Source organism: Equus caballus, chromosome X, assembly GCF_041296265.1.
Source record: "Equus caballus isolate H_3958 breed thoroughbred chromosome X, TB-T2T, whole genome shotgun sequence".
Classification (NCBI taxonomy): Eukaryota; Metazoa; Chordata; class Mammalia; order Perissodactyla; family Equidae; genus Equus; species Equus caballus.
The window spans coordinates 116,774,820-117,063,177 of record NC_091715.1 but is presented as its reverse complement, the minus strand read 5'-3'; the positions used below and the strand labels follow the sequence as shown (position 1 = coordinate 117,063,177).

At 39.9% G+C, this 288,358-nt stretch overlaps 6 protein-coding genes, 3 long non-coding RNA genes and 1 pseudogene across 39 annotated transcripts; 6 read left to right on the top strand and 4 right to left on the bottom strand.

Annotated features, from left to right (window-relative positions):
• Positions 1-14,151: 14,151 nt before the first annotated feature.
• Positions 14,152-20,336, top strand: C1GALT1C1 (C1GALT1 specific chaperone 1). Its single transcript, XM_001501102.7, has 2 exons — positions 14,152-14,288; positions 16,398-20,336. Exon 2 carries the CDS (start codon positions 16,403-16,405, stop codon positions 17,357-17,359), a length of 957 nt encoding a protein of 318 aa, XP_001501152.1. The 5' UTR covers positions 14,152-14,288; positions 16,398-16,402; the 3' UTR covers positions 17,360-20,336.
• A 778-nt stretch (positions 20,337-21,114) lies between these two features.
• On the bottom strand, positions 21,115-39,276 carry MCTS1 (MCTS1 re-initiation and release factor). 7 transcript variants are annotated; one of them, XR_011435036.1, is made up of 8 exons: positions 37,154-37,544; positions 35,849-36,001; positions 35,210-35,307; positions 31,473-31,606; positions 29,514-29,581; positions 28,463-28,753; positions 27,249-27,310; positions 21,115-25,847 (listed from the first exon to the last, which is right to left on the bottom strand). XR_011435036.1 is itself a non-coding variant. In XM_070258357.1 (7 exons), the coding sequence occupies exons 2-7, from the start codon at positions 37,162-37,164 to the stop codon at positions 28,672-28,674; spliced, it is 546 nt and encodes a 181-aa protein (XP_070114458.1). In that variant the 5' UTR covers positions 37,165-37,432; positions 39,158-39,276; the 3' UTR covers positions 21,115-28,671. The 7 variants fall into 7 exon arrangements, 3 of the variants coding, with proteins under 3 accessions (XP_070114458.1, XP_023490073.1, XP_023490072.1); XR_002805555.2 differs by lacking the exon at positions 37,154-37,544 and adding an exon at positions 36,545-36,778; XM_070258357.1 differs by adding an exon at positions 39,158-39,276 and having other exon boundaries at positions 21,115-28,753; positions 37,154-37,432.
• A 22,091-nt stretch (positions 39,277-61,367) lies between these two features.
• CUL4B (cullin 4B) lies at positions 61,368-105,369 on the top strand. Of its 17 annotated transcripts, none has more exons than XM_070258347.1 (22): positions 61,368-61,537; positions 72,996-73,520; positions 75,645-75,760; positions 84,304-84,407; positions 84,916-84,985; positions 85,615-85,688; positions 86,492-86,654; positions 86,802-86,891; positions 87,192-87,274; positions 87,904-87,971; positions 88,899-89,017; positions 89,617-89,809; positions 90,819-90,923; positions 91,408-91,518; positions 91,951-92,042; positions 92,704-92,766; positions 93,156-93,263; positions 94,150-94,263; positions 94,986-95,091; positions 96,428-96,600; positions 98,616-98,768; positions 100,625-105,369. In XM_070258347.1, the coding sequence occupies exons 2-22, from the start codon at positions 73,313-73,315 to the stop codon at positions 100,718-100,720; spliced, it is 2,409 nt and encodes an 802-aa protein (XP_070114448.1). In that variant the 5' UTR covers positions 61,368-61,537; positions 72,996-73,312; the 3' UTR covers positions 100,721-105,369. The 17 variants fall into 17 exon arrangements, with proteins under 17 accessions (XP_070114448.1, XP_070114453.1, XP_070114451.1 ...); XM_070258346.1 differs by lacking the exon at positions 61,368-61,537 and adding an exon at positions 68,521-68,821; XM_023634078.2 differs by lacking the exon at positions 61,368-61,537 and adding an exon at positions 68,522-68,821 and having other exon boundaries at positions 91,951-92,036.
• A 5,792-nt stretch (positions 105,370-111,161) lies between these two features.
• Positions 111,162-127,169, bottom strand: LOC106781380 (uncharacterized). Of its 2 annotated transcripts, XR_011435037.1 has the most exons (4): positions 127,023-127,166; positions 125,971-126,115; positions 124,587-124,694; positions 111,162-111,593 (listed from the first exon to the last, which is right to left on the bottom strand). It is a non-coding gene; the product is annotated as an uncharacterized lncRNA (long non-coding RNA). The 2 variants fall into 2 exon arrangements; XR_002805348.2 differs by lacking the exon at positions 111,162-111,593 and having other exon boundaries at positions 123,357-124,694; positions 127,023-127,169.
• A 15,379-nt stretch (positions 127,170-142,548) lies between these two features.
• Positions 142,549-180,473, top strand: LAMP2 (lysosomal associated membrane protein 2). Of its 3 annotated transcripts, none has more exons than XM_014729146.3 (9): positions 142,549-143,070; positions 153,894-154,012; positions 154,934-155,147; positions 158,741-158,899; positions 159,852-160,057; positions 160,841-160,963; positions 164,605-164,668; positions 165,072-165,236; positions 167,773-175,161. In XM_014729146.3, the coding sequence occupies exons 1-9, from the start codon at positions 143,007-143,009 to the stop codon at positions 167,910-167,912; spliced, it is 1,254 nt and encodes a 417-aa protein (XP_014584632.1). In that variant the 5' UTR covers positions 142,549-143,006; the 3' UTR covers positions 167,913-175,161. The 3 variants fall into 3 exon arrangements, with proteins under 3 accessions (XP_014584632.1, XP_001493687.3, XP_014584634.1); XM_001493637.7 differs by having other exon boundaries at positions 142,681-143,070; positions 174,643-175,161; XM_014729148.3 differs by lacking the exon at positions 167,773-175,161 and adding an exon at positions 177,421-180,473 and having other exon boundaries at positions 142,683-143,070.
• Positions 180,474-184,972: 4,499 nt separating this feature from the next.
• On the top strand, positions 184,973-186,169 carry LOC138921975 (uncharacterized). The gene is made up of 2 exons (XR_011435032.1): positions 184,973-185,104; positions 185,782-186,169. It is a non-coding gene; the product is annotated as an uncharacterized lncRNA (long non-coding RNA).
• Positions 186,170-187,967: 1,798 nt separating this feature from the next.
• LOC138921974 (testis-expressed protein 13D-like) lies at positions 187,968-191,816 on the bottom strand. The gene is made up of 2 exons (XM_070258343.1): positions 190,596-191,816; positions 187,968-189,784 (listed from the first exon to the last, which is right to left on the bottom strand). The coding sequence occupies exons 1-2, from the start codon at positions 191,563-191,565 to the stop codon at positions 189,315-189,317; spliced, it is 1,440 nt and encodes a 479-aa protein (XP_070114444.1). The 5' UTR covers positions 191,566-191,816; the 3' UTR covers positions 187,968-189,314.
• A 22,147-nt stretch (positions 191,817-213,963) lies between these two features.
• LOC138921899 (chloride intracellular channel protein 1 pseudogene) lies at positions 213,964-214,915 on the top strand (annotated as a pseudogene).
• A 5,895-nt stretch (positions 214,916-220,810) lies between these two features.
• Positions 220,811-239,747, bottom strand: ATP1B4 (ATPase Na+/K+ transporting family member beta 4). 6 transcript variants are annotated; one of them, XM_001501218.5, is made up of 8 exons: positions 239,479-239,747; positions 235,287-235,542; positions 231,068-231,196; positions 230,703-230,807; positions 227,546-227,742; positions 226,844-226,900; positions 224,537-224,632; positions 220,811-223,814 (listed from the first exon to the last, which is right to left on the bottom strand). In XM_001501218.5, the coding sequence occupies exons 1-8, from the start codon at positions 239,539-239,541 to the stop codon at positions 223,653-223,655; spliced, it is 1,065 nt and encodes a 354-aa protein (XP_001501268.1). In that variant the 5' UTR covers positions 239,542-239,747; the 3' UTR covers positions 220,811-223,652. The 6 variants fall into 6 exon arrangements, with proteins under 6 accessions (XP_001501268.1, XP_005614533.1, XP_005614534.1 ...); XM_005614476.3 differs by having other exon boundaries at positions 235,299-235,542; positions 239,479-239,659; XM_005614477.3 differs by lacking the exon at positions 226,844-226,900 and having other exon boundaries at positions 239,479-239,655.
• LOC111771451 (uncharacterized) lies at positions 234,183-257,480 on the top strand. The gene is made up of 2 exons (XR_011435031.1): positions 234,183-234,506; positions 255,279-257,480. It is a non-coding gene; the product is annotated as an uncharacterized lncRNA (long non-coding RNA).
• The last annotated feature ends 30,878 nt before the right edge of the window (positions 257,481-288,358 follow it).

The window sequence follows — 288,358 nt, the reverse complement described above, 5'->3', positions numbered from 1 at the left end:
GGACTGTTCAAAGATTGCAAAACACTTCAACAAGTGACTCAGAGTGATTAGGTCAGAATTGGAGCACACATTGGAAAGGGCCGTGCAAAGGCCTGAGGAGTTGAAGAAGAAAAGAAGGCAGACACAAAATACCAGGGCCTGGCCGCAAGGAAGACTTATGCTTGGGGCACAACCACATTGCATATCAAAATAAAGCTGCCCTTCCTAGAAGACCCCCCAAAAGCAAACATACAAAGGAGTTTTCACCCGAGCAAACTTCACTCACATGCCCTGCCTCTTACGTGAACTTTGGGAGACTGGCAGTCTGCCTGGCTCAGAGTTCTGTTTTAGCATGTGCTGCCGACTACCACCAAGGCCTTTTATAAACTGATGCCAGTTTTGAGGACTTGAGATCTGTGCTATGTCAAAAAGACACAGAGGAGAAGATAACCATTGCTTTTTGCCAAGTGGAGCCAGCGAGCTGGTGAGACTTGAGAGCCAATTCAAAAATTTGAGTTTGTAGCACAAAGGGGACAATTACAGACAACATCCTTAGGTACCTGGTGCCCTAGAAAGCAGGGACCATAGGCCTGGGCTAATTGTTTGAGAAAAGGGCATCTCCTTTATGGTGGAATGTTGAACTATTGGCTGAGCAGGGAGAGTGGAGAGGAAGCAGTAAAGGAAGTAGAGTCTCAGTCTCTGGAAGTGAGAAGACACCTGCAAAATGCTTTCCCTAAGCTTGCTTGGAGTCAAGTAAGCTCTAATTTGAGAAGGCAAGCCCTGCCTTACATATTTTCACAGGCCATCAAAATCCTTGTTCCAGCCTCCACCCACCCTACTGAGAGGGGCAGGTTGAAATCTCATATTAGAATGTGGAAAAGCTGTGACCCAGAGGTCCCTGTTCTCCAAGCTGAGAAGTGAGGTGAGAAATGACATGATCCAGGTGTGTGCCCTGGGGTCTACCTCTCTCGAAGAAAAAGGAACCATGGCAGCCCAAGTGCTGGCAACCATATTTGACATCAACTAAAAAGTTGAAAAAGGTAGTAGCATTGCCAAAAGCAAGAGCGGTGAATGCAAGGAAGGAAGGGCAGGATTGCTTTAGTGCTGATCCAGTGGGCCCTCGGTGGCAACTGTGAGTATGGCCCTGAAGAAGAGGCCAGAAAGCTCCTTGACTGGTCACTTTCAGGCCTGCACTCTATCAGGAACACCACAACTGAGCAGTCAAGATCAGAGGAGGAGAGGAGTGTGGGCAAAGGCAGTAACAGAACACTGTCTAGGATTTGCAGAAGGAGGCATCTGGGGCATCTCAGTGTTGTGCCAAAATCTGTGGGGGAAGGACTTCACCCTCTGATCACAACTGGATTGAAGAAGGCATTCTCTCTCCTCTTTTGTACTCATCTGGAGGTTGATGGAAGGAATGGATAACTGAGTCTTCCTTTGTAATGACTCCAGAGTCTTCTCCCCGGGCAGTTTATAGCATAGTTGAGGCTTCAGACTCGTTTAGACATGAACTCAAATCTTGGCTTTACCACTTTCTAGCTGTGTGAGCCTGGGCAATTTAACTCACTTTTCGGAATCTTTCTATTCCTATCTGTAAAATGAGGATGATAATACTTACATAATAGGGTCATTTTGCAGTTTAAATGAAATAATATATATCGATGAGTAAAACCTAGTAAGCACTCAGTAATTATTATTATTATTATAATTTGGGTTGATTACTATATATTTTCATCCAAAAGAAGACAGTTTTAGATAGTGAAAAAAAAATAAACTTTGAAGCCAGACAGACTCAGGGTTGGATCCTGGCTCTACCACTATCTATGCAAGCTTAGGCAAGCCAATGTGCCCTTATCTCTAACATGGGACATTCCAAATCACCATTAATATTTACTACACAGGCAATGGCAGATCCAAATTTTGTGGAGCATGAAGCTTATATCATTCGGGTTAAATAAGTTTTTTAAAAAGTGTAGACTTAGGTACAATCCTGAATATTTATTTAGAATGAGACAATAAATCACGAGAAATTACAAGTTTTAAAAACTGACAGACAAACACATAGCAATGGAGACTGGATTGGTAGTTACCATAGAGGAAGGGGGGAGGGGAGGGCAAAAAGGGTGATTAGGGGGGCTGGACCCGTGGCCGAGTGGTTAAGTCTGTGCGCTCCGCTGCAGGCGGCCCAGTGTTTCGTTGGTTCGAATCCTGGGCGCGGACATGGCACTGCTCATCAAACCACGCTGAGGCAGCGTCCCACATGCTACAACTAGAAGGACCCACAACGAAGAATATACAACTATGTACTGGGGGGCTTTGGGGAGAAAAAGGAAAAAATAAAATCTTTAAAAAAAAAAAAAGGGTGATTAGGCTCACATGTGAGGGGATGGACTATAATTGGTTTTTGCGTGGTGAACATGATGTAATCTACACAGAATTCGAAATATATTACCACGAACATCTGAAAGCTATATAATGTTATAATCCAATGTTACTGCAATAAAAGAATAAACATTAAAAAAAAAGAATGATAAACCTTTCCAATAATAAAGACTGTCAAATTCTAAAAAAAAACCTGACTAATACCACAAATATCACAAAATTTTAAAAAATAACATAATATTTTTCATTAAATTAACTGACAAACCTCCTTGCTTCCTTTTTTATATTTTTGGCCTGTGTATCCTTTGATCACCTCTTCATCCGACACCACTTTTGTAGTATAATTTCTATAAAGAGAACAGAAAAACAATTCAGTCTTTCCCAAGAGTTGAGAAAAGTTTCTTTGAGCTTTACAACTCATCATTGATTAACGTCGTGTAAATTTTCTGGATTATTGTCAAATTGGGGAAAACCTCTATCATTTCTTTTATATATAAGCTATAAGATTTTAGGATATGTTGAGTATTTTATGTACTGACTAATCTTAAATAAGCTTTGGATTTGCTACTTTAGAAGCATTCCCACAACTCATTCCTACACTGGTACAGCCAGCAATAACTTCACTATATGCAGAAGTGATAGCAAACCACATAAATATATCCCACTAACTCCAAAGAAATGCACCTGCAACTCAATTTCTCTTTGGTTGGATCCTCAATAAATAGCTCTGGTAAAGACAGAATTCTCCCTAGAAAAAGTAGAAAATATGAAAAGCCAAAAGTGTTTTCTGGGTTGAGAAAAGGTAGAGAACATTCATTTTTAATATATCTTGTGTCTTCACATGTAGATTCAAAGTTAATAATCATATTTCCTTCCTATATATGTTTAAAGTATTCTAGTGTTGTGAACTCCATTGACAGAACTTGAAAAACCATGCCCCAGAAGAATGAAGCCCCAGAGGAAGCCTGGTGGAGCTCACCTAAGGGAGGAAAGGCTTCACCACCATTGAACTCTAAACCTGTTCAGTAGCAAAAGCCTTTCTAAAGGAAGACAGCAAAGCCAGAAATCTTAAAGGAAAACATGGACAGATTTAACTGTATTAAACTTTAAAATATCTGTGTGGTTAAAGCAAACAAAATCAAACATCAAACAAAAAAACTAGAAAAAAAGTACTTGTTATTCATATTATAAAAGATTGATAGCCCCAATACAGAAATCAATTAAAATTTTTAAAGCAAGAGGAATCCAATAGGAGAACTGTCAAAGAACATGAACAGGTCATTCACAGAAGAGGAAACATAGAAGGCAAAAATTGAAAGAATTGGCAAGGATTTAGGGAAACCAAGCCCTCTCACCCTGCTGTTGGGAATGTAAATTAGTTCACCTTTATACAGGGCAATTTGACAATACAATAGAAATAACGTTCACTAACATTTATAAGGAGATTGCTATTTGCCACGTATTCTGTGAAGTGCTTTACACTGATTGACTTATTCAATTCTCACTCAACTTTACAGATGTTCAATGTGCATCATTTGTAATAATGAAAAACTCAAGACTCCCCAGATACCCAAGAATAGGGTTTGATTAAATGGAACATGGAATCTCTATACAATAGGGTTGAAATAATCTATATTTACTAACATGGAAAACTTTCTAAAATGTAGTAAATTTCTTAAAACACTACAGAAGAGAATGTACAATATACCATTTTCATAATATAAAAAATTGCATGAATATGTGTCTACATGCGCATATGTATATAGAAAAATCTCTGGGATATATACCAAAATGCTAACAGTGCTTGTTTCTAGGTGGTGAGATTTTAGATGATCTTGATTTTCTGCTCTATACCTTTTCATTAATGCCTTTGGAATTTCTGCTACCACTACTCCTGCTGCCCAGGAGTCAGGTCAGCTTGATGGGCATACAACCTGTGCGGTAGCACAGAGTCCCATGCTTAGAAGAGTCCACGTTGGGTTTAATATTCGGCCGTCACTATTTTGAAATTCTGAATAATTCATGAACAAGGGGCCTCACATTTTTATTTTGCACTGGGTCCTGAAAATTATGTAGCTGGTCCTGTCAGAGGCATACCTGGCCTCCTCCGCTCTCGTCCTGAAATGTGTTGCTCTGCAACCACCACCACTGTGAGAACTTGCTATTCTCATTCCCCTTCCCTTGAGTAAAAGGGAAAACCTCTCAACAAGGAGGCTTTTGACTCTGTTTTTCCACTGTTAGCAGGCCTATCAACCCTCTCCCTGGAAGGGGAGGGAAAGCCTGTGAGGGCAGATTAGTTTTCTCCCCTACTAGATTTTAGCTTACACTCTCTCCCAGCCCAACTGGATAGACTGTGGGTGTCCATATTAGAGCATCTGCCCTACCTTCCAAAACGCTGATCCCAGCAGGAGAAAAACCTGTTCTTCTCCTTTGACCCACCGTCAATCCCAGCCACTACTCTAGTGTCAAATGCATATGTGTACATTTACATATGTGAATTATCTTTAGGTCATTCAATAATGAGCCTTCATGCCCAGGGCCTTGCCAAGCAAGGTCTTCATAATATCCCTAAATAGTTTAGCAACAACTCAACTAAAGCCAATCTTCATAGCTACCAGTGAATACACCCATGCCCATGGGATTTCTTTATAGCTTATTCCCATCAACTAAGCTTTTTATTTTCAGGAAAAGTTTCATGTAATCGACCACTTGGAGATTTCACTATGCATTTCTTCCTTCAGATCTTTTGAAAAGATTTATTTTTTAAAAAACTAGCCCCCTTTCCTATCCCTAAGAAATCACACTTTAGAAATGTCAAAATAATGCCCTTAGTTCCTTTATCTCTACCTCCATTTCCTATTTCTACAGCAATATCTATTCAGAGGAAAGAGGGTCACAGTCCTATAGTAACTCAATTCCCTTAAAAACAGTGGTTGTGACATCTTGTCAAAAGCTTTTTTTTTTAATAGGCTGACCACTTTTTTTTTTAAACGCATGCTTTTTTGGTGACAAAGATTGGCCCTGAGCTAACATCTGTTGCCAATCTTCCTCTTTATCTTTTTCTTCTTTCTCCCCAAAGCCCCAGGACATAGTTGTATATCCCAGTTGTAAGTCATTCTAGTTCTTCTACATAGGATGCCACCACAGCATGGCTTGATGAGCAGTGTGTAGGTCTGCACCCAGGATCCAAACTGGTGAACCCTAGGCCTCTGACAGAGAGCGCGAACTTCACCACTCAGCCATGGGGCTGGCCCCTGTCAAAAGCTTTTTGAGATCAATTTATATTATATCCACTAAAAGTCTTATCTGCATGCTATTTAATCCTTCAAATAAATCCAGTTACTAGATAAGCATTATGGACAACATCAATTTCCTCTAGGGAATTCTTTTTGTTCAAATATCCTCTACTAGCTTTATTAGCTTTACTGATGTGACAGTCAAACTCCCCAATTCTTGAGTGACCTCCATTGTCCCATAATTGTCACATAAACAAAAAACTTCTGATTATGGATATTTTCAAACACACATAAAAGTATAGAGAATAGTGCAATGAAGTTCCAGGTAGCCATTACCCAGCTTCAGCAATTACATTCTGCCAATCTCAATCATCACTTTTTAATTTTGCTCCTTGATTCACAGAAAATTTTGAGCATTAGATTCTAACTAGGAATACAGCCAAATTCATATTCTCACTTGAAATAAAGCTGTCACCTAAGCAGCAGCTATCTAGTTGGAATCTAAAAGCATCCCCTTTCCCAGATTTTCCATCTCTAACCAACCTGTTCTCCAACTCCCTCTCCTCCCGCCCCTGAGCTGCAACTGGCATTTGTCCCAGCTAACTGGTTTAATCCTTTCAACTACATAAATGTAAACAGGAAGACTTTGAGAATAGACTTCCTTAGCATACTGCAGAAGAGGCAAAATTGCCTTCTGACCCAAGGCAATTCCATTTCAATTCTTTACCTTCTGGAGAAGGTAAACAACAGCATTAGATTAAAACTTATTTTTTAGACCTTTTGTGCAAAGATCTGTTTTAAAGTATGCTCATGTCTATTCAGGTGAAAGTGGATATCAGGCAAAGAAGGCAAGAAGAACAAGGCTCAGAGGGAACAAGATGGAAGATGAAGTTATGCATCACAGGAAAGGAAGCAATAGTTCTAGCTCCCTCTGGGAGACGTTATCTCCTTTAATCTCCCCAACAATTTCAAGTACAATCTAATTCCCATTTTACATATGAGGAAACAAACCTCAGAAGTCCTGTGGCTCAAGGCACCCAGTTTGTGAATGCTGGAGGAGGAACTGAATCTTATCTGTCTGACTCCAAAGCCATGCTCTTTCTACTTAAGTGGTAGGGTCAGGAGCACTGGACACTGGCACAGGATATCAGCTGGTCCCCAGGCTTGATCCCTTCTGAGACTTGAGCCTGCAAACAAATGACACTTTGCAATGAGACTTTCTCTCTTTCTCACCAGATGGTCCCCTAAATTAGTTGAAGCCTGTGGGCCTTAAATATAAAACAGGCCGACGCATCTTGATTATAATACAGCAGTTTCGTTTTAGTTGCAAGTATTATGCTTAAAATGTAAGAATGTGATTGACTTACAGCATTTTCTTTTTAAAGGATAAAAGTGCTCTTTCTGCTTGGTCAGCCCAGCCCCTGAATGCCTGGCTGCTCTCCATAACAGACAAAACTACACTCAGCCAGGCCACAAAAAGCAAGGGTTCTACAGCCATTTCTCTGGGACAGCCCCAGGATACAGGACCTTCACCCAATCCATACTGCTGACGCCCACTGGAGGCAGTTCTAGCTGTTCCTACCTTGGCCAATTGGAATATCCACCCAGCTCCTTCTTCGCCATCAGCATTTACCCTACTCTGCCTGGATCTAGAAGCTGATCTCTCTTAACTAGAGACCCTCCTTTTTTTTCTCGACTGAGTTGGGGGGACAAGAAGCAGCTTTAAAACTTGCTTCTCTTTTACTCATACTTAGGATGCCTGTTTTGTCTGTATGTAAAGGCTCCACTCATCTACAGCTAGGAAAAAACCTGCTCTTATATCTAACTTTGGAACTGAGAAATCAGTCTTTATTCAGACACAGAAGCTTCCTCCACAAAGTACGGCAGTTGGGGTGGAATGGAGGCAGCAGTTAGGTTGCAGGATCCAAGAGGGACAGGGAGGAAGGCAACGCTGAAAGGTAGCGAGGAGCAGTCTCTTCAGGGAAGGGAGATATCATCGGAGGGTTAAGCAGGCAGCAGTAAGGAAGATGAATTCACAATTCAGGAGAAAGGGAGAGGGCTAACTACCATCCACTATGCTAGATGCTTTATACACATCGAGTGAGGAGGGACTGGAAATGGGGAGAAATTCAGGAATGCCATTACACTAGTTCAGGCAAGAAGGAATGAGGGACTTAGAGTGGTGGTGGCTTGAATGAAAAAGAAAGGACAGAAGTAAGATTCACTGTGAAGGGAGTCTCTGGCCTGACTTAGCAACTGATTGGGCACAGAGGTCAGGGTGAAGGAAGAAACAAAGAGAGCTCTGGGTTTTCATAAGCGACTGGGAAAATAAGGGGACTTTTTTTATAAAATACTATTTACTGATTTGGTGGGATTTTTTTTTATGCTTTTTTTTTTTTTAGGAAGATTAGCCCTGAGCTAACATCCATGCCCATCTTCCTCTACTTTATATGTGGAACGCCTGCTGCAGCATGGCTTGCCAAGCGGTGCCATGTCCACACCCAGGATCCAAACCGGCAAACCCCGGGCCACGCAAGCGGAACGTGCAAACTCAACCGCTGCACCACTGGGCCAGCAAGTGGACATCAATAAGAAAATTATTGTTGGGAGATGGATGCAGGCAAGGTTGATCAATTTGGTTTTGGACCTATTTAAGCTTTTAAAATTTTCATAATGCAAATTTCCTACCACAGAGAAAAGTAAAGAGAATCAGATGTTGAAACCCCATATACTCATTACCTAACTCAACAATTATAAACTCATGGCCAATCTTGTTTCAATACCCTTACCTATTTCTCATTTCCCCAATCGGATTATTTTGAACTAAATCCTAGACACCATATCATATGATCCATAAAAACTTCAGTATATATTTCTAAATGATATTCTTTTTTGTAGTTGTTGAGGAAGATTGGCCCTGAGCTAACATCTGTTGCCAATCTTCTTTTTGCTTGAGGAAGATTTGCCCTGAGCTAACATCTATGCCAATCTTCCTCTATTTTCTATGTGGGATGTCACCATAGCATGGCTTGATGAATGGTGCATAGGTCTGTGCCGGGGATCTGAATCCATGAACCCTGGGCCGCTGAAGTGGAGCATGTGAACTTAACCACTATGCCACTATGCCACTGGACCAGCCCCTCTAGCCACATAAAATTATCTCACCTAAAAAAATAACATTAAGCCTTTAATGTCATCAAATACATAATGTCATCAGTAAGTATTCAAATTTCCTCAATCATCTCCTTGTTTGTTTATGTATAGTTGACTGCTAAAATCAGATTCCAGATAAGCAGATCGACTGAATGTAAGATTCTGTCTGAAGCAGGATGGAGATAAGCAGGCAATTGAAATTTGGGGTCCAAAATTCAACAAAGAGGTAGAGGCCAGAAATATAGATTTGGAAATCATCTTCCCAGAGGAAATCCCTTATTGGAAGGGAAATAACTTCCCGGTGAAGTTATTTGAATAGATGATGCTATTGAGTAGATATCACGGGGGTAGAATATAGCAATAAAAATGGCCCAAGGATAGAACCTTGGAGAACAACTACATTCACAAAGAGGAGATAGAGACACCAAGGATGGGGATGGGAAGATGGGGAGGGAATAGTTTGAGAAAGAAACAAGAAGTTGAAAGGTTGAAAAAAGAAAACAGGATAGTGTCACTGGAACCAAGAAATGAAAGCGTTGCACAGAGGGAGAACCACACGATTTTGCTCACTTAATGTTTTCCATCAAAAGAGCCTTGGACTAGGACTCAGTCCCTGCTCTATTGTGTGACTTTCTAGCTGTGTTACACTTTGAGCAAGTCATCTCTCTAAGCCCAAGATTCTTCAGATGTAAAAAATGAATAAGACCAGTCCTTCTGGTTAAAAGGCTGCTATAAGGATCAAACGAGAATGGATGCATGTGAAGAAGGCTTTTGTTAACTTGCAAAGCACTGGACAAATATGAGAGGCTGTTCATTTGATAAATTTTTACTGTTATTTTTATTAATTTGTGAAAATATAACAACTGTTGAATAGAGGATTTAAAGTCTTTAATAGTGGAAAATCTTGAATTTGAAAGGCCATAATTATTCAAGAGTCTCATTAGATATAATAGCTAGCTCTTATGAGCATCTACTGTGTGCTGGGCACTATTCTAAATCCTCCACATAACTCATTTGATCCTCAAAAAATCTTATGAGATAAGTACTATTATTAGCCTTGTTTTACAGATGAGGAAGCTAAGGCTTAGAGAAGTGAACTAACTTGCCTCAGGTCACACAGCTAGGAAGTGACTCAGCCAGAGCTCAAACCAAGTCTTTCCTATGCCAGAACCTGACCTCTTAATCACTACACCAAACTTCCCCTTAAAAATATGCCTTGGTTGCCAGAGGGGAAGGGGAAAGAGAGGAGGGCGAAAAGGGTTTTAGGGTACATGTGTACAGTGACGGATGGTAATTAGTCTTTGGATGGTGAACATGATGTAGTCTACACAAAAATCGAAATATAATAACGCACACTTGAAATTTATATAATGTTATAAACCACTGTTACCTCAATAAAAAAATGACTTGGAAAATTAGAAGATCACTATATTGTAACCCAAATGAATCACAGATCTACGTATTGAGCATCAATGGCAGCTATCATCACAAAGAGACACAACCAGACATTATGTGACTCCTGAGAGAAGCACATGCCACCATCTATGAAGTAGTTTTGCCCTCCCCCCAAAACAAAACTGAAGCTAATCAAACAAAGCTTTTAGATTAGGGTTAGAGTTGCCAGATAAAATTCAGGATGCCCAGTTAAAATTGAATTTCAGATAAACAATAATTTTTTTTAAAGTAAGCATGCCTCATGCAATATTTAGTATGTCCCATACATTTTATTTGGGACATACTTATACTAAAAAAGTATTCATTGCTTATCTGAAATTCAGTTTTCACTGGGTGCCCAGCATTTTTACTTGCTAAATCTGGCAATCCTACTTTAGATCCAACTACTCATTTATAAGGAACACAAATGACAGAGAAACATTAAAGGAACCAAGATGAGGCTGTGTGCACCAGATTATGGGTAAATGTACAAGACGAACAACCAGACTTCTTAAACAAAGAAATATCAAGGAGTAGAGTTAGAGAGGAAATCTATAGACTAAAAAGAGACTTAGACACAAAAACCAATCACGATGTGTAGACTATTTAGATTCTGATTCATATAGTAAAAAAATCATGACACTCGTGATACTATTGGTAATTTGAACACTGGATGTTTGATTATACAAAGGAATTATTTATTTTTAGTTGTCTAGTGGTATTATGGGTTTTTTTTAAGAAGCCCTTGTCTCTTATAGGTACATATTGAAATGTTTATGGATGAAATGATATCATGTCCCAGAGGTGCTTCACAATAATCTGGAAGGGAGGGAAGTGGAAGGGGTAAAGGGGTATAGATGTGACAAGATTGGCTTTGAATTGATGGTGTTGAAGCTTCCTAAAAAGTACATGTGATTTCATTACACTTTTCTATTTCTGTATATGTTTGAAATTTTCCACAAAAAAAATTTTAAAGAAACAACACCTAGCACAGTGTCTGATGTACTGTAAACACAATATATATTTGTTGGCAAATGGGTTTGTTAATTTAAAAAAAAAGAAGGCTCTCAGATGGCCATCAAATGGAAAAACATTTTTGAAATGAGACTGCAAGCATGAATATGCCTGGAAACACAAATGAGATTCATTTATGGACTAAAGTACATTCAAATGGAAACAAAAGTGAATTTGCTCAGATAAGGGAATCTGTTTATTGAAGATGAAGAGTTGTGAAACTCTGGGCAGAAAAGGTACATATGTTATAGGTACTTAATTTTGGTAAACACGGAAGACATTTTCAATCTTCCAAAAAGATGTTCTGCAGAAAACAATCCACCTTTGATTTCCTTCAATATTTATTATTCCAGGGAACTGGTGTGGAAAGCCATGTTAATTTCCCAAAGGCCTTCGGACAGATTTCGAAAATTTGAGTGCTCACATGCAAGCGAATCACCAATTACTAGAAATTAATGACTTCTCATGCTGAATAATGCATGCACTTGGCAGGAGGGCTTTACCAAAGATGCAGTGTTGTCATTTTGAATGCAGTCTTGCATTACCTGCTGGGTACGTGAAGGCAACCAAATTCAAAAGCAACCTTCCCGCATAGGTGCAGGTTCGTGTGTTTAATGAAGTGTTTAGTGCAGGTTAGTGAAATAAGCTGTTTATTTTATGCTTAATATTCCACTATATGGATGCACCATAATTAATTCAACCATTCTCTTACCGATGGATGTTTCCTACTTTTGCTATTATAAACAATGACACATTTACCCTTACACATTTAGCCTTACATTCTTTAATTTCTGGGGGAGAGATTATAAGAAGTGGGTTTGCTGGGCCAAAGAGTATACATATTTTTAATTTTAAAAGATACTAATTGCATGTATTTTTAAATTAGGGCTACAGTGTGGAATGGTGTTTTTTAAAAATGCAGTCACCTAACTACAAGCCAATCATCTCGCTAACTTTACTTCAAATGCTAAGTATATTTAAGCTCTGCTTTAAGTAGAGAACTGGGGTTCTTAGACAACCTGTTATTAACAGTGCTTTTGGTGTTGAAAATGCCGTGGTTTATTCTGCATCAGAGCACCCTGTATCAGTCCTCCCAGTCTGGCATACCTTCCTGTACTAGAAAGAAGCATTTTAAATTGTCTCCCTGTCACTGTCTCTGAATTCTGAGTGCCATTTCTGTCTATCCTTCCTTGGTCCCTTTTTGCAGGGAGAGACTGGTTCTCTGCACTCTTTAAAAGGTTATTTATCGCTACCTTTTCCTCTTATCCTTTTTGTCCCTCTAATTTTAAAGATCCCTTTATTTGCTGTTCTTCAAATTCAAAAGTAAGAAATGCTTGCTATAAACAGTGAAACAATGCACTATGAGGGTGTATAAAGACAAAGCTAACCACCTACACCGCAAGCTCCTGATGTAATCAATACAAACAGCCTGCTGAGGAGCCTTCCGTACCTCTCCCTGCTCATACAAACAGAACAAATGTATGTGCACACATATAAAACTTTGTTTGTTTTCACCAAAGTGTAATCATACTATACACACTATTCTGCAACGTTTCACTTAACCATGTATGTACACATATATACATACATATATATTTATATATATGTGACAAGAGACAATATATATTATTTAACAAAATATAGTGGAGATACTCTGCAGTCTTGAGTTTCTTTCCAGTTCCAAAATTCATTTTGGTATTCCTTTAGAGAATATACTACCATTATAATTATTTGTAATAAATTGTGAATGTCTTTCTTCCCTGCTAGACTGAGAGCTCCATGAAGGCAGGGGGCTAATTTTGTTCACCACTATGATCTCCAGAATTTAGGGTAGTGCTGCCAGGATAGTAATTGCCTAAAATCTACTTGTTCATTGTTTCAGTGCTTCCTGAAACCTTCAGTCTACTTAAAACTGGTCTTCACCAATACTACTGAAATATATGTGTCTCTAGGAACTCAGGCCCAAGTCACCACTCAATGTTATTTGGATGGAACCTAGAGACAGCACACTTTAAATATTTGTAAGAATTTGTGCTTTTTAGCAAAAACCCCTCTCTGCCACAAAAATGAATTTTAAAAGACAGATCACATGTTTAGCGGAAAGCACTTGGAATTAGGAGACCTGGGCTTCAGAAAGCTCCTTATCCTTTCTGGTCCTGGTTCCTCATCTGTAGCTCTAACATTCACTAATTCCACAAATATGTATTGTCTACTGCGTACTGGCACTAGGCTAAGAGCTAGTGATACAGGGGTGAATAATAACAACCAACATTTAGTGAATGCTTACTCTATGCTTGGTCTTTTGCTAATGGAGTCATATGTACCATCTCATTTAATCTTCTATGAGATAGCACTACTGTGTTACTTTCTGTACTTTACAAAGGAGGGAACTGAGGCATAGCGAGGTGAAGTAACTTTCTCAGCATACCAAAGGACGCGGTGAAGACAGGACTGGATTCCAGACAGTGGGGCTTCAGATGCCATTCCAGTAACCATAGCGAATCTTCGCCCTCATAATTCGATGACTATTTCAGTGGCTTGCGTTTTGGTCCCAGCCCACGAGTACTGGGTGGAGCACCCTCTTGTCAATATGAGGACGCAATGACGCAGATGTGCTTTACAGAAACCACTGAGGGATCTGACACAAACGCAGCAAGGAGCAATGCTCTACCGCGCTCCCGCAGCCTCCACATCCGGAAGGTGAAGGAGTGGGAGGCGTCAGCGGGTCGTACGCGTGCCTCTCTGAGCGTCCCATTGGATACACGGAGGCGTGCGGGCCACGCCAGCAGGACGCGCTTCTCTGAACTCAGCAGGGGGCGGGGAGAAAGGGCGCGCTGCGTGCGCGCGGGCCCTTCTGACGTCGGCGCCAGCCGGCGGCTCCGCCTGCTCCCGGGCTCGTGTGCCCCGCCCCGCTGCCCGCGCCGCCGCGGCTTCCACTTCCTGGCCCTCCCCACCTTTAGCGAAACCAACGAGAGGACACCGCCGGCGTCTAGAGCAGCCCCACCAGGAGCCTAACCGAGTGGCGCGCGAACGTGAGAGGAGAACCGTGCGCGGCTGCGCTCTCCCGCCCCTGAGCCGTTGTAGACGCGGGTGAGTGTCGGGGCGTCAGCCCGCACCTTGAGCGAGCCCGGAGCGGGCCGACCCTGCCCCTCTCCTCGGAAAGGCTTGGGCCCTGGCCCATTCCCAGCATGCTCCGCGCCGGGTGCCAGGGCAGGTGCAATGGGAGGAATAGTCAGTAGGGGAGACTGAGAGCCGCCTTCCTGGAGGAGCTCCCTTGGCCCCTCAGGGTCGAGAGGTGACCGTTCTCCCTTTCACTTTTTCTCTCAATTTCGTCCTTCTCCCTTTTCCATACTCCACCCCAAACACCTTCACCTTTTAAAAAGATTCATCTCAAAATCCACTCTGGTAGTTTCTGCCTCATTTGTGCCCGTGTGCAGTTTTAAGTTTCCCTCTCCTCTGCACCATATATGCTATCATGTGCGTCTCCAGTGCTAGATTTTTTTGCCTCCCTTGATGGGAAAGAAAATCTCCTTAGAATAAGTGTGCAAATGATCCATGCATGAGTAGTATCCTCGTCAAGAAGAAAGTTCTGGTATACGTATGCTATTATCAAGCTAAGAGAGACGAGTGAGTTATCATATATTGGCCAGAAATAACGAAAATTGTGTAATATGAAATGCCAAAATCCTATGTAAATTAATTTTAGAGTGCATCTGACAATTCTGATATTAAGCAGAGCTTGTTTCCTGTCAGTTCTCTTTTCCTTCTTAGAGCTGTGTTTATTGACCAAGTTCTGTGAGTCACACAGGAAAACCATCCTGTCTCTTTCCCCCCTCCCCATCCGCACTCAGGAATTACATCTGCCAAGCCATTCCACAAGTTGTCTTTCTAGTAGAAGTCAAAATCCATTTCCTCTGGAAGAAAACTAAGGGATGGTTTCCTTGTAGCAGTAAGATGATGTTGGGTGCACCTCTCACGTTCTGGTTAACACATCCCACATATGTTTTCCCATTTGTAGGAAAACAAGATTATTCAGTAACTCATTTATTAAATTCTCAATAATATTGTTAGAAGCACTGTTGATATCATTTTTCTGTAATAGAAAAAGCATTAAACTGATGTCAAGAAATCTGATTTCTAGTTCAGTTCTGCCACTGACTAACTGTGTGACTTTGGGTCAGTTACTTAACCTCTGTGGACCATCTGTTTCCCTATCTGTAAAATGAGAGAAATGACATTAGGTAGCTTCTAAGGCCCCTTTCAACTTTAGCAGACAAAGGGAAAATCTAAGTAGCTCAGTAGAACATTCCTTGTGGAGATAGAGGGGAGATTGGGAAAATCTCAACAGTTGTATTTAATGTTGGCTTTTCTTTTAATTTCTAACTGAAATAAAAGTGTAGACTTTTCTGTTTTTACTTCCCCAAAGAATAAGAACATGCCTTTGGGGGAAATAAAAATGTTTGTTAATGGTCCCCAGGTATGCCTGTATTGACTTAGTTCTCATACAAATAATTTAACTATTTTCATTATGGGCATCAGTTATGGAATTATGGGATACTGTATTGGAAACCATTTAGTCTTAGAAACAAAAAGGTAAATATTAACATATATGATATCAATCTTAAGAAACTTGTTTTAGATGTACTCAAAACACCCAGGGACAGCAGCCATCAGTTAAATAAAGCACTAGGTTGAGAACAGAAATGCCAGCGCAGATACCATTGGTGACTTGCCAATTGTAAGTGGTTTTATCTGTTCAATTTAAGGTTTTGATGTAAAACTCCATTTATATATACAGAGATATTTGAATAATATAATGCAAGTTTGTGAAACGAAATTCCTTTAAAGAGAATGATGGACAGACAACCTCTGTAACATTGGTTTCTAAGGTTAATGCTTTGATTTAGTATTGGTTAATTAAATCTCCATAAATGCAGTGTAAAAATAACCTCTCAGAAAATTCTACTGCATAGAGGTGTTACTGCAAAGTTCCACTTTATACCGAATGGTAATCAGATACCTTTGGAAGCTACAGATTCTTAGACTCCTTGGTACTATATGGAACTAACTTGATTTCAAACTTGGAAACCTTTTTTTTAATGTTAAGAGAAAAATGTAAGTATACAAAGAATACCAAATCAAATCACTAGATTGATTATTTTCTGTTATGTATCCTAAGGATCTTTTTCTTCTTTATAGGGAAAATGCTTTCTGAAAGCAGTTCATTTTTGAAGGGTGTGATGCTTGGAAGCATTTTCTGTGCCTTGATCACTATACTAGGACATGTTAGGATTGGTTATGGAAGTAGAATGTACCACCATGAGCATCATCACCTACAAGCTCCTAATAAAGAAGATATCTTGAAAATTTCGGAGGATGAACGCATGGAGCTCAGTAAGAGCTTTCGGGTATACTGTATCATCCTTGTAAAACCCAAAGATGTGAGTCTTTGGGCTGCAGTGAAGGAAACTTGGACCAAACACTGTGACAAAGCAGAGTTCTTCAGTTCTGAAAACGTTAAAGTGTTTAAGTCAATTAACATGGAAACAAATGATATGTGGTTAATGATGAGAAAAGCTTACAAATATGCCTTTGATAACTATAGAAACCAATACAACTGGTTCTTTCTTGCACGCCCCACTACGTTTGCTATTATTGAAAACTTAAAGTACTTTTTGTTAAAGAAGGATCCATCACAACCTTTCTATCTAGGCCACACTGTAAAATCTGGAGACCTTGAATATGTGAGTGTGGAAGGAGGAATTGTCTTAAGTATAGAATCAATGAAAAGACTTAACCACCTTCTCAGTATCCCTGAAAAGTGCCCTGAACAGGGAGGGATGATTTGGAAGATATCTGAAGATAAGCAGCTAGCAGTCTGCCTGAAATACGCTGGAGTCCTTGCAGAAAATGCAGAAGATTCTGAAGGAAAAGATGTATTTAATACCAAATCTGTTGGGCTTTTTATTAAAGAGGCAATGACTAATCACCCCAACCTGGTAGTAGAAGGATGTTGTTCAGATATGGCCGTTACTTTTAATGGACTGACTCCTAATCAGATGCATGTGATGATGTATGGGGTATATCGTCTTAGGGCATTCGGCCATGTTTTCAATGATGCATTGGTTTTCTTACCTCCAAATGTTTCTGATAATGACTAATAAATTAAACAAGAGCACGTACATGATGATGGTATAGGACATGTGTTGTCATTATTTGTTGTAACAACTGCATATCCAACACAGCAGTATGTTGTTTTTTTTTAATTTGGCGACACTGGTTTAATCACACATTAAAGTTGAGTAATACATTTTTAAATAGGATGGAGTTTTTTCCTTAAAACACATGAAAATTTCAAATGTATTGGAAAGAAATGTTTTAAGAGTAATAATTTTGCAAATAAGGGATATATTTATAAATATATTTATGTGATAAATTCTAAATTATGAACATTAAAAATCTGTGTGGCACATATTTTTGCTGGTTGGTTAAAAATTTTAACATGTCTTTTTAGCTTTCTAAGATGTGCAAATGAAATCTCTAGTTGTGAATTTGTGATTAAAGTTAAACTTTTAGCTATGTGTTTTTATTGCCTCTAATGTTGGTTTATGTTCTAAGCCTCTTTGAATGCCAATGGATTTGCCTTCTGAAAACATGCAACCAAGCAACAAAGGAAACGTTCCCAACCAATGTTAAAGTGAAAGTTGAACTCTATCCCTGAGAGAAAAAATGAAAATTACTTATAAAAGTTAATAATTTTCCTGGGAGCTAAGTTAGGGGCGTTCCTTAGCACACACAATTTCAGTGTAACTCTCTGTACTTCTCTATGCAGATACTGAAGTTTGAATGGTGATTACGAAGAATGTAATATCATAACTGTGTTGTTTCCCGGTGAATCAAGCTCTCACCTGTGGCTTGGATAAAAATGTATCAGTTGAGATTTATTTACTCCTGCTGGGCAAATGAGTCCCATGGAAGTCTCCTTTGAAGAACTTCTTTTGGCAGTCTGGCAGTTTCACTTACCTGAATTAAGTCTGTCCTGTTTTTTGTTTACTTGTTCAAATTCTGAGATTTTTCCTATGTTCATGGTTGCACCACATCCAGTTGTTTTTGGTGTGGAGGCCTTAACCTCACCATTCACTTTGGCTTACCATACTATTTGCCTGATTTCAGTAGCTACCCAGAAGCTTTATCCAGTGGTGGACAAAATAGCTCCTGTGCTTATGAATGTGTGAAATACTTGGAGCTGACTTGTCCTATAATTGGGTCTACATGTGCTATAAGTCAGATCCATAAGCCTCCATAAGGTGTAAGACCATGACACTTTAGAGATCAATATTTCCTGTAACTGACCTCATGATGTTAATGGTCTCCCACAGCTTTTGCAAACTAGAAAGAGAATTTCCTCAAGAGGGCCTCGGGCTTCATCTTATTGGTCATTAGAGTAGTATGGAAACCCTTTGTTTTAATTTATCTTTCCTTATTGAGGCTTTTGGTTAAAATGAAGGGTTATTTTTGAAAAATAATAAAACCTCTTTATATGTTCTAATATATAGAACATATATCTTAGATATATGTTCTTAGATGCAATTACTACAAATCAAATGTTCAGTGTGAGTACAATAAATAGTATCTCACTGAGCGTGACACCCAATTTATAAGTGTCACCTTGTCCCTAACACCAATATATTAAAAAAATGTCTACGGCATTTATCACCTTCAATTATATTCGTGCAGCAGGGAATAGTTGTAATAAATAGATCAGGGAATGCATTCCATTGCTTGACTTTGTGGTAAATGCTAAAGTAACAATTGCCTCTGAAAGCAAATTGATGCTCTTGATTGTATTTTTATACATGAGTATTCCTTTATAAAATATTAGTTGTTGTAAATAATATACTGTCTCTTTGAACTTATTTGTACCCAGTCTTGTGGATAAAAATCTGAATCAGTAACATAGAAAATAGTACCACTGAGGTTGTAGTTACAGATTTGATCACCATACATTTAAGAACTGAAAACTAACCCTAACCCCACTCTGTTATTGGGGAGAGAGTTGGGAAGATTGGAGGTCTAATGAAAATTTATCATGATTGTGATGAATATATTTTACACATGGCTAGAGGCTGCCATATTGGACAACACAGGTCTAATCAATTCCAGAAATGTGAGACCCACTGACTGGGATGTGAATGAGCGAAAACTTGAAGTTTCTTCTAAAAGTTGTATTTATCTTTCTGGTTGTCTTGAATGCTATGGAAATTCCAACCTCACTTTTAGCAGGCCCCAGGCCATCTCCTTGCGTGATTTCAATCACTAGATCTTCTTCTCAAAATTAAAACATTGAATTCAAAGCAAAATATAAATTAGACGCCTTGGCTTTTTTTTTTTTCATGTAGCTAAAAGATTGCTTGTGTATCAAATCTGATTTATGACACCCAGATTTTTCTGCAATGTATTTAAACAAACCCTTGTTGGGCTTGCTTACAAGCAGGACACACCTGTATTAGAAAAGTTACTGAAAGCACAGATTCTGGTGATGATGTTCCACTAATTTTTCCTTCATTTGTCAAGAATATTGTGTTCCTTTTAGTGCCAGCTGACTTGGATTGATGCATTCAATGTATATCTGAGTGGTTAAGTGAAGAGCATGTGTTTGTAAAAGTTTAGCTTTCTTTTGGCATACAAAGAAATTCGGAAGTCTTTGCCAACCTCCCTGCAGAGGAGTCCCCCATAGTTTAATTAAAAATCATCACTCAGAGGCCGGCCCAGTGGTGTAGTGGTTGAGTTTGCACGCTCCACTGCGGCAGCCCAGGGTTCACAGGTTTGGATCCTGGGTGCGGACCTACACACCACTCATCAAGCTATGCTGTGGCAGCACCCCACATACAAAATAGAGGAAGATTGGCAAAGATGTTAGCTCAACGACAAGTTCCTCAAGCAAAAAGAGGAAGATTGGCAACAGATGTTAGTTCAGGGCCAAGCTTCCTCACCAAAAAAAAAATAATTCCAGTATCATCAGAGATAAAAATACTATAAAGTACTTAAAGGGTAATGGGGAAAATGATTTGTTTGGAAAGTATGAAATGATGGTGTATATCTCAGGCCTCTATCATAATAAAGAGAAATCTACCTTTATTCACGTGAAGTCTATACACTATAATATTCCTTGTATATATTAAGTATCTATGAGCTCAACACTAGGCCTACCATTTTGTGGAAAGCAAAAGGAGCCCAAACTCATGACTCATACGGGTTGTCAGTCACTTCATGTAAGCTTTGCATAACCAATAAAACAAGTCATAGTTTATTTTTAGAATATGGTGGTCCTTTTGTCTCAAAAGTCCTCAATTTGATAAATACTATTTCTTTTAACCCACATAATTCCCATTTCTTTAGTAGTTTTCACTGATTCCATGCAAGAATGGCCACATTGGTTATGCTACGCCTTTGGCAATATGGCAAAAGCTTTGGCAGGAAGAGCAAGATCTAAAAATAAGACTCAGATTCTCAATGGATGGATGGGAACGAGGGAGGAAGGATGGCCTTAATATCTGACAGGCTTGCATTTGAAAAAAAAAATAAGAAATGCTTTGATCTAGTGAGTGATTGATGAGACATCCACATAGGTACTCCAAGTGTTGAATAAATGGAGATGTTCTAATAATCAAAACACCAGCCTCATACCATCGGAGGGGAAAGGGGAAAAACTGATCCTTCCTTCTTGACGGAAGACTGAATACTGGCACTGGAGATCTTTTCCGTATTTACCACTCTAAGGCACTCACCTCTAGAAGGAACCTTCAGGGAATACTGCCCATTCTCCATTCCAGTGCCATCCAATAGAAATAGAATGTGAGCTACATGTGTAGTTTTACAGTTTCAAGTAGCCATATTAAAAAAGACACAAGTGAAATTACTTTTAGTATATTTTATTTAGCCAAATATGTCCAAAATATTGTCATTTCAACATGTAATCAACAGAAAAAAACTGAAATAGTTTACATTCTTTTTATGCTAAGTCTTTGAAATCCAGTATGTATTTTACAGTTACAGCAAAGGTCTAACCAATTCCAGAAGTGTTAAACCCCTTCCTCAGCAGGGGGCTGGCACGTGAACGGGAGAAAATGTGAAGTTTCTTCTAAAAGTCCTATTTATTTTTCTGTTTGTCTTGAATGCTAAGGAAATTGCAACCTGACTTTTAGCAGGCCCCAGGCCATCTCCTTGCATGAGTTCAATCACTAGATCTTCCTTCTCAAAATTAAATCATTGAATCCTCCTCCTCAAAATTAAATCAGTGAATCCTCCTTCTCAAAATTAAATCATTGGATCTGGAGCAAAATGTAGATTAGACCCCTCAGAGTTTTTCCTTAGATTATTACTGAACCAAACTCCTCCTGTCAATCATTTTTTTAATTTCCATAATGTTTTATTATCTCAAATAATCTACTTTTATTCTGTCTCTATCATTCATACTATAGTTACTAAATTTTAGTGTATTGGTTTATAAAATTTACTATTTACAAAATTTAAGCAACACTCAAACGTTATAATCAAATGCCGTAGCCCAGAAAACATTCCTAAAGTAGTTGTTGAAGTGCTTTGAACACTGACGGTATTACCATGGACAAGGGAGGAGCTTCTCAGACTGTCGTTAATTTTAATATTCACTAATCCTTTTCCTCATCTATCTTTTGGATATATTGATAATCTCAAAGCAGCTACCAGTCCTGCCTTTGCACATTACACTCAATACTTTCATCTCCCCCACTTCTTAACTAACCCTCCCCCTTGTATCCTTCTCTAAAAAAATCCAGCAAAGGCTTCTAAATGGCATAACCCTTTAAATGGCCACAAATCACCTGGTGACTAATAATAGCAAAAGTTCAGACCTCAGGACTGAGTCCAATTTCAAAAGATTCTTCCAGTATACCCTTGCTGATGAAGAGGGAAACAAAAACATTCCCTCAAAAGCACAAATAAGACACTATTTGCAACCCACTCATCGCATTCAAATCCTACACACATTTTCCCACTGTGGAACAGAGGCTTGGCCAACTTATACTCTCTAATAACTCATAAACAAAGATAGTGATGCGACTGTGGGCTGAGGTTAACATTTTATGAAATGAGGGGAGATTTCCCGTAGAACAGGCTTTGCAACCAGGCAATTCAAATCCCAATTCTGCCATTTATTAGCTATGTATCTTCAGGAAAGTTACACAATCCCTCTGGAGCCTTAGTTTCCTCATTTGTAAGATAAGAACTAAAATCTACCTCAAGGAAACATGGTAAAGATTCAGCTTAATATGTCATTTGAGCTTGTGCATACAGTAGGTGCTCAGGGAATGTTATTCCCGTTCCCTCTTACCCATTTGAACAAGAGTAGCACGTTACACAGTTAAATATGTATCAATCCTTTTTATTAAATATCTTGATAAAATATTGGTGTGAATAACAGCTGGTATTGAATATTCAAATTCACAAGGGAACTCCTTAATTAATAGCTTTAAGATAACATCTGTGCCATACACTAAAACAGCTCTTCCTCAAACAGCTTTTTTATAAAGTAAATATTTTTTAAGGAGAAATTCAGAAGTTGCTTTTAAGAACATTAACTTAGAACACATTCCCCTTTCACGGCAAATTAGACATTATTGGAGCCAAAATTGCCCAAATTGGTATAGTTTCTATCTCCTTTACTTTAATCAAGATGTTTCTCTTTATATCAGCAAAAACCACTGCTTAAGTGAGACTCCTGCATTCCCATTAAATGCATCTGGGCATTTGGTGCTTGAGTGAGAATTGCGTTTGACAACACCCAGAAGCTAATGAGGCCATGTGCCTTCTCTCAGACCTCTGCACTTGAGAGGAAGAAAGCGGAATTACCTTGCGGACTCCTTTCAAAACATTTTAGAAAATATAAAATTTTCACCTCGTAAAACACGACATAAAATAAGTGCAGTATGTGTCCAGGTTTTTATTACATTTAGCCCCTAGTATTTTTAAAACAGAATAAAGCATTGCCACTGAAAAATATTTTCCAGTCATGTGCTTTTTGAAAGTTATTTAGGAGATAGATACTAATTTGATGGGTTAGAGATTGCTGTTATCCCAGTAAATGAAGCTGTTTCTACTCCATGTTCAAATACATGTCAGGTTGAACTTTCTTAAATCTAAAATGCTGACAAAAGCAAACTTTAGAAAGAACTTAGTCATGCAAAAGCATACTTTCTCCTAATCCTGGATAAGTCAACTCTCTAAGAATGCTGTCCAGAGCCTACAGGGTGAAAAGGACTCTCCTCCCATCCTCCTCACCCTGCCCAATCTAGTCCAGATGTTTAAGTGCACAGTGAGTTTTGGCTTTAAGAAATGAATTCTGAATAGGACAGCATGAGAACTGAGGAAAGCAGTATCCAGACTAAGAAGTACATAAAAATCTTCCAGATCATGAGAAACTAAAAATGTGTTAAAACATCAGTATGCAGGAACAGACCTTTCAAGCCCCACTGATAGGGAAGCAAAGCTAGGAGAAAGGGCATGCTGCTTTTAAAAGTTGTCTCAAATTTAAGCTCATTCAAGGACTATTAATAACCTAAATGCAGTTTCATCACAAAATCATCTTATCGGTTTGCAAGTTTCCAAGCCTCAGGACTTCATCATGCATCAACATAGAAGGACAACCCCAGTATTTGGGGACAAAGACAGAAAGTGTCCCCTTTTGAAATAGAAGTTGGTAAGAATAAAACTTAATTGCCTAACCTCAAAAGTCTCCCCAGTATGGCTTTCCCTGAGGCAAAAAGGGAACTGAGTTTGATTTGTTTTCAAGGCATATGTTTGGAGAAATGGCACCTTCTCCAAGCAAATGCTGAAATAATTTATTGCTTAAAACAGTCTTGGAGGCTGGCCTGGTGGCACAGTGGTTAAGTGCACATGTTCCGCTTTGGCAGCCTGGGGTTCGCCGGTTCGGATCCCAGGTACGGACATGGCACTGCTTGGAAAGCCATGCTGTGTTAGGCATCCCACATATAAAATAGAGGAAGATGGGCACGGATGTTAGCTCAGGGCCAGTCTTCCTCAACAAAAAGAGGCGAACTTATGGCAGATGTTAGCTCAGGGCTAATTTTCCTCAAAAAACAACAAAAAAACCACAGTCTTTTGCTCACACGCTTGTGAAAATGAGAAATTACTTATTTCACCATAAGAGATTAAATGACAGTTAATAGTTATCATTGACAATCAAATCTTATGATAAAACATAAAAATAAAATTAGAAGAAAACAAAATTAAATCTTTGTATCTTTTAACGTTAGGGTTTTTCCCCCATGGTAGAGTTCTGAGAACACTTACAATGAACTGGAAGGGAGTCAAGTGAATGATTATGCCTTAGAAGTCCTCCATATTCACATATTGGCTAAAATTAAAGTATTTTAAAATTGGGGAATGGAACAAGAGCAATAAAAATTAGGATGTAGAAATCATGATTTGTTTTACTTTTAAAATGGGACCTCAAAAATGTATAAGAGAGAGCCAGCCTTGATGGGCTACTGGTTAAAGTTCAGCACGCTCCACTTTGGCAGCCTGGGTTTCTTTCCTGGGCATGGAACCATACCACTCATCCATCAGAAGCCGTGCTGTGGCAGTGGCTCATATAGGAGAACTAGAAGGACTTACAACTAGAATATACAACTATGTATTGGGGCTTTGGGGAAGAAAGAAAATGTATAAGATAATCCATTTAATTATAGAATTGGACAATAATGAGGCATGTCATTCTCTGTAACAACTAGAGTTTTAAGTAGAAATTATTTCACTAATCTTTTATTTCTCAAAGTGTTCAAGGATAAAATTTGGTGTTAGTTTTTCACTCTAAGAGGCAAATATTAATACTACTAATTAGTTTGGATGTTTTTTATCTATTTTTCCTCCCCATGACCTGTTCTAATGAACATTATATTAGGAGAAATTCCAGTGAATCATCTCTTCTATCTCTTTCCATACATAAATTATATTCTCCAAGAGGCCAGCCTCTTAGACCAACCAACCAACCTGCCTAACAGTCTCAACATAAATTTAAAAACTGGTTCTCAATGCCGTTCATTCATTCCTATTCTGATGGAGTTGTAGTCCTTTACAAGTACTTAGTTTTAGTTTTAATACAACATTAAACAAACTGGTATTATAGTTCATTATATCTACTCATTCTTTTATCTGCTATAAAAAAGTAAAGTATACATACAAAGTGTAAAAACATAGTAATACAAAGTATACATTTACATGCATCAGTCTCCATGTTGACAGTCATGATTTCTTTAGGAACTACTGCTGAGACTGGGATATTAAGAATACAATTATATTTGGGCTAATTTTTACTGCCTTAATACAGTTAATAACACATTAAACATTAAATGTTCTAAAGGGCTTTCAAAATATTTTTTAATGGCCTAACTCTTACAGGTTATTGAATAACTTGGGTAAGTTTCTGATTGCTTGAGACCTCAGAAGTGATGGTTATATGGACATAAGATGCATACATTTTCATTTTGTTTCTTTCATTATTAATCAGTTTTAGTGGATACTCCTTTAGAAATTGGAACATTTTGAGTTTCCTGAAGAGCCTCGAGAGAGAGATTCTCAAAATTAAGGAACCTAGATAAACAAAGTTAAAATGTTTACCACATTTTGTTTGGGTATACATTCATTTCATATTCCCATTAATATATAATTGCTACATTATTAATATTCTCATGAACAATAAAAAATGAAATATTTACTATAATGAAATACTTCTGCAAATACTCAGATTGTAGGTTGACTTAACACAAAATTAATTTTCAAACTAAAAATGAACTGAAGACACAATGCCTCAGAGAAAACAGGCTCCCCCTGTATTCCTGCTCTTAGGAATGTGGGTAAACTAAGTTTCCTTTAAGCAGAGTGCCCAAAGAGGCTGATATATCTGCTAGTTTAACCTGTTTGAATTCGCTTCCCTGCATGACCTAATGTTTAGAAACTGACCAGGCTCCCATGTGTAGAGTGACACCCCTGTTTAACACCATGACCTGAGGACTCAGATCCAGGGGAAGCAGGAAACATACATATTTAGTCCACATCACCAAGGCAACACAGTCAGTGTACCTCGGTATAGTAGAAAGACAAGCACTGATGATGTTGTATATTTTAAAAGTGTTCCCTACACCCACCATAATAGTGGTTAGAAACAAGGATAAATTATTTCAGAAACCCAGGAATTAAAGGTTTTAACTTCTCTAATATGTGTGTGTGCTTTGTTTTTCATTGCTAACACTCCATAGGCAATCTTGGTCAATTAACATTAATCTTAGTAGTACCAAAAAGAAAGGTTCAAGGTTTGGTTTGGACATAAATGACCTATATATTCTCTTTGTAAGAATATAAGGAACTACAGGCTTCAAATAGGGTGCCTCATCCCCTAAATGGGGAGACATACGAATCTGAAACCAGTAAATCAGCATAAAATGAGACTATCTAAAAGATGATTTATAAATGTATTACTGATGAGACTATTTACACTTTTATCCACCAGGAATAAATAATATAATATGATAAGTTGTAAAATATAACTGTCATAACAAAGGAAAATATTCTACATAGAACTTAAAAAGGATATAGGAAGTAAAATATCAGAACACCTCTACAGCTTAGCAAAGAGAGATTTTGGCAGACATAAGCATTCTAATTGATGATGAAGCAGGATAAATTCTCTAAACCTTACGCCAACCCAGATGAAACAGTCCCCCAAATTATCAACCTTCCTTTGCTCTTATCCATGTTCACCAATAAACTTCCTGTTTACTAATTGCTTACTCTAAGCAGACTTATCACTATAATTTAATACATTTACATTCTAATGTGGGAATCTCCAAGTCTTATAAGTTTCATTAGTGGGAAACAGTTTCTCGTTCTGAGGATCAGACCCTGGATCTATAACCTTCACCTATGTTATTTCTTGGGAGGCCAAGCTGTAACAGCCAGCCAAATGGTCTCTCTCTTTTTACTATCCACCCTCACCTTTCTCACCAACTTCTAACTGTAACACAGGTCACCACAATCTTGTAAATGTCTGTATCCATCTGAAAAATAAAATCACACGTCATATATTTGTAAACAACCAAATGAAGATGGCTGAGACACTAGAATAACAGCAAGGTTATTAGGAAGAAGGGCCTATTATCACTATATAAATTCACCATATAAATTCATAACTGCTCATTTAACTCCCCAAACAGTTTACTGTCCTTACTGAAGTAGGTCACGGCCTTCATATGCCACTTATGATAGGAGATACACATTCTTGGGGGAATACAGTGGGGACCCAAATCTGGAAGTCCTGGGCATCTGTGTAGTAAGATTTTACCTGGCTTCAAGAGAAGGCACTAAATAAATTGAACCTGAATCTGATCAAGCCAATCTGTTTACAGGCTATACATGGGCATAAAAACAAGTTAAATTACTTTACAGTGATACAATCAACAAAATACAGAATGTGGGAAGAAACTCTATAAGACAAAACTAGATTTCTTAAATAATTAATTTAAAGGGGAAAGGGAGGAGGGGGAACTTACAGATTAAAAGAGACAAATAAATAATAACCAAATGCAATATATGGACCTTGTTCAGTACCTATTTCTAGCAAACCAACAGTTTAAAAAAATTAAAAGAGAGACAATCAGGTCCTTTTGTCACATATTTGAACACAGTCTAGATATTTAATCATATTAGGAAATAGTTAAATTTTTTAAGTGTGATGATGGTATTGTGGTTATGATTTTTATTTTTAAAAAACCACTTATCTTTTAAAGATACATATTAAAGTACTTATGAATGAAATGATATATCTGAGATTTGCTTCAAAATAATCAGGGAGTGGGCTGGGAAGGAGTGAGATATAGATATAAGATTGGCCATGAATTGATGCTGGGTGACGGTATGATACAGAAAAGGTCCATTATACTGTTCTCCCTATACTTTTATAAATGTTTGGAATTTTCCATAATGAAAAGTTCAAAAACAACAACAAACAAACAAAAAACACATACAAAAGAAAAGGGGCCCTGGGTTAATGGAATAAAATTCCCGCTCTAGCTGCCCAGTCTAGCCCAATTAAGCAGTTAGATTCTCTGGGGGGTCAGCCATATACTAGCAACTTCCTTTACAGTCCTGCCCTTCCTCTTACATCATTAGTCTAAGAAAGGGCATTAAGTTGTCTGAGTTTGGTTACTTACCAGATACCTCTTAATGTCCAAGTTTGTTACTCAATTTTAACTTGAGTTTAAGAAAAATTAAAATAATTTTTGAAGCTAACAGAATTTTAGCATCTGTTGCATTTATTCAGCATAACCACAGAGGTACTGTCTTCATGCTGTCACACACAGACACAAACACAGATACAGCACAATATCCATATTTAGCCCAAGTGCATTTCTTCTGAGGCTCATTTATATGTCTTCATATGCCACAGCCCATCATTTAAATAATGGATATTTTCAATGCCAATTCCTTTGTTGACTTTCTCACTGTAGAAGGAAAAAAGCACATAAACATATTGTTATGCATTTTTATAGGCTTACTCACGGTAAATATAATTTAAAGTGCATTGCTATTTTGCAATTATTGAGCCACATGTAGGGAATTTATTTATATTACACATTATTGTCTACGTTAAACTACATTACTCTGCTGCAGTTCACATCTTAAAGTGACTCTAGTGATCTGACTAGTGGGTCTATAGAAACAGACTAATGATGTCACCATACCAGGAGAACATCAAAGTGTTACAATTAACCCTGAAACTAAATTAATAGGAACACTTTGGTCATCAAATGAGTTACAAAGTTTTTAAATATGTTGACTATATTTTGACAATTTATCTTTAATATTTCCTTAATATTCTATACCACCAGCTCAAGATATAAGATAAATACTGTGTGGTGCTGAACTATGTCACTGTTTTAAAAACTAGCAGCAAAACATCTTTCCCTCCACCCAATTTAAATCATACTAAATAAAAAATTCCTAAAATACCACATACATACATATAAAACAGCTGTGTTGGCACACGAGTTCTTTTCAGGGTACTTAAGAAAGAATGCAACCTGGAGACAAAATAGGTGGCAATGACTTCCTAAAGTGTTAGGAAAAATCAGAAGTGAGGCTTCTGTGCTTAAATATTTGTAAGATGTGGTATGAATGAGAGCAAATTTCACCTGTAATTCTGATGCTTCCTGCATAGGTTACCCATATCTCAAAAGCTAAGGGGCCTAACATGAGACTTACATATCTTCTGCAGACATCTTCATGACTCCAACACACAGAGCATGCTGTTTTCCTTCTGCCATGATTGCCTGAAAACACACAGCTAAGAAAACTATTTATCTATCAAAATGCCTTGGAGAGGGGGGTGTCAAACAATAATAATCCTACTAGTTAAGCCACTTTGAACCCATTTTGTATCCTCACCTAGACCATTAACTCCTTCAGGGCAGAGACCTAGGAGATTCTGTGGGCACGCTGTAAATACTCAGTAAATGGTAGATGAATTAATCTAATAATCATTCTTGATTTTTAAGTCAAATGTTAATACTATAACCCAGTGCCAACAAAACCAGAATAAGTCATAAAAAAGGAGATAAAATTTCTTACACGTGAATATGAAAAATTATGAATAAATATCAATTGTTCCAGTGTTTTAATCACTGAATGGTGGTTTTGTATAAAGTACACATTAAAACAATAATTATATCCCCAAACTATCTTTAAGAACCCAATGTAAGTTTCAACCTTTCTAGAACCAGAATGTTCTTGATTATCATTTGAAGCATCTAGAATGTTAAACACTGCAGCACGTACTTTAAAAAGTAAAAGTTCAAGGGTATACAGTACCTCTCTGTACTAGTTTTGTAACTTTCTAAAAGTCTATAATTATTTCAAAATAAAAATTATTTAAAAAGTAAAGGCTAGATACTGGGAAAATCTTCCATTTAAGAGAAACTCCAGAACTATAAACTTACCACACTTAAAAAAACCATAAACTTGAAAGGGTAATCTGTCCTCACAGAATACTTTTTTCCATTGGTTTTCAATTCATTCATTCAAATGTTCCACAAATATTTGAGCACCTATTATGTGACCAGTATCTATGTCAATACAAGCTGTTTCTAAGATATAAACATACAACTTACACTAGCCCTTAGATGTAACTGCCATAACAGAGGGCATCCTTCTTGTGAACACAGGACACATTCTTTTTTTTTTTTTTGAGAAAGACTGGCCCTGGGCTAACATCCGTGCCCATCTTCCTCCACTTTATACGTGGGACACCTACCACAGCATGGCGTGCCAAGCAGTGCCATGTCCACACCCGGGATCCGAACCAGCAAACCCCAGGCCACTGAGAGGCGGAACGTGCAAACTTAACCACTGTGCCACCGGGCTGGCCTCGGGGACACATTCTTAAACCGATTCCAATGGCCCGCCCACTCCACAATGATTTCCGCATTCCCACCAAGTATGGTTCCTTTTCTGAACCTGACACAAATGGCCACCTTATCTATGACAAAGAAGATGTCCTTTTGTCCAGAGTAGTTGACAATAACCTATTTAATCTACATTATAGCTGAAACAGCACGGTAGAAATGGAAATAATGCAGAATTGTTCAGCAACATTATGAGTTGAATAACTCCTTAAGGACTATCTGGGACTAACATTTCTCTTTGAGAAAACATGTTCTGAGCCCCAAACAACCAACTTAAAATGAATTTTAAAATAAAAGTTGGGGATTGCTAATATTTCCCAATATCCACTTCTAACACCCTACCTAGTGCCTAAGTTCTTTTCCCTTTTGAGTGCTTTTCCTCCAGTGTATCTGGGTAAGTCAAATGTCATAGCAGCAAACTGATGTCCAAAGAAGTGATCCAATCATATCATATACATCCTCTCCATTAATAATCAAGAGTTTCATACCGTGTCCTGAGTCTGATAACATTGGGCCTATCTGGGCTGAAATGCAGCTGGGACTCTTTTATTACTTGTTCTCATTTAACTTCTAAAATGGGACATAATCTAGTCTCAAGAAATAATGCTACTTCCCACATCTTCAAATGTAAGCAGAAAGGCATGAGACAACAGTAATCTCCAAAAAAGCACATCTGATGTTCTCTTGGATGACAGATCTTTCAGTAACGACAAGAATACAATGAATACATTTTTCAACAGTTATAGCCTGGGAAGGATACAACAATCGTATCTACTGCAGCAGGGTAAAGTTTAGCTCCAGGAGAAGTTAAGCCTGGACACATGATATTTGCTCCACTGAGTACAAATTTGATGGCTCCTTTATCAACCTGTTGGTGTGGCAGGATAAAAGGATCTAGAAGAAAAGAAATACATAACATATATTAATAAGAATAATGACTCAACAGGAAAAGGCAAAGGACATGAACAGATATTTCCCCAAATTATAGTACTCTGACAGGTGCAAAATAAAACGGAAACGCCATCCTTCACTAATCAAATTGGTAAATATTTGTAAGCAATTTCCAATGCTAGCAAGAATGTAGGAAAACTGGCATTCCCACATACTGCTAGTAGGCTTACAAACGGGTACAACCTTTCTTTAGGACTATTTGGCAAGATGTATTAATAGCCTTGAAAAGGTTCAAACTCTTTGACTCAGTAATTCTACTTCTAGGAACTTATCCTAGGAAAACATGAGAGATGTACAATATATTTAGGTAGAAAGATATTCACTGCAGCACTAATATTTACATCAGAAATAAACTAGAATCAACCTAAATGTCCAACAGTAAAGTAAGAGATAAATGATTTGAGGTATGTCTATAATATCTATATAAATAGAAGCATGGTTTTGGAGAAAATGTAATCACTTGGAAATGTTCATAATATAGTGTTAAGAGGAAAAAGCAGAATAAAAAACTACCAAAAAGATCAGTGGTTGCTAGGGGGTGGGGGGAGGGGATAAGGGAAGGAAAAATAGGCAGAGCACAGAGGATTTTCAGGGCAGTGAAACTATTCTGTATGGTCCTAAAACAGTGGGTAGATAACATTACGCATTTGGCAAAACCCACAGAACGTATAACACAAAGAATGAACCCTAATGTAAACTATGCTCCTTGGTTAATAATAATGTATTGATATTGGTTCACCGATTCTAACAAATGTATCACACCAATGCAAAATTTTAATAACAAAGGAAGGGGGGAGAAGTATATAAGAACTCTGTACTTTCTGCCCAATTTTTCTGTAAACCTAAAACTGCTCTAAAAAATAAAGCCTATAAGTTAAAAAAAACTAACAGAGAGCCCAATTTAAAAAGGAAAAAAATATACATTTACACAGATACACACACAACACAGGAAATAACTGGATGGAAGTACACTGATATACTAACAATGGTTATCTCTAGGTCATGGGAATACAGGTGACTTTGTTTCTGTATTTTCCAAATCTCTAGAATGAACACATTCCCTTTGTAATCTTAAAAAATTTATTTTCCTGTGTGTATGTGTGTCTACAAATGATTCATAACCTAACAATTAAAGGATCCCTGAAGGAATTAAAACAATGACTGGGGGAAAAACTTTTTAGGGTTCTCAGGGCTCTCTAGAAATAATAACAACAATAATGGGTAAAATTCATTCATTTTAATATCTTACCACTAGCCCTCCCACTAGTCAGAGAACAAGTAAGTCTTTTTCCTACCAAGACTACAAATTAATTTAAACATGGCTCCAAATTAATATAAACATCTTACTGATAAAAAGGAACCTGAATGAATGAATGCATTTACTACTCACAAGCCATAATTTGTTTTCTAGATCTCCATCCTCATTAGTATCTTCCCTTTATAATGATGATGATGATCCTGATCATGATGATGAAAATAAATAGTAGTAGTGGACATTTATTGAACAATTACTACAGCATGATAATGGCTATCATATATTGAGCACTTACTATGTCCTAGGCATTGTGTTAGCTGCATTACATGCACTATCTCATTTAATCTTCACAATCCTGGGAGATGTAATATACAATTGTGTCCATTTTTAAAGATAAGAAAACAAGGCTTAAACAGGTTAAGTGACTTGACAAAAGTGACATGCACTGAGAATCGAACCCAGATCTGCCTAACTCCAAGCACATACTTTTAACCACCATATTATCCTGCTTCTTGCACAAGAATAACTTTAAGATGTTCTAAAAGTTTGTTTCCCAGCAAAATATTATTAAATAGGAACATCTTTTTCTTCTAATTTATTATGAAAATGTTTAACATATAGAAAAACTGGAAGAACAGTTCAATGAACACCTGTGCACCATCCATTTAGACTCAACAACTGTTCATTAACACTTTGCTATATTTGCTTTACCTCTTTCTATTTATACACACACATTCTTTCCCTCTACAATTTGAAATTTCAGAAATGACGCTTCACCATAAATAAGCACACATCACCTAAGAATAAAGTCATTCTCCTACATACTAGTATAATACTATAATACTAGTATAATACCTAAAAATTTAACAACAGTTCTATAATATCATATTATAGCTAAACCATATTCAAATTTTCCCCAACAGTCCCAAGAAAGTCTTTTATATCTATTTTGCAGAGAGGAGGAGTGCTTGAATTTTGTGTTTTTCAAACCAGAATCCAATCTAGATTCATGCAATACATTTGATTATTTTGTCTCTGTTCTCTTTTAGTTGAGTAGGAATTAATGTCATCAAAATGTCTTAATGTTACCAAAGTATTTTCATTTTAAACATTTTCCCATTGCATCAGGACACTTTCTCTCCATTGTGGTTTTTTTAACCTGATGAAATCAATACTTAATCAAATAATTGTAAATATTCTTTTATAAACATTAAAGTGCTTCACCTCTTTTAAGACGTGCCTAATAGCTTTACTGCTCCAGACCTCTGCTCCACCAGGTAATTCATAATTTATCTCCTCTTACCAAAAACCAAACTCATTAATTAAGTCATCAATACCACCTATAGAGCCCGCCAGTCACTCCCTTTCTGCCTCTTGGCTAGAATACCAGATACATACTAGTTTGAAAAGCAGAAATTTTACTTCACAGTTAAAAACTGCTTGTGCAGGGGCCGGCCTCGTGGCCGAGTGGTTAAGTTCGCGCGCTCCGCTGCAGGCGGCCCAATGTTTCATTGGTTCGAATCCTGGGCGCAGACATGGCACTGCTCATCAAACCGCGCTGAGGCGGCATCCCACATGCCACAACTAGAAGGACCCACAACAAAGAATATACAACTATGTACTGGGGGGCTTTGGAGAGAAAAAGAAAAAAAAATAAAATCTTTAAAAAAAAACTAAAAACTGCTTGTGCACTGGGACTGTATCTTCCCTTGGATTTTCTTTTGTAATGTACTCAATCTAACAACATGCAAAGGTGGATACTTAATAAACATTATTTTGTTTCATAACACCTGACCTTGGCACTCAACTTACAATAACTGGGACTCCCACAATTACCCAATGCTTTCCCTTATACAGAATTATCTCTATGAGGCAAATCTAGATACAAATTTAAAAGAAAATGCTCACAGCATTTATCATAGTTTGGGAATATATATTTGTGTAATTATCCAATTGTTGTCTATTCCCCCAACTAGACTGTTGACTTCAAGGGACAGAGACCACGTCTGTCTTTGCTTCCCATCACATTCTGAGTACTTAGCTCAATGCCTGGAACATAGTAAGTTCAATAAATATTTGTTGAAAGGATGAATGAATGCTCTTTCTTGGGCTTTCTGGAATGCATGATGAAAGAATTTGCATTTTTCAGATTTACCACAAGATGGGGATTCATCTAAGTTTTATATTCCATATTACCTAGTACTAATAAATAAGTTAACTACCAGAAGTCACTTTCAACACCTTTTTTGTCTCTTCATATCCCCAAATACATAATTTCTAACAAGACTTACATTTGTGAAGTAACCTTAGGGTTGGATAAAAAGGGCCTTCTCTTTGTCTAAAAAATAGTAACTCTCCGTTTACTGTAAGGATTTCTATATGTTCATGGCTGTAAGACAAATGTCACAAAATACCAAGTTAGATATTTTCTTTCAAAAATGAATATGCCAAACATCATTTAAATAATGTATAATATGAAACATGCATATACAGAGATACAGCAAACTTTTAATTTCAATAAAGATATGGGTAAAAAAACATTGTTTAAATTGTTTTACCTACCATATCAATGCAGTAGGAAAAAAGAGAAAAATATGACCTACTACTATTTTACTTCACATTTTGTTATTTTAATTTCACTGTTAGATAATTCAATAAAACAAATCTTTAAAGTATAAATGGAAATAAATTAAATCCAATTCTAAATAAAAACATCTAACTCTTTAATAAAACAGTACACAAAGCCACATTTTTCACAAACACAGAAAAACATTTGAAAATACAAATATTGATGTTTTATTCTATTCATCTACTCCCACAATTAATCTATCAATAGTTAATGTGAAAATAACTCCATTTTTTATGAGTGCAATCTAATTATACAACATTCAGCTACTCTGAGCTTTACATAGAGAAAAATAAAGACTTACCATCTCACTATTTTGACAGGATCTTTCTTAGGCATGATTTGATTAAGCCATGGTTCAATAACTGGAAATTGCTCTACCAATTGGTTCTTAATACCCTTTATAACTGAGGTTTTCAACTGGATGCAGTTGGACACATTTTCTTTTTCATCGAATCTGCCAAATGATTTTTGCAAGAAAAAAAGGCATTTCTAAGAAGACATATCAGAACAGCTAAAGGTATTGTTTTAGTCATCTATTCCCAAGCAAGTATTTAGATGCCTAAAATAATTATGAAATGAATTGTTTTTAAAAATACCATTTCCCTTTTATTCTGTCCGGCACAAAACCAACGTCTTAATACACCATTAAAATAAGCTGTCATGTATACACAATTAGTGGGGGTAGGGGGAGAATATGAGGCATATTTCACATTATAATCTGTAATCAGCTACACAAATGCCTTTCCTGGAAAATCTTACTCACTTCTACCCAGGAAGAAACAAAGATTCCCATCTAACAAAACCTGTGTGAAAAAACAAAAGAAAATAGAAAACCCCCCAAGTGTTGAAATACAAAAGATCAACCCAAATGTAATACAGAAAATCGGCACCTGTTAGGCTATGTAATCTGCCGAGATTTTTTAAAAAGTGATGATGATGATGATGATTTCTAAGATCCCTATTTATTTTTGCTCAAAATGTCATGCAAAAAACCCACCTTCCTTTGCCCATTTTCCCCCTTTGCTTTTTGTGTCTACCAAATCTGGAAGGCAAACAGACTAGGTTGGTTCCCAAAGACTTTTTGTCTTCCTTACACTGAATAGCCTATAAGGCAATCACGCTATTTTTAAGCCAAGGTTAATCTGGCAGCTAGGCAAAAGGCATGACAGGCCGCTTGCTTCCTTCCTGTCACCCAGACTCCTTCACTCCCATGACCCAGGAAGTCAAGCCTTCCCTTATCCAGTTCATAACTAATAAACATACGGCACTGAGTGCAGGGCTCTCCTCTCAGCTAAAGAGGATATGCCCCTAAATCACAGCGCAAGGATGTAATTGGTAGAACCCCAGGAATGGAAATAGGACTGGGAGAGGGGGAAAAAGAGAGGCAAGGAGAAAGAAAACAAGTGCGGGAGGTCCGAACCCCTATTGAGGATTAGGGATGGGAAGCTTAAAGAAGTGTTGCAAGTGAGAGCATAGTATTATAGAAGATCTTAGGGAATAAGGATGGCAGGGGTAGGGGAGAGAGAAATAGGATCTTTGCTCTCGCCCTCTTCCCCACCCCCACCGCCTTTGTGAGCAGCCGACGGAGGCCACAGCATGTCCTTACTTCTTGAACATGATCCAAGGTGAAGGGGGCGACGATAGGGAAGGGCCCGGAATGGGGAAAAAATTGAATTAGCAAGGGTCAGGCAGATCCCCTTACACGAGGAAGGCCGGCACTGACAGTCGGAGCTGTTGTCGTTTTCCGGAAAGGGAGACAGGCAGCCGCACTTTACGCTTCTCAATGAAATTTGACTACTTCCGCTCCTCTGAACACGTCGGCGCTTTTGCCGCCCCTTTTTGGGCTACCGATTCCTCTCCAGAGCGGATAGCTCAAAGGGCGGGACTTGAAAAGGAAGAACAGATAGAGCAATCGTCGTAGTTGCAGGAAGAGAAGAATGGACGGGGCGGGGAAATCAAGCCAGGCAGCATTTATGGCAGTTGCGTCAGTTACGGGTTCCTCAAAGGGTCAAGATTATTCCGTGTTTCGCTGCTACCTACTCTTAGCCTAAATAATTTTTTAGTGGAAATGGTTTTTGTGCCCTGAGGCAACCGAATGGATTGGTGCTTAAGGACCAGCATGAACTCAGGCAAGCCTTATGCCATCATGTTAATGTACTCGTGGGCTTGCCAAATTTAGCAAATAAAAATGCAGGACACACAGATCTCAGTTTTAGATAAACAATGAATACTTTTTTTAGTATAACTATACCTCGTGCAATATTTGGGACATACTTATACTAAAATAATTCCTTGTTAACTGAATCTAATTGGGCGTCCTGTATTTTAATCTAGCAACTATATTCACGGGCCACAGTGAGGTGACCCCATAGAATTATTCACTAGGTTGCCGTCCCCTGCCTCACACCCATACCTATCACGTTGAGCTATAAATCAAGAGAGGTAATCTCCTTGAATGATAGAATGGCCTCTAGGCGAGCAATACTAGACTAACTTGATTGAAGAGATAACAGCTAAAGAATCACGGTTTACTGATGTAATTTTAAAAAGGAGAAAGAATCAAGGGTTTTGATCGGCAAAGAAAGCATAGAAAAATATAAAACCTAAACAGGCGCTACTCAAGCGGTGGGGTGGATGTGCCCTGACCTGGAAAACAAATACACCAGCCTCTCCAGGGGAAAATACTCTATACTGGGGAAGATGGGAGCTTGGAGCAATCATAACAAATGCTACTATGTGTTTGAACTGTACAACTAACTCACCTTGCCTTGATTCTACAGTAGCAATAATCTTCTGATTATAATTTAGCTTCCCATGACCATCTGCCTGGAAAGAATTTACTGTTTTCAAATCAAATCTGCATGAACAATAGTTTGTCTTTGTAAATTAATAAATTGACATCCTGGTTTATACATCAGTCTCTTGTGAAGGTCCTTAGCGTGAATCCGCATCCTCAGCATCAATCAACTCTGTGGCATTTAGAATATTGAGTTTATGAACATGCAAAACTGAAGCCCAGACCCCAAGCTATGATTAGTGCTACACCGCTGGGCTTCTTGCCAAACAGCTTTCCTCTCCTGGCAACTCTCACATCGCTCTGGGAGCCTACCATGTAACAATAAATACATTATATCAGCAATAAACAGTTATTATTAAGTAGTTTGAGATGAGTGAAAATATGTAATTTTTATTTGGTCTATATGTGATAACACCATAGTAATACCTAAATGTTCCACTAGTAAATAAAATTTAACTTGATGGACTCAAAAATTAACACCTACATGGATTTCCTAATTTCTTGAACTTTTTGTTTGAGAAAGCTTCTAATTTTAGACTTATTAAAAAGTATTATGCTGAATATTTGCAATACTAGAATTAATAGCTAACTTTTAATTCTATAAAAATTATACATACTCTAAATTATAACAAATCCCACATGCATGGGAATAGATATATAGCTACATGTACATACATATTTCAATCCACTTTCATACACTCTGATAATCACAGAAACCGAATCTGGCTTATGACAGATGCCAAGTTAGGTCATTAGTATTAAAGAGGTGTTTAGTTCTGCAAGTGTGCATGAATACCTTCATTCATAACTCACCTACACAGATGCATAAGCAGGGCCCGCTTTTCACCACAAGGTGTTTCTAGTTTTGTGTTGTAAGTGTATCATGATAAAGTGGATTCTGTTTTTCCAAGATTATAATCGAGGGTTTGCTCCTGAAAAAGGACTCATTTTCAAATAAATCATTGTTACAATATGTCGCAAAAGAAGAAATACCTCAAAGTAAACCTCTTCAAAAATTAAAATAATTAACTTCATTTATTCATGTGATATATAGTTATAAAGGAACTTTATGTTTTAGACATGCATGCTCTCTGTACTATAATTTGTGCATAAATGTTCTGTGCAATTTATTTTACAAGGGTCCTCAATGTACATGCAGCACAGGACACAGAAAATTAAAGTCTATCATGTATTTTACTAAAATAAGTAACCTAGCTATAATAAGCATTAAACATTTAATGATTGTATTTGCCTTCTTAGAATTTTGAAAAGATTTTATAGGGTCTTCTTGACATGAGGCTCTAAAACGCTGCCCATGGAAGTTTGCAGTAAGGCCTCCTTTTCTTCTTCATAAGCTTCTGTGAGCAATAAGCTTGGTACCAAAACCCTCCAGAGTGTCCAGCAAAGAAAGTTTTCTTTAGGAGGTAGGCCACAGCTTTGAACGCTGGAGAAGCTGCTTTCACTGCAAGAAAGAATTGGACCCCTGCCAGACTCCTGCTGGGCCTCACATCTCAGAAAGCCTGTGAAGTCTTCCATTAAAGTCGATTTTCCCACAAACTGCCTCTCAGTCTTACACCTTAGAGCTCCCTGCAGCCTGGCTTTATATTCTCCACAAAGACAAGACATACCTAAGATTCACACCACTACTCCCACCACCAATCACTCACAGAGCACAGGTGAGAAAACTCACTGGCCTCACCACTGCCTGGATCATTCCATACTGAGCAATATACAGAACACCAACAAAACAGCAGCCCACGCCTCTAGTCCCAAATACAGCTAAATTTGGAGAGACCTGAGAGCCCCCTATTTATCAGAAGACTGTCAGTTCTCACCATCTTACCAAACCTGTGATAAGCTGAACCCACCGTGCCTCACTCAAATCCCTGTTTGCCTTTGTCATCACCCAATATGTAAGCACCCAGTTCAGCTTATTTGCTCTGTGACCTTGGGCAACTCACTTAAACTCTGTGTCTGTCTTCTCATCTGTAAAATAAAAGCTCTACTTTATCATGTTCTTATGAGGATTAAAAGCAAAGTATGCAAATCATTGTTAAATTATTATTATTGTTATTATTAAATTACTATTATTGTTTTTATCATTATTCCTCTCCTCCAACCTCATCCCCATATTCCTCTGTGCTTCTTCTCCCTGTTCCTGACCTCTCATTTCTACCTTAACTTCCAGGTACTTCTGCTGTGCCTTCTGGAACACCATCCCATGATTAGCAAACTCTCCTACCATCCTCCAACTCATCCCTGAATATCCATTGATATTCTTGGCTTTCTCATGAGGATGGAGCTTCCCTGACAGCCCTTTCAAGTGAAAGTGGTTTATATGAACATGCTACATGTACTGCAGAGTTGGGAGGTGAGGTGAGCATCCTCTTTCAGCCACACTACAACTTCCAGACAATTCCTCCTTCACCCTCAGGTAAAAAACCCTGATTCTTGTCCCTCTGAGTTTCACACCATTTGGTTACACCTTAACTCCCTCTTTGCTGTCCTCTACTCATTCATTAAAGATCCTGTCATCTGGTTCACAGCCTTTTCTCTCCACCCTAGAGCTGTAAAACACTGCAAGAGAAAATCACACCGTTGAATAAATTGGTACCACTCTGAATTTGTAGTCACCAGCCTCAAGTGGGCCTTCAATATTCCTGGGGAATCCTCTCATGTTTTCAGCTCATTCTCTCCAGTGATTCTTTCAAAGCCTCTCCATTCTCCTCAAAACTCCAACTCTCCAACGGTCCCTTCAATCTTACCAAATAACTCACCTCTTAAAGATAAGATAGAAGTTCCACATGGGAAACCAACTTCCTACTACCTACTACTACCAAACTAACTAGTAGAAGCCATCCTTCTACTGTTAAAATAAGAGCTAGTCCTCTTCCAATCTAGGTCTAATCCTCCATGTGCATTCCAGATCCCATTCACATATGGGTCCTCAGTAACTCTACTCAATCTATTATTATCCCTCTCCTGTATCTTCAACCTCTCCCTCTCTCTGGCTCCTTCCTCTCAGCTTTTTCAGAGGAAATACGTGAATATGCCCACATCATATAACACTCAAACAACACAGATGTACAATGACAATAATAACAGCTAGCCTCTATTGAGTACTTACCCTATGCCAGGCACTGTTGCAAGTACTTTCATGTATTAACTCATTTAATTCTCAGAGTGACTTTGTGAAGTAGATACTATTATTATTTCCATTTTATGGGTAAAGAAATTGAGGAAAAAGGAGGTTAAGGAGCCTAACTTGCCCAAGATTACCAATTTATGAAGTACCAGAATCTGGATTTGAACCCAACCAGTCACAACTCTGGTCTCTAAGTCACACTCTCTGAAGTCCCCTTCCCTTTTCCTGCCCCTTGCCACCCTTCCCTCCTCAGCTCTTCCCTTCTTTCCTTCCCTTCCCACCCCATAGGTAATAACTGGGGATAGTTTTGTGTGTATCCTTCCAGAAAATTTTTGGTGTATTTACATATATATTGTACAAACATGCTTTTAAAAAACATAAATGGGATCATACTATGCATGCTATTTTGCTTTTGCTTTTTTCACTTTATGCGAGAGATTATCTTAGAGATTTTTCCACATCAGATCATAGATGATGGTAGATAGGTAGATAGACAGACAGACAAACTTCATTGCTTTTGATAGCTAAAGGGCCTTCCATAATATATATGTACCATAATTTATTTAACCAGTTCTCTTCTGATAGTCATTTAGGTACCTACAACAGGATCAAAGGTTAGGATGGAGCCAAAGAACTCCAATGCTTCTCAGACCTTCTACTGGCCTCCCATCATCAGGGGTCTGGGTCCTGTGTTCTAATACCTATCTTAACCTCAAAAGTCCTCAACTGCTTCAACAGGAGGTCAGTGGGCACCCCATACACCACCCTTCCCCTGGCAGAATTCAGGAACAAACTCATGCACTGGGACTAAAACCATACCTCCTCAAGGCTTTCACCCACTGTCAACAGTGGTCAAGAGGGGGCCCAGGCATTCCAAGTAAGGGCTCAGAGTGGGGCAAATTTCAAGCTTCCCCAAACTTGCTCGGCTCTGTCAACAATTCAAGTAGGAGCCCCAAACACCTATTGCTTCCTACAACCTCACAATCACTGTCTACCTTGAGTCCACCAGGGACTGCTCTCATTGGAACACCTGTCTCCGTTTATGCCAGTCACCATAAGAAGCCCCAGACTCCCGAGTCACCCCTCATCTCACCCACTCTCATCTCTATTTGGATCTGTACACCCCCTATTCTGTCCTCATTTCCCATGTTTCCCCAACTGTTGAAGTCTTTCCACTGTATCTTCTGGAAACCACATCCATCAACAAAACTTCCTATATTCTCAGCCTCCTCTCTATGTGCTCCCTTCACCTTCTTATTCTAAAGGAAACCTGGATCTTCCCTGCAGTCATGGCTTCTGCTATAGCCCTCAGATGAGGCTGTTTACTGTCCCACGAGGTGGGGTAGGAGTCCTCCTGGTTCCTTGTCGACACTTCCAGACCCAGAGAGAGACCCTTCCCCTCTCTCTTCCCTAAAACTTTCCCTCTTTGAATTTCATGTCAGCAGATTTTTTTTTTTTTTTTTGAGGAAGATTAGCCCTGAGCATACATTTGCTGCCGATCCTCCTCTTTTTGCTGAGGAAGACTGGCCCTGAGCTAACATCCGTGCCCATCTTCTTCTACTTTATATGTGGGATGCCTACCACATCATGGCTTGTCAAGCAGTGCCATGTCCGCACCCGGGATCCGAACCAGCGAACCCCGGGCCGCTGAAGTGGAACGTGCAAACTTAACCTCTGTGCCACAGGGCCGGTCCCCATGTCAGCAGATTTTATTACCCATCCACCGGCACTCATTGTTCCTGTCATCTGCTGACCTCTGGATTACTCCCCCTCATTTCTCAATTTTAACTCCAGGGATTCTGTCACCCCAACACTAGTCCTATTATAATTACTGAATCTTTCAATATATGCTTAATCGATCTTTCCAACATCCTTTGCACTCAGCTCCTTGACCTCCATTTTTCCAATGATCTTGCTTGCCCTCCACCTTATCTCAGCCACTCTCTCCCATAGTCATATCCTAGACCTTGCCTTTACAGTAACTGAAACCCCATCATAATCTCATTTTCATGTATTCCATTCTGACCACCACCTCCTCTCTTTACAGATCACTCCCTTTAATAGTCTGATTGCAATATTCCTTTACCCCCATTCAAACCTCCAATCCATCGATCTTACCAACTGCTCCCTGTCCCTCACCCTTGTCATCCTCTTAATTGTCTCCTTACCCAGTTCAATCATTCCCAGGTCAATCATAAACACTCCATTCCATATACCCTCAAGTCCCTTTCCTCTTCTCACTTTGATACACTCACTTGGCAAAATCTGACCCAGGTTAAATCTAACCCTGCCCACTCTCTGTCCCTAGATCCAGTTTGAATATGGCTGGAGAAAAACACACAGCCATGCTGACTGGCTTCATTTTAAATTCATGACCACTAATCATAACTGGGCCCTTAATGCTGCCTGGCAGTCATACTATATATTCCTAGACTAGTGCTGTCCAGTGGAACTTTCTGCAATGTTGGAAATATTCTATAATCTGTGCTGTCCAAAACAGTAGCCATTAGCACATATGGCTACTTATATTTACATTTAAACAATTAAATTAAATAGAATTTTAAAATCAGCTCCTTAGTTATATTAGCCACATTTCAAGTGCTCAGCAGTCACATGTGGCTACTGGCTAAGTATTGGACAGCACAGCATAGAACTTTCAGTCTCCCCTAGTGACCATTTCTCTCCTCCAACCCCCAATACCTTCCACAGACTCCTGCCACCCCATCTATCCAATTCTACCAGCATACTCAGATACTCGGTCTTCTCTCCCATTACTATAGATCAGTGGTTCTCAAAGTGTGGTCTGAGGACCTCTGGGAGTCCATGAAGTCCTCCTGTTTCCAACTAGATGTTTGTATGAGGTTGGATTTTTCTCTATATTTCTACTAGAACTACATATCACACAGATTGAATGCAAAAGAAGATATGAAAATTCAGCTTCTGTTAAGCAAGGCATTTAAAAAATTTGCAAAAATGGGAAACAATGCCATTCTTATTACTAAAGTTTTTTTGTTTTGTTTTGGAAAATATTGTTATTTTTCATTAAAATGTGTTGGTATGTCAACATGTGAGACTTTTCTTATTGTTATTTTATAACAAATACATAAATATAATTTTTTTAAGATTTTATTTTTTTCCTTTTTCTCCCCAAACCCCCCCCCCCCCGGTACATAGTTGTATATTCTTCGTTGTGAGTCCTTCTAGTTGTGGCATGTGGGACGCTGCCTCAGCGTGGTTTGATGAGCGGTGCCATGTCCGCGCCCAAGATTCGAACCAACGAAACACTGGGCCGCCTGCAGCGGAGCGTGCGAACTTAACCACTCCGCCACGGGCCCAGCCCCAATACATAAATATTTTCAAATTTCTAAGTTTTAACTTATAATATAGTAAGTGTTAATAGAAATATCCAACATGAACAAAAGCTCTTTGGGGTCTTCCATAATTTTTGAGTGCTGAGATAAATTTGAGAACTGTTGTTATAGATGACTCATCTGTGCTCCTAAAGTCAATCCTTCCACTTGTGAACCAGCTCCCCTCCCCTCTCAGCTGCTTCACGTCATGGCTTAACCACTTATCCCCTATCTCTCAGGAATCACCATTTTTCCCTCTCTTTACTGGATCACTCCCATCAGCTTACAAAAATGCTGTTACTTCTCCATCTTAAAAATCAAAAAAACAACAAAGCTCTCTTGATCCAGCTTCTCCCTCCAGCTCCATTTATGAGCCCCCATTATAGCAAAACATCTGAAAAGACTTGTATATGCTCGTTGTTTCCAATTTCTCTCCTCCTATTCTCTCTTGAACCTACTTCAATTAGCCTTTCTCCCCAACCACTCTATCAAAACCGCTCTTGTCAAAGTAATTAGTAAATTCCTCATTACTAAATCCACTAGTCACTTAATCTTAATCTTACTTGACCTATCTGCACCACTTTACAGAGTTGACCACTCCTTCTTCCTGGAAACACGTTCTTCAATCGTCTTCTTTTGATTTTCCTCCTACCTCACTGGCTGCTCCTTCTCAGATTCCTACACTGATTCCTTCTTGTCTCCCAGAATTCTGTCCTTAGTCTTCTCTTCTCCTTCCACACTCCCTACCTTGGTGCTCTCATCTAGTCTCATAGCTTGGAATACCATTTATATGCCAATGACACCCACATTTATTATATCTCCAGCCTAGATCTCCCCCTTGAACTTGACTTGTATATCCAACTACCTACTTGACATCTCTGTTTGGGTATCTAAAAGACATCTCAAACACATGTCCAAAACTGTATTTCTAGACTCTCTCCATTCCATCCACCCCACCTCCACCCCCCCACACACACACCCATCCCCAAACCTATTTTTCCTCCCATCTTAAGTTATTGACAACTCCATCTTTTCATGTGCTCAGACCTCAAATCTTGGGAATTTCCTTGACTCCTCTCTCTCACACTCCACATCCAAGTCATCAGCAAATCCTACTGACTCTTCAAAATATATCAAAAATTCAACCACTCTTCATGACCTTCACAGCTACCATTCTGGTTCAGGCCATCATCTATTGCCTGGACTATTTCAATAGCCCCAAAACTGGTCATTTACCTCTGCCTCTCACCACAATCTATTCTCAACACAAGCCAGATTTTCCTATTAAGCATGAAAGTCAAATTAAAGTCTCTTCTCTACTCAAACCTCCACAATAATTCCCCATCTCAACTAAAGTAAAACCAATATCTGTATAATAGCTTACAAGGTCTTTTATTATCTGGATTCCTGTTACCTCTTCAGCTTTATTTCCTACTACTCTCCCTCGCCTTGTCTTACCCTTCTCCAGTCACACTGACCTCCTTGCTATTTTCGAACACACCAGGCATGCTCACATCTTAGGGTCTCTGCACTGGCTGTTCTTTCTACCTGGACAGCTCTACCCCAGATCTCCAATGTCTACTTCCCTTACCTCCTTCAGGTCTTGCTCAAATCTCACCTTTTCAATGAGGTATTGCCCTATTCTCCCCATTTAAAAATGCCATCTGCCCCCCATCCCTTTATTCCGTTCAATTTTTCCATAGTATGTATCACCTTCTAACATACTATAAAATTTATTATGTTATTGTTTATTGTGTCTCTTATCCGCTAGATTGCAGTCTCCACAAAGGCAGGGATTTGTCTGGTTTTGTTCACTGTTGTATCCAAGTTCCTGGCACATGGTAAACATTCAATAAGTATGCATTGAATGAATAAATGGAATACTACTTCAGCTACCATTAAACATCCATGTTCCCCATTATAGCTACAATCCTTGAGACAGTTGTCTAAACTCACTGTCTCCAATTCCTCTCCTCCTACTCTCTTAAACCGACTCCAGTCAGCCTTTTGTCACCACTGTGCCTCTGAAACAGCTCTCATCAAGGTTACCAAGGACCTCCACCTTGCCAAAACCAAAAAAATCATTCTCTTCTCATTTTACTCAAACTCTCAGGAGTATTTGATAGAGTTGACGATGATCTCCCTGTTGAAACACTTTAGTATCTTGACTTCCTTAACACCATACTCTCCTGATTCCCCTTATCCTACATTGGCTGCTCCTTCTCCTCTGTTCTACCTCTCAATGTTGGATTGCTCCAGGACTCAGTCTGTCAATCTCCTGTCTTGTCTATGTTCTTTCCCCACACCAAGCCAGTTTCGTGGCTTTGAATGCCATTTATATACCACGGACTTCCAATTTTAAACCTTCAGCCTAGATATCTTCTCTACACTTCAGACCATCCAAAGTTGACTTCTCCACTTGAAGAATAGACATCTGAAATCAAACATGTCCAAAATAGAATTTTTTATTTCACCCACTTCCCCAACCTGCAGTCTTTCCCATCTCAGTAAATGGCAATTCCATCCACCTATTTTCCCGAGTCAAAAATCCTTGAAGTCCAGGGGCTGGCCCTGTGGCACAGCAGTTAAGTTCACACATTCCACTTTGGCAGCCTGGTGTTTGCCGGTTCAGATCCCAGGTGTGGACCTACGCACCGCTTGTCAAGCCATGCTGTAGTAGGCGTTCCACATATAAAGTAGAGGAAGATGGGCACCGATGTTAGCTCAGGGCCAGTCTTCCTCAGCAAAAAAAGAGGAGGATTGGCAGTGGATGTTAGCTCAGGGCTAATCTGCCTAAAAAAAAAAAATCCTGGAAGTCCTCTCTTTCTCTCACATCCTACATCTCTTTCTCTCAATCCTACATCTCGTCCGTCAGCAAATACTATCACCTTTACTTTCAAAATGTATCCAAAATCTGATCAGTTCTCACACACCTCCACCATTGTGACTCTAGTCGAATCCACTGTCATCTCTCACCTTGACTGCCAAACTAGTCTCTTAATTTGCCTTCTTGCTTTCACTCTTATGCCTGCCCCCTTACAGTGTGCTTTTTACACAACAGGTAAGATGAACCTTTTAAAATGTAAGTCAGATCATGTAACTCTCCTTCTCAAAACCCCCAGTGGCTTCCCATCTCAGTTATAATAAGATCCAAGGTCTTCACCCTGCCTTAAAGGCCCTACAGAGTCTGGCCTCCATCCATCCCTCCACCTCATCCACTACTACTCTCCCTCCCCTCACTCTGCTCCAGCCACATTGGCCTTCTTGTTATGGCACAAACATGCCAAGCATGGTCCCTTTCTTCTCAGAGCGTTATTTTTTTCATTGGTCCTTGGATGAATAGAATTAAATTAATCATAATCCTTGATTCATGGCACATTCTCATTATTAATCCAAACATAGTTTCTTTTTAGTTAGTTATTTTTAATAATGTAATAAGTGTCCATGAACCCAACAACCAACCAACCAAATCTAACTATATGACCCCCAATCTCACTCCTCTGCCTCCCCCCACCCCCTGGCAAAGAGCCACCATCCTGAATCCTGTGTTCATCATTCTGTGGTGCTCCATTTAATACAATTTTATTGTATATGTGTGTGTGTGTATATGTGTATATATATGTATTTAACATACATACAATAAATAATTTTATTGTATACATACAATAAAATTGTATATGTGTGTGTGAGTGTATGTGTATACATACATACATAATAGACATATCTCTCTTAAAAGTACATATTTTCATTAAAACTTATTTTAATCTTATAGAAAGTTTATTAGGCTGCAGGGACCCTTTCAGAACATAATTTTTTCCCCTCAATATCTAATTTTCTAAAATTCATCCATGTATATTTGCATCTTGCTGTGGTTCATTCGTTTTGATGGTTGTATAATATTTCACTGTGTAAATAACACTTCAGGGGCTTTGCATTGTGTTCCCTCTGCCTAGAGTGTGCTTCTCTCAGATATCCACATGACTCCCTCCCTCACTTCATTCATGCCACTACTCAACTGCCACCTCGTCCTAACTCTATTTAAAATAGTGCCCCATTTTACTCTCAATCTCTTTTACCCTTCATTACTTTTCCCCTAGCACTTATCACAACCATGTTGAATATTGTCATGTTGCCTGTCCAAATCCACTCTACCCTTTCCACCTTGCTCTGTGCCCTGAAACAATAGGCTTTATGACCTACAACAACAGGCTCCCTTGCCCTCTGGTTTCCCCTTTGGGTTTTTCAAATGAGAGATACCCTCAAGAGATAGAAGGGTGGGAGAGAATGAAGTTGTGGCATTTATCCCCCGGATCCCTCCCTACTGTGATTTTTCAGCAACTGCCACACTACTGAGCAGTGACTCTCTCCTATTGCTACACTTCTCTCCAGGTTCCAGTAACTTCTTCCTCTTGCCTCTTAAGGCCAAGCTGTGGTAATATCTTATTTCCCTCCCACCCCTGGGTGCTTAATCATTCCTTGTTATTTCCTTTAACATTGTTCACAACTTTGTAAATACTCCTTCATTAAACTCTTGTCAGTTCTTCTGTTTGAATGTATCATCTATCTTCTGCCAGTACCCTGACTGGCAGGACTGCCTTACATTAATATTATACTATTTTTTTATGTATTGTCTGTTTCCTCCACTAGATTGTAGGCTCTAAGAGGGTAGGGACTTTGTTTGTTTCCCTGCTGTATCCCCAAGGCCTAGAATAATGCTGAACTCACAATAAGCACGTGATTAATATTTGTTAAATTAATTATTATACATACAATACCACATTTAAAATGCTTACACACAAAAAATTGCTTGCACATACTTCTTTCAAAATAAATGTCATTATTTCTTTAAACTACACAATAGAATTTCAGGGTTGAAAGGTAAGTGGATTTTTAATGTAATAGATGGCACCAAATTTTCCTGCATTCTCTAATAGAAGGAATCAGGGCTCCAAGGAGAAATGGCTGACTCTAGGACTGGGGCAGGGAAAATACAAGATGACCATGGAGTGCCAGAACATTTTTTAAAATTATCAAAGACTGAACGAACATACAAACAAAAAAACCCCACAATAATAGGGCATGTCAAAAGGATACAGGAGGCAACTGAAAGAGCTCCCAATGGCCAAAGCTGGAACAATGTGAGCAACATAATAAAAAGCATCACTGGATTATAACCCAAAGTATAAAATTAATGTTGATGAATCCATACTGATATAAACAAATGATTGAATAAATAAATAGAATGAGAGTAGACGAATCTCCTGTACAGAAGCATTCCAAATAATTTGTGTAGATACTCTCCCAAGCCGATGGAGCATAACTCCTCACTCCTTAAGTGTAGGATCTGCATAATGACCTTTATAAAGACTAGAATTTAGAAAGAGGGAAAAAGAGTAATGCTGCAGTTGAGAGACCTGACAACATTATCTCAGCCAGGCAGTCAAGGTGCACATCATCAGTGGTAAATTATGTTGATGCCATGTACTCTTTTTTTTTTTCTCTATTTTTTTTTTTTTTTGAGGAAGATTAGCCCTGAGCTAACATCTGTCACCAATTCGCCTCTTTTTGCTGAGGAAAACTTGCCCTGAGCTAACATCCATGCCCTTCTTCCTCTACTTTATATGTTGGATGCCTACCACAGCATGGCTTGCCAAGCGGTGCCATGTCCACACCCAGGATCCGAACCCATGAACCCTGGGCCGCTGAAGCAGAATGTGCGCACTTAACCGCTGCGCCACCGAGCCGGCCCCAGATGGCATGTACTGTTGATGTGATGTGATAAGAATGGCACTTTACCTTTGTGGTCTTCCTCCCTGAAATCCATGACCCTTGTCTAACAATGGAAAACGCATCAGACAAGCCCAAATTGAAGGATGTGCTACAAAGTATCTGACCAGACTCAGAACGGTCAAGGTCATCAAAAACAAGGAAGGTCTGAGAAACAGTCACAGCCAAGAGGAACCTAAGAAGACATGGTAACTAAAGATAATGTGGTATCCTGGATAGGATCTTGAAACAGAAAAAAGGACATTAGGTAAAAACTAAGGAAATCTCTAAAAAATATGGACTTTAGTTAATAATAATGTATCAATATTGGTTCATTAGTTGTGATAATGTACCATAATAATGTTAATAATAGGAGAAACTAGATGTGGGGTATATGGGAACTCTGTAATAGTTTTGTGTATTTTCTGTAAATCTAAAACTATTCTAAAAGAGTTTATTAAATGTTTTTAAAAATAACCTATCAGGATGGCTATAATTAAAAAGACAAATAATAACACGTGCTGACGAGGATATCAAGACATCGTATATTGCTCATGGGAAAATAAAATGGTACAGCCTCTTGGGAAAACAGTTTGGCAGTTCCACATAATGTTAAACATAGTGTTCCCGTATGATCCAGCAATTCCACTGCTAGGTATATACCCAAGAGAAATGAAAACAAAAAGTCGCACGTGAATGTTCATAGCAGCATTAATCATAATAGCTAAAAAGTAGAAACAACTGTGGGGCCGGCCCTGTTGCTAAGTGGTTAAGTTCATGCGCTCTGCTTCGGCAACAGTTGTTAGCTCAGGTGCCAAGCTTAAAAAAAAAAAAGTAGAAACAACCCAAATATCCTTCAACTGGTGAATGGATAAACAAATATGGCATAACCATACAATGGAATATTATTCAGCCATAAAAATGAATGAAGTACTGATACATGCTACAACATGGATGAGCCTTGAGAATATTAGGCTAAGTAAAAGAAGCCAGTCAGAAAAGACCACATATTGTATGATTCCATTTATATGAAGTGTCCAGAATAGGCAAATACGTAGAGACAGAAAGTACATTAGCGATTGCCAGAGTATTGGGGAAAGGAGGGAATAGAATGTGATAGCTGATAAATACAGGATTTCTTTTTGGAGTGATGAAAATGTTCTAAAATTAGAAAGTGACAGTGGTTGCACAACTCTGTGAATATACTAAAACCATTGAGTTGTATACTTTCAAAGGATGAATTTTACAGTATATAAATTATTTCTCAAGAAAGCTGTTTATCTAAGGGACTTTAAGGAGAAAAGAAATTCTAAGTGTGTTGATTCTTTGAGCTCTTTTTCTATTGTTAATTTCTTTTCTTTCTTTCTTTCTTTCCTGAGGAAGATTCACCCTGAGCTAATTAACATCTGTGCCAATCTTTCTCTTTTAGAGTGTGGGTGGCCAGCACAGCATGGCCAATAACAGAGTGGTGTAGATCTGCACCTGGGAACCAAACCCCGGCAGCCTAAGCAGAGCGCTCTGAACTTAACCACCAGGCCACCGGGGCTAGCCCTCTGTTGTTAATTTCTAATGTTATTGCATTGTGATCAGAGAATGTTACTTGTATGACTTCTGCATTTTTGAAGACTAATAAATGATTCATTTTTGAAAATGTTCTATAGGTATTTGCAAAGAAAATACATTCTAAATTTGTATGGGGTAATCTCTCCTATATAGAATCAACCTTGTTAAGTAGTATTGTGAACTTCTCTATATCCTTGCCTATTCACCTGATCTGTTGATTTCTGAGAGAAATATTTTACCTCAAATGTGCCCAAAAGTCTGCCAAGCAATCCTAATACCTATCTCTGGTCAAGTCATTCTGAACTGTTTCAGACCTTCTCCACTTTTCTTAAATTTCCGCTGCCCAACACCCACTCAATCACATCCTAGAGAGAGTGGGATTGCCCTGACCTACCTGCTATCAAACATAAAACTTACAGCAGTCTACCCCATCTCATTGCACTGAACTTTTCTCATGCTCTTGGCAATAGAAGAGCTATCCCTCCTTCTGAGACCCATCTCTGCGCCTGCTCTTTGAATTCCATACCTTTCCGCCCTCTCAGAAACCTTGCTTTATCAATTATCCCTTTTCTCTCTTGATTTCTCTCTCTCTCCAGAGTCTAATTCCCCTCTGCTTGAAACTGAGCTGGTCTTAGGGACTTCCTTAGCCAAAAGAATGTAGCAGAAGTGACGTTCTGGGATTTACAAGGCTAGCTCATACGAAGCCTTGCTGCTTCCACCTGGGCCTCTTGGAACACTCACTCTTGGACTCTTGAGGCACCATGTAACAAGTCTGCCCACCCTGAGTCTGTCAATCTGTGGGAAGACCCAAGCTAGCCACGTGGAGAGGCTGTGTGGACAATGAGGCCCAACCCGCCCCCAAACTGCTAGCCTTTCAAGTCACCCCAGCTGAGGCCTCAGACATCATGAAGCAGAAATGAGCCATCCCTGATGTATTCAGTCGGAATTCCTGACCCAAATAATCATAAGATATAGTAATAATAATAATAATAATAATAAATTATTGTTTTTAAGCCACTAAATGTTGGGATTGGTGTTATGCAGAAATGAATAACTGGAACGGTCAAAAATGACCTTCATGTTGGTAGATGTAATAGACACATTTTCATCCTCATCTATTCGACCTATCAGCAGCTCTTCTCACAGGTAACCATTCCCTCCTTTTGAAATACTCTCTTCCCGGAGTTTATCTGACCAATCACTCTCCTGGCTTTCCTCACACTTCTCTGGTTTCTCCTTACCCTCCTTTACTCAACCACTACATGTTAACATTTGACTCAGTTATAGCCCCCTTCTCACTTTATAATCTCTCTTTAAGTGATCTCATCCATAACTGGGGCTTCAATTACCAGCTATTCATATATCTCACAAATTTATATCTCCAGCTTTTCTCTGTGCTCCAAACATTTTTACCCAAATGCCTATTATAAACCTCCTCTTAGATGTCTCAAGAGCACCTCAAATTCAACATATTCAAAACCAAAGTTTTCTCTTCCTCCTCCTCCTCTAAACTGAAAATAATAACCTCTTGGAGTGTCCCCTATCTCAGCGAATGGCATCATCATCCATCCACTTGCAAAAGCCAGAAACCAGGGAATTATCCTTGCTATGTTTTCTCTCTCTCATCTTCATGTATGACTCATCCTGAAGCCCTATCGATTTTGCCTACTAAATATCTCTTAAAGCTCTCTTCTCTTGGGCTGGCCCCATGGCCAAGTGGTTAAGTTCACATGCTCCATTTTGGCGGCCCAGGGTTTTGCCGGTTCGGATCCTGGGCACGGACATGGCCCCACTCATCAGGTCACGCTGAGGTGGTATCCCACATGCCAAAACTAGAAGGAAGGACCCACAACTAAAAATATACAACTGTGTACCAAGGGGCTTTGGGAAGAAGAAGGAAAAATAAAATCTTTTAAAAAAGCTCTCTTCTCTCTTTCGATGTCTACCACTCTCACTATCTCTGTCTAAGATATCTACTGTTCTCACCAAAAGTATAGCTATGAGCTTCTAATTGAGTTCTCTCCTTTGGCTTTTGCCCCTCATCCCATACCTTTTACACTCAGAATGGTCTTCTTCACCTTTAATCTTTTCAATGATTCCTATTGTGCTTAGGATAGGACACAAATCACTAATATAGCCTCCGAGGCCCTACATAGCCTGGCTAATATTTACCTCTTTAGTCTTATCTTATAAAATCCTCCACTTGCTGACTGAGCTACAACCACACCAGCTCTCTTTTGTCCCTCATATGCACTGGGCTTCCTCCTGCCACAGGGCCTTTGCACATGATTTCCCCTCTGCTTGGAGTACCTTTTCTCCCTCTTCACCTGGTTCACTCCAATATACTCTTCAGACCTCTGGGGAGGTTTTGCTTACTTGGAGAACTTTCCCTGACCTCTCATACCTTTGTGTACCCTTCTACAGAGCACTTATCACAGTTGTAATTTTATATGTATTTAAATGAATATTTACATAATGTCTGTCTCTCTGACTAGACTGTAAGCTTCATGTGGCAAGCATCAAGGTTGTTTTGCTTGCTACTGTGCCCACAGTACCTAACACAATGCCCAGCACATATTAAGTGTTAAATATTTATTTTTGGAGGAAAGTAGGGGAGAAGGCAGGAAAGGGATAAGGAGAGAATGGGGGAAAGAGGAAAAGGAGAGCAAGAAAGGGGACTCTCCCCCTATGATTGGTCATTTGTAAATTTTTATTCTCCTTGTATTTTTAACACACTTTGTTTTATATATCTCTAATTCATATTGTTATGTGCATAAAGATCCACGATTGTCACATGTTCCTGGTGGAGTGTACTTTTTATCATTATTAAATATCCCTTTGTCTCTTTTAATATTTTTGGTTCTGAATTCTGTTTTTGTCTGATTCAAATAGTGCTCTTTTTTTGCTAGCATTTGGGCAACTCAAGTTTTACTATTTCTTTTCTCACCACTATTTCTTATACCTCACATGTTCCTCTTTCTTTGGATTCATTTTGCTGTAATACCTACCTGAGTAATTCATAGAGGTTCTGAGTATGTCTGCAATGTGTTCTGAACATGTCAGAAGATTAGAATCTGAAAATTGGAGTTTTGTTCTTTGTATTATCTCACTATTTCCTCCCCCCCCAACCCCCCCACCTCCCCCCCACCCCCTGCCCAATCCACACTCAGGGTCTAGTGTTCTATTTATTCCTGTTGGCTCTTCTCTTTTATGTTGTAGATTTTCTCCAAATATTTCTGGTAATCTTTTGTTGTCTGTGCATATTAGTGAATAAGGGACAAATGGATTAGCAAAGATAACTTGCCTGGGTTTCCTCTGCAGTGTCTCTGACTAGCCTATCTCCTGAGCGGGAGGCCTTTGTGCAAGTAAGTTGCATGTGTTGACCCGTCAGGCTTCACTTTAAAGTGGGTGGGTATGGAGGAGACAAAAAGGCTGTTCCCCCCATTCCTGGCAAATTGCCAAAACAATTTGACTCCAGTAGTGGAGGACTCCAGTGTATTTCTCTCCTGGCCAAAACTGCTTCTCTTGTTTTTTTCCATATATTTCATCAAAGTCCAGATTACAGCAAGGTCTGCTCTGGTTTTTTTCTAGGATCCTATACTCACACCAGCAAACTTTTGGAAGCAAATAGCTCACTTTCTATGGTATGAAATTGTAGGTTTTAGCTTTGGAATGGTCTGGGGGAAGGAGGGGCAGGGCTGATCACAGAGGGGCCAACTGGTCCTTTCTGAATGCAATTCTTTAACTGACCAGATTCCCCCTTCCCCCCACTCTTTGCATTTATTCACTCTGAGATTTGATTTTCTCTGGATTTGCTCCAGTAATCTTCTCTTGCAGGTTTTGGACTGGGTTCCTCCTCTTCTCTTATCCATATGATCATATCTGCTTTCTCTCCTTAAGGGACTCTTCATAACTTCTGAACTGCTGATGGTACACTTTGCTTTAATTATACCACTCTTGGTCCTTTTGCTATTCTGATGTTTTAAGGGATTTGAGGAGGGGAGGATGGGGACAAAGTTACAACCGCTTAGTCTGCCATCTTGATCTAATCTGACCAAAGTCATTTTCTTATGTCAATTTGCCTGAGGCAAGGAGAGCGGCCAGGGCTCACTCTGAAAGGCAAGGGGAAAGGACCTCTTCCAGTGCCGGCTTCCAATTACTCAGGACTTCCAATAAAGGTCCATTGGGATTTAGAAATCTAGGATCTGCGTATCAGTGCGGCTGAGAGAGCAAGGCTGCAACTAGCAGGCATGACCCTCAAAGCAGAAAAACTGCCAAAAAAAAAAAGTGCCCCCTTGGGGTGAATTAATTAGAAAAAGGTACCCCTCTGGGTAGGCAAATTATAAAAATGCTTGCCTTTCTCTGCTGTCAGTGACATCCCTGCATTGGGGCACAAGGCTTGTTGATGAGCAGAGTGTAGGCTAGATTTCATCCCCTCCCCCCACCATATCCTTCACTTGTGCACCCTTGTGGAGGGCATATCCTGCAGAACCATATATAGTGAATAGTAGCAGTGCCAACCACAATGCTCAGAGACAAGGTCTCCACCCTCTGGGCCTTCTTCTAATTCCATGCACATGGCTGAGAGGTCAGGTTCAGGCTCAGACAGACTTTGCTCAAGTAGACCTCCTGTGAGAGCAGCCATTGCTCCCTACCATCCACTGTCGCAAGAGACAGACCTCTGACCCCCCTGAGTCATTGCAGAGCCAATATTGCAGAGCAGCCCAGAGAGCAAGCCTCCAACAATCAGGGAACTCTGGTTTTAAAGACTAGGCCCTCCTTTCTGGAGAGAGAGCCACCCTCAGCACCAAGAGGAGAGGTGGCCAATGCAAATGCCCCCAACAGCTCTCAGAGACCATCAACTACCACTAAGCCTCTCTAGAAGTTGTCCTCAGGAACTAGAGACAAGGCCTCTACCGACTGTGCTGGAGTACCTCCTCCTTCTCCTGCCCCCACAACCTACCCCACTCACCCAACCTGGGCCATCAGCCTATCTACTAGAAATAATTCTCTTGGCAACCTTGCAGAAGGTATGTATATATATATGAAAACGCTTTTCTGCCCCTCTGATACCATCTCCCAGAAAGTACCTATATCAACAGTTTGCTGCATTGTCTTTTTGATTTGTCCTATGCTCATACAAATATATAAGGCAAATATGTCTATTTATATTTTGTAAACAAAAAATAGGATTAGTCAGTACACCTTGGACTACAACGTGTTTTACTTCCCACCTAATGCATCATAGACACCTTTCAGATGGGTACATACAGTTCCATCACTTTCTTTTTCATGGCTACTTAGTATTCCATTGAATGGATGTACCATGATTTATTTAGCTCTCCCATCCAGGTACTAACCAGGCCCAACCCTGCTTAGCTTCCAAGATCAGGTCATTCAAGGTGGTACAGCTGTAGACTATTTGGCTCTCTTACCTTTCCCCTCTATTCTCTCCTCCTCATCTTCTCAATAGAGTTATAGCAACCTTTGGAAAAACTATTATGTTTACATCATTATGATTATGTATAAATAATTCACCAATGAGCCAGGTGATACATTACAATTAGATTTCTTTTCTTAAACAACTTTTTCTTTTTTTTTTGGATTTAATAATTGTCTCTCCTTTTCATTTGCTTAGTTTTCCATGGTGCTTCGTGGAGTTGTGCAGTGCACACCCTGTGCAGCTATATATGGCCGCCTTGTTTGCACCTATAGCTAAGTCTCCCCAAACTAGTCAAAAAACTTTCAATATAATTTTCAACACAGTTAAATTAATAGATAATCTATCAGTTGCTTTTTGTTTTTTTCTCAGAGCCCTCTGTCTTCTTACTTCAGTCTCCTGTGGCAGATCTTGTTTCCTGCATGCCGTGTCTTTTTCTTCCTTGGTTTACTCTCTAGGTTTAGTGAAGAATGTCCTCCAGTCATTTCTTGAGAGTGTGCACAGGAGGAAGAATTTTTGAGCACTGCATGTTCAAAATGTATTTACTCTATAAATAAATAAATGCATTTATTCATGTATGAATTCTATGTTGAAAATTATGTTCACTAAGAATATCGAAGGCATGGCTCCATTGCCTTTCAGCTTGACCTATTTCTGTTGAGAAGCCCAATGTCATTCTTATTCCAACTCCGTTGTATGAGATCTTTTACTTTTTCCGACTTCCAGAGGCTTTTAAAGTCTAGTATTAACTCTGGTATCCTGAAATTTCACAGTGGTGTGCCTCTATGTGGGCCTTTTTTTTAAAACTCACTCCGGTTTTATGTTTTATGACTATAACATTGTCCCTTATTTCTCTGAATATACTAATTGGAGGGGAGGCATAATGGTTGTCTTTATGTTTTCATCTGCTCCCTGCATTGTCTCTGTTTTATCCAAGTTCTCCTTGTTTTTGTTTTTTGTTTTGGCCTCTGGCTTTCATGTTGGAACTTTCCTTGAACTGTCTGAAAATTCCTGGTTATTTGTTCATATTTATTAGTGAGGCGCTGTAAGGCTGACTGGAAGTTCTGTGTGCCGGGGGTGGGCAGGACTTCGCTGTATGGTGATTGGATGGCAGAATGCTTTACAGTTGGGGTCTCAGTAATCTTTTCTTTAGGGTGGTTCAGTTCTCCAGAGAAGGACAGTTTAAATCTCCTACTTGGGATATAAGCCTGGCTGCCTGTATGCCGGGAACTGGATGAGGGAAATAGAACCCTTGACTTTCCTCTCTTTCCCCTATTTTCAGTCTAGCACACTCCACTACCCCTCTTTGTCTCCAAGTCTCCCCTTTGGTTCATTTTCACTTATTTGTTTTTTAATAAATTCTTAAAACTTTTTACTGACAAATAACATACAGAAATGCACAAATGACAAGTGTATAGTCCAGTGAATTGTCACAAGCAGAACCAGCTGCACCATGAGCATCCAGAGCTCTCTGGTTCAGTTTCTACAAAGAATAAACTTCTTTGCCGGGGTAACACACATGAAGCACTTAGAACAGTCCATGGCATATTGTGAGTGCGTCTACTAGCGCTAGCTATTATCACTCAGTCACTTGTCCCTCTGCTTTCCATCTCCACAGATTGTGCTTTCATGTAACATTTATCTCTTAGTTTCATGGAAAGTGGAGTCTACATTCCAGTTTCACTTTTCCTTATTGTTTTAGGGTGATTTCTGTGCTTCAGTTCTCCTTACAAAATTTTTAATTTTTATGTAGGCTTATCTGTCAATGGATGGCCAAAAGGCATTGGATAGAAATCAGCAACTATTCCTTATAAAAACGCTAAGTACAATGGAATAGAAGAGAATTTTCTAAACACAGTAAAGAGCATCAAAAAGCCATGATGAGCAAGCATCATAATTAAGTCATTTCCCACGAAATTCAGGAATAAGGCACAACATTCCCTATAGTGTTTTGAAGGTTCTGAAATGTAATAAACTAAGAAAATGAAATAAACTGTATTAAATTTTAAAGGAAGAAAGAGAAAAAGAAAAAAGTTTAATTATTTGATATGATTATATGCATTGAGAATCCAAGATATGCAATTTAAAAACTATTAAAACTAAGAAGTCCATGTAGTGGACATCTGCTGTTTTGGTTTTCCCAGCATTCCTTTCTCCCCGCTTCTGGTAACAGCACACTCTCCTCCCTTTAGCGATCTGCTCCTTCTTCACTGTCCTTTCAATATAGCCCTGGTGGGACAGGCCAAGATAGTACCTTGCCCCATTCCCCCTCCACACACACTGCTGGGCACCTAACCCAGGATGGCGAATCATAATATCAAACCCTGCTGGACACAGTGGCAGCTCTAAGGGGTAGCCATGTGACCCAGGCAAGAAATATAAGAACTTCCTCAGAATATTTCAAATCAGAGGTAAGGAAGTAGCTTTCTCTTTTCTTTGCCTCTTGGACTGTAAGGATGTAGTTGGTAGCCATGTCACTACCACGTGGAAAAGTTTTAGTGAATGAGGCAATACAGAGAAGTAAGAAGCTGAGAAGAGAGATGAAGAGATGAGTGAAAGCCTAGATACATTTGAGTCTCTGGATTCAGGTGTGTCTGTGATCTGCCCTGTCATTCCCAGTTATATAAACCAATAAACTCCATTTTCCTCTTAAGCTTATTCAAGTTGGGTTTCTGTTACTTGCAAACAAGAGTCCTAATACAAGCTGGATGTAAGATAAATGTACAGAATTCCATAGCTTTCACTTTTTCTTTTTTTGAAGTATTATAAAGTAGCTCCCTTTTGTTTTATTTTCCAACACTTACTATGAAATTTTTTCCAAATACCATATGATTTCACTCATATGTGGATAAGGAGAACAGATTGGTGGTTACCAGAGAGGAAGGGGGCGCGGGTAGGGCAAAAGCAGTAAAGGGGCACATATGTATGTATGGTGATGGATAAAAACTAGACTACTGGTGGTAAACACGATGCAGTCTATACAGAAACTGAAATTTAATAATGTACACCTGAAATGTACACAATGTTTTAAGCCAATATGACCTCAATAAAATAATTTTTTTCAAACATACAGAAAAGTTTAAAGAATTCACAGTGAACATCAATATACCCACCACATAGATTTTACAATTAACATTCTATTATTATATTCCAATAGCTTTGTTTTATTTTGGCGATAATAGAAAGGGGGGGGGGAACGTATTCCAGTCACAATAGTGGAAAAAGATATGTGAGAAACACCACCCGGCACAGACAAATAAAACCCGCACAAAATTCTGCTCTGTCTAAACGAAGGACCAGGAAAGGAGTAACCAGGCAAGACGGAAAATTACAGATAACCGACTCACTCTAGCCAAATGCCACAGAAAAAGTGCGGCGCCACCCTCATCCACGCCTGCAATGGCGGAGTGGGGCTCCCAGATCTCCGCCCTCAGCGGTCTACAACGAGGCGCCCATCCCCATCTCCCCCATCCCACCCCTTCCCCTCAGTGGAGACCACGTGGGGAGCCTGACACCTTCCCCCCCACCCCCAGGTGTCGGCGTAGTATGCCAGTCTTGGCACAGAACAACCTTAGCTGACCTGCCGATGTCCCAGAGATGGTACTACTACAGATAGAATAACCTAGAATTTGGGAAATGTATCGATATCAGACGGTTTTGAGTTTTCCGGCTTTTTCACTTTTGGCGCCAACCAGGCCCCTGTTAGTCGAGTGGGGTTTCCCCTGAAGGGATTGGTCAGATCTGCTGTCAATCATCCTTGAAAGCCGTTAAAAGCACAGGAAAGCCTCCACGAGCACAAGTCAGCCTTAAGAAAGGGCGTGTGTTGGTAGCGTGTTTGCGACAGGTCTTCTTCCGAGCCCTGAGGTTTCGAGATCGGACTAGATGGAACGACGGCAACAATAACAAATTCTGCTGGTCCAACTGAAGCGGTAAGTTCAACACCCTCCAGATTGAGAAACGCGGGGAGGGTGTCCTTTAGGAACTTAGTAAACGTGCGCGTGCTTTCGGGCTAAGAGACCCTAAGCAAAGCCGCCTCTTCAGGCAATGTTAAGTTATTCTCCGTGTTGTGCTTCCTTTCGTCATTCTCAGCTGTTTAGAAGAGGTATGTTAGAAGTTACAGCCTTTATCTACCCGCAGTGTGGAGAATTTAGGGAAAAGCGTGTTAGAGCCGTAGTTACCTGTCGAGAAATCTCTCCTCGGCAAAGTGGTGACCACAGGAGGACCCTCAACAACCCTAACACTGTAGGTGATGAAGAGGCCAAAACAGAAGATAGGGACCTGGTCCAGCTCACATGTGAGATCGTACTTTGGCAAACCCTCCGAAAAAGCTGGAGGAAACTTTAAGGGGAGTCTATTTCTCGACATTTAAGCTAGCGGGGGCGCAAGCCATCGTAATTTAAAAGGAAACTTAAAAGAGCATGTCATACTTCCAGTTTAAATTGTTAGTCTGAACAAATGTGTTTTTCTCCCCAAATTAGCTTTAATCAGAAGAAAAATAAAAAACAGAGCCATAACCACAAGGGATAACAGGGAAGGGTATGATTCGCAGGCCAAAATTTTGAGAATTTTCTTGAAGATATGAAAGAAATAGGATAAAATTGGTTGAGAAACCAGAGTCAGTGAATCCATAACAGTGTACAGATATGGGAAAGGTCTGCGGTAAAAGGGAATTCTCTGTTTTCTAACATAGTCCCCAAGTGATAGATGAGGGCACAGTGATCTGGGTTGGGGGATGGGAGTGATGCTGGGGCCAACTCAGAAGACAACGGAGAGTAAATGAACTTGTCAAACTTAGATTTAAGTCCAAATGATTGTGAAGAATGTGTATAGGATGCTTGAGTAAATTATGAAGAAATTATTCCTAAAAAGATCAAGCCTAATGAAACCATTAATAAAAAATTAATAGCAAAATGGAAATAAATTTCTGGAGAGAGGATTGGTGTTAGAGGATGGTAGTAAAGATGGGACTTCTGCTTTTGCTTTGTTATGGTTGTTTTACAGTGAGAATGAATTCATGTAATATTTTGGCAAAAACTTTAAAGTTTGGTAATATTTAGCGTTGCTGGGGGCCAACCCGGTGGTGCAGCAGTTAAGTTTGCAGGCTCTGCTTCAGTGGCCCAGGGTTCACCAGTTCAGATCCTGGGTGCAGACCTAAGCATGGCTTAGCCATGCTGTGGCAGGCGTCCCACATATAAAGTAGAGGAAGATGGGCACGGATGTTAGCTCAGGGCCAGTCTTCCTCAGCAAAAAGAGGAGGATTGGCAGCAGATGTTAGCTCAGAGCTAATCTTCCTCAAAAAACAAAGAAACAATTTAGTGTTGCTCATGGTGTGAGCATTTAGCAGTCATTCTTTTTTTTTTTTTTTGAAAGATTTTTTATTTTTTTCCTTTTTCTCCCCAAAGCCACCCCCTCCCGGTACATAATTGTATATTCTTAGTTGTGGGTCCTTCTAGTTGTGGCACGTGGGCTGCCGCCTCAGCATGACTTCATGCGTGATACCATGTCCGTGCCCAGGATTCGAACCAACAAAACACTGGGCCGCCTGCAGCGGAGCACGCGAACTTAACCACTTAGCCACGGGGCCAGCCCCTTAGCAGTCATTCTGAAAGTGGGAGTGTATGCACAATATTTCTGAAGAGAAATATGGCAATCTATCAAAATTTTAAATATACCTTCTCCTTGACCCAATTCTACTTCTTCAGATATACCCTCATAAATACTTTTACACATTCACAAAGATTTATGTTACAGGATGTTCACTGCTGCATGTCTGTAGTAACAAAAAACTGGAAATAACCAAATATCCAAAAAAATAGGGGCGTTTAAATAAAGTGTGGTGTGTGTTTGTAGCCCTTAAGAAAGAATATGTACTGTCATAGGAAGATCTCCAATGTATATAAGTTTAAAAAGCAAATTGTAGAGCTATATGTACAGTAATGATACCATTAAAAAAATACCAAAGCTTCCTGTTTGTATATAAACAAATGCATATGTACGTAAATGTTGAGGAAGGATACACACAAAACTTAACAGTGAAAGGGACACTTCCAATTTTTATCCTATATTCTTCACTACCGTTTGTTTTTTTTTACAAGAATGTTTGTCTGTTATTTGTATGAGTAAACAAAATTAAAAGATAACCATTAATAGAATGTAAATAGTATGTAGAGTTTCCCAACCACTAATAGTTGAAAAAAAGGAAATTCAGTCAGTCCAGCAAAAGTAAGGAAAGGGAAAAAGAAACAATAATAACGTGTGATAAATAGAACTTTTAAAAAAGTGACATGAATATGTAGTACATCCATATAAAGTATATTATGCTGCCCTTCAAAATGGTGAGGTAGATTTATGTATACTGACAAGGAAAGATGTCCATGATATAATATTATGCAAAAAAATTAAAGTTACAGAACAATTCATATAGTATGATTCCTTTTTTTTAAAGCAAAAACTCTGTGTTGCTAAATGTATAGAAAAAGATCTTTAATTAGCAAATTGTTAACTGAAGTTACCCTTGAGGAGTGGGTTTTGTTTGGGCAGCAGGGAGTAAGGGGTGATGTCACCTGATTCTGTAGTCAAAAGTTGTTGAGACCTGGACATTTCTAGATGTACGGCTGATCATATTACTCCCTTCCCTGCTTGAAACCCTTCAGTGGTGACCCATGACCTGCCGGATCGAATGCAAACTCTGGAGCATGGCATACAGTGGTCGGCATGACCTGAAACCTGCCTGCCTCTCTGTCTTCATCTCCCGCTGTACCCACCACTGGCCTGCTGCGTGTCAGTGACCAGCATAGTAATATTTGCATTCGCTTAAATGGGCCATGATTTTTCTCATACGTCCATGTCTTTGTACACACTGTTCCCTTTTTCAGGTAACCTGTAGGTCTGCAGATCTCACCATCCTGATACTGTAAATTAAGTTCAGATTTGTAATAATTAATAATACAGATTACAACAACTTTAAGTCCCCATCTTGTGGACCATGGAAAGTTTATTTTTCTACCAGGTTGGAAACTTTTTATTACATAATTTTAATACATATGAAAGAATATGTGTGACAGCTTATGGAGCATTAGAATAAAACAAACATCCATGAACCCATCATCAGCTTAAGAACTAGAACATGCTTTTGAATCTACCTAAATTCTCCCCCCTTGCTTCCCCAAGAGCAATCCCCTATCCAGGATTTTGTATTTATTATTTCTCTTCTATATTTTAATGGTTTTACCACATTATATATCCATAAGTTTTCCTTTTTTCTTTCTTTCTTTTTTTTTTTTTTTTTGGTGAGGAAGATTGGCCCTGAGATGACATCTGTTGCCAATCTTCTTCTTTTTGCTTGAGGAAGATTGTCCCTGAGCTAACCTCCGTGCCAGTCTTCCTCTATTTTGTATGTGGGATGCTGCCACAGCATGGCTTGATGAGCAGTGCGTAGGTTCACACCCGGGATCTGAACCTGCAAACCCTGGGCCACCACAGCAGAGTGCATAAACTCAACCACTATGCCAATGGGACTGCCTGAGTTTTCCTTATTTTTGAGCTTTACAAAAAGGTTAGCAAATTGTATATATTCTCCTCTGATTTGCTTTTTTTATGTAACTTTATTTCTGTGATTTATGCATGTAAGCAGTAATTCATTTTTCAATGCTGTGTAGTATTTTGTTGCATGAATATGCCACAAATTATTTAGCCACTTTATTGAAGAATAGTCTCTTGCCATTCTTTGAAGTCTGTATCAAAGGTGATGAGGACTAGGAACAGAAAATCCTTAGCATGTCTTTTTTTAAGTAATTTTACTGGGATTATAATGGTTTGTAGCATTTGTAATTTCGAGTATACATTGTTTATTAATCTTAGCATGTTTTAAATCACTTCCTCCTTTGTGCCATCGGTTAATATTTTCATATCCCTACTTTTAGCACTTAGTATATTCAAGGGCAAGGATTAGCAATTTTTTTCCTGTAGAGGACTAGATAGGAAATATTTTAGGCTCTGTGGTCCATATGGTCTGTAGCAACTACTGAACTCTGTTGTTTTAGCACAAAAGCAGCCACAGAAAATATGTAGATGAATGAGTATGGCAGTGTTCCAATAAAACTTTCTTTATAAAAACAGGCAGCTGGCTAGGTTTGGTCCACTGGTTGTCATTTCCCAAACCCTGCTTTAGTTCATCTGAATTCCTGTAGCATTGTCCAGTATTGTCTTATCATCTTGTTTCCCATGCCTCCTCCCCCGCCCACCCAAACCCCCAGCCTTCTGTGATTCAGAGCTCCTCTATCTAAGGATGAGCCCAACCTGTAAGTCCAACTCCTGAACCAGTGTGGCTCAAAGCAAGAATTATCAGTAGCCCCAGCTCCAACAGCCAAGTAGGGTATAGTAGTAAGGGCTGGTGCTAAGGGGCCTAGGAATTGCTGCACCAGATTTGAGACTGGGATGCTGCCTTGATTTCCCTCTTTAGCACTCCAGAGTTTCTGTTTAGGACTGAAACTATTCCCTGAGAACTAGCCTCCTTGCAATTTCCCGAATATGCCTTATTCTCTCTCACCTTCAGGATTTTGTGCCCCCTGCTCACTCCCACACCCCTTGCCTTCAATTCCCACTTACCCTCAGGGATTTAAGTGGAATTACTTTCTCTGGAAGCTATTCTTAATTCCCCACCCCGATCCTTTCTCCACCGCACTCTGCCTTCCTCGGCTGGCTGTTCAGGTGTCTCTCCTCTGTGTTCCTATAGCAGCCTTTATGGCTCCGTCCTGTAATGGTCTGCCTCACCCACTAGGCCAGTTGAGAACTGTGTCAGGGCAAGGGTTGTCTTTGTACACTCAGTGACTGGATCAGAAGGGTTCTCAGGCAAGGTTTGTTCAGTATTTGCCTGGATTTGGCTAGAAGGAGCTGATTTCTACTTCCGGTGAAGATCAGCCTGACTGAAGGTCCAGCCAGGGAATGGACTAATTCTCTAGAAGTAAACTGCCACTTGAATGTGCATTGCTTGCTCCTGTGTCCTGCCTGCTTGATGATGGCTTGAACTGAATCCAAGCTTGGTCTCCTTTTGGGCACCGTGATTTGGCTCATCTCAATAAAGGAGTTATTTTATTATTCATTTTTTTCTCCTGGTGAGTGGGGCTCTGAACTTCTTTTCCTAACTTTTCTATTACTTGAGACAATTTTATAGCATGTCTCCTTACTAAACTGTAAACCGTGGGAAATACTATATTTGGAGTTAGAGAAAAACTTTAAGTTTGGTTTAAGTCTGTGTGCTTTACGACTTTGGTGGTGTTCCAGGCCTTCCCTGAGCCTGTTTCTCATCTGTAAAATGGGGATGGCAGTTGACTTCTCACAGTGTGGTTAAGAGGATAAAATAAGATTGCGTGTGAAAGTCCTTTGAAAAACTGTAAAATCAACTGCACATGGAATTTTGTATTAGTTCTGTATTCCCTTATGACATCTAGCACCGTGCCTTGCCCAGGGTAGTTGCTCAATACATTTTTGTTGAATGACCAAATGAATTGGCAAGAGAAATAATGCTATTGGTGGGAATAAAGGACATCTAATAGAATCAAGGAAAAACAGAGCGCTTGGCAATAGAAACATCCATATGATGAGTGATAATTCAGAAGTTGGGCATTAATGGATAGCTCCAAACTTACATTCCCAACGTCTGCTCTCTGTTTTTCTTATAAAAAATATTTAAAATTCTTTTTAACATGATGTCGGCAGTAAGGATAAGCTGTCAAACTTGACTAGATCTTAAATACTTAGTCATCACAAAGCAGGATTGGCCCCAGGCAATGTTGTGAGGTCAGCAAAATGTACTTTCTCCCCTTACATTGCAATGCCTATTCCTAGTTCTGTTTACCTCCAGGCATTTAGGACTTTTGTATTATCCTTTGTTCCCAAGAAGCGTTTACCTTAAAGGGTCAGGAACTAAGTCTCTCTGGACGATTTGCTTTTGAAAACAGGATTCCTAGAGAAGGAGGCTATTTTATCAAAGAGAATTAATAAATAATTGTGAAATTTCGGGCATTAAAGGGAATACAAAGGCTTATGAACCCCATTCAAATCACAAAGGTATGTACTTCACCTACAGCTGTGGTCCCTACCCCGGAGGTGCGGAGAATCACCTGGAGAGCTTCTTGAAAATGCTGACAGTTGAGGCCCTACTCCCAGAGTTCTAATTCAGTTAGATGAGGTTCAGACCAGGGCAAAGGGGTTTTTAAGAAAACTCCCCAGGCAATTCTGCTGTACAGTCTGTTGTACAGTCAGAGTTGGGGACTGCTGATTTAAACCTCCGTTGGCCCTGTTCTTGAGCAAAAGAAAAGCTGAATGCCATAGGAAGATCAAACCTTAAAGCAGGGTGGGGGTGGAGGGAGTGCGAGAGTCATGGATAAAGTGAACAGAAGGTTAAAAATAGGCCCAGCAACTCCACAATAAGCAGGTGCTGGGCAGCACCAAAGGAAGAAGTAACCTGTGGCTGATCTGGTCCCCCATTCCCAAACCCCCAGGGAAAATGGCCTGGCCCTAACTGTTAAGGCCTTAAATCTACTTTCCAGATGGTTCACTGGTATGACAGTAGATAAAATCTCTGAGCTAAGGGGTTAAGTCCTCAAATGGTTAATGTACCTGTCAGTAAGTCTTCAGTTGATGAGATAACATTACATAGAAGATAAAGGATTTTGTTAAAAATATGAGACCTGTGTTATTTACATTTTACTGAGTACTGTAGGTTCGGCATTTGTTATTAAGTTCCTTTTGCTCTATAAAGCAACTCCAGGATGGGCAAAGGGTGACTTTACATAGTGTAGTGGGATCATGTTTGCTTAAGCTTTGGCCTTCTCAGTCCCCCAGAGCAGGGCCTTGCTGTTGCTTGCATCACAAAGCCCTTATTATGATACAATGGTTACAATCTCACCACTGCTGGCTTTGCGCTCTCAGTGTTGCCCTGCTTCAGAGATGGTCCTGGAGAAGAGTGGATAGAGAACATGGACCACCGTTTACCCAGCAGTGGTCTTTTCTGGACACATTCTTAAATAGTACTTGCTGCAGAATCGTCTTGGGTATTCCCCTGAGCAAGCAGTATCTCCTATTTTTAAGGAAATTCCCACACATGAATAACAAGGCTTCCAAGAGTCCACCAACAAGCCCCTGCTCTGAGATGTCCGGAGAAGACCCAAACCCAAGCACCCCGGGGAGTCCTCGTGATGAAAGCGAAACAGGTTATACTTTTTAGAGAGATGCCTACAGAAATGGGAGAATGGACATTAGAAAAACTAGTCCTCTGTCTTTCTTCCTTCTTTCTTTCCTTTCTGTATTTCTTCCTTTCTGTATATATATATATACCTTTATAAATAGCTACAGATTTACTTATTTACTTGATTAAAAGAAGGCCAGTAATAACTATACCTCATCTGGCAGCAGTGTAAAGTTTAATTAATGTTTCTAAGGTATGAGTTGAACTCACAAGATGAAAGATTCTATATATGTAATATGTGTTAAGTGCCCGATCTGGTTTAGTCTGATAATGGCCGTAATTTATGCTCACGCCTTGATTATTGTGGTTTCAGTGAGTTAAATCTTGAAAAATGCATTTTAATGTTGAGAATGTGTTTAACATTGGTTGGCAAACGTTTGGGTGTATAAAACATATGCTTATGTTTTAGCTAGCCCCAATTAGTTGATTCTTGATGTAAAAGATGTTTTACAAAGCAACATGGGAGGTTTTTCTTCTTTTTAAATTGATCCTCAAAAAAAAAGAAAAAAAAATTGATCCAAGGGTCCAAGGAGACACAAAGTTCTGGTCCTCATACATCAGATAGTAATATCTAAATTGGTTTGTGCCACAAAATATAAATGTTAAATTTAAAAAATAATTTAAATTAATTATTAAAATTTTATATCTGTATTAAGGGTATTGCTGAATATGCTTAATATTACATATTAAGATGTGCTGAATATGTGAGGATTGACCTGGTACAAAATAAAGTGAGGTTGTAAAATGTCAAAAGGAAGCTTGTTACTAATCACTAAGAAAAAAAAAGAAAAAATATTTTTTCCACAAAACTCACTTAAGGATATTCATGGAAAACTTAAATAGTAGGTTAGACTCCTGGGTCATTTAAAGTGAGCTAGGGCTCAAGAGCCAAGAATCTGTGCTTTTAGAACTAACATTTACCTGGGAAGACTGAAGGGCTTAGATAACCATGTCAGATTGGGAGCTATTATTACTAGAATGTAGTTGAATATTAACAAGACTCAGCTATCCTTTATGTTAGTATAAAAGTTTATCTTTGTATGGCAAAAGCAGTTTTCTTTTTATCTTCATGTCCATTCCCTTTCAGTTGTACTAATATTTATAATTTTTAAAATAGCTAGCACTCCATATACCCTTCTAAGGAATATAATTACATGAATTAGAACAAGGCTCACTTTTTTTTGTCTTGAAAAGTCCTCAGCTGGTCCATCCATACACCCTTCTAAGGAATATAACTATATGAATTAGAACAACTTTGTTCATTAAATCCTGAAAATTAGCCAGCTAATCCTCCCTTATAAAGGCACGGCATTATTTTATTCTCATTCAATGAAATATTCCATTCAATAAGTATTTACTCTGCGTTTACACAATTGTTCAGCGTTATGTGCAATGTGAAGTGCAATAAAGGAGAGCTTCATGTTAGGACACCTTCCCTGGCCTTAAGAGTTTACAGTCTCATTTTAGGCGGCAAGAGCGATATGGTATATTCAAAACAGATAGGAGTTTATCTTCCCCCTTTCAGGCCTCTATCTCCTTTCTCTGCGGCCCTGGGGCCTAAGTTCCATTAGAGCTTTGCTCTCTGCCTGTTGTCATCAAACAGGACAAAGCTGATAATAGCCCAAGGTGGTGCCTTTTCTAAGAGGATCTGCATTTTAATCAAGGACTTTTCAAGACAACAACAAAAAAAAACCAAAACAGTGGGTCTGGGTAAACAAAGTTAGAATATTGATTTATTCTTAGGGTTCTGATTTGTCTATCTCAAGCTTTACAATACAAACTGTTTTTACTCCAACCACAACCCTGTCTTGCCCCTGCTTTTAAAAGCCCAGCTTGCTGGCTTATCTCCATGCTGCCTACCCTAGCCCACAGGGTAGACTCCAAAATTTTTGGCTTTGTGTGCCAGGCAGTCTTGAGGCTCATCTTCCTTACTTCCAACCAGACATCCTACTTTCCAGCCTCACTGCACTTTCCATATTTCCATAAACAGGCCAGGCCCTTTCACAACTCCTTGCTTTGCCCCTGTTTCCACTGCCCAGAATGCCTTTCACCCTCTCCCCTCTTGTCAAAATTTTTGGCAACTCCCACTTTGAGACCCAGCATAAACATCAGTTCCTCTGTGAAACTCTTTCTGACTATTCCAAAATTACCCCAGATTTCTTGTTTCACCTGTTCCCATAGCACTCTGTACATTTGTTATAGTACTGTTATGGAAATTAGTTTTGAAACTATCTTCCCCCACTGGCTTCTCCATGGCAGGGACCTGGTAAAGTGTCTGGCATACAAAATCTTTCAGTACCTGCTCGTTGAATGTTTCTGCAGTTAGAATGATCAACAGGTTGGCAAATTTAGTTTTATTTGACATTGTGTACTCTCATCCTCCCTCCAAAAAAAGGCTTCGGGTTAAATAAAAACTCCCAACAAGGAATTTACAAGGTTTGTTGTTGCTAATTTAATCAAATGTAGAGATTTGTTCTTATGAGTAATCCATTTTAAAATTTGGGCTCATGGAATACATTGGTAGAAAACATTGACTTCTGCCAGTATTGTTCTCCTAAAATGTCTTCTTTGGGACGAAGTGTATAAACTGAGGTTTGGTAAAAGACGTGGCTTTGTCTAGTCTGTAAATTACTAGGTTAATGACAGATGAGGTCGGGCTTGGGGTTGGTCCTGGGAATTGGGGGGGGGGGGCGTGTTAGTTACCTTCCCGTTTCTTGGCCTTAAAATGCACGCTTAACTGCGGCCAGCTATCTTAGAAAATGCTCCTGGTAGGAAGGGAAAAGAATTTGTAGCTATATTACTGAGAAAGGTATCAAAATTCAGGCCCCATTCAGTATTGGGTCAGTGATGTCCTTGACATAAAAGAGAAACAACTTATAGCGCAACTCAATCAGAACTCCTTTTCTTTCCATCTAAGCTCTTTTTCTTTTCCTATCTTAACATGACATTCCTCCCTAGCAGGGGGCATAATGGCATGATTATATTTTCGTCCATTTCGGGTTACTCCCCTCGTCTTGCAACCCCTCCTCATTCCTTTATCTCTTTCAAAGTTTCCATTCTCCGTTCCCTTACTTTTTACTCCCTCCCTTCCTCTCTCCCTCCTCCTCTTTTTTCCCAGCTAGCTCACCCCGCCCCTCACCGTCACCACTTTCCCTCCCCTTCAGGCTCCTTCCCGCTCCTTCTCCCGCCACCCCCTCCTCGCCCGCCCCGCGTCCAGAAATCGCCAATCAGGAGCTCCGAAGGTGCCCGAAGGCCCGCCCCTCCTCCCTTTCCACCTCTCCCCCTCCCCTTTTCTCCCTCCCCCACCCCCCCTTTCAAGTCCTGCGGACCTGGGGGCTTCGGGATCTGGGCGCTATGAAAAGTGTCTGCCCAGTCACTTCCGGTAAGGGCGTTGCGGCGCGAAGCTTCCCGCGGGACCGTTAAGGAGGGGGTGGGAGTTACCGGTGGGCCGGGTGAGGAGAGTGCAGCCCGGGAAGGTGAGCGGGTGAGGGAGGGGGAGGGAGCGCGAGCGCGAAGGAAGGAGCGCCAGCGTCTCGGGTGCCTTAGCCGCCCCTTTCCCGCCGCCTCCCCGCGAGCCGGCGCCCCCGCCCCACCGGGCGCCCGCAGTGCTTCTCTCCACCCCCCACCCCCGGGGACAGACGCCGCCCCTCCCTCGCCGCCGCGTGACCGGAAGTGGCGCCATCTTTAGCCTCTTGTGCTATTGACAATAACAAGCCCCGGCTCTCTCCCCCTTCCCCCTCCCCCCAAGCACGGCGTCTCCCCTCCCTGAGAGGGGGAGAAAAGGAGGAGGAGCTGCCGCCTCACAGACTCACTGAGTCGCTCCTGCAGAAAGGGGGGAGAGAGACCGAAAAGCAGGGGAGGGGGACGGCACGGCCGTTTACCTGTCTGCCTCCTCATTCGCTCTCCCCCCTCGTTCTGCTCACTCCTGGTGTCAGCCTATCCGCCTTCCCAAACCCTCCCATTCCCCCGGTGTAGCCCCCCCTTCACTTTCCTTCTCGTCCTCTGTGTTTCTCCTCTCTTCTTTCTTCCCTTCCCCCTCTAGCATTGCCACCTTCTCTCCTACACGCACGCAGGCATATAAACGTAGGTTTTTGATGCTCCTCTGCCTGTTGACCCCGCTATTTTCATGTTTCCAACAGGTTTTTCTTCCCCCAATCCCTCAGCTGCTGCTGCTGCTCAGGAGGTCAGATCTGCCACTGATGGTAATACCAGCACCACTCCGCCCACCTCTGCAAAGAAGAGAAAGTTAAACAGCAGTAGCAGCAGTAACAGTAGTAACGAGAGAGAAGACTTTGATTCCGCCTCTTCCTCTCCTCCTTTACAACCCAGGGATTCGGCATCCCCTTCAACCTCGTCCTTCTGCCTGGGGGTTTCAGTGGCTGCTTCCAGCCACGTACCGGCACAGAAGAAGCTGCGTTTTGACGACGGCGTGGACTTTGTAGGGTTTGATGCGAAGATGGCTGAGGAATCCTCCTCCTCCTCCTCCTCCTCTTCACCAACTGCTGCAACATCTCACCAGCAGCAACTTAAAAATAAGAGTATATTAATCTCTTCTGTGGCTTCGGTGCATCACGCAAACGGCCTAGCCAAATCTACCACCGCCTCTAGCTTTGCTAACAGCAAGCCTGGCTCTGCTAAGAAGTTAGTGATCAAGAACTTTAAAGGTAACCAAGGCCAAAATCCATAATCACTTACTAAGGATTTGACACTTGAGCGGTCACGTGCTCTATTTATGTTAATATATTAAACAGTGTAGAGGTGGCCTAATGTTTTATGCATAATCAGTGAGGCGGAGGGAGGTCCTTTTTTGGGTGGAGGGTTCATTTTCCGGGGATGGTTAGTATCCTTGTGCTGAAGTATACACTGGGTGTTTCTGTGCAGTATTTTGAGGTCTGTCTCAGCCTATCGTATCTAATCTGTTATTCCTTATAACACTGACAATCGGTATGTTTGATCCGGATTTTACAGGTGAGAAATTTGTATTTTAAAGAGGTTTATGTATTTCAGGTGCATAGTGAGCCTTGGCATTGCTGGGAATTTTATTTTTATGCTTCAGTAGGCCACATTCTCCAGTCCCTAGAAATGCAGGTAGCAATGGTGATATGTTCATGCTCAAATAAGATTTACAGTTAGATTTATGATGTTGAATGCTATATTCTTGAAACTCATTGTGTTAGCAGTACTTGGAGAAAAATATTTATGATCTCTGCATTTCTTTCCAAAGGTGGGCTTTGGAAGTGAAAAATAATGTGTTAACACAGAAGTAGTAACTGTGTACCACTAGTCTAAAGATAGGATCAATTACTACATCTATTTTTTTATCACTAAAATAGGTTTTAAAGCACTGACCTGCAGCTTTTAGGAAAACTTCTTCATTTTGTGTTTGCGATGTGATGGAGAGTGTTATAAATGCATTGATGCAAATATAAAATCAGCAATTTTAAAAAATGTAGTTGAGCTGATTTACTTTTTATCTGTTGACTGTGTTTCTGTTTTTCTGACTTACTTTTTCAACACCCTTAACTGACAGGTATTAGATGCTAAATTGTATATTAAGTGGAGAAGTAAATGAATGAACTAAAGTAATATTTACCAGATAAGTGCCTTGCGGCTAAGTGTTAGTATTGAGAAAATTAGATTCTCCATGCTTGTGTTTTCAACATTAGTGTGGAAATCAAGAATATGCTCTATTTTGTCTCAAGCAGAGGATTATAGTGTTGTTTATTTTTAACCATTTTTTTGTGTCACTCCTCTCTCATCCCCAAGCTCTCAAGAGTGTTGTAATGTTTCTGATTTAATAGTAGACCTTTCTGAAGTAAATATGAATTGTAGTTGACTAATGTGTTCACTGTTTCATTTAAAATATGTTGATTTAATAGCCAAGGATTTTTAAAGAGATGAGCTGTGATCCTAATTGTATTTGCATACTGGTTTCAGAGATTTTTGTTTGGGTTTTTTCTCTCCCTCCTAAAATAAAAACACCTTATTAAGATATTTGGGTGTTTTCATTAAAAAAAAGCTCATTGCTGGTCAGTGAAGTTTAAATTAAATCCTGGATTAAGATTCCTTTTCCTTTTCATTATAAAAAATGCTACATAGGTTCTGGAGTCATTTTGATGTTTTAATTTCTTAACATTTTACTCTGCTCAGAAATGCAGTTTAAGTTAAAACCTGAATTAAGATGTTTCTCTCAATTTCTGTAGATGCTGCATAAATGTGAGGGGTCAAACAGACCTAGATTAGAATCCCAGTTTTGCCATTGGCTAGCTGTGGTGACCTTGGGCAAGCCTTACTAAATGAATCTTCCAGCCTCAGTTTCCTCAGTTGCAGAATAGGGATAATAATACCTTCCTCAGGGCATTATTAGGAAGATTCAGATGTTTATAAAGTACCTTGTGCATAATAGGCACTCAGTGTTTTAAATCTCATGTACAGAATTCATGTTGACTGACTTAGGTTTTACACATGATTGAATAGGATCAGGATTGTTATTTTTTATCTGTCATTCTTGAATTTTTGTTTTTTGAAGCAATACAGTCAATAGGAGATAAAATCCTCACCTTCAGTTTTAATAGGTGAGTCAAAATGACTTGAACAGTATGCTGGCATTTGAAATTTTATTCTTTATACTAAACTAAATACAGTGGTTACATGAATATTTAGGTGTAATAATTATGAAGATCACAATTACTCCTAAAAAGCAGTCATAGTGTTATTGTATTTTATGGATCCTTCTATTACTATATTGTACATATTATTCTGATGTCAACCTTTTATATATCATCTAGATAAGCCTAAATTACCAGAAAACTACACAGATGAAACATGGCAGAAGCTGAAAGAAGCGGTGGAAGCTATCCAGAATAGCACTTCGATTAAGTACAATTTAGAAGAACTGTATCAGGTCTGTATTAATGTGAACAACCAGCTTTCATTAGCATAAATTGAAGTGGAATGTATATGAATTTTACTTCCTGAAATGGGTCCTTATGTGGACTTTTGGTTCCCTCCTAATTATAGTTTCTCGATTAATTTATGCACTGTTTTATAATCAGACTACGTATTCTGACATAAACTATGGGTACAGTCATATTGGTATAAATTGGGCTTATCTGGGACCCTTCTCATTAGGATTTATACTTAGGAGTACCTTGGTATAATAGAGGATTTACCTGTAATGGAATCCTATAGCCTGGATCTCAAAGGTGATTTTTGGTGACATGTCATTTTATTGTGATGCTTCTTGCTAAGTGATGTTACTCACCTGTAAGAAAGGCCTCAAGAAATACAGATATTTCCATACACTTTATTCCGCCTCTTTTCTATTAGTGGCCTTTGGTCATTTCTTTTTCTTTCTCTTTGTTTGTCTAATCTCCTGAGCTACTAGACACACCTTAGCCAAAATATGAGCAGCAGGTTGTATTCCAGTGATGGTCTGATGTTCAGGTTTGTTTCTTTTGCTGAATGAACAGGTCTGTACTGAAGTGTTTAATTTAAATATACTGTTAAAGGCAATTACTGATTTAGATTTCTTACTACCAAGATATTTTGCCCTACCTGTGTTTTTGACACAACCAGTTCAAGAAGTTACTTTGCATTATAGCATCAGCAGTTTTGTATTAAAAAAATACTTCAGAGTCCAAAAGCTTGAGTTTTTGTATTGATGAATACCTTTTAAGAAATTCCGTTGGGTCAGTTGATCCGAATTTGTAGTTTTCATCTATTCATTTTAGTTATGGAGGTAGTATGGTGATGGACAGACCCTGGATTAGGAGTCAGAAGACAGGTTTGGGACCTAGTTTGGGCTGCTGTTATCCTTGTGATCTTGGTCAAGGAGCTAAACTTCTCCCAGCTTCAGTTTTCTCCTCTGTAAAATAGGGGAAAGAGTACCTGCCCTATTTACCTCAAGAGGTTGCTTATAAGAATCGAATAAGATGTTTGTGAAAAACCCCTCAAGCACTATGATTCAGAAATATAAGATCATATTATCACTAGTCAAACTTCTTCATAAGCCACAGTGTGGCCTTTTCACTCGTAGTATGTCAATTGAGATCACCAATTTCTGTTGCTGTGAAGGTTAAATGATTCAGTGCATGCCAAACAGAATGATGCCCAACATGTAGTAATAATGCTATGTAATAGTATAAGCATGATAATGCTATCTAAGTGTAGGTGGTAGTAGTACTGCTAAGGTATTACTTACGGATAAGCCCACCTCATTTGCCTATGTTGGTATATTACATACGTGGCTCCTAAGTTGTACAATAATAGAAGTGGAATTATGGAATTAGAGTTGGAAAGGCCTTAAAAAAGATCATGTGGTCCAGTATCTTTTGTTCATACATGGAACAGCCTGCAAAGCAGGTTCATTGTTTAATATCTCATTTAAGAATTTAGAGACCCTTTGTGAAGTAGATAGGGTAGTGTAGTTATTATCCCCTCTCTATTGATAAGGAAACTGAGTCTCAGGGAAGTTAAATACATGCTCAGAGTCATACATTGGCAGAGCAGGGGACTGGAACTGAGGTGCCCAAGTTTCTAGTCCAGCGCACTTTCACTTACTGCTGCCTCACTAATACACCACAGCAGTTCAAATACCTCTGTAGTGCAGTGTTTGAAGCACTTTTGAAATACTTTTACTTTAGGAAAAAACTCTTTGTCATCAAAGAAGGTAATTTTTTTCGTTCACGCACATATATGGTGTTTATTTGGATATGCTGGTGTTCGGCATCTTTAATTTCAGTAACGTCTTTATTTCATATTTATAACATTGATTGTAGTTGTTAATGAACCCTATTTATTTTACTTTAAATATTTTTCCATAGCTTTTGGTTCAAAATATTTTTCCTGATAATTTGATTCTGTTAAATTCCTTTATGTTTCAAGAGCTCATAGCTTACATTTTTTGTGTTTTTCCTTTTCTATGCTTCAGAATTATTATCCGCTGTTGTTCAGGTGCACTTCTTCAGCCTAAAATCAATGTTATAACTTTTCACTATTTGTATTTTTCATAGTACTTTACTACTTCTGCTCTAATAAATTCGGAAGCATTTGTTTCTAGCTGCTTTGTTATTTTGGACCTTAATTTTACAAATGCTCCTTTCGATTGTTCTCAGAAAGATTGAGATGTTCAAGTTCAAAAAAGAGGATAAAAGGATAAAGGGAGTAACATTTTTTCATACCATTTGGATTTCAGGTGCTTCTTTGATTTTGACTGGTTGAAATGTAATTTAAAATTACTCTCCTAAAATTGAAACAATAATAAAGTATGTAGTATACCAAACATACCAAACAAAAGTTCTCCAAATTTCTCATTACCCCATCTCACCCTCTGTCCCTGAAGTAAACACTTATAAATTTGGCATGTATCTATGCAGAAGTTTTTTCTGTGCGTACAAAACCATTTTGCTTTAAAGCTTACCCATGGAAGTCCCTAGTGTGGATTGCGTGTACTGCCTCCTAAGTTTTTAATTTCTCGGAAAGAACATGCTCTTGAGTGCATTGGCAATAAGCAGATGTTGTCTTTTAAAGGTGATTTTAAATTAGAATTGTACCTGAGTTTAAAAATTATCTTTCTTTGACAACCTCGAAATCCTGTAAGAGTGAGGCAGTGGTTAATGTTGTTTTGGTTTGGTTTTTTTTGTTGTTTGCTTGTTTCTGATTGACAACAGATAGGAGTATGGTTAAATGCACTGACTTTGAGTTGATCAGCCTCCTTAGATTAGAGATCTGCCATTCATGATAACTTTGGGTGAGTCAGTTCTCCAAGCTTTGGTTTCCTCATTTGCAAAATGGGGAGACTGACAATACCTATATGGCAGGGTTGTTTAGTTATAAATAAAATGCTGCAAACAACTACTTACTACAGTGCCTCCTGTATATTGATGTTATCCATGATGATGATGATAATAAATATTTGAGTCTTTAAAAAAAGATACCTTTGTTTTAAGATTGCATTTTGGTATACAACTCTAACGCCACATTTAGTTTTTCGATTCTAAATCCACACTGGGCCAGAACAGCTGGCTGATAAATAGATTACATTGCACATATGTGTTGGTAGACACCATTAGCCAAATTGAAAAAATACTAGAAAAAGAGAGGAACTCTCTAGGAACAGTGTCCCTCTGCACTTCTCAAGAATGTGCCTTGTTTTTACATGTGGTATCTTAATAGTTGGAATTTTGGTTTTGGCATGTCACTTTTTTACTAAGTAATATTTTAAATAATGGGATTATTTTCCTCATGTTCTCAGCCTTTGTATGAGTAGCTGTGTAGTGTTTTTAAATCAGTTAACTTTTTTGGAGCTGGCTGTTTGTTTATATATGAAAGTGTAACATTTATTCTTAATATAAATGTCTAGCTATTATCTTTGAAGGCAAGCCTAGTCCATACTTCAATTCTGATGAAAGTAATTTTATCTATCATTAATAACAGAAACTTAGGGCCGGCCCGGTGGTGCAGCAGTTAAGTGCGCACGTTCTGCTTCGGCGGCCCGGGGTTCACCGGTTTGGATCTCAGGTGCAGACATGGCACTGCGTGGCAAGCCATGCTGTGGCAGGCATCCCACATATAAAGTAGAGGAAGATGGGCATGGATGTTAGCTCAGGGCCAGTCTTCCTCAGCAAAAAGAGGAGAATTGGCAGCAGATGTTAGCTCAGGGCTAATCTTCCTCAAAATAAAAACAGAAACTCTCGTTTGGTTAGCTTTTTGTGAAATATATCTTAAATAATGAACCTTTCTATTAATGATTCGTTTATCGAGTAGATGACCACAAGACTGGAAGCAAATAGTGCATTCATCTCAGTATAGGTTATTATCTGTTATAAAATCTGGTTGCTTAAGCAGTCAATGGTTTGTAGGCAAGCAGATTCTTAGCAAGGATGACTAGCTCTTGTATTTTCTGTAAGTTTGTTTAACTGTTGTTACTCTTGATGTTTTTAAGCTTAGTCTGTCACGTTATGTATTGCTCCTCTTTTTACTGAATTAATACTATCCTGCTATTTTAAAAAAATGCAACTACAAATTCTTAGTACTTGGTAATTTCAGTTTTATTTAAGCCCTTTTTACTAGATGTAAAGAGGAAAATTTAGCCTTCATTGTCTGGCTTCCTTTTTGCAAATTCTTAGTTTTTGATATATTTTGAGTATCTTCTTTTAGCCATTTTTACTAGATATAAAATAGAGATAATTTAGATTTTGTTGCTGTATCAGTTGTTGAAAAGTTTTGTGGTGTGGTCTTTCCTTTCTTTCTTTGAAACATATGGTTGGAAAAAATAAGACCGAACCTGTTAGGTCAATGACCAGAGTTCAGCACCCTAATAGGAATTTAATATCTTTCTTAGTGTCTGTTGTTAGATCAAAAACATTTTTAGATTTCCTCCCTTACCATGTTTTAGTCCTTTATTTTTTGCACTCTTTGTATCTTTTATCTTTATTTTAGTCATCTTCATTTTTTATTCTAGTTTTTTCACCCTTATTTGCACTCCTTCCCTCGTCCCAAATGCAAATCTTGTGCGCCTTTGCTGCTGCTTAAATCCTATATTCCCCGAAGCATCAAATTTCACAAACTGTAGTTTTGCATTTCATTTTCTACATATTTATATTTTTTTGGAGTGTGGTTTTTTTTTTTTTTCCAGACAAACACGTTTTTGATGTGACATGTATGTATTTGGGTAGGGGAGGGGCCGGGATTTGGAGGAATAAAGGTTAAAATCTTGCTAGAATTTTCTTTTTTGATATCTAACTACTTTTAAAAAAGGATTTAAGGAAGCATATTTACCAGTAATCATTGGGAGCTTAAGTAAAAAGGTAGTTTTATTTAAGAGACTTGTAAAACTATCTAGAATCTGTTTAATGCAAATAGTTGCCTGTGAAATGAGGTTATTTTAGTAATAATTATACTAGATCAGACTTTCAGGGATTTCCAAAATGTTTAGTGAAATGTAAAATAATATATTTCTAAAAGTGCCTTTCAAAGATCTGGAATAAAATAGAGCTTCTCTCAAGCTCCTAAGTAGTGATTTAACACTTTCTTATTCATGTTTGTATCCTAGGACCTAACAGGATACAGAGAGTGCTTAGTAAACACTCAATCTTGTTGAATCGATGACTGCTTACTCTACGCAAAGCTGGGCAGACACCATGGGCATGTAGAGATCACTTAGTCCTTGCCCCTAAGGTGTTTATATTCTAGTAGGTTCGTGAAATTAGTTTATGACCAGCATTTTTTTAAAGAAATTAAATAGGAAATAGAGTACATCACATGTAGTAATGGTAAATGTAGTTTCAAGAAGATTTTCTTTGTTACATAAATTTATTTTATGTGCAATAGATTGTGACATAAAATCTGTTTCTTACTGTGGCTTGTCAAACATTTTTGGAAGCCACTGTTTTAGGCACATATGACTGCTCCAAACAAACCTTGCTCAAAAGTGAGGAAAGCAGAGTGTTTAGATCACAGGGTGTGTGGAAGATTATAGACAGACATGAAACTAAAATGGTTAAGACTGAGCCTTGAATGCCATGCTGAAAGTGTGGTGGTGGGGGAGATAGAAAGGATTTTATTGAGTGAGGCAAGTATTTAAGTGTTTTGAATATTTAATATAGTCATGTGGGTCAAAGCCCAGAAAGTATTACAGAGCGTGTAGTGAAAAGTTTCACTTCCACCTCATCCTCCAACCCCCATCCTCTCCCCGCAGCTAGTTCCCCTCTCCACAAACATTCTTAGTTTTGGGGGTATCTTTCCAGAGATGTTTTATCTATGTAAAAAAAAAAATCTGTGTTTTCATTCATTTTTTCTTTTTTACATAAATGATAGTAGACCATGCACCACACCACACCATTCAGTCCTTTGTATTTTTTTAGACATATGGGATTTCTCTGTAACAGTACATGAAGAACTTGAAATTTGTCAAGAAAGGGAAATTACTAGATCTGGTCTATATATTAAGAAGCAGTCAAGGCTAAATTAGAGAAGCAGAGTGTTGTCTTCCAGCTTGACCTTCAAAACTCAGCTTAGATGCTCCTGTCTTTCCTACTTTTCTTGCCTTTGACATCTTAAACCACCCTTCAGCTAAACACAGGTGAGGCTGTGTGCGTATAAAGCCCAGCTGAATTCTCTGTTTCTCACTATTCCCACTAGCTCTTTATGCATTTCCCTCTGGGTCTTTGGGACTCTGCCTCTTTATCTTGCTTACCTCTTTGCTTATCCCAATCATAGCACCTAGCACACTGTATTGTAATTATGTTTTCTCATCAGTTTTTTCCTAACACTATAAGCCCCTTCTTTGTGCAGGACATTTTTCTAGTTGTAGGTACATTGTTTTTTTGAATATTTACTATATTCACCTTGTTCAAAGCCCAAAAAGTTTTTTTTTTTTTTTAAAGATTTTATTATTTCCTTTTTCTCCCCAAAGCCCCCCGGTACGTAGTTGTATATTCATCGTTGTGGGTTCTTCTAGTTGTGGCATGTGGGACGCTGCCTCAGCGTGGTCTGATGAGCAGTGCCGTGTCCGCGCCCAGGATTCGAACCAACGAAACACTGGGCTGCCTGCAGCGGAACGCGTGAACTTAACCACTCGGCCACGGGGCCAGCCCCCAAAGCCCAAAAAGTTTTGAAGAACCTATTGATACATGGGCACGTAGTCTCTTTCTGTCATTAAGGAGAGTTGGGGGACAGGATATACACGTAAAAAGATATAGTATTGGCTCAGTGACAAGTCAGTGTGGTATGATTGGTGATAGTGCCAGGTGAGTCACTGGTAGCTGAGGCAATTAAGGACAGCTTATTGGAAGAAGTGGGATGTAGCTGAGTAGGAAGGGAATATGGTATCTTGTATGAGAAGATAAGTAGGTGCATTGAAAACTATTCTATGGGAGAAAGGAACACAGCAGAAGGGGATGGAAGAAATACTGGAAGTGGAAATGTGGAGAAAATGAAGTACAAAAGCAGAATCTAAGCAGGAAATGAGAAATGCTGAGAAAATGAGTCACTCAAAAGGAACCTGGAGATACAGTGAGAAGACTACTGAAGGGGGAAGAGAGAGAGCCCATAGAGGACCAATGTAAACAGAGAGGCACATGAATAAGTCTAAATACACCCTGTAGGCATTTGTGGCCTAACTCATGGAAAGTAACCAGCAGGGGACTCAGCCTTCTTATTTCTCCTTAGCTGCTGGATTTAATTGGCCTGCTGTTTCCTGGTGAGGTGTGGTACCTTAACCTCCAGTGGTCTTTAAGCTTTCTTTTCATTTGCTGATTTATTTAGTAGACTTGCATACTGGGAATATGACTTTCAACTACATATTTATAAAATTCCACTCCAACCAGCAAAACTTGGATGCTCCCTTAGAATCAATTTTAATGGAATTTTTGCCTTCTGTTGTGGTGAAAAAGGAATCCTGATGTTATATTTAAGTCATTACTAGTTGGAATTGTAGATTATATCAGAGTTCATCCTAAGAGTTTTACCATGCCTGTTGTTTTAAATTTGAAAGTCTTTTGATATGCATAACAAGAAACTCACTGAAATCTGAAGTTTGTCCTTTTGGGATCTGAGTATAAAAGAAGACCAATTCAGCTATTAGAAGGAAGTAAAAATACAGTCAGTTCTTTTGTAATTAGTGTTTATTCAGTTGTACAAGTTTTAAAATGCCTGTATTTATTTAAATATTCTTAAACAAATGTTGGAGAAAAATCTTCGTGTTTAATTATATCATACTCATTATAATACTTTAGCAATAATTTCTGCACTCTTCTGTTCAGGAAAAGCAAAGAAAGTATAAATAAATTTTAATTCAGTAGTGGGTGGACTGCCCAACCCATCTGATAAACAGTTGGTGAAATTATTTTTTAAACTCAAAATGGAACTCTGCTTATGAAAACAGTTAACTTTTTTTTTTAAAGATTTTATTTTTTTCCTTTTTCTCCCCAAAGCCCCCTGGTACATAGTTGTATATTCTTTGTTGTGGGTCCTTCTAGTTGTGGCATGTGGGACGCCGCCTGAGCGTGGTTTGACGAGCAGTGCTGCGTCCGCGCCCAGGATTCGAACCAACAAAACACTGGGCCGCCTGCAGCGGAGCGCGCAAACTTAACCACTCGGCCACGGGGCCAGCCCCAAAACAGTTAACATTTTTAAGAGCAAGATAGCATTTATATGTAGCAGTTGTTTTAAATTGGATGTCTTCACAGGGGAGAACTTGGCTTGAACCCCTCCATCCTTAACCTGTGCAGTCATAATAAATATGTTAACTTTTTTGGTACAGTACATTGGTTATGAAAAAGTTTACTAACTATATTGATATTTTCTTGTTTTATCTTGTGTTTTAAATGGATGAATAACTTCTTAATAAGCTGACATGGTAGAAATAGTAAAATAATATGAATTTGATGTAAATAATTGAGAAATCCCCTCCTTCTCTCCTTAAGTATGTGTTTAATCTTGCAGGCTGTAGAAAATCTCTGTTCTTACAAGATTTCTGCAAACTTGTACAAACAGCTGAGACAGATTTGTGAAGATCACATCAAAGCACAAATTCATCAGTTCAGAGAATATCCTTTTAAAACAAAAAGTCTTGTGTTTTCATCTCCACCTCCCTCCTCATCCCTCACTATTTAACCCAGCTTGAAATGGAATACCTGTGTTTTGTAGATTTGTTATTTTTGTTCATTTTGCTTCTAGAGAAAGAAGCAACAAATTTTTGACTTTCCTGCTTTAATTAGGGTCCAAATCTACATTGTAGTATTAGTGTAAATAAGATGCCCTTACGTCTTTACTCTTTTTGTCCTAACAGATTTCCATTTGAGGAAAGATAATCTTCTAAGGGAAATCATAAACTGGAAACACAATGCTCAATTATGTCTAAGACTTGTATTTAAAGGTATTTTTTAGTGGGATCTAAAATTTTTGAACAGTTTAAGTAGCATTTTGTTCTATAATTAAGTGCTATTTGGTTTCATTTATTATGTAGAGTATTCCGTATTTAAGACAAACATGCTCTTAACATCGCATGTATTGCTTGTACTAAGCACTTTAAAATTTCCTTAACATATATCTCACGGATTCATTGGATAGTGTTCTTTTTCTAAAGAAGATCGATAGATGCTGGCAAAACCATTGCAGACAAATGGTAAGCTGGAAAAAGTATTACATTTCAGCTAACTATTGTAGTTAAAAAATAAATTTCTTTAAATATAGGACTATTAGTTTTAAAAGCTTTGCAGTAGGTGGACTGCCTCAATATCTGCTCTTGTTCTGAATTGGAAACTAATTTTGGTTGAGTTTTCTGTTTTAAAACTACAAGTTATATAGGTAAACCAGCATTTTAGAATGACTTACACCTTAGAATCATTTTAATTTTTGTCACACTTAACCAGAAAGTTTTATCTCATTAAAAAAGTTTCATTTAGTCTGTCAGTCTTGGTGAATATGCCCACTATTTGATTACCTGTGAAGGTGCCTGGTGGTCCTATAGTTTAGCTTACTCAGACCACAAGCTTTTCCTCTCTCTCTAATCTGGTATTATTTTATATCTTATTTTAAATGCCCCTTTTCTGCAAACTACATCAAGGATTAAGACAATAGAATATTTTAATAAAAATGGTATGGGAATATTCTCAGGTAGATGTGTTTATCCGTATGTTTGATCCTAGTAGTCTAGTATATATACAGGCGAACCCTGCAATTTTATTCTTATTTGAGAGCAAATATTTCAACTTCACAAAGTAAAAATTGTTTGATTTCTTTTTTCATTGGCAGATCATGATCAGGAGCATTTTTTTGTTTCTGGATAGAACTTACGTTCTTCAGAATTCAATGCTACCATCCATATGGTAAGGATGCCAGAAAAAAAGTATGAAAAGATTTGTTACAAATCATAGTCAAATCTTAATTACACTAATGGAAGAGAGTAAGTGATACTGTGAATAATCTTCAAAAACTCACATTTGGCTTCTAGACTTGTATTTATAGCAGGTTTACCTTCTTAATTATGTTTTGCCTATGCCAATATTAGAGATAATGAACATTCTCTGAGCATATAATAATTTATGAAGTTTTTTTGTTAGTCAAAGGGGTTAAAGTTTGCTCTGGACTAGCTGAGTGTGTGTCATTTTGTTGCTGATCAAGAGTTCCCTCATTATCTTTTAACATTAATATTGAAAATGCCATGTATACGTGAAAATAGAATAGTATAATGAGCTCTTTCCCCACCATGTGCCTAGCATCTACCTATAGCAGTTATCAGGGAGTTTACTAATTTTTGAGTACTGAAGCCAGGTGGCAGATGACCGATTAAGCACTTCTTTAGCAGTACAGTGAAGACCGTTTTACGTCTTTGAACTACTTTTGTCTCTTGATTTATCCGAGGAAGAAATAGCCACCAAAGGAAATACAACAAAACTTAGTTATGGAGGAAGACAGAAATTTAGCTTCAGTTCTCATTAAACAAAACAAGTTTCCTGTATGCTTTAATCTAATAATATCATTTAGAATTAAATGTGTGGATTTTATCCTTTAACGATTGCTGCTTCAAAGCCCGGAGCCCTAATTAGCACGTGGTGAGAATTTAAGCAAGCCTCTCCAGAAGTGATATTGTTCTCAATTAATTTAGATTATATACATTTTTTTATTTTAGGGACATGGGGCTGGAGTTATTTAGAGCTCATATTATAAGTGACCAGAAAGTCCAGAATAAGACAATTGATGGCATTCTTCTCTTGATTGAGAGAGAAAGAAATGGTGAAGCTATTGACAGAAGTTTACTCCGAAGTCTTTTAAGCATGCTCTCTGATTTGCAAGTAAGTTAACTACTTCACTTACTACAGAGCTGATTGCTACCCCAGTTTGATACTTAAAAACCATGTTGATAGTGATGTTCACATAGAAGACATTCAGTAAATATTTATTGAAAAAATGAACTCCTTTATTTTGTTCCACTCTCCCAGATTTATCAGGATTCTTTTGAACAACGATTTTTGGAAGAAACTAACCGGCTCTATGCAGCTGAAGGCCAAAAATTAATGCAGGAAAGAGAGGTATTTAAAAATCATGATTAATAAATTCACTGTGTCTCACAATAGACCTTACTTTATAGAACATAAACTGCCCTTTGCATTTATCTTCCCAGCATTGTGATGCTTTTCTGTCCCTTAGGTGCTCCTTTCTTTTCTCTCTTCTTAAAGGCCAGAATTCTGGATCATATACTCTACCTATAATTTTACATATGATTCAACCCTGTCACCTTTGACAGGGCTGCTCACAGGATCTTTTGGACTTGACATTTTCTGAATGATTTATGGGGAGGAAAACAATAATATAAAAAACTATCTTTGTAGGTTCCTGAATATCTTCATCATGTTAACAAACGTCTAGAAGAAGAAGCAGACAGACTTATTACTTACTTAGATCAGACCACCCAGTAAGTATTTCATGTTCAGCCTAATAGCCTTAACCCGTGTTGTTGAATCACTTAAGGCACGTGAGGCATCCTCAGGCATGTTAGTAACAATTTTCAGGTGTGACTTGAGATTTTTAACAATTGTTTTTATAATACAAATTTCAAGTTGTTATTTTCCCTAGTTAATTAGATTTAACCAAGGATTTGATTATTGGTTGTGTGTATGTGTTTAGGACATAATTAAAAAATGGTATTAGAAGCTGATGTGATCTTTGAAATCTTCAGGCCAATTAAAATTCAGTGGGTGTTTATCAGAGAAACTGTGCTTTCCTAAATATTACCAACCAAAGAGTTCCTGTAAGCAACATAGATAACTTCTTTACCTTCCTAATATAAGCAGAGAAACTTGGAAATAGCCAGCAAGACCATGGAAATATTTATTTCATGGTGTAAATCAAATTCTGAAATATACAAGGTTTCCTTCTTCTAAGCCTAAAGTGAAGTAACTCTGAGCACCAGTCAATTTAAACATAGGATAGGAATATTTAAATGAACACAAAATGAGCTATTTGACTTTTACCCCCAGGAGAGGCTATTTAAATTTTCAGCAAAGTCAAACGTCAATAATTCTAAACTTCTTTTCCTTGTAGGAAGTCATTAATTGCTACTGTAGAAAAACAACTTCTAGGTGAACATTTAACAGCAATTCTTCAAAAAGGTAATTGGTGATTTATAAATAAGAAATTACCTTTAAAATGGTAGCAGCAAGCAAGTAGAAAACATTTTTAAAGATTACCCTTTTTAAAGCCTGATAGCACGTGGCTGCATTTCTGAGGATGGACACTATCCTTTTTCTCTATTCATTACAGTAAACTTTCAGGAGGTACCTCTTTTCCTTAACTTAAAGATATGGGCACTAAGATGAGAGAGGTCCACCAACCCCAGTAAAGAAACACTAGGAATTTGGGAATTCTTGACTTAATTTGTAAGATTACAGTAAGGAAAGGCATTCCTTTTTACACTAAAATGTTTTTGTTCATAGCATTTAAAACCAAGCACTTCTACTAATCCTGAGCGATCTTTGGAGAATACCCTGACTTTTACTTTGAGAATGCCACAAATAGGATAGAGTCTTACCTTTCTCTCCAACCATCTTTTCTTTTGTATAAAATGGATATATTTTAGAACTTTAATGCAGTCACACTGTTATTTCATTCTAAAAACCAAATTTGTTAGAACCTCATTTAAACTTGGCCTATTAATGCATGGTTTTTGATATACCACAGGCCATCTCTGATACTCTGAGATAAAGCTATGTACACTAAACTAAAGCCAGATATACTATGGCTACTGCACATGTGAGATATATATAAATTGGTTTATACATCTGATCTACCAATTCTAAATGGCACAAACTGTTACACAGTTATTTTTATTTTTATTTAGACCAAAGTTGCTATATTTAGTTTTCACTTGGAAAGGTGATTGTCTATTTGGTTTTAATTCAAAGCAAATCTCTATATTAAAATTCGCAGACTAGTCATAGTTCAGACCAGCATCACAATAATAATTTAACTTAATTTTCATTAAAATATCTGACATTTTTGTTCACCATTTTTAAATGTCAAAATTTTTGAAAATTCAGGTTTAAATAACCTCCTTGATGAAAACCGAATTCAAGATTTATCTCTCCTGTATCAACTCTTCAGTAGAGTTCGAGGTGGCGTTCAGGTTCTGTTGCAGCAGTGGATTGAATACATTAAGGTATTAACAATTAACCTGCATCTTTTTTACTCTCATAGCTTGTAATCTGTGTGCCCAGAATACATATCAGTGAGCATTTCTTGTTAGATCCAATTTTTTTTAAGTAATGAGAGTTTTGAGAGCAGTCAACTTAAGAATGATAGCTCTATGGCAAATCAGCAATAAAACAGTTACCTTTTTGATGTCTGACATGATTTCTAGCTCCAATCCTTATAGCAGTGAATGTGGGAAAAGAAAGAGGATGTTTTTGGGATCCAAAATTTCTTTCATTTCTTCAGTATTACACTGAAGCCAGATTGCTGTTTTCAAAAAATTCAAAGCTGACTTCTTTAAAAGTAGGGAAAAGAGCCTAGAGTTATAATAATAACCCATTATGATATTGTATACCCAGTGGTCAGTTTTTATTTTATAATTATAGATGAATGGTATCAGTCTGGATGTTTTATCACTTTATTTTTTGTTTTCCTGACTTCAAAAACAGCTTTATTTTAATTTTTTGAGATTTTAAAATACGTGTACCTTCTTAGAATATGATTTTGGGATTGTTTTCATTGTAGATAATTCAGTTCTAGTAAAAAGTGGTAATTTTTGTTTTTCAGGCATTTGGCAGCACTATTGTAATTAATCCTGAAAAAGATAAAACTATGGTTCAGGAATTGCTCGATTTTAAAGATAAGGTTGACCATATAATTGATATCTGTTTTCTGAAGAATGAAAAATTTATCAATGCCATGAAAGAAGCATTTGAAACATTCATTAACAAAAGACCAAACAAACCTGCTGAACTTATAGGTATTTTTCCAGTCATTTTTTCTGGTTATTTTGTGTTCTTCTTTTATTCATAAAATTTTAGTCAATCTGAAATTTTGACAGAGCTGTGGTATATTAACTACCTTATTTAATTGAGGTTGCTTAAGCTAGTAGTTTCTAAGAACCTGGATGTAAGGAATAAGGCCCTCAAGCTAAGAACGTCTCAAAGCTCACGTCACACATGATGTTCTTTCGTTGTAAGACAGTACATTGGACCCTATTTACTTTTATTAAGTTTGATACCTGTTTTCCAAGCCTACAGCAACTTAGAGGTGGGGCTGGGTGCTGTTTCTAGAGACCCACACTTAGGGCTACAAGAAAGATAGCACAAAATTATAGTTTCAGTGAGAAAGGAAAAACATTCAGGATGAAAATAAACCTAATAGTCTGGGCCCATTTAGTGTAAGTGTATGGTATACTGCAGTGTATCTCAGGTTTTCCCACCTAAGTACCTTAATGTCAGAGGAGGTACCCTGAGAAGGTCTAGAGTCTTCTGCCAAAAGGATGAAATTTTGTTGGTTTATTACTTATCCTTAAAATTTTGCAGATTTGCCTTCTACTCTGTAATGTATCTGGTTTGTTTTAATAGAAAAGTAGTATGTAAGGCTGCTTACTGTCAGTGTAAAATGAACACTCCAGAAGATGTGCCATGTCTTTCAGTGACTTTGATGACCCCAGCACAGGGCTGTATATACCACCCTCTCCTGGTCACCATACCCCATTTTAATAAACATCAGTATAGTGGAAAGGACATTATATATGGAGCCAGAAGACTTGGGCTTGAGTTATTTATTGGGCTCTGTTATTTATTAGCTCTGTGACATTGAACAAGTCACTTGATCTCCTTGACTTTGGAGACTTTAAAAAATGCATGTATACCTCTGAAGCATTGAAAAACTCAGTATATCACACTCCTATTTGGATATATATAGTGTCCAGTACCTCATGAGTACCCATGATCACTAAACAACAAACTTTTCCCCCATTTTAGCTAAGTATGTAGATTCAAAGCTTCGCGCAGGCAACAAAGAAGCAACAGATGAAGAACTTGAAAAAATGTTAGATAAAATTATGATCATTTTTAGATTTATCTATGGTAAGTATTTATTTTTATATTAATGTTTTTCTTTTAAAACAAAGCACTCAACAGAAACTAGCAAGTGTAATCAACTTGGAGGGAGTATTTATTTGGGAGTTAGAGATTTAAAATTCTATTTATTACATTTAATTCATTTTGTACTTGAGGAATGTTACTTAATTGCTTTGTGCTTTGACTTTTCCACTATTAAGAGCCTTGATTTTTGCTGCTTGTTTTAATCTCTAGAGTATTGATGCTAAAGCTACCAGGCAGCTAAAGCTTTTCTAAAGAAAAGTTAATGCAGTCTTAATTCTTTACAGCAAAAACCTTTGAAATGTCTGGCACAAAAATCTACCTCTAATGTTTCTTGCATTTAACAAACTTGGATAAAATCTATAAATTTAAATAACTTGGAGTAATGGTGTGACTTATTAGGCACTTTGAAGCAATTCTGTCAGAACTTTGTATTGGAATATCATGAGTTGTGTTTTATTTAACATAGGCAAGGATGTTTTTGAGGCCTTCTATAAGAAAGATTTAGCCAAGCGCCTGTTAGTTGGGAAGAGTGCATCTGTAGATGCTGAAAAATCAATGCTGTCCAAACTTAAACATGGTATGTTTGTCATTCATTCTGTCTTTGATTTCTGAGGGAAAGTTAGCTTAAGTTTTGCTTTTTTCAGTCGATTGCCTCTTTAGTCAATCATTGTTTGTGTGATGAAAATGTAAAATAGCTCAGGAGATTTCCAATCTGTTGTACATATCCAGCACTGTTGTTGGTTTTTTTATAGTGAAGCATTGTTCTTGTTTTTATTTGTATAAAAATTTCCCATTTATCTTATGCCTAAATAGTAGGTAAGGTTACAACAGGATTAAAGAGTTTCACTCTGAATTAGTGGGGCATACACTTTGGGGTAAGGATTTTTTTTTTCTTGTGAATGGTTAAATACCATATTTCATGCTAAAGTAAGTTTTGCATTTCATGTTTTCAATTTTAAATTGTTTTTACCACTTTAAAATATTATGAATGTGTAAACATCTTTAATAGAATGTGGAGCTGCTTTCACCAGCAAACTTGAAGGAATGTTTAAAGACATGGAACTTTCTAAAGACATCATGATTCAGTTCAAACAGGTAAAAGTGAGTTAAACTCTTACTTAATTCCTCGAACTTAAATATATTTAGTTATCTCCTTGCTGTGGTGTGTGCTGAAGAGGATAAATAGAAACATGTTTGTTGTACATGCTTCATAGCACCTTAGATGGTATTCACAGTAGAGAAAAATACCACCAATGAAATGTAAGTATATCTGACCTACTTCTGAATTTATTCTCAATATACACCCAAGATAACACAAAAGTAGAAATAAAATGTATTGAACTGAAGTCAGGACAAGAAAAGCTGTAGCTAGGTAGTGAGAACAGGGCTTTCTCCAGCATCTAATCACTGTTGGCTATTTGCATGTTCAAAGCTGGCAATGTGGAAGAAGGGAGGTGATAGAGTGGTTGTATAAGGCCTTTGGGGACATTGGGAATGAAAAGCTAGATGCACAGTTTTGCAGATGTTGGTAGAAGGTGATTTTGAAATATTTAAGAGCATAGGTAATAGTGATATCAAATTAGATTTTCTTCTCTTAGGGTTTTAGTAATGACTTCTTTACCACTGTATTGCTACAGTGGGAAGTGAGAGTGGAAGACTCAAGAAAAAGATCAGGGTCAGTAGGATCATGGGTCCTATAGTAGCTACAGAATAGGGTTTATCTGCTTTGCCCTTTCCCCTTCTTCTTCCTTCCCCACTTCAGGTCACCCCCTGCAAACAGGCAGTGGAACAAGTGAAAAACCGGAGACTTGGGCTTGCTGGTGGGGTGAGGAATGGGGGTTGCTGCAAGGTGTTCCAAGCCCACATAGGGGTCTCCAAAGGTGGGGACTGCAGGTGGTATGGGGGAAAGAATGGAGAAGAGATCCTGTAAACAGCCCAGCCATATGTGAGAAATTATTTAAGTTGATAATGCCTCTAACGAGGTCATGTGATCCTTGTCTGCCATTACACCAAAATGTTAACCAATGCACTTTTCTAGTGCATTTAATATAGGCTTCATTTTTAGTCCTTTTAATATTGCCTTTTATTTTAAAGATGGTCAGTATTTGCATGTAATTTTATAATGGGAAACTTCTTTAATTGGTCATTTTTATGACATGAAATGTATGCACTTTTGTTTTTAAGATCTCAACATGTGTGTTTATCTTATTGTAGTATATGCAGAACCAGAATGTACCCGGGAATATTGAATTAACTGTGAATATCCTGACAATGGGTTATTGGCCAACTTACGTGCCTATGGAAGTCCATTTACCACCAGAGGTAAGAATTGCTGTTTAGGACTTTGAGTTATAAGCATAGAAATGTATGACACTTCCATTTTGCTTGTCATTGAACAATTAAATACTTTTTAAAAGTTTGTGTCAATAAGCACACCAGCACCAAATGCCAAATGTTTTAATATTTTGCTCTTCTATTTATATTACTCTTGAATTTATATCATTAGAGCACAGCTAATGATGCCACGTTTCTGGGTCCAGAGGCAATTTCCCTGACTTGTCTTTCAGTTCCCCAGATTGTACCCATCACTCTGCCCAGCAGTCAGAAATTCTTGCCCATGTGTCCCCTGGGGGTTGGATTGCTGAGTGATGGGTACGTGAGTAAACCCATCCTAACTCTTGGGGAAAAGTCTAACTCAGGACTGAAGTTTAGGAAAAGGGTTAAGCCTAGAGAGATAGATACTGAGAATCCTCCATGGAGATGATCATGGAAGCCCAGGGAGTAGATCTCTCTCCTTAAGGAAGAGGATGTAGAAATAGGAAGAAAAGGGCTGAGGCAGAGCTTGGGAAAAGGCTCACATTTGGCAGGTGGTGGGAAGAAGAACCTGTGAAGGAAACTAGTGAAGAAGCAATAGTGAGATAAAGGAACCAGCATGGTGCAGAGGCACAAAAGCCACTGGTGGTGAATGTTTCAAAAGAGAGAATGATTAAATGTTGCAGAGAGATCAAAGTGTAAAGACTAATGTCATTAGATTTTGTAGTGGAGAGATCATTACCTTACATCAAAGTGATCGGTGGACCTACTGGGTAGCGTCTTAGAAATTTCCAGAAATTATTACACATGAAGTATAAAATAAATAAAACGTGAAGAGTAGCAATTGTGATACTGGATACAGAGCTTAAATAAAGCTTTATTTTATTTACCGTAGATGGTAAAACTTCAGGAAATTTTCAAGACATTTTACCTAGGCAAACATAGTGGCAGGAAACTTCAATGGCAGTCAACTCTAGGACACTGTGTACTAAAGGCAGAATTTAAAGAGGTAAGTGGATGTTCCTAGAACTTACTTTTCACCTTCATCTTTTGATATTGAGGTCATCCCTCTTAACCTGAAGGTTTAAGCTACTTTATAAATTTATCTTAAATATCTGCATGGTACAGTGATAGTTTGTCACAGCTTTGTGTATATTATAAGAATGTGGTCTTTTCCACAGTTAATTGGTCCTGCTGCAAAACCAAAAATAACAACCCTTTTCTCCTACCCTTTCCCCACCTGTGGATGCAGAATTTTCATTGCCACTTCTTGATAGGAAACTTCGTGTTACTAGGAGCTAGAGGATGGAGTGGGTGTTAAGGGGAACCTAGTTCCCATAACTAATTTCAAAAATTTCCCACGGCTTTTCATAACTAATCTGAATCAAACAAGTCGGAAACGCATTTGAAATAGTGATTTCTTGCTTCTCGTGATAAATATCTGTAATGACACATAAGGCTGAGTTATTAATTTTCATTACTTTGTTGTTCTGTTTTAATTATAAGGCTTAAAAAAATACCTGTAGAAAGGTCACCCAATCCTTGCTCCTATTTTAGGTAGGATCACACCTAAATCCTACACTGAACATACTGGCTTTTCTGGATAATGTTAATCCATGTTTCTAAATCCACTAATTGAAAAATGCTTTTCCTGTAAGAGATTAGTTATTTGATTAATTTTTCATGTGTTTTAAAAAAAATGATGGCTAAACACTGCTGTTTCTCCAACAGGGTAAAAAAGAACTCCAGGTCTCTCTCTTTCAAACACTGGTGCTGCTAATGTTTAATGAGGGAGAGGAGTTCAGTTTAGAAGAGATCAAGCAGGCTACCGGAATAGGTTGGTGTTGAATCAGTTGATTAGCAAGCAATATTCAGTGTCCACTACGTGCACTCCACTAGATTAAGAGCTTTGGGGGGATACAAAGAAATAATCCCTCTCCTCAGCACGCATAATATCACCATGGGGAAAGGGGGAAATGACACTGGAAATTCACAACCAATAAGTACCAATCTGGTGCTGAGTAGGAGTGTGTTAGGAGTTCAGCAAAGGAAGAGATCACTGTGGACTGGCGCAATTGGGAAAGCCTTCGTGAAGGAGGTGGGACTTGAGCTGGGTCTTTAAGTTTTAGTTAGAGAGAAGGCATATGCTGCAAGGGGAAATATTGTGAGAAAAGGCTTGGAGATGGGAATGAGCACAGTGTGGGCAGGAGTCATGAAGAGTTTAACTGCAGCATAGAGTACAGTCATGCATCGCTTAACAACAAGGATGCCTTCTGAGAAATGTATCCTTAGGTGATTTTGTTGTGTGAACATCATAGAGTGTACTTACGCAACCTAGATGGTATCGCCTACTACATACCCAGGCTATGTGGTACTTATAGGACCTCCGTCATATATGTGGTCTGTTGTTGACCGAAACGTGGTTATGTGGCATGTGACCATAGTGAGATATGAAGTTAGATAGATAAGATGGGTAGAGCCTGATCATGGAGAGCCTTAGGAATCCAGTGGATGAAACCTACATTGTAGGGTCTCAAGTGTGTATATACACACATAATGGAAGTGACTTATTTGGACAACTTACCTGGAGTCAGTAGACTATAGGGCAGCTTGGAGGATGAAGAGATTCCAGTCCAGAAGCTAGTGGGGTAATTCAGGCATAAAGTGATGAGGGGCTTAGACTAGAATGAGGGCAATGAGAATGGAGAAGAGGCATCTCTAAGCAAACAACTACTAGGTACGTGGAGGATGAAGGAGAAGGAAGAGTTAAAAGATGATTGCAGGGTTTCTCACCAGAGTTGGTTGGTAGCTTCACGACTAACAGTTGGAAAGAGGACACAGTTTTATGGGGAAGATGATGAATGAAATTTTGGACATAACTGGAGTTGATGGTAATAAAATAGCCAGGTGGAAGTGTCCTTTAAATGTGGGACTAGAAAGAAGTGAGATGTCATTTCTGAAGATTTGGTAGTTATCCACATGGAATAATTGAAGCCTTTAGAGGATAACCAGGAAAAAAGCCATTGTATAGAACAAAGGAAGTTACTGATGACGTTGGGGAAAAAAGGAAACAGTTTTAGTAGAGGGATGGATGGAAGCTAGATTGAGGTTGAATGTCACTGTTTGTATTGATGAGCAAGTAACAAATAACTAAGCTGCTGTTTCTTCTTCAGAGGATGGAGAGCTGCGGAGGACACTGCAGTCATTGGCCTGTGGCAAAGCTAGAGTTCTGGCGAAAAATCCAAAAGGCAAAGATATCGAAGATGGTGACAAGTTCATTTGTAATGATGATTTCAAACACAAACTCTTCAGGATAAAGATCAATCAAATTCAGATGAAAGAAACGGTATTTCTTTTGCATTCTCCTCATCCTAATGCACTGGAATTATGTGTGTTCATAATAAAAATTTATAAAGAAGATTTTATGCTTATAATACTACCACTAACATTTTTTGTTCCTATATCTAGCTCAGTGTATTTCATGATTGGATTTTGCAGTTTTTTTTTTTTAAAGGTTTTATTTTTCCTTTTCCTCCCAAAGCCCACCCCCCCCCGGTACATAGTTAGTTGTGGGTCCTTCTAGTTGTGGCATATGCGATGCCGCCTCAGCATGGCTCGACAAGCAGTGCCATGTCCAAGCCCAGGATTCGAACTGGCAAAACCCTGGGCCACAGAAGCAGAGCGCGCAAACTTAACCGCTCGGCTAAGGGGCCGGCCCCTGGATTTTGCAGTGTTTTTGGAGGGAGGTACACACAATTGGGCCTGACACTCAGTGTAGTTTTATATCCTGCTTTTTCTTTTTAACATTAAATCTTTAGAATTTTTCTTTGCCATTAAAAATCTTCATAAAATGACAGATGGCCACACAGTATTCTTTTACATGGCTATTATAATTTATTCAACCGATGTCCACTGTTGGGCAATTAAATTCATAACTTTTCAGTATTGTAAATAAAACTGCAAGAAACATCCTTGTACCTAAATGTTAATTTCTTTGAGCCTTCCTTTATGATAAATTCATGGAAGTAGATCTTTTGGGTAAAAGAGTGTGAACATTTTAAGAGTCCTAGTACGTAGTGCCATATTGTGTTCCAGAAAGGCTGGACCAATTTACACTGTTTAGCAGCCTGAGTGCTTGTCTTAATGGTGCCTTCACCAGCACTAAAGATTGTTTTCTTTTTTAAATCTTTGCCAACTTGCTTGGTGAAAAATCTGAATGATTTAGTTAGTATTTCTTTGCTTAACAGTGAATATTTTGTTAGTTTTTGCCATTTGAATTTGTAAGAGATGTTTACTAAGGAAACGATCAACTGCAGCATTTGAAACTAGTTGGTTTCCAGTCCAACAAGGTTTAATGCAGTACTTGAGAAAAAGTTTTAATGTGGCGCTGAGGTCAGTAACTCAGACAAGCTCCTTTCTTGTTTACATTCACATCAAAGATGTAATAATCCCTTAGAAGATTATTGTCTTTTTAAAACGTTTATGCTGTATCAGAAAGAAACTGACTGCAAAAAGCCCTAACTGTTATTTTTAATTAGGTGCTAAAGATGAACGTTTTTTCTTTAGCATTAAAATTGGTAAACTGACTCCTAAACACTTAAATTTCTGTTATTCTTGAATGATTATAGGCACTACCTGTGCATTTCTGATTTATATATTACAAAATAAAAATTTTTTTAAAAAAGTTTGACTCCAGTTAGCTTAGCTAGTTAGTACCATGCTTTGAGTCAGAGGTCAGAGTCAGTCACTTTTACAAATAAGCTAATGTCATGCAGAAATCTGGTCAGTAACCCATTGTGATACATTTAGAAGATTTTGAGGACAGAGTAAAAGAAAATGATAAATTCTGTATTAGCCGCCTCTACTTCTAGAAAGGCAACTTGAGGGGCTGGCCCCGTGGCTGAGTGATTAAGTTCACGTGCTCCGCAGCAGGCGGCCCAGTGTTTTGTTGGTTCGAATCCTGGGCACGGACATTGCACTGCTTGTCAGGCCACGCTGAGGCGGTGTCCCACATGCTACAACTAGAAGGACCCACAACTAAAATACACAACTGTGTACCGGGGGGCTTTGGGGAGAAAAAGGGAAAAAACTTAAAAAAAAATAGAAAGGCAACTTGAAAGATGGTATTTTTTTGTTAACTAATATTGGCATTACTTCATTGGTGAGGGGCAATATAATTAGGTCAGAAAGGAGTTATGTTTGTAGGGTTTTTTCTGTCATTGTCTATTTGTAAGGTTCCTTTAGATAATTCAGTATATTTAAAGCATTAACAGTGTGTCATGTACACAAAATGTATCATTTATGTAAGTAATCAAGTTTCACTTCAGGTACAATTCCTGAGTTTAAAACTTTTTTTGTTAGGTTGAGGAACAAGCAAGCACTACAGAGAGAGTATTTCAAGATAGACAGTATCAAATTGATGCTGCAATTGTTCGAATTATGAAGATGAGAAAGACACTTAGCCACAATCTCCTTGTTTCGGAAGTGTACAACCAGTTGAAATTTCCAGTTAAGGTAGGTACTTCTGTGTTTCCATATTGAGCTTGTTATATGTAAAAGAGTACGTTAGGTTTTCAGACACGAATCTTACAAACACGGATTAAAGCCTCAAGACCATTTGGAGGGACAGATTTATCATGCTCATATATATGATTCAAAAAAACCTTTGTTGGCATATGTGGGCAGCTGTGACAAAAGGGGAGAACAATTTATAAAAGCTTATACTTGAAAGTTTAGCAGCTGAATGAATCTGAAATTTCCAAGTTCATTTATTGTGTTTGTTTTGAGCTTCTTTGTTATTTTTTTTCTTCCTTGAAATAACTTGGTATTTGACAGATTTGGTTATTTTAAATTAAATTAAATCTCCTGTTTAGTTAGCTTATATAAGTGTCCTTAAACTCTATACAGATAACTAGTCATCATTAGGCGTCTTTTTGAAAAGTTTAGCCATAGTTCTGGCAAACTGAAATTGGTCATTAAATGGACATGTTCCAATGTAAATGCCCAATAATAAAGAGGCTTAGACAGTGTGGTGTTGTACTGGAGTGTTTAACAAGTTTTAAAAGATTCCCAAATCCTCACAATGATAAACACTTAATAGAGTTTGGACAGATTCTTGGCTGTTGGGGTTCTCATGAGCTTTGAGTTTAGGTAAATCACTTCACCTCGTTGATCTTGTTTCCTCATTTGTAAAATGAGGATAATGATGGTACTTACCCCATAGGATTTCTGTGAGGCTTAAATGAGATAATGTAAGTGAAAAATTTAACACTGGGCCTGGCACATAGTAAGTGCTCACTAGCTGTTAATTCTAATAAGGTTGGCTTTCTCTCCTCTCCAAACCTAATACTGCCTTGTTATTACCACACTCTCACCCTCATGCTCTGCCTAATAACCATTTCACTTCCAGCCAGAGAGATCAGCGAGGCTAGGCAAGTTAGAGGATAACTATAGTAAATATTGTGCTGATATTCTAGGTCCCTCACCATAATTAAGAGAAAGCCATTTTGATTTTCAGACCTCGGAATTACTGGGTAAAATTACTGGCTGAAATTTTGGCTGCCCCATCAGACTACTTTCCCTCTTTACCCCACTTGATTAAGTGAACATTTTACATAATCTGGAAAACTCTGTATTAGCAAGCAAGATTATAGTCTTTTTATAAGCTAGATACAAAAGACAGTGGAATTTTGTCATGGAAGAGCTAAGAATGCAATCATGAGGATAAGCTGTAACGTTTCTTGATGATTTTTATAACCACAAGTAGGATTCAGAAATCCAAATCATTTATAGTAGGTAACAGTTAAATCTCACATTAAAGCTGAAATACCAAAATCTGAAATATGAGATGATACTTCACTCATCAAACCATTTGTAGTAGTCGTTAGTGATTTCCCCAGTAAATTTTTTATTTAATTTATAAAAATGCAACCTAACTTTGAGAACTAGCTTTTGCCCAAAGTAAAGGTCTACTTATCTTTTCAAACTGTTTTGGCAAAACTAAATAGCATTCTGTTTCCCTAAACAATATGTTCCTCATGTGAAATTAGGATAAGTTAGTCTTTTGTATTTAGCTGTGCAGAGAATAGCTGGTTCTTAGAAAACCTTTTTAAAATAGAGAAGTAATAGAAAGTATCACATAACAATATGACAAGGTGTGACAGTATATGTGTAATAAAAAACATTTCTTAACCTGGCTTATTTTCATTACACTTTTCTCTTTAAAAATTTAAGGAGATTTAAAAAATAAAAATTAAGGAGATTACATTAAATCAGTGAGCCAAAACTGTTTTTTTTTTAAATGGGGTATTGATAAATGGACTTAGCCAATGATTATGAGCTTTGCACTAAAAATTTGCCCTCTTTTACAGCCTGCTGATCTTAAGAAGAGAATAGAATCATTAATTGACCGGGACTACATGGAAAGAGATAAGGAAAACCCAAATCAGTACAACTACATTGCATAAAACGTTGGCCTTGCAGCATTGATGTAATAAGCAGTAGCCAGTGGATAAACTAACCTGTTGATCCTATATTATTTGACTTCTTTTATACTACCGATGACCAAATGAAGCAGTGTAATGGAAATAGTTGAGTGGACTTTTTCAGTGGTTAACATGCCCATTTAAAGAGTAATACTTACCTTTAAGAAGAATGTTGTTGAACTCTTTGCATGTTATTTAGTATGATGTGCAGAAAACTCTTAAGAAAGTACCTGGTCTTCATGATTCCTCTTTGGAACTGGGGAAGAGGTCCCTATGGCTGTTAAAAGAGGAGGGGGGATTCTTATACACCATTAATTATGAAGCAAAAGGTTTATTTGCTTAAAATGTCATTTAAAGATACTTAAACTGCATGCAGACTTTATTTACTGTACAGAGTTCTGGATGTATTTATCAAATAGAAAAACCACCCTGGACTTGGTTGTACACTTGTTTTGTGATTTCCCTTGAAAAGAAAAATAAGTTGTCACAGCTATTGATATTTTACTAAGTAATGTTCTGTTACACTGAAAGGGATGTTTTAAAAAAAATTTATTTGGAAACAAGTTTTCAAGTAGAGGGACAGTTGCTTACCTAATCTCTTATATATGCACATCCTAAAATTTTCCATTTGTGACTCTGGGATGTGTATATGGCTTAGCCCTCAGTTTACTGTGCTGATTAACAGGTACTTATAAAAATAGCTGAAATAGAAAATTGGTGATCAGTTGTACTAGAAGAACATGGTAGGAGAGAAAAATCCAACTTTCTTCATATTAAAAATGAATACAATACGAACATCGCAAAAGAGACCAAAACCCACATATTTGTAAATTTTTACAGGAGCAAAAATTCATCAACTAGTTTTCAACTTCCTTTAATGTTGTTTGCACAGTTTTGTCTTTAACTTGGACCAATTATAGATTGTTACAGGCTTCCTAGGATTTAGCATTCCTGTTTTCTCTACCAAAGTTTATTTTGGAAGCACCCCAACTCTTTGTTGGTGAATGAGTCTTTCCTATTCAGATGTAAAATTCCTTCCTCTTTTTCCCCACACACCCCCTAGTTTGGAATTTCAAATTCTGTTTCATGCTGATCTTACTCCTTTCAAAATTGCTTGAAGATAAGCATTCTCATAGCCACTGGACACCTACTTTTCAGGGGAATGTCCTAGAATTGTTCATACATAAAAAATAGCAAAAGTATTGTTCTTCAAATTGATAATGTGAGTAAAAGGCTTCTCTTTACCATCAGTAGTTTTTTGTTTTTGTGGGGTTCTTTGTTTTTTGGGTTTTTTTTTTTTTTTGCTTCCTTGTTTGTTTTTCCTTGAAGCTTTGAAGGGAATTGATCTTGGAAGAGAAGCAGAAAATTTTGTTTTTATTTTGTTAAAAATCAGAACAGCTTTAATGCTTTTTGCAACAGTATACTTCCTTGACTATCTGGAGCCGTTAGAATAAATACCTAGGTCCTAACTGTCAACTGAGGAGACCTGCTCTTGTGTCTGCTGTTGATTGTTTTCTTGAATTCTCAAAGACCTGTGACCAGTCATTAAAAAGAAGTTGCCTGTTTCTCATTTAATTGCATCAACTTGCACAATGTTGGTTAACAATATGTGGTATTTAGAATGCCTTCCGAATTCTTTTTGAGTAGCCATTGCCTTTATTTTCTCAACTCCTCCTTGGTTTCCTTACATGAGCTCATCTGACAAGAAAATGCAGCTATCTTGTTCTCTCTCTACTGGACCATCGACCTCAGTGTTCTAACTCACCCCTGATGGTCTCTGAGATAAGTAGACTATATTCCATGAGACTTGATAGTTACACTTAAGGAATTTTTAGGTAGAATTGGTCCTGTTAGGAGGAGACTCTTGGTGTCACCTTTGTTATCTTGAAAGCTGGTCCCTTCCCTGAGGCTCTTAATTTTTTGAAAACTTGATGCTGTTTCAGCTGAAAACTTGGCAAGACTATTAAAAAACAAGTTGAAGGGAGCTGTTTAAGAAATTGAAAAGTCATTGCAAACAAAATCGGATAATTGTGACTTTCAGTTCTGTATCAGTTGAATTTTTGTGCTCTTTTCCCTGTGTACGTGGTGGTTCTATTTTTCTCCAATAAAACTTTTATTTAAAAAAAGTTTGTAGAGAAGATCTTTAAAATACAAATATGTTAAGAAAGTTATAAAACCATAGAACTTAAAATCTTCCTAATTTAGTGAATTCTCATTTGTCAATTTTGTTATTTTTTAAATTTCTCTTTTTATTTTTGTGGTGGTTTGGTGATAATGCTATAGGAATGTGGAGGAGGGTATGGAAAAGGGTGAGTAAAATTCCCAGGAATCCTCAAGGTGGGTATTTATTCTTAAATGGCATATTTTAGAAAAATCAAATACAAGTATGAACATTGTTTCATTCAAATCCTCAAAGTCAAATAGTTTCATGAAGTCGGTATGAAACTAGTCTAGATTTAAGTTGAGGGGAGAAGGAGCAATTAAATGTACTCTTGTTTTAGTCATGGCACTTGATCCGCCTTGTCTGTTAATGTGAGCTCTGGGCCATATGCTCTCAGAGTAAGATGCTCCTTGAGAACCTTACCAAATCAGAGATCAAGAAGCTTTTTTGAACCCAGTTCCTGAGTCTGCTGAATGGTCTTAACATGTTGTCTAGCCATACTCTTGAAATTCTTATCTTGTACGTGTGCATAGAGTTCAGGAAATCGGTTTATTCTGTATATCTGTGTTTCAGGATTTTTGGAAGTTTGTTTTTTAATCTTAATATCCATATATCTTTTTTACATTAGCTGTTTTTTGTTTGTTTTAATGACCATTCTGTTTAATGCTGTGAATGGCAGGAGTGTTATAAACATGTTCTGTTCTCTCATCTACATAAAATTGCCAAAACAAATTGTTCATTAAAAAGAAAAGAGTAGTACTAATGGGAATTTGCATAATTATGCTTTATATGGTATCCTTGCTAATGCTTCGTTAATCAATAATTTTCAGTTTCCAACAAAAAATTTGAATAATGAACAGATTTGTTCACCTGAAAACACTTGGTTCAAATTTAACACTTTGTTCATTTTTTTCCTTTTTCCTTGCTATTAAAGAGTATTTCTTTTTTTGAACAGGCACATAACATACTTTTATAATTAACAATCCTTAGAATTTGTCTAGCATAGTAAAAAAAATCGAACTTTTCTTTTGTAGAACCTTTTATATTTGATGTAGAATATAAGAATGTGCTGCAGATGCAGATTGCAACTTAATAGTTTTGCAAGCTATGAAAACAGATTCTCCTATCCTCTTATTCTTAGAATAAAATCTTTTAAAACATTTCTTTAATGAAAATTTTTTTGTTGTAAAATACACATAACATAAAATTAACCATTTTAAAGTGTACAATTCAGTGACAGTACATTCACTATTTTGTGCAACCTTCACCATTCTTTAGTTCCAGAACATTTTCATCTCAAAAAGTTTTTAATATAATTAAGTCCAATAAATCTACTTTTTCTTTTGTTGCTTTTGCTTTTGGTGTCATAGCAAAGAAACAAGCTAATGATGATATACCCCTATGTTTTCTTGTAAGAGTTCTATTGTTTTATTCCTTACATTCCTCTCATTTGAGTTAAATTTTGTATCTGGTATCAGGTAAAGGTCCAACTTCATTCCTTTGTATATGGATATCCAATTGTCCCAGCACCATTTGTTGAAGAGTCTGTTCTTTTCGCCATTGAATAGTCGTATCATCCTTGTTGAAAATCAATCGACCCTAGCTCTATAGGTTTATTTCTGGACTTTCAATTCTATTCCATTGATCTATGTATCAGTTGTTATGTCAGTAATACACTGTTTCGATTACTATAGCTTTTTAGTAAGTTTTGAAATCGAAAAGTGTGAATCCTCCACTTCTTTTTCAAGACTGTTTAGCTATTCAGATCCCTTGCTACTGCATATGAACTTTAGGATCAGCTTTTCTATTTCTGCAAAAAAGGCCATTGAGATTTTGATAGGGGTTGCATTAAATACAGTGATCACTTTGGGGCTATTACCATCTTAACAGTATTAAATCTTCTAGTCCATGAATACATGATGACTTCCCTTTTTATTTAAACCATTTGTTTTAGGTCTCTTAAAAATTTTGTTCAGAAATACAGTCATGCATCGCTTAACGATGGGGATACACTCTGAGAAATGCGTTGTTAGGTGATTTCTTCATTCTGCGAACACCATAGATTTGTACTTACATAAACCTAGATGATATAGCCTACCGCACAGCTAGGTACTAATGGTCCTAATCTTATGGGACCACCATTGTTTATGCGGTCCGTAGTTGACTGAAACGTCATTATTTGGCGCATGACTGTATTTTGTACTTTTCACTGTACAAGTCCTGCATCTTCCTGGTTAAATATGTTCCTGTGTATTTTTGTTCTTTTTGCTGCTGTTGTGAATGGAATTTTCTTAATTTACTTTTCAGATTGCTCATTGCAAGTGTATACAGTTTTTGAGTGTTGATCTTGTACCCTGCAACTTTGCTGAATTGGTTTATTAGCTTTAATATATTTTTGTAGATTTTTAAGGATTTCCTATATGTAACATCTTTGTTGTCTACAAATATAGTTTTACTTCTTCCTTTCCAATTTGAGTGTGTTTTATTTCTTCGTCTTGCCAAATTTCTCTGGCTGGAGCTTACAATACGGTGTTGAATATAAGTGGCTAAAGTGGATGTCCTTGTCTTGTTCCTCATCTTATGGGGAAAGCTTACAGTCTTTCACCATTGAGTATGTTGGATGTGGGTGTTTCATAAATGCCCTTATCGTGTTGAGGGAGTTCCCTTCTATTCGTAGTTTTCTGAGTGTTTCTGTCATTAAAAAATGTTGAATTTTGTCAAATGCCTTTTCTACATCAGTTGAGGTAATCGTGAGGTTTTTTTCTTCATAAATTGGTGTATTCAACTGATTGGTTTTCATCTGTTGAGCCATGCTTGCATCCCTGACATAATCCCCACTTGGTCAAGATGTATAATCGTTTTGATATGCTGTCAGATTTGGTTTGCTAGTATTTTGTTGAGGATTTTTGCATCTAAATTCATAAAGAGATATTGGTCTGTAGTATTCTTGTGGTGTCTTTGTTTGGCTTTGGTATCTGGGTAATGTTGGCCTAATAAAATGAGTTATGAAGTGTTTCTTCCTCTTCTAGTTTTTGGAAGACTTTGAGAAGGATTAGTGCTAATTTTTTAAATATTTAATAGAGTTTACCAGTGAAGCCATCTGGTCCTTGACTTTTCCTTTATGGGAAAGTTTTAGGTTTTCTTTTTCTTTTCTCCCCAAAGCCCCAGTACATAGTTGTATATCCTAGTTGTATGTCCTTCTAGTTTTTTCTGTGTGGGATGCCGCCACAGCATGGCTTGATGAGCAGTGCATAGGTTCGCACCCAGGACCTGAACTGGTGAATCCCGGGCTGCAAAAATGGCGCACACAAACTTAACCATTACGCCACCAAGCCAGCCCCTATGGGAAAATTTTTGATTGTTGATTCAATGTCTTTATTTAAAGGTTTGGTCAGATTTTTTATTTCTTCTTGAGTCAGTTTTAGTGTTTTGTTTGTTTCTAGGAATTTGCCAGTTTCATCTTGGTTATCTAATTGGTTGGTGTACAGTTTGTTTATAGCATTCTTTTATAATCTTTTTGATTTCTGTAATGTTGGTTAGTAATGTCCTACTTTCATTTCTGATTTTAATAATTTGTCTCCTTTCTTAGTCTAGCTAAAGGTTTGTCAATTTTGTTTATCTTTTTAAAGAACCAACTTTTGAATTTGGTGTGTTTTTGTTTTTCTGTTCTCTGTTGCATTTATTTCCACTCTAGTCTTTATTGTTTACTTCCCTCTGCTAGCTCTGGGTTTAGTTTGCTCTTCTTCTTCTAGTTTCTTAAAGTGTAAAGTTAGCTTATTGATTTGAAATCTTTCTTTTTTAGTGTGTAGGCATTTACAACTATAAATTTCCCTCTGGGCACTGCTTTCACTCCATCTCATAAGTTTTAGTATATTATTTTTGTTTTCATTCATCTCAAAGTACTTTCTTTTTTTTTAAATAATTTTTTTTAAGATCTTATTTTTTTCCTTTTTCTCCCCAAAGCCCCCCAGTACATAGTTGTATGTTCTTCGTTGTGGGTCCTTCTAGTTGTGGCATGTGGGACGCTGCCTCAGCGTGGTTTGATGAGCAGTGCCATGTCTGCGCCCGGGATTCGAACCAACGAAACACTGGGCCGCCAGTAGCAGAGCACGTGAACTTAACCACTCGCCCACGGGGCCAGCCCCTCAAAGTATTTTCTAATTTCCTTTGTGATTTCTTCTTTGACTCAATGGTTGTTTAAGAATGTGTTGTTAAATTTCCACACACTGTGAAATTTTCAATTTTCCTTCTGTTAGTGATTTCTCATTTCATCCCATTGTGGTCAGGGACGATACTATGATTACAGGTCTTTTTAATTTATTGAGACTTGTTTGTGGCCTTTCACATAATTTATCCTGAAGAATGTTCCATGTGGACTTAATAAGAATGTGCATTTTGCTATTTTGGGTGAAGTGTTCTATATGTTTGCTAAGACAAGTAGGTTTATAGTGTTGTTCAAGTCCTCCGTTTCCTTATTGGTCTTCTGTCTTATTGTTTTATACACTATTGAAAGTTGAGTATTGAAGTCTCCAACTATTATGTGGAACTGTATTTCTCCCTTTAATTCTGTCAATTTTTGCTTAATATGTTTTGGAACTCTGTTAGGTGTGTACATGTATATGCTTGTTATATCTTCTTGGTGATTCATCTTTAATGTATATTGTTATTGTCTCTTGTAATAATACAGTTTTTTACTTAAAAGTCTGTTTGTCTGATATTAATAGAGACACCCTAGCTCTCTTTTGGTTACTCTTTGCATGCAGTATCTTTTTCCATTCTTTCTCTCTCAACCTATTTGTGTCTTGGGATCTAAAGTGAGTCTCTTGTAGACAGCCTATAGTTAATGTTTTCCTTTAATCCATTCTTCCAATCTCTATGTTTTTAAATTGGAGAGTTTAATCCACTTACATTTAAAATAATTACTGATAAGGAAGAACTTCTGCCTTTTTGCTATTTGTTTACTATATATCATATCTTTTGTTTTTCAAACCCTTTATACTGCCTTCTTTTGTGTTGGATTTTTTTGGTAGTATACCATTTTGATTCCCTTCTCATTCCTTTTTCTGTATATCTTTTAGTTTTTTCTTAGTGGTTACCCTGGGGATTGCAATTAACATCTTAAATTTATAACAAACTAGTATGAATTAATACCAGATTAGCTTCAGTAGTATATAAAACCTCTGCTCCTGTACACCTCCAACCCTCCTCCTTTACGTGGTGGTTGTCACAAATGACATCTTTATACATTGTGAACCCATTAACATAGAGGTAAAATCTTCTTTGTGTTCCTTAATCAGTCTTGAATAGTCAGTAAGGCATTAAGTTGAAAATAATGATCAAAAAGTAAGTTGTTTTCAGTTATTCATCTGTTTTGTTTTGATTAAAAGTCCCTCTATGCATAAAAGTATTTTCTTGTTCATTACTATATGTCAGAAGTTATTTTTTAAACATTTTGCAGATAGTAAGAAAGTTTTTATTAAGTGCAAAGACATCTATTCCATTGTTTGTTATTTGTCATTGGTGTTAATACCTTGTGAAAACATTTTAAAAAGGTAATTAGTTGCCTGAAAATTCTTCACAATGATTAACATTATGCCTAAAAGGCCACTATGAAATTTGCTAGAATTTTAAAAGACAACACACAAAAAAGTAAAGGCAGATTTTCTTAGAATCAGGTCTACATGATGAATGGTGCTTCTATCCTAAAATTAGTTGCAGTACAGGCTGTGGAGTTGGCATCTTTCGAAGATTTTTTTCTTTTTTCTTTTATACATGTGATCATGTGCTTAAGGACAATCATTTTTTTTAATTGCTTTTTGGTAAGGAAAAATTGGCCCTCAGCTAGAATCTGTTGCCAATTTTCCTCTTTTTTTTCCTTCCCAAAGCCCCAGTGTATAGTTGTATATCCTAGTTGTAAATCGTTCTGGTTCTTCTGTGTAGGATGCTGCCACAGCATGGCTTGATAAGCAGGATGTAGGTCCATGCCCAGGATCCGAACCAGCAAACCTTTTCCAGGCCGCCGAAGTGGAGCATGCGAACTTAACCACTACCCACTGGGCTGACCCCAAAGATTTGTTTCTAATTACTCTCTGAGTTAAGGAACTCTGATTATGAGGCAGAAAGGTACTGCACATTTACTCCTTTTATCTAACTTTAAAAAATATTAAATTCTCACTGCCAGCCCGGTGGCACAGTGGTCAAGTTCACACGTTCTGCTTCAGCGGCCCAGGGTTCGCCAGTTTGGGGGACCTATGCACTGCTTATTAAGCCATGCTGTGGCAGGCATCCCACATGTAAAACAGGAACATGTGCACAGATGTTAGCTCAGGGCCAATCTTCCTCAGCAAAAAGAGGAGGATTGGCCACAGATGTTAGCTCAGGGCTAATCTTCCTCAAAAAAAAAAAGCTTAATACACTTTATAAAATGTTTAGAAATATCAAATGTCCTGCTTAACCTACATAGTTTTGCTTATTTTAAGAGGAAATTAGATATAGACAGCTCAAATATTTTAACCAAAAACAAGAGTAGCATAAAATCCTCAAAGATCTTTAAGTGCATGGGGCCTAAATTAGCCTTCTCACCCTACTGCTAGGTGTGCAGTAATAAACAGAGGGTCATTTCCCTCACAATTGAAGTGGATTAGAAAAGTTGATTGTTCCAGACCAGTATGTATAATTCCTACATAAAACAGATCATTAGGTTCTATAATCCAAGAATGTGTATTTTGGGGCTATCAGATTCTATTATAATATTTGAACATTCTGTTCATTTAATTTATAACATCATTCCAAAACAGACCATTAAAATGTGCTTTTTAGAAGAAAGGAGTGGGATGCAAGAAGAAATTGTGACCCCCAGTAATTGTTGAAATGTTCATATATCTAAATAAGTATTGACTAAATGTAAAAATGACTAATTTTGTTGGGGAAGGTAAAAATAAGATAGGCACTAAAATACTAATAAGCAAGGTAACATCGAAGATGGAAAGAGAGAGTTTGGAATTTAAATGTATTAAAATTTTTGTTCAGAAGAAAGATAAACTTTGGACTCTAAGTATGCATATTAAAATTTAGGGACACCTAGAAATCCCACTCCTAATTTACCTAAGAGGAATGAAAACTTATGTTCACACAAAAGCCTCTATGTAAAGGTTTGTAGTAGTTTTATTTATAGTTGCCAAAAACTTGAAACAACCAAAAATGGCCTTCAACTGGTGAATAGATAAACAGTGATTGGTGCGTCTCTGCAATGGAATACTACTACTCTGCAGTTATAAAGGAACAAACTATTGATACATTCAACAACATGAATAAATCTTTAATGCATTGTGCTAAGTGAAAGAAGCCAGAATTAAAAGGCTGCATATGGTTTAATTCCATTTACATCACATTATGCAAAAGGCAAGACTAAGAGTGAAAACAGATAAATGATTAGCGTGGGTTGGTGTAGGGAGAGGGGCTGACTACAAAGGGACAATAAGAGGGAATTTTGGGGGCTGATGATGCTTTGTATCTTAATTGTGGTGGTTCTACTATGCATTTGTAAAAACTTGGAAGTGTACACCAAAAAATGAATTTTACTGAATGTAAGTTAAAATTTTAGAAAATATTTTAAAGGTGACCCTAAAAGAATAAAAATAGAATGAATAACAGCCAAACCAGTAGAGGGGGGAAACGTGATCAGTCAAATAGAGTCAGGGAAAGGGTGCGATGGGGAAAGATAGCTTAGAAAAAGCAAAGTTAATACAAAGCACAAAATAATATGGCAGAGAGCGCTCCAATATAACCAAAAGGCCCCATAAAAAAAATCAAAAAGTCCACGGACTGGGAGAAGATATTCACAGTACATATAATCAACACAAGATTAGTATTCAGAAAATATACATAAGTTGTATAAGTCAATAAGAAAAACAGGCAACTCAAAAATGAGCAAGGAATATGAGTAGGCAATTCACAGAAGACAAAACCCAAGTGACCAATAAATTTATGAGATCAACCTCTGTAACGAGTGTAATACAACATAAAACAGTACAGTGCTATTTCACATGCATCCAATTGGCAAAAATGGAAAAGCCTCACAGCACTAGATGACGGTGACGAAGAGCCATGTAAACTCATCCATGGTAGGGATATGAGTTAGCACAACTACTTTGAAAAGCAATATGGTGAGATTTTGTAGTTAAAGGTGCCCACATCTTATGACTAAGCAATTCTAATCTTATATATCCTAGAGAAATTCTCATACCATATACAAAGAGAAATACACAAGAATGTTTATTTCTGTATCTGTAATTAGTAAAAAAAAAAAAATTGAAACAGACTGTGTGTTCAACAGCACAATGGATAAATTGTGATACATTAAAAAATATATAACAGTTTAAACTTTATAAAACAGTATAAAAATTTATAAAATATATTTATAAATGTTATATAGCAGTTAAAATGAGTGAATTAGTACTATATCAACACAGATAAATCTCTAAAACGATGAAAATGCAAGGTGCAGGAGAATACACATCCACTATGATACCATATATACATTTTTAATTATTAAAAGTAAACATTTAAAATTTAAAAATATAAACAATACTTTATAATGTTTAAGGGCACATGTACACACATATACATTTGAAGTAGTAAAATTTAAACATTACCTTAGAATGATAAACACCACATCCAGGATAGTGCTAATTTCTGGGGGAGGAAGGAGAAGAATTAGGTCAAGAGTGGGGTACATGGAACTTGAAGTGTTTTCTGTAGTGTTTTCTGAAAAGGTGCAAACCCTATGATCAAGAAATCCCACCCCCACGCTGGAGGAGCTCTTCCTCCGTGTGCACTGCAAGACTTGTACATGAATATTCATAGCAGCAGTTTCCAACCAAGTTTTTTGATTAAGTTCTGTGAATATTCTATATCGTTACTAATTTTTTATCTTTAATTTTAATCTATCAATAATTGAGAAAGGTGCATTACAATCTCCCACCTTTTATCATTATGTAGTGACCCTCTCAATCCCTAGCAATGCATTTAAAATTTTTTTTTGTCTTATATTAATGTAACTACCCTGGCTTTTGGCTAGTATTTGCTTGGTATATCTCTTCATTGCTTAACTGTCAGCCTTTCTCTGCTCTTATATTTTAGGTGTCTCTTCCATATTAGCTGGATTTTCCCCTTTTTCCCCTAGTCTGACAATCTCTGTCTTTTAACTGTCAAATTACATCCATTTGCATTTATCGTGTTCACATTCATTTGTATTTGTTTTTAACATCTTACTGGTTGCTCTCTATCTGTTCTAATCTTATTTGCTTTTTATCCTTTCTCAGTTTAAAAATAATTACTGAGTTTTGTTTATTTTGTTTTCTTATTCCATCTTCCCCACTACTTATTTGGAAATTATATATTCTATTTCTGTTCTTTCTTTTTCTGTGAGGAAGATTGGCCCTGAGCTAACATCTGTTGCCAATCTTCCTCTTTTTGCTGAGGAAGATTAGCCCTGAGCTGAAATCTGTGCCAGTCTTCCTCTCTTTTCTATGTGGGATGCCGCCACAACATGACTTAATGAGCAACGCGTAGGTCTGTGCCCAGGATCCAAACCTGTGAACCCCGGGCCGCTGAAGCAGAGCGTGAGAACTTAACCACTATGCCACCAGGCAGGCCCCTATTTCTATTCTTTTACTGATTATCTTTGATATGTTACCATGTATGCTTAACAAAGCCTAAAGTTAGCATCAAATTCTCCCAAATTATATATGGATGTTAGAACACGTTAATACTGATCACCTCTCTCCCACCTTACACAGTATTGTTGTCCAGCATTTTAGTGTTGTCCTCTTTTTAAAAATAAACACCATAAATTAAAACACCACCTTCTCAATGAGGCTTACCATAGCCACTATTTAAAACATCAGCTTGCCTACCAACCCCGTGAAACATACACATTCACTCCTGATTCCTCACTCACTCTGCTCTTCTTTTTGCTTTTTTACATATCACTTGTTACCTTTTAGCTTACTATGCAATTTACTTGGTTAATATGCTTATAGTGTATTGTCTCTTTACTCCACTGGAGTTTAAGCTCCATTAGGGCAGAGACCTTTGTTTTGTTCATTGATGTATCTCACTTAGAGCAGTTTCTAGCCATAGTAGGTGCATTCGTTTCCTGTGGCTGCTGTAACTAATTACCGCAAATGTAGTGGCTCAAAACAACAGAAATTAATTCTCTCACAGTTCCAGAGGCCAGAAGTCGGAAATCAGCTTCACTGGGCTGAAATCAAGGTGTTGGTAGGGTCACACTCCCTCTAGAGGCTCTTGTCTTTTCCAATATCTAGAGCTGCCTTCCTTGGCTCATGTCCCCTTCCTCCATCTTCAAAGGCAGTAGCATAGCCACCTTCTCTCTCTGACTCTGCTTCCATCCCATGGCTTTCTTTTCTGTGTAATCTCCTTTTGCCCCTCTCCTATAAGGACACTTGTGATGGCATTTGGGGCCCATCCAGATAATCACAAAATAATCTCATCTCAAAATCCTTAATCACATCCACAAAAACCCTTTTTTCCAAATAAGGTAACATTTTACAGGTTTCAGAGATTAGGCCTGGGCATCTTTGGTTGGACATTATTCAGCCTACTACAGTAGGTGATAAATATATGCTGAATAAATGAACAACTTATTTTATACCATGTATAGATTAATTTACATATTTGCCAATTTTTTCCCTCACTATTCCTTCTGACAACTCAGAGCTTCTTTCTGAGTTAATTTTCTTTTCTTCTGAAGTACATCTTTTAGAAATTTACTTGGTGTAGGTCTATAGGTGTAAATTTGTTTTTCCTTAACTGAGGATGTTTTTATTTCCAACTCTGTCTTGAAATATTAATTTTCAGGGCACATAGTTCTTGGTTGCCTGTTATTTTTTTCTCAGCACTTGGAAGATATCATTGCACTGTCTTCCAGCTTCAATTATTGCTCTAAAGAATCTGCTGTTACGGTTAAGTTTGCCTGCTCTGCTTCGGCGGCTGAGGGTTCGCCAGTTTGGATCCTGGGTGTGGACATGGCACCGCTCAGTAAGCCATGCTGGGGCAGATGTCCCATATATAAAGTAGAGGAAGATGGGCATGGATGCTAGCTCAGGGCCAGTCTTCCTCAGCAAAAAGAGGAGGATTGGCAGTGGATGTTAGCTCAGGGCTAATCTTCCTTAAAAAAAAAGAACCTGCAGTTAGCCTCATTTTTGTTTCTTTACAGATGATCTGACTTATCACTTGATTATGTGTAAGATTGCCTCTTTGTGGCAGATGTTCTGTCATTTCAGTATGGAGAAGTGTGGATTTGTTTTTATTTATCCTTCTTGGTATATAATAATGCTTCATTTACATGTAGATTCATGTCTTTCATTGGTTGTGAAAAATTCTCAACTATTACTTTGTTTTTCAAATATTGCCTCTTCCCCATTCTTCCTCTTCTCTCCCCCCAGAAATAAATTAGGCATGTTAGAGCTTTTTATCGTATCCTCTATGTCTAGCTCTCTTTCATATTTTCCATCTCTAATGCTGCATTTTGGGCAATTTCTTTAGATCTATTTTCCAATGACCTAATTCAGTCTTCAGTACCCAATCTGTTTAATTCATCTACTGAACTTTTAATTTCAATAATTTATATTTTTTATTTCTAAAAGTCCTATTTGCTTCTTATATAAATCTTCCTGATCATTTTGATAGTCTGCTGTTGCTTGGTCATTTTTGTAGTTCTTTCTTTTGATTAAATATTTTTCTTATATTAGAAACTTTACATCTTGTATCAGATAATTCTAATATCTGAAGGGCTTGGGGGATATAAATTTTTTGTTTATTTCTGCTGACTCATTCATGGTGGTTTATTTCCTTGTACATTTGTTGATTTTTGTCATCCTCATTGTGATTTTAATTTCCATTTCTTTGATTACCAATAAGATGGAGCATCTTTTTCAGATATTACTTTGGCCATTTAGATTCCTTTTTTCATGGTGTTCTTGTTCAAATCTTTTGCCATTTATCTTATGGGTAGTCTGGTCTTATTGTTTTATAGGAATTCTTTATATATTTTAGATCAGTGCTGGCCAATAGAAATATAATATGAGCCCCATGTATAATTTTAAATCTTCTAATAGCCATTTTTAAAAAAGCCAAAAATAAACAAGTGAAATTAATTTTAATATGTTTTATTTAACCTAATGTATTAGGGTTCTCCAGAGAAACAGAACCAGTAAAATATATATGCACATATATTTACATATATATATGAGAGAGAGATATTTATCATAAGGAATTGGCTCACATAACAATGGATGCTGAGAAGTCCCAAGATCTGCAGTCAGCAAACTGGAGACCCAAGAGAGGTGATGATGTCATTTCTGTCTATAAAAACAGCAGACTCAAGACCCAAGAAGAGCTGATGTTTCAGTGAGAGTCTAAAGGCAGGAAAATACTGATGTTCCACCCCAGCAGTCAGGCAGGAGGAAATTCCAAGTCACTCCTGGGAGGGTCAGCCTTTTTGTTCTATTCAGGCTTTCAACTGATTGGATGAGGCCCATCCACATTGGGGAGTGTAATCTGCTTGACTCAGTCTACTGGATTCAAATGTTAATCTCATCTAAAAACACCCTTACAGACACACCCAGAATAATGTTTGACCAAGTATCTAGGAACCCCATGACCCAGTCAAGTTGAGACATAAAAACCATCTCACCCAATATATCTAAAATATTTTCATTTCAACATATAATCAGTATAAAAAATATTAATGACATATTTTACATTTTTATACTGTCCTCAAAACCCAAAGTGTAGTTTATACATACAGCCCATCTCCATCTGGATTAGTCACATTTCTTTTGCTCAATAACCAAATATGGCTAGTGGCTATTGTATTATACACACTAGCTTGCCTTTTCAGTCTTAATGGTGTCCTTTGATGAACAGAAGTTTTAAATTTACTTTAGTCAAATTTATAAATCTTTTCCTTGATGGTTAATATTTTTTGTATATTAAGAAATGTTTCCCTACCTCAAGGTCTTAAGGATATTTTTTCCTAGAAGCTTTACTGTTTTAACTTTGACATTTAGATCTATAATCCACTTAGAATATATTTTTTGTGTATGGAGCAAGGTTAGGGTCAGGTTTCATTTTTTTCCATATGGAAATCCAATTGAGCACTATTTAATGAAAAAACTCTGTTTCCCCCCCAATCTGCAGGGCCACCCCAGTCATATTTCAAGTGTCCATATACATGTGGGTCTGTTTCTAAATGCTCAATCTGTTCCACTGATATGTTTGCTATCTATGAACCAATACTGTCTTAATTACTATAGCTTTATGGTAAATCTTGATAGTGGGTAAAGGCAGAGCCTCTTACTTTGTTCTTTTTCTGTAGAAGTGGTTCTCCAAGTGTGGCATCAATATCAACTGGAAATTTATTAGAAATGCAAATTTCAGTCTCCATTTCAGACTTACTAAATTTGAAAGTCTCAGGGTAGACCTAAGAAATCTGTTTTAACAAGCCCTCCAGGTGATTGTGATGCACTCTGAAGTTTGAAAGCCACTGTTCTAGAATAGGGCTCAGCAAGCTATGACCTGCAGGTCAAATATGGCCAGCCATCTGTTTTTGTACTTCAAGCTAAGACCTTCTTTAATGACTTTTAATAAAGTTTTATGATATTTTCCATGAAGATCTTACACATCTTTTGTTAGATTTAATTTTAAATATTTTTATGCTATTGTAAAAGGGATTTGTATGTCATTTTTCTGTTTCTGGTTGGCATAAAGGAATACAATTGATTTTTGTAAATTGATTTTGCATATAGTCACTTTACCAAACTTTATTTAAAAGTTTATCTTTCAGTTTTTTTAGACGTTCTAGTCACACAATCATATTATTTGTGAAAAATCAGAGTTTTGTTTCTTCCTTTCCAAGCCTTATGGATTTTATTATGATATAAACTCTCTCTATATAAAATCCTTTCTATTTTGGCATTCTCTAGGACTCTTGTTAGTTCTCACAGACTCATGGGGCAATTAAATTTTTTCTTAAGGTTTCAAATGACATAGTTTTTAAATTACAAAAGGAATTTTGTCTGGACTTTCAAGATGGCATAGATTAATCTCTCCCTACTCCTCCCTACTAAATAAAATTATAAACCCTGAAACTAACACAAGAGACAACCAAAGGAGAACTCTTAAAGATAGTAAGAAGAAGGTGAACTGGTTTGGGACCTCAGATATGGAGGAACAAATGTCAGGAGAGCATCTTATGACCCCTGTCCCCTCCACCCCCGCAACAGAAGAAAGTGGTCCAGGCCTAATCTTTCCTGACCATTAACCTGGCAACAGAAGGTAGCCCAGATAGGCTCATTCCTACCCCTGGGTCAAATGGAAGCCCCAGTGACACCACCAGGCAAGCCCAGCAGAACCAGCAAGGGAGATGACCAGAAGCCCCACTGATAATAAGCAGCCAGTAGAAGCCCTTTTCTTCCCTGCCAAGCCTCAAACTCAGCTCCTCCACTCAGAGACATTGCATTCTGGGCAGTAAGCGGGGGATCCCACCGAGACAAGCAGAACCTGTCTCAGAAGAACTCTTCTTCCCCACTAGGGGGCCTGAAACCCCTCTCCCACCTAGAGATACCACGTGGCCAGGGAAACACTGGCAAGAGGGATACTGCTATGCTACAACAAGCACCCACTGGCAAGCCACTACATCCTGTAGGCCTGAGGTACACCTTCTCCACCCACTGGCAAGAGAGATCTTACAATAAGCAACCATCCCAGGAGATACTCTTCATCCTTGCAAGTTGGAAAAATCCCTTCCCCTACCTAGAGGCACCAAGCAGCCCAGCTGAGGGAGGCTCTTTCCATCTGTTTAAGCAACACCATTATAGACTACTGGGAGCTTTGGCAACATGAGGTAAAGCAGGAAGACAAAAGTAGCACTGCAAAGGCTCTGAAAACTAGATTGTCATTGGAACCAAAGCTCACCAATGTAGGTCAGGACTGCATGCTAAATCTGAACAGGTGACTGCCTGCTAAAATAAAAAATATGAATAAGACCCAGCATCTACTAAAATAATAGCCAAAATGTCCAGGATACAATAAAAAAATTACCCATCATCTCAAGAACCAGGAAATCACAACTTGAATGAGAGAAGAAAATGAACTGATACACACATCAATATGAATCAGGTGTTGGAATTACCTGACAAAGATTTTGAACTATCATAAAAATGACTCAACAAGCAAGTACAAATTTCCCTGAAACAAATGAAATAGAAAATCTTAGCAAAGAAAGAATTGTTAGAAGTAACCAAATGGAAATTATAGAACTAAAAAATACAACTAGAGATTTAAAAAACTCACTGAATTTTAATAGTAGAATGGAGCTAAATAGCAGAATGGAGATGACAAAGCATAGAATTAGTGAACTTAAGGAGAGTTCAACAGAATTCATTCAATCTAAACAACAGAAAGAAAACAGAAGTTTAAAAAATGAACAGCGCCTCAGGGACCTGTGGGACAATTTGAAAAGATCCATCATTCATACCATAAGAGGCCCAGAAGAAGAGGAGAAACGGGAGCTGAGACAGTACTTGAAAAAATAATGGCTGAAAATGTCCCAACTTTGGCCAAAGACACAAACCTACAGATTCTATAGGCTGAGTAATCACAGATAGGATAAACCCAAAAAACCTATGCGAATATATATCATAATTATTCTTCTCAAAACTAAAGACAAAAAAAATCTTGAAAGCAGCCAGAAAGAAATGACACATTGCCTGTCGTAGGACATTAATTCAAATAACAGTGGATTTCTCACCTGAATTCATGAAGACCAGAAAAAAGTGACACACGATTTCTCAAATGCTGAACTGTCAATCATGAATTCTGTATCCATGATACTATACTTCAGGAATGAAGGAGAAATAAAGACATTCTCAGACAAAGGAAAACAGAAAGAATCTTTCCCTAGCAGAACTATCCTTATATAAGGGCTGAAGAAAATTATTCAAACAGAAAGGAAATGAAAAAAGAAGGAATCTTGGAGCATCAGAAAGGAAGAAAGAACAATCTAACTCATAAATAGAAAATAACAACAACAAACAAACACATAGAGACAGAGATTGGTGGTTACCAGAGGGGAAAGGAGGGAGGAGGGTGAAAGGCGTGACTGGGCACATGTGTGTGGTGATGGATTGTAATTAGTCTCCGGGTGGTGAACATGATGTAATCTACACAGACATTGAATGATGATGATGTACACCTGAAATTTATATAATGTTAAAAACCAATGTTACCTCAATAAAAAAATTTAAAAAATAAAGTTGGTGTCATGGAGCCATTTGGTTGGCTAACTCAGCCAACACTTTAACAGCTACTGCTTCACTTTTCATACATGCACAAGGAAATTTAGAATAAAAAGTAAGCAAAATGAATTTAGAAGAACAACCATTCGATCTATATAGTAAGTTATGGTTCACAGAGTTATATGTAAACCTTCTGTATCTGCATGTGTGATCCTTGAGCACTTTAGGAAAATAGCTGCCGACTTTTGAGGTAGACGCTGCTATTCCTTCAGCAGATAGGTGTCTTCTGGCTTTTGTGTGGTTTGCTATAGCACTGTGGCCCCCACAGGTGGTAAACATCAACAGACATTTTGTGTGAGTTACATGTACATCATCAAATTCAGTACCTAAATCTTCATAATCACATACTTTCATATACTTGTGCTCATTACTGCTAAGAGGATTATGGCAAAATAGAAAAGCATTATCAATCAGTAAAATAAGTAGTTGTAGATTTACACCATGTATAAATCACAGAACCACTGTTGCGAGAATGTTCAGACTGCTCTCTGTATAGACTATATGGCGGGACTGCTTAGCCTCTCCTTCCTACACATATTTCATGCATACCTAGCCTGTAATTTTGCACATCTCTCATTGACCTTGCTAATTGGCGAGCCGACAGCTTCTGAAACTCACATCTGGAACTTGCCAAGGAACAACTGGCCAGTGTACCAGGTGACAGGCGGCTGGACAGGGTCACATACATCTTCCACCACTACTGAGACCCCAGGTGGTTAGCAGTCCCTAGCTGCTGTTACCTGGGCACATTTCCTCTTTTTTTTTTTTTTTTAAGATTTTATTTTTTTCCCTTTTCTCCCCAAAGCCCCCTGGTACATAGTTGTATATTCTTCGTTGTGGGTCCTTCTAGTTGTGGCATGTGGGACGCTGCCTCAGCGTGGTTTGATGAGCAGTGCCATGTCCACGCCCAGGATTCGAACCAACGAAACACTGGGCCGCCTGCAGCGGAGCGCGTGAACTTAACCACTCGGCCATGGGGCCAGCCCCTGGGCACATTTCCTCTTATCAGTGAGCTCCCTGCCTGCTTTTCCTGGTGGGGAGGTCAGCGTTATATCAGGAAAGGGTTAGTTAGGAAAAGAGATGGATTATCACTGGTTGTCTTTCAGATTTAATCATGTGAGAACTCTGTAGAAACTGGAAGTTCAAAATAGAGATCTACTAAACCCAAACCAAATTATTTACCACAACTATTAATTGTAATATTTGGTTCAAAAATGAAAAATGTGGGACAAATGCTAAATTGGATGAGATGTGGGACAATGGGTGTAAATTGGGACTGTCCCAGACAAACCGAGAATGTATGGCAATCCTGATTACACTACTTCTCACTAGATTATCATTTCTTACATTGGGTCCCCTTCAATAACTCCACATGGTCTTCACCAGTGTGCTAGAGTAATAACATGATGATGCTGATGCTGATGAACTTTTGACCCAGTTGATTACACTGTCCTCCTTAAAGTGTCCTTCCCTCTCATGGCTTCTGGGGAGTTTTCATCTTAACGCTGATGTTCCTCCTCCTCTGCCCAAGCTCTGAACCTTAGAGTGCTTCCTGGCTCAGTCCTGGGCCTGCCCCTCTTCTCTACCTGCACTCTCTCCCTAGGGGATCTCATCTAGTTCCATGGCTTTAAAATCCAATTCTATGCTGATGGCTCCTGAATCTATATCTGCAACTTGGGCTTCTCTTTTATGCCCAGACTCACATCCCTACTTGCCTATTCAACACATCCACTTGGATGTTTTATACATTTCAAACATAACATACCTAAAAAGGAACTGTTGCCTGGGTTTGAATCCTGGCTCTGTCATTTACTGGCTGTATAGCGTTAGTCAATTCTCTGTGCCTTAATTTTCTTATCTCTAAAATGGGAATATTAAACCTATGAGGACCTTATTGAGTTGTGTTAGTCAATGTAAAGCTTGTAAAGAAACACTGAGGGGGCTGGCCCCGTGGCTGAGTGGTTAAGTTCGCGCGCTCCGCTGCAGGCGGCCCAGTGATTTGTTGGTTCGAATCCTGGGCTTGGACATAGCATTGCTCATCAAACCATGCTGAGGCAGCGTCCCACATGCCACAACTAGAAGGACCCACAACGAAGAATATACAACTATGTACTGGGGGGCTTTGGGGAGAAAAAGGAAAAAAATAAAATCTTTAAAAAAAAAAGAAACACTGAGTTGGGCAATAATGCATGGAGAGTAATGATGTTAGCAATTAAATGGATATTACTTGTTTCTCATTTGGCTATTTGATGTTTAAGGAGCACTTAAAAATTTTTGTTTTAATTCATGTTAAACTTTATTTTACTATTATGTCACAAGAGAAAATCAGTCATTATTTGAGAGGGGAGAGGTATATAAGAATTTTAAAAACACTCTAGGATTAAAGGCTAATTCAGAGTTCATTTATTACCATAATTGACACAACTGATCTAGTGGGAAAAAGAGCCAAGGTGTGGGTTGGAGTCTCCTGGCTGTGTGAACTTGACCAAGCCACCTGACCTTTCTGCTCCTCAATACAAAATGGAAATAGTAAAAACATAACCTCCCAGGTGTAATAAGGATTAATGAGATAAAATGTTGAAGTACTTTGTAAAAACAAAGAGGATTCAGATGTAAATTATGTTATTGAATGTATTTGAACACAAGACGTAGTTGGTAGCATTTCCTCTTTTGTCTCCCAGAGCCAATAGCTCAGTCCTCATTTAATGTGGCTAAGACACAAGTTGTCTATATGATTATCCAGCATTCTAACCTATGTGTGTACCATGTTTCTATACTGTTCCTAGGCCTTGTCATGACAGCACCAACAACAGCAACAAGAATAATACAACAAAGCCGCTGAACAGTATTCAGTGTTTTCTGCATGCTGTGCCTTTCCACGGGGCTTTCTGTTCAATCTCCGTAGCAAACCTATGAGGGGTGTTATCCCTTCTGTAGATGAGGAAACTAGGACACGGAGAGGTTTGGTGACTTCCTCAAGTCTCACAGCTAGTAAGTGGCAGAGCAGCCAGTATGTGACGCAAGCCTTTGGCCCCAGCGGCTGTGGTAGGTTTTAATGTCATATGACCAGAAAGATCTGAAGGCAGGAAACTAGATGAAAACCACAGAGCCTCATTCTGATCAGGAAATGCTTATTGACGCTCTGAAGGGGCCTTGGGGGAGTGCTCAGATGGTTGTGAGGTAGAGTGTGCTTCCTAAACTCCAACTCAGACATCCAAAAAGACAAAGGTGCCTAATTCGTGAGTTCAGACAGGTTTGTGAAAGAAAATGAGGGCGTGAGTCCTTGTTTTTCTGGCAAACGGTTTAAGCCCTTCCATATGGGTTGATTCTGCTTAACGTAGGTGGTGGTGGCCATTATTTGAGGACAGTTGTTTGGGCAAGAAAAGTCTTGTCCAATGTCTCTTCAGAGGCACTTTGGGCATTTTTTTCCTATATACTATTTATATTTGGAACATATTAAACATTTGGCACATATTAAATTAAATTTGGCACATATTAAACATTCCACTCAATAAATGTTGGTTATTATTATCTCTATGCCCTGTTTGTTTTTTCATAAAGCAATAAAACTTGAAATTATTTTATTTGCCTATTTACTTGCTTCTCACTAGTCTCTCCTAGAATGAAACTCCTTGAGGATAAAGACAGTATCTGTCTTATTCATCACTGTATCCCCATAGTGCCTGGCTCATAATAGGTGCTCAATAAATATTTGTTGAATTGATTAACTGAATGAATGAATGAATGAAATAACTGCATGACCCAACTTAAAGATATGGAAGCATAATTTTCTGTCTCCTTCTTTCTAATGTGTCGTGTCTAGGAAATAACTGGGAGAAATGTTGGGAGTAGTGTGTTATATAATTTGGGGGGTGACTGGGATAAAAATGACGTCATGAAGGTGACCACTAGCAAAATAGACTTTACTACAGGAGTTCTTAACTTTTTTTGCACCATGCACCTCTTTAAGAATTTAATGAAGCCTAGGGACCCTGACATAGAATAATGTTTTAAATGCATAAAATAATATATATATATATATATAAGATTACAAAGGAAGCTGATTATATCAAAATAGAATTATCAAAATATTTAATAAGAAATGTGTGATATAATAATACATGCACTTCTCTATTAACAAATTAAATATCAAGATCTAGAGATCTAAAAAGTAACAGTGTTGAAGTACTGATGAGCATATACCATATTTCAAGATACCTGCAACAATAGTAATGTGGTATAAAATATATCCATGGTTTCTATTGGTGACCATGCCATAGATATTGCTAATCCTACTGTGGTTTGTTGTCTATATCCACGATTTAAGGAAATCTTAAGTTTCAGTAAAAAGCTGGTTCTGATAAAGATGCTGATTTTTCATCTCAGTTCATGAGCCCCTCTGAACTTTATCTACGGACCCTGGGTTAAGGACTCCTGCCTTGGAGCCAGGGAATTCAGGACACTGACCAGAGAGGGTCACACTAGTTATTTCTGTAACTCAGGATCCCATTCAGATTGCTCTGTCTTTACCACATCTCAACACTGATGGATGATTCACTCTATATGATGGTAACTGACTGATACATTCTTTTCTCTCTGGGTTTGCCATCTCTGCCATTAGAGTCTGGTGGCTGAGGGTGCTGGCTGGATCATCTCTGTTTACAGAGTCTGTAACAGTGAGGGTACTATGTGCAGCCTTGTGGAGTGTAATCCATGGTGCTGGTCTATCTTTTGCAGGGTTCTCAATCTGTAACTTGCAAAGAAAGTAGTGGGGATGCCTATTAAACATGCTGATTCCTAACCCCAGAGATTCTGATTGAGTAGACTATTGTAGGGAGCTGGGTCTGGGAATTTAACAAGTATCCTGAGTGATGAGGAACATTGTTGCGAGGCCGTGTAGATTTATGGGACAGCCCTGGGCTAAGATTTGCTCTACCTTTAGCCCTTGCCTCTCATCTTAACTTCTCCCTGCTCCCATGCTATATAAAACCCTACCAATCACACACGAGCCATTTGGCAAGAGCCTGATCTTCTTTCCTGGGCAGAGCAAACTTGTCTCAGTGGTAGCTGCTCTGACTGCACATGTACAACTATCTAGTTCATAGACATTTCAAATCACTTTTCCTACTATCGTCTATCAAGAGTTGGCTGCCAACCCTCTTCTTTAATGTGTTGAGATACGATTGGAATTCTCTGTTCTGAACAGTCAACAGTCTGGTCTGTATTATTACATTGTTGGTTTACCGCTCAGTGTGGTGGACATGGAGAATACACCATTCTGATCTCTGTTTAAGGAAGGACGGACCTGCTGCCCAGCTGTGGAGAGTGTGTTCAGATGCCAAGTGTCTGCCACTTCCGGGTTGGCCTCCACTTCAGGTCATGAGGTCATGCTTTTCCCAGGGTAGCCCTCATCCTGCGAGTGAGAGAGAGAGGTATAAAGGCCTGGTCTTGTCAGTTCATTGTGGGATACTCTGATGGGCAATCCTCTCTCCAGACCTCCCTGTGGGGTTAGTCCAGTCTTTGTTAGGCTGGCATCATTGTTCGACTTTTCCCTCTGCCCAATCCTGCCTCCCACCCCTTCCTTTCACGGATACTGATCTTTAAACATCTTGTACTCCAAATTCCACCTCAGCATCTGCTTCTGGAAAACCCAAGCCATGACACCCCACTTCTCGCCCTTACAGCAACTACGACTGAAGTACACAAAGTCCAGGGCAACACTTCAGTGCAAATTAGATGCTTCCATGCAGCCCGGTGCCAGGTGACCCAATCCAGGTCTCCCACACTGTGCTTCCCTGTATCCTGCCCCAGAGCCACAGGAAAGGCCGCATATGCTGAGGTGGGGGACAGGAAGCAGGGAGAGCTCCACGGAGTGGGCTGAATTTGAGGTGGCCGTTTCAAAGTAAGGAGAGAGAAGAGGGAAAAGAACTAATACCCACTGAGTACCTCTTACGTCTCAGGCTCTCTGCTAGGAACTTGCTTTATTTCACACAAGCTCTGTTCACAACGATACTATGGGGTAAGTGGTTCCACCACCAATAATAATAAAGTAAAAATAAGTACCATTGATTGAGTGCAGTACTTATTATGTATCAGGTACTTTTCTGAGCCTTCACATTCATTATTCTCTCATTTATTCCTTAAAGGTCCTCAAGGCCTGGGAAGCTCTCACCAACCTCCCCCTTCTAGTACCAGGGTTCCATACATTTCACTTAGGATCAACTTTTGTGATCACCATTCTCTCAGCAATTCCCCACGAATTTACTACCAGGCAGCAGCCCAGATTTGAGGCCCACTTAGAGTTGAGGCTCCAGCCCAATGATCCCTCTCTGCTCCTCCTCTGCTGACCCTGATTCACTCAGGACTCTGTGAGAAAGCAGAGCCTCAGAGAAAACAAGGGACTCCTGCTCACACAGCTAGCGGGCGGCAGAGTGTGAGTTCAGACCTAGGCAGCCCGACTCCTTAGCAGGGTTCCTAACCCTGCTGCTCTATCACCTCCTACTGGGTTATGATCTTTTCTTTTCTTTTCTTTTCTTTTGAGGCATGATGGCTTTGTGTTTTCTTATGTGTCACAACAACAGTAAATCAAATATTAATGAAATATCCTCATTTAGGGAAAACTTTGCAAGTAAAACCACGTGCCTATATTTACAGAAATCTAAGGCTTTAAAATAAGTAAGTTAACTCACCAAAAAAGGTCATCAGAGATGGGGCTGGGCTGGTGGCGTAGCGGTTAAGTTAGCACGTTCCACTTCTCGGCGGCCCGGGGTGCGCCCGTTCGGATCCCAGGTACGGACATGGCACCGCCTGGCACACCATGCTGTGGTAGGCATCCTACATAGAAAGTAGAGGAAGATGGGCACGATGTTAGCTCAGGGCTAGGCTTCCTCAGCAAAAAGAGGAAGACTGGCAGTAGTTAGCTCAGGGCTAATCTTCCTCAAAAAAAAAAAAAGGTCAAGAGATATGATCTTTTCTTCACGACTCGGTGATGAAGATAAAAGAAATACATTTTTGTATTTTATCCATTAATCTTGATTACCATTTATTACTCAATCCTTTGAATGTGTTTTTTAAACAGCTTGAGGTACAATTGCTGTTCAATAAACTATGCATATTTAAAGTGTACAATGTGATGAGTTTTGACATGTTAGTGCACGAAACAACGTCGTTTCTCTGTATGTCAAAGTCACCTATAGCCAACTCACCAGGAGAGGCACTAGGCTTTGGTATAGGTTCTTGCAGTCATAAAGGAAACAGGTGAGTAAGTGTGCTGAAGAAAGACCTCAAAGCAACTACTGCCACTGACCTCAGAAGCACCAACTGTAGACATAAAGGACAGCACTTTATTGTTTTTTCCTCCGAGAGGCCATAATTAACTGGTAGGGATTGCATGCCACTCTTGGCGCCAAAGACAAGAATAAGGCAGCATCACACTGCAAAAACAAACTGCGTTTACAGGCTAGGCCTCCAGGGGGAGAAAGCTCCTGGAGGAATGCCTAGAAAGCGGCAAAGCCTCTGGAGTCACTAGCTCAAAGTACAACAGTCGTTTTCCGAGCAAGGTCGCCTTGACCGCTGGCAGCGAGCGCGGCCTCCCGCAGCTGCAGCCGGCCCTCCAAAGGTACCAAACGCAGGAAACACAGAAAGCCAATGTTTCACCCAGATCCATGTGTTACTGTTCCCGGAACGCTAACCCACAAGTCAAGGCGCGCCAGCCCGGCCCAGGGCCCCCTCCTTCCGCTACCCTTTTCGCTCTGGCCTGCCAGGGGTCCGCCCAGTGGAGGAGCCAAAGGATAGATTAAACCGACGCTTCCAGCGCCTGCAGCAATACCAAGAGTGGGTGGAGCGGGGAGGGAAAGCTACCCACTTCTGGTTGAGTTTCGTTTTTATGAAAAACTTCACGTGATTGCCCGACTCTTGACTCAGCGATTTCTCCAAACAGCCTCCTTTAATTTATTGGTTTGTCATCACCGCCTTCACCTTTTCTGGTACAGTCCTACCTACCGGTTTTGAACATTTAAGTGGAACTCTCCCATTCGATAAAAAGAACAAATGTCACCTGTTAAATTCATTTAACCAATTCATTTCAAGCCCAAGAAATGATAAGATAAGGTTTTAAATAATCACTTGGCACAGTCTCCTTCCTTATTCCCTGATGAGGATTGTTTTAGGCTGGTTACTTTTAGAACTACAGATGAGAAGGGGGCTGGTTACCTTTAATAAAAGCAACTCTGAGGAGCTTGCCCTCAGAGCTTGCTTGCCCTTTGTTGGGAAACATTTATATTTGTAAGGGAAATCTCCATCTGTAAAGATGCCACCCTCTCTGCGCCAGGAGGAAGGTGGAATGGCCTTATCTCTGGAAACTCTTAATGGGGAAGGCAAGAACTTAAGTTGGTTACTGTCTGGCAACCTCATGTAACTGACCCCCCCCCCCCACATCCTCCTTTGTCTTTAGCTGAAGGTAATATTTAAGCAGCGACTTCTGCCATTTACTTAATCCGGTTTGATTCTTATCTAAAAGTTGTAGGACCACGCAATAACCAGAACCTACCGGCCCTGATACCATTTTAACAACTCTTTTTACATATTCTTTCCTTTGTCTTGTAAAGAGATAACTCACATACCTATGCCTTAAATTTAGCCTTACTCTCCACCCATGTTGGCAGCAGCAGCTCCTCTTGCCTGTGGGTCCTGTCCCCACGCAGCAGCTCTGCCTGCCCATGGGTCCTGTCCCCATGCTATTCTATACTATTCTCTAAATAAAAGAGCTCTACTGCCAGATCTTGAGAGTCCAAGAAATCTTTCTTTCGACTCCTCGGCTCACCGCCCCCCCCCCATTATTCCCTACAGAAGCGACTGCCACACATTTTCTTAAAAGGATCATGAGGGTTTTTTTCACTCTTCTACCTCAGTTCTGGATTATTATAGACCCATTCTTAAGCAAATGGGAGAGCTAGATAAAGACCTAAACAGTTGTCCTGGGATTTTCTCTCCCTCCCCCCAGATACACCCCAATAGTGACAATTCTGAAAAGTTTTTTGCAAATTGAATTTTTAGGACTCAAACCTTGATTTTTGTTTTTAAAAGTTTATTTTAATCTTTATAATAAAAACAATACACACTCATTATAGAAAATGTGAACAATCAGACAATTCAAGATACAAAAAGGAAATTATTTACGATCTCAACATTAGGAAACAATCCCTGCTAATAATTTGGTATCTTTTCGAAACTCCAGTCTTTTTATTACGGATTTTTAAAAACCATTTTAATTATACAATTTTGTTTCTAACTTCTTTTCCCTCACTACAATGTTAGCATTTTTCCATTATATTAAGAACATCACTTTTAATGACCGTTTAATAGTCCACTGCATGAATGTAACATGCATCACTTAATCCTCCATTTGAGGACATTCAGGTTCAGTATTTTCAACTGAGCAAACTATTTAAAATAACCCTGTGGTAAATTCTTTCTGTGAAGTGGGGCATCCTTTGACATGCAGATAGCCACTCCCAGACCCAATTTATTTTTATAAGTGAAGAAGTGGAAAACTTTGCCTTTCTTCCCTTCTGGGTTCTTTGCCTGGTCTTATTAAATCAACATAAAACAGATTAACAAGAGAAAAACAAATTTAATTACATATGTACAAGAGCCCCACAAAGACAGGAAGACTCCGTGGCAATGGGGCAGTTGAGGCTTGTGTACCACCCTGAGCTAAGGAGAAGGGGGAGGGGTCTGGGGCTTCAAAGGGGAGGAGGACAATTCACAGGAAGATGAGAAGAGCAAATGTTTGGTAAACAACTGTCTGCCATGCCACGCAGATAAGAATTTCTGTCTCTGGTAATAGCTCTCTTCCTGGTACAGGAGCCCTATCCAAATTCTGGCAGTTAAGGGAGAGGTAAAAAGCTTTTCCTGAGTCTGCTCAGTTTTAATTTCCTTCAGCTCAAGACAATCCACATGCCAAAGTGGCACATTTTGGGGTGGCATGTTTTGCTCCCCCTCATAAGTTTTTGAATTCTTTTTTTGTTTAAGGTAAAGCACACCTCAATTTTTTTCTTTAAAGTTTGGGAGTTGAGATTTGCCTACAAATGTATGTTTGAAAAACCCCCAAAACTATTGTTCTAAGCATCTTTTGTGTTTTATCCAAAGCGCTTCAACATCCCATATATCCATAAGTACCTAGACCAGTAAGAGGAGTACTCTAACTCCACTCCCACTCATCCTTTTCCGCTGAATGGAGGAGAGAAACGTGGAGAGAACGGGCAGCCACTAGAACAGCAATTAGGATTGAGGAGGAGGGGGAGAAAGGAAGGGAGCACCAGGGGACTAGAGGGAAGTAAGAGTGTATGTGCCCCCAAGTGCTTACAGCTCGGCCAGTCAAAATGAAATCAAACCTGGGTGCAATATTAGACAGGCTGATTCGAAGTCGCACAATGTCTTATTCTTTTGTAGCCCTCCCCCGGGATCTGCTCTAGCATTAGCACAGAGAAGAGAATAAATTCATTCATTCAACAACAGTTACTGAGTATCTAGTATGTACCAGGCACTGTTCTTGGTACTTAGGAGATATCAGTGAACGTAACAAACATGAATCCCTGCACCTTGTGTCATTAGCATTTTAAGGGGAAAGACAGCCTCTAAACAATAAACAGAGTAATAAATAAGTTCTATTTTATGTTAGGAGGAGATAAGTGCTATGAAAAAATGAGCAGGAAAAGAGAATTTGAAAGTGTGTGTGTGTTTCAGTGTCAAATAGGGTAGTCTGGGTAGGGCTTATTAAGAAAGTTACAGGTGAGCCAGCCCTGATGGCCTAGTGGTTAAAGTCTGGCATGTCCAGGTTCGTTTCCCAGTCGTGGAACCACATCACCTGTCTGTCAGTAGCCAAGCTGTGGCAGCAGCTCACGTAAAAGAACTAGAAGGACTTACAACTAGGATATGCAACCATGCACTGGGGCTTTGGGGAGGAAAAAAAAAGAGGAAGATTGGCAACAGATGTTAGCTCAGGCTGAATCTTTCCCTGCAAAAAAAAAAAAAAGTGACAGGTAAGCAAAGACTTGGAGGAAGTGAGAGACTTAGCCATCTGGATATCTGAGGGAAGAATGTTCCAGGCAGAGTAAACAGCTAGTGGAAAGGCCCTGGGGGGACAGCTAACACGGATGGAGAGGAGCAAAGCTTATTAGTTAAATGAGTCAATGGCTAAATATATCAATGACAAAACAAGGTGTTAGCAAGTATGAAAAATACCCTACCCATACTGCAAATTGAAGGTGCAAGTGCTTGAGCAACTGCTGAGTTGGAAAGAAGTTATCAGATGAAGATGGTTCTAGGTAGGCTTCTTGGAACTTGAGTGGTGGAAGGGAGGGGAGGATGGAGAGGGCATATAAAATGGAGCCAGGGCCTCAAACTGTCTCATCATCATTGCCCAGACTTGCAGGTGTCTAAAGGGCTAGATGAGAAACCAAAGTCTTGAGACCATTGAAAACTGGCATGTGCTCTTATTCTGGGACTTTTAAGGCAAAGGAAGCGAACAAACCTACCAAAAAACAAAAATGACAAACTACATTTTCCATCAAAATCTTATAAATCCTAACTTCGGGGCAAAATGCTCAGGGATCCACCTCTTCTTCCCTAAAACCTGCTAGTCTTTCATATAAGAGTGGCAATAATTTTCTGTTGTTGCTTTGACAGATTACTCCAAACTTGGTGGCTTAAAACAACACAAATTTATCATCTTACAGTTCTGGAGGTGAGAAGCCCTATAGTCAAGCTGTCAGCAGGGCTGCATTTCTTCTGGAGGCTCTAAGGCAGAATGCATTTCCTTGGCTTTTCTAGCTTATATAAGCTGCCTGCATTCCTCATCTTGTGGTCCTTTTCCTTTTATGATATTGCTGCTTTTTGTATCTTTATTCACTGTAAATTCCCTCCTCTAACAACTACTGAGGCACAAGCAATTTCAGAAAGCTGTGGGATCCAAGTTGATAGAGGGCTTAGAGTTCATCTTATCTAACTTTTCTTCCCATGCTGAAACTCATTCTACATTTTCTAGGCAAATGCTCATTCAGCTTCTCTTTAAACACTTATGGTGACTCAGAACAAGTCACTATGAATTACTACTCTTTAAGGTCTTCTTGTTAGAAACTCTTCCTTCCTACTCAACTGAATCCTGGCTCCTTGTAACTGCAAGCTAATCTTTCTATTTTCTCTCTGGAGCTCCACAGAATGCTGTCTTCCCTCTTCCCTGTGTTCACCCTATCGGTATTTGAAGATGACTACCCCACTAAGACTTCTGTTCTCCAGCCTGAGTATATCCCCGTGGGGAGATTTTCCAGTTCCCCTCCATTCTGGTCTTCCTTTCCTGGAAGCTCTTTAGTTTAATGTCCCGAAACCGTGGCACCCAGAACTGGATATATGACTGGGGCAGAGTCCACCAGGATACCACCTCCTTTGACTCGAGCTTTCTACCTAAGTGGCCCAAGCTTGCACTTTGCACCTTCTTTATTAAAAAAAGATTCACACTGTTGACTCACATTGAGTTTGTCGGTGATAAGAACCTGCAGATCTTTTTCACATGAGTTTTCACCAAGTATGGTCTCTTCCATCCTGTACTTGCGAAATAGACTAAAAAAACTAAAACCAGTCTTTATCTGTTTAGTTTCATCTCACTGGTTTGGACTCACTATTCCAGCCTGTTCCACATAATTAGAAATCTTGATGCATTTGAATTTGAATCATTAGAATAGCCTGTTCTCTTAGATTTGGATCATTTGCCACGTTTATGCTCACTTCATGTTCAGGAAAGTGTCCCTATCATTTGAAACATGACTTTCTTTTTCTTTTCCACACTTATACTTACTTCTTAACACATTGGAAATTAACATTGTCTTTCAGTGTGAATCATCAGTTTAACACTAAACCAATCTTGTTTTTTCCTTTCTTTAGAGCAGAGGACCATAACTGTTTTTCTTATATCTGACTTATAACAGCTACAGATTAATTTTCTGTCAAAAGAATATTTTTAAGCCAGTGAAAAATGGAGAGAGAATTTTCTAGATATAATTTCATTTAGAACAGAGTTTCTGAAAATGTAGCCCGCACACCACATACATCTGAATAACTTGGCTATTTTCTAAAACTGCAGATCTTGGGCCCAAGCTAGACTCTTAGATTCTCTGATAGTGAGGCTCAGCAATTATCATTTGATATAAACCACAGGTTATTCTTATGCACACGAGTTTAAGAACGCTGCTTCAGGACTTCGACACAGTGATCTATAGCAGTGGGTCTCAACCCCGGCTGTACATTAGAACCATCTGGAGATCTCTTAAAATCTCTGATGCCCAGACCACACTTTGTATTAAGTCAGAAGATCTGGGGGTGGGACCTTGACATCTGTATGGTTAAAAGGTTTCCCAGCTGAGTCTAATGTGCAGCCATTATTGAGAAACACTGATTTATATGTTCCACAGTATAGATTTGAGGGTTAAATAATATTTAATAACTTGTCAAATCTCAAAAAACACTTTGAGTTCATAAAATGTCACCTGTTTACTTTGAACTTTGAATAACAGGTTTCTCCAGCAATCTGAAAGTTCACTTAATACCACTTCACTTTTATGAAAAACCTACATTAGTACCTGTTTTTGTTAACTGAAAGAAATCTGAAGATGATTTTCGCTTTCAGGAAAAAAAGGCGAAAGGTGAAAATAGCGTTCAGGGTTTGTTTTGCATTGCGCCATTATAGAGGCTAAGCAGTCAAGCACACTGTCAGATTTCAAGCCTTCTACATCAGCCACATCGGCCACAGCAAACGACAAAGCTAGGCATTTGACATGGAGGCAGGCAGACATAGAAGGTGTAGACGTTAGTGACCTGCCTGCCCTGATGGATTCAGACAGAGATGAGATGTTAAGAGATGACCCTCTTCCTCTCTCCTACACCTGTCTCCAGTAGCTGCCACCACCCCTACCTCCAAGGACTCAACCTAACACAACGTCACCACCACCACCACCTCGCAGCCTTCCAGCATGCTTGCTGTCTTCCCAATTCTGGTCAGTGAACATGTGCTGTACAGACATTATTTCTACTTTATATAGGCTGAGTATTTATCATATCATTCCTGCTTTACTATATGTTAGTGTTATTTTAGGGTTTATGTGTTATTTAGTATGATTTGGTAGGCTATTTTTTGGGTACAGGAATGCTCAAAATAATTTTTTTTTTGCAGGGGAAGATTCACCCTAAACTAACATCTGTTGCCAATCTTCCTCCTTTTTCTCCTTCTTTCCCCCGCCCCTAAAGCCCCAGTACATAGTTGTGTATATTTGTAAGTTCTTCTGGTTCTTCTATGTGAGCCCCTGCCACAGCATGGCCACCAACAGATGAGTGGTGTGGTTCTGCAACTGGGAACCAAACCCAGGTCACCAAAGCAGAACGTGCTGAACTTTAACTGCCAGGCCATCAGGGCTGACTCTTCCAAAAATTTTTCCCATATAAATTAATGGGAAAATCCCATATAAATTAATGCCATTTCAGCTTACAAAAGGTTTCACAGGAACACTCTACTTTCAGATAGAGGGGGAAGCCTGTACTTGTCCTAGAGTGAAAACAAACTTATCATTGTGAGGAAAGATGTGAGATGCCTCTTATTCAGCACTAAAAGTTCCAATAGTAATTGCCATCGTTATTATTCAGATAAGTAAGTTTGGTGACTACTATAGGTGTAGCACAGTGTCAGGCTCTCCTGGCAGTGCTGGAGATAAATACACTAGTAGAAGCCGTGTTCCTCAAGGAACTTCGTCTAGTTGGAGAGTCAAAATGAACCTGAGAGAAGCTAGTGTGGAAAGTTAAACAAAACCTCATTGTAATGAAGTACTGAACTGTAGGGCACACGTTAAACACTAGTTCCGAAGCTCAGCAGAGCAGGAGGTGGATGAGGTCTGTAGGTAGGGTCTGAGTTGTGTCTTGAAAACATTTCAGGATTTTAATTGATGGTAGAAAAAATGGACAGCTTCCTGAATGAAGGATGTTAGTTCAGATGACTTCAAATGCAAGCAAAAAAGTTCTCCAACTAACAGTGACTTAAGCTCATATGGATATTTATTATCCCACTTAGCAAGAAGCTGGGATGTGGGCAGTCCCAGGGTTTGTGTAGCAACTCAATGATATCATCAATATTTTTGTCTTTTTGCTCTGACATCCTCAGTGCAATACTGATATTTTCCCATTATGTTTCCAAGATGGCTGCCATAGCACCAAACATCACATCTAGTATCTCCAAGAAGACGTTAATGGAGCCCTTTGCCACATTCATCTTTTTCAGAAAGGAAAAGTCTCTTCCAGAAGCTCGCCCAGCGTCCTCCTCATGTCTCATTAACCAGAACTAGGTCACTTGGTTACCCCTATATCCATCATTAGCAAAGACTTGCACGACTGGCTTAAAGCAATTGTAATTCATCTCTTGGAGCTGAGCACGTTTTCACCCATAACATAATCAAGGTTCTGTCACTAAGGAAGTAGGAGAAATGAGTCTGATAGGCAACAAGCCATGTCTGCCACAGATGTAGTGTGAATGAAAACTTCTGCAGCAACAAGGAGACCAGCCAAGGTAGAGCAGAGAACACATAATGTGAAAATAAGATTGGCTTGGTAGAGAGAAACTAGATTGCGAAGGCCTTAAAAGCCAACCAGAAAAATCTAGAGCTAATAGAGTAGGAAAGGGAGAGCTACTGAAGGGTTCTGAGTGGAGGAAGATGTGATAAAAGCAATATTTGAGGAAGAACAATGTGACATTGGTGTGTAGGATGGATTGGAATCAAAGAGACCAGTTAAACAACGAGGGCCTGGTCTAGGGTGGGAATAGAGTGCTGAGGACGGATTCAAGAGAGATAGTAAAAGAAAAATCAATAGAATTTGGTTAGTAGCTAGTTTGGGGTATGGAGGCTGATTAAAGATAACGTCAAGACATTAAAGAGAATGTCTAGAAATCTTTGTAAGGACAAAGGAAATTGAGAGGGACACTTGTCTTGGGAAACAAGAGAAAAAATGAGTTTCATTTAGGATATATTACGTCTGAGGTGATGGTGAGCTATTTGAGTGGATATGTTCAAGCGGCAGATGGATTTTCAGAGATTAGAAATAGCACAACAGTAAAATGGCTAGGAACATGGACACGGAAGCTAGACTGCCAGGGTTCGAAGCCTGGCTCTACCACATACTAGACATGTTACCATGGCAACGTTATGAATTGAATGTTTGTGTCCCCCCCCAAATTCCTATGCTGAAGCCCTAATGCCCAATGTAATGCTTTTTGGAGGTGGGGCCTTTGGGAGGTGGTTAGGTCGTGAGAGTGGAACCCTCATGAATGGGATTAGTGCCCTTATAGGAAGAGACATGAAAGAGATGATCTCTCTGCCAAGTGAGGACACAGCAAGAAGGTGGCTGTCTGTAAACCAGGAATAGAGCCCTCACCAGACACCAAATCAGTGGCGCCTTCATCTTGGCCTTCCCAGCCTCCACACCTATGAGAAATAAGTGTTTGCTGTTTAAGCCCCCCAGTCTATGGTGATTTGTTATAGCAGCCCGAAGTGACAAAGACTGGCAAGTTATTTAAACTTTCTGTGCTTTAGTTTCCTCATCTGTAAAACAGAGATAATAATACCTACTTTATAGAGTTGTTGTGAGAATTACATGAGATAATATATGTAAAAGGCTTACAACAGTCCCGTGCGTATAAGAAGTGCCAGCTATTGTTACTTTTTGGGTCTCGTCAGCTTAGAGGTGATCCAGAGGCCTGCTATGGATGTGCTTTTTGAGTGTTTTGATTTGAGCTGCTATTTTTAGAGCAAAATACACCGGAATCTTTCATTCTCAGCCAGCCCTTTTTGGAAACCCAGAAATTCCCTAGGATTTTAGACTGTTACAGCTGACAGTGATCCTGGTGATTTTCTAGTCCAATGTTTCTTGTAATTTTTTAGCCACAGAGAAAACTAGAGGCATTGTGGTTGGTGTGGGGTGAAAGGCAGGATGTCCTGCCCACCTAATCTCCTCCTCACCCGCTCTGAGATACCTCCCCTGAACCCAAGGACTCCATGGAACACACTTCAAGAAACACTAATGTGGTTCAAACCCTTAGACATTAGAGGAAAGTGTCATTAAGTGGCCAAAGAGATTAAGTGGGCTGAAAAGATCACAGAGTGAGTAGCGGCCAAACTGGGATTAGAAAGCAGCTTTCCTGGTTTCTATGCTGATGAGAGTGAGTGACTGTTAGGTGCAAGCACCATGCTAGATGCGGCAGTACAGGGGAGCCACCTCAGGGCCCTGGGAGACCCATCACCTAGGTTTTATCTGGATGGTTGGTGTCTCCATCCTGGTTTACAGGTCTTCAGGTGGATGTTTCTGCCCCTGGAAGCCACCCTGGCTCTCGGAAATCACTGTGTCTGGGGAGAAAAGATGGGGAAATATGGATGGAATGAAAGGGGTGGAATCAAGTGAAGTGTACTTATTTTTCTTGACTTCTATTAAATCCCTAGTGAAGGGGTTGGCCGGAAGGACCGTCTCCCTTAAAGCCCATTGTAAAACCAGCAAGCACTCATGTGAACAGTCAGCCGGAAAAGGGAATAAATAACATCTGGAAGAGTGAAGTTGCTAGGAAACTTACACATGTCAGTTCACACGAGTGCTAAGGTCTCCATCTAATAAATTCTGTACGAGAACTGAACAGGGCCCTCAGTGTTTTCCTGGCCTTTCTCACTGAGATGAAACTTTAATGACGGGGGCCTTTTAGAGCACAGGATTTGAGCCAACAGAGAATAGAGCACTAGACAAGAAATACAGAGGTAAGAGCTCTATGCCCAGCTCTGCTGTCTACTTAGGCAAGCAACTTGATCTCCCCAGGCAAAATGAAAGGGTTGAAGCAGACAAGGGCTCTTCTGATTTTAAAATGTCTATCATTCCATATCAAAAGTCTGCAACAAGTGGCTGCCATCTTATGCCAAAGAGCTGGCTGTAGCCTTCTCAGTTACAGGTGCAGTGTCAGGTTGTTGTCGTCATTAATAGTGTCATAAATGGGAGGTAAGAATTTCTGAATCTGAACCCTCTCCTCCAAACCCCTACCGCAAAGGAAAAGAACAATATAAGACTATTTCCTAAGCAATACATCATTTCAGAATTTTGTGGGTCATAATGTCCCGAAATCACTCTCCTTCATAATCTACTGAGTTGAAAGAGAATGTGGGGATTACAGTGGAGAGACAAGTAAGGCTGACGTGCAAGCATGTTTTTGAGAGAGAGAAAGAGAGAAAGGGAGGGAGAGAGAGCGACAGAGAAAGACTCAGAAAGAAAGAGAGATAAAGAGAGCCATACAGACAAGGAGAAAGTGGTAGAAGCAGAAGTCAGAAATTTGTCAACGGTCAGCTGGCTGGTCTAGTGGAAAGAAAGCTTGAATCCTGCCACTTTCCCTGATGTGACACAGAGGGAGAAAACCTGGGAAATATTCTGCTGTGGAGATCATTCCGCCAGCTCAGCACTTAGGTCTCCAAAAGCCAGAACCTATTCTTTGATCTGCCATTCATTCATGAATTCCATAAACATTTACTGAGCACTTACTATGATAATAGATTGGTGAAAAAAAATGTCCATGTCCTCTGCCCTAAAGACGCTCCCAGGCTACTCTGGGGTCTGGGCCAGTGAGCAGACAATTACAGCGTGATGAATGCCCTGATGAGGGAAGTCCAGGATATTAGGGGAGAATATTGGTGAACTCCGCCTAATTCAGCCTTGGCTGGTTAAAGAAGCCTTCTTTGGAGGAAGTTCTGTCGCCTGAAGGAGAAGCAGAAGCCAGTTTGGTGTTGGAAGAGGTTGGCGGAGAAAGAATGTTCTAGGCAGAAGTAGGACTACAGATTATTTTAATTTTCTTCTTTGTGCTTAGCAGTGTTTTACAAACGTTCTTCAGTGGACATACATTGCATTTATATAGAAAGAATTTTAAAATAGAAGGACAGCAATGGCCCTCCTTTAATCAGTGAGCACCAATGAGAACTTCCTTGGGTCTGTGACACACTGACAGAGAGAGAAGGGAACACTGCAGTCACGACTACTACTAACAGCAACAAAAATATTTCTTGAGTGCTTACTACATGTCAGCGTTTCCCATGTACCTCATTTAATCCTTACAATAATCCTACATGATTGGTACTACCATTATCATCTCCATTTTATGGTTGAGGAAACTGAGGCCCAGTGGTCACACAATTAGTAAGTGGTAGAGGCAGGAATCAAATCGAGGCAGTCCAATGCCAGAGCCCTGGCTCTAACTACTACACTATTCTGCCCCTCTTTAAATGATTAAAGCAATACACACAAGAGCCCAACTAGTGTTTTAACTTCGCCCTCTTCTAAGAAGCAACTTCTTGCCATCAGCTGATTATGCCCCTCTCTCCTCCAAGTCCGAGGGGCGGGGCAGGGGAGAGTCTTCATTTGTCTGTGAAGCGAGAGATAAGATGTACGAAGAACATGAAGTGACTTTCCTAAGGTTGCATGATCCTCTGATTGCTGAATGGGTTCCAGAAATCCACTTCAGCATCACAACTTCTGGGCCCCCCTTGGCTCTGGCCGCACGAGGAATGCTTATGCTGTGGCAAGTTTCCAACCTTCAAAACACTGACGTAAGTCTGAATGGTTTATTAAAATTCCCTTCTATTAATGGTGGTGTTCTGGGCTACAATTCCTATGTTGACCACGTGGTGATGCTGCAGGCAGATCTAGGGATTTGGGATTTGAGGAGGGGTTTAAGAATCTTTCTATGTCTATGAAGTGTGGTCCAGTCACACAAGGACAGGTTACGCAGCCATTTAAAAGAATGAGGTAAAGCCACCTGACTTTCAAGGAACATCTTCAAGATACGCCACTAAGTGAGAAAAGCAAATCACTAAACAATGTATACAGCATGCTCATATTTGTCTAATTAAAAAAAAGAATATAAATATATATTTATATTTATGTATATAGGTACATGCATAGTTTTTTTCCTGAGAGTATAAAAACAGAGGCTGTTAGCGTTATTACTTTGAGGAGTCGGACTGGGATCCAGGGGAGGGGAAAGGGGTTTCCTTTCCATTTTATACTTTTTTAAATTGATGTTTTTAATAATTTGCATTCATTAATTTAGAGATCACTATTGCAAAAACAATCCAATTGCTGTAAAAATTTAAACCCTGTAGAAGTTAACAAAAGTCCCTTCTCCTCCACCCCTTAGTGCCATTCCCCGGAGGACGAGTAACCACGGATACAAGTTTGGGACTTTGTTACTCAGATTGTGGTTTCCAGAAGAGCAGCATCAGGACCATCTGGGAAGTTGCTAGAAATGCAGATTCTCGTGCCCCACCTCAGACCTGCTCAAACTCCATAGTGGGGCCCAGTAATCTGTGTTTTAAAAAGCCCTTTTGGCTATTTGGATGCATGCTCAAAGTTGAGAACCATTCCATTTTAGCAGGTTAGACCAGATCTTATGGGTGGTGGTTGAGATGAATCCTGCTGGGGAAAACTATAACTCAAAATGGCCCGTCTCCATTCACCCAGTGAGCCCTAGCTCAAGGGTTGGCAGCCCCTGGAGCCCACTGTGACCTCTCTTTTGAGGTTGAGCATCACAGTTTGGAGGCATTACCCAGAAAAGGTGGAAAAGGCTAGAGAGAGAAGAGTATAGGAGAGGAGTGCAGGAGAAACCAAAAGGAGAGTGAGTAGGGAAAGGAATAATGGCAGAGAGAGAATGCAAATTAAAAAATAATCATATGATGGCAAGTAGATGACAGTAATACCTCAGGGTACTCATTCATTTATTTAATAAGCATTTATGTCCATTTCCTTCCTTTGACCCACACATTTCATTGTCTATCATTTACGAAGTCTGATCGGGTCGTTATTCCTCACACCACTCAGTGTGTCCACGTCTAGGGAAGTTTTTGCCAGTGATTCCCTGCTCCCTGGCCAAAAAGTCATGAGCTCTCAAAGCTTCTCAAAAGAATTATAATCTACCTATGGTGGTAGGGACCTGGGGGCTAGGGGTGGGGTGGGGGGGTGACTGAGGAGTTTTGCACACTGGGGAGGTATGAGGAGGTACGGTAGGAGAGGAAGTGCACAGAAAAGCACACTGGATGCAGCAGTATCAACAATCAAGTCAACAGACGTGAAGCTCAGCTCAGAGGGGAGCTCACAGAGTTCCTCAAACGCCGCCCTAGTCCCACATACAGATGTGCGTCTACCGCAGAAGAGCCTGGTGCAAGCTCCTACAGCTGGGCTGAGGTAATGGGAGACAGTGTGTACAAAAGACAGTAGTTCTCACAGTGTTTAGGGGAAAACAGTAAACTACTGTGAGTATGGAAGCTCAGACCAAACCAAGGTTTGAGAATTTTTACTATTTATTCTGACAAAGTACTCACCATTTACCTACCACTTCCAAAACATGGTTCTGTCTAAGGAAGATCCCTGTCCCGGTCAAGAAACCAGATTTATTTTTGTCAGGGGAAAAGGCTGTGATGGGGGATTTAGCTTATAAGGCTACTCATATCTTACTGTGCTCCAGTTTTTTATTTGATGACATCTGCAAGAGGTTAAGGGCAACAATTTACTAAATCTGATATTTGACTAATTAGCATTTACTTTACAGAATCCTAGAACTGTAAAGCAGGGGCCACCTTAGAGATCGTCTCTGGCCCATTAATGTTGCCTTGGGGAGTTTTGAGAAAATACTATGCCTGCGGCCCACTGCATACCAACTGAATCAGAATCTCAAGGGGTGGGACCAAGGGGCACCTCTAGTTTTAAAGCCCTACAATGATTCCAATATATAGCCAGGATTGAGAAACAGCTCTAGTCTCACTATGTTATTTTACAGATAAAGATACAGAAGCTCAAAGAGATGAAGCTACTCACCCAAGGCCACGCAGCTAGTAAGTGGCGTCTCACACCCAACTCTTCTGACTGCCAGTCGGATGTTCTTTCTACTCTGCTCTTTCGTCTCTTCTTCTAGAATTTAGCGTTTTGCTGAACATTAAAGTTATGCAATTTACAGTTGAGGGAGAAGGGACAGAGCCCATCAGTAAGGATTGGCGGGCCGACTCCTGAGCGCTCAATTTAATCATGGGTTCTCCAGGACATAGCTCCTGCCAAGTCTTGTTGATGGTGGGGCAGTCAAACGACCTTCTCTTGCTAAAGGCAGTGCCTAATGCTGTTGTGTATATTAGTTCCTCATAGAGCAAGTCACTTGCTCATGACTCAGTTTCACCCATGAAGGAAGACATTCGTCAATAAGTGTTCTCACTTTCAGGAATTAATCACATTAAAGCAAATAATAGTGAGGGTAGATCAGTGGTTCTTAACATTTGAGCCATGGAGGGTGTTAGAGGGAGGAGTCACAGGTCCTGTTAGAACTGGTAAAATCTATAAACTTCCCCAGAAAAATACACATACATAAATGTTGCATGTACTTTGTGAGGATTCACAGACATCACCCCCCAAGTTCATCTACTGACACCAGATTAAGATCAGGACTAGATGATTTTGAAACTCTATTTTAGTGTTTCTCAAAGTGTAGTGCAGGGACCATAGGAATCAGAATCACTCGGGGTGCTTGTTTTAAAAAAAAGCAGATTCCTAGGACTGCCACCGACCTACCATTTCCAAATCTATGGAGAATGAGGTGCAGGAATCTGTATGTTATTAAAAATCCCCAGATGCTTCTTTTAGAAACCGGCATTTGAGAATCAGTGCTTTATCCCAGTTTGAGATTTTTATAATTTTTGAATGCTTTCATTTGTTGAATATTTTAGGTTTCATCTGTTCAACTGTCAAGTATGCCAAATAGTATGTTTAGTATGAACTCATTAAAGAATGTTTACATGTGTATATACATAGGAAAAACAACTAGAAGGGTGAATGGATGGGTAGATAATGTTTCTCTCTAGGAATATGGACGATCTTTATTTTTTTCCCTTTATCCTTCTATTTTATTTCTCTTTCTCATTTGTTTTTCTTTCTGTGTTTAAAGAAGACTTCCTCTTTCTGAGTTCAATTTCGCCATCTGAAAAACAGGGTGTTGTAACTAGATGAACTTCAAGGCCACATCCTGCTCTGGCAGTCAGCGACTCTATACTACCCTCTAGCTCCTTTGTCCATTTCATTGCATGAACTGCATAGGTAATAATAGTGTTTGGCGAATAATCATGTATTGTTTTCGTATGTATTATGTTGTGATGCCTAGCAACCATTTTTACTCCAACAAAATTATTCTCTTCTTCCTCAAGGAGTCGGAACTGAAATAATCTCTACTGTCTACATCCCCCCCCCCCCCAAATTCATCCTGTCTCTGTTGCCTTAGAAAAGGCCGTCCGCGCTTCTCTCTTAGGAGCATAAGAACGAATGTGAACCAAAAAGCCAGGGCGTGGTCTCCCCGCCCACCGAGCCTTACAGCACCACCCCTCTCGCCGCTTTCGAGCGCAGAGATTGGCTGAAGACAAGAAAGAGCCACGCCCCTAGTCTTGTGACCCGCACTGGAGCGCCTAGTCCTGGCTTCTGCAGCGTTGTGGTCGGTGGTCAGTGGCCGTCTTTCCTCAGTTCCGGCGAGCCTTTTTCCTGGTGTTGCTGCTCTCGTTGCTGTTGCAGTTGCCGTCGCAGTCGCTGCCGTCACCGCCGCCGCCACAACCACCGCCACCGCCACCTCCTGATCTGCGGGATCATGGTGTGCTTCCGCCTCTCCCCGGTTCCGGGCTCGGGGCTCGTTTTGCTCTGCCTCGTCCTGGGTGAGTTGTCGGGCCCTCCTGCCTAGTCCCCCAGCCTGGGCCCGAGGGCGCCTAGTTCAAAGGCCACAACCTGAAAGACTGGTCCGGGGGGAGGGGTTGAGAGGCTGAACGACTGACACTGGGCGGCGGCGCTTGGCCCCGGGAGGCGAGCAGTGACCTAGAGAAGGCCTGACCAAGGGCTGGCGGGGAAGAAGGGCCCGTGAGAGTAGGAATGGGCTGGTAAGGGGGGTGGTCGCCGAGGGAGTAGGTAGGGAAGAATGAGGAGTGGAGCAGATCCGGGTAGAAAGAGTAACTTGGGAAAGATACTAAGCAGTGAGCGTAGGAGGACAGTACGTGCAGATTCTGGGGTGGCAGAGACAATTAGGAGAGTCCTGGTTTCCTATGATCACGGAATAGTTTTGAAGATGGTGGAAAACTGTGGGGCCAGAGAGAAAATTGGGAAGGGAAATGAGACTGTGCATGCATGGAGAAGCTCGAGGGAAGGGAGGGGCGGATATGATAGTAGAGTCTGAGGGGCAGTGAGAGGGTTGGGGGCTTTTGTGGGTAGGAATTTGAGGCTGTGGAGGAAGGGTGATCAAAGAGATGAGGAATGATGCTGGATTTGAGTTGGGTAGTTGGAGTTTTGAGGGAGAAGAGACTTAAGGTGGCTGTGGCAATTTCCAGGCGAGAAAACTCGGACCCAATCTCTGGAGACTGAAGGGATCAGTGGGAACTTTGGTGGGGAGTGAATATCTGCCTTGGAGGTGTTGAAGATGGTGGTATTCTTCCAATTTTGTTGCTTCCTCCCAGCCAGACCCTGACAAAAAAATCCCCAGATGCTTCGGTTGGGCGGGCCTCCCAGATTTGAGGTTTGGAGGGTGCTATATCTGTCTTGTATATTGCCTCTTGGCCCTCAGAAGCTCCTTTTATTCTTCCGTATCACACAACTGGCCTATTATCTCGTTTTTGGAGGCGGAGGGTAGGTAACGGCCTAAGGATTGGGTTGTTTCCAGGTCCTAAGAACTGGCTCCTTGCGCTTTGCCTCCTGCCACCCCCTCCCCCGCATGAGCAGTGGTTCCCTGCGGGCTTTAATGCCTGAAGGGTGAACTTTGATCAGAAAGTCTCTTCTTGACTTGATTCCTCCTATGCGTGTCGATGCCCACCCACACTGGCACTTGGAGTTTGTGACCTAGTAAAAGAACAGAAGGAACAAACCAAATGGAGTGGAGAGGAAATAGATGTTTTAGGGATCTGAGAAGGCAGTGAGAGGTGCACGTTTTGTAATTCACATTTCAGTAGGACACAATCAGCACCTTAGGACAGTGGATTCTCAACCAGGGGGCATTTGGCAATATCTGGATGCATTTTTGGTTGTCACAACTGGGGATTGCTTTTGACATCTAGTGAGTGGAGGCTAGAGATGCTCCTGAACATCCAACAATGCAAAGAGCAGCACTCTCCCCACCCCCAACATACAGCAAAGAATTATCCACCTCAGAATGTCAGTAGTGCCAAAGTTGAGAAATCTTGCTCCAGAGCCATGGCGTTGGAAGGGTTCTTGATGTAATCTAGTGATTCTCAAGGATCTTTTCTGGGAGTCTGTCAGATGAAAACTATTTCCAAAATACTATTAAGAAGTTACCTGTCCTTTTCACTCTCATCCTCTCACCAGTGTACAGTGGAGTTTTCCAGAGGCTACATAATGTGTGATGACATCATCACTCTCATGGCTCTGATGTTGTGTTTTATTCACTTCTCAGCTTTAATTTCTGATATGGCAAATACCAATAGATAGAACTTACATAAACCAAAGCTCTCCGAGGTTCTCAGTGGATGAGTAAAGGGCTCCTGACAGCAAAACATTTGCGATTCCCTGATCTCGTGCAGCTGTCCACACGGTGCCGGAAACTTCTGTAGCCCTTCTGAAAGGGGGCCATGGAGGCGATGCTCAAGCACAACTGGAAGCTTTAGCGCTGCCGTGAAGCTCTTCCTGAGGGCCGAGCCACCCTAAGAGAGCATTGTTTGCAACGAAAAGCACCTTATCAGTGACTCGAACACATCTGACCAACACATCTGTTAATCAGTAGTTCACTGCCAGTTGAATCTGCACAAACACAACAGTGTTATTGTTTAGAGAAAGTGAAAAAAAATAATAGTTGTCCTACTTGTTGGCTTTCGTGTCATTAAGTTTTTTTTGTTTTTGAATGAAAGCTTTTTTTGTTTTGTTTTTACAAAAGCAATGCTTGCTCATTGCAGAAAATAAACAGGCAAAAAGCACATAAAAGAATCCGTCGGCTCATCTGCTAGTTTGCCATTTATTGGTTGGGACTAACTAGATTCATGCGCTTGGAAGATTTCCAGGATTGATTCTCTCCACTTACAAGTTCAGAACAGGATTTGGAGGAGCAAAAGTTAATAATGTACGTAGATCAGATTTTTAAAAGGAACCAGGGTAAAATAGAAACCGTCTCTTCCACGCAGCTGCTTTTTCTGACAGCTGTTGGTTAAGTCTGGAGCTCAGGCTCCTTCCGTGGCCTTCTCTTATAAGAATTGAGCAGGTCTTTAACTGCCTGGTAGATTTTGCACGTTACTTTTATATATCAAAATGGATACCAAGAGTAGGTGTTTGAAAACTTAATACATATTTGTAAAGCACCTCTTATGAATCTCGTGCTTTTCCTGGGTACTCTGGAGGGTACCAGTGAAGAAGGATCTGTCTTGAATTTATGGTCTGGTTAAGATGAGCGCTCTGGCGGTGCCAGTTTCACTTTGTAACTGTCTGTCTCTAGCCCAGCTCCAGCGGTAACTTTTTAAAAATAGCTGCTTTAGAGTAAGTATAGAAAAGAGTTCTTGGAGTCTATGTATTGGTCTTTTTCTCAGAGATTAAATTATGCTGATATTTACTTGAATGAATTATAACTGACTAGAGAACTTTCTGGAGAAAAGCTGTATGATTTTTTTCTGAAGAAAAGCCATATAGAGGCATTATAAAGAGAGTGGTCAATGAAAATCCTTTCCTAGTGTTATTGCCTCACTGTGTTCCCTTTGTGATAATCATAGATTTCAGAATTCTTCTATGGTTATTGATTTTTTTTTTTGTGGGAAAGATTAGCCCGGAGCTAACATCCGCGGCCAGTCTCCCTCTTTTTGCTGGGGAAGATTGGCACCGAGCTAACATCTGTGCCTATCTTCCTCTATTTTGTACATGGGACTCCTGCCACAGCATGGCTTGATAAGCGATGTGTAGGTCCACACCCAGGATCCAAACCAGCAAACCCTGGGCCGCTGAAGCGGGGTGCACAAACTTAACCGCTGCGCCAGTGGGCCAGTCCCTGGCTATTGATTCTTATAACTAATTTGACTTCTGGTTTTTATAGAGTTAAGGCTTTTCTGTGTGGGAAAAAACCCATATAAATATCCTGAGTGTGTGCTTCACTGGTTGGAGCCCCTCCCTCCCACAAAGTTTTATTAAATGCCTGTTGTGTCCTAGCCACTACACTAGGTGAACTGGATAGATGGAGCAATGGATAAGACAGATGAGGGCCCTCCTCTCATGGAGCTTACATTTTAGTAGAAGACAGCCCCACAGGTAAATAATATAATTTCAGATAGTGATAAGCACTGTGAAGAAAATGAAGCAGGTAATGAGGAAGAAGAATGAGCAGATGATAAGAGTGGGTGAGAGGGGATGACCCTTGACAAATAAAAATGGCAAGCAATAGGATATATTGGAGTATCTGAGGAAGCCATTTGGTATAAACCTAATTCAGCCTGACTTTGCTTTTTCCAAAAGGGCTTGACTGTGGCCGAGGAGCATGCATTGTATATACATTTCCTATGGCAAGAATAAAGGCCCTTGAGATAAAGGTGCAACTTCCCTCCCCCTCCCAGCATCGGCATTTCCTTAAAGATTACGCATCTTTCCTTAGGCTAGGAGCTGATTGCAGCGCTCACCTGTGACCACTCAGCTGGAGACAACTGACCTGCCATCCTGCTGTGTTCACAGAGACGGCAGACCTACCTGCTGTTTCCATCAATCGCTGTGCCGACAGAGCATTCTCACGACTATTGTAAAAGGGCCATTCAATCCTGTGTGAAACATCCTGTTTGGGGGTATATAACCACTCTGCACCCCACTTCCTTGGTGTTCTTTCTTCCTTCAGGAAGAAAGGCCCTGGGCCATGGTCCTCAGATTTCAGCTCAGAATAAACTCACCCAAATTTTCATTTATAGATTGGTTATGGGTTATTTTCGTCCACACCCTCCTTTACAGTATGTAGTCGGAAGGCCTTCTCCTGTTGTGGGACGTTTGAGCAGAGACCCGAGGGGTGGAGGAAGGAAGCCAGCCAGGTGACCATCTGGAGGAATAGGAGTCAATCTTGTCTTTCCCAAACTCTTAGGTTATTAGGCTAGCCTGTTTTCCACTCTTTTTTTTCCCTTCCAGTACTAGTCAAGCCTCCCTTATGGTATTAGTCTTTGAGAGCGGAGACTATCTTGTGTACTATTTCCCGTTGCCTGCCTACCGCAGGGCCTAGTAGATGGTTAACCCTCAGTAAATTTTTGTTGAGGGTGTACACTGGTGGGCATTGGGGACATGATGGTGAACTAGACCAACTTGGTCTCCTTATTCTTCTGTGAACCTTAAATTATGTTTTGCAAGAAGTTTTTTGTGTCTTTGGCTTGAGAACTTCAAGGTTGGTGCTAAGCAGTACAGATAATTATAAACCAATTTACTAAAGTATAATGTCATATAATAATGCTAGTATCTTGCCTTTGTACCCTTTCAGATATACCAACATAGTAGTGAAGGTTCACATGGAAGACTAGGAAGTCCTTGATGAGAAAGAGAATAAGGTTGTCATAAAGCATCGATGTCTCCTTTTGGAGGTGGTGTAAAAGAGAGAAAATGTGCATTGAGATTTTTCTGTGGCCTTACCACATTTTGTTAAAGTGATAGCTTTGATTCCAAAGTTCTAAAATTATTCTAGCTATAATAGAGATACTTGAAAGGACAGGCTTATTATTCATCCATTAGTCATTGGTTATCACATCTGCAGGGATTATAGATAGTCCAATGGTTCCCGCAAGTGCAGCTTTCTTCCCTTGTGTCCCTGGGTGGAATTTGCGGTCAAGGATTGTCTCCCAGCACTGCAGCTGATTTAAGTGATCATTGGTGCAGGAAGGCTGCTTCTCCTCATGTAGTCACCAAAGCATCCCAGTCATAATTTCCTATTGAAGTGATCAGAGATCTCCTCAGATCCAAGAGTGTACTTCATAAACATTGTTGGTATGCTGTGCGTTGCAAAAGAATTCTGGAGATGTGCCAAACACCACTCAGCAATAAGCACTTTCCGTTAGTTGAATACTGTTGAATCTTACTTCCTTACCCACTCTCTGACCTTAAAAAAAATGAAATTATTTTGTGGCTTAAAATTTTATTACTTTTTTAAAAGAGATTTACCAGAACTCTAGAGTATTAGCAAGAAAATGTGGTGATTGCACCATATTAGGAATTGTAAATGAGGAACAGTTAATCTGATTTAACAAACCTATAAATAGAGAAGAGAGTAAATAGGTATTGTATGCTTATGTCCTGCTTTGTTTTTTTAAGACCCTTTGCTCAATATCATTCTGAATTGACAAGTTTGAGGACAAGAGTCCATGCCTTGATGTGCTGAAAGTAAACATATGCCTAAAGTTTGGGAAGGATCCCTTTAGGTGCTGTGTTTACTGGAAGAGAAGCTTGTAAGCTGGATTCTGCTATTTGCTTGGCAAAGTTAAAGTTCTCTTAGCTCTGAAGGGTTTACATGCTTTTGAAGAACCTATTGGAGAGATCCACACTACAATCCTTAGAAAGGTTGACTTGCCCGGAGTCTCACAGCTAATAAATTAGACTGCTTGATTTGAATTCTAGCTCTTCACCTCCAGGGATGGGGCTTTTTTTTTCTTTTAAAGATTTTGTTTTTCCTTTTTCTCCCAAAGCCCCCTGGTACATAGTTGTGTATGTTTAGTTGTGGGTCCTTCTAGTTATGGCATGTGGGACGCCGCCTAGCATGGCCTGACAATTGGTGCCATGTCCGCGCCCAGGATTTGAACCAGGAAAACCCTGAGCCGCCTAATTGGAGCACGTGAATTGAACCACTTGGCCACGGGGCTGGCCCCCAGGGATGGGGCTCTTAATCGCCTCATTATATTGCCTCTTAGATCATTGTTTGTTTTTTTAATCAGTTTTGTTTTACCATCAGTAAATTGGTTTTGTTTACCACTACCCCCATCTTGTTTACAAATGTATATTTTTCAGCTACATTGGGTCAGATAGACTTGTAAAAACTAGTCATTTTTTGCAGTATGTCATGCTTGGAGAAATAATTTCTGAGTTCTAAAAGAACTTATAAATGATCTCTTTGGAAACAAGATCGAGAGGATATTTGAATTTGAGAAAGTTGATTTTGAGGTATGCCTTTTTCTTGGGAGAATAAACTCTCAGCTCTATAATTACACACTCTAGGATATATTCAGCTGTGGCTTTTTAATGTCATAAAGCCTTTTTAAAAAAAATGGTTTGGCTATTCTAAAATCAAGCACAGCAGTAGGGATGGAAATGGCTTGCCAGAAGTTTTTTACCAAAGTGTGAATGTTTCAACTATAAAGTTACCTTCTGGGAAAAGCATTATTCCTAGCTTGAAATCTGTGTCAAAATTTGTTGAGAAAATTGACTCAACAATTTGAGTTGAGAGAGTATCCAGAAGACCGATAGGGTAGGTTCCTGATTTGGAAGAGCGAAAAGATTGGCCTTCCTGTAATTAGATTAAGCCATATTTCAGGTCTTTATTGCAGGGTATTTGACCTTGATATAATCGATCAGTAGTTATTGAGAATCCAATATGTATTCCACACTACTAGGAAGAATAGGAGACAGAGGAAAGATAATAGACATGGTCTCCCCCACCATGACACTATGATGGATGATATTCATATAAAAGACACACTCCTAGGGGCTGTGGCATAGATAAGATCTTCTGTTTAAGGGAGCATATTAGAATTCAAATGAGTGGCAGAGACCTTATCAAAAGGGAATCTTGAATCTATCCATATGTATCATTCATTCATAGACTTTGGTACTTTTTTATTAGTTAACAAATCACTTGCTGTATACTATAATTTTCCATGGCACATCAGTTTGTTGCAAAGTGACAGTTGAAAACTGCTGTTTTGGAGCTTATGACAGTAGGGAAGACAGGATTTACATGCGTAAAATAACTGAATAGTTCAGGATAGTATAAAATATACTGAAATGTGGGGACATGCACTGTGACTGCTGCTGGAGGGCCTCTCTAGTCAAGGAAATCTTTGTGGAGAAAATGGCGGCTGAACAATGGAGAGCAGATCAGTCCAGGTTCTTAATTGTAAGCAACAGAAATAAAATCTGATCCATTTTAAGCAGAAGAGGAATTTATCATTATTAAAAAGATATTGAGACATGCATACTCCTTTGACCTCACAATTTCATTCCCAGATATATACCCAACAGACAGCCATACACGTGTTCACTGATGTGTCCATTTTAATAGAACCAAACTGGAAACTGTCCAAATGCCCATCAACAGTAGCATAGATAAGGAGTGGAGTATTCACTCAGTAATGGAAAGCTATACAGAGTGAGAATGGACCAACTGCAGTTACGCACAACAACCTGGGTGAATCTCACAGACAGTATTGACTGAAAGAAGCCAGACACGAAAGAGAGCATAGTAAAAGATTCCATTTACATCAAGTTGAAAAGCAGGCAAAACTAATCTATACTGGTAGAAGTCAGGATCGTGGTTGCCCTTGTGAGGGAAATAGTAACTGGAAGAGGGAATAAGGGGACTTCTTGGAATGTTCAGTTTCTTGACACAAGTGGGTTCATTTAATGAAAATTCTTTGAGCTGTATACTTGATGTTATGTAAACTCCTTTCCATATGTTATGCTGTGTACTTTTCTGCTGCATGTTACACATCGATAAAATTTTACTTTATAAAAAATATATTAGATAACTCAGAATTACTGGAGCTCCTAGCTGTATATCCCAAAACCTGGTTCAGTACCTCAGATCAAGGCTACTGAACTGTACTACCACTGCCAAGCATTGAGCTGCAGCTTGCAGCGCTGGCCACGGCCACTGCTAGCTCTGCAGCCTTGTTCCCTGGCAGCTTGGTCCTGCTGTAGCTACTTCCACCTGAGGTGATAGTTCCATTCCTGGCTCCGTTCTGTTGCTTCCTATTCAAAATCTGGGGTGGATGCCTTTGTTAGGCAGAGCCTGACACAAGTGCCCATCCTTGCTACAAGACAGGCTGGGAAAGCTAGAATCCAGCATTTTCAGCTTTTATAGTGGGTGGTGATATCTGCCAGAAATTTTAAAAAAGGCAAGGTGGGAGGGTGGATATTTCGGATCTTGGGGAACCGAAAAGAGTGAAAACCTTCCTGAGGTTGAACATTTAGGTCAGTAGAAGAAAGTAGATTTCAAATGTTGGGAACAATAAAAGCCTAGGGTTAGAGGTTGAATAGAGCATGGCACTGGGGTTGAGTGGAACAAGTTTAACCAGATCAAAGGGTGTGTTCTGGGAAAATGGTTTGAGAGAAGTTGAAAGACTAAGATGGGACAAGATTAAGGATTACTTTGAAAGTCAGGCAGAGGAATTTAAATTTAATATGGGAATTTGGGAGCTAGTAAAAGTTTTTGAACAAGAAAGTGTCCTGGGAGGAAGAGGTATTTAAGGACCATTAAGGCAGCTAGGAGGCGTCTGTGGTAATTGAGGGCTGGAGTGGTGGGGTGGGAGTAGAAATAAAGGTGAAGATTGGATTTAAGAGAGAATTTGAAGGACAAAAAATCAATAGGACTTCAAGAAGAGAATGAAGTAGAAGCTAATTCTCAAACTTTTGAGCCCGAGTGACTGTACGTGGTCCTGCCTTTCATTTAGAGCTAGAGAGGCTGAGAAGGAGACCAGTTTGGAGGAAGTAGAAGGGTGAATTTTAGTTGCGAAATTGTTGAGTTTGAGATGATATGTATTTGAGTAAAAGTGGTCCCTGTGCCGTTGGAGATGTAAACTGGGAAGCAAAGTAAGCTATGTGAAGTGAAAAGCTCTCACGGGGAGAGAGGCTGTGATGGGACTGGAACAGAATGTGCTGGAGCCCTCAGGGCATTTCTCAGTTCTCATGTATTATGGGTTGGCAGGTAGACTATTTTGAATTTAATGTAGTGGTAAATTTGAAGCACAACCTGTGCCTTCTACTTCATAAAGCCTCACTTCTCCCACCTGGGCACACGTTGATACCATTACCATTTTATGCTAGTTTCTTTCTGTTACTCTAATATCTTTGGAAAGGAAATGATTAATACATGTGAGACTTTTCTTGGTTATTTCTGATAGCTTTGAATACAGGGAGAATATGTTAAAGCTAGGGACTTGAAACAAGACAGAGAGACAGCATATGAAAAGCAGATCTCCAGTTGTTAGAAAAATTCTAAGCTGGAGTTCTCAGCACCACTACAGGGTAGCCTTGGACCAGTGATGACAGCTCCATTTCATATTGTACTTCGTAAAGAAAGGCTGTAAAACCTACTTAGGCCTCACAAGGTCTTTTCGAGCCTTAGCCAAGATATTTAGGCACTGTCAGTAACCACAAGCTGTAGCATAATATTCAGGCTTGGCAAGGCAGCCCGGTCTCCCGAGCATGGTGGTAGGCTTTTGTGTACGACTTGAAAGCTGTTGCTGAGGCACGCCTTCTTGGTATTCCTCTTGGGACTTGATTCTCTGTAGTCTATAGCATGTCCTTGCTTGTAGATGACGCTGGATTGCTCAGATATCATTAAAGGATCTGTAGCTGTCTTAACAGGAAACAGCTCACCCCTTGGGGAGTGTGTAAGACAGTGAAGAAAATCCTTCGGTGGTGGCCCATCATTTATGGCTGCTGGTGTGTTGGCTGGTATCTAGTGTTTTGAGTCCTCAAGCTCTTCAGTTTACTAGGTAATGTCCCCGTGTTTAGCCTGGTTTGGAAGATCGGAGTCAAGTTAGCTGAAAAGTCCCAAGGCTTTTCTGTCCCCGAAAGGCTTCTCTGCCTAAAGAGGCAGCAGGTTGAGAACGTGGAAAGTGACTTTGAGTCCATGTCGAAAGAGTCATCACCTTTTTTAATCAACTGGATTTTAAAATGAAATAAAGTGATGAATGCTGCATTTATAAAAGTTAACCTTTTGCTTATGGATCTAACAGCTTTTGTAACTCTGTTCCTTTGGTCACACGGTACACATGCTAAGAGCTATCCCACATCTTCACCTCAGAAAAAAGCGGATGCCAGGACATCCGTGTGTCATAGGTGATGTAGCTTGTGGCAGGATTTAAAGCAACAAGAGCGTAGAACATCTATCATTTCTGTAGAGAAAGTTTCCCCAGCTGGTTTGAGAGAAGCAGGAGTTTAATATCCCTGTCAAGCTTCCCCTTACCTCATTTACCTTAAAAAACAAAAGTCCTAGCAGACAAACTATAATTGCCTAAAACAAAACGAGTAAGGCACAGGTGAAGGTGGAAATGATTATTGGGAGGCAAACGGCAAATGTCACCAGTCTGTGCCATTACCCAAGCATCCTAGGTCGAGTAACCATTCTCTTGAGAAGGAGTGATGCTAACTTTATCAACAGGATTCCGCTAAAAGTACAAAGAAAAACAATCACCAAGATGCCATATATATTAAAAATCCTGTTTCATTTTAGAGCTTATCACACTTCAGTGGTAGATAGAGCTTGTTTTTATTTTATATATGTTTTTGTAGTACAATTTTAAAATCTTATTCTTTTTAATAAATCTAGGAGCTGTCTCATCCTATGCACTGGAACTTAATTTGACAGATTCAGAAAAAGCCCTTTGCCTTTATGCAAAATGGCAAATGAATTTCACAATACCTTATGAGACTACAAGCAAAAGTTATGTAAGTATTTTTCTTTGAGTTTTATAGTGGGAATTTAATTCTCTTTTTCATTCTTTACATACATTTATACAAATAAGATTTCATATGTTAACTGACTTAACACTTAAATTTTCTGGGTTTTTGTAAACATAGACACTTGAAGGTATTCTGTTTGGTGTTGGAATGAATATTTTAATTCATTAGTTCTTTGGAGTTTTCTTGGAGTTGATTTAGGACATGTGATCTGAAGACTATATAGTGTTCAGGTCTAACTACTGTAATGTTTTTTACAGGTACTAACATCAAAGCTTGTCCTTTTTTAATTTAGTTATTTATTTTTGCCTGAGGAAGATTAGCCATGAGCTAACATCAGTTGCCAAACTCCCTCTTTTTTTTTTTTGCTTGAGGAACATTAGCCCTGAGCTAACATCCATGCCAGTCTTCTTCCACTTTATATATGGGTTGCTGCCACAGCATGGCTGAGGAGCCATGTAGATCCATGTCCGGGATCTGAACCCACGCTGCTGAAGTGGCGCACGCAGAACTTAACCACTGTTCCACAGGGCCAGCCCTTTGCCCTTTTTTTTTAATAGCTTGCTATTAAAATCTTTTTGGGAGGTATTCTCTCAATCCTTTTACCTTCTTATTTTCTTTTAGTTAAGGTCCTGCCTGCTTACAGCCTGATTTAAAAAAAAAAAAAAAAAAACAACTTAAGAAGAGAAGTTCAGGCCCATTTTTCTTTTCCTTTTAGACATACATGAATTTGTCCAGAGGATTGGTGTGTAGCTGGAGAATCTGAGACTGCTTTCCACAGCAAACCAGGCAGAGGGCAAGCTGGCCATGGGGGATGTGTGATGTAGGCTCAAATGGCACACTCTGCCTAAATGCTGGGTGCTCAGTACTGTCTGTCTGTGCCTTACCCCAAACTTCTTTTTCTTTTAGAAAACTGTAACCATTTCAAACTTTGGCACTCCAACATACAATGGAAGCATTTGTGGGGATAACCAGAATGGTTCCAGAATAGCAGTGCAATTTGGATCTGGTTTTTCCTGGATTGTAAATTTTACGAAGAGTGTGTCTGTTTATTCAATTGACAGCATCTCATTTTCCTACAATACTGGTGATAACACCACATTTCCTGATGCTAAAGATAAAGGTAACCTTAAAAATTGGATTTGTGTTATGTTCTCTTGCTCTTTATTAATAATAAGAAAAATGTAAATAATCGAAAAAATCATCCTTATGCATGTCTGTCTTCCTAACTAGAATGGAAACCTCGTGTCTTTGTATCCCCCAGCCCCACGTGTAGCACAGTGTTTGACAAGGTGATGATGATTTGCCGTCATTGTACAAGGTGATGATGATTTGCCGTCATTGCTTGACTACTTTACTTTGTACCAGGTAGCACCCTAAATGTGTTACCGGCAGTGTCTTGCTTAGTCCTTAACAGCAAGCCTGGGAAGTAGATATTATCCTGACTTTACAGGTGAAGCAAATGAGGCTTGATGAGAGTAAGTGGCTTTCTCAGAGGTCACACAAGCTAGTAAGTGGGTGAGCTGGTGTTTGAACCAAAGTCTCTTGAGCTACAGAGTTCATGCATTTTATTATTATTTATCTTATTCAGTAGTGGGCACTCACCAAACGTTGTGTGAATGAGAAAATCCTTTATACTAATGACTGTTTTAAATGTGTACAAGTTCAGTAACTGAGACCAGCAGAAATGCTTCATCTTCAAATCTTTTTACCATTTAGATAGGATTTTGACTGAAAAGTTAATGATGATTAATTAAAGGTAAAATGACTGAAGTCAACATTTACTGCTATTTTTAGACAATTTCAGATCAAAATGAACTTGAGAAAGCATTGACAATTAGGCCATCCTAGTAACTACTAGAACTGAAATGGATATTAAGATAGTTTGAAGGCATGGATAATAGAGATTTCAATTTTGTTAGGGATATAATTCTCTTCTTTCTCCCCCCTCCATCGAGATGGGGTTAACATGGTGTTTTTAGTAACTTAGCATTTCTCACAGATAGTATTTCATTCTGTCTCCAGAAACATAGGTAGATGAGCTTCAGTTGCCTAGACCTGGGGATAAATGACTCATTTGGATTTATGGATATCAAAAGATCATATTTTAAAGACCCAGAAGTGAATGAGCTCATGTAAAACTTGGGAGGTATTGCAGACTGAAACTTGGAAATCACATCCTAGTTTTTTTACTTATCTCTTAGCTTGAGAGGATAACTAAAGCAGGTTTGTTATTGCATATCTTATATATTCAGCTTTCTGGCCTACATTGTCTTTCAGAACTAGTATAAGATTTGCCCCTCACTTTCAAGGGGCTTAAAAACTAGTTGGAGAGGCAAAGTGAAATTGTTTTCCTAAGTTATATGGAAACATTGGAAAGCATTGAGATAGTGTAAATTGTTGTTGTTTGTGTTTGGGGGGTGGAGGGTTCATGCATCTTTTCTGACGATGTGAGGGGAGCTCTAGACCCTCTCTCTCAAAGTACAGAGTAAACTTTGCATATGGTACATAGTCCCTGAGTCCATCTGTGGATGCCTGTGGTTAAGAGTGCCTGATTTAAACGTTGTTCTCATGAGTGGTCCTGATTAGGAGCAGAGAGAAAGGAGAGGTCCATGTGCGTTGGAGGAGTGAGAAAGTTTGGTAAAGTAGGACCTGAGCTGAAATTCGGCTAATGATAGAATTTGGGTAAGCAGAGAATTTTGAGCAGAGTATTTCCAGCAGGGGGAAGCATAGTTTGTGCAGCGGTCATTGGAGAGCTGCCTGATTTTAGAGGCTGTGCGTGTAGCAGAAGGAAAATCAAGTTGGCTAGGTGCAGTGGGTCTAAATTATAAGGGGGCCTTGGAAGCCAAGGAAAGGCATTTAGCTTGATGGGGTAGGCACTGGGGAACCATTTAGGTTTTTAAGCAGGAGAATGATATAACAAAAGCAGAGACAGTAGTTTATAAAGAATGTTCGGCAAGGTGAATTTGAAAGTGAGGAGACGGCAGGCAGAGATGCCAGCTTAAAAGGCTGTTAGGGTAATTAAGGGATGATGCAATGAGTGCCTGGACCCAAGGGGGTAGTGGGAAAAGCAGGTGGAGTTTAATCTGACAGATTTGATGGAGAAACTATGGACTCTAAAATGTTAATGCCTATCTCTCCCCCTTTTTGTTTTAAACAAGGGAGGATGCAATTTTTTATTACTAGCTTCTGTGTAATATTTGAAACTATTTGAAATTAAAAATGGCTTCCTAAATGGACTGTTGATAATGGTTTTTGAAATAATTTAATGTTTTATTTTTAAGCATCTGATAATTGAAGTGATTTTAAAGCTCCTGTTTTCTTTTAAAAAAATTTTTCGTGATTAAAATACAGAAAAGTAAAGGGAATGATGTAACAGACCCATGTGCACCCATTACTCAGAATTAATGCCATTTTTCATATTTGCCTCATCTTTTTATTTATTTAAAGAAAGAAAATCTTACACTTGGTTTCCTCTGTACTCACACCCCACTGCCATTTTCCTCCCTTCCTCCCAAGAGGCAACCACTCTGACAAATTTGGGGTGTAGCCTTCTTGTCTTTGTGTTTATATTTGACTAATATATATGTTTATCAATAATACATAGTTTAAAAATGATATAATTTTATAGCGTAACTCCAATATATCTACAACTTGTTTTTTTCACCATTTGTTTTGAGGTCATCTATATATAGCCAGTTCATATTTCTCTTCACTTATATTAATGGAGAGAAACAGTTTTAGAGAAAAATGCTCTAATTCATTGGTTAAAAAAAAGATCTCCTTTGGCCATTAGGGGGTGCCAAGGCAGCATTACTTGGCTGCCTTGCTTCGTAATGGAGAGGCACAGAAGGCAGCCTATATTAAGGCCCGTGAATACCTACCTTCCTTGCTGCTTCTCCAGAAGAAACTAAGCCATTTCGGTGGATAAGTGTGATCATGATCTTTGGAAATTTCACTATAGACATTATAATAAAAACTCTGTACAGAATGGCTGTAATTTATTGCTTTCACATTCTGAAGATTTCCTGAAATTGAATAGTCTTTAAATTCTATCCAGGAAGATTCCAAAAACTCATTTTAGTGACTTTAACTTACTTTAGGATGGTAGCACAAAAATAAGGATTTATTATGAAATCCTTGAAGAATCCATCTCTCTTCCTTGTTTGGTCACTAAGTCCTATCGATTCTCCCTTAGACGGGTGTTTTCAGTTTGGCCTGTTTGTTGTTTTCCTATGGTCCCTCACCGCCTTAGTTTAGGCAGCACCCCCTCGCGTTTCACCTTAGCTAGGTCATCAGCCTCCCAACGAGTTTCCCTCTTAAATGACTTTCCTTAAATTTTTCTCTTCTGCCTATCCTCTACAATTTGGGTATCTTCCTTAAAATAAATTATATGTGTGATACTTATTTCCAGCTTTAAAAACTGAAGGTAACCTTTTATTGCTAACAAAATAAAGCCCAGCCTGTCCTTAGATCATAGAAGATGCTTCAAATTGTGACTACTTGCAACTCGTCTTTCCTTCCTAACCCCATCACATCTTTCCTCTTAATCCCTATGTTTGAGCCACAGTGAGTTTGTCGTTCCCTGAACATGCTATGTCCTTTTTCACTTTGGGGATAGGATGGGGAAGACAGAAGAGGAGAAAGTCTGATATATATTTATATTATTACTGTTCTACCTTCCTGGAAACAGCTATTGTTAATCTTGTTTTACAGGAATTCTTACTGTCAATGAGTCTGTGGCATTCAAAATTCCATTGAATGACATCTTTAGATGCAATAGTTTATCATCTTTAGTAAAGAATGGTGTTGTCCAGAACTATTGGGATGTTCATGTACAAGCTTTTGTCCAAAATGGCACAGTGAGCACAAACGGTGGGTAAAGTATTTCCATACTTGGGTCCTGATTTAAGATTGGGGTGTAGCTGGTGGCTTTAGTTGAAGTCGTTATCTGAAAGCATTTATATATTCAGACTTATTCATAGCCTACATTGGACTGTAAAGTTTTTATAAATAATAGTAATTCTTATTCTTGTGGAACTTGCTATTTTAAGTTTATGATGTACATGTTGTGGAGTGGTCTTTTAAAATGCTCTACCTATAATGTTTTCAGCTGATAAAACCTAATCTTTGAACAGATCCTCAAATAGTTTGATCATCAGCTCTTTGGCTTTTGATGATCCAAGACCAAAGCTTAGAAATTAGATTTCTGTGTTCTAATCTTGAATTTTATAAGTTGATTTTGTAACTTATATATGACTTTATGGAAATGCAGTAATTTCTTATTCACCAGTTCTGGAAAACTACCAACACTTTCTAAGAAGAGGTTGAATTGCCTGTGATTTGCTTTAGGGGTAACATAAATAAAAGGTTCCTTTGTATTTAAATCCTTTAATGATTTCTAAACCTTTTTTCTGGTAAACACTATGCTTCCTTATAGTGGTTGTATACCGGCAAGAAGAGGGCAGGCTTACATAGGGGTGAAAAGTTTTCAGACTTAAATCTCTGATTTTCACATCAGAGGCAGGTGAAGTTCTTTGGAAATAAAGAGAATTAAGGGTCTGAAAAGATGAATGTGTGGCCATGTGTGAGTAGATAAAGTGTATGTCTCGGAGCTTGTCTGCTGTGTCATAACTCTTAGAGATTGCCTGCATATGAAGCAGCAGTTTGAGAACCTCTGCTTCATCTAGTTGAAAATATCCTGCCAAGGTATTCCCTTCCCTTAGTATAACCCTTTTGGACTTCTATTGTGAGAAACATTTTTCTCTTCCCTTGCCTTATGATCGAAGGAAAAAATCTACGTTATTTTGTCCTTTGTTTGTTTTAGAGTATCTGTGTGAGAAAGATAATACTACAACCACAGTGGCCCCCATCGTTCCCACCACCGTGCCATCTCCTACTACAACGTCATCTCCTACTACAACACCCTCCCCAAAGGAAAAACCAGATGTTGGATCTTATTTGGTTAAAAATGGCAGTGATACTTGTCTTTTGGCTACCATGGGGCTGCAGCTGAACGTCACTCACGATAAGGTATGCTTGTCTATTTTTATTGATACGTTCTTTTTGTATCTCCTTTCAAATAGGGTATATCCTACTTTTAGTCTAAGAGTAGTGTTACTAGAATGATTCCATTTTAAATGGAGATTTGATGTTGCCTTGTTGAGGTTTGATTAATTTGGAGTTACTGTAGCCATGAAGAGTTAATGTCGCTGTCAAGGTATTGTCTTGGCTAGCAGGAGACCTAGCAGTTTAAGGGACTCTTTGGGGTTTAGATTCTGTTTACCATCAGTAGATCAGAGTACAAACAGTTGATCTTTATTTCAGTCAGTTTAAAATACAACTCCTTCACACTTTTATCTGCAGTGCGCTGTAGGTTGATACGCAGAAGCAGTGCAGCTCTTTCTCCAGCAATTCGATGACTAGGACCGTATAGATATGCTCAAGCACACAACAGTACATCTAGTTGCAGTGTCCCACTGAGGCTACAGAGGGCGTGCCAGTGAGCAAATCCCGTCTCCAGAGTCCTGCAACTGAAGCTACACAGATGGCTCTTGTGTGCCATAAAAACTGTGTGTTTTCATTTAGCTCTTTACTGAGGAAGCTTCTCTCTTGGTTTTCTTTTTTTAAAAAGTCGTCTGAGTCATAGCTTGAGGGCCTGAGCCACTTTGTTTGAAAGTAAGACACCATAAACTTAAGTATCCAGACAAAAGGATTTTTTGTTCTTCACTGAAATTGGTCTTATTAGAGTGTAAGGTTTTGCTATATAGACTTTTATGATGAATCTGTACCACCCCCCTCTCTTCTTCCCCAAAGGTTGCTTCGGTTATTAACATCAACCCCAATGTGACTGGCTACAGTGGCAGCTGCCATCCTCAAACTGCTCTACTTAGGCTGAACAGCAGCAACATCAAGTATCTTGACTTTGTCTTTGCTGTGGTGAGTAACAGATTTTTCTAAAATTGAGTTCATGCCCTTAGAACACGTCTGAAAGTCTAAATAGCTGTGTGTGTGTATGTGTCGGGGGGATGTTTAGCTCTGTTTTCCATTTCAACACTACTTATCTATAAAATGTAGTCCATCGATTCCTGTTAATATCTTAGGGTCACCTCGATGGCCTGTGGGCTGGACTCTTGTATTAATGTTCACCAAAAGTGGCTGTTCTGTTGTTGTATAGACCTAAGGGTAGGAACAAGAATTAACCCACATCAAAAAAACTGTCTAATCCATCCATATAGATATGTGTAATAATGAAGTGTGTGTATATATATAAAGTATCTATGTAAAAGATATACAGTAATTTCTACAGTATTTTTCTCTTTTATTGGTTGGAAAACTCATGTTTGTCTGTTATAATACTTTAGGTTTTTTGGAGGCTATACTATTTGTAATTCTATCGGTAATAATAGCTAACATTTATTGAGTACTTGCTATGTACAGGGCTCTGTGTAAGTACTTTACATGCATTAATTCATTACATCAGGATAGTTTATAATGGCAGCATTCAGGTTTTTGTTGCTCATGCTTGTATCAAGGGCTGAGCCCTAAACAGAAGGTTCCAGGTTAAGTATGCATGTTCTACTTCTTGTAGCATAAATTAATCATCGAGGACCTTTATTTCCACCTTCTCAGAAGCAATTATTATTCCCATAATTTTCTGAGGGGGGTGTGCACGCATGTGTGTGTACACATTAGAGCAAATGGGAATGGAAAAGAGAGGATAGCTATTGGTGAGGGAAAATGTTGAGCTACCAACAGTTCTCAAACTAAGAGTTATTGTTAAGTGGATAAAAAACAGTTCTACTTTTAAATCAGATTACCGTATCTAGGGATGGGGAAGTACTCTCAACATCTGATATATAAAAAGTAGGTATATTGTTATTTGTTTCGTGTCTGAACTTGGTATCTTGAGTCTAAAACCTTTGTTTTCTATGGAATATGTGCTGAGTAATTGAGGAGTATGTTAGGCAATTATAGTTTAGAAAGGTTTACAGAAATCTTCCCTTTTCCAACACTTAAATCATTCCTCGGTTATAGTACATGCATGGCCAGTGAATTAGTACTAAAAACGTCTAGTTAGGCTTGTCCTCTTCAATGCAGTAAGATCAGGCCTCCCCAGACACATTCTCTTTTAAAGTTATCTCACAGGGATTACATTGTAGTCAATATGAATGAGGAAAGTAATATTTTAGGTTCATTCCCTTTTGAGTGATTGAGTTTAATCTTTCTAGCTGTGGTAGGATCCTAAAAGGAACATGATTTCTCCTTACTCTCATGGGGAAATATATAATAATTACAATATTTAATTTGCCCAGCAGGCTATTTTAAAATGCTATCCAAAATAGTGACATTTTAACCATGCTACAAGCACTTTGAAAACCCAGGAAACTCCTGCAGTGTCACCAGAGTTCAGTGGGGCCCATCTCACCTTCAACCCTGTCATAATAGATGCTTCTAAGGAGAATCTATTGAATTCGAGTGTGTTCTGTGCAGGATGCTATGGTGGGATACAAAGAAGAAGGCCTGTATCTTTAAGGTGCCTACGCTTTAGTGGTAAAGATAGAAATATATAAATAATTACTGTTTTTTTGTAGAAAGCCTTGAATGCCACGCTGAGGCTTTGGAACTTGATTCTGTGAGCAATTAGAGTACTATGGAAGGTACATACAAAGTGGGAAGAGTGCTAGACCAGGGGAAAATACAAAGTGCTGTGGGAGTATTGAGGAGGGAGTGGTTAATTCTGGCTCGGGGAGAGTCAGGAAGGTTTAATGAAAGAGCTGGCATTTGAGCTGGACCTTCAAGGATGAGTCACATTTGTATGTGTGGAGATAAGGGGCCTAAGAGGGCAAGTACAGGTTATCCCTGGATAAGGGAACACAAGACCAACTGGGAGAACAAGGCTTGCGGCGTGTTCAGTGAAAGATAAGTGTGGAAAAGTAGTTGAGACAAATTGTGAAGAGCCTTGAATGCTGCGCCAAGACATAGGCTAAGTGGGGGAGAGATGTAGTGAGGTTGTCAAGTCGTCCTTTATGTTTCCTCCTGAAATTTCTCCGAGTCTCTCCCCTCAGTTTCCTTTCCCACTGCCTTCGCCCTGATTCCAGCCTGCAGTCCCTCTTACCTGGACTGTTCACACAGCCTCCTAACTAGTCCCCGCTCTTTCTCCTCTCCCCTAATGTTCTGCATCGGTTTAATCTTCCTGAAGCACAGCTCTTCCTCCAAAACCTTCAGTGGTTCTGTTTTGCCAACAAAATAACATCTCAATTCCATGGCAGGGTAGTTCAGGCCGCCTCCGCCCCCTGTGCAGTGTAGCCTGCATATCCAGCTTCTTGTTTCCTTCTCTCCCTCTTCATGAATCTCATGCTCCCCTCACCCTCTTCCCTGTGCACATCCAGTGAGGCAGGAAAGCATAGTAGTAACCAGTACGTAGGCTCTGCAGCCAGACTTCTTGGGTTCAAATCCCAGCTCACTGACTACTAACCATATAGCCTTGGGGAAAGTTACTTAACCTCTCTGCGCTTTGTTACCCCATCTCAGGATGGGGTGTTGTGATTGTTCAGTGAAGCCTCATATGTGAAGTTTTAAGAACAGCGCTTGGCACTCAGTAAGTTCTCAAATGCCGGCGTACTTGTGATTATGCTTATTTTCTGACTACCTTTGCTCATGCTGTTGCCTTCTCCAATACCCTTTTCTGCTTGTTTCCTAATTGAATCCTACCCAGTTCAAATGGCTCATCCCTAAGCTGTATTACTTTTTTTTTATTAAGATTATGATAGTTAACCTTGTGAAATTACAGTTGTACTTCATTATTAGTCATGTTGTAGGTACATCACTTCACCCCTAGTGCCCTCCCCCACCCCCCCTTTCCCCTGGTAACCACCGATCAGTTCTCTTTGTCTAGATGTTAACTACCACCTATGAGTGGAGTCATACCCTAAGCTTGTATTACTTTTGTTCCTCCCCTAGTTAGAAGTAACTTGTCTCCTTTTACTTTTCTTAACTTACTTTCTTTTTTGTAATATGGTTATTTATTTATGTGTTTATCTTATTTTCCCTGGCGGATTGCAAACACGGTGGAGGCAGGATCCCGGTCTGGTTTGTTTTGCTAGCTCCCTGAAGCACTAGATATGTTACCTTGTGCATGCTAAGCCCTGAAATTACTAGAATGACAGGTTGATCAAATGAGTGCTTCAGAAAGATAATAGCAGCCAAGGCGAGATTCGAGCTGGAGAGGCTGAAAGGCGGGGAGCCCAGTTACAAGGCTCTCCTGATCCAGACTAGAGGGTGGTGAGGGCTCAGCAAGTGACAGGACGAATGAAATGGAGGGAATAAATTTCCGAATGTCTAAGAACCACATGACCACGCCTCTGGTCCAAAAATTGGAAACAAAATGCAGAGAGAAAGGGTTTCTGTCACGGTTTGCATTCTCTTTACTTGGTTGCAGTTGTATTAGACTGGCCCAGGTCTAATACCGGCTTTTATCTTCTGGGTAATAGTATTAGATTGCTTTTCTTCTGTAGATATTAACTGTGCCTGTAGACAGTTGTGATGTGTTGATTAACTGGAAGCTCTTTTTCAAACAGAAAAATGAAAACCGGTTCTATCTGAAGGAGGTGAATGTCAGCATGTATTTGGCTAATGGCTCTGGTAAGCAAAGCATTGACCTTGGGGAAAAGAGTGTGGGTGACACTGAAGGAATAGAAACCATAATTGTCTTGTTACCAAATAGTGCCTTATTTAATGGAACAGAAGATTCCATGGGAAGATTGTACCTTGACCACAACTTAAAAATCAGTAACTTAGAACTATAAGGCACTTCTGCAGTATCCCATATTTTCAAAGTATGGTAGATAATGGTTAAGGGTGGGACTGATTTTTAAAGTATAGAAACATCTATAAAAAGATGAAGAACCTGGTGATCATAAGCATTGCTTTTTGTGGGTAGACCCTGTACCCCAGGCTCCCATACTTCACTGAAAAATCTTGAGGACTGTCCCCCTTTTTATGTTGATAGGATAAGAAGTTACTAACATGTTTCTTTTCTTTAAAGTTTTCAGCTTTGCAAATAACAACCTTAGCTACTGGGATGCACCCCTGGGAAGTTCTTATATGTGCAACAAAGAGCAGACTGTTTCAGTGTCTGGAGAATTTCAGATAAATACCTTTGATCTAAGGGTTCAGCCTTTCAATGTGAAGGATGGAAAGTATTCTACAGGTAAGAGTCAAGCAAGGTTTATTAATAATTTATATCCTTATGTTGACCAATAGGCGTCTTTCCCTTTGAGTCTTGGCAACTTAAGCATTGAAATAGAGAAGTAGAAATTCACCTCAACTCTGTTGTGGAGTTCTCATAGCCTGAGCAAGTTGTGTAACTATATTTGGCTCATCATTTTGCTCCAACCAGATTTTTTTTTTGTGATCTGAAAACGGTTTGCAACAAAGTTCTTAAAGCTAAAAACTGACAGAAGCTTTAAGTGAGCTTTCGGGTAGAGCAGTCCCTCGTAGGTTTTAGTTTGTGAGGAGGATGGCACTTGTAAGCAACAGCTTTGAGCATCTTACATCTGCTTTCTTACGGCCATCTTCTTGCTGGAAACATTTTCATACCCAAATAAAAGCAGTTTGGTGTTATTTTGTTAAGACAAAAGATTGCGGTAGCAAAGCCTCAAATATCGTGAATTATGTTTTGACCAGTGGATTGATCTGGAGAGTTTTAAAAGCATGTGCCAATATGAGTGAGGCTTTTTAAAGATCTACTCAGGGCTAATGGTGGTATTTATCAGATTTTTAATGAAACCTTTGTGAAGGACTCATTACAGGATGTTTATACGAATATGAAAGATGCATTTGGCATTACAAGATTAAAATTTGCATGAAGAAAAGAAAGTACATAAAATTCCTTAATTGACTTGTCCTTTTAAACTGATTACTTAAAATTGGGGGTTTATGGATCGCAACACTGCTGAGCAGAGCTATTCCAGTCATCCACATCCTTTTTAACAATTAATTCTACGGTTTTGAAGGAAATGTGGAAGCTGTCTTTCAAAGTTAATATGCTGTGAGCCATTCAACTGCTTTTGCGATAGTGCTGAATACCTAGCCTCACTTGGTTGGGCCCAGATAAATGGGACTCTTCGCCCTACCGTTCTTGTGACTGGAGAGGTTAATCACGCTTAAAAAATTTTTTTCAAGAATTCATTTTCCCTTTTGTCAGTTTTACTTATGTACTTCAATTATTTTAATCATGTAATAGTTTTATTTTTAAGTCTTTATCTAGCTTCCCTACATCATTGCCCTAAGTTTAGGCCCAGATTTGTGTTTAGAATTTAAAATTATTTGCAGTGTAATATCAGCTCAAGCCTGTTGCCAGCTGTAGTAGAGATGAGCTATGTTCTTTCTCGAATTTGAAACTTTGGTTTTTATGCACATAGAATTAAAAATGTCGGTCAAAGGAGTATACATTTCATACTGATCACAGAAGCATAATCTATTTGTGGAACTAGGTTCTTGACTATGGGTGCCTAGAAATACAACACGCTGTAGTACTGGACTGCGTCGAGGAGGAAATAGACTCACAGCGAGGTGAAAGAGTGCTGATTAGATTTCACTGGATCGGACTACTCTCTAGAAATAGAAAAGAATAGTCCCTGTGGGCAGCCAGCCCCAACCACATTGATAAATGTAGTGAACACACTCAAATTAGTGAGAGGTCCCAGTTTCTTGACTTTTGCAGCCACCAAAATCATATACTCCAAGTCAGGGATTTGCAGACTTTCTCTGTAGAGGCCCAGACAGTAAGTGTTTTAGGTTTGGAGGCCACACGAGCTCTGTCACAGCTGTTCAGTTCTGCTGTTGTAGCACGAAAATAGCCATAGGCAGTCAACAAATGAGTGTGGCTGAGTTCCAGTAAAACTTTATTTATGGATACTGAAATTTGAATTTCATGTAATTTTCATGTGTCACAAAATATTCTTCTTTTGTTGTTTCTTCCAACCATTCAAAAATGTTTAAAAGCCATTTTTAGCTCTTGGGCCAGATTTGGCCCATGGACTATCTCTGCTCTAAAGGAGTTCAGAGCCAGCCTGGCTGTTCTGATCCCATGATTAAACCTTCCTGATCTGTTCCTAGTTTCCCAAAAGACATTCACTCTACTACTAAGAGGTTACTCTGGCTAGATTAGCTCTGTTCATTTCCAATAAAGTAATACCTCACTTCTGTTTTGGAAAGGACTTGGAATATAAACAAAGAAACACATATACTCATGTATTTGTTTAGTCATAGATATAAATGAGTAAATATGTATTCATATATATGAATATCTGTATATGCACATACATGCATAATGAAAGGACAGATAAGTTTTAGGATTTTAATTCTAGAACAATCCATAGTTTTCTGTAACTTTATCATTAAAATACAGTCATGGGACGCATAACAACGTTTCAGTTGATGATGGACCGCGTATATGATGGTGGTTCCATCAGATTAGTACCGTATAGCTTAGGTGTGTAGTAGGCTATACCATCTAGGCTTGTGTAAGCACACTCTGTGAGTACATAACGACAAAATCACCTAACGACGCATTTCTTAGAATGTGGCCCTGTTGTTAAGTGACCCATGACTGTATACCTGTCTTAATTACTTGAAGTTGATCTTGTAAGAACATTTCTGACTTTTGAATCAACATCTTTTACTTTTGGACATTCTTTTTTGATTATACTCATTATTTGTTACACACTTTTTCTCACCTACAGCCCAAGAGTGTTCGCTGGATGATGACACCATTCTAATACCAATTATAGTTGGTGCTGGCCTTTCAGGCTTGATTATCGTTATAGTGATTGCTTACCTAATTGGCAGAAGAAAAAGTTATGCTGGATATCAGACTCTGTAACACTAATCCATCTCTGGATTAGTGATCTCTGTTACAAAACAATAAAGCAAGTACAAGTTCCAGTATGCAATACTGTTCAATTTAAGGTATATTTAGTTGCAGTTCTGATCTTAGAATGGATGGTATGGGGGATTTTGAACTTAAATAGAAACACCCCCAAAACTATAAACTACAAATTAGTCACGTGATTTTGGGTTTCCCCTACCAAGAAATTTAAAGCTGTTATTTCTACAGCAAAAGGCATGTGCAAAATCACCTGGATTATAGGTTCTATTTTATTGTCTTGAATTACTACTTCGGTGTTTTCACTTTGGGTATTCTGACTAGAAATATACAGTTTAAGAAAACCAGTTTTTAAAAAGAAATTATTTCTTGCATGTAGTCATATTGAGACGACAAATTCTGCAGTGGATTTGTACTTGCTCCTTTTGCTTTTTTTTGGTGATTTTGTTTGCAGGTGAACTTAGCTGCTTTGGCATGGCTGCGTATTTGACCTATGAGAGATAGGCCAGTAGGTTTCAACAGGGTCTGGTCTAGTAGTGTTATGTTCTTAGCAATGAGTGCTTTTCTAATGCCTTTTGAATACATTTGTATTCAATGTGGCTATAATGACAAAAGATAAAAAAGCTTTTTAAGTTTTAGAATAGGTGTTAATCTTATTGTTTAATCCTTTTTAAAAAAACTGGATATTTCAATCTTTTAAATTGCAAGACACAAGACTATTCCAACTGGGCATTTCAATCCATTTTCTAGGTGCTTTAGAGATAATTGCTAGGTAGTGCCAGTTTTGGGCATTAGTCCTTTGTACCCGTAAATTGGCCTCTACCTGCAGTACTAAGATTAATGTAGGTTTCTCTTTAGCCTTCCAGTATCCTTGTTGGTGGTAGTATGTTTTCTTCTTTTCTTTTCCTTAAGAAGAAATGCCAGTATGTCCTAGAACCTAGATAAAGAAGTGCACTTACACTTCTTATAAAGTAACTTGCACCTAACCCAAAAGTCTTGGTCTTCTCTTAGTCCATTAAAAGGTAGTTCTTTGTTTCCAGCTTGCATTGATTGCCACAACATTTACTAATTTGGCTTTCACATTTAAATGGTTCTGTGCTAATCAAAACTTACATTATTATTGTTCATTATGGTAGAGTCATTATTAATTCATGTATTTTGTGTTCAGTTTTGTGCTCTGGGGAGATGCACCAATTGTCCATTTACTGTGCACCACCTAATGTTTATATGAGAAAGCAAAACATTTCAGCCTGATAGTTAACACATCAAGTAGTTCTTGCTGCTTCTGAGAGATCATTTTTATTATTGGAATGGCTGAGCAAATATTAAAAAATTGTTAATATGCAGCATATATGGAAGGTTCCTGTGTTTTTGTGTGTGGGAGATTATGTGTGTCTCCCCCAACCCCCCATTCACTAGAAAATGAGATCTCTGGGTTCCACGATATTATTGATGTTGAATTAATTTGACAGATTACCTACATGCACACACGCGTGCACACACACACAGATAATTGCATATTAGCACATGTATGTCTGTAACTATCTTTCGAGTTATATTGGTGTGATAAATATTTTCTCCCACTTAAATTTGCTCTCCATTTAGAGTAGCCTGAAAATCTTACTGACTCAGGATCAGACTCTGACTAGTCTTTCTCTTAAAGCTACATTGAGCTGCATTGCCAGCTTAAGGTACTTTTTAAAGACTAAATATAAATCTAATTTTTAAAAATTATTTTTTATTTAAATAGTGTTTTAATGTAAGATTGTTAACCTTATAAAAATGGATAATGCTTATGAGAACGTGGGCCTTAGATATTTCTCATGAGTCAAAACAAAGCAGCTTTTTTTAAAAATAAAAATTGGAAGCACAAGTGGGTGGCACTGGCTTTACGCTGTTAATGTTTCTAAAAGTTTCTAAATTTAGATTACATACCTGATTCATATTAAAATACCTCTAATTAGTACTGTTTTATAGAAAATCTGACTTCATTGAATATTTTTGTACTTTACGTGGGCCAGTTTGTATACTGTTATTTACACTATTATTTCTTATAGCCACATTCTTTGTACCTTTTGTAGTTTTGTTTGTTTTAGTGGGTTTACACCTTGATAATCTAACATTCTATTTAGTTCTAGGTGTGTTTCATGTTTTAGCATTTGTATAAAGAAACTGGTCCATGTAAATACTTCTCATGTTTCTTTTTCAAATGTTTAAACCACTAGTTGATGTATGGTATTTCTCTTTAGATATTTGCTTGTTCATTTGCTCATCATATTGCTTCTAAAAAAACAATAAAGGTTCGTTTATTTCGTAAGGAAATTTGCTCACATTTTTTCCCGTTGGTTAAAGTCAAGATTTTGTATACTACCTAATGGCAATTTCTTCCAAAAGGAAAAACTTTAAAAATGCTTAGAAGTAGAACTAAATTATTTGCAAAATGTTCTGTGTATTGCTGTCTGGAAGAGTCATCCCATACATAGGTCTCTACTGATGCTGGGCTGGCTACAGAATAAGAATCTCACCTGGGAAACTTGTTATAAAAATTCAGATTCCAGGCTCCATTCCTAGAGGATTTAACTTAGCAGGTCTGGGACAAGGCGTGTGTGTGTGTGTGTGTCTGTGTCTGTGTCTGTGTGTGTGTGTGTCTGTGTGTCTGTGTGTGTAAGCGCCCTAGCTGAATCTGATGTGTAGCCAATTAGGGAACCAGTGATCTAGACTATTTATTTCATAGTAAAATCTTCAGAGTATCTCTTTGTACACTTTTCTCAACTCCTAAATTTAGACTACTTATAGTGTCTATACATAGCAGCTGTATATTGCAGCCATACAAACCAAACTATTGATCCGAACCTAAATAGGATTGTGGGCAATCTCTCTCTCAGATCACCCTAAAATACTTGAACCTTCCAATTTCCAAATACTCCCAGTCACCTTAGCATATTACACACAAAAAACTTAGCAACCTGGCTAGTAACTTTCCTCTGGATTACCCAGTTAAGCCATGTGACTACCAGTTAATCATCACAGCTCCCGACTCTGCTACCCTGTGACTTTGGTCCAGCTTCTTAACTTCTGGGGCCTCAGTTTCTTCATCTGGGGGCTGAGGGCTTTAAAATCCTGTTACTCTTGTTTCTTTGAGTGATAGTTTCCATTGCAATGAAGATCTGAGTATTTTTAGAAGGGATGGTAAGAAGCTACTTGTTATGTATCAAGAACATACTTTACATACAGTGTAAAAATGCACCATCTGAAGTTTCTTGCATTTTTCAGGAGGAATTCTTATCAGACTCAGATATTTTTAAGATTATAGCATTTCATCTCAGTTTACTCAGGTAGATGATGTTAAATTGTCTTGGGTTCATCTTTCTCCCACCCATCTCCTTATCTTTTACCCTGCTAGCCAACTTTCTGCATCAATAATTACCATGTCTTGTTTTTGAAACTAGCATAGACATGTTTGGTTGATACTGAGTAGCTTCAAGTATCTTTTCAGGTTCATGTGATATACTTCAAACAGTTTGACTATAGATCAAAAGGTATGTAATATAGAATAAGATGTCACTTAAGAATGTGGTTGTTAACGTTGATTCTTCCAAAGAGAAATTTTGACAGTTGGTTAAGAGGAGTTTTATATTTTGTTAGAAATGTATATCTCAGTTTTCCAACTCACACTGAAAATTGTATTTGAAAAATTTCTGAACTAACAGAAAATTGAAGATTAACAGTATTTTTTAATCTACATGAAACTTTTCATTGAAATTTCAATGGCCGTGAAACTTATCTTTAAAAATCTTCACTGCTTCTGTGACTGTTAAACTCTTCCACAAATACACTTTTCCTTTCTCCAGAAATATTTTCAATATGGTCTCAAGTGTACATTAGGCAAATGATCAGAATATAGAATGAAATTTTCTTTTCTTCGGGATGTGAATCTATTAAAATTCTTGTTTCACCAAAATTTATTTCTGTTACCTAAAGAATTTTTTAAAGTTGAATTCGTAAAATCCATAGTTATTATAAATTAATACTTCATACTAATTGAGAGCATTTTAAGTAAGTGACAGCATCTGGAAAGATCTTTACATTAGCGGATTGCCTTTTTGATTTACTCTGGGAATATTTGTCTTACATGAAAGCCTTATTGGCAGTATTTATGAAAGTCGTTTTAGTACTAGGTCAAATACCCAATTTGAGAAAGAGAGGACTGTGAATCTGTTGCCAGAATAAGAAATTAATCTACTAATGAATTTTTTAAAAACCAAGTTATATTAAATCCAAGGCATAATACTTTATGGTACGTGTCACCTAATAGTTTATATGCTGGGTGGTAATTTGGGAAATTGAAAGGGAGGAGCTAACTAGGTGCTCTTAACATCATATATTCACAAGTCACATCTGGCAACCTCAGCTATCTGGATTCTTGACAGAACCAAGAAGCAAGTAAAAAAGATCGTTGAGCTGGCGGCTAAAGTCAATGTCACAAAGTCCATGAACTCCAGGATTGCATCTTGTTCTGTTATTGCCCCAGTGGCTAGCAAAAGCCTGGCACATTTCTTAAATGCAGGCACAATCAGAAGTGCCTTGCAGCCTATTCGTTCTTATTTTCGACACAATTCTAATAAGCGTAATTATCTGATTTATCAATCCCTGGTAGATTGCAAGCTAGGAGGAGAACTGGGACAATAAAAAATAAGGAAATGGAAAATAGTGAGAAGTGGTGGTTCAACACCTTAGCCTCCCCCCTTCTCTGCAAACATCTCCATCTGCACCATTCCTTCCTCCTCTCCAGTCTCAGGAGGTTTTCTTTTCCTGGTCAGTGCTTCTGGAATCCCATTTTTCCTCCCTCCTAGGAGGCCTTGTACCATTCAACGTCTTCAACCTATAAAGTGCTCATGGCTCTTTCCCTCATGCTATAAACATATTTAAGTCTCTTGCAACTTGAAGATACCCTTTCTTGACAGTGTCCCCCTTCTAACTACCTCCCTATTGTCCTCTCTTCTAAACTTCTCATAGTAAGTGTACGTTCTCTATCCCATGTTCTTGATCTAACCAACCACTTCCCATTTACTCCTAAAGCTGCAGCAATTTGACTTATAGCCCCCCACCCTCCATATTGCTAGATCCAGTGGACATTTCTCAGACTCCTCTAATATTTTACACTATTCTGCCATGCTAATTGAAACTGTTTCTTTCTTTGGCTTCTGTGGCACCATTTTCTACCTGCCTTATCTACTTCTTTTCCTGCTCCTTTATGCCTCAAGTATTGGTGTTCCCAAGGGTTTTGTCTCTGGTCCTCTTTTTATTCTATTTGCCCTTGCTGAGAAATATGTTTGTCCCTTGTTTTAACTACCACTTAGGTTCATCAACCACTTGGTTGGGACACAGGCCTCCTAAACTCAGCAGATCCAAAATTGAACTTCTCTCTCTTCCACATATGCCTCTCCACCCTCCCCATACATACAAAAACAGAACAGTTAAATGAAAAATCAACCCCCCATGAAAACAACTACAAACAACTGAAATGCATATATTTCTCCTGTATTCCGCGTCATGATGAATGGCACCAGCATCTACATAATCACTCAAGCATGGAATTGGAAAACATTCTATTATCTCCTCTTACCACATTGCCTATATCCATGTGATCAATTCTGCCTTCTAATTGGATCTCTAGTCCGTCCCTTCTGCATCTGCACCTTGCTAACCCAGTTCAGGACCATATTATTGGTCATCTGGCTTCTAGCAATAGAGCTGCCACCAGTCTTCCATCTGCAATAACTTCTGAAATAAATATCCTGCTTAAAATCCTGCTGCATTTTTTTTTCTCAATAAGTATAAGGCCAAACTACCTAGCATACAATGCCTTTGCGAGCTGGTCCTAATACTCTTTTTCTGCTACTTTTCCAGCCAAGAGTACCTCTTGATCCATTGTTCTAGCTATGCCAACCTGCTTGCATTTCCCCTGAAGTGCCGTGTTTTCTCACCCTCCATATTTTTGTCTGTGCTATTTTCTATACCTGGAATGCCTTTCCCCCATTACCTGCGTAGTTAATTCCTACTCATTCTTAAAAACTCAGCTGCAGTGTCACCTCTCTCAGAGTATGTCTTGTGTAACAAAGCTGAGTTGAGTGTGCCTCTGAAACACTTCCATGACACTTTGTGTGTTGCCTGCCCCTATTATGGCACATTTTGAAATTATAACCATTGATTTTCTTGCCTGACTCTCACACTAGACTGAACATTTGAGGCAAACAGTTACATAATCAGGGCCAGTTTGTGTCTTTTCCCATACTAAATGACCGTAGATTGCTATGCGTTGAGTTCTTATGTCTGCTTTGTGTAGTTTTCCTTTGGTTCCAGGCACTGTGCTTCTTTAACATCATAAGCTTGCCTCTGAAAGCTGACAGCCCTGATCATCAAGGAAAGGCTAATTATATTTATCCATTATCTTCTGTTTAAGATATATGGGAAGTATGTGATCATTTTGTATATCTTTCATCTAAAATGACTGCATTTTGGGGGTACTTAAAAGTGTATGATTTGGTTATTTGGAAAATCACTTTTGTGGAACATCTCATTTGCTCGTCACGAATGCCAATGACTTGTTACCTTGGTGTAAAAAACAAATGTGTGTGTTGGACAGTGCTGTCATTTTAATTTAAAATTTACAGATTTGAAATTTTGTCACTGTTTCTGTTCTCAATTGTCCTTTCTCCACATCTAGCTCAAGACTGCAGAGCAGATGACGACAACTTCCTTGTGCCCATAGCGGTGGGAGCAGCCTTGGCAGGAGTACTTATTCTAGTGTTGCTGGCTTACTTTATTGGTCTCAAGCGCCATCACGCTGGATATGAGCAATTTTAGAACCTGCAATCTGATTGATTATATCAAAACACATGCACATAACAAGGTTTTCTTGCCTCTCACTTTTGAAACACTTTGCTCTTTAAAGATTATGTTGAAACTTTAATTCTTAAATCAGTCCCAGCATTTTGAGATAAGTCTTTATTAATAAAAACTGTTCTCTTTGATCAACTTAAAATAAAACATTGTATTTATTGGTCCTGAAGACAAACTTGTTAAAAAGAACATCGGTGCGCAATGTTTTAAGGTCTATTTTAAGAAGCCTTGGCCAAATTTTGATCCTAACCTAAGATGCCTTAAACTTATTAACATGGCCATTATAAGAATAAAATATATAACTGTCTCTTAATGGAATTAATAAATATTGTCTCACTCCCGGTGTTCTGTTTCAGTGTATAAGAACTATCCTGATTTGAACTCAGCGCTGTGCCTTTGCATAGTTCATTAAATAAATCTTGATGCGGCGTAAACGCCCATCAGATATGCTCTGACTTGGTTTTCGGTTGACTGTCCTCAGGACCATCAGCATTTTTTAGGTTACGTGCTGATACCTTTGAGTTCAAGCTAAGGATGAAGTCAGTATCTCAGGCTTGTGATTTTTTCCTAGGTTAAAAAACAGACCCAAGAGGCCACAACAGAACTTAAACTAGCTTCAGAATTAGAGTCTTAAAAGTACTGTTTCTTTTTCAGCAATATAGACTGAAGAGATTCAAGCATATTTAACCACTTGCCTTTTTTCCCCTTGTGTTTTTCTCTTTGGATGCTTGATTAGCATTGAAAGATAGAAATATTCTATGAACTAATTAGGAGATTGTGTTGTGTTTCTCTACCTCATCTTCTTGATCTCTAGAGCATTAAAATCTGTTTAGTGTTGTCATCAGACTGGTACTTAGGAAATGTAAGCTAACAGCAATCTCAGAAGGGAGGCAGTGAAGCATAGCAACTAGCCTCTCGCTTCTTCCAAACAGCCCCTGTGGGGCAGAGCATAGATGGGAGTGTAAAGAGGAGCTGTTGGCATCAAAACGAGCTTGATAATCAGCCCCCGTTGAAGCATATTCCGTGTTATAAGTGCGGCACAGATATTGAATGTATAGACATGTAAGAAGGAAGCTTAATAGACTTGAGAAGAGTTTCACATTGAAGTGATTGTTCTGTTAATTCATTCTGTGTATATATTGGTTCGTTCAGGATTTCTGTAGCTCAATGATTACAGGATCTTGGTACCCAGCTATCAGTCTCTGAAGGCTTTCAGTAAAATATATAAATCCTTTCACCAAAGGCTAAGGTCACTGAAATTCATATTATATACTCAGAGCCTTAGCAGCTTTTTTAATGAATGACAGAAGTGCAAGGGGAGGAAAAAATAAAATTAGAGGAAAATGCAAGTTATTATTCAATCATAAATCACACCAAATAGCACATTTTATTAATTGCATTAGACTTATACTGGAAAGGACCTTAAAGATTATTTACTCTAACTCCATAATTTTACAGAATGGGGAATGACTTCACTGAGGTTACATATCTAGTAGGCAACAAAACCATTATTAGCATTTTGATAAAAATTAACCCAATGAAATCTAGTTACTCACTGGAAAAACTAGTTTAAACTTGAAATTATGAGATCAGAATTGGACACTTTGACTAAATAACACGGTATCAGCTTTGTTTGCATAAGTATTTTTTAAAGTACTGCATATTGACTTTTGCAGTAATAGTGCACTGAGACACTCCTGTTTTGATCTCTGTTTGCTACTTCAAAACCTAAACCCCCTTGGATGAGATCACAAACATGGGAGGAAAAAAGAAGGGAATGGACACTTGTTGACCACCTGATGGGCATGAGATGCTTTAGAAATATAATTATATTTAATCCTCAAATACCTTATGATTAGGTATTATTATCCCCCTTTTACAGATTAGGAAAGTGAGGCCTAGTTTAAATAGCCTGACCAAGGTCCTTTAGCCAATAACGGAAGGAGTCAAGATTCAAACTCAGTTCTGTCTGGATCCGGAGAATCTGCTGCGCTGCACATTGCCTTCGTGGTGGTCCGATGGAATGGACTGCTATGTATTGGATTCTGCTGTCATTCTTCCAGGGCACTGCTTAGCTGCAGAGGATTCTACATAACCTGGTAGCTACCTAATGCCCCAGTGAAAAAAATTATGCTGCACTTTCTTGATCCTAAGTCCTTTTTAACTTAAATTTTATTACTCATACAGAATTCTTATTTATATTTTAATGATCGTTGCAGTGGGGGAGATACACAGGCATGGTTGTAAGTGTCGATGACAGCTCTTTTCCCTGGTGCGCTCAGACAATTAAACATGAAATCTTCCAATATTAGGGAAGCTCAATTCTGTGTTTTGGACCCCTTCCTGTTCTTCCCTTCACTTCTGTTTTTTGTACTGAGGAATTAGGTGTGATTTGAGATGAAGTGACAATGAGAGATATAGGAGAATCAGTTGCTTAGAAATAGTTGGGTGGATATAGAGAAAATAAGAAAATTGGCGTAATGCTATAAAAGACTAATCTGTGTACACTTTCAAAATGCTTGTTTCTTGTTTGCTTGTTTCTGCCTAATTGCATTCCTTACTAATTTCCTTTCTTTGCTTTCTGTCTGTTCTTTTCTAACAGCTGAAGAATGTTCTGCTGACTCTGACCTCAACTTTCTTATTCCTGTTGCAGTGGGTGTGGCCTTGGGCTTCCTTATAATTGTTGTCTTTATCTCTTATATGATTGGAAGAAGGAAAAGTCGTACTGGTTATCAGTCTGTGTAGTCAATTCAATCTAGTGCTTTTTGTTTTTGTTTTTGTTTTTTTTTCAAACATCACCAAGCTAGATGACAGCCACATTTATTTGTTTTGAGGAAGATTAGCCCTGAGCTAACATCTGCCACCAATCCTCCTCTTTTTTGCTGAGGAAGACTGGCCCTGAGCTAACATCTGTGCCCATGTTCCTCTACTTTATATGTGGGACACCTGCCACAGCATGGCTTGACAAGCAGTGCGTAGGTCCGCACCTGGGATCCAAACCAGCAAACCCCGGCCTGCCAAAGTGGAACATGTGAACTTAACCGCTGCGCCACTGGGCCAGCCCTAGTGCTTTTTGTTTTTGCCATCAGGAGTTATGTTTCCATTGGCTAAAAGCCAGGAAATGCTGTGCAATTGATTAAGATATGCAGACTAACCTCAGTGAGTTGCTAGCTAACTTGGGCGTGAGTGGCACTTATTTAAGAAAAAAATGTATTAGGACCGGTTTTTTTTCTTCCTTTGTTAAAGTGTAATTGAAAGAAAAATTGTGGTGTAGAATATGTTTTCTTTTAAGTAAATAATGATTTTAAGCCCCTGGATCCAATTATGAAAGCATTTCTGCTGAAGTATAATTTTATATGTTGTAGTTACTTGTATTTTGCTACTTTAACATTACTTGCAAAATCAAAGCTGTTAGAGAATTTAACTTCAGAAAATAAATTCAAGAATAGAATGAATTATTTTTCATTGATGGCAAACATAAAATTTAGTTTGTAATAAGATTTCCTCTCCTCACCTTCTAATCAGGATTATTTAAATCTATTTAGTGTTTTTTCTGTCAGTTTTAAAAAAAAGGAAATGGCTTCACAGTATTGTGTTTAATAGCAAAAGCCTGGCTGCTTGCTTCATTACAACTGTATTTTAACAAGAATGTCTCTTTTTTGCCTTCTGGAGTTTGGAATATATTGATTATCTCAGACTTGACATTTTTTTTTGCTGAAAGATGAAGCAAGATCTTCACCTTTTCATTAAGGTGTTGATATAGAGTGGGTTATGGTTTTTTAGGGTTATGATTTAGATTTTTGTTCCCTTGGAGCCTTAACTTGTTCACAAAGTTGATTCATCCTCCACTAAAAACAGAACAAAAAACAAAAAAACTTGTACACTTTGTGTGCCTCCTACACTCTCCCATTCCCTCTGTGAATAAGTTCTGATATTTTTACTGTGTTGCTTTCTTTTTGCTCACAGCAGCAAGTGCTAGTTCTAGAGGCTAGTGCGCCCTGAAGTGTCATCAGTCAGATGGCTGCCAGCCAAAGCTGGACTGGGATTATTCTGTAAATGTGTTGGTCTTGATATAGATTTATGTCCATGAAGGCACCTCTGATGGCTCTGGCCTCTGGAGTAAGGTACTAGAGACCACTCATCCCGGTGTCTGCTTGATTGGCTAGGCTGTTGAATTGCCCTTTCGTTTGGAAGCACAGTGTCGTATTTCTTGGGGTCCCACATGATTGCTTTGCACACCTGTTATTAGCATAAGGCAGACGTTTGTCAGGCTATTTTATCTCTATATGACTAAAACCAAAAGTTTCCAAAGATCTCTGCTTTTAGCTCAAAATGTTCCATGGATTAAAAAATTAAGCGTAAACCTTAAATAAAGTTTGTTATTAAATCCAAGGATTAAGTCCCAAACTACCTCTCAGCACAAGGCAGATGCTCGCCACTGTGTTGCTGCCATTAACTGATGCCAGAGCTCTTTGCCAATCATTGGAATTAGAAACTTTTGTTAAAAAGAAAGAAAAGACATCAACATCTTTCTTCACTGTTCGTCTATGTGTTCATCTCGAAAGCATGTGTTCCAAACTGGAGTAGCAAGTCAGATTGCTCAATTACACCTCCCTTAGAACGCTCTAGCTCTGACTTGCAGACTCAAGCTCTCCACGATTTGCTAAGTATATAAAGAGTGTTTTCTTTTAAAATCTCCTGTGAAAACAATTGCTTATTTGTTATTTGGTCAAAATGATGGCACCATAAAGAACAGTGGCTTCATTTCAATAAATATTTTTGAGATGAATGTCTAGAAGCCAGATTATTTAAATCAGCTTGTGACCTTGTTAAGTATGTGAATTGGAAATACAGATACATTCAAAATTATGGGTTCATTTAAACGTTTTTCTGCCATTTGGGTAGGAGACTAATATCACTAATTCTTCATTAGGTATCCTGGCTGTTATCCTAGAGAATTAGCAAACATATGTTTAATTCTTCTTTGAGAATTAAGATTAAAATACAAAATATCAACAGAGAGTTAAAACAAAAGCTGCTTCAACTCCAGTAAAATACGGGAAGCCCCAAATCTATGACCTGAGTATTCAATTAGCTAGGCTCAGTGAATTCATTTTTACGTCAGTACAGCCGTGGATCAGACAGAAGGACTTTGAACTCATGAATATAAAGAATTGGTTTTTACTGAAGCTTCTTTGGAAGAACTGATCCTTGCTGCTACCTAAAGTTTTGGATATATCAATTTAGTGAACTAATTAATACCTGCAAAATAAAGCATACTGTGGTACTCCTGTTTGATCTGATATGTATGATTTTTAGATTAATGGATTATAAAATAATAAAGATCATACAATCCATATCACTATGGATAAGTTCATTTTTCTTCCATGTGCTCAGCCTTAAGAGCTTGGATTGATTTGTTTAATCTAAGTTTCTCAAATTCTAGTCTCTTGAATTGTCAGTAGGAATCATATGATCTCATAGGTCTGCAGACTAACCAAGCGCCGTCATTAAGAAGGCATTAGAAGCTTTAGTACAAACACTTCAAATATGGGGGCCTATGTGGCCCTGAAAATTCCAAGAAAACATTGAAAATAAAATATGGAAACCTAACGAATGTAAGAGCTTTCTAATAAATGTACTTTCAGCAATGTCTGTGTGCACTGTTGAACTGTACTCATTGTTGAAGTTCATTCCGTTCTGAGCAAGACATCCCTGAGGCGTATCTAGCCCTGCTTAGAGGGGGAGCTGTCCATTCTCTGAAAATTCCTGACAACCCGGCCTAATGATCAAAGGTTATATGATTGGATTAAATGACAACACACTTCTTTTTATGTGAGGGAGTTTTCTGATTGTTAGACGTTTAATGGCTTCTAATTAAGTAAAAAAAAAAAAAAAAAAAAAAAAAACGGCCACACCTTGCATTTGTGGGACTGGTGGGGGAGTTCTCAATAGAACCTGTCTTTCTTGTCTCAGCTGCTTCACTGAGCTACTTCACAACTCTGCACCTCACAGGGCCTCTGAAAGATTACTGATGGCGAAAAGCGTGCTGCTCTGTATGTTGCTGTGAGACTTACTGGATATCTAAAAAGTCAACTTGGAGGCTTTTCTTTTTAAGTTCAACGTGTATACTCTGAATGCTAGAACTGCCTTTAGAACCCTGAGGAAATGTTTTACTTTCTCTTTGCTTTTACTGTCTTACTATTTTGCATATGTATTTTTTTATTTTGCATATATATTTTTTTTGAGGAAGATTAGCCCTGAGCTAACTGCTGCCAATCCTCCTCTTTTTGCTGAGGAAGACTCGCCCTGAGCTAAGATCCGTGCCCATCTTCCTCTGCTTTATCTGTGGGACGCCTACCACAGCATGGCTTTTGCCAAGTGGTGCCATGTCCGCACCCGGGATCCGAACTGGTGAACCCCGGGCTGCCGAGAAGCGGAACGTGCGCACTGAACTGCTGCGCCACCGGGCCGGCCCCAGCCTATGTAATTTGATGGCGGTGTAAATTTAAGTCCCTCTGTTTCAAGGGGTAAGCATAATGGACAGGATGCATCTGCAGTAGGAAGAAGCAGCTGCAGTTCTATTAAGCAGTCACCATGCTGTGCACTGTACACACATTCTTTCATTTAATCTTCACAGCAACTCTTTGAGCTTGGGTGGTATCATTCCCAGTTTACAGATGAGGTAACTGAGGCTTGAGTTGGTTACTTAACCAAAGTCGCACAGGGAGTAAGTGACAAAACTGACATTTGAGCCCAGCTCTGTCTACCTTCAAAGACCATGCTCTTAACCACTATGCATCTTGGTTTCTAAGAAACAATAAATTTTTAAAAAATGTACACCATACGTTAAATGGTAACAGAAATCTGACTTCTGTACCCTTCTATCCTGTACATAATCACCCTGTAAATGTTCTTCAGTATTCTTAAAATAACTGGCGTTTTGTCCAGCTCACTCAAGGGACGGATGGATGTTGTGGCAGCATGCCTTTTGAAAGATCAAACCAAGGCCAGTTTGTGCTGTGCCTCATCAGTAATGTTAAGCCTTGAATGTCACTTTTTTCACAGTAGCCTCATCTAATTATTCTGATCATGTATCATTATCATTCTGCCCTCAAACTGTTCTACACCATGAATCATTTTGACTGTGCATTAGTGTGTTTAAGAGACTAAATGGAACTGTCTCTCTCCTCGCTTTTGCTCAATTAATGCCACTGCCACCCCCTAGCTGTCCCGTAGCTCCCCCCACCTTTAAATGCAGTGTAGCCATGACACTCAGCAATCCTTGCTAGGTGGTTCTGAGCCCCAATACGCAGTTCCTATTCAGATCTAGAGCCTTTTAAAAGGATTTCAAGGAATCCTTACCCATATACTTAAAGTTTCCAGCCATAATCTGGAGCGCTCCCCCTCCCCACCTCATCTACTTTCCTGTACTCACTCCACTCCAGCCATGCTGGCCGGTGCTCTCACTTCAAGGCCGTTGCGCTTGCTCTGCCTTCTACCTGGAAAGATCTTGCCCGAGCTGTCCTCATGGCTCACCCTCCCATCTCATTCAGGTCTCTTCAAATGTCACGCAGTCAGTGAAGCATTCCCTGACCACCCTATTTAAAATAACACTCCCACCCCTCACCACTTTCCATTCCCCTTACTCTGTTTCACTTATTACTTATTACCTATCACCATCTGAGGTACTATGTATTTTCCTTGTTAATCTGTATTTCATGTGTGTCTTCCACTAGAAGGTAAACTTGATGAGAGCAGGAATTTTTGCTGTGTTTACTACTCTCTTCCAGTCCCTAGAGGAGTAGTTCCTGGCACATAGTTCACATGGAATAAATATTTGCTGAATGGATGAGTGGTCGTCTTGTGTAATAGTTAAACATTTATTCAGCCCTTTAATACCTTGTTTTATCAAATCTAAGATGCCATCAATTGTAAGATAAATACTGCCAATTGAACTGGTTGTGAGAAGCCTACTGGTTTCAAAGATGTTAAAATGTGAAAAAATGTGTATCTTAGAATTGCTATGTACCAGGAAGTGTGGAGCCTGCTATACATGGATTCTGTCATCTGCCATTAATCCACTGAGTGCATCTGGGCTTCAGACCCAAGCAGCCAGGGCCAGTGTCCTTAAGCACTCTGCCATTACAGCCTCCCTTTAGTACAGCATATTGGTTCTTGTGTCATTTTCAATTCCCAAAACAGAAGTCTGTATCTATGGTTTCTATAATTTTCCATTTTAAAGCGGACAGAATATTTAATATTCAATTTTCTTTCTTTTAAATGCTATATAGTGTAGCATGGCAGGTGTGTCAGAACAGAATGTGAATCCTGGCTTTTACCACACAGTAGCAGTGTGAGCTCGGACAAATTACTTAGCTTTTCTGAGCCTGGGTGTCTTTATCTGTAAAATGGAGATGATACAACTACCTATCTTGTAGGATTTTAAAGAGAATTAAATAACATGATGCCTCCAAATACATAGTAAGCAATAAACACGAGCTTTTTTTATGATACACATCAGGATCTTTCTAAAGATGATAGACGTCAAATGTTTAGACAAGATCACGGAAGGAGGAAGTGAAGAGAGAATAGGGCTGAGATAAAACCTTAAGGAACAGAAATCCACTCAAACTAGGTTTAAAAAAGAGGAATGAATTATGAGGTTATAGGGTTGCATAGAATCCAGTTGAAGGAAGTACATCTGGGACTCAAAGGAATAGAGAGTTATAAAGCTTCAGCTGAGAGAATAAACATGTGATGAGTACCAGGCAAGTTTAGAAAAAGATGAATAATGAGTGATAACTTACACTGCATTTATTAAAATGTGTTAGAAAGCCGGAATCAAATGTTAGATGGATATAACAATAGACCAGTTTAACAGACAAGATACACACACAAGCACACACATTAATATCAATATGTGTGTGTGTAGTTGGTATTTGATACAGATGTTCTTTTCAGATCAATGAGGAAAGAACGGTGATGCTGAGATTGTAGGTGAATTATTTTGGAGAAAAATACATTTAGACACCTACCTCACAATAAGTACCAAAATAAATTCAAGGATGGTTAAAGAGTTAAATTTTTTAACTATAAAAGATATAGAATCAAATGTAGATGGCTCTATATATTATCTCAAAATAAAGAAGACCTTCCTAAGAAGAGAAGAGAAAGAAGAAATGACAGTGGAAAAGAAAAGATTTTCATATGTAAGAATTTAATTCTCCTCACCATCAAGATGCCACCAGACACAAATTTGAAGATAAACTACAAACAAGAGAAAATACTTGCCATCTTAGGTATGACAAAGGGTTATTAAGTTAATGTCCTTACTATCAAATAGTCAGTCACAAAACAAGATAAGATGAATATTCCATGAGTAAACTTGAGTAAGGCATGACAGCCAATTCATAACAGAAGAAATACAAATGGATGACTTGAAGAAATGTTCCATCTTCCCAGTAAGCAAAGAAAGAAACATTAAAACAAGACAGCTTTCAAACTGGTTAGATTTTTTTTTAATGATAATAGTCATTCTTGGCCATGGTACAGAAAACTGTGCACACTAACATAATGTTGAGAGTGAAAATAAAAATTTGAAAACAATCTAAATGCCCAATTAGAACTAGTTAAGTAAATTGAAACATTGACATGACAGAATGTTCTGCAGCCATTTAAAATCACAGTCTCAAATAATATAAATATGAGACTCTGCTTGTGTCTGTTAAGTGAAAAACAAATGTTGGAAAGAAATATGTACCATTATTCTGTTTTGGTAAATAAATCTATTTTTAATCCTGGGCTGCCAGAAAGATGAACAAGTGTGTCCTAGAACAAATTAAGCCTGAACTCTCGCTGGAGGCAAAAGTGACAAAACTGAGGCTGTCCTACTTTGGGCACATCCTGAGAAGGCAGGACTCTTTGGGAAAGACAATAATGCTGGGATAAGTAGAAAGCAGCAGGAAAAGAGGAAGACCAAATATGAGATGGACTGACTCCATAAAGGGAGCCATAGGCATGAGTCTACAGGAGCTGAGTAGGGCTGTTGAGGACAGGACATTGTGGACATCACTCATTCATAGGGTTGCCGGTAGTCTGAGCCGACTTGGCAGCGCGTAACAACAAAATAAATCTATGTCTACATCTATACATCTATAGCTGGTCCTCTGCCACCCAAGAGGTGCTTCTCCCCATCGCTACACCTTCCCCCATGCTGGGTGCAGAGTCCACCACAAGAGGGGTCCAGATTGGAGCTACTACTACAGTTCAGGAGGCTAAAAAAAGTATGTACCATATCCTGTTTTGTTATATATGTATATGCATATATGTGTATGTGTGTATACAGAGTTATTACATTAAAAGATAAACAGCAGTCACCACCAGGTTTTGGGATTGTGGGTGGTTTTAATTGCTTTTCACATTTCTGTTTTGGTGAATCCAATTTACTTTGATAATCAGAAAGGACCACAAGAAAATGATTTCCCAAGGGAGCGGGTTTTGCATCTCCTTGCCTCTCTCTTGCATTCTGCTCATAAATGAGAGTTGGATCCGTGAGAGGACAAAGCTTCCACTCCTACCAGATATCAGGACTCCCCCTTCGTTTAAAACATGTTTTTGTCAAAGAAAAAATCCTTTGTTTTACATTGTTTATTAGTCCAGTCACCTGGCCTTTACCATGCATCATTAGCTCTCTTGCCTGCCAAGGGATGCAGAGGCACACTTGTCATTGGTCTGTTGTTGCCCCCAGTGACACCTGAGAGGCGCTTCTCCCCATCCCTACACTTTTCCACAGGCTGCCTGCAGAGGCCCCCACAGGAAAGGGGCCGGTTGGAGCCACTACTTCTGTAGTTGAGACGAATGAGAGTGGAAGTGTTGCTGGCAAGGGGCTCTGTGGAGGTGAGGCAGGGAGCATAATCAACCACTGCATGCTGCTCCATCTTCTGCATGTCTGTCTCTGCAGGTTTCACCTGGCTGACACCTCTAGGAGCCATGTCCACAAACCTCTTCTTCCAACACCTTCTTTTCTGGCACCAATACTCCACAGCGACCAAGTCTGACTCTTTTGCCATCTCCACCCACTTTCCTCTCCACCAGACTGCCCCTGTGACTCAGAGTCCTTCCATTATAGTCAATTCTATTGGTCAAGGTATTGACAGACTCTGTTACCTGCTATTAATTGGTAAGGGTAACAATTGGAGGCACTGTGATATAGTAGAAAGGCCATGGAGTTTGGTGCCAAGCAGATTAGGGTTAGAACCCAGGCTTCACCAACACCCAACTGAATAACTTTGGGTAAATTATTGAGTTGCCATATCTGTAAAATGGAGTAAAACATCCTCCTTGAAGAACTATTGGTAGACGTCTCTATTATATCCATAGTTTATAGAGCTGTGATGGTCACCAGTGGAATAATGGCCACACAATGTCACATGGTAGGTGCTCGGTGGTATGAGTAGGCACTCAATGGGTATCCTTTATACCCATGAACCCATCATCACAGAGCAGAACCCTAAGGGTAGGGAAAGGGAGCCAGCACTTTTTGGGGATCGGAGCAATTCAGTAGCTTGTTTGAGGTCGCACAGCTAGTAGATGGCAGAGCAGGTATATAAACCAAGGTCTCTCTGGCTCCAAAGCCTAGGCTCTCCCCTTAAACAACTTACTGGCTTTACCTGCATGTGCCCAGCCCAGAATGAAGGGATAACTGACAGCCAACTCCAACGATTCTGGCCAAAGATCCATGCAGGTTGCAATGAAAAAAGTCAGTCCTGAAATATTGGGTAATCACATTGAGCTATGGAAGAGCTGTGCCCGGGGATGAGTCTGCTTTCATAGAGATCTACAGACATTCAGTGGACATCAGAGTGTGTTGTGAAGCCCTAAATGAATCAACCATGAAGAGGTCTGGGGTGATTTTTTCACACTACATTATGAGTTACAAAGGTTCTCAAACTTCAGTGGGCATCAGAAACACCTGTTAAGTCTTCACCCCCAGAACTTCTGAAGTCAGGAATTCTGATTCAAGAATTTGCATTTGTAACAACTTCCCAGGTGACCCTGATACTGCTGGTCCAGAAACCACACATTAAGAAGCCCCAGATTAGGGGCTGGCCCCGTGGCTGAGTGGTTAAGTTCGTGCGCTCCACTGCAGGCAGCCTAGTGTTTTGTTGGTTCGAATCCTGGGCGCGGACATGGCACTGCTCATCAAACCACGCTGAGGCAGCGTCCCACATGCCACAACTAGAAGGACCCACAACGAAGAATATACAACTATGTACCGGGGGGGCTTTGGGGAGAAAAAGGAAAAAAAAAAAAAAAGAACCACCAGATTAAAAAGTACTATAATATTCCCAAATCTCATCTGGTCCCATCCTCCCTAAATTCCAGGGAGCTATCAGCACACACAAAACCAGTCTCTGACGCAGAAAACCTACCTCTGGGCTGACGTCCCTTAATGGTCCCCTTCCTCCCCAGTGCCCTCCCAAGTAACCGAGGCCTCCTGGTCGTCAGGACTCCAAGATAAGAGAGTAAGCTGGTGGGACAGGATCACTTCTGTTCTCTGCCCCATCCCTGACTCTATACCAAGCAGGTAGCCAGACTCCACCCCACTTTGTCCTATGAAATATTTATCTCATCAGCAGACCATCTAAGCTTGGCTGTTTTCTAGAATACTGAGCACCGTGATGGGGTTATGCATAGGAGGGAAGGAACAGTGCCTTGCAGGGCAGAAATGCAGGAAGGAAATTTCTGCTTGTGGGGCCTCTGGGAGACAGGGCCTCAAGAAAACGGCTTCTTGGTGCAGATAAGGAGGCTTGACCCCAGGCATTAGGGCTCCCAGTCTAGGCAGAAGTCCCCTCCCCACCTCACTGGTTGTGTCCCACGAGCCCAGGAGCTGCCGAGATGCCCACCTTCAAGGGACCATGAGGACTTGGACAGTGAGGGGAGCAGGGACAATCACAATGAACTGAAGACCCCATAGAAGCCCCTCCCCTCCCATTTTTTGGTAACCCACAGGAAGAGGGGGGGCCCTTCAATAGTGAATGAGATTGAACTTTCCTTGACCTCAGTGGGATAAAAGGGAGATGCAGATTTAAGCTGCCACCTCTGAGCAAACCTGCCCTGAGAGGCACACTACACAAGACACAGCAGGCAAGCGCACACTCTTTATTACTAGCTAGAATCAGAAAACTGACAAAGGTTGAGTTTGGTGAGCCGGGATCTCGTGGGGGAACTCAGGACACCTTTTATTCAGATTGGACGCTAATCTAACTCCTCCCAAGCCCCTGGTCTTCACCTGCCTCGGGGGAGCCCACAGAGAACACACCAAGTGCAAGAGAAGGGGCCCAGGGGCGTTCTCAAGAGTGCCTGTCCCAGTCCAGTTCTGTTTTTAATCCAGTTAGTCCTCCCAAGAGAAGCACCATCCACAGCACGATGTCAGTCCCAGGAATCCATTTCGTTCTTCATCCACTCTTGACTGAAAAGGACCTTGGGATGGTGGTGACCTGAGCCTGAGGGCTCGAGTGTGTAGCCAACACTCCTCCGGCACTGTCCATTAAGGCAGTCACCCATGGGAGCTGGTTCAGTTCATGCACTCGACTTCAGCGGCCCTGGGTCCGCCGGTTCCGATCCCAGGCATGGACCCACACACCACTCATCAAGTCATGCTGTGGCAGCATCCCACATACACAATAGATGAAGACTGGCAGAGATGTTAGCTCAGTGACAATCTTCCTCAAACAAAAAGAGGAAGATTGGCAACAGATGTTAGCTCAGGGCCAATCTTACCAAAAAAAAAAAAGTCAGTCATCACCCAGTGGTCTTTCAGACAACCAAGAGAATAGCTGTCCCTCTCAAGGGAGGAAATCAGCCGAGTATCAGAAAAGTCCTGCCTGCACTTTTGTTAGGCTACTTTCTCGATATTTGCCATTGCCCATTCATCTCCACTGGGAGTACTCTGATGAGCAATTCAGTCATTCAAGTCCTGCTATAAAAGTCTCTTTGACATTGCCCCCAGAATTGTAGAAATGAATCTTGACATTTTTTCAATTGGATTCACCCAATAGCCACACTACATGCTAGGCAAAGAAGACACCTGGTCTTCACTGTATGTCAAATTAGGCTCTCTCCTGTCATATAACCTAACTCATCCAATTGGGTTATAATGTGTGCACCAGATAATAACATATAATTGTAGTTCCTAACACATACTAGGCAATCAATAGCTATTTGTCCAGTGAATTAATGAATGAAATTCAAAAACTTGCTATAACCTCTAAAATTTAACACTATCCTTCCAGCCCCCTTTGAACTATGCTACGTCAATCCCTTTTCCACAACAGAAGGACTAAGTTCTAACAAAATCTGTCTGCTCTCGTTCCAAGATGTGTGCCAAAATGTCTCCTTTTCCCTGATTCCTTCACATTCTTTTTAGCTCTAGCCAGTTGAGGTCTCACTGAAGTGAAAGCTGCTGAGAGCCAGAAGGTATTTCATGAGGATTCACACACTGGGAGCTGGAGCTTCTTCAGCTGCAGATGTAGTTCCTGGAGCTTCCTCAGCTGCAGACAAAGTTCCTGGAGCTTCCTCAGCTGCAGACGCAGTTCCTGGAGCTTCCTCAGCTGCAGACGCAGTTCCTGGAGCTTCCTCAGCAGCAGATAAAGTTCCTGGAGCTTCCTCAGCTGCAGACAAAGTTCCTGGAGCTTCCTCAGCTGCAGACAAAGTTCCTGGAGGTTCCTCAGCAGCAGACGCAGTTCCTGGAGGTTCCTCAGCTGCAGACGCAGTTCCTGGAGCTTCCTCAGCTGCAGACGCAGTTCCTGGAGCTTCCTCAGCTGCAGACGCAGTTCCTGGAGCTTCCTCAGCTGCAGACGCAGTTCCTGGAGCTTCCTCAGCTGCAGACGCAGTTTCTGGAGCTTCCTCAGCTGCAGACGCAGTTCCTGGAGCTTCCTCAGCTGCAGACAAAGTTCCTGGAGCTTAGAGACACAAAGAAGAGGCCCTCACCTATGAATGTTATAAAAACAAATCAAGAAAGAAATATGAACACTGCTGCAGTTTATAGCGTAACAATAGCATTCTCAAGGAAAAGCAGTGTTCCTAGATACAATGTATACAATGTATCTCATGTTCTAAAAGCATGGTTATTTTCAGCCAAAGACCTGGTATTGTGGGAGAGAAATGGTTAAGGAGAATATAGAAAGGAGAAAAGGAGAATGTTTCATCACATCAGCCTCTCCAGGGTGTCAACCAGTCGGTAGCAGCCATCCTAAGTTCACCACTTGTGAACGCAAATGCAATTGGAGAAATTTTGCTTTAAAAGATTAACATATTCAACAGAATGTCATCTTTCTATAAAACAACACACGTTATATACACACATACATGTATAATATGAAGCTGGGGGAAAGAAATCCCTAGTGGAAACATATTAATGTGTTAAAAAATGGTTATTGCTTGATGGTAGGATAATGAAAATTTTTGTTTCATCAGTTTTCAAATTTTCTATGATGTAAATAAAAGAGTTAGTTTTCGATCAGAAGGGGGCCTCCAAAAATGGATTTCTCTTTGGAATATATCTCCATTCTCTTTCTACACCCCTGAGTTCAGTGAGGAGTTTGTTTTGGATCAAGGCTTCCCACCTCACTTAGTATCTAGATTTTCTTGCATTTGTCACAAGCCAAGTGTCAGGAAAAATTAATCATGCTCTACACCATAGGCAGTCCCAATCCCTCCTCCTGAGGTCTGGGACAAGTTTCTCCTCCTGCTGGGATTCAAAGGCTTTCTTACCTTTTGGTGGCCTGGGCATCTGTCCCTGAGGTTGTTGGTTCCTTGGGTCTCCTTGGCTCCAGCTGTACACTGAGGGGTTTATGAAGTGGGGCATCACAGGACCTTCCTTTTGGCCTTGGCTGCTCTGGTGCCACTGCAGGGCTGTCTCCTCCTGGAACCCAGCTGCAGGCCACATGCCAGGTGGGTAGATCCCCCCGTTAGGCATCCGGGGTGGGAATGCTGTTCCTGCTGCTGCTGCTGCTTCAGAGACTACTCTGGGTAGGGGAGGTGGTGGGTATGGCAGTGGGGTGGGGAATGGCATTGGCAGAGAGGGTTGAACGACCTGGGCCCAGGGACTCGGGGGTTCTGGAACGTAAAGCACACCTGTTGTGGAGGCCATCTGGGCCTCCTCCCTCTGGGACTCGTGCCAACGCTGAGACCTTTCGGCCAGCACCTTGTTCCGTTCCTCTGCAGTCATGGGCCATACCTCGATCCCGAGCTGCGGGGCTCGAGACCTGCGTGCGACCTCCTGGGGCAACCTCTTGGGCTGGAGCAGCTGCCCGCGCAGCACTTCGCGCTCTTCCAGCACCCGCCGCAGGTCATCTCGCGCGCAACGCAACTGCGAGACCATCTTCTCGCGCTCCGCCCGCAGCTGCTGCAGCTGGGAGGCCAGAGCCCAGACTACCGTCTCGCGCTCCTCTACCTGCTCCTGCAGCTGCCGGACCCGGCGCGCCTGCTGCTCCCGCTGCCTCGCGGCCACTCGCACACTCAAGGCCAGCGCGCTCCAGGCGCAGGCCCTCTTGAGGGGAAAGGGCACCTGCGGGTCGGCCAGGATGGATCGCAGCTCGTTCTCTATCTCGTTCCAAGGCCTCGAGCAGAAGGTCAAGTAGAAGTCTGGGCCACCGCCATTACTGAGTACCTCTTCGTTGATAAACACGACTACCTCGCTGTGCTGGAAACCGCTCCTGTGGTCCCCTAAGTCCACGGCCATGGCCGCCGTGGCCTAGTCAGCGGACTTGCCGCCGCGGCTGTTGTAAGCGGTGGCCGCCAACTTAATCCGCTCTCACGTCCTGCCTCAGTCCTACTTCAGTCCTTGCCCAGTCCTGGCCTCCTCTTGGGCCTCCCTCCTCTCTCACCTACTCGCTCTCCTAACAAAGAGTGAAGCCGATTCATTTATCACATCAACCCCTAACTTACCACACCAATCCCCTACCCGGGCGACGGGGTAACACGTCAGAAGTATGGGCTCTGGGTCACGCCGCAAAGCGTATTGGGACAAATCTCCCTGGGCAAAGCGCCCCCTGCTCCGCGGGCAAGTTGAGAGGTTACACTGGGCTCTGCCTGGAACCTACTTTCCTTGGCACAACGCCTCCTACAGGACAGGTCGGCTAAGTGACTGTGCTGGGGACTGCGGTGAGCCCAGAGACAACTCTAGTTTCCAAAAGCCTCTGAAGGAAAACACCCAGACGCGTAGAATGAATTTCTAACCTGGGAGTCAGGTGAGCGGACGCATGGGTGGGCTCTTTTTGGTTCAGCTCCCTCTCCCGTAACTCGCAGTTGTTATATCAAATTTTCTATTGTTGACCTTAAACAAATAGTTATTTCTCCAGCAAAAATGGGTTAATTCCAATCGGCAAAGAATTGCAATTTGGGGTCTGCAACCAGGGTGAGCCAGTGCAAACCCTGAGCAACAAGGGGAGGAGAAACTTTTATAGAGGGGAATAGGAACTTGAGAGAGTTATTGTAAACAAAAAGTTCATTGGAGGAGACTGAGAGTTCAAGAAGTGTAATGGCTTTTCATTGGCTGAGTTGTGACGGTCTCTCATTAGCTGAGCTGTTGCTGGGCAAGAAGAAGAATCTTTCTTCTTCCTATCCGGCTCTGCAATCTGGTAGGGCGTGCGAGCTCCCCCTTCTGGCCTCCTGACTCCATTTTAAATGAGGTTTCTGTTTATTAATTTTCACGCTACACAGTCTCAAGGTGTCTGCGTTCTTCCCTCCTAGTCCCAAGCAGATGACTGGAGTTCCTCTTATCAAGGAAACCAAGTGACTGAGCCTTGAAGTCCCTTGGCTTTCCTTGCTAAACCTTGTCTTCATGCTCTAGATCCTGGTCCTTCCTATTCCATTTCCTCAGGGACTTCAGTATATCTTATTCCTCCTGTATTTCCTACATCTCTCTCATCCCTTGTGCTACAGGACAGTTTTCTCCCTTATAGAAAACCTGTTCAAGTTTCCTCTGTGCTTAGAATAATAGCCTCCCTCTACCCTGTGTCCTGACCTCTCGCTCTTATCATTAGAGATTGGTCTAAACTATGTCCACTTCATTGCACTCCCTTCGCCATTCAGTCTGCTGCACTTTGCTTTTCAGCTTCCAAAACTTGAGTGAAAATTCTCTGATAAGGTCACCAGCAGTCCCTACCTCAGTATGAAAGTGAATGGATACTTTGAAAGTTAGTTGTCACATGCTTTTTCAGTAGGGTTTGATTCTGTTGACCACTCCCTCCTTGACACTCCAGCCTGTCTTGGTTTCTGTGACATCAAATTCTACTGATGTTCCTCCTGTCCCTCTGGCTTATCTTTCTCAGTTTCTTTGAACTGCTTGCTCTTCTGCCCACAGCCCCCAAGTTGGTGTTTTCCCAGTTTTGTCTTCAGACCCCTCCTCTTTTCATTCTCTATACTCTCTTCAGATAAACTTATTCACTCTCATAATTTTAAATACTACCTCTATCACAACTCTATATTTCTAACTTGGACTTGTCTCTTAATCATCAGATTCATACATTTTTTTTTGATAGGTACTGAACACATGGTAGCTTCACTTGACAAAAAGTGGTGAAAAATACTGAAAAGTTCCCACCCCTCATCCTGGAAAAATAAATGAAAAAAAGTAAATAAATAATCAAGGTAATTATAAATTGTGATATGTCTATGTGCTATCAAGTTAATATATAAGTTGATGTGAGATATAGGGACTACAGAGGATTTGAGATTGTCCCCTGTAAATAAGGAGTTTAGGGAGGGTCTCTGTGAGAAGGTAACATTTGAGCTGAGACCCAGAACTCCAGTGGCAAAAGTCTTGGTGTAGAAAAGCTTCAGCTTTTCAAGGAATAGAAAAGATCCCGGTGTGAAGAGAGCATGGTAAGTTAGGAAGGGAGTGGAATGAGATGAGGTTGGAAACAGACAAAAGAGTCATCTTGCATGGGCTCAGAAGCAATATTAAGAAGAGTGAATTTTATTCTAGGTATGAGGGGGCAACATTGTAGTGTTTCTAGTGGTAGTGTCAGATCTGAAAAGTTTTACTCTGGGTCTTGCATAGAATAGAGATTATATGGGATCAAGTATATAAATAGAGATAACAGTTTGGAAGCTGTTGCAGTTGACCAAGCAAAAAATGATTGTGATTTGGCTTAGTCTGAAGTGGTGTTAGTGGATATGGACATAGGGAGAGAGATTGAGAATATATTTTGAAAGTTAAATTGACAGGTATTATAGATTGTTTGGGTGGGGGTTGTAAAGATTGAGAGAAAGAAAGGAGGCAAAGATGACCCTTAGTTTTTAGGCTTGAGCAAGTGGGTGGATAGTGGTACCATTTCTGAGATGGAGAAGACTGGGGGAAGAAAGGAAAAAGCAAGAGTACTGCTTCAGAGATGTGGTCTGTGATGTCTCTTAGTGAGTAGGGTGGAGATATCATTAGGTCTTCTGGGATATACAGGTCTGAAGCACAGGGGAGAAACTGGATTGAAAATATACATTTGGAAATCAACAGTGAATTGATGGTATTTAACAACCATGGATTTGAATGAGATCACTTAAGAAGAGGGATGAGGAGAAAACAGGGGACTTAGTCCTGGGGCACTCCAACTTATAGAAGCATAGCTAGAGTATAGTCAGTCATTAAAAGCACAACAATGATTCCATGCTAATTCCTATCTGACCTTTAAAATCAGATAATTATGATGTATGCCATTTCAGTCATATAAAAATATGAAAAGCCCCCCAGATCATTTTGTATAGCCATTATAATACCAATGAGAAAAATATATTACCAAAAAGAATGCTATTGACCCATCTTGTTTATAAATATAGATGCAAAGAGAGTGTATCAACATTTCTATGTTACTTTTGGTTAATATCCAAGAGCAATTCCTTGTTGTGAGATTCTTGCATTATACATGAAGGAGTATGATAACTCTTAAAGGTATATTATGATAAGTTAAAGATGCATATTGTAAGTTAAAGATGTATATTCCACACCACAGAAAAAGTGGATAGGCCCCCAGTTCATTTTGTGAAGCCAATGACATTTTATTTATTATTTATTTAAAAGTTTATTTGACAGTAGGTTATCTATTTATTTATTTATTTTTGAGGAAGATTAGCTCTGAGCTAACATCCACCACTAATCTTCCTCTTTTTGCTGAGGAAGATTGGCCCTGAGCTAACATCTGTGCCCATCTTCCTCTACTTTGTATGTGGGACGCCTGCCACAGCAGAGCTTGATAAGCAGTAGGTAGGTCCACACCCAGGATCTGAACTGGAGAACCCGGGGCCACCAGGCCGACCACCAATGAGATTATTCTTATTTTTTTTTAGGAAGATTAGCCCTGAGCTAACATCTGCCACCAATCCTCCTCTTTTTGTTGAGGAAGACTGGCCCTGAGCTAACATCTGTGCCCTTATTCCTCTACTTTATATGTGGGATGCCTGCCACAGCGTGGCTTGACAAGCTGTGCATAGGTCCACAACCGGGATCCATAGAGGCAAACCCTGGGCCGCCGAAGAAGAACATGTGAACTTAACTGCTGCACCACCAGGCTGGCCCCCGCCAATGACATTTTAGTAGCCAATCAGAAAAATAGTGTACAAAATAATATAGTACCAAACACACAGACCCATCTGCAAAAATTCTACAGAAAATATCTGAAAAGGGATTGTATCAACATTCCTGTGGCAGATATTGTTGGTTAATAACCAACAGCAAATCCTACTCTTTTTCTTGCCCACAGAACCTCTACATTGCTTAGACAGTGATGTGTCAAGCTGTGGGCAGTTCTCATGATTGATCTCAGCCAATCTTTTTCCCCTTTGTCAGTGATTGGTTTAGAGGTGGGCATGTAACCCTGTGCTGGTCAATGAGACATATCAGGAAATTTGCTTGATGTTTCAGGGAAAGATTTTCCTTTGTGATTAGATAGAGGACCAATGCAGTGAAAACCTTTCACTACAAGCACTCATCCCTGGGATGCTGGGATGAGGATGGGTTGTTTGGAGTTGCAGAAGTTACCATGAGGGGAGACGTGGAAGGCACATGTTGTGACCATCATGCAAAATCAGGGTAAGCCCCCACCCAAAATTTGGTTCAGACGTCAAGACTGATGACACCACATACATGCTAAGAGAGTATAAAAATGTTTATTACTTATGTAATGGAGCTTTCTGGGGAGAACAGCCAGGCCTCCCAAGTTGGTCCAAAAATGGCTTGAGAGAGCAAGGAAAGGAGACTGGCTTGGGATTTTAACTGTAGTTAAGGTTGGGGCTGGGGTGACAGTTCCTGTGTGTGAGCAGGGGCTTGTGTGGTTTGAAAGTCCTGCTGGCACCAAAGGAGGAAGCAGTCAGGCTTTTTTATTAGCTTGTCCAGATGTGAGATGCAAGAGGAGAGTGCGAGTTAGGCTTAAAAGCTGTCAGTAGTCAAACATCAAAAAATGGAGTCAGGCTCTTCATTAGAATTCACCCCTGATGTTTGAGTGATGACAAAAATGTACCATGATTCATTTAATTGAATTTGAACTGGTTTAAATAAGCCATTATGTCACTCTATGAGGCCTCTAGTCTATAGCCTCTATGGAAGGTGAAAGTTCCATTGAATTTCCTGTTCAAGAGCCCAGTATTGGGTATTCTGAGAAGTGAAATGAATGCCTTGGTCACTATCAGTAATGTCTGGAACTCCAAAGAGCATAAAGAGTGTTTTGGTAAGGGCTTCTATTGTGGTTTCAGTATGTACAGGCATATGTGACCTTGATTTATATTTGGGGTATCTATGAGGCAAGAGTTCTTTACCCCAAAGGGGGAAACCTTGGACAAGGAATTATTATTGCTGCCATTGGCTGCACCAGAGAGTCAGACTGTCAGCAACAGTCTAAGAGTTTGTAAAATGGCACAAATGGGACAGATTTTTGGCCAGGGAAAACAGTGCTAAGATGCATGCCTGAAGTTTGGCCAATTGTGTTGACCCTTAGGTCTCATCCTTTATCAAGGATGTCCTGGTTAACGGACGTAAAGCAGTAGCCCTCCAGTGGACTTCAGCCACATGTGATGGTGACTACATCATCTGCAAAGTGCGCCAACTTCCACTGTTGTTCACTCAGTTGATCCCAAGGACCTCCTCAGGTAGCCAAGGGGTTTGGTAGAAGGGTGACCTCCTCCAGTACTATGACATCTGGCAAGGAACTGAGGACAGGGGAGGTGAGCCCTCCTGCAGATGGGATATGCCAGAGGGCCTAGGTTTGGTTCTATTCTGTAGCAAAGGAGGCCTTGGTAGCCATGGCAAGCTTGTGGGGTGCTGCTCCCGTGACCAAATGCATACTGGGCAGCTGAATATGGAAGGATATGGACTCAGGGCCTGTAGGACCTCTGTTTCCAGGAAAGCCCAATATGTAGCCAGTAATTGCGGCTCTAATGGCATGCAGCACAGGGCTGAGGGGTCAGTCTTTTTTGCATCGGAAGCCCATAGGTAACTTATGGCCATTATGGGTAGTCCAGAGATTCCAGGGGGCGTGAAAGAAGACTGCTTAAGCTTCTACCATGAAAGGAGTCTAGTGGAGGGGCACTAACAAGAGTTTGTAAAGTAGAGTAGCTGTTGTATTGCAGTTTTGACAGAATCTAGCGCCTTTTGTTGGAAGGGGCTCCATTCAGGATGGGCTGGTGTGCAAATAACTGTGTAAATGGGTTTAAATAAAATTTGTAAATGAGAAATATGTTACTTTCAGAACCCAAAAGGCCTAAAAAATGTTTGGGTTGTTTTAACACTGTGTGAGTTGAGAGGGTCAATAGCTGTTTCTTGACAGTGTTAGGTATGGAGGGACTCTCGGTTTACCAAATAATTTTCGGGAATTTACAGAGGTGGTGGGGCCTTGCACTATGTGCATCCTTTATTTTGAGCCCCCTTGGGAGTATTTGTATGTCCTGAATAAGCCAAATGAATATCCTCAGAGGAGGATGTCATGAATATAATGCCATACCTGTGCCCCTGGAGAAAGCTGGATGTGGTTAAGATCATGTCTGCAAAGATTGTGTGCGATGGCAAGGCTGTTAAATTACTCCATAGATAGCCAGGTAAAGGTGTATCATGTCCTTTAGGAGGTGAATGCAAACTGCAAGTGAGAGGCTGTTGACATAGGCACTGAACAGAACATATTAGCCAAACCTTCATTTACCACTTGCTGATTGAATGGAGTCAGTAATTTCAATAATTTTGAGTATGGCAGCCTTAATGAATGGGACCACAACATTGAAGCTGCAGTCATGTACTGTGAGGCACATTCATTCTTTCCAAGTTTAAGAACCAGCCAAATTGGATTGTTAAATGAAGGAGCAGTGGTCACAACCACTCCTTCTCTAACTAATTTTTTTTTTTTGAGGAAGATTAGCCCTGAGCTAACATCTGCTGTCAATCCTCCTCTTTTTGCTGAGGAAAACTGGCCCTGAGCTAACATCCGTGCCCAGGTTCCCGTACTTTATAGGTGGGACGCCTACCACAGCATGGCTTGCCAAGCAGTGCCATGTCTGCACCCGGGATCTGAACCGGCGAACCCCGGGCTGCCGGGAAGCGGAATGTGTGCACTTAACCGCTGTGCCACCAGGCCAGCCCCTCTAACTAGGTCTTGTATAATGGGTTTCAATCCTTGAAGGCCCTATTCAAATTTACATTGGACCTTATTAACTACTTTAACAGAGACAGGGAGAGGAGAAGGTCCATGTGGTCCCATTTTTTAAAGCCAATTTGTAAGTGCCAAAGATTTAATTTTAATTTGTTACTCATTGGGTCAGAGTGTCCATGCCCCCACTATGGGATATTTTAGGGCAATGGGTGCTGCCATCGTGGAGAATTTAGGTAAGGCTATTGTTCTGATAGTTAAGGTGAGGCACAACTGTTTATCCTCTCTTTTATGTTACAATAACTCCTCTAAGATTATAGGGGTTATGTTATTCAAATTTAGAAGAATCCTCAGGTATCACTATAATTTGAATCCAAGTATTCATTAAAGCCAAGGTTTGCCAACTGGTGCATTTCAGCAGATATTAAAGTTAATTCAGAAGTTATGTTGTAGAGGCACAAAAGCAGATCAGTACACTTGCATCTTTTTGTTTTATAAATTATTTTGGTTGGGGCTGGCCCAGTGGCACGGTGGTTAAGATTGCGTGCTCTGCTTCTGCACCCTGGGGTTCACTGGTTTGGATCCTGGGCATGGACCCACACACCACTCATCAAGCCATGCTGTGGTGGGCATCCCACATATAAAAAGTAGAGGAAGACGGGCACAGATGTTAGCTCAGGGCCAATCTTCCTCAGCAAAAAGAGGAGGATTGGCAGCGGATATTAGCTCAAAGCTAATCTTCCTCAAAAAAAAAAATTCTTCTAGTAAATTTTGGATTTCCAATTGGGTCAAATTGTGGACCTCTGTTTACTTATTTTGTTTCCTCCCCGATATCCAGATTCATCCCTCCCTTCCTCTCTTCCTTCTTTCCTTGCTTCCTGGCTTTCTGTCTTTTCTTTCCTTTGTTTTGTGATTACTGGATATATTTTGGGGAAGTTCTCTCTACCCTGCTCATATTTATAAATTTCTTCCTCCAGAGAGTCTCAGATAAGTATCATCAGTGTTAGGGCCTCTTCCATGGCAATGGTTGCTTTATACAGCATAAGGACCTCAAGCTTAAGTTGCGTTAGAATTTACCCCTTCACTGTGCCAGAGGGGTACCATAGGTGGTTTTTCCTATAACCCTGAGGATCAGGATCTTTGTTGTGGCATAGGCAGCAGAAGCTACAACAATAGCAACAGCAATAAAGCCGTTTTGTAGAATCCTAGTGAGCCCTCTGTCTTTAGGAATGTGGATTCAATAATTAAAATATTCAAATAATAGCTGCTTTTCAAATAGTGACTAATCTTGCTCCAAATGAGCAACCACCCAATGGACTAATATATTGTACAGGGGATAGTCTTTCCCATGAGTGCTTTAAAGAACAGTAGCCGAGGCCTAGTTTAGGCACACAACCAAATGGTCTCAGGGTAAGACTTTCCCCTGAGCCTAGCATTAGTCACAGCTTCTGCTAGAATCAAGACAGATGATTCATTCTAAGACACACAGATAGCTTTGGGCTAAGACATACAACCCAGGGTCACTTTAAGGAGAGCCCTGATCCCATAACTCCTGTCCCTAAATACCAATTAATTATTGAAACTTCTGACATAGGTCAGTTAAATCTATAACGCGCTGAATAGAACTCAGCAAATACAGCACAAAGCAGCACTACTCAAAAGGCAAGCTAGCCAGCAGCAAGGAGAGTCAGTTAGCAAGTCAAAGCAAGAGAAGACAGACCCCTGGTGATGGTGGTCATTGTTGCAGCATCCTGCTCACAGTATCAATTGTGGACACCCTACAGAAGCAGGATGGAGCCCCAAGCAAAATTTGGTTTGGATGTTAAGACTGACATATATCTAGAGGATATGAAAAGTTTATTACTTACACAATGAGGCTTTCTGGGGCAATCAGGGCAAGTATCTCAAACTGATCTGAAAATGACTTGAGAGAGCAAGGAAAGAAGACTGGCTTAGGATTTTTATGGTGGTTAAGTGGTGGGCTGGAGTGAAGGTTCCTGGGCGTGGGATAGGGCCTGTATGGTTTGAATCTATGGCTGGTGCCAAAGGAAGGAGAATCCAGGCTTTCTTATCAGCTTGCCAAGATGTGTGGCTCTAAGGGAAAAGGGAGGGTGAAGCCTAAAAGCTGTCAGCAGTCAAACACTGAAAAAGAGCATCAGACTCTAATCCAATATGCTTTTGATGGCAGTGTGGAAAAGTGAAAGAGCTTGGGTCCTTGAGGATGTTATTCAACCTCTGAAAAGACCTTGGAACCACCTGCTCCAAACTTGTAGTATTGCTGAATAATTCAATGTCTTTATGGTTGGGGATATTTTTAGCTAGGCTGTCTGATACTTGCAGCCAAAATAATTCTGAACTGATACATTGTCGAAGATATAATCAATTATTGTCATTTTTTATATATTCAGGGAATGCAAAAGTGGTTCAAATATAAATAAATCTATCATTACAATTCATAACAAAATGAATTAAAGAAGAATATTATAGGACATATTAATAATACACTTTAACTGCTTTCATTAAATTCAGCAACTAGCCCCAATAAAGACACAAGGTAAAAGAGAATAGAAAGCACTTACTTAAATACTCCTTACTAAAAACTAACAACAAATATCTTTCCAAAGGGTGAAACACTAAAAACATCCCCAAGATAATCAGGAATTACACAGGAATGCTATTACAATTATTATTTCACATATTCTTGGATATTCCAATAAATGAAATAAAGGAAGAAAATGATTTAGTATAATAAATGTTGAAAAAAAGAATCATAACTTTTTCTGTTGTGAGTATATACCCAGAAAATCCAAGAGACACTAATGAATACTACTACAATTAATAACATTGTAAAGGTTGCTGGATACAATTAAATATAAAAGAAAAATGTTTTCTTTATAGCAGGAATAAATGGAGATAAATAGAAATGGGGGAAATATTTCATTCACCAAAATGACAAATTATAAAATGCTTCATGTCGTAGGTTTGTAATGTGTAAATTTCTTTAGGTTCAGCTACATTTCCCAGAATTTTCTTTCCTTTATATGTCTAGTTAAGGTGGGACACAGAGAAATTATTGTGGGAGACTTGGAGGACACAAGTGAAGTGGTACCCATTTTTGTAGCTTGAACACATTGCCGCTTTCCTCTGACTCACCTCATTGATAAAAGGTAGCAGCTGGTTTGAAAACTGCTCCACCTTCCCCTGGATTATCCTTTAGCTCCTCTGACTCCTGGGCTAGGTGTGTGAGTTTAGTTCTGTGACAAAGTGTCTTGGCCTCTGCATGATACTCATTCCATCAAGGTCAGAGGAAACAAGAACTGACACAGGTTTCAGTCTATCCTTGGTGGCACCAGCTCATGCTCATGGGTTCCAGTTTGTTTTTGTTCTCTCCCACTTCACATCTATGTCCGTCTTGCTTTCCTGACTATCTGCACTGTGGACTTCAATTTCCAGTATCAGATGTGAAGACAACAGCCTTACAGAGACTTCTTAACCAGTTCCCACAATTGGGTAAGGTAAAATCTCTGTAACAAATCCCTTAAACACTATATACATACACTCATGTGCGTGCGCACACACACACACAGAGTAATTCTGCTACTTTGATTGAAGCCTGACTGACACACTTTGAAATAAAATTTAACAAAAAGGGAGGTAGATTTCCACTACTGGCCAAGATGGTATAATAGAGACTGGATTCACTCTCCCACCAGAAACAAAAATTTAAAAATGGACAAAAGATATGAAATAACAGTTTTCACGTCACTGGACATCAAGTAATGAAGGACAGTGATCCCTGTGAAATGGAAAAAAAATGAGGTGAGCCCCATGTTTGCTCAGCATACAGCTTGGAGAGAGTTTCCAGGCCATGGCATAAGGAGAGGGAACTCAGGTGGAACATGAAAGACTCCATGAGTTGAGAAGATGGAGTGGAGAATCTGGGGAGACTAAGGCAGGTAGAGTTTGCAAGACACTACCAGATAGGAGAGATGTATACATAGAAAGAGAACTTCAGAGACCTGCAGAGAGTACCCCTGGGTACTGATGTGTGCTCATATGTGAGGAAACTACCCAAGGCTAAGGAATTAATCACACAAAAGGATTGGAACACAAATAGAACTGGAAATGGTGCCTGTTCCCTTTAGCCAGATTCATAAAATCTCATAATTCATGGAACATTGGGTACAGTACTGAGGTTCTTGCCTTGGTAGCGGAGGATATTTAGACTCAGACTGAACACATTTCTCAGTCCACCTAAAATATAAAAGCAAGATCCTAAAAGACCCAAGTGTTTCCATGTAATTTAACTGTGTCTGAGAAAAAAGCTTGGTAATATATATAGGATTACAAAAACAACCAGTATCCAAGAAGTTAAAATTCACAATGTTGGGCATCCAATAAAAAATTACTAGGCATGCAAAGAAGCAGGAAAACATAACTCATAATGAGGTGAAAAATCAGTCAATCAAAAGGCAACCTGAAATTAACACAGATGTTGGGGAATTAGACAAGGACATTAAGACAGTTATAACTATATTCTATATGTTCAAAAATTTAAGATGTGGACTATATAAAAAGACAGAAATCAAATCTCTAAAGATGAGAACTATGTGATTTGAAATAAAAATATGCTGGATGGGATTAGCAGCAAATTAGACATTGCAGAAAAAAAACAGTAAACTTGAAGATATAGCAATGGAAACTATCCAAAATAACACATTCAGAAGAAAAAGCATCCAAAGAAATGAACAAAGCATCAGGGAGCTGTGGGAAAAATGTATTTGTGTAATTGGAGGCCCCAAAGGAGGGAAGTACAGAAAATTTCCCCAAATTTCACGAAAACTATAAATTCACAGATCCAAGAAAATCAAAGAATCTCAAGCACACACAAAAAATTTGAATAACACTACACCAAGGCATATCATGCTTCAATTGCTCACAATGAGTGACAGAAATATCTGAAGAGTAGCCACAACAAAACATATGTTGCATAAAAGGATGACAGTAGATTTCATATCAGAAATAATGTGAGATGACAGGGCAGCAAAATCTTTAAAGTATTGAAATTAAAAAAAATGATTGTCTACTGGAATTCTATACCCAGTGAGAATATCATGAAAGAAGGTGAAATAAATGTTTATTCAGATATACAAAAGCTGAAATAATGCATTATTAGCAGACCTATACTATAAGAAGTGTTAAAGGAATTCCTTCAGGGGCCGACCCCGTGGCTGAGTGGTTAAGTTCACATGCTCCACTTCAGCGGCCCAGGGTTTCGCTGGTTCAGATCCTGCGCGCGGACATGGCACCACTCATTAGGCCATGCTGGGGTGGCGTCCCACATGCCATGAGTAGAAGGACCTACAACTAAAATATGCAACTATATACTGGGGGGATTTGGGGAGAAAAAGCAGAAAAAAAAGAAGATTGGCAACAGTTGTTAGCTCAGGTGCCAATCTTTAAACAAAAAAGAACAAACTTAAAGGAATCCTTCAGGCAGAAGGAAAATGATAGATGGAAATATAGATTTACACAAAGGTACAGAGATAATCATATTATATATATTATTTTAATAATAAATAAGATTTTTCTTATTTAAATCTCTTTAAAATATAGTTGACTGCTAAAATAATATTAATAATGTAGTGTAGGATTTATAATATATGCTGTATGACAACAATAACACAAAGGCCACGAGAGGAGAAATGGAAATTTACTATTGTAAGATTCTCATACAATATGTGAAATGGTGTAATATCACATTAAGGTAGACTGTGATAACTTATAAATGTATACTATAAACTCTAAAGCAACCCTAATTAACTCTAGAGCACCCCAATTCAATCAGAGATTCTCAGAGAGTGGATTTAAAAGCAAGACCCAACTATAAGTTGTCTACAAGAAACATACTTTAAATATAAAAACACAAATAGCTTAAAAGTAAAAGAAGGGATGTGGCAATGATTTCTTGGATATGACACCAAAAACAGAGGCAACAAAATAAATATATAAATTGCATTACATTGAAATTAAAAACTTTTGTGCATGGAAAGACACAATCAATAGAAGGAAAAGGAACCTCATGGAAAGGGAGAAAATATTAACAAATCGTATCTCTGATAAGGGGTTAATATCTAGAGTTTATAATGAATTCCTACAATGCAATGCTATAAAAAACAGCCTGATTAAAAGTGGGCAAAGGGAATAAGATAGTGGACTAGGAAGTTACAGGCCCTCCTTCCCCTACAGAGACACTGGGTTAACAACAGTATACAGACCAGAATACCTCAGTGAGAACTCTAGAGATCAGTTGAAAATCTACAACATCTAGGCTGTTGTAAAATCAAGAGGGATTCCAGTGAAAGGGATAGGAAAATTTGTGGCATTTGGTGCCCCCATTCATTCTGCTCTCCCTATGCAGCATAGTGCAGAGCAACCAGGAGGAAACCCTTCATACTGGAGCTCTTCCCTCCAGAAGGAATCAAAAGAATGGACCATGTGTCCAACATTCTGGCTTGTCTGGCACTGCCAGAGGGACTAGTTTCTGTCTTGTCTGTCTCAGAGCACTGATAGGACCAGCGCTAGAGTCTGGAAGTCACTGAAAGTAAACGAGAGGGGCATATTTGAGCTGTAGTTCTGAAGGCAGACACCAGGGGGAGCAAGAGATCAGAAAAGGTTTGAGAGGTCCTAGAGCCTCCAGTAAGGATAATTGGCGAAGATCTTCCCCTGCGAGAAGCCAGCACTAGAAGATTGGGAGAGGTGGTTGTTCTTCAAATGCCCCAATCCAAGTCCCCCCAAAATTATAAGGTATACAAAGAAACAGGGAAACATGATCCAGTCAAAGGAACAAAATGAAACTCTAGACATCAACCTTAAAGAAATACAGATCTATGAGCTGCCTGACAAAAAAATTAAAATAACTATCATAAAGATGCTCTCTATAGCTGTATATGTGTACGTTAAAAAAGAAGAAAGATCTCAAATAAATAACCTAACTTTACACCCCAAGAAACTAGAAAAAAGAAGGACAAACTATATCCAAAGTTTGCAGAAGTAAGGAAGTAAAGATTAGAGCAGAGGTAAATAAAATAGAGAATAGAAAAACAATAAAAAAAAAACCCACAATGAAACAAAGAGTTGACTTTTTAAAAATATCAACAAAATTGACAAACCCTTAACTAGATTAAGAAAAAAAGAGAGAAGACTCAAATAACTAAGATCAGAAGTGGAATGGGATATTACAACCAATGCCACATAAATGAAAAAGATTATGAGAGTACAATGAACAGTTTACCTACAAATGTATAACCTAAAAGAAATGGATAAATTCCTAGAAACACACAACCTACAAAGACTGAATCATGAAGAAATAGAAAATATGAACAGACAAAAAACAAGTTAGTAGATTGAATCAGTAATCAAAAACCTCCCAATAATGAAAAGGACCAGATTGCTTCACTGGAGAATTCTACCAAGTGTTTAAAGAGGAATTAACACTAATCCTCCTGAACCTTTTCCAAAAAATTGAAGAGGAAGGAACAATTCCAATCTCATTCTATGAGGCCAGCATTATCCTGAAACCAAAGGAATAAGATAAGGATGCCTGCTCTTACCACTTCTATTCAACATAGTATTGGAAGTCTTAGCCAGAGCTATTAGGCAAGAAAAAGAACAGGCATCCACATTGTAAAGGAAGAAGTAAAATTATCTGTTTCCAGATGACATAATCTTATATGTAGAAAACCCTGAACACTCCACACACACAAAATGTTAGATCTGATAGATGAACTCAGCAAAGATGCAGGGTACAAAATCAACATGCAAAAATCAGTTGCATTTCTATACACTTACAACAAACAATTTGAAAAAGAACTTAAAAAAACAATTCCATTTACAAAAGCATAAAGAAGAATAAAATACTTAGGAATAAGCCCAACCAAGGAGGTGATAAACTTGTACACTAAATCTACAAAAACATTGCTGAAAAAAATTAAAGAAGATACAAATAAATGGAAAGACATCCCATGTTCATGGATTGGAAGACTTAAATATTGTTAAGATGTCCATACTACCCAAAGCAATTAACAGATTCAATGCAATCCTGATCAAAATCCTGATGGCCTTTTTTGCAGAAATAGGAAAATTCATCTGGAATCTCCAGGGACTCTAAATAGTCAAAACAATCTTGAAAAAGAACAAAACTGGAAGACTCATACTTCCTGATTTCAAAACTTATACAAAGCTACAATAATCAAAACAGTGTGGTGCTGGCATAAAGACAGACAAATAGACCAATGGAATAGAATAGATAGCTCAGAAATGTACCCTTTCATATATGGTCCAATGATCTTTAACGAGGATGCTAAGACCACTCAATGGGGAAAGGACAGTCAGTTCAACAGATGGTGTTGAGAAAACTATATATCCACATGTAAGAGAATGATGTTAGAACCTTATCTTACACAATATACAAAAACTAACTCAAAATGGATTAAAAACCCCAATATAAGACCTTCATCTATAAAGCTCCTAGAAGAAAACATAGGAGAAAAGCTTCATGATATTGGACTTGGCAATCTTTTCTTGGCTACGATACCAAAAGCACAGGCAACCAAAGCAAAAAGAGACAAGTGGAACTACAACAAACTTAAAAACTTTTGTGCATCAAAGGACACAATCAACAGAGTGAAAAGGCAACCTACAGAATGGGAGAAAATATTTGCAAATCATATATTTGATAAAGGGTTAATATCTGGAATATATAAAGAACTCCTACAATTCAACAACAACAACAAAAATAGCCTGATTAAAAAGTAGGCAAAGGAGTTGAATTTCTCCAAAGATGATGTACAAATGGCCAACAAGTATATGAAAAGATGTTCAATGTTACTAGTCATCAGAAAATGCAAATCAAAACTACAATGAGCTATCTCCTCACACCCGTTAGCATGGCTACTATCACAAAACCAGAAAATAACAAGTAATGGCAAGGATGTGGAGAAACTGGAACCCTTGTGCACTGTTGGTGGAATGTAAAATGGCGCAACAACTATGGAAAATGGTGTTGAGGTTCCTCAAAAAATTAAAAATAGAGCTATCATATGATCCAACAATCCTGCTTCTAGGGGAGAATTGAAAGCAGAGTCTCCAAGAGATTTGCATGCCCATGTTCATAGCGGTACTATTCTCAATAGCCAAGAGGTGGAAGCAACCCAAATGTCCATTGATGGATGGGTAGATAAACAAAACATGGTCTATACATACAATGAATATTATTCAGCCTTAAAAAATAAGGAAATCCTATCACATGCTACGACATGGATGAACCTTGAGGGCATTATGCTAAGTGAAATAAGCCAGTCGGAAATAGACAAATACTATATGATTCTACTTATATGAGGTATCTAAATTCATAGAAACAGAAAGTAGAATGATTGTTAGCAGGGGCTCTGGGGAGGGGAAAAAGAAGAGTTGTTGTTTAATGGGTATAAAGTTTCAGATTTGCAAAATGAAAAAGTTCTGGACATCTGTTTCATAACAATGTGAATATACTGAACACTATTAACCTATACACTTAAAGTGGTTAAGATGGTAAATTTTATGTATATATTTTTTTACCACAATAAAAAAAACTCTCCTAAAGAAATAATCAGAAGTATGCAAAGAGATTTTAGCACAAGAATGTCCATTGGTATATAATTTATAATATCAAGGAAAAAATGGGTAACAACTTTAATGCACAATTTGGAATTGGTTGAATAAATTTTGATGCATCCATACGCTGGATAGTACATAATACTACTTAGCTATTAAAAGTCATGTTGCAAACAGAAAAAAAGGTAATTGGTTAAAGCAAATATAATAACAATGTAGTGTGGTGTTTATAACATATGTAGAAGAGAAATGTATGATAATAGCACAAAGGTGAAAATGGAAGTATATTGCTGTAAAGTACCTATACTATACATAAAGTGGTATAATGTGACTTGAAGGTAGACAGTGATAAGTTAAAGATATCTACTATGAACCCTAAAGGAATGTCTTAAAAAAACCAAACAAATAAACCAAGCAATATAGCTAATAAGTCAATAAAGGGGTTAAAGTGGAATTATTTTAAAAACTCAATTAATTCAAATAGAAAGCAGAAAAAGAAGAAAGGGAGAACAATGAACAGATGGGACCAACAGAAAACAAATAGCAAGATGGTAGGTTTAAATACATCCACATCAATAATCACATTATATGTAAATAGTCTAAACAACTCAAGTAAATGGTAGAGATTGTTAGGATAAAAAAAAGCAAGACCCAACTATGTGTGGTCTACAATAAACCCACCTTAAATATAAAGACACAAATAAGCTAAAGTAAAGGATAGAAAAAAAAAATACACCATGCTAACACCAATCAAAATAAAGCTGAAATGGCTGCATTAATTTCAAACAAAGTAAGAAGCAGAGCAAAGAATATTACCGGAGAAAAACAAAGTAATTTCATAATGATAAAGGCATCAAATTTATCAGAAAAACATAACAATCCTAAATTTTTATGTAACTAATATCAGAGGTTCAAAATACATGAAGCAAAAACTGATAGAACTGAAAGGAAAAACAGACAAATCCAAACAAATTATGGTCAGAGATTCCAACACCATTCTTTTAATAATTGAACAATTATTAAACAGTTAGACAGAAAATCAGTAAACATATAGAAGACTTGAAAAGTATGATTAATCAACTTGACTTAATTGATATTTATAGAACGCTACACCCACAAACATCAAAATACATATTTCGAGTGATCATTTGCCAAGATAGAAAATATTCTGAGTTATAAAATAAATCTTAATATATTTTAAATCATTTAAATAATATGAAGTATGTTGTCTCACCACAGTGAAATTAAATTAGAAATAAATAACAGAAAGATATCTGGAAATCCTCAAATATTTGGAAACTAAATACTACTCTTCTAAATAATTCATGAGTCAAGGAAGAAATCAAAAGGGAAATTAATGTTTTGAAGGGAGTGAAAATAAAAGCACAATATATCAGAATTCTTGCTAAAGCATAAACTTAGAGGGAAATTTGAACATGTTTAAATCTAAACATACTTGGAAATTTATAGAACTAAATGCTTACATCAGAAAAGAAAGTCCCAATTCAATGACCTAAGCTTCCACTTTAAGAAACCAAAAACCTAAGAGCAAATTAAACCCAAAATAATAATTAAAAAAACAATAAAAATCAGAACAGAAATCAATGAAGTAGAAAACAGTAAGACAATAGAGGGAAATCAATGAAATCAAAAGCTGGTATTTAAGGAAATCAATGAAGTTGATAAACTTCCAGCCTGACTCATTAGGAAAAAAAGGCAAAAAGCCACAAATTGCCAGTACAGTCATGCGCCACATAATGACGTTTTGGTCAACGACGGACTACATATACAACAGTGGCCCCATAAGATTAGTACCATATAGCCTAGATGTGTAGTAGCCTATGCCATCTAGGTTTGTGTAAGCACACTCTATGGTGTTCGCACAGTGATGAAATCACCTAACGACACATTTCTTAGAATGCATCCTTGTTGTTAAGTGACACATGACTGTATAAGATATCACTAGAGATTCATACAGACATAAAAAAATTATAAAGAAATATTATGAATTATGCCACTAAAGGTGACAATGTAGACTATATTTTGACATACCAAGATATACTGTTTCCTCTAAATCTGGAGCTGAATGTCATGGTTGGTGTTAGAGTTTGGGTTATCCAGAAACAGATGCTAAAATGGAGTTAGGGTGCTTGATGTTGTTAGGTATCAAGGTGAAAGGCAGATGAAGAAGGATTGGGCCAATGGAGAAGCCAAAATATGATACAGGCCAAAGACTTGGGTGACCCAGCGAAGAGCTCTGGAATGAATATTGTCAGAGTGGTCCCATGTCAAATTCACTCAGTTACTAGATGTAGGCTGCCCAGGAAGGGTGTAACTTGGGCAAAGTGAGACTGTGCAGCTGAAGCACACCCTGAAGAAGCTGATAGCTGCATATGGTCTGCTGACTGCCCTTTCCGGAGCTGAGCAGCAAGTCCTTCCTTCAAGAGGGATCTGGGTAGTGTATCTCTTTGTCTACTACAAGGCACCACTTGTGCCGCTTGGATACATTTCTCTCTACGTATATTGGGGAGCAGATTCTACACGACTCTAGAAGGGCTTTCATACAGTGGGGAAACTCAGAAGTGGGAGGTTAACATTACAAACTACAACCGACACTATAGAAGTTGGTCTTGGGTTCACAATTGATAGTTACCATTTTCCTCTACTATCCATTCTAAATTCCTTTCACTCCAGTTACGACTTCTGCTGCCTCAATGGCTTACCTGGACCTTCATCCTTAAAGGGCCTGAGTCTCCTCACCGCCATATCCTTCTCAGTCCAGGATTGCTGTACCTGTCCATTTATACTCATAACTTGGAAAATTAGTATCTAGAAATGTTCAAATTGATCACTTGGGTTCCACACACGTTCCCGTAGGGAAACAGCTCAACTATGGCACCCTAGCAGGCTTGTATATATCCACATAGGCCATATAAGCAAGGCTCAATTGGTCTGACTTAAAGTCTTGGCAGAATACCCTGTGATCCTCCCAGGAACATGGCAAGATAGCAATCTTGTGAGGAGCTGTCACAAAGCTATTTCTTTTTTTTTTTTTTAAGATTTTATTTTCCCTTCTTCTCCCCAAAGCCCCCCGATACATAGTTGTATATATTTTTAGTTGTGGGTCCTTCTAGTTGTGGCATGTGTGACGCTGCCTCAGCATGGCCTGATGAGTGGTGCCAGGTCCGCGCCCAGGATCCGAACCTGCGAAACCCTGGGCTGCGGAAGCAGAGCACGCGAGCCTAACCACTCGACCACAGGGCCGGCCCCACAAAGCTATTTCTTATCAGCTTCCCTATTTTGTAGGAGGATGCCATGAATCAAGTTCTCATCTACCTCTCTGCTTCCAGTGAGGCATGGGATTATCTATCTTGGCCTCCTTAGTGTATAGCTGCAGGCTATAACACCTCTTAGCTGCAGTTTAGAATTGGCTCCTCCACAGCAGAGTGATCTCTCAGTCTGTTATCTGACCCCTAAGGTTCAAGTGTCATCTTGTGAGTTTAGGGATGTGGGGAGCTGACACTGTGCTGATCTTGCTTATACTACCTATGTAAGTAATAAATAGTGTGTTTCCTTTTGAGCTTTTTTCCTTACTGGCCAAATCTCTGACATAGTATCAAGCCAACTTAGCAGCTGCTTCTGCTTAGAGTCTACTTGATCCCCTGACAATCCCTCCCTGTTTTCATGTGTAACAGTAACCTTACCTCCTCCTGATAATCAGGGTCAATTGACCAAGTTAGGATGGTGACTCCTCTTCTTGCCTGCTGTTTCCTGGGCACAAGGAGATCAAAACGCTCAGATAGCAGCCACAAATTGTAGTTCAATATGAATCTCTGTTTCTCCATTGGATAGAGCAGTGGTTTTCAACTTGTGGCAATTTTGTCCCCCAGGGAGTATTTGGCAATATCTGGAGACATGTTTTGTTTGTCACAGCTAGGAAGAGTGTGCTACTGCCATCTCTGGGTAGAATCCAGAGATGCTGTTAAATATCTATAATGCACAGGACAGCCCCTACAACAAAGAATTATCCAGCCCAAATGTCATTAGTGGCAAGGCTGAGAAATCCTGGGCTAGAGTGAGCTCCCTTCAGGGCCAGGACCTCTAACCCTAGAAAGTTCAGAATTGCAAAGATGGCAAACACCAAGTCCCCCAAATGTGTCATTGGAAGTGATGGTAATGGCTATTCCTTTTTCCACTTCTTGGTTCCTGAACCCATGTATTCTTATTGAGGACACACACCATGTAAACATGCTCAATTCAATGAATATAATGTTTTCTGGAGAATAGGACCCTATCCTCAGGGTATTTACTTTGAGTTAGCACTTCAGCTGTTCTTCATCAGGCAATTCTATTACTTTGTCAGGATATTAGCTTTCTGAAAGGTGTCATATGGTATGGAACAAGTAGATCCCATCATCATAGGTCCACTCCTGTATCTCCTTTGCTGTAAAATGCATCCGCTGGTCTAATGCAATGTTATGTGGTATCACATGCCAGTTGATCAAATACTCTGTAAGGTCTCAGATAGCAGTGTGGACTGGGACCTTGTGGTTAAGAAAGGCAAGGCCATACATATGTCCATTTCTGTGAAAACAAACTGCTGGTATGTCCAGGATAGAAGTGGCTCATTGTAGTCAACTTGTCACCAAATGATCAGTTGGACACCTGAAGTGATGGTGCCATACCAGATGCTCCATGTTGGTCTCCTTTGCTGGCAGGTTGGAGACTCAGAGGTGGCAGAAGCTAGATCAGGCTTGCAAAATATGAGTCCATGCTATTGGACCCATATTTAGTCTTCACCTCTGCCCCTAAGGCCACCTTGTTCATGTGCTCAACATGCCAGCATTGAAGTGGCTGGCTGATGTCAACTGACTAAGTCATTATGTTTATTTGTTTTTTTAAGTACCTCTTCCATGGTAGACACTCTAAGGTAAGCATTGACATGTGATACAAAGATTTTCATACATACTTTGTAACCATTGCCATATGTTCTTTCACATCCCAGACTCTTCTGTCTGCAATCTTCTAATCTTTTTCCTTCTAGGTCCCTGACCAGTGGGCCAGGTCATGTACCACCTCCTATAAATCCGTATATTGTCTAATCTTTTAAAAAAGCCATTATAAATGTATGGGCATATGAATATGCTCAATAAACTAGAGGAAAGATTGAGCATAATTAGTAGAGACATGGAAGATATAAAAAAAAAACCAAATTAAACTTGTAGAAAAGAAAATGAGAATATATGAGATGAAATCAGCACTGTATAGATTAATGATAGATCACCAATTGTAGAGAAAAAGATTGGTGAACTTGAAGACATAACAATAGAAAATATTAAAAATGAAACCCAGATGAAAAAGACTGAAAAAAAGATCAGAATATCAGTGAGTTGTAGGAAAATTTCAAGCGACCCAATATATATGTATATTTGGAGTCCCTGAATGAGAGGATGGGGTGGGGAGAGTAGCTGAAAAAATATTTGAAGATATGGCTAAGTACTTTTCAAATTTAATAAAAACTATAAGCCCACAGATCCAAGAAGATCAATGAACTCTCAGCACAAAGACCATGAAAACTATGCCAAATATATTATCTCAATTTGCTTAGAAATAATGATAAAGAGAAAATTTTGCAAACAGCAAGGGGAAAAAAGGTTGGTTATGTGCAAAGATTAACATCAGATTTCTTGAAGGAAGAAGCCAGAAGGCAGTCAAGCAACATCTTTAAATAAGTGAAAGAAAACACTTTCAATCAAGAATTCTATGTTCATCAAAATATTTTTTGAAAACAAAAGCAAAATAAAGACTTTGAGGCATACAAAAACTGAAAGAAACCATCGCCAGCAGTTCTGTACTACAAAACATGTTAAAGGACATCCTTCAAGCAGAATGAAAATGATACTACTTGGAAATCTGGATCTAAAGAAAGAAATAAAGAGCCTTGGAAATGGTAACTACATGATTAAATATATCAGACTTTTTTCTTAGTATTTAAACTCTTTAAGGAATAATTGACTGTTGGTCATAACCATGGCTGAAGAACAACCGCAGGTCGAATTGTTCGTGAAGGCTGAAAGTGATGAGGCCAAGACTGGGAACTGCCCCTTCTCCCAGAGACTGTTCGTGGTGCTCTGGCTCAAGGGAGTCACCTTCAATGTCACCAGTGTTGACAACAAGAGGCAGACCAAGACTGTACAGTAGCTGTGCCCAGGAGAACAGCTCTCATTCCTGTTGTATGGCACCGAAGCGCACACGGACACCAACAAGATCGATAAATTGCTGGAGGCAGTGCTGCGCCCTCCCAGGTACCCCAAGATGGCAACTCCAAACCCTGAATCCAACACAGCTGGGCTGGACATATTTACCAAATTTTCTGCCTACATCAAGAATTCAAACAGAACACTCAATGATAATCTGGAGAAGGGGCTCCTGAAAGGCCTGAAAGTTTTAAACAATCGCTTGACATCTCCCCTCCCAGAAGAAGTGGATGAGACCAGTGCTGAGGATGAGGGCATCTCTCAGAGGAAGTTTCTGAGTGGCATTGAGCTCACTCTGGCTGACTGCAACCTGTTGCCAAATCTCCACATAGTATGGGTGGTATGTAAGAAGTATTGGGGGTTCTCCATCCTGGAAGTGTTGCGGGAAGTGCATCGGTACTTGAGCAAGTATGAGCAAGTGGCCCCTCCTGAGGCTCCCTCTCCCCCCTCCACTTTCTCCACGAAGGCTCTGAGTGGTTTCCACATGGCTACCCAATGGACACACTCCAAAATGGCCAGTGGGCAGAGAATCCTGGAGCACTTATGCAGGGCTGGCTAGGGGGATGAGGGAAAAGGATGGAGGATCTGGGTGAGATTTTTATTGTGGGATGGGGTGGGTAGGGCAATATTTCAGTAACAAAATACAGAATAGAAAAAAGAAATAATTGACTGTTTAAATAAAAATAATAACAATGTGTTGTGGGGCTTATGACATATGTATAAGTAAAATGTATAGTAATAATAGCATAAAGGCCCAGAGGGGAGAAATGAAAGAATACTAGGGTAAGGTTCATTTACAAGACATGAAGTGGTATAATATAACTTGAAGGTAGATGGTGATGTTAAAAATGTAAACTCTAAACCAGTGGTTCTCAATCAGGGGTGATTTTGACCCCTGGAGGACATTAAGTGATGTCTGGAGACATTTTCAGTTTCCCAAACTGGACAGTAGCAAGTGTTGACAAGGATGTAGAGAAATTGGAATACAGAATACATTACTGGTGGGACTGTGAAATGGTGTAGCTGCTTTGGAAAACAGTCTGGCAATTCCTCAAAAAGTTAAACATAAAGTTGCCATGTGACCCAAAAGTTTCTCTCTGTCTATATATATAGATTAGATAGATAGACAGACAGACAGACAGACAGGTAGGTAGGTAGATAGATAGATAGATAGATAGATAGATAGATATCCTCATCCCCACTAGCAGTCATTCTCTATTCCCCCTCCTTCTAGCCCCTGGCAAGCACTGACCTATTTTGTGTCTTTATGGATTTGCCTATTCTGGACATGTAATATAAATGGAATCACACATGTGGCCTTTTGTACCTGGCTCCTTTTATTTAGCATAATGTTTTGAGGTTCATCCATGCTGTAGCATGGATCAGTATTTCATTCTTTTCATGGCTGAATGATATTCCATTGTATGGATATGCCACACTTTGTTTATCTACTCAGCAGTTGATGGACATCTGGGTTGTTTCCATTTTTGGTTAGTATGAATAATGCTGCTATGAACATTCATGTACATGTTTTTGAGTGGACATATGTTTTCAGTTATCTTTGGTGTATATCTAGAAGTGGAATTACTGGGTTGTATGGTAAACTCTATTTTTAACCTTCTGAAGAACTGCCAACCTGTTTTTCCAAAGTGGCTTCAGCATTTTACATTCTCTCCAGCAGTATATGAGGGTTCTAATTTCTCCACATCCTCAACAACATTTGTTACTGTTCTTTTTTGTTTTTTTAAAAAAATTATTATAGGCATTGTAGTGGATGTGAAATGGTATCTCATTGTGGTTTTGATTTGTGTTTCCCTAATGACTAGTGATTTTTAACATCTTTGTATATGCTTATTAGCCATTTGTATATCTCCTTTGGAGAAATGTCTATTTAGGCTCTGTGCATTTTTAATTGGGTTATTTGCCTTTTTATTGTTGAGTTGTAAGAGTTCTTTATATATTCTGGATACTAGTACCTTATCAGATATATAATTTACAAATATTTTCTCCCATTCTATGTGTTGTATTTTCACTTTCTTGATAGTGTCCTTTGAAGCACAAAAGCTTTTAATTTTGATGAAGTCAAATTTATCCATTTTTCTTTTGTTATATTTAAGAAATCATTGTTTATTCCAAAGTCACAAAGATTTATGTCCATGTTTTCTTCTTTTTTTGTGTGAGGAAGATTGGCCATGAACTAACATCTGTTGCCAATCTTCCTCTTTTTGCTTGAGGAAGATGGTCCCTGAAATAACATCCATGCCAATCTTCCTCTACTTTGTGTATGGGATGCCACCACAGTATGGCTTGATGAGCGATGTGTAGGTCTGCACCTGGGATCTGAACCTGCAAATGCTGGGCTGCCGAAGCAGAGTGTATGAACTTAACCACTACACCACTGGGCCAGCCCCTATGTTTTCCTCTAAGAGTTTTATAGTCTTAGCTCTTACATTTAGATCTTTCATCCATTTGGGGTTAATTTTTGCATATGGTGTGAGGTAGGGGTCCAAATTCTTTCTTTGGTATGTGGATTGTCCCCACTACATTTGTTGAAGAAACTATTCTTTGACTATTGAATGGATATAGCACTGTTTTCAAAAATCAATTGGCCATAGATGTATGGGTTTATTTCTGGGCTGTCAATTCTATTCCGTTGATCCATTTGTTTATCCTTATGAGAGCACCTTATGTTTTAATTACTCTAGCTTTGTAGTAAGTTTTGAAATTGAGATGTATAGGTCTTCCAGGTTTGTTCTTCTTTTTCAAGATTATTTTGGCTTTAGCATCACCTTGTCAATTCCTGAAGAAAAAAGGAAGTTGGAATTTTGAAGGAATTGTATTGAATTTGTAGATCAATTTGGGGAGTATTGCCATTTTAGCAATTTTAATCTTCTAATCCATGAATACAAGTGTCTTTTCTTTCTTTCTTTTTTTTTTGAGGAAGATTAGCCCTGAGCTAACATCTGCCAATCCTCCTCTTTTTGCTGAGGAAGACTGTCCCTGAGCTAACATCCATGCCCATCCTCCTCTACTTTATATGTGGGACACCTACCACAGCATGGCTTGCCAAGTGGTGCCATGTCCGCACCTGGGATCCGAACTGGTGAACCCTGGGCTGCCAAAGCAGAACATGTGAAATTAACCGCTGCGCCACTGGGCCGGCCCCCAGGTGTCTTTTCATTTATTTAGTTCTTTAATTTATTTCAATAATACTATGTGGTTTTCGGTATACAAGTCTTGCATTTCTTTTGCTAATCTTTTCCTAAGTATCTTATTCTTTTTAATGCTATTATAAATGGAATTGTTTTGTTAATTTCATTTTTAAATTGTTTACTACTGGTGTATAGAAAGACAACTGATTTGTGTATACTGATCTCGCAGCCTTGCTGAACTTATTTATTAGCTTTGATAGTCTTTTAGTAGATTCCTTGGGATTTTCTATATACAAGGTATCATCAGCTGGAGGATTGGAAAGGATGGAAAGGATGTCATCCTCATCCTCCTTCTCATTTATGAACAAGGTTTTTCCTGATGGAAGTCAAATACTTTTCTGATTCAAGTTGACTGTTTTATAAAGGTTGTATCATTCTGTTCTGGAAAGAAAATGTTTTATGCAAGCCAGACTTCTAATGCAGAGTTGAATTTTAGAATTTTTCGTAAAGACAAAGCAGAATTAATCAAGGTGGCTTCTTTCTCTTTCTCTCCACCCTCTCCTTCTTCCGAGCAAAAGGTGTCAACAAAATGCTAGGATAGGGTGAAAGGGCTGTTCTTTGGTGATCTTAATGTTAAAATTTTGAAAAGATTTTACTCTAAAAGTTCAGATACAACCATAAGTAGGTGTAGGATTTGACTGTTTGACAAAATGTTGTGGACATCTATACTATCTTCCACTTCACATCCATTCACCCTTCTTTGGTAACATCACTTCAATTTTCCTCAAGAGAACCACCTCTCACTGACTTTCAGTTGAGGCAGATTGAGTGGTACTGATATCACCGCAAGCTCTATGAATGAGCATGTGATTCAGGCCTGGCCAATTAGAGAAATTTCTCTCGTCCACAGAGTTTGGTTCAGCGATGGGCACAGAATCCAATTCAAGCCAATGTGAGACTCAGAATTTTTATTTGAACCATCACGGAAGAGAAGCTATCTTTTCAAGTGAACATTAGCCTTTAAAGATGTAGGCCTGGCAATGCTGGCAGCCATCTTGCTTGTCTTGATTTGTGGAGCCTGAGAATGAAGCCAACATGATGGAGAACAGAATAGAGAGATGGGTTCCTAATGACATCTTTGAGTTCCTGGACCTGGCTATGCCTGAAGCCAAAGTACACCCGGACTTTTCAGTTACACGATTCGGTAAATTCCCTTTTATCCTTAAGTGAATTTGAGGGTTTTAAATTCATTTGTTTGTTTTGTCACTTCAAGCAAAAGAGTTCTGAATGATATACCAAAGGATACCAAATTTGGAACATATGAAGGAGGAAATTTGAAAAGGGAATGAATATTAAAGAATAGAGAAAGAGTTTCTATAATGGGAAAGCCTAATGCCTGTGATCCCATAGACCCAGAGCAGAGTATGTGTGCATCAAGATAAAACAGCCCCAATTACTGGAGTTGGTTCAGTAGATGGTTCCAGCATTGTACCATGTTCCAAGGAGTCTGCTCACAGAACCTCCACTTGGCGGCTGTGTTAGATATTTCCTATTTGCCCCTCCAAATGTACTCTTCGCTGTTCTACACCCTTCCTTGGGAGGCTGACCCATATGGACCACAACAATGGGCTTCCTTGCCCTCTGGCTTTTGATTGGGTTTGGCCAATGGAAATTACCAGCAGGAGATCAGAGGGAGGGAGAAAAATCAAGTCGAGGTATTTATTCTCCTGTTTCCCTTCCTCACCATGGGCTAGCTTAGTCCTTCAACAAGGTCACCACTCCTCTCAAGGTAGCCAACTGTACACAACTCAGTCCTTCCAGGTTCTGATAACCACTTCCTACCCCTGTCCCTTAGGGTCTAGGGATGGTAAGAGTTCAGTTTCTAGTAGCCTGGGTTATGGTGCTATTCTTTATTGTTCCCCCTACGTCTAAACTTTATAAGTAATATCTTTGTAAATAAACCTCCCTTCCAATTATTCTGTTTTGTCAAGTGTGCTATATATTTCTCGTTGACAAGTATGCTATCTATTTCTCATTGACTGATGCTATGGCCATACAAGAACCTGCAAGGAAGTAAATCCTGGAGAGTAAACCGCCAGACTGAGAGACTATCACATCCTTCTTAAACCTTTTGGATCTTCCTATCAGGTTTTCTTCCCTCCTAGCCTGCAACGGAAGAACTTTGTGAAGTAGGCAGGGCTATTTAGGCTTTCAATTCCTTTTTCCTTGCCCTTTGCCTCCATCCCTCCTATCTCCCCCAACACACACACAAATGAACACCCAAACCTCTAACTACTGCCTGGATAAAATCACAGTGTAAATCATACTTCTGTATGATTTGGTTAAATTATATTATCATGTTCAAGTATTTTAAGAGAAAATCAGTAAGGAAAATGACTCTAATGAAGAACCTAGATGGGGAGAAATATATTGGGATCACGGACCTCCCACCAGTCAAACCATATCAGCCTTGTAGTCTTGGGCCAGGGCAGCTTCCGAGGAAAGAAGGGATTCCTGCTGTAGGCTAGCCTCTGAGTCAAATAAGAGAGTGGAAATATTTCTGTCTTACTTGCAATTACCACTAGAGATTTGCTCTGGAAGACAGTTTGTGGCTAAATTTGCCCTAAAGTCACTTAGCCAGGCTTTCACTAAGCAATCACAGAGTTTGTCTTTGGATTTTGGTTCCTTCTCCTCCCCTCAAAGTTTCTCTTAGTGTTCTTCTCCAACACAAACAAACAAAACCATCTATACCAGGACTCAACCTTGATGAAGAAAGGAAGTTTGTTCTGACAAAGTAGTCTTCTGAGAAACCAGAGCATGGATACTGCAAAGTAAAAATGCTCAGAAATGAAACAACTTTTAGTTTTATCTTCCTGTGGCTGAACCCCAAGAATAAAAAAAAAAAAAGGTGGAGAGGGGAGAAAAAACGTCTTACGCTAATGGGCTGTCAATTGTCAAATTTTCTGCCCACGTGGCTGCCCAATATTCCTGAGGGAAAATCAGTGGTACAGTCTAGAAAGAGGAAATCATACACTTCTTTTTTATTTCAATTTATTGTTGTCAACAACTCCCCAAAACAATATTAATGTTTTCTACAAGAAGATTCCCAGCAAATAGATGCCTAAGAAAAGTTACTTTAGGATAATGATTTCAGAGGGGTGAGGGATGAAAAACCGTAAGTCTAGCATGGACAAAATCATGAAGGCTTTTGGAAGTTGTATTTCTCATTGACAAGTAAACCAAGTGCATTGCAACAGATGGTATACAAATCAAATCCTGGTACAGCACAGTATAGGGGACTATTTAAATTAATCCACTAGAAGTTTATTGAACTGTTAGATCCAGTTTTAATGAATATATTATAATATCCAGTCCTGTATAATAAAGTGGTTTTTTCATGTCCCAGCTGGCAACCCAAACTATCCTGGTACTATTCAATACTGCTTTGAAATTGTGGACACGATGGATTGCATGGAATGAGAAATACTGTATGACAAAAGATTCATAACTCCTTGTCTGTTTAACAGTCAACGTATTTGACAGGATAATGTATTATGTATAAAATATAGCACCAGTAATTGAATTCCTGTGAAATGTTAACTGTTCTAAGTCAGATTTGACATATGTTTCAAACTGTTTGGAATATCATTCATTGATTTTTAAAAAGATGGTACTTCCTGGTAAGCAGCAGCTCAGAGTAGAAAGAGCACTGGACCTGGAGTCAGATGCACTGCAGGTTGTTTTCGCTAAACGCTCTCTAATATCCTTTCCAGATCTAATGTTCTATTATCTTTTACTACTGAATCTTGAGAGTTTGGCTATCTGAGGTAATTTTTAAATGGCTTTAAAGTTGTTGTTTTCAAGTATTTTGTTTATTGCTTTTTAAACGTTAGTTTTAAAAATCGAATTTGATAAGGAAAGGGGTTGGGAGGAGACAGTTTCATTGTTTTTTGTATTTTCCAGAAATCTGCTGTTGCATATCTTCTATCACTTGTTAATAGCTGTCAGCCCCTCTCTACTCTGTCAATAAGAGTCGGAAGGAGTTGGAAGGTGTCTAGGAAAGTGATTCCAGAGAGCAGCAATAGTCCTTTCTGCCACAAAGCTTAGAGAAAACACTATCTGAGAGACTAGATTGGTATGGTGTGTTTACATAACTGGCTCAAATTCCCAAGATTAAATAGCTTAGAATTTCTTAAGAGAGTTCACTTAAGTAAATGTTGCTTTTGTTCTCAGGTTTCCTTCTCCCAAACCCCACTGTGCTTACATCTCCACATCAATGTCTGACCAATAAAAATCACACGCCTAAAATATCCAAAATTGATCTCAACATCTTTCTCTCCAATCCTGCTTCTTTCTTGTATTCCCAGTCTTGATCAACAATATCACCAGCCCATCGGTTCTAGTCAAGCTCAAAACCTTGGAGTCAGTCTTGACTCCTCCTTCTCCCTATTGCCCATTTCTCAGTCTTGGCCCTCTCCAATCCACCCTTCACATTGTGGCTGCCAAAGTGCTCTTTCTAAAGTGCAAATATGGTCACAGAGCTCCCCAGATTAAAACACTATAATGATTCCTTTTCATCTACTGGATAAAACTCAAAGTCCTCTTGGTACCTGCATATCTCTCTAGCCCAATCCCCTGCCACTTCCTGCCATTCCTCTGAGCCCTTTACACTCCAGTTACATGAACTGCTCACAGTTACCCAAACACACCATGGTCTTTCGTGATTGTGACTTTGCATGTGAAATTTCCTCTGCTACTTTCTCAGCTCCAGTTAGTTACTTTTCCTCATGTTCCCATAGCATTTCCACATACTAGTTTTATAACTCTTCTCACATTATATCGTAATTACTTCTTCACTTGTTTGTCTTCACTACCAGACTGCTAGTTCCCCGTTTTGGGAGAAGGTAAACATTGTACAGGAGATTCAGACTCTGGATGCTTCTAGATGGCATTTAAGCTTGCTTTGGACCCTGAGACATTATGCTATCCTCTGATGCTCGCTTTTTCTCCTTGTCCCAGTCCTCCCTCTGCTGGAGGTGTTAAGAAGCAGTGGAATGATCATGTGGCCAAAGATAAGACAAAGCAGCCTGGCTGATCCACAACCTGGATAAACATCTGCCTCATATCATTTTTTAAGCAAATGAAAAGCTGGCTAATGGACCTTGGATTTAAGGTGGCCTTGCAGGAGCTTTTTGTCTTGCCATGTGTTAGTTGGCTGACCCTGATTTTAATCCCCAGACCTGTAGCTAGGGGTCAATACACCCATCCCTGATGGTCTCAAAGAGCATCACACTACTGTCAAACAAATAGCCCAAGAAGAGTTAGCTGGCGGAGATCTTCTTCCATGTTTTCTCCTCTGCCTGAAGCTGAAACAAACCTGTTTGCAGGAATGTTTGCCTTTTGGATGATTGCACCACAGAGCAAGGGATCAAATACCAATCACATCCATGTGGTGGGTCTTCTTCCCAATTGCAGTGGGTCCCACCTCCCAAAAAAAGTCATAGGGAAGGTTTTCATCTCTATCCCAGAACAATATCCAGTTAGCATTGCTTTCTGTCCTAGTGGAAGATAACCTAGTCTTTTAATCAGTATTTAGTTGCCCATGTAAGGCAGCCAGTTTCTCAAGCACCCCTGGATATAGAGTTCCCTAGGTACGGTGGCTCTAGATATATTCTGGGTTGATCTGATTGGTGATTCCCAGGGAAGGACCTTGCCAGGCAAATTAAAAAAAAAAAAAAGGTTATTTATCAGCCTGGTTGGGAGAATCTCACCTCTAAAAACAACAATGTTTTAGAAAACACACGAATTTACAATCATCATAGAAATTCTCCTTCATGGCTATTGTAAATTTTATCAGATACTATGTTTACACTACAGTGAGACTTCTAGCAGCAAGAATGGGTTTTAGTTTTAAGTTGGGAGGAAAGGAAATTAATAGTTGTCATCAGGAGAAACTACCTTTAAAAAATCAAATAGCTCCCACAATGTCCTTTCATACATATGTCAAAGGCAAGGAACAATGATCTGCTGTCTTAGGTGTCCATCTGGCTGTGTCCTGATTTGAAGAAAAATAATTCAGCTGCTACCAGGTGTAACATGAAATAAAACAGAAACAGAACAGGTGGGAGTGGCCCCCTGAAGTTCTTAGGTTTCTATATTCAGAGTAAAGATTACCCTACCCACAAAACGATCATTGATGACATCATTTATGATGCCTTTGCCCTTCAGTTGGCACTGCACAGGCACCGCTTGGTTCTTCACCACATCTGTAAAGTGCATTGCCACCAGCGGGGAGGTGTAGTTAACCTGTAGGTGGAAGAACAATGAATTCTAAATGTGAGAAGGGGAGGGTGTATGGTGGGGGAGGGGTAATAGGAAGAAAGTGATCAAATATTCAGTGCAGAATGGGACAACCTCCACGAAACGAACTGAGTAAATCCCATGATGCCAAGTCACAAATGGCTAAAGCAACTGACATGCTCTCTCTCCCCAGGACAGTGGGGAAATTACACATTTTTCTCATAAGTCACTGCCAGATGTCTGCTTGTCCTCTGGGGAAAACCAGTTCTAACTCAGTGTGATGTGATTTTCTGGATATCAGACCATGAATCAAACCAGAACTAGTATCTATCAAGTCTTTATGCTAGAGATGGAGTCTCCACTGCCCCAAGGCTTCAAATGGGAGAAACATGGAATTATGCCCAATTATTTGGGCATAACTGAGTGCAATGACAGTGATTTGTTTGCTCCCGGCTCTGCCACTAATTAGCTATGTGACATTGGACAAGACACTTCCTGTCTCTGAACCCTACTTTCTCCATCCGTAAACTGAAGGAGTTAGACCAGACCATATCTGAGATTCCTTCAGATATGGAAAGGAGTGGTTGTGACAGGAATTGGTAGAGGGACTTCCTGATTCACCCCTCTGTTACTACCTGCTGCTCCCTAATCCTCATAGATCCCAGCCAGCTCTTCCTTTGTCTCTGAGCCCTTTCTGACAGCAAAGACTGAAGGAGATACAGGCTTACGTGAGTCAGTTTGCCGTAGTAAGGGTAGTAGCGGAGGTCAAAAGAAGCCGACTCTGGGTAGTAATTGATGGATCGGATGTCGTTTTCATCACCTCTCTGTAAGTAAAAGCAGGTATATGTGGAGTGCTGGGTCACTCAGTGGGTTGGAGCCTGAGCTAAAGGGGCCTGTGCTCCAGGTGAAATCACTGTGTGACACACAACCAACTGTCCCAAGAAGACCACGAAAGCAGAATGGGGCACAGCTCAGCCCAGACCTATCCCCAGAGAAGTGCTTCAGGGAGAGACTGTGCCTTGGCTTTTCAGTTCAAAGAATACCAAACAGAACAGGCCTGGACTGAGGAGGCCGAAGGTGCTCAGTATGGCTCTGAGCTGGCTCTTAGGGGACCCAGATAGAAGAGCTCCAAAAGGCTTGCAGCACCTCATGCTGCTCTGGTAAGAGGGCCTACCATGCCAGCCCCTTTCCAAAGAATCATACCGGGCCTAGCACTCAGTCTTGAGCTTTGGAGTTGAGGCAGGTATACGTTGGAACATGTTTAGTAAATCCCACTTCACAACAACTTGCACACTGGATTTACATCTATTGGAAGTCAAACCAGGGGCACAGGGACCTGATGCATGGGGATGTCACCTATAGCGGGCTCACCTAAACTCATGTCTCTGACCACATTCTCTGTAGTGCTTAATTACAGTAGGTGGAGTCAGGAGGATAAGCAAGAGGGGCTCGTTACTGGAAATGATTAAATAAACAAGTCTACCCTCATTATATCATGTCAGGTAGGGGACTGCCCATTCTGCCGATGCATTAGGCTCACCCTAAATAGCAGAGGTCTGGGGGCTAATAAGGGACAAATAGCGCATCACTACTAGCAAATCACTCACTAGGGTCATGTGATTACTTCTGTCAATATAGTACAATCGTTTTTAGTATAAACTGAGCTCTCCTTAATTTATTCTAGTAAGTACCCCATCCTGCTTTCCACAGTGGGTGTGGATTTGGCCAGTATTGATTATTATAGAATGTATAAAGACTCTTAATATTTCTATCTTTTTAAAGGACAGTTCTCAGCAAGGTTCGATGTAAGCTGAAAAATGAATGGCTTCCACTAGGGAACTATAAGTAGGACTCAAGTCAATTAATATGCTAGTTTAAGGCTGAGTTGGTCTTTCTGATTTATTTACATATTCTTCTAAAAAGCAATGAAATTCATTTTTCATGAATGGTCTGTCAAATCAATTCCACTAGTTTGTAGTTACACCCCACATGTGTGCCTATTTACTCATACTCATGTTCACGTGAACAGAATGAATGTTCTTACCTGTTCACCTGGCAAACACTCCCTGACCTTTCAAAGCTCATCTTCAGTGTCACCACTTCCCATGTGGAACCAACCTTTCCCTCTTCAATATCCCCACTGCACCTTTCATAGCACCTGTAATACTTGATTGCCCTGATTTCAGAGACAGACTCATATTTATCTTGGCACCCCTACACCTAGCAAAGTACCTGGTGTATAATAAGTGATCAATAAATGCTTGCTGAATGTGGACTATTGGATGAACAAATGCTGCATTTTGCTGCTTTCTGATCACCATCAAGACTGGAGTTTTAGGTATTTCTAGTACTGAGAATGGGATTACCTGGCTTCACATATTTGCAAGACAACTATCCAAGGCTGGGGGTGCAGTTGATGTTATCAAAAAGGAGGGAACCACTGCCAGTTTAAGAAACAGACCCAAGATCTAGGGTTTTTTCCTACAAAGGAGCTAATTGGTACGGATGAGATAGGAGTTAATGGTCCCTCGAAGGACAGTTAATTAGCATATTAATGGAGTTCTGTTTATACTTCCCTTGTAGTCATTTGTTATTGCAACACCCAGTGCCACTGGTCATTGCTGCAAAAAGTGAAATTCAGTTTTAAAATCAGGGACTAATGACTCTAATGAAAGCTGTTTGTTTAGTTCAAAGAAACAAGTAATTAGAGCTAAAAGCAAAAGTGTAAACAGAATCCCAATTAATGGCTTGGCACATTGTTGTTCCCTGCTGTGGCCCTTAGCTGAGGTTCAGTCTTTGGCTTTCACAGGCATAAATCAGCACATACACACACACTGCACACGCAAACGCACATGAACTGATTGCTTTCTGGAAATAGGGAGGCCTGAAGTTACTAAAGAGAGGTGTGGTTATGAAAAGACTGACCTTTTCCCTAACCCTTAGCCAATCATCCATGGTAAAGCCCTTGGAAGTGATGAACCACAGTTTTGCATGAAACAGATGCACTAACAAGGCTCACTCAAAAGGCACTTTACCTGGACTTTGCAGGAAACCTTCACAGGATCTCCAAGCTCAGGACGAAAGCCTACAATCTACCAAAAGAAAACCAGTGTGTTTTTGTTTTTTTTAAAAAAAGCAGATTTGACAGTAAAAATGGGGCTTTTCTAAATTCCCCTGAGTCATCCCTTCCTTAGGCATATAATCTATTTTGGCCTCTCGGAAATCTTACAAAAAGCAGAAAATATCTTCAGAGCTGTGCACCTCAGCTTACTCCTTGTTGTATTTGTGCCTGATAGTCATAAAATGGTAACTGTAGCAAGATAACCCTGAAGATGTAAAGACCTTTCTGGTTTCCAGAGGGATGTGCCTGCTAAGGCTCTGCCACACCTAAGGCATGGCAGGAGAGAAGGAAAATGCATTTCTTGATATAAGAATTGTTCCCCACCCCACCCCCATGTCAATCCTCTATTTCAAACAGCCCAGGATGTCATTCCTGACAGAGGGCATCAAAGGGTAGGTTTAGGGGTGTGGGAGAACAATGGAAATAGGATGTGTTCAGGGAGAAAAAGGAATTATTGCTTGATAGGTTTGTCCGGTTGTTTGTATTACTGATGCTATCAGTAAAAATGGCCAGACTTGCAGTATATGAAGATAGAGCCCAAGAGAAATGGAACGAGCATAACCCTCCTACCCAGATCATCCTCTCATCATCGCCAGAGTATTAAGGGCCAATATACCCGGTTCATCTTTAGAAGGATGCAGGGCTGTCCAGTAGAGTAGCCAAAAGTAGGGTCCTCCAGGCCAGAGCAGTTCTTCAGGAAGGAGCGCTTAAATTGGCAAGCTTTCTTGTCCTCATCCTCATTGCCATCTTGAATGAAGTACTGCCCCGGAGGACAATCTACATTCATTTCCTCTTGAAGACTGTCATTATAACCTAAAGTGTGTGCAGGTGGCAAAGGGTCATGTTAGACAGGTGCTACAGGGGAAGGCCATGTTTTCAGTAGCCCTCCTCCCTAGTTTCCTTTCTCCAGCTTGCTTGTGCTCCTCTGAAAGCCCACTCAGTCTGTACTAGGCCCTGTGACCCGGCATTAGGTGCTCAAGGCTCTTCACCAGCAACATCCTTCCAGGAAGCCTTCCAGGCTCCTCTCCTCCATTCACTTTGATTGCCTGCCCCCTTGCTTCTCATTCCCTCGGAACTTCTGAGTATCTATCTCTAGGTCATATGTGGGTTATTTTATTACTTCTATTTTCCATTATTTTTTTCATATATGGTAAATTGTAAACTTGGAGGGCTGCCTCTTCTACTTCTGGCAGAGGAATAGGCACATACAAGACAGATTTTGGAAAAGAGACTGAATTGTGTCAAAGCATGTCATACATAAGGAGGTGAAGCTCCTGGGTTAAATCTCTAGGACAGATGTCCCTTTGAGGTCAATGAGATGCATCTGATGCGAGAGAGTGAAAAGTGTGCGTTGTGGAACAGGAGGAAGTGTGTGTTCCTGGGAGGAAGAGGAGGAGAGGGAGAAAGAGGAAAAGGAGGAGGAAGAGGAGGAGATAGATCAGCTCCTCATTCTTTACAGAGGGAAGTTAGCACTGCAAAATAGAAGCTTAGTTTGAAAGACAGAAACCAATGACAACCACAGGGTCTCCACCGAGAGGGTGAGGGGGCGAGATCTTGTCTACTGAGGCCTGAGGCACTCAGAGTTCGTGTTCCTTTACATTGGATGGAATGCAACCTGTGTTCAAGGTACACATATCAGAGAGAGCGCTGAGAGAGGTTATCTGTGAGCTGACTCTTTTGGGTACTAGATGCCATAGAACTGGTCTTTGGAAATTACTGCCTTAGATTCAATTTGGTTCTAAATGATGGAGTCCAGTTAGTCCTGTTAGATCCAGCCCCCAAGCATTCATGTTCCAAGTAGTTCAGTTTCTCAGAGGAGATTGTGCACCTATGATCCACTAGTGGTAAAACTCCAATGGACTACGGGACCCTCATCTAGACAGGCTGTGACTTGGGTTTCATATTATCAAGAAACACCTGGGAATTTTAAATGTATTCCAGTTATGGCTAAGCCTTTATTTTTTCTTTGATAAAACTACATTCAATTCAAGGTTTTGTTTTAATCTTCTTTTTTTAGAACAAGAACGATGTTCAAATAATAACTTTCTAAATAGAAGCTCTAATCACATGCTCATTGTTTCTCCTGAGGTAGTCCCATTAAAAATAATGTGACATGGGTATGACCCTTATTGCAAAATCCCAGTCCACGTGGGAATGAAATTGATACTCTGGGACATCTATTTCAGAGATGTGTTCCTTTTAAACAGGGCATATTTTCTACACTTAGGAACTAAAACCCCAATGCTTTTCCTAATGTTCCCCACCTCTGCCATCAGGTCAGAATTTGGTATTCCTCCATCTACTAGCTTCTCAGAGTGATTTCCTCAGCAGAGATTCTGAAAATGCATTTGCAATAGCTCACAAGCATTTTGAAAGAAAAGAAGATATTGTGCTGGCTATGATGCCCCAAACATTGTTTTTTGGCCCAAATTGGAACTAGATGAACTCAGAAAGAACCCAGCTCCCCTCGTTTTACAGGTGAGGAGTCTGAAGATCAGAGTTACCCAAAATAACAGTGAGCATTACTGATACAAAGCTGAGTTTCTAACTCCTGGTCATATGGCAACAGCAAAGAATTATGAAAAGCAGCACTTCTCAGGCTTTAAAGGTCATACAAATCACCTGCAGATCTTCTTAAAATACAGACCCTGACTCAACAGGTCTGCGGGTGCCTGAGAGGCCATGTTTCTAACACACTCCCAGATGATGTTGATGCTGCTCGCCTCCAGATCATGCTTTGAGTAGCAAGGGTGTCAAGAACATGGATGTGGGTTTAAACACTGGTTCTGCTGCTGTGAGACTTTGGTCACGTTACTTCCCCTTTCTGATCCTCAGTGTCCTCATTTGTAAAATGAGGATGATAGACTCTGCTCTACAGAGGGAAAGTTAAATGACAAAAGTTATGCGTTTAAACAACACTTCCCATCACATAAGAGATTGTTTTCCTCTTAATTTAGTGCACTTTCTACTGGCCACTCCTATCCCCCATTTCAGCCGGGCCAGGACAACCAAACCAGTCTAACTGGCTTTTTATCCACAAATAGGTGCAGCAATGCAAACCCACTAGGGCTCCTCTTTGATAGCTAGATAAATACAGAGCCTTGGGCTCTGTGTTTAACCTTCACCAAGCTGCTGTCTCAGTTTCACCCTGTGGAAGGGCTTCTCAAAAAGCCACTCATTTGTCCCTGAAAATGTATCTGATGATGCTCTAGAGCTAGGCATCTTGAAAACCCTTGCGATCAAAATGTTGGAGTGACTGCCGCCCAGAGATTCTTCCTCTAATTCCTTTCTGAAATGCTTTTCAAAAAAGACACTTACTCTCTTCCTTCAAGATTGCTCGTCTTCAAGAATTTTCTTACCTTGAGAAAGTAGAGGAGGTAGGAATCTTCCAGTTCTGGAGAACATTATTCTCTTCTCACCACTACCTCCCCCCAGAATTATCTTTTACAGTTGATCATTATTGAGCCATCTGGATGTACCCAGGAGATAAGTAGGTGCTGTAGGATGTTCAAGAAGAGAAAACAAGTTCTCTGCCCCAATGAGCTTATCATCTCTCTGGCGATCTGGCTTGTATGCTTTCAAGGCAATGTACGATAAGAAAAACTAGAGCAGTTTTCATTGTATCTACAGGTGCTGAGGGGGATGCAAGGTAAGGAAGGACCAGGATGGGCTGGGGTTAGTAAGTGTAGGATTTCCGAGCCAGGTGAACTTTGAATTTTGAATTCCCACCCATCACCTTTCCAAAGAGATTTCCACCAATCAGAGGAACTTACCCTGGAGAAAGCCATTTAGGCTAATCACATAATGCTGCCAAGTGTCAGGTTCAGAAACGTTGAAGTTGAAGTTAAGGCTATGGGCGAAGGGTCTGATCATAACTCCTGGCAATGAAAACAGTTCTTGGATATATTAACCCGTTCTTGGGATAATTTTTTTGTATCGATTCCCATGAAACCATTTCCCCCCAGGCAATCAAAATGAAAAGGACCATAATTTGCCAAGTACCATTATACTTGAACTCTTAATAATTGAATCCCTAAGTCATTACCGGGAAGAGCCAAAGTTAATTGAGGCTGAACATGCTGTGCAAGCAGATTTCTGTCCAGCAAGTTCTGACAACACAGGGCATTTGGGCACTCACCAGGAGGCTTCACCCTCTCAGTGAAGGTCGGCATGTAAGGACTGATGGTCAGAAATAGCGTGTACATGCAGAGGGTGATCACAGCAGCCAGGGAGGCATAGAAAAAGAAGTAAATGACTAAAATCAGGCCTGCAGAACAATCAGAGACGAGAGTGGTCAGTGTTTGCCAACAAGCCCTTCCTCCTCACTTGAACTCATGAACCAGAACCAACTCAAACAAACACAAGAGATGGCCTTTTTAATCCCCAGATTCAGTATGTCCTTGCTCATTCAGATTTCACCAATTTGGAATTGGTGAGAATTGTGTCAGAGGTCTAATTGATCACAGTTTACCTTTACAGCATCTCCGATGGAAGGGCTTGCTGAGCAAGTGATGACTGTGAACAAGATTACAGGGGGGTGGAGTTTAGAGTACTGCAGAGGGCAAACTGCTTGGGAGTTCTCTGGGCAACAGTTGACGTCCTAAGTACAAATCATTCTTCGCTATTCATTAAAGCAGGTGCCCTGAAGAGTCCTAGCAGCTTGGTTCCAATGATTATATGTATTTGCAAGTGATGAAGACAGCGTTTCTTTTCACATAGCCTATAATTCAAACTTTTGATTAATTTCCACTGGACTTGCCTCTAATCAAGGCAAAGTGAGATTTCACCCTACTTATTTTAAATCTTATTCATCTTTAGCAAAAGTTTAAGTGGCTCTGCTTTTCAAAAAGAGCATTAACACAGGGCGGGGAAGGGAGGAGGAGGAAACCATACTTAATTATTGACACTTGCTACCTGTGAGCTCTATCTGTGAGCTTGGGCAAGTTACAGAACCTATCTGCACCTCCAATTCCCTGCAGGTAAAATGTGAAGAAGTTTAGCACTTATCTCATATCCTTCTCTATATCCATAACAAAATCTAAAATTCTGCCTTTCCTTACATCCTATCCTGACCGTACCGCTTCCCAGCTGTTTAATCTTAGACATGCTGTTAGACCTCTCTGGGCCTCAGCTTCCTCATCTGTCAAATGAGGACAATAACAGTACTTACTTCTTAGTATTGAATAATTCATATAAACAGCATAGCACAGAGACTGGCAGATACCAAGTGCTCTATAAATGGCAGTCATCATCCTTGTTATTATGAATATTTTTATTGCTATAGGACCAGAAGCATAATTGTGTGAATTCCTCCTCTGCTGGCTGTATTAGGATTAGGTTTGCCCCTAGACTAGGCAGCACAGGGTGAGGTGAATGAGCTGGTGAGACTGCCGCTGAGAAGCTCTTTGCAAGTCCTCCTTACGGCTCCCTCAGGCAACAATATCTGGCTCTGCTCGCAGCAGTGACATGATGTTGGAACTACAGATTTGAATTGAATCATGAACCAGAAACTGGAACAAACCACATAATTTTGCTGTACCCCAAACCAAATTCAAATACTAATGTTTAAATTGAACCATGAACCAAGTAAAATTAACCAAGAAAAAAAAGAGTGGAGGGAGGGAGAAAAAACTTCTTCATAATCCAACTGGAGATGGAACTTTTATGTTTCATAAGATGAACTAAAGCAGAACTGGAACATGAACACATTGTCTCAGCTGGAGTCCCTGGAGAGGAAACAGCAGCACCTGCGTGCCTGTGATACTTGGCCACTGCCCACTGGATGTCCTAATGGGATGTGCCCTGTGCCTCCTCCTCCGTTCCTCTACCACCATCCCTGTCTTGGGAATGGATCAACAGCTGGAGCCATCTTGGGGGACTGGAAGACTCAGTTTTCTGGATGAAAGGAAATCAACAGAATACAGGTATATTCCCTTGGAGATATCTTCCTTCCTGTCCAGGGTGTGTTGGTAGGAAGCTACTGATGGGAGAATGGCACTAACAATGCATCCCCTCAGCTTTACCCAGGACTCTGTGCCCTGGAGTCTGTGATAGGCTAACTGTCTCAGCCACAAACACACACACACCTGGCAAAATCAAGCACCGTATCCACCTGAACCCACTGATCCCTCCAACCCTTTCTGCTCCAGATGTCCAAGTTTTAATTGGGCCACTCCTCTAGGTAATCCAGCGTTCTCTCCTGAATGCCCCACCCAAGCTTGGATAGACCTGGATATCTTGGATAGATTAGGTACCCATGATCCTAACTCTTCACTCCTCCCACCAAAACACCCCATCAGGTCCTGAGGCCCTACTCATCAGGGCCTTGTTCATTGCTAGAGTTCTTGAAGATGATGTGGTGTTCTGGCAAGAGAATGAACTCTAGTGTTCATCCAACCTGGGTTTGAAGCCCAGCACTGCCACTTATTAACTTTGTGACTTTAGATAAGTTACTTACCCTCTCTAAGCCTCAGTTTCTGCATCTGTAAAATGGGGATAATAATATTACTACCTCATATGGTTCTTTTCAATATCCAATAAAATAACATACAGTTCCTAAGAATAGAGGTTGCCCAGCTACCGAAGGAAAAGCCCAGAATATAATAGAAGTCTGGGCGGATATGTTGGTTATGTTGATGTCCAGGCTGGGATAGGGTTAGTAAGTGCTCAAGTGGGCACCTAGTTCTCAAGCAAGAGGACAGCAAGGCACATGCTTGGTGGCCTAGGCATAAACATCACTATTTGCCCTTTGCTCAGGGGTAGCCGAACAGAAGGAAGCCTGAGTTCTTGGACTCTCCTTAGACCTGCTACCCAGAGGCCAGGATATGGCCTATGGTGCAGTGTCTCCACTCTCATATCTTCCTTGGGCACTTGAACCTTTATGCCTCATCCTCATTTACTGGCCTATTGATTGTTCTCCACAGGAACAATTTGGATCAGCTCATCTGGTGAAGTTCCAATGGCTGGCTGTTTAGGAGTTAATGTAGGGCTCCTTCTCCCAGAATCACACTTGCATTTCACAAGGCCTGTTTTTCCAGTCCTCTTTAGGCAAGGGAGAAACAGCTGTGCCCCCTTTGGAGCGCCCCCCCCCCCCCCCGCCCCCCCAGTGAGTGTCCCGCATTTGCCTGCGGCTTCCAGAATGTTGGAATGTTCCTTGAATGGTACATTTGTTCCAGTTGAGAGTTCGAGGGATGGGCGGGGTGGAGCTGGGAACTGAGGAGGGGTGAAGGGAGGTGGGTGTTATTCAGAGCCCCACACTTGCTATTCCTAATTCCAGGAAGCAGGGCTAGCTGTTTCACTCTGACTGAGTTGAATTAGAAACATAAACTACAAGGGAGAGAATTCTCAGCCAAAGGGAACTTTAGGAGGCATGACTATCAACTTCAGCAACCTAGACCCTTGGCACTAGGGTACTTTTATTTTATCCATGGCATCCTCTATTTTTTTCTTTTCCTGTGGGTTAAAGAGTTCCAAACAAGCAGCTGCTCTTTTCCTGGGCTGTGCAGAGTGTGGCAAGTGTGAATTTTACCACAGGCTACATCTCCTGAGGAGAAGGCTCAGCATTAATAGTTCAAGAGGTGAGTAGGACCCTGGGAGAAGAGTGCCGGGGGCGGGGGGAGGGTTGAAGTAAAAGTGGTGGAAGCATGTGATACAAAGAGGAAATGCTAAGGAATGCAATTCTGCCATTGATCAAGCAGTATGGGGGCTTAGCTTTAATTGCTAGAAATGATCCCTTTAAACCTAATTTCTCTGTATACACCATGGGAGTGTAAAGCACCCACAAGCTGGGGCCAGGGGCAGGGCTCCCAGCTCTCCTTCTACTAGATGAAATGGTGAGGCTTTATAAACCCTTGGTCAGGTTAGCAGGGACTTGGGTTTCATATCTTAGAAATAGTCTTCTGCATAGTACTTTCGACTTAAGATTTTAACATCTCGTTGGAACTTCAGGCTGAGCCTGTGAGAGAGGCAAGGCAGGGATTGTTTCTCTCATTTGGCAAGTGAGGAAACTGGGGCTCAGAGAGGGTAAATGATGAGCCCAAGGTCATACAGATAGAAAGTGCCAGGGCTGGGACTTAAAAAATATTCTGTGCCTTTTCAACTTGTTCTTACCGTCTCTGCATTGCAAATGATATTGAGCCCAGTGGATTTCAGCTATGCAGTCAAGTTTGTTCACCTGCTTGGAGTTTGTTCTGATGGGATCTGCTCATAGTGCAGGCATTTCCCTAGGCATTGATCCCTTCACATGAAATCTAAGAAGTTTTCAGACAAGCCCATCCAACATATGGTAAAGGAGTCCTGGACACCAAACCAAAAAGCGAAGGACACCCGACTGGGACATTGGGACAACTGGGACTTACTCCAACTCTGACCTGTTCGGGCCAGAGACATCCTTTTCTCCGGATCCCACAGGTATTCGTTCACTGTCTGCAATTTCTGCCACAAGGCATTGCTTGTTGGCTGACCCTGACCCTCTTCCTCCTCCTTTTCCTCCTCTTCTTTCTCCTCCTCTTCCTCCTCCTCCTCCAAATCATGTACCACCATCACCCGGGCCTCTTCTTCTGCTTCTTCCTCTTCATCTGCTAAGTAGTTCTGGTTCACTTCATCCTGATCGTCCTGGAACAGTGACAAAATGCAATCCCCTTTTTAAAAAAAATTTCCAACAGCATATCCCACCAGCCAAAAATAAATGGAAAACGACTCAATATTTGGAGACGCTTCAAATTTCCATTTCCCCATAAACATACCCATTGTTACAAGAGGCAAATTTTCTTTCTCTCTGTTCTTTTGGAGGAAACGTCTTTTCTATGACCCATTTTAACCCAATATTCTTTCCATGGAAGTACAAGTTTTATTCTGAGCTTCAGGCATTTTGGTTCTTCCCGTGGGACTGCTCATGTCACTACTCAGTCCTGGGACCTTGGCCTCCTGCTTAACTTTGTCTGGCCTGTCAGGGCAGAGCTGAGGTCAACACTGGAAGATGTAGTAGTTTTAGACACTTGTCTCCATGATGGCAAATTCTCCATCCAAGCTTCATCCTAACACTCGTTATACTTTCAGCTGCTCAACCTCACCATCCCAAGCTGTGGCTAAAAATAGCTTGGGATAGACATCAGGAGGAGAGCCCAGCTGCCGTACCCCTCCTCAAAACTTAGACTGCCTTCCCGACAGAAGCAAGAGTTGGGGGGTCATTTGCTGCTCCTCTGACTGTTCCCCAAGCTGGAACCTCTTCCTGCCTTGAGCTGGTTGAACAGACCACCCGAGGGCTGGGACCCCAAGTGATACTTTCTTAGTCTCCCCTGCCCCCAACTCCATACTCTAGGCAAAAATCTGGGCATGTAGTAAGTGCTCAGCACATACTTTTTGATTGATTGATTGCAGCCATGACTTGAGATCTGAAACTGTAATCTCTGAGTGGTTCTAAGAAAATGAAACGAAAAAAGAAAAACCCAGACTTCACCAAGTGGTATTTCAAATGCCTCCCAGCCATAGGCTGGAGAGTTGGATCTTTGCTCTTTGTGGGTCTGCCAAGGCTCACTGCAGCAGAAAACAAGGCCACCCTCCCTTCTCTCTGCTGTCCAAATCTGAAGAGTGGCGGGGCCTGTGCACCTGTTGGGGTTGGATATGTCAAATGATAGAGGCCAGGGGCTGCCCCCTCCCTGCCTGATTCCTCAAAGGCCGTTTAGAGGACACTCAGCTAAAAATGCTGCCATTAGTCAGGGGAGGGGGGTGGCTTAGAGAATTGGATTGTTTAGAATCAGTAAAAGTGATACGAAATGACAAGGCTCTACTCTCAGCATTCAGTCTGCCCAGCACTATCTAGCTCTTGATTATAAGCACTCTTGAATTGTTCTCTAATTTGTTCCAATGTACAGCTTTATATCACACATCATATCAGAACTGACAGGGCCCTTGAAGATTCACTTGTCCATCTGAGGCTCAGAGAGGGGACAGGATCTAGCCAAAGCCACACAACAAGTTCATGATAGAGTTGACTGTCTCAGAACCTAAGTCTCTTGATAACCTGGTCAATGATGTTTCTCCTCTGTCACATTGAGCACAAGTGCCTAGAGGTGGTTTGCAGATTTATGGAGCACAACAGTGTGTTAGATTCTGTGTTCCCAAGAGATTGTAGGTGCTTATAATCAAGGATTTCTGACTCTGACATGGACTCACAGTGTAAGGCTTAGGAGAATAAACCCCATAGCTCAATGTTGAATGGATTAATAAAGGTTCTTAAACCTCTTTCACTTGTGTGTGAACATATGTACACATGTGACCTCCTGAGCTACATTGTGAGCACTGAGTGGGCAGGGACCATATTTTTCTAACTCCTGATGGCCCTCCACAGTGTGGTGCCCACAGCTAGGTAACCAGTGAATACTGAACAAATGTCAATGGTAACTGCCTGACTTAAAACTCCTGAACCAGGACTCTGGGGGACTCTCACAGAGCATCCTAACCTCAGCAGTCATGTGGACGGTAGTGGGTAGTCATCATGGCCCCCAGAGAATCTACTGCAACTGAGAATCTCAGAGAATTTGAAGTGGAACATTTATTTGTGGAGGAATGTATATTCCCTTTATATTTTCTGAACAACTTTCTTTCTCTCCTTGTTGCCGATATGCCTGCCCTCCACCTCTGCTCCACAGAAGAGGCAGCTGGCTTTGGCTTCAGCCTCATCTTATTTGTAGATATGAGCTCTCCTGATAATCCCATTAAAGATGGCTTGCCATTAAAGCTTTACCCTCCCGGGAAGAATTAACCTTCTCAGAGCTAATTTCCCTGCGGCTCTCACACTGCTGATCTTCAGGAACCTCAAATATCGTTTTTCCTCTCCTCTGCTTCCAGGCGTAGGAGGACCCCACATTGTGCAAAAGAGGCACTTTTGTGCAACTAACTATTTAACGGAATCCGGGAGAGAATCCTTTGGTAATGAGAGGGTCTGTTTTTGTCACTTTCCTTAAGTGGCACTGCCCTCATGTGATAGTGCGTGTGAGTGTGCTGGGATATAGTAGTGGGTGTGCGCTGGGGCCATCACGTTGCCCTAAAAGGGAAGAGTCTGAAGGGCAGAGGGTGGCTCCATTTTGAGCACTCTAAATATATAAACATATAAACAAATATATAAACAAACAGTGTGACCCAAAGGATCAATTTGTGCCCTGCATTGAGTAACACCCTGTAAACATTCGAACGGTTGGTTAATTTTAAAAGAGAAATTAGCACACAATTATTCACTGCATCAAATAATTTCTTCTTAAATTTAATCAAGTATTTCCTATAAAGAGCAAGATCCTCTGATGCGTTTAAAATCCAAACTAGTTGACAAATAAATAAATTACACACAACACTTCAGCAACATTACATAGAAAGGAAGCCAAGTAAGAAATAGTTATACATGCCCTACAGATTATGACTGCTTTGAGAGCTGGAAGGGACTTTGGGGATGTCAAAAGAATGATTCTACAAATTGTGGCTGGAAAGTTAAGGGAAGCCCTCCGTAGGTTGATATGCGGTTAGAAGAATTCGTGTTTTCCTCTGCTGACTATTGACAGTTTTCACTTAACTCTGTAATTATATAAGTGGCCATTTCCAAAGAAAAATGGATTAAGCTTTGTTTCCTCCTGGGGCTCAGATCACAATCCTCTCTGTGGGATATTTCAGAATATACCTACCCCCCAAAAAAGTACCATGTATGGCATATATTAATGATTTATAGCAAAGTAAATGCATAGAAACTTTGGGTTCAAAGAAATTTGTAATATACCCTGGAGACAAATGGTGACATCAAAGGTGCGTGCATGTGTGTGTGTGTGTGTGTGTGTGTGTGTTAGGCAGAGTGGGATGGCAGGCAGGGTAGCAATGGGTGGTGGAGGATCAGAGGGTTAGGGAGTTGCGTACTGCAAATATAATGGAAAGAGCACAAGATTAGACGTGAAGAAACTTGCATTTCACTTTGGCTCCTCCACTAACTTGCAAGTCACTACTGTGCTCTGAGCCCCAGCAGCCTCCTTTACATAAGGAGGGGTCTGGAGAGATGATGCCTAGGATTACTCCCAGCTTCTATCTAGGATTCTATGATTTTAGCTATAGTTTGGAATTTCTGCTTTAGAAAAAGAACAGCTGGGTTCCTAAGAAGCTACTACCCAAAGGGATTGAGACAGCTGGGTAGGCAGTGCCTTTCGTTTCCTCTTCCCCTTCCCTTCTCACTTGGTTAAATTTCTCGCTATTGAAATGAAACCTCTACTCCAAGACTCCAAAAGGTCTGAATTCTAGACTCTCAAGAAAAAAGTTTAGAAGACCTTTTATTCTCTGGCATCTTCCCCTTCCCTTATCTTTGTTCCCCAGGAAGAGGGGCTTCTGCCTTCAATCCAGCAATTTAGGGTGCAATTAGGTGCTGGGAGTCACTGATCACTCTCGAAACTTTGGGCTTCCTTAAACTTCACTGTTACTGCCCATCCCAAGGAGAAGCAGCCATAAGCCAAGATCTATACAACCCCCAACCCACCGCACTAAGAAGGGACAGCAAATATTCTGCTCCCTGGGACTCACAAGTCTGTAGCGATAACCGTAAGGAAAGGCCGGAGCCCTTCTGGACCGGAGCTGCCTTCTCATGGCTGTTCAGTGGGCAAAGACGTGGCAGAGGCAGGCAAGTGGGTGAGAGTTCTGGAGCTTCTGCTGGTACAGGAGACACTGGTTGCTGGGGACACTTGGCGCATAGTAAAAGTGAACCCTCCTGGCATGAGCCCTTCCCCAAAATAATCTGACATGCCCTGCTCTCATTGGTTGGCCCCTTCCCTGAATCAAAGGAAAGCCCTTATGGAAAAGCAAGCTCATCATTACAGGGAGGGGGAGATATTCTGGGTCACGAGGATGAGCGACTCACCACCACCCCCAACTTCACGTCTCTTCCCACCCTCTGTCCTCCTCTAGTGCCTGAGATACTATGGGCCCAATGGAAATCGTAAGTTGCGTTCTTCTCAATTGAGAGTTGGATATCAGTGTGTGCAGGGGGGGGCATGGTTGGGAGTTGGGGGTGAGGGGAGATTGCCAAGAATAACTTTCTTTTTTCATAAGGCTGATCTCATGCAAAAGGATCTAGGGTGTCAGGAAAGATTCCCTTTGCTCTCCCCACCCCCCCGACACACCAAGCCACCTACAATATTCCTTATTTGTGTCAGTCTACAAGCCCCTTCTATGTGAATTATGCATTCTTATTTTAAAGGCCAGGCTCCTGCTTTACCCCTCCTCACACCAAAGAGGGTGTTGGACATAAAGAAGCCTTTTTCTAGTCCACATGTCAGAATGGCCTCATCAGTCACTGACCCTCACACACACACCCCTTGGAATCCTGGCCAAATTTCTGTAGTGGTTGAGATCTATATTTATCCCTTAGCATCAGGGCAGGGAACAAGCCAGAACTTTGCAGTGTCAGTTTCCCAGACATATATAACTCCTGAAGCCAATGTGGGAATCCGACAAAATAAGAATTAGTAGAAATAGCCAAAACATTGTATAGCATTTTTGGTCTGTTTGGTCCACCCCCCTGGAGCCTGGGTGTCTAAAAGGCCTGGATGGAGTTTGTAATCCTTCCTTCACAAATCACCCCTCCCCCATTACACCCAAGTGGCAGAGAATGTTGCAGATACTGAGATTCTGGGCATGTTCATAACCAAGAAAGCCACGACAATAGCTTAGATAGGTAGATTTATTCATAATTCCATGTCTGGGCTATTCTGATGAAGACAGCTTCAATAGTGATTAATTTAAAATAAAAACTCCATTTACTAGAATGTTGCTAATTGGGACTCTTCCTTAAAAGAATCTCCCCCCATACCCTTATGTGAAGAGAAAAGGCTACTCGCAAGAAAATAGAAACTCTTTTCTCTTTTTGGATTTCGATAAAAGCAAAATATATTTCAGGGGATAACCTGGTTTCAGTAGATAGTGAGTTCTATCTCTTATACTCTTTCCACTAGAGCCTTTTGTGTGATTCTTTTTTTTTCCCTAAAGATTGGCACATGAGCTAACAGCCATTGCCAATCTTTTTTTTTTCCTGCTTTTCTCTCCCCAAATCCCCCCAGTACACAGTTGCACATTTTAGCTGTGGGTCCCGCTAGTTGTGGCGTGTGGGACGCCGCCTCAACATGGCCTAATGAGCCGTGCCACATCCGTGCCCAGGATCCGAACCCTGGGCTTCCAAAGCGGAGTGCGTGAACTTAACCACTCGGCCACGGGGCTGGCCCCTTTTGTGTGATTCCTGATGTTACGTATGAGAATCCTGAAGCCCTTGGAAGCCACAAAAACAAACAAAGGCTAGATTAACTGGTCTTGTCTTACTAAGGCAGAAAAGAGCGTACAGACATGTTAGCAAGATTTCAAAAACCAAGAGCAGGAGGCAGCATTATTCACAACAGCCATGGTATGGAAACAAACTAAGTGTCTGTCAACAGATGAATGGATAAAGAAGAGGTGGCACATATATACGATGGAATATTATTCAGCCATGATAAAGAAGGAAATCCTGCCATTATTGACAACATGGATGGACCTTGAAGGCATCATGCTAAGTGAAATAAGTCAGATAGAGAAAGGCAAATACTGTATGATCTCACTTAGATGTGGAATCTAAAAAAGCCGAACTCATAGAAACAGAGAGTAGAATGGTGGTTACCAAGGGCTGGGGGGGTGAAGGAATCGGGGAGATGTTGGTCAAAGAGTACAAACTTCCAGTTATAAGATGAATAAGTTCTGGGGATATAATGTAAAGCATGGTGATTATAGTGTATTATATGTGATATATAATACTGTATTATATACTTGAAAGTTGCTAAGAGAGTAGATCTTAAAAAAGAAATGGTAATTATGTGACGATGGTGGCGTCAGCTAACGCTACAGTGGTAATCATTTTGCAATATATAAGTATATCAAATCATGTTGTACAACTTAAACTTACACAGTGTCATATGTCAATTATATCTCAATAAAGCCGGGGGGAAAAAACCCCAAGAGTGGGAAGACAAAGGGGATTTGGAATAATGTGATCTCAGGTAACAAAATGTTCCATTCTCCAGAATCTCTCATTCCCTAGCATTCTGGGTAATTTGGGGTTTGCTATATACTTAATATATTTGCAATGTATTTTGACAAGAGCCCAGGCTGTCTTCTGGAATGCCAGCTGTTGGGTGGGGTAAAATAACAAAATCCCATAGGATCTCAAAGACAGAAATCTTTATGAGTTTGCACTCAAAAGACTCTAGCTAAAGGAGAAACCATTACTGCCAATTTTGGAAAAAAAGCAATCTGCTTAACAGTGCAGCAGACTGGAGCCAGAAGTGGCCAATGGGGCTGCAAATGAAGCAGTGGCTACAGAGACAAGAGAGGAGGGAGAAAGGAGAGTTTTTGAACTTGACAGCAGATTCAAAGGCAAATGATTCAAGACTAAAACTAAATATACCTAGTCCTTTAGCACAGGTGTTAGCAGCTGCTTCTATAAGCCCCTTTTCCTGGTTGCCTGCTCTAGTAAAACCACATGGCTGCTGATGAGGAACAGAAACAATCTTATGGACTGAGTCTTCCTGTTCCCAAAAGAAGGAAGAGATGATAGCACTCTTCAGAGAATATGTGCCTCTACCACGAGATGGGCTAGTTTATGGCATCTGTTCTTGTGGGCCATTTCCACAATTGTGGGGTGGAGGAGGGGAGTGTGTCCCAGAGTCATCAAAGAGCAGTTGTGTACTTTCCCTACCTAGAGATTGGCTAAATCTCTAGAGAGTCTCTGGAAGGTCATGTGCAGTGGAGCTTAAGAGTTGTTTGCCATCAGAGTCACATCAGGCATTGTTGAGTGCTCTCTAGAACTCCAGTCCCTTCCAGCATTAGTGACCTTGTAGACCCTGAAGTCATGGGTGAGGAATCTCTAGGCCAGCCTAGGGCCTGAGGCTGCCCATGAATGCTGCTCAGCTAGGGTGTCATCTTTGAAGTGCATGGAGGAGGGGGAACTCATTTGGGGCTGCAAAGATCAGGGAAGGCTTCCCGGAATAGGCGGGGTTTGGGCTGGACCTTGAAGGGCAGTCCTTCAAGCTGGAACAGCTACTGCTCGACTTTGGTGATGCCAGTATGGTCCCCAGTGCCCAAAGTTCCACCTCCTGAACAGCTAGCCTCTGAGTAGTGGCCAGCAGGCGTGGCCAGCAGGCTCACTTGCTAAGGCCAGAGGGTTTCCTTGACCTGAATGGTCCAGATAATGGCCCCAGATCCCTACTTCATTGGGTTCCAGGAAGAACCCTTAGCGCATCACATTCCTGAACAGAGTTTCCATCTGTCAAGTACAGTTGTACAGTGAGAGATGCTTTCATTTCGAGGGACTGAGGACCATGGGTTTGTGACTGTATAAGCTTAGACCCCTAAGGAAAAAAATGAAGGCTTGGGAAATTGTGAGGTCCTTGTGGAAATTCAAGCCTATTTCCAGTGGTTAAAAGGCACTAATGAGTATAATGCAGGCAAGAGACATTGGTTCAAACAAACAACTAATTGGAATTAAGAGAAGAAGTGTGCAGAGGCCCCTAATGAATGGATATGCTAATTGGTCTTCTTTGCTAGCCCCTTGGGCTTTGGCTGTGACATAGACTAGCCTATTAGATGCCTGCTCTGTAATAGCTGCTGAATGCTGGGGCCCTTTATTGCCATGGTAACATTGATGTCTAGAGTCTAGCTGAGCCCCGGATCTCTTAATTTACTACTCAGGCGGCTACAATTCTTTGGGTTTTATTATTCTTCATGCCCCGGGTGCCAGAGTGGCAGTGAATCATGCTTATTCATCCTCTGCACCGCCCACGGTGTCTTTGAATAAGTCAGGGTGTCTCTTACTGTGTGTGATGAGCAGATTATTAAGTTAGAGCCTATTTCTGCCTTAGCTAGACTGATGCCTCTCTGAAATCCAATGCATTTCTCTAACCGCTTGCTTACCTGCTGCATCAAATGGCTTTTGGCAAGCAGAGTGATGGCACTGCAATGGGCCTGCAGAGGCCCAGCCTCCCAGAAGCCTTGTGCTTGCTTGGTGGGCAGGGAGGAGCAGAGCAATATAGAGGGGGCAGCACCAACTGGGAGAATGAACCCTGGAGACAATATGCCATCAAAAAGGAGCAGTTGGAGGGGGAGAGGAGCCATTGCAGAGAGGGTGCTGGCTGGGAACTGTGGTGCTAGAAGTTTCAGTCCCTCTGGGGTCAAGGGGTAGAGCCTGGGTGGAAAAGGAGTAGTATCCCTTGTTCTGAGCAGCTCCAGAGGGAAGAAGTAGCTCCAAAAGGCTAGAAGATGCAGGGGATGGATTTCCCCTTATTTTATAAAAGACCTCTGTTAAAAAAAAAAAGCTGGTCGCAGAGACCAGCTGCTTCCGAAAGTTAGTAAGCAACTTGACACTGGAGCTGCCCAAACTTCGATATCTCAGTATAAAGATGTTCTAAGCATGCACGGCCAGGGGGTAAGGAGTAGGATGGAAGGCTTTGCTAGATGACCTCTTAGGACTCTTCCAACTTTGAATCTTCTGTGTCTATATCTGATGTTGTTTATTATTAGGACATATGCTAAACTTGGATGATACTTTATATGTACATGTGCTTGCTTCAACAGCACATATGCTAAAATTGGGATGATACTCTATATGTGCTTGTCTGTGTCTATCTCCAGACATAGATGAAACTTTGCAACAGGTGCAGAGATATTTTCCTGACATCTCTGTCACTAAGAAATGGGCAACCTGAAACTAAAGATAAATTGTGCAATGAACCCCCAAATTGCAAATGATTCTTGCTAGCAAGAGAGAGTCTTGTTTTTTGTGGTTTCGTTTGTTTTGTTTTTTTCATTTCACTGCAGTGTTTGACTGGGCATTCTCATAGGAGAATTGGTAGACCAAAGAAAACTGTGGGCTACACAAATTTGGAACACCTTTACAAGGCTTTTTTGGTGTGTTTATTGGGAATGGGGTGAGAGGTTTTCTTGAGCTAACTGGAATCAAAAAGGTAGCATTTTTCCCTCTGACAGCCTGGACAGAGAACTGTAAACCTAACGACAGTCAATCAAGGGTGCTAAGCACAGAAGGGGCTGTCAGGCAACACTGGTCTTTTCTACCAAACCCTGCAAACCTGTTTATTATCAAGCAGCAGCATTTTCCCACACAAAGGACAGAGATTTAATCCAACCTGAACCCACTCTGGATTCGGCAAGCACCAGTCAGAAATCGCAGTGGCTCTCAGCTGCCTCTTAAATCAAAATCAAATTCATAAGCAAGAGCTTAAGGTCTCTCCATCAACAGCCCTGCTCAGTTACTCACTTGTTGTAAGACCACAGGAATGCCAATTGATTTTTCTGTTGCACCATCTCTCCACCTTGAAAGAAAATAAGTCCACTGTCCCTGCTTCCTCAGTCTCAGGAATGCTGTGGGCCTAGAACTCTTTAGAAAAAAATGGTGAGAGAATTCTGAAGTCAGGTGGAATTATTGCTCATTAGGGAGTATAGCATAGTGTTTAAAAGCATGGGCTCTACAATTGGAACTGGATTTGAATCCAGTACCTACTCTTAATAGCTGTGTAACCTTGGGGAAGTTACTTCACCTCTCTGAGCCTCTGATAATAATACAAACAAAAAAAACCAACCAACCAAACAGAAATACCTTGTCCTTTTTCAAGGGCTCTTCCTCACAAGGCCAATGACCTGAAGGGTAAAGGGAGCAAGGTCCCTTGGGTTGGAGGCAATGCCCCCATCTGGCTTACTAATGTCTCCCACGCTGGGCACTTGGAGCCGGGCAAGAGGGGGCAGGTATTTGGAAATGGAGTGGGAGGCAATGGTGAAGGCAGACACGCAGAGCCTGGGGTGAGTCAGTATTTTGCAGGTAGATGAGGTTTTTGAGGACCCTCATTCACATCACAACAAGTAAAACAGTGGTTCAAGCTTCAGTGCGCTCAGGAATCACCATAAGACCTTGTTGAATATGCACATTCTTGATTACTCCACAGATTACTTATTAATTTCAAAGAAAAAAATGTACCTTTACAATGAAGAGTTCTAGAAAACACCACCTTAAATAAGTGATCAAATTTAGCATCACCGATAACAAGCAGTGGCATGTGGCCCTCCTGATGTGACACAATGGGAAGTAAACAACATTGTCTCTGAAGCATTCTTGCCGGAGATATTTAATATGAATCTAATCATGAGAAAGCAATCAGAAAAATCCAGCTTGTAAACAAGACAACTGACCTGGACTCTTCAAAAACATCACTATCATTAAGAAAAAAAGCCAAAGGTACTGTTCTAGAATCTAGATTAAAGGAGACTAAAAAGAAAAGACAATCAAATGAAATTCATGATTTTTTTTTTTTGAGGAAGATTAGCCCTGAGCTAACATCTGCTGCCAATCTTCCTCTTTTTGCTGAGGAAGACTGGCCCTGAGCTAACATCCATGCCCATCTTCCTCTGCTTTATATGTGGGATGCCTGCCACAGCATGGCTTGCCAAGCAGTGCATAGGTCCACACCTGGGATTCGAACCGGCGAACCCAGGGCTGTGGAAGCGGAACATGTGAACTTAACTGCTGCGCCACTGGGCTGGCCCCAAAATTCATGATTCTTGATTGAATCTTGTATCAACACAAACAGCTAGGATGTTTTGGAGATAATTTGAGAAATTTTAATATGGACTCGATATTGGATAATATTATTCTATCAATGTTACATTTCTTGGATGTGAAAATGGCATTACAATTATGCGAGAGACCGCTTTTGTTCTTAGGAGATACATGCTGAAGTATTTATGTGCAAAGTGACATGATACCCACAATTTAATTTCAAATGTTGCAGTCACATTCACACACTCTTGTATTACAGGTGTGTAAATATGTATATGAAGAGAGAGAGCATGTGTGCAAATCTAAAACGTTAACAATTTCCAGGTGAAGAATATGCTGGTATTCATCAGAGTTTACTTTCAAATTTTTCCAAATAAAAAGTTGAGGGTAAAACCTAAGCCCTTTCCTGTAGCTCCATCCCAGACGTGCCTTCTCATATTCTCAATACTTCTCTGCACCCCAGTTATTAATCTAATATCCTTCATCTCATAGCAACGGGAGATAGTTGGAGTTAAGGAGACATGAAATTAGAGAAAGCTTCAGGAAGGCAGCTACATTTGAGCTTGGCCTCCAGTGATGGGTCTGGATTTTGCCAAACAAAGATAGCAGGGAAAGAACTTTCTAGAAAGAGGTGATGATTCAAATGAAGCTTGAAGAATATAGAGCAGAGGTCCCCAACTTTAGTTTGCACAGAATTACGTGAGGAGCTTGTTAACCATGAAGATTCTCTGATCCTAACTCCAAAATTGTGATTTTGCAGGTCTGAAGTAGGGCCCAGAAATTTGAAGGTTTAAAAAGCGCTAAGATGAATCTGATGCAGGGGTTCGACGACTATGTCTTAGGAAACACTGGCATGGACAGTTGCCTATTCCACATACACAGAGAACTGGCCCTGTCTCTCTCCTTTTCAGCTGAATCTTTAATAGCTGAAATGTCACCAAGGCTGACATAAACCTTCATAGGGAAGTCCTCTGTACTAGACCTGTCATGTCCAATACTCTGCTCACTATCTCCTGCTCAGGAAGGCAAATTGAGTTAGTTGTGGCATAGGGGTAACCTTGACTGTACCAGGAATGGGCCCCACAACTTGGTGACAGATAAGGTAGCCAGATACAAAGAGCTCTGCCTAATAGGATTGATAGTAACAAGCTAAGCCAATCAGACCAGCACTCTGTGGAACTGTTCTTATAGACTATGAAGAGAATTTTCCAGTCAGTGCAAGAGGAGAATAGAGCAGACTTACAGAGGGAAGCAGGGACATTATATAAGAGGAAGAGAACAAGATGCTGATGACTAGAGCTGTTTTGGAATCTAGTAGTTTTCCAGGCTATGTGTATCGTCACCATAATCTTTCTTTTCTTGAGGTATCCTAAGTGGACCTGTGTTTCTATGATAAAAGGATGAAATTAATGCACCTTCTATGAGGATCAAGTTCTTAGAGAACTCCTAATGCCCGCACTAAAAAAGAGTCTCTAGGGCATGTTGCCGCTCACCTGAGGAGCTGGCAGGACAGAAACAAGCTGATTGTTTCCTTGTCTCTTGCCTCTTCAAGCAGAGAAATCCTGAACCCACTTTCTCGAGACACTCTCTATTTTATAGATGATTGTGTCCCAAATGCCTCCCTTTCCTGTTGATAGTCCTTGCTTGGTTTAGGATGGTGGAACCTCCAACTTGTGTAGTCCTTTTCTGAACTGTTTTCTCCCCACCGCCTCTGGCTCCAACCCAAGCAGAGCCCAGCTTGGTAAATCTATGCCCAGAAGTCAAGAAATGAAACAATCGTCCTCTGTTCAGACAAGGGCAACAGCTGCTGGAGGAGGTCAAGAAGGGGATGGATGAAGGCTGTGGGGAGGTTATTTCCACTGCTTGAAACTCTGCCAGTGGGCCATTCGGCCAGGGGGACCAGCCATCTGTCTGGACTCTGAGGGGGGAAAAACTACTGTCTCAGGCCCAAAGATACAGCCACGTTGTAGATTTTGGATGCAGGGAAATGAAATAAACATTCATGGCCCCGTCAGACTCTGGGACTCCCAGTCCCCAGCTCTTTGCAGTACACCAGGCTTATGCCACTCCTTCACCCTGCCTTTGTAGAAGGAAGCGTGACCTGGCTTGGCATTGACTTTGCCCTCACCTTTGCCCCCTGAGATTCTGTCTTCTAGGCAGGATGACCAGAAGCTGTCAAAAGGAAGAATCCTCATCCTAATGTTCCTACTCCTCTGCCTCCTTGAAACCAGGGTGCTATCCTCTGAATTCACTAAGTATCCAGGGTAGGGAGAGGAATTCCAGCCCCAGATCTGCTATATGCACAGTATGATGTTGGACTAGTTAGTCACTTAAATTCTTTGGCCCTGAGTTTCCTCAAAGGGCTGTTGTGAGGATAGCATGTAATCACGTTGGTGAAAGTGCTAGACAAGTCATCAGGACTTCTGGTAGAGCAATCCTCTGGGGGCATAAGTGGGAATGGCCTCCCTCCTCCATAGCCTCCTATTTCTCCTCTCCCCGACACTATGCTGGCAGCTGTTGCTCCAGCTTTAGTGAACAGAGTGAATGATTGTTTAACATCCCAACATTGTTGAAGGTAAAAAGAGTTTGTAGATAATGAAAGCAAAAAAACCTATGTGAACAAAAGGGATACTTGGGACTCCTGAGATTAGAAATCTCTACTGAAACAACTTTATACAATTAATTTGGGGGTTAGAAATATATGGAAAATGTGATCATGGGGTCCCACCATTGTACACCCCCTGAACTACCACCTATGTGGCCCAGGAAGGATATAGGAGGCCTAGTGCCTTTTGGTGTAGAGTTTGGCAAATATCCCCAAAGAGCTAAAACTAGCTGGTTATTTATGAAGTATCTAAGGTGTTCAAGTTGTTGTATCCTCTGAGCAGTTCTGTCCAGCAATATGAATCTGCCTGACAAAAGCCTGACTATTACAAGAACCATAGCCCTGGGAAAAGAGCACGACTAAGAGGACAGGATGATAGATTAAGGACTTCCATTAACCCAGAAGGCAGAAGGAAAGACAATTAAACTGATACTTTAAACCCCTTCTCTGATTAATGGGACACCCAAATCATCCAACTTGAAAAGTAAAGTCAGGTCCGGTGACACATAGGTATGGGGGAAGGGCAGAGGGGAATGACATCATACGATGCAGCAACTACCCCTGAACACAGTTAAGGAAGCAACGCCATCCTGGGAGAAGAGTATGGGTTCTGGAGTCAAATAAGTATGGGTATAATTTCTAGTTCTGATACTTTTCACCTGTGTGACTGTCAAGAATTTTGATGGTTCTGAGATTTTTTTCTTGCTTGCAAGCTAACAAGTTAGCTTTGCCACATTTTCATGGATGCGGACAGAAGACGTGAGACTCCTGGGTCAGAGATAAGGGACTTTATTTTTCACAGCAATAGTAGTAACCAGAGTGTGAGCATCTTCCTGTGTCAGTTCCCCTTGCCCCCAAGTCTCATAGGAGCTATTAGAAAAGGGCCAGGTGACACCCACACATTGTGGGCAGTAAGTATGCTTTTCCTTTGCTCCAGAGGGAGATGCTGTATCTTCCAAAGCTGTTCACTATACAAACATCCTTGAAAAAATAGTCTGGAACAATGTCAGTCAGTGTCTCTGCTCAGAAGACGTGCAGAAACATGACAGATCCATGGAAATTGTCTCACAATAGTGATTATGAGCAAATTAACTAACCTCTTTGAGGCTCTTTTTTCATCTGTAAAGTGTGTATCGTAATAGTACCTACCTCATGGAATTGTGAAGATTAAATGATTTCATACATGTTAAAGCACCAGACACCTAGAAGATGTTCACCAAATGTTAGTTTTGTTCCTCTCGCTCTCGCTTTCTCACTGCTATTACTAGAAGGCTCTACTATTGCACACTTCCTGTTCTGGTCCTGCATTCATTCCATGGCTCCCAACAAAGACCTCAGTTTGTTTCTCACCACCTTTTCTCACTCATTTGCTAGTTTCCATCCACATCCTGTCAGGATTTAAGTCTCAGTTAACTAATTAATTAATTCTTCATTCCTTTAACAAATATTTACAGGACTGCGACTATGTGTCAGATACTATGCTAGGTGCTGGGGATACAGCAGAGAATGAAAAAGACATGGTCACAACCCTCATGGAGCATGCCTTTTAGTTGGGAAGATAGACATTAAACAATTAAATAAAAAATTATTGGTCATCAGGAAAGCATAACACAGAGAAGAGAGGATTATCTCCATTTCCCTCATTTGATCTGTGCTGCCTCACTGAGAGGCACTGTCCACATAAGAGCATATCTCTTAGGACTTTTCCTTGATGGAGTCAAACTTCACTCCTGGGCCCTAACTAGGCAAAAGTTCAGTCTAAACTTGTGGACCAGCTAGGATGCAGAACACTGTCCAAGGAGTGGAGTCCTATTACTTTCCAAGACAGGCAGCAACACTGGTGATAGAAAGGAGGGTCAGGGAAATGAGGCTTCTAGAATCTGCTGAGGACTTGAAAGAACAGATCCCAGGTGACGTTAGCAGAGTCATTCTTTAAGAGAAAACACAGCTGCCAAAGGAGTGTTTGAAAGCAAATCTGTTGGCTTTCACCTTTAAGGAACCTACACAGTGCCCTCATTTTTCACAATTAATTAGCTACACAAACCTTCCTCCCCTTATTCAAAGGTCAGCCTCACCTCTGGCGTAAAAGGAATGATCATGCACTCCAAACCAGTGAGACATTTCCCTGGTTTGCTACCACCCTTCCTCCTCCCAGCTGAATATTTTTTTGTCTCTCCAATAGGATTGTAAGAAACTTGAAAGTAAGGCCTGTACCTTACACTTCCCTTATAACCCACTTCCACTCCTTTCCTTTCCAGCAAAGGCTGCATCTGTTCAGTGACACAATCTGTTCTCAAAAATAAATAAATAAATGAAAATAACTAGCTAAAAAAAGGAATGATGGTGTGGAATGGTATGGTGTTTACAAACAGATTCATGGTTATTTTATTTATAAAAATTCCCAGACTTCTCTGGTCAGTCACTCTTACGGTATCAACAAAACATTTTTTCCCTAGTATTTTGTGAGCCCAAACAGATTGGTCTCCCTAGTTTCACAGTTAGAAAGTCAGGTGTTAATTTGAACCAATCCTGTGCTAGTACAGTACTGCTAGGAATAGAAGGAAGGAAACATTATCCCTAACTTTCTCTTTAATCATTAGCTTGGCCTCTTTCTTAGTCTAATCCCCTTGATCATGAGTCAGAGACCTTTCCAAGTGGTATGCCAAGGCTTCTGTCACTGTTCCGTCCCTAGAGTACGGGGCAAAGGGTAATTGACTTTAGGGGAGGGCATGAGGGAGGAGGTTGTTACCTCTCAGCTACTGTAACTTGGAAGTCAAGGGGAGAAACCAACTCTTTGGAGAGAAGAGGACTGGAAGGAACTTTCAAATGTAGCAGCAAGGAGACCCTCACAAGTAGGGAAGAGGAAGAAGTTATGACAACTGTAAAAATCACCCCAGGCACTGAATCTGGCTGTTCACTTATCAGGACTGGACCTAGGAGACCTTGAGAAGTCAATAATTCCTAACTTGATTCCAGAGAGGAAGGATGGTGCAATGGGAAAAGCATAGAACTTGAGCTTTGACAGCCCAATATACTTAATTACGTCTAAAGTTAGTGTATTGATGTACCTTCTAAAAAATGCAAGAAACTGAGAGCACTATAACTGTAATCACTTCTCTCTAGATATTTCCTCCTTTAAAAAAATTGTGAAATATAATATACATACAGATTTTTAAATAGACTTCAATTTTTAGAGCAATTTTAGGTTCATTGAATGAAAAGTACAGAGAGTTTCCATATACCCCCGTCCTCCCACCAACACACACACACAACCTTCCCCACTATCAACATCCCCCACCACAGTGGTACATTTGTTACAATTGATGATCCTACATTGACAAGTCATTGTCACCCAAAGTCCATAGTTTACATTAGGGCTCCTTCTTGGTGTTGTACATTCTACGTATTCTGACAAGTGTATAATTGCATGCATCCACCATTAAAGCGTCATACAGAATAGTTTCACTGCCTTAAAAGTCCTCTGTGCTCCATCTGTTTATCCCTCCCTCTCCCCTAACCCCTAGCAACAATTGACTTTCACTGTCTCCATAGTTTTACCTTTTCCAGAATGTTATATAGTTAGAATCATATAGTACGTAGCCTTTTCATTGGCTTCTTTCACCAAATATATGTGTTTTAGGTTCCTCCATGTCTTTTCATGTCTTGATAGTTCACTTCTTTTTAGTACTGAATACACACAAATTTGATGCAGAAAATATTATTGTGCAGCCTAACGAAAACATTTAAAAAGCTAACACGATAGGGAAACCACTACTCAGGTCAATGAATAGATGATTGACAGCACTCAAGAAATAACCCTTCCCCCATGTGGATTTCTAAAAGACAGCTAGTCTAGACTCTTCAAGATATCAGTGAATAACATGAAAAGAAAGGTTGAGAAGTGTCTTTTAAGTTAAAGAAATCTAAAGAGACAAAGCAACAAAATGCAATATGTGAACCTTGTTTGGTTATTGTTTCCCCACATCCCCACCTCCTAAAAAAGATCCATAACGGACGCTTTTGGAGAAATTTGAATATGGAATGTTTATTAGATGATACTATAGAATTATGTTAATTTATTCAAGAATGATACGTAATGGTATTGTCGTTCTATAGGAAAATGTCCTTATTTTGGGGAGAGGCATTCTGAAGTATTGAGGGATGAAGTTTCCTGATGCCTTCATCTTATTTTGATATGGCTTAGCAAAAAAATATATATGGGGGTTCCATTTCCAGCATGACAACGTGAGGAGCTAGCTCTGCAGGGAAACTGGTGAAAATTATGAAAAAATACATACAACCATTAAAAATCTCTGCAAATGATTCTAAGGACATAGAGCAAATAAAGAAACATCTCTTCAAGAAAGTGGACTAAAATTTGGTGAGAACATGGAGAGTCTGTGATATTTGAACCAAGACCCATTCCCTCCCTCCCCCTTCCTAGCTCTGTGGGAAGGAAACTTCACTCCAGATTGGTGTAGCCAAGAATACACGGCTCCACCTTCCCCTTGCTCCCCAATTTGAAGGCTGTCTTCTCAGGAGGGGCAAAACAGGAGCATTTCTCATCTTACCTTAAGCTACTTGTTGCTGAGGCTAAGATCCAGTGAGTGTGGCCAAGTGTGGCTTCCTTCTTTCACCCAGCCCCCACTCATGGATGGAGATTCTGCCTTGGGCATGGCACCACTGAGAATACTGGGGCTTGTAAGGTAGTGGTTCCATGCTGGGAGAAGCAAGCCTAGAAAACCTGAGCCTACCGCCCACCATTCCACTGAGCACCAAGCTCCTAGAGTGGGAGTGTCACTCAGAGAGAAGTGTACCATTATCCTTACCCCCAGCTCCAGAGCCAACCAGCTCAGAGATTTTGCCTGGGGGGAGAAGCAGGCCTTAAACAGAGAGCTCTGAATGTCTTCCCAAACAAACTGACTTCATTTGCAGCAGAGTGTGGAGAAATTCCAGTTTAAGGGGGCTCTCAAAAATAGTAGCAGTTGTGGGGAAAGGCAATTGGCGGGAGATTGGTAGAGTCATTGGAGATATAGGCTAAACTGTGGTGCTCCTAGTTTGCTGGAGAGAACCTGGAAAAGAGACAGCTGGGAGGAGCCCTTTTGGGGTCAGAACAAATTTCAAACACTTACCTCAGGAACTGCCCTTTCTTAATCTGGTTGGATCAGTCTGTGGAATAGTTTGTGGCCCAAGGCATTGTTGAAAACAATAGAGCAATCAGCTGACAATTAGTGAAGCTTAACAGCTACATATGGTTGGGGAAAAAGACAAAAAGAACCCTGTGCAAACCACTGCGGCCGTTCCAGGGTGACTGCTGGAATACCCACGGCCGCGCCCCCTTGAGGAGTAACAGCAGAGCCTTCACGTCATGGTGGTGATGGGTGGGAGATAAACTTCACTAAACTAATTCAGATGGCCACTAAACCAACAAATAAACAAGCAAAAAACAAAAAACCAAGCAAATACAAATAACAAGCCCTCGAGGGGGGACCAGTACCCAGAGTTGCTACAATATATTATCTAAAATACCCAGTTTCCAACAAAAGATTATGAGATATGCAAAGGAATAGGAAAGTATGACCAACATACTGGGAAAAAAAACGCAGGCAGCAGAAACTCTCTGTGACAGTGTTGTGGACTGAGCGTTTCACCAAAATTCATATGTTGAAGCCTTAATCCCCAGTGTGATGGTATTTGGAGGTGTGAGCTCTGGAAGGTAACTAGATTTAGAAAAAGTCATGAGTGTGGGGCCCCCATCAGGAATAGTATCCTTATAAAGAAGAAGAGAGACCAGAGCTCGCTGTCTGCCATGTGTTTATTGCAGCATTATTCATGGTAGGTAAAATGCAGAAACAACCCAAATGTTCATCAACTGATGTATGCATAAATGAAATGTGGTAAATCTATACAATGGAATATGATTCGGCCATAAATAGGAATGCAGTACTGTTATAAACTGACTTGTGTTCCCCTGAAATTTATATGTTGATGCTCCAACCTCCAGTGTGATTGTATTTGGACATAGGGCCTTTGAGGAGATAATTAAGGTTAAATGAGGTCTTAATCTGATAGGACTGGCATCCGTCTAAGAAGAGGAAGAAATACCAGAGATTTCTCTCTCTGTCTCTGTAGGCACACAGAGGAAAAGCCATGTGAGGATACAGCAAGAATGCAGCCATCTGCAACCCAAGGAGAGAAGTCTCACCAGAAACCAACCCTGCTGGCACCTTGACCTTGGCCTTCCAGTCTCCAGAACTGTGAGAAAATAAATTTCTGTTCGTTAAGCTACCCAGTCTGTGGTATGCTGTTATGGCAGACCAAACAGACTAATACAACTACTGATACATGCTATAACATGTGTGAACCTTGAAAACATTATTCTAAGTGAAAGAAGCCAATCATGAGATACCACATATTATATGATTCCATTTATATGAAATGTCCACAATAGGCAAATCTACAGAAACAAAGTATATATTATTGCTTGCTTAGGGCTGGGAGGATGAGGACATACGGAGTTGATAGCTAAAAGTATGGAGTTTATTTCTGAGGAGATGAACATGTTCTAAAATTGAATATGGTAATGGTTGCATATATCTGCAATTATACTAAAAATCATTGAAATGCACTCTAAAAATGGGTGAATTGATAGGATGTGAATTATATCTCAGTAAAACTGTTTAAAATATATGTATGTATGCATGGAGAGATACAAAGCAAAATGCCAAAATGCTCGCAATTGTTACATCGAACAGGAGAGTACATGTATTAATTATATTAGTCTTTCAATTTCTCCTGTATGTGTGAAAACTTCCATAATAAAAAATTGGAAAAAATAGAAGAAGACTCCCATTTGCTCCTTCCTGATCACTTTCACCTTTCTTCTTCCACGAAATAACTAATCTCCTGACTTTTGTGATAATCGTGTCCGTGCTTTTCTTTACAGTCCTGCCACCTGTGTGTGAGTCCCTAAACAACACAGTTTAGTTGTTCCTGTCTTTCAGCTTTATATACATGGAGTCATACAGTATGTCATATTTGTTCCTGGCTTCTTTCCATCAATATTATGTTTGTAAGATTCATTCATGTTGTTGCATGTAGCTGAAGTTCATTAATCTTCATTGCTGAATAGTATTGCATTGTATGGGTATATCACAATTTTTATCTTTGTACTGCTGATCAACGTTTTGGGTTATCAAGTGTAAGGGCTATTACAACAATTCTGCTAAAAACATTCTTGTGCATGTCTTTTGATGAACACGTATACACATTTCTGTTGAGTGTATACCTAGAAGTGGAATTGCTGGCTCACAGAAAATGCATTAGCTTCAAATCTACTAGATATGCCAAACTTTTTCAAAGTGGGCGAATCAGATTCCGTCTCCACTAGCAGTGTGTCAGAGTCCCTGTTGTTCAACATCCCTGCCAATGGTTGGTATTTTATAAGAATTTTTTTAAAAAATTTAGTTATTCTGGTGGATGTGTGATGATATCTCAATGGTCTTAATTTGCATTTCTTGAAAGTTGAGGACATTTTTATATGTGTATTGGTCATTTGGATTTCCACTTTTGTGAAGTAACCATTTATGACTTTTTGCCCATTTTTGTTATTTTCTTATCATTGCCCAGCAATTCTGTATATGTCCCAGGTCTTAGAATGTTATTTCCTACACATATACTGCAAATATCTTTTGCTACTGTATGGCTGAATTTTTAATTCTCTTAATGGTGCCTTTTGATGAACTTTTTAATTTTAATGTGCCCAAAGTTTTCCATTATTTTCACTTTATGGTTACTAGTTTGTGTACTGTTTAAGAGGTTCTTCACTATTCCAAAGTTATGAACGTAATCATTTACATTTTAAAAGCATAATTTCACCCTTCAAATTTAGATGTATAATCTACTTGTAACTGATTTTGGAGTATTAATTGAAGTAAAAGTCCAATTTCTTTTATTTTTCCATGTGGGTACCCAATTGTCCCAGCACAACTTTTGAAAAGAACCATCTGTGCCTCTTGGCTATTCTTTCAAGAAGAACTTGCCATCCAGCTGCAAGAAGTGCAGTTAGCTGTCAGCCTCAAGCTGCAGCACCTTTGGATATACTAAAGCATTTAAACAGGAGCCAACCTCTTCCCAGGCAGCCCCTAGCTATGACTGAGCATAGGAAGCGTACTAAGGCCTAATCCTTTCTGCCTAGTGAGGGGTTTCTCTAATGGACTCTTCATCCAGGATGCCCAAACTTTCGCACTCTGAGACTCTCCATGCCAAATTTTGCTTACTCTTCCTTTGTCTTTCACAGATGTTACCCTCCAATAAACCACTTGTACTTGTAAATCCATCTCAGTGTCTCCTTACCAGAGGTCCTAAACTAACAGATCTGCTACCAGGAGTGATCCAAGAAATCAGGCAATAAAATGGAGTTTGGAGTTTGGGAGATGGGATTACTCACCACTGGGCTGTCGATGTGGACCCCATCCCCAGTGGTATGTGGGGTATGGATTTGCCCAGGCACAAGATGGTGGCTCACTTGCTAAAACTTTCACAGGTAGTGTCTTGGGGAAATGTTCCATGGAAAGGAACACGTTAGTGCAATGATTTAGGCTTTTGGGAAATGAGTCAGGGGGAGAAGAGGGAATCATACAAAGACAATGAAATTTGCCAGCTCTTATTTAGTTGCATTGATACCCTGCAGCAGAATCATGAAAAGGTGAGGGCTGTTAACAAACAATAAAAAACTAACCGTGAAATCCACACTGCCTCTTTGGTAGCTTACACAAAAGCTCTTGTCTTCTGCAGAGGAAGAGTAGAAAAAAATCTGAAGACCAAACTCAGGATTTTAAAGAATGGAGGAGCTTCAAAGATGATTGAATGTTCGGTGGAGGCAGGTCTGTTATGCTAAAGGCAAAGCCTTGGTTGGGAAAACTTGAGATACATATGGCTGAATGATCCTGAACATTTTGGCTCCTGTCTTAGTTCATTTGGGATATGATAACAAAGTACCACAGATTGGGTGACTTATAAATAACAGAAATTTATTGCTCACAGTTATGGAGGCTAGAATTCTGAGATCAGGGTGCCAGCATGGCCAGCTGAGGGCCCTCTTGCCGGGTTGCAGACTCCTTGCTGTGTCCTCACATGGTGGAAGGGGCTAGGGAGCTTTGTGAGATCTCTTTTATAAGAGCACTAATCCCATTCGTGAAGCCTCCACTCTCATGACCTAATCATCTCCCTAAGACCCCACCTCCTAATACTATTACAGGGCATAGGATTTCAACATGCGAATTTGAGGGGGACACAGATATTCAGACCATAGCAGCTCCCCAGGCTAGCATTGCCAGATTTGGCAAATAAAAATTAAAATTTTGCATGGGATATATTTATACTAAAAATTTATTCATTTATTTGAAATTCTAATTTAACTGAGTATCCTGTCAATTATCTGACACTCTTACCCCAGGTCCCCCTGCACCCTCAGAACCTGCACAAGTGGCCCATTCTTTTCTATTAAAAAGTAGCAGCACTCCAACAATGAGAGACAAAGAGGGGCAGGGTATAATGATAAAAGGAATACTCTGCCAAGAGGACATAACACTTCTAAATATATATGCACCTAATACAGGAGCACAAAAGTACATAAAGGAACCATTAATTGACCTAAAAGGAGACATTAACAGAAACACAATCATAGTAGGGGACCTAAACACCCCACTTTCATCAATGGATAGATCAACCAGGCAGAAAGTCAACAAGGAAATAGTGGAAGTAAATGAAAAACAGGACCAGATGGACTTGACTTAATAGATATATATAGAACACTCCATCCAAAATCAGTAGAATACACATTCTTCTCAAGTGCACATGGGACATTCTCATGGAGAGACCATATGTTGGGAAACAAGGCAAGACTCAATAAACTTAAGATGACTGAAATCAGGGCCAGCCCAGTGGCACAGAAGTTAAGTTTGCACATTCCGCTTTGGTGGCCCTGGGTTCGCTGGTTCAGATCTCAGGTGTGGACCTACGCACTGCTTGTCAGGCCATGCCCACATATAAAGTAGAGGAAGATGGGCATGGATGTTAGTTCAGAGCCAGTCTTCCTCAGCAAAAAGAGGAGGATTGGTGGCGGATGTTAGCTCAGAGCTAATCTTCCTCAAAAAAAAAAAAAAAAAAAGACTGAAATCATATCAAGCATCTCTTCTGACCATAATGCTATGAAACTAGAAATCAACTACAAGAAAAAAGCTGGGAAAGTGACAAACATGTGGAGACTAAACAACATGCTACTGAACAACCAATGGATCATTGATGAAATTAAAGGAGAAATAAAAAAATGTCTAGATACAAATGAAAATGAAAATACACCATACCAACTCAGATGGGATGCAGCAAAAGTGGTCCTAAGAGGGAAATTCATAGCAATACAGGCCCACCTTAACAAACAGGAAAAATCTGAAATAAGCAATCTTAAACTACACCTAGCAGAACTAGAAAAAGAAGAACAAACAAATCCCAAAGTCAGCATAAGGAAGAAAATAATGAAAATCAGACCAGAAATAAATGAAACCGAAAGAAAAAAACAGTAGAAAGGATCAATGAAACAAAGAGCTGGTTCTTTGAGAAGATAAACAAAATTGACAAATCCTTAGCCAGACTCACTAAGAAAAAAAGAGAGAAGCCTCAAATAAATAAAATTAGAAATGAAAGAGGAGAAATTACAATGGATATCACAGAAATACAAAAGATTATAAGAGGATACCATGAAAAACTATATGCCAACAAATTGGACAATCTAGAAGAAGTGGATGAATTCTTAGACTCATACAACCTCCCGAAACTGAACCAAGAAGAAATAGAGACTCCGAATAGACCAATCACAAGTAAAGAGATTGAAATAGTAATCAAAAACCTCCCCAAAAATAAAAGGCCAGGACAAGATGGCTTCTCTGGAGAATTCTACCAAACATTCAAAGAGGATTTAGTACCTATCCTTCTCAAACTATTCCAAAAAATTGAAGAAGATGGAACACTTCCTAACATGTTTTACAAGGCCAATATCACCTTGATCCCAAAGACAGACAAGGACAACACAAAGAAAGAAAACTACAAGCCAATATCGCTGATGAACACAGATGCAAAAATCCTCAACAGAATATTGGCAAACCAAATACAGCAATACATTAAAAGGATCATACACCATGATCAAGTGGGATTTATACCAGGGATACAGGGATGGTTCAACATCTGCGTGTCAGTCAATGTGATACACCACATTAACAAAATGAGTAATGAAAACCACATGATCATCTCAATAGATGCTGAGAAGGCATTTGACAAGATCCAACATCCATTTATGATAAAACCTCTCAATAAAATGGGTAGAGAAGGAAAGTACATCAACATAATAAAGGCCATATATGACAAACCCACAACCAACATCATACTCAATGAGGAAAAACTGAAAGACATCCCTCTGAGAACAGGAAAAAGAGTGCCCACTATCACCACTCTTATTCAACATATTACTGGAGGTTTTGGCCAGAGTAATTAGGCAAGAAAAAGAAATAAAAGGTATCCAAATTGACAAGGAAGAAGTGAAACTCTCACTATTCACAGATGGCATGATTTTATATATAGAAAACCCTAAAGAACCCATTGGAAAACTATTAGAAATAATCAACAACTACAGCACAGTTGCAGGGTACAAAATCAACTTACAAAAACCAGTTGCATTTCTATACTCTAATAACGAACGAACAGAAAGAGAAGCCAAGAATACAATCCCATTTACAACCATGACAAAAAGAATAAAATATCTAGGAATAAATTTAACTAAGGAGGTGAAAGACCTGTACAATGAAAACTACAAGATATTATTGAAAGAAATAAATGACAACATAAAGAAATGGAAAGATACTCCATGCCCTTGGATTGGAAGAAGAAACATGGTTAAAATTTCCGTACTACCTAAAGCAATCTAAAGATTCAGTGCAATCCCAATCAGAATCCCAATGATATTCTTCACAGAAATAGAACAAAGGATCCTAAAATTCATATGGGGCAACAAAAGACCCTGAATAGATAAAGCAACCCTGAGAAAAAAGAACAAAACTGGAAGCGTCACAATCCCTGACTTCAAAATATACTACAAAGCTATAGAAATCAAAACAGCTTGGTACTGGCACAAAAACAGACACACAGATCATTGGAAAAGAATTGAAAGCCCAGAAATAAAACTACACATCTATGGACCGCTAATCTTTGACAATGGAGCTAAGAACATATAATGGAGAAAAGAAAGTCTCTTCAATAAATGGTGTTGGGAAAACTGGACAGACACATGCAACAGAATGAAAGCAGACCATCATCTTTCGCCATACACAAAAATAAACTCCAAATGGATTAAAGACTTGAAGGTAAGATATGAAACCATAAAACTCCTAGAAGAAAATATAGGCAGTACACTCTTTGACATTGGTCTTAGAAGGAACTTTTCAAATACCATATCTGCTCTGGCAAGGGAAACAAAAGAAAAAATAAACAAATGAGACTTCATCAGACTAAAGAGTTTCTGAAAGACAAAGGAAATCATGAACAAAATGAAAAGACAACCCACCAACTGGGAGAAAATATTTGGAAATCATATATCTGACAAGGGGTTAATCTCTAAAATACATAAAGAACTCATACAACTCAACAACAAAAAAACAAACAACCAGATCAAAACATGGGCAGAGGATATTAACAGACATTTTTCCAAAGAAGATATACAGATGGCCAACAGGCACATGAAAAGATGTTCAACATCACTAATCATCAGGGAAATGCAAATCAAAACTACAATGAGATATCACCTTACATCTGTTAGAATGGCTATAATTAACAAGACAAAAAATAACAAATGTTGGAGAGGATGTGGAGAAAAGGGAACTTTCATACACTGCTGGTGGGAATGCAAACTGGTACAGCCACTATGGAAAATAGTATGGAGATCTCTCAAAAAATTAAAAATTGAAATACCATACAACCCAGCTATTCCACTACTGAGTATTTATCCAAAGAACTTGAAATCAACAATTCAAAGAGACTTATATACCCCTGTGTTCATTGTAGCATTATTCACAATAGCCAAGACACGGAAGCAACTCAAGTGCCCATTGACTGATGAATGGATAAAGAAGATGTGGTATGTATATATAATGCAATACTACTCAGCCATAAAAAAGACAAAATTGTCCCTTTTGCAACAACATGGATGGAACCTGAAGGTATTATGCTAAGGGAAATAAGCTAGACAGAGAAAGACAAACACCGTATGATTTCACCCATATGTGGAAGATAAATACATTGACAAAGAGAACAGATTAATGGTTAACAAAAGGGAAGAGGGTTGGGGGTGGGCTTAAGGAGTAAAGTGGCACATATATATGGTGACTGACAAATAATAATATACAACTGAAATTTCGCAGTGTTATAAACTATTATGACCTCAATAGAATTTAAAAAATAATAATGGGAGAAAACCTGGAGTCTATGATGTGCCAGGAAAACAAAAAGAAATAACACTCCGCCACCCCCCTATGTGAGGAGACACTGCAGAGGCCTCTCCCCCTCAAGTTAACAGGAGACTCCCTCAAGATCTGCCCCCACCTCTTCTCCTGTGGGCAAGCATAGCAGCAGCGTAACCCATCTAAGAACAACATGGGCCTGATAAGGAAGGACAGGGCCTATATCCCAAATGATCTTCACAACTTAGCTAGAACGTGTCAGCAGGAGTCAGAGGAGTGCTCATGGGACTTGATTTTGGGGGTGCTCAATCAAGGGAGCCATATCATAAGACTGAATAAGGGAGAGTTGATTGATTTGGGCGTACTCTCTGGGGATACAGGATTCAATACTTGTAATAGTTAATTTTATGTGTCAACTTGACTGGGCTAAGGGATGCCTAGGTAGCTGATAAAGTAGAATTTCTGAGTGTGTCTGTGCGAGTGTTTCTGGAAGAGATTAGCATTTAATTAGGTAGACTGATGATGAGATCCACTCTCATCAATGTGGACAAGCATCATCTAATCTGTTGAGGGCCCAAATAGAAGAAAAAGGTGAAGGAAGGGCGAATTCCATCTCTCTCTTCTCGAGCTGGGATGTCCATTTTTTCCTGCCCTCAGACATCAGAGCTCCTGGTTCTCGGGCCTTGAGACTAGAAGAAATTATATCACCAGCTTTTCTGGTTCTCCAGCTTGCAGACAGCAGATCATGGGACTTCTTGGCCTCTGCAATTGCATGAGCCAATTCCTACAATAAATTTCCTCATATATATCTCTATATATGCTACTGGTTCTGCTTCTCTGGGGAACTCTGACTAATAAAGATTTTGGTACCTGGAGTAGGGTGCTGCTATAACAAATACCTAAAAATGTAAAAGCAGCTTTGGAACTGGGTAATGGATAGAGTTTGTAGGTAACATGCTAGAAAAAGCCTACATTGACATGAACAGACCATTAAAGACAATTCAGGTGAGGGCTAAGAAGAAGAGGAGAGTTGTAGAGAAAGCCTCAATCTTCTTAGATAATACGTAAGTGGTTGTGAACAGAATGTTCATGGTATGACATTGTATAGAGGGTAAAGGTCATTCTGACAGGTCTCAATGGAAATGAGGAACATCTTACTGGAACTGGGAGAAAGGCTATCTTTGTTATAAAGTGGCAAAGAGTTTGACTGAACTATGTTCACAGCCTGATGTTTTGTGGAATATAGAATTTGTGAGCGATAAAATTGGATATTTTGTTGAAGGTATTTCTAAGCAAAGTGTTGAAGGAGCAACTTGGCTTCTCTTGAATGCTTGTAGTAAAATGAGAGAAGAGAGAAATAGTTTAAAGACAGAAATGTTAATCAAAAGGAAAGCAGAAATTTAAAATTTGGAAAATTATCAGCCTACCCATATTACAAAAAATGAGAAAGAATGTTCAGATGAGACCACTTAGGGTGTGGCCAAGAGATACTTTGCTAAGGAGACTTGTATGGGTGTGAGCCATGGACTTAATCAGCCACCCTAGCAGGAAAACAGGCAATTTGAACTGAAGGAGGAGACAGGAAGGAATGAAGGAAAGTTGTTTGACTTAGATTTTACAACAAAGGATGATAGAGCTATTCAGCTGCAAAAGTGTGAATATTCTTCAAGACAACGAAAGAAAGACCCAAAGGCAATTCAGAGATCATCAGGGCTGCCTCCTCAGTTTCAAAGAGGGGGCAGCATTTCCCAGGTTTCAATAGGGCATACAACTCCCACCCAAAGCCGTGGGGGCCATATCCTTGCCCAGTGGAGTCCTGGAGGTAAGGCCACCCCCAAAACCCAGAACAGTAGAGCCACCAGCATGTGATTCCAGCCAGAGAGAGCTGCCGTGTGGTCTGTGTCCAGCAAAGCCATGGGGGCCGAGCATGCTAGTGTGTCCAGAAGGCAAGACTCTGGCCCCAGTAGGTTCAGAAGGCGGGACCTCCACCCCAGAGGGCAAAGCATCAGGTTAAAGATTATTCTCAAGCCTTAAGGTTTAATATTGTTTGCCTTGTTGGAATTTGGACTCACTTGGGACCTGTCACCTCTTCCTCCTTCTGCCTTTTGGAATGGGAATGTCTGCCCTATTCTGTTCCCACCATTGTATTTTGGAAGCATGTAACTTGTTTGATTCCATAGGTTCACAGCTGGAAGGGAATTTGCCTCACAATGAATCATACCTTGAGTCTCACCCATATCTGATTTAGATGGTATTTAGATGAGGCTTTGGACTTCAGACTTTTAAGTTGATGCTGAAATGAGTTAAGACTTTTGGGGCTATTAGGATGGAATGAATGTATGTGCATGCGAGAAGGACATGAATTTTCGGGGGCTAAGTGTGAAATGCTGTGATCTGAATATTTGTGTTCCCCCCAAATTCATATCTTGAAATCCTAATCCCCAAAGGTGACGGTATTAGTAGGTGGGGCCTTTGGGAGGTGCTTAGATCATGCGGATGGAGCCTTCATGAATGGGATTAGTGCTCTTATAAAAGAGATCCCAAAGAGCTCGCTAGCCCCTTCTATCATGTGAGTACACAATGAGAAGGTGCTGGCTCTGAACCAGGAAGAGGGCTCCCACCAGGACACAAGCGTGCTGGCACCTTGATCTTGGACTTCCCAGCCTCCAGAACTGTGAGCAATAATTTTCTATTGTTTATAAACTACCCAGTCTGTGGTATTTTGTTATAGCAGCCCAAACAGACTAATACTCCAGCGAGGACCTTAGATAATGATGCAAACTCGCTGCTAGGGTGACTCCTAGAAACCTGTAGAAAGTGGTGACCCACACTGAGTGAGGTAGAAATGCCTGAGTTGCTATGGGAGATAGTGAAGGAATGGATTAAAGGGCCCAAGGAAGTGGGCATGCTGGAATGAATGTGTTACGTGAGGCTCATAGACCCACTGGAGGCTTATGTTCCATGTAAGGGCTCATGGAACACATCATTCACTAATGCGGTGGGGAAAGTGCTGGTGAGAGGGGCAGCAGCATTACTAGGAAGTTAAGTGGTGGCTCTTCTCTGAAGGCTAGGGCAGATGGTAAAGGATTTGGTTATAGAGCTGGGCTTGTTAATAGAAGCCAAAGTAACAGGGGCCAGGTGGTTGTGTTTAACCACCAGAAGCCAGGAGGCCTCCCTTACCGTAAAGCCTGATTAAGTCAGAGGAGCAGCAAGGGGGCTTGACTCTCAGGGAGTCAAGAAGATTAATAGAGCATGGTGTCCCTGGGGGAAGAATAGCCAGCCAGCCAACAAGGATGTATATATAATACATGAGCGATGAATGATCAGGAGTCTGAGAAAACTATGATCCCTCATCAGGATCCTTGGTCAGGACCTGAGTCAGTTTTAAGACCCAGAACCCATTGACTCAAGAGGTGGCTAGGTCCCCAGAGGGAAGGACCCTAAATCGCCATGGCAATTATACACCATAATACTAACTCCAGTTCTTCCCAAAAGGGACCTATGGCCATTTACTTGGGTGACTGTACACTGGGGAAAGGGAAGACATTTAGAGGACTACTGGACATTGATACTCAGGGACTCAAAGTGTCATCATGACCCCCTTAATAGAGAGAGAGTTATAGGGACATCAGATAATAGAGTCTTGGCAAAAGTCCATCTTCTAGCAGGTCCACTAGGTCTGTAGGCGGTCATTTCCCTGGTCGCTGAGTCTTCACTGGGATCGACATATTTGGCAGCTAGAGTAACCTCCACACTGGATCTTTGTCCTGTGGCATAAGAGCTACAATAGTGGAAAGGCCAAGTCAAAGGCTCTGAAACTGCGGCCAACAGCTGAGATGGTAAATCAAAATCAACACCCCATCCCCTGCCCCAGGATAGAGTATGGCAGAGATTGGTGCCACCTTTAGGGATCTCAAGGATGAAGAGATGTTGTTCTCCATTTGATACACCAGTATAGACCCTGCAGAAACTGAATAGAACTTGAAAAATGACTGGAGATTACCGTAAGCTCAAGCAAGTAGTAGCCAATCACAGCTTCAATGCTGGTCATGGTATCTTTATTAGAGCAGATTAATTTGTCTTCAGACACGTGATATATGGCCATTGATTTGGCAAATATATTCTTTGCTATCTCAATCAAGAGAGAGGATCAGAAAGAGTTCACATTTATGTGGAATGTATAACAATATTCATGTACAGTTTTGTCCAGGGATATGTTATTTCTCCTGCCTTCTGTCATAATATAGTTCAAAGAGATCTGGCCTCTCTGGACATCCACAGAACATCACATTGATCCATTACATCGATGACCTCATTGTGCTGATTGAACAGGACAAGCAAGGGATGGCTAGTACTCTGGAGACCTTGGTAAGACACATGTGCTCCAGATTGTAGGAGATAAAGCCTATAAAGATTTAATGAAGTTTTTAAGGCTCCAGTGGTCAGGAGCATGTGGGGAAAGCTCTGTTGAAGTAAAAGACAAATTGTGGCATTTTGTAATCCCTACCACAGAGAAGAAAAGGGCAGCACCAGGAAGAAGTATTTGGGTTTTAGAGTAAGTCATTCCACAGCTGAGAATACTGATCCAGTCCATATACCCGGGGACATGGAAGTCTACCACCTTTGAGTAAGTCAGAGCAGGAAAGGGCTCTTTGCAGCAGAGCTGAACAGTAAAAGCAGCTCGATGCTTAAATCATATGATCCAGCAAACACTATGGAGAGGAAAGAATAAGGAATGAGAAAATACGCATTGTAGAGTTTATGGCAAGTCCCAGTGGGCTGCTGTTACAAAATGGGGACAGGGTAGAATATGAATGGGGCTTATGTAATCCGTTTGGACAACTCTTGCTACTCCTTTGTCTTGCTCCATTTTAATTGTTCCATTGTGAATGGACAAGTGCAGCAACCCCAAATTGAGGTGTGTGTGGTTACCAGGGGCTCAGGTTTTTCAGTAATGAGGGTTTTACTGACATCACCAAGTAAGCCACCGGGACCAGCAGAGGTGAGAGCTGAGGGTGAGAGAAGTTTAGGATGGATAGTGAAGGAGGGAGACAATATATGTAAAGCAACCTCAGAATTTTTAACACATACCACTGCAAAAAAAACCCAACTACCTAGAGCACACTACTTGTTTACAATTATTTTGTTTTTAACTTGAGGGAATATAGCCAAAATATTGTGTTCAGAAGTTTCTGGGGTTCGTTCTCTCTCCAATCTCAACTCCTAAAGTGGTTGTGTTATTTATTTGAAACACTATTAGTTTCATTGTTCTGTTTGTGTTCTATTTGGGGTTTCTGCCCCGCCCCCATACTTGTGGAACTTATTTATTTAGTGAAAGTAGAGCAAAACAAATGACTTTGTATCTTGCTTTTGTATCCAGCAACCTTGCTAAACCTCTACTTATTTTCATGCAATTATTGCTTTGTATTTTCATTGTATTATTTTTTAATACCACCAATTATATATTATTGTTTAACCCTGTTTGTTTGGATTTACCCACATGATCAGCAATTCTTTCTCACTATTTTTTTGTGATTTAGACCTTTTTGATATCAAATTTTTGCTTGAAGTACGTCCTTTACAAGACCCTTTACTAGACTTTCTAGGTGTTTGTTTATCTGAAAATGCCTTTATTTCACCATTGTGCACGGCAGATAATTTTCCTGAGTATCAGTTCAGAATTGGCAGACTTTTGTCAGCCCTTTGAGGATATCATTGCACTGTCTTCTGATTTTCATTAGTGCTGTTGAGAAGGCAGCTGACAGTCTGTCTTTCTTTTGTAGGCGATCTGTATTTTCTCTCTGGCTACATTTTTTAACTAAAATTTTTATTGATAGAATTTTAGATTTACATATAGTTGTAAAAAATAATACAAAGATTTAGCTTGTGCACTTTGCCTAGTTTCCCAATGGTAACGTTTTGCAAAAACAATAGTATTATATCACAACCAGGATATTGATATTGATACAATCCACTGATCTTATTCAGATTTCACCACCTTTACTCACATTCATTTTTGTGTATATGTCTCTGTGTGTGTGCATATTAAGTTCTATGCAATTTTATCACCTCTATAGGTTCGTGTATCCACCACCACAGTCAAGATCACAAACAGTTCCAACACCACAAGGAGCCCTCGTGTTGCCCTTTTATAACCACACTTACCTCCTCCTACCCCCTCCCCCATCTCTAAACTTTGGAAATCACCAATCTGTTCTCCATTTCTGTAATGCTGGCATTTCACAAATGTTTTGTAAATGTAATCATATAGTATGTAACTTTTGGAGATTGGCTTTTTTATCACTCAACATAATTCTCTGGAAATTCATCCAAGTTGTTGAGGGTATCAATAGTTTGTTCTTCATTGCTGAGTAGTATTCCATAGTATGTGTGTGAAGTTTTTTTATACTTATTCTGCTTAGGATACATTGTGTTTCCTATACCTATGGATTCAGATATTTCATCAGTTTGGAAAATTTACAGCCGTTATCTCTTCAAGTATTGTCTCTCCTCAACTCTTTCAATTTGCTCTTTCGGAAACTCCAATAAAATTTATATTGGACTTTCTTACTATCTTCTATCCATTTTAACTTCTTTCATATTTATCATTTCCTTGTCTCTCTATACTGCATTCTGAGTAACTTCCCAACTCTATTCCAGCATTACCCTGATACCATAATCATACAAAGACATCAAAATAAAAGCAAAGTTCAGACAATCTTTAGGATCCTAGACCCATCAGGAATATCGATAAAAAACTGAACAAAATTTTAGCAAATAGAGTCCAGCAATATATAAAAAAGGATAAGACACCATCACTAAATTAGTATTCATCTCAGGAATCAAAAGTTGCTTTACCATTTGAAAATCAATCATTATAATTCATCGTATTAACAGACTAAATGCAGAAAAAATATTTGACAAAATCCATCACCCATTCCTGATGAAATCTCTTAGCAAACTAGGAAGAGAAGGGAACTTCCTCAACCTGATGAAGACAATTATGGAGAACCTATAGCTAACATCAAAATGAATGGTGAAAGAATGAATTATTTCCCCCTAAGATCAGGAACAAAGCAAGTATGTCTGCTCTCACCACTTCTATTCAACATTGTACAGAGATTCTAGGTCATGTAATAAGGCAAGAAAAAGGAAAAAAAGACATATGGTTGGAGGAAGAGCTACAACTCTATATTCACAGGCATCACGATGTCTGTGTGGAAAATCTTAAGGAATCTACAAAAAATGTTATTAGCACTAACAAGTGAGTAGCAAGGTTGCAGAATATGAATTTAATATACAGAAAATAATGGTATTTCTATATATTAGCAATGAAGACCCTAAAATTGAAATTAAAAACAATGCCACTTATATAAGTAACATCAAATATGTGATTTTGACATAATGAGTTCACAAAAGATGTGGAAGACCTGTGCACTTAAAACTATAAAACATTACTGAGATAAATAAAAGAAAACTTAAGTAAATTGTGAGATATATAATATTAGTGGATCAGAAGACTCAATATTCTTAAGGTGTCATTTCTTTCCAACTTGATCTCTAGATTCAGCATAATCCCAATCAAAATCACAGCAGCCCTTTCTTTTGCAGAAAATGACAAGCTGATTCTAAAACTTATATAAAAATGCAAAGGGGAACTAAATGTCCAAAACAACTTTGAAAAAGAACAAATTGGGAGGATTTACACAATTTGATTTCAAGACTGATTATAAAGCTACAGTAATCAAGACAGCATGGTATTGATGTAAAGATAGACATATGAATCAATGGAGCAAAATAGAGAGTCCAGAAATAGACCCATACATATATGGTCAATTGATTTTTGACAAAGGTGTCAAGGCAAGTCAATGAGAAAAGGACTATGTTTTCAACAAATGGTTCTGGGGCAACTGGATAATAATATGTAAAAATTTGTAATGAACTTCATTCCTTATTTCCACCACATACAAAAGTTAACTCAAAGTGGATCGTAGGCCTAAATGTAAGAGTTAAACTGTAAAACATCAGAGAAAATCTTGGTCACCATGGGTTTGGCAGGAATTTCTTAAACATGACACAAAAATGCAAATCCTATAAGAAGACTATAAAAGAAAAAACAATAAATTGGACTTCATTAAATTAATTTTTATCTTCAAAAGACTCTGTTATGAAAATGAAAAGGCAAGCCACAGACTGGGAGAAAACATTTGCTAAACATACATCTGACAAAGGAATTATATGTAGAGTTTATAAAGAACCCTTACAGTGTGATAATAAGACAAACTACAATTTTTAAAAATAGGCAAAAGAGGGCCGGCCCGGTGGTGCAGCGGTTAAGTTCGCACGTTCCGTTTCTCCGTGGCCCAGGGTTCGCCGGTTCGGATCCCGGGTGCGGACATGGCACTGCTTGGCAAGCCATCCTGGGGTAGGCGTCCCACGTATAAAGTAGAGAAAGATGGGCACGATGTTAGCTCAGGGCCAGGCTTCCTCAGCAAAAAAGAGGAGGACTGGCAGTAGTTAGCTCAGGGCTAATCTTCCTCCAAAAAAAAAAAATAGCAAAAGATCGAATAGACACTACCAAATAAGAAATATTAATGGCTAATAAGCACTTGGAGAGATGTTCAATATCATTAGTCATTAGGGAAATGCAAATTAAAACCTCAATGAAAAACCACTACACACCCACTAGATTTATGAAAATTAAAAAGACTGACCATACTAATTGTTGATGGGGATGTGGAGCAGCTGGAATCCTCATACACTGCTGGAGGCAGGGATGTAAAATATTACAACTGTTTTGGAAAACACTTTAGTAGTTTCTTAAAAAATATATTGTATACACCTACCATTCAACCCAGCCATTCCAATTCTAGGTATTTATTCAAAGGAAATAGAGGGATATGCCCACACAAAGAAAGGTACACAAATGTTCATAGGCACTTTATTTGGAATAGCCCCAAAATAGAAACCACCCAAATGTCTATCAACAGATGAATGGATAAACAAATTGTGGTGTATCCATACAACGAAATACTATCCAGCCATTAAAAGGAACTAACTACGGATACATACAAGAACATGGATGAATCTCAAAATAATTATGCTGACCAAAAAGAGCACATGCTGTATAATCCCACGTATATAAAATTCTAGAGTGTGCAAACTAATCTAGACTGACAGAAAACAGGTCAATCATTGTCTGGGGATGAGGGAAAAGATATGTATTAAAAAGGGGCATGAGGAAACTTTGGGTGGTAATGAATATGTTTACCATCTTGATTGCGGTTGTGGCTTCACATGTGTATGCATATTTCAAAACTCATCAGATTATATGCTTTAAACATGGGCGAATTTTTGGGGCTGGCCCGGTGGCACAGCGGTTAAATTCACACGTTCCTCTTCTCGGCAGCCCGGGGTTCGTGGGTTCGGACCCCGGGTGTGGACATGGCACCGCTTGGCAAAAGCCATGCTGTGGTAAGCATCCCATGTATGAAGTAGAGGAAGATGGATGTGGATGTTAGCTCATGGCTGGTCTTCCTCAGCAAAAAAGAGGAGGATTGGCAGTAGTTAGCTCAGGGCTAATCTTCCTCAAAAAAAAAAAAAAAAACCAATAAAAATAAATATGTGCAGATTTTTGTAACCAATTTTATCTCCATAAGGTGCTAGCTATAGGCATAGATACAGACATAAACATAGACATAGATATGGTTATAGATAGTGGTGAAAAAAATAAAAAGAACTTCAGGGAGCCAGCATCAATGACACACATTGCTCTTTCTCTAGTTCACGTCAGGAGGCTTCATGGAGGAGACAGGATTTGAACAGCAGTTAAAAAGATCAGTAAAAGAGACAAAATGAGGGCTGGTAGACCTGATACATGACCAGGAGTCTCTGTCCTGGAGTGGAGAATGGGGCAGTTTTACGCATCCTGCTGGTCTCAGGCTAGGTAGATACACTGAGTATTCTATGTCAGCAAGAAACAAGATGGGAACTACACTGGATTTCAAACCACAGAGGGCCTGGTCAAGGACAAATACATTCTCAAATCCAAGTTCTTCTGATTTCTCTTACCTTTCTTATTGTGCCTTCTCAATCTTCGGGGTCTCTAAATGACACTTAAATATTGTGGTGCCTTACAGTTCTGTCCTAAGATTTATGTTCTTCATATTATACAAATTCTTCCTGAGTTACCTAATCTACTCCAGTGTTTAAAGCTATTCTGACGTCTTCCACGTTTTTATCTCTATACCAGATTGCCCCTTTCTCAGGGAAAAGCTTCCTACTGGATATCTTTACCTAGATATTCTACAGATATCTCGAACTCAAAATGTTTTGTTTTGTTTTTGAGGAAGATTAGCCCTGAGCTAACGTCTGCCAATCCTCCTCTTTTTGCTGAGGAAGACTGGCCCTGAGCTAACATCCGTGCCCATCTTCCTCTACTTTAGATGTGGGACGCCTACCACAGCATGGCTTGCCAAGCGATGCCATATCTGCACCCAGGATCCAAACTGGCGAACCCCTGGCCTCCAAAGCGGAACATGCACACTTAACTGCTCCGCCACCGGGCTGGCCCCCAAAATGTTTGAAATTGAATTAATTAGAATGATGTCAGCAATAACGGTGTGGTAAGGACCTCTGAAAATACTCTCTTCCACAAAAGCAATGAGAACCCTGGTAATAATGGTCAGAATCAACTTTTTTAGACCTCTGAAAATTCACTAAAGGCTTGCAGGAACCAGAGAGTGTTTGTTGAAGAAAAACAGCTAACTTGTGGTAAGAACATCAAGCTTGGTGGCATTTTAACTTGCTCTATGCTCATCTCCTTCTCTCCAGCTCTGCAGTATCCTTTAAAACTGACAACCCACAATCGTGTGGAAAACCAAGGGTCTGGCAGCCACTGGAGGAGGCAGAATGGGGTTAGAACTCCTTCAAAGCCCTATACCCATATAACTGTCATTATTTGAGCTGTCTGATGGTTCCCTGGAAGACCCCACTCGCAGGGCTTATTTTTATTTGACCTGACTCAGAGCTCGCCCAGTGTGAACAGCCTTTTCCCTGAGGGCATTTGTTGAAAACAGTAAGTGGCAATTATTTAACATCATGGCTATTCAATGCAAGGGATGACAGTTGGGGCAAACAGTAGGCTAACCGAAACACTTAAAAGGGAAAGTGGGGAAATGAAAGTTCCACATGGGTTTTGACAACCTCTGACAAATTCCTGGGAATCTAGAAGGTCAGATGCATGTGTACAGCTGTGTGCAGTCTCAGGAAAGGCCTGGGGAGGCCCAAAGCGCCCACCCCTGGCTCATTCTGAGATTCTACACAAGCAAAAAGTGAGGGCTAAGACAGAGTTTCTAATTGTCTGGCTCAGTGTTGAATGCCGAACACAGAACCCCTCAAGAAAGACTGGGAGACATTGATTCCAGGCATTTAAGGAAATCTCTGTCAAATCATTATCTCATCAGTAAGCTGATCAAGCAAAGACTTCAGTGGTCATACATGACAAAGAATACAAACTTTACAGAATTACTTCAGAAAAGTCATTAAACAAACAGCAACAATAACAAAAACAAACAGGAAAACAAAACAAAACATTAAACACAAAACAAAATACCCTAGGCATAAGAGAGAATCTAATTTCAAGAGTTGCCACATTATATTATTGAAAATACACAGTTTTCAAGAAAAAATTATGAGACACACAAAGAAACAAAAAAGATTGGCTCATACACAGAAGGGAAAAGGCAGTCAATAGGAACTGTCCCTGAGGAAGCCCAGACATCGGAATTACTAGACAAAGACTTTAAATGAGATGTTTTAAATATGCTCAAAGTAACCCAAGTCTACAGAGCTAAAGCAAAGTATGAAAATGCTGTCTCACCAAATAGCAATTATCAATAAAGAGATAGAAATTAAATAAATGAAATCGAAAGTATGGAGTTGAAAAGTACAATAACTGAAATGAAAAATTCACTCAAGGGCCTCAAGAAGACAATTGAGCAGGCAGAAGAAAGAATCAATGACTCTGAAGACAGGTCAATTGAGATTTTTGAATCTGAAGAGCAGAAAGAAAAAAAATGAAGAAAAATGAACAGAGCCTCAGAGACCTGTTGGACGCAATGAAGCATAGGCTCAATGGGAGACCCAGAAGGAGGGGAGAGAAAGAATGGGATAAAAAGTATATTTGAATAAATAGTGTCAGAAAGCTTCCCAAATTTCACAAAGAAGAAAACATGAAGCTACACATCTGAGAAACTAAACAAATCCAAGTAGGAGAAACTTAAAAAGATTTCACACCTAGACACATCATAACCAAACTGTCAAAAGACAAAAAAAAAAAAAAAAAAAGAAATCATCTTGAAAGCAGCAAGAGAGAAGTGACTCATTAGACACAAGAGTTGCTCACTAAGATTGATAGCTAATTTCTCATCAGAAACCGTGGAGGCCAGAAGGCAGTAAGAGGAGACATTAAAAGTGCTAGAAGAAAAAGACCATCGAGTAAGAACTCTATATCCAGGGGCCGGCCTGGTGATGTAGTGGTTAAGTTCGCACGCTCTGCTTGGCCCGGGGTTCACAGGTTTGGATCCCAGGTGCAGACCTACACACTGCTCATCAAGCCATGCTGTGGTAGCATCCCACATACAAAAATAGAGGAAGACTGGCACAGATGTTGGCTCAGTTAAAATCTTCCTCAAGCAAAAGGAGGAAGATTGGCAATAGATGTTAGCTCAGGTCCAATCTTCCTCACCAAAAAAAAAAAGAAAAAGAAAAAAAGAATTCTATATCCAGCAAAACTTTTCTTCAAAAAATGAAGGAGAAATTAAGACATTCCCAGATAAACAAAAGCTAAGAGCATTTATTGCTGGCAGACTTGCCATACAAGAAATTCTAAAGGGAGATTTTCAGGCTTAAGTGAAAGAACGCTAGAGAGTAACTCGGATCCACATGAAAAAATAAAGGAACTGATAAATTCAATTACATAGGTAAATGTAAAAGATAATATAACTGTATTTGTATTTTTTAATTTATAAATCTTTGTTTTTATCACCCCCTCTTCACTCCGTTGATGAAGGATGAATTCCCCAGCCTAGGGTCATGGGGATGGCTGAACATATAACACCCAACACTGGACAGTTGAGATAGACAGCAGTTTATTACTCACATATACTCAAGACCCAGAGGAGGAGGACACCACATGCCATGCAGGGCCACTAAATGGTTGCACTTGGGAACAGAGTGAACAAATAGGGTCTGTAGACTTCATAGTATCAAGACTTTGTGGTATCAAGAGGGTGAGGTGACCCTTCGTTTCCACAGAAGGATGTGATTGGTTTGTTTGAATATTTTCATGGGCTGGCAGCAAACTGAGGCCTACTACTCAGGGATAAGCAAGAACTGTGCTTGGTCCCATGATAAGGAGAGTTCTTGGTGAGGGGACCTTATCCATGGCAGCAGAATGAAGAGGGGAATTTGCAGTCAGGCTTTTTGAGGCCCTTCTGATTTTACCAGCTTGTCAAGACATCTCTTAATATTAATTTAGGGCTTACATCACAAGTGACGTATTGAATGTCTGGATGTCAATTTAAATCTTGGTCATGATCGAGACTTTTAGGGAGTAGGAGAAGCGCCTCCCTAGGAAGTGAAATAGGCACTTGGCCAGGAGGAAGAGGGCCACATGGTGAAGTGATGATCGAAAAACATTAACTTAAGAGGTGTTCCCCTTTATGGCCATTAAAGGCATTTGAGGGACCTGTGTGGCATTGGTGCAGGGAATGCATGTCCCCAGGGGGCGTGAATTTAGACTAATCAATGCTTGTGGCAAAAGTGACACCAAGTGGGGGGTCCATTTGCCACTTTGTCACTTAAATAAGAGTTTTCTGGGGAGCTCAGTGTGTCTTTCAATTAAACCAACTTCCTGGGGCCTATAGGAGAGGTGGAAGTTCTATTGAATGCCTTAAGAGTCGGCATTATGTATTCTGAGAAGCGAAATGAGTATCTTTGTCACTATCAGTGATGTCTATAACTCCAAAGGAGATAAGGAGTATCCTGGTAAGGTCTTGTATTGTGGCCTTAGAATATGTAGAGACATGTGTGGCCTTGATTTATATTTTGGGTATCTATGAGGCAAGAGATTCCCAGGGTTCTTTACTCCAAAGGGGGCAACTTTAGGCAATGGCCCAAGAGTTTGTAAAAATGTGCAGATGGGACTATTTGTTGGCCGGGGCATCCAATGTTAAAATGACTACCTTAAGTGTGGCCAATTGCACTCACTCTTGTGTGCCATCCTTTTCAGGGACATCCTGGTTAAGGGATGAAAAACAGCAACATTCTACTGAACTCCATCAAGTATGATAACGCAATGCCATCCATAAAGTGTATGAACTCCCATTATTGGTCACTCATTTGATCCTAAGGGGGTCTCCAGGCAGCCAAGGATCTAGGGGATGGTTGATCTCCTCCAGCATCATGGCATCTGGCAAGTGACTGAGGACAGAGGAAGCCACCCCTCCTGTAGCTGAGATCTACTAGAGCGCCCAAGTTTGACCCCGTCCTGTGGCAAGGATGCCTCTTCAATAGCTGTGATGTGTTTGTGGGGTGCTGCTTCCATGACCCAAGGCATAATGGGCAGCTGAGTATAGAAGGTTATAGGCTCCAAGACTGTGAAAGCCTCTGTTTTCAGGAGACCTCAGTACGTGGCCAGCAGTTGCTATCCTAATAGCATACAGTGAAAGGTCTATTAAGGGCAGTTTCTTGCATCAGAAGCCTATAGACAACTTATGGTCGTCGTAGGTGGCCTAGAGATTCTAGGAGGCATGAAAAGAGGTTGCTAAAGCTACAACAAAGGAGTCTCTGAGGGCACTAACAGTAGCGCTTGTTGATTTCAATTTGGACAGATTCTAGAGCTCTTTGTGAGAAGACCCCACTCAAGCTGGGCCAACTTGCAAGTAAAAGCATCAGTGAGATAAAGTAAAATTTGTAAATGAAGACTATGGTGCCTCCAGAACCAAAAAAAGACTAAAAGATATTCGACTTGTATTAACATTGTGGATGCTGAAGGGGTCAATAGCTGTTTCCTGACAGAGTCAGAGATGGAGCAGCCCTTGGTTTATCAAATAATTTTCAGGAATGTAACAGAGATAGTGGGGCCTTACACTTTATGTGTGGCAGTGGTCTATCTCCTTTTTGTGAGCTCCTTTGTATTTGTATGTCCTTAACAAACATGTCAAAGAAATTTCCTTGGAGGAGGATGTCCCCAATGTAATGTCATATCTGTGTTACTAGAGAAAGGTGGATGCAGTTAGGATCTTGCCTGCAAAGACTGTGAGATAGCAAGGCTGCTGAGGTACCCCATGGGTAGCCTGGAAAAAGTATATTGTGCTCCTTCAGAGGTAAGGCCAAATAGCAGTTGAGAGGCTGTTGAAATAGACACCGAACAGAATTTATTATCAATATCTGTAATAGCAAAATATTTACCAGTTGCTGAGTGGATGGAGGCAGTAATTCCCAAAGCATTGGGTATTGGATATGGGAGCCTTAATGGATGGGACCACAGCATTGAGGTTGCAGTTATCTACTGTGAGGCACCATTCATTCTTTCCAGGTTTAAGAACAGGCCAAATTGGGATATTAAATGGAGGAGCAGTGGGGATAATCACTGCTTCCCTAATTAGGTCTTATATAATAAGTTTTAATCCTTGAAGGCCCTGTTTAAGTTACATTGGGCCATACTATTTTAACTGGGGAATCCACAGCATCTCATTTAGTCAAGCCAATTTGTAAGTTCCAGAGACTTTATTTAATTTTAATTTTATCATTGAGTCAGAGTGTTCATGGCCACTACAGGATATTTTAGGGAAAGGAGTGCTCTGACCATGGGGAATTTAGGCAAAATAATAATTCTAATGGTTAAGGTGAGGCATACCTATTTGTCCTCTATTTTATATTCAGTAACTCCCTTAAGATTATAGAAGCTACCTTGTTTAAATTTAATGGGTCCCCAGGTATAACTGTAACTTGAGACCGGTATTGATTAAATCCATGAAGGTTTGCCAATTGATGCATTTCAGCAAATGTTGAAGTTAATTCAGAACCTATGTTGTAAGGGTGAAAAAGCCGGTCAACGCACTTGTGTCTTTTTGCTGTATAAATTCCTTTAGTAAATTTTGGATTTCCAGTTGTGTCAAATTGTGAACCTTTGTTTCAATTTAATTTTTTTTCCCTGCAACCCTGAGGACTGAGCTCTTTGCTGCAATGGAGCCATAAGCAGCAGAATGGGGCAGCAGAAGAGCACTAAGGCCACAATTCTGCTATGGCCCCACTCTTTCCCCTACAGGGGCTTCCTTTTTCTCCCCCTCTTTTTTCTCTGTAAAAACTCCCTGATAATAATTTATATTTCTAGCCACATAAAGCCACTGCTGTCAGTTTCTGTGTCTGCCCAGTCACCTGTGATGTGGACCTCCTGGCGGTTAAGGTTCAGGGGCCCTGGGGCCTGCCTCATAGGCAGCTGCCTCCTCCTTCAGGGAATGCCAGTCATTCTTCCCAGAGTTGAGGTCCACATCCAGTAAGATCATTTTGTCTATGGCCTTGATGGGATCTGTCAAGCCCTGTGATCGTAAGTTTAGCCCTTTGGTGTGCTGGTAAGCAGCAGCACTAGGCAAAGCCCAGGTGCTTGGCTAAGTGTTATGCATTGAGAGGGCAATTAAGTATGAAATACTCCTTCCCATTTTTTAAAATCATCAGTACTTGGGCCATGGGCCACCGTGGACATGCACCTCCATATCTTTAGGGGTCAAGAGAGCATACACGACAGCAGCAAGAGAAGCAGCAGCACAGGAGAGAAGCAAGGATACTACCCTTGCCTGAATAACAATGACTATTAGGCACCTGGGATGCCATGCTTAATTCTGCCCAGAATGGTGTCTCCTTCCTTTCCACAAACCTCACAAAGAGGTGTCCCTGGGGCTGTCCTGGCAGTGCACAATCACAAACAAGTTTTGCATGGCTGCCCGAGCAGCTAGTGACAGTAACCAGGCTAGACAGTGTGACCAGAGAGCTATAGCCCCACTCTTGGCAACTGGGACTCAAGTGCCAACTGGTTAGGATGCTGTGTGTGCTGCTTTCACAGGCGGGAGCCTCAGAGACCGCCTGTCAAACACAGGCCAAACCCAATGGCATATCATGGTGTGGCATAGTCAATTAGCAACAATTCTTATCTTGAGGATTAGAACATTTACAGTGGGAAGAGATGACAATACCTGGCAAAGACAACACGGTGCCAGGCAAGCCAAAGTGCAAGTCCACCAACAACTGGCAGTTCTGTCCCAGACAGCATTTGTCATGTGATGGAACCAGTTAATTAGCCATGAACAGTTAATTAAAGTTGACCAGGTGTCCTTGGTCGTGGTTGGCCCATCCTGTTCACGATGCCAATTGTTTTGGTCACCTCCTCTTTACCCAACTGGTGAGGGAGAGATCCAACCCTAGGGTTATGGGGACGACCAAACACACAACACCCAACACTGGAAAGATGAGATTGATAGCAGTTTATTAGTCACATGTACTCACAGCCTGAAGGAGGGAGACACTGCACGTCACACAGAGCCACAAGGGGTTTGCACTTGGGAACAGAAGGAACAACCAAGGGTTGTGGAAGGCAGGGTTTGTAGTACCAAGAGGATGGGGTGACCCTGGTCCCCGTGGGAGGATGTGATTGGCTTGTTTAAATAATTCTATGGTCTGACAGGGAAGTGAAGCCCACCACTCAGGGATAAGCAGGAACTGTGCCTGGTATCTGTGATAAGGAGGGTTTTTTGGCTAGAGGACCTTATCTGTGTAGGCAGAGTGGGGAGGGGAATGTGCACTTAGGCCATTTGAGAGACTCCCAATTTTACCAATGTCAAGGCAACACATAATATTAATTTTAGGCCATATGCTGCATTCCTTTTTTTTCTCTTTCTGATTTAAAAGACAACTACATAAAGCAATCATGACAAATCTGTGTTGATGGACGTACAAGGTATAAAGATGTAATTTGTATGACAATAACAACACAAAGGAGAGGGGAGCGAATGGAACTATCTTGGAGCAAAGTTCTTAAATAATATCGAAATTAATTTGGTATTAATTTCAACCAGATTTTTTTATAGGTTAATACGTGAATTGCAATCCCCAGGGAAGCCACTAAGAAAATAACTGAAAATATAGTAAAAGAAACAAGATAATTAAAATGGTAGACTAGAAAATAATCCATTTAACACAAAACAAAGCAGTAATGGAGGAATTGATGAACAAAAAAGACATGAAATATAGAAAACAAATAGCAAAATAACAGACATAAATCCTACCTTTTGGTAATTACATTAAATTCAAATAGATTAAGTACTATAACCAAAAGGCAGAAATTGGATAAAAAAGCATGATCCAATTATATGCTGTCTACAAGAGACATGCTTTGAATTCAAAGACACAATTAAGTTGAAAGTACAAAGATGGAAAAAGATGTATCATGAAAACAGTGAGCAAAAGAGAATTAGAGTAGATATACTAATATCAGACAATATAAACTTTAAGACAAAAATTGTTACTAGAGACAAGGAAAGACATTTCATAATGAAAATAGGGTCACTAATTCAGGGAGATATAACAATTATAAATATACACATACCTAAAAACAGGACCCCCCCATATACATGAAGCAAAAACTGATAGAATTGCAGGGAGAAATAGACAATACAACAATAATCGCTGGGTACATTACTACCAGCCTTACAGACTTTTAAAAAAAAATGAATACTGTGGACAGTTGTATACCAACAAATTAGATAACCTTGATGAAATGGACACACTTTTAGAAAGACACAAGTTACCAAAACTGACTCAAGGAGAAATATGAAGTCTGAACAGACCTATATAAGTAAAGTGATTGCATCGGTAATCAAAAATTCCCTCCAACAAAAGCCCAGGACCAGATAGCTTCACTGGTGAATTCCACGAAGCATTTAAAGAAGAATTAACACCAATCCTTCTGCTTAAGCTAGAAATCTCCCTTGATTCTTCCCTTTCTATCATCCCTCCCTTATGTACCCTAAGTGCTTAATACAATGCTTGGTACATAGTAGGCATGTATTCATTTATTCAATGAATATTGAGCTCTTACCATATTCCAGGTACCGTTCTAGGCATTAGACCTACAACAGTGAACAAAACAATTCCTAACCTTGTGGAACTTACATCCTAGGGAACAAATGAATGAATGAGTAAATCTTTTAAGCCTTAAATCAGGCACCACTTCCTCCTATGCCCCCTGCCTGGGTTAGGAACCCCTTCTCACTCTTCTTTCGGTATCCAGCATACACTTTTGCCATTGCACTTCATTTTCTGTTCCGAAATTATCTTTTTTACAAATTTCTCTCCCTCGCTTAACTGTGAACTCCTTGAGAACAGGATCTGAATCTTGTTTATTTCTAGGACTTGGCACATAGCCAGTGCTCAATAAGGGTTTGTTCTATACCATTCCTACCCTCTCTGGTTCGATTCCACCTCTAGACTCTCCCACACACACACACACAACTTAGTGTGGTGAGGAACACTGGTCAGTTCTTTGTTTTTCCTTGATTCCAGGTCTATTTCATACATAGGACACTGGGGTGGTGCCCCTCAGGCAAAGCCTAGGAGTCTTTTTTTTTTTTTAAAGATTGGCCCTGAGCTAACATCTGCTGCCAATCTTTATTATTATTTTTCTTCTTCTCCTCAAAGCCCCCCCAGTACATAGTTGTATATTCTAGTTGTAGGTCCTTCTGGCTCTGCTATGTGGGACGCCACCTCAGCATGGCTTGATGAGCGGTGCCATGTCCCTGCCCAGGATCTGAACCGGTGAAACCCTGGGCCACTGAAGCGGAGCGCGGGAACTTAACCACTCGGCCAGGGGGCGGCCCCAGCCTAGGAGTCTTGAAGCACTCTCAACTGCCCTTGGAGAAGAGTCTGCTCAGCCCTTTCTTTGAGTTTAGAGAGGGTTGTTGCAGTCATCTCCCTTTTGATCCTTTTGGTCCTGAAAGGCTACCCTTTCCACTGTAAAATGGGGCCTTAAAAATTCCAAGCAGTGCCCTCATCCTGGGTCAGATCCCTGTGGTGATTCTGGGGTACACTCCGGGGGCCTGAGGTGGAAGTTTTTCAAATTGAAGAAACAAAGATCAGCAAGAAAGTGTGACTAGCTCATTCGACCTGTCTCTACTACTGGGAAAACATCTCGAATCATAGATTCTGGTGAGGAAGGCCAAACATAGTCAGCTTGGATGTAAAGTACACCATGTCATTTGAGTATTTGAGTGGTGGGACATGGCAGTCACCTAGGTCTCTGCTGCATTTCCTACCTGTTAGGGAGTATAGTACTGACTATAGAATTTCCGCAAGTCGGTATAATAACCTCTGTGCGTCTAATGGAAAAATAGGCCAAGAAGGGTTAATTACACCAGGGGACTCCAGTCACTTTGTGAGGAGAGGCCATTTTTCATTTCACCTAAGCCTTGAGAACACCTAAGCAGGGAGGGGAGGGATATATGCTTGTGTGTGTGTGTGAATGTGTTGGAGGAAGCTGTCAGTGAAGGCCTTGAAGCTGGGAGGGGGGCACTAAGAATGCTGGATCTAAGGGGATTCAGAAGGTGGATAATAATGACAGGAGGGGGTTAAAGGAGCCGACAGGGAAGACCCTAGGGGCGAGAGGGAGGCTGACAGTAAAGGTCCTTGGAGTGGGGAAGAACTGACAATCTGACAGTGATGACCCTGCACAGAGCCATATAGGGGCTGCTGCTGTTTGCTGAATTCCCTTACTATTTGCTCCAGTGTCCTAGTTGGGGCCCCTGAGCTGGACTAACAATGTACGTGCCCCACTACAATGCCAACACATCAAACAAGCCACCATTAGAACAGGATCATTTTCCTCCAGGCAGCTGCTTGCTGCAATCATTCTGCTGATTAAATTTCATTCTGGAAAGTACTGCACAGACATTAATCAGGTGTCACAGGCACTCCATCCTATAGAGCCAAAGCCTCTCTGACCTTTAAAAATACACCAAACAGTTGCTAGAACACATCTCCCTAGGGAGGACAGGTCCTCAGGCCAGCCCACAGATATCATGCTGTCCTCGCCCCCTTCTAACCGATCTTCCTCTCCCCTGGAGACAGAAAAGGGTAACAGAGACCTTTCTGACATTTTTGCCTCCGGGACTCTGGTCAGCCTTCCATCTTGATGGTGCCAGCGATGCCCTACATTATGTGGATTTGAAGGTCTGGAAGGGCTTCCCCATCTCAAAATAACCTCCCCACTAGCCTGCTCCACTGCCTGACATTTTCACTGTAAGAAGCACTCCTCCCAGTTAGAACATTGTAGTCTCTAGAAATCCCATTTAAACAAAAGAAAATAAAACTAGCTTATCCGGAAGAGAGAATCCATAAATAATAATGGCACCTTACAATCACAGAGCACGTCTCCTTGCTTTCAATGTACTTTGCCATATGTTATCTCATCTTTACGTCAACCCTGTGAAGAAGATATTATAATTATCCCCATTTTGCAGATATCAAAATGGAGGCTCAGAGAGATTAATTAATTTGGTCAAAGGCCTAGGGTAGAAAATGGTCGCCTGATGCCAAGCCTTAAGCACTCTGTCATGCTAACACAAATCAATACTGGCAACTGAGAGTTCTAAAAAGAGATGTATTTTGATGGGAGTTCAAGCAGTGGCTGAGGTCACCTCCAAGTAGGGTGTTAGAGAAAGGGCCCTGGAGACAATGAGGGTAAGAGGAGGCGGATGGGGAAGTGAGGGAGTAGAAAGCAGCCTGGTTTCCTTCAATTCAGATATTAGTATTAGTGCTCTCCTATTTCTTTGCCCCAAGCTGGTAGGTGGCAAACAAAGTGCCTTATTTCTAGTTGGGCCATTCTGCCAGAAGTAGTGGAGAGCTCCTGGATAGTGGAGGAGGGAAGGTCACGTATTTGTGTTCCCCTGGGTTGGTCTGCCCTTGGTAATGTGTACCAACAGCCTCTGGCTGCCCACTCTCTTCAGGCGGTGCCCATTCAATTCCAGGGCATTAGCATTAAGATAGAGCATTATAACATTGTATCGGTAATGTAAGACAGTGCCCTGTCCTTAAAGCATGTCATTTAAAATGCAGTGTGTAGTAGACTGCAACTTAATTGGAAAGGATGCTTTGGACCATTCGGGATGCTACAGAACATTTGGCATAGCCATTAAAAATTGTTCTCCAGAGCCCAGGAAACTAATTGCAAATGGTTAGGTAATGCACAGCTGATGGAAAGATTTTCCCTTAAACTGATTTCATGGTATATTTACAGGGATGTTTATTGCAGTATTGCTTGTAACCATGAAAAACTGGAACTAAATTAAATGTCTAACCATAAGGGGTTAAATAAGTCTGAAACATTCACACCATGGAATGTTATGCAGCTGCTAAAAAAAAGGAGGTAAATCTCTATATACTGACATGGAAATATGCCCATGAAATAGTATTGAATTTTTTAAAAAGTAAAGTTGCAGAATAATATTTATAGTTTGCTTTCATTTTTGTTCACTATCTATGTGTGGGACTGTGTGTGTGTGTATATATGCATACACTTGTATATGCATAGAGAAAGTGGGAAAGTCTGGGAAAATATACAACAGACTTTTAATAGAGATTACCCCCAAAGAGTGAGATTGGTGAGGAAAAGACTTCCACTTGTTAATTCATACACTGCCGTATTATTTGAAATTTAGGTGCATGTTTCACTTTTGTACTTGTTGGCTATTTGTTAAAGGAAGGCAGCTTTTATTGAACAGCCCCTTCCTCATTATAGCAGGATTCTGGGTTCCTGGGCAGAGCTGAGAGGCAGGCATGGAGTCAGGTGCATTTCACCTTCAATAGAACTTCTTACAGGTCCAATTGAACTGCAATGCTATGTTTCTTTTAAACAGTTAAGACACTAAAATACAACCTTACCAAAGGAACCCTCTCTAATAAACAAAGTCGATCCCTCTATTTTATCCTTCTGTTCTGTCTATCCCTTAATTTCCCCCCACCCCACTGCAGGCAGAGTTCCTTTTGTCTTCCCAGACAGGTCAGTTTCCCAGAAAGCTGTTCCTTTCAGGCAATCCACAGAGTAGACAGCCCCCTACCGGTGTAACTTCTGGGGCATAGAAAGAGCAGGACCAGAAAAAGTACTTGCCCACCTGCCGGCACCAACAAGCTTTAATCACACAATGAAAGAGAAGTAGAAATTCCCTTGAGAGAGGAGACGCATTGCCTGAAACTTGTGCTCAGACAAGGAAGACTAAAAGCAGAGCCGTGTGTGTGTGTGTGTGTGTGTGTGTGTGTGTGTGTGTGAGAGACAGAGACAGAGACAGAGAGATAGAGACAGAGAACCAAAGTAGGAGGGTCCTGAGCGGCCCCAAACACACACTGCAGACAGGACAGAGTGCAATTTACAAAACATTCACCTGTTTGTTTAATTTGCTTATAAAATAGAATTTGGAGGGTATGGGGTTTTTTTTTTGCTAATTTTAATACTAACACATGTTCATTGAATATATTTGAAAGATACAGAAAAGATAAAGAAGGTAGTCATCTGTAATTCCACCTCCCAGAGATAACTACAGTGAATATTTTTATGACTTTCCTTCTAGTCATTTTCCCCTGCATATATATGCAATTTTAAACAAAATTGGGATCAAACTATGCAAGCAGTTCTTAGCCTACTTTTTCACTCATTATTATGGATATTTCTATGTTCTTAATACTTGAAAACACGAGTGTAATAGCTGTATAATATGTGCATCATACGGCTGTGGTATCATCTAGTCAATCATTCCTCTAATTCTGGGCATTTCAGGTTTTTTCCAATTTTTCTCCTTATTATAAATAACATTGCCATATACATCCTTCCACATAAATCTTAGTCTGGATTTCTCTTTCCTTAGTACAGATTCCCGGAAGTGGAATTACTGGGTCATAGAGTGTAAACATTTTTAAAGGCTCTATGGAGCAGTTTGAACTGGGAGCAAATCTATTGATTCCCAGAAACTACTGAACACAGAAATCCTCTCCAGTCCAAACCTGAACCAAGCAGTTGGACAGACACACCCCCGCCTGTGACAATGCCACATCTAATTAGGTGTTTAATGAATGTTTTTTGATGGGGATAAAGGAAAAGGATGTACCAAGCTCTGTAATTAATTAGAGAAAGGAAACAGGGAAGTTACAGCTTAACTGTATCCTATTCGATCATCCTCACCAACCACCATCTCTGGCAGGTAAACCAGGGCATGCAAACTTTGAGACCCACCAAATGATCCCCCAACACGTTCCTGTGGAATTAAGGCCACCCACCCTCATCTCCTGCCTCTTGTCTCCTGATTAAAAAGTCATACATATGATGAATTTTTCTGTATGGATTTTTTCTTTCAGTAAATAGTTTACTGTATAAAATATGTTAATTATGTTTACTCATTGACTGATCTCGCTCTACCCTTAACATCTTGTGATTATTAACCTCTATTACGTTTATTCTAAAGTTCAAAAAAGCGTTATCTAGCCTTTTCGAATATCAAGATTTCCCTACTGTATTCATTGCGGCATGCATTATTGTTCTTTGTTGCTGCTTTATGCCTTCAAATTAGGAAAATGTGAAATTCTGTGGAAAAAAAAGACTTTGATCTTAAAAAGAAACTACGTCCTTTCTGTAGTAAGAAACAGATTGTTTGTTTTCCAAAACTTTCCTATCAAGAATTTACTTGTAGAGTTGGCCCAATGGCGTAGCAGTTAGTTTGCGCACTCTGCTTCGGTGATTGGAGCTTGGCTCCCGGAGGCGAATCTATGCACTGCTTATCAAGCCATGCTGTGGCAGGTGTTCCACATATAAAGTAGAGGAAGGTGGGCATGGATGTTAGCTCAGGGCCAGTCTTCCTCAGCAAAAAGAGGTGGATTGGTGGCCGATGTTAGCTCAGGGCTAACCTTCCTCAAAAAAAAGAAAAAAGATTTTATTAGGAGTATGTGTACCTGGATCATTTTGGTGTTTTGTTAATGTTTCCAATGTACTTTGAAATCAGAATCATTTCCTTATATTCATTTTCATATAATTCTCCTGATGCTCTTCATCACACATTAGTGATCAGAAACAAGACGTAATTTCCACTCCCTGCCCGTCGGAGCTAAGTAGGTCTCATAATATAAGTTGAAGGGAGTTTCATTGTGCAAGAATGAACTACTGTTGGGTTTGATTGATTGAAGATGGACTTTGATGTAGTATATTTGAAAGCTATTAAATGCAACTTACAATGCTTAACAAAAATATATTATTTTATTATTGAAAAAGTTTACTTTTTAAAAGGAGCATCTAACTGTGAAAACAAATAAACAAACAAAAGTAAAAGTATGCATGGAGAAAAAAATCTGGAAAATGCATTCCAATCTGTAAACTGATGTTATCTCTGGGGAGCAGCCTTGTGGGGGAGAAGGTAATCTGCTGCATCATGCACCTCTGCAGTTTGGGGAATTTTTACAGTGTCATGTTTTATCTCAGTAAGCAGAAAAAAAGCAATAGATAAAAAGTTTCACGTATTCAACAAGTAATTTAAATGCCTACTATGTACCAGGCATAACTAAGTGATCTTTATAGAAATCGTGAAAGCTAAATAAAAAGAAGACTTTGGGTATGTG

Coding starts and splice junctions, on each gene's coding strand:
- C1GALT1C1 (XM_001501102.7), top strand. CDS start 16,403: ATGCTTTCTGAAAGCAGTTCATTTTTGAAGGGTGTGATGCTTGGAAGC.
- MCTS1 (XM_023634304.2), bottom strand. Junction 35,308..35,848: donor CCTGTCAAAATAGTGAGATG/GTAAGTCTTTAT, acceptor TTTGTCTTACAG/CCATGAACATATAGAAATCC. Junction 29,582..31,472: donor CTGCAGTAGATACGATTGTT/GTATCCTTCCCA, acceptor GTGTGTTTTCAG/GCAATCATGGCAGAAGGAAA.
- CUL4B (XM_070258346.1), top strand. CDS start 68,713: ATGAATAACAAGGCTTCCAAGAGTCCACCAACAAGCCCCTGCTCTGAG. Junction 86,655..86,801: donor GCATGCTCTCTGATTTGCAA/GTAAGTTAACTA, acceptor CCACTCTCCCAG/ATTTATCAGGATTCTTTTGA. Junction 95,092..96,427: donor CAAGCAGGCTACCGGAATAG/GTTGGTGTTGAA, acceptor TTTCTTCTTCAG/AGGATGGAGAGCTGCGGAGG.
- LAMP2 (XM_014729148.3), top strand. CDS start 143,007: ATGGTGTGCTTCCGCCTCTCCCCGGTTCCGGGCTCGGGGCTCGTTTTG. Junction 154,013..154,933: donor AGACTACAAGCAAAAGTTAT/GTAAGTATTTTT, acceptor TTTTTCTTTTAG/AAAACTGTAACCATTTCAAA. Junction 164,669..165,071: donor GTATTTGGCTAATGGCTCTG/GTAAGCAAAGCA, acceptor TTTTCTTTAAAG/TTTTCAGCTTTGCAAATAAC.
- LOC138921974 (XM_070258343.1), bottom strand. CDS start 191,565: ATGGCCGTGGACTTAGGGGACCACAGGAGCGGTTTCCAGCACAGCGAG. Junction 189,785..190,595: donor GATGCCCAGGCCACCAAAAG/GTAAGAAAGCCT, acceptor TGTGTCTCTAAG/CTCCAGGAACTTTGTCTGCA.
- ATP1B4 (XM_001501218.5), bottom strand. CDS start 239,541: ATGAGAAGGCAGCTCCGGTCCAGAAGGGCTCCGGCCTTTCCTTACGGT. Junction 230,808..231,067: donor TGAGAGGGTGAAGCCTCCTG/GTGAGTGCCCAA, acceptor TTTCATTGCCAG/GAGTTATGATCAGACCCTTC. Junction 227,743..230,702: donor CCTAAATGGCTTTCTCCAGG/GTAAGTTCCTCT, acceptor CACACACTTTAG/GTTATAATGACAGTCTTCAA.